Raw genomic sequence first — 264,371 nt, forward strand, 5'->3', positions numbered from 1 at the left:
AAGATAATCGGTGAAAATTTTCCCCACCTCAAAAAAGAACATCTTACCTACATAACAGAAGCATATAGAACACCCAACAAGCAAGATCCCAGGAGAAACACTTCTAGACACATTATAGTAAAAATGATAGATCTGAATAATAAGGAAACAATCTTGCATGCAGCAAAAATGAAGAAGGAGCTATACTACAATGGGAAAAAAATTAGAATCACTGCAGATCTCTCCACACAAACAATGAATGCAAGAAAGGCCTGGGAAAGCACCATATGAGCCCTGAGAGCCAATAACTGCCAACCCAGACCGATATACCCAGCAAAGCTAGCATTCACATTCGATGGAGAACTGAAAATTTTTAATAACAAAGAAAAACTAAATGAATATATAAACATTAAGCCAGTATTACAAAGAATTCTAAGAGGGGGGACACAACCTGAAGAAAGCAACCAGGAACTGGGACCTGCGCCAGACAGGCATTACTCAAAGTCTAACTGAGCAAGCACATGAGGAAAGGAAAGAAGAAAAACTTAGGAAAACAGAATGACAGGGACAACAATGCATCTCTTTATACTTTCTCTTAATATTAATGGGCTTAATTCGCCAATTAAAAGAAAACGAACTGAGGACTGGATCAGAAAACAAGACCCATCCATCTGTTGCCTTCAGGAGACCCACCTCTCAGCCAAACATACAAACAAACTCAGAGTGAAGGGGTGGAAAAGGATCTACCAATCAAATGCCCCCAGTAAGAAAGCAGATGTAGCTATCCTGATATCTGACAAAATAAACTTTTCATTAAAATCAGTACAGAAAGACAAGGATGGACACTGCATATTAATACAGGGAACAATCCAAAAGAAGGATATTACCGTCATCAACTTATATGCCCCAAATATTGGTGCACCCAGATATGTTAAACAAATATTCTCAAACTTACAGAATAAAATAGATCCCAATATGATAATACTAGGAGACTTTAACACGCCACTCTCACCAAAGGACAGGTCTACCAACCAGAGGATTGGCAAAGAAGCTACTGAATTAAGTGAGGCCATACTTCAAGCGGAATTAATTGACATCTACCGAGTATTTCACCCTAAAACAATACAGTACACATTCTTCTCAGCAGCTCATGGAACTTTCTCCAAAATAGACCATATCATAGTTCATGCAAGGAACTTAAGCAAATACAAAGGGATCGACATAATCCCCTGTATCCTATCTGACCACAGTGGAATCAAGCTAGTTCTCAATAACAAAGCATATGGCAGAAATTTCTCTAATACATGGAAATTGAACAGCACACTCCTTAGCAATGCCTGGGTAATGGAAGAGATCAGAGAAGAAATAAAACATTTCCTACAACTCAATGAAAATGAAAACACTTCACAAAGAAACTTGTTGGACACAGCAAAAGCAGTCCTGAGGGGCAAATTTATTGCCCTCAGTGCCCACATCAAGAGAATGGAGATAGACCAAGTAAATAATCTCATGTTGCAATTAAAACAGCTAGAAAAACAAGAAAAAATGGAACCTAAAGTTACTAGACGAAGCCAGATAACCAAATGAAGAGCAGAGATTAACCAATTAGAAAATCAGAAAATTTTAACCAAAATAAACCAAACAAAAAGATGGTTCTTTGAAAAAATAAACAAAATTGATGGCCCGTTGGCAAGATTAATTAAAAAAAGAAGAGAGGAAACCCATATTAACAGGATTAGGGATGCCACCGGAAAAATCACAACACGTACCCAAGATATCCAAACAATTCTAAAGGACTACTTTCAAAAGTTATACTCTCTAAAGGAAGAAAACCTGGCAGAAATGGATGCATTGTTAGAGAAGTACAAGTTGCCCAAACTGAGCAAAGAAGAAGTAAACCAATTAAATAAGCCAATATCCTACAATGAGATACAGGAAGCTATCAAAAGTCTTCCAACAAAAAAAAAGCCCAGGACCAGATGGATTCACAGCAGAATTCTATAAGACTTTTAAAGAAGAACTGATACCCATACTCCTCAAGCTCTTCAGAGAAACAGAGAAGGAGGGACCTATCCCAAACTCATTCTACGAAGCCAATATCACACTCATCCCCAAACCAAGCAAAGACCCAACCAAAAAGGAGAATTACAGGCCAATTTCCTTGATGAACACAGATGCAAAGATCCTTAACAAGATTCTAGCTAACAGAATCCAGAAACACATAAAAAAAATTATACACTGTGACCAGGTAGGCTTCATCCCCGAGACGCAGGGATGGTTTAATATACGTAAGTCAATAAATGTAATCCAACAGATCAACAGATCCAAGGTCAAAAATCACATGATTATCGCCACAGATGCAGAAAAGGCCTGTGATAAAATTCAACATTCATTCATGCTAAAAACTCTGGAGAAAATAGGAATAGAAGTAACATTTCTTAAAACAGTAAAAGCCATTCATGACAGACCAATAGCCAATATTATACTTAATGGGGAAAAGCTACAACCAATTCTCCTAAAATCAGGAACAAGGCAAGGGTGCCCACTGTCTCCACTCCTCTTCAATATAGTCCTGGAACCCTTAGCCAGGGCAATAAGGCAAGAAAAAGACATTAAAGGGATCCACATAGGGAAAGAAGAAGTTAAACTATCCCTTTTTGCAGAGGAGATGATACTATACCTTCACGATCCCAAAAACTCCATCCTCAAACTCTTAGAAATCATAAATCACTTAGGCAAAATAGCAGGACACAAAATAAACCCACAAAAATCAGTTGCCTTCCTGTACACTGACAATGTACAAGAAGAGAGGGAAATAAAAGGAGCAACCCCATTCACAATAACCTCCCAAAAAATAAAATATTTAGGAATTAACCTAACCAAAGATGTGAAAGAACTATTTAATGAAAACTATAAAAAGTTAAAGAAAGAAATTGCAGAAGACCCTAGGAAATGGAAAGACCTCCCATGCTCTTGGATAGGCCGACTTAATATAGTAAAGATGGTAATACTTCCAAAACTAATATACAAATTCAATGCAATTCCTATTAAAATCCCAATGATGCACATCACTGAAATACAGAAAACAGTCCCAAAAATTCATATGGAACAACAAAGGACCTAGAATAGCCAAAACAATTCTAGGGGATAAAGACAATATGGGAGGACTATCCATGCCTAGCTTCAAACTCTACTACATAGCTATGATAACAAAGACTGCATGGCAGTGGTACAAAAACAGACCCGAAGACCAATGGAACAGAATAGAAGATCCAGAAATAAATCCACAGGCCTACAGCCAGCTGATATTTGACAAAGGAGCCACAGACATACAATGGAAGAAACACAGCCTCTTCAACCGCTGGTGCTGGGAAAACTGGGCGGCCACATGCAGAAAACTAAAAGTGGACCCCAGCCTATCACCATGCACCAACATCAACTCAAAATGGATTAAAGACCTTAACGTTAAACCTGAATCTCTGAAACTACTGCAGGACAGAGTAGGAGAGATACTTGAACTAATAGGCACAGGAAGGAACTTCCTGAACAGAGTCCTAGGGTCACAACAAATTGGAGAGAGACTCGACAAATGGGACTACCTTAAAATAAAAAGCTTCTGCACAGCTAAATCTATCACAACCAAGCTAGAAAGACAACCAACTAATTGGGAAAAAATATTTACCAGCAATGTATCAGACAAGGGGTTAACATCTTGTATATACAGGGAACTCAAGAAACTAATCCCTCCCAAACCTAACAAACAAATTACTAAATGGGCAAGGGAACTAAAGAGGGACTTCTCAATGAAGAAATAAAAATGGCAAAGAAACACATGAGGAAATGTTCATCATCCCTGGTGGTGAAGGAAATGCAAATAAAGACAACCCTGAGATACCACCTTACCCCAGTCAGAATGTCCCACATCCACAAATGCTGAAGGGGATGTGGAGAAAGAGGAACCCTATTACACTGCTGGTGGGAATGTACAATACAACCACTTTGGAAAGCAGTCTGGAGGGTCCTTAGAAAGCTAAAGATTGACCTCCCTTATGACCCAGTCATACCACTTCTAGGCATCTACCCTGAACAACAGGAACCAATATACAAGGACACGTGCACCTCCATGTTTATTGCAGCACTGTTCAAAATAGCTAGGATATGGAAACAACCCAGATGCCCCACCACAGATGAATGGATCCAAAAATTGTGGTATCTATACACAATGGAATATTATGCAGCCATTAGAAATGACAAAATAATGGCATTTGCAGGGAAATGGATGGAGCTAGAAGGAATTATGTTGAGCGAGGTAAGCCAAGAGCAAAGAGACAAACGGTACATGGTCTCCCTGATAAGTGGATGCTAAATCCAAAATGTTAGGTGATACGACAAAACTAACAGGACTTAAGAAACAAAGAACTCCCACGCATCTGGTCGAACCACTATTAAATATCCCCATGCTGCTGATCACATGTATGGTGTATATGTGTACACCGTTATATGTTATAGACTGTGATAGACAATTTGCTCCAGGAAAGTTAGAATGAACTTGTGACTTTAAATGAGCATCATTATTCCACAATACTGTGAAATTCGGGAAATTATGTAATCACTTAATCACAATCAAAAAAAAAAAAAAAGAACCTCGGGGAAGGTAGGAAGGGAAAAGATGGTAGGGGGAAAACAATGGAGGGGGTAACAATGCTCAATAGGAAGTGTACTCATTACCTTACTCATGTAACTGTAACCCTCTGTATAATATCTTTACAATAAAAAATTTAAAAAAATCACATAGTACATAAAAAAAAAGAAGCGTATTTAAAGAATCCCATAGACTCAACTCCCAAATTACTCAAGCTGATTCAAAACTTTGGCAAAGTAGCAGGTTATAAAATTAACCCCCAAAAATCAATGGCTTTTCTGTATGCCAACAATGAGAAAAGTGTGGCTGAAATTAGGAAAGCAACTCCATTTGTAATAGCCCCACAAAAAATAAAATACCTAGGAATTAACTTAACTAAAGAAGTGAAGGACCTCTATGATGAAAACTTTAAAATCTTGAAAAAGGAAATCAACACAGAACTTAAAAAATGGCAAAACCTCCCATGCTCCTGGATTGGAAAGATTAACATTGTGAAAATGGCAATACTTCCCAAGGCTATCTACAAATTCAACGCAATACCTATCAAAATTCCACCCTCATTCTTCAAGGAAATAGAAGAGGCAATCCAAAAATTCATATGGAACAATAAAAGACCCCAAATAGCAAAAACGCTCCTCAACGGAAAGAACACTGCTGGAGGAATATCAATACCAAATTTCAAACTCTACTATAAAGCCATAGTAATCAAAACAGCTTGGTATTGGCATAAGAACAGACCTCAGGACCAATGGAATAGAATTGAAAACCCAGAAATGAACCCACAGACCTATAGCCATCTAATCTTCGATAAGGGAGCTAAAACAATAGAATGGAAGACAGACAGCCTCTTCAGTAAATGGTGCTGGCAAAACTGGTTAACTACATGTAGAAAACTAAACCTAGATCCTTATATATCACCCTGCACCAGAATCAACTCCAAATGGATCAAAGACCTTGAACTCACAGCAGACACTCTGAAAACATTACAGGATGGAATAGGAGAAACCCTGGGTCTCCTTGGCTCAGGCCGAAATTTTCTGAATAGAGACCCGGAAACACAACAAATCAAAGAAACGTTGGACAAATGGGATTGCCTAAGGTTGCAGAGCTTCTGCAGGGCAAATGACATAGCTAGCAAGATCAATAGAAAGCCCACGGCTTGGGAGAAGATCTTTACTAGCCATACAACGGACAAGGGTCTCATATCTAAAATATACTTGGAACTCAAAAAATTAAACCACCCAACAACAAATGCTCAAAGAAACAACTGCCCAATAAGTAAGTGGGTGAAAGACTTAAAGAGAAACTTCTCTGAAGAAGAAAGAAGGATGGCCAATAGACACATGAAGAAATGTTCAACATCCTTAGCCATAAAAGAAATGCAAATCAAAACAACATTGAGATATCACCTCACTCCAGTTAAAACAGCAAAAATCAAGAACTCTAACAACAGATGCTGGAGGGGATGTGGACAGAAAGGAACCTTACTTCATTGTTGGTGGGAATGTAAACTTGTTCAACCACTTTGGAAAGCAGTATGGTGGTTCCCCAAAAGACTTCACATAGAACTCCCCTATGACCCAGCAATCCCACTTTTGGGCATTTACCCTAATGTTTACAAACAAGACCACACTAAAGCTACCAGCACAACTATGTTTATTGCAGCATTATTTACCATAGCTAAGATATGGAACCAACCCAGATGCCCCTCAGTAGATGAATGGATCAAGAAAATGTGGTATATATACACAATGGAATTCTATGCCTCCATCAGAAAGAATGACATTTCCCCATTTGTTAGGAAATGGAAAAGCTTGGAAAAAATTATATTAAGTGAAGTAAGCCGGGCCCAAAGAAACATAGGTCCCATGGTTTCCCTTATTTGCAATATCTAGTATAGGTATGAGTCAAGCGGAAAAAGTCAGATAATGTGATGTTAGGAAAACGAACCCTCAAATATGTATTTTAAGGTTTTTGTTTCTTTCATGCACGTGTTTCTAATGCATTTATAAGATTATTTCTTTGTTGCATTGTATGTCTCTCCCCCACAGTGTAACCCCCGCTTTCACTATATTTGATGTCAGTATAACATGTGGAGGGGACGGGGACAAACAAGTCATTTAAGGATTCAGGTGGACCTGTTGCAACAATGAGAAGTACAAAATGTCATGTCAAAACCAGCTTTACAATGTCGGTGTGTGGGGGGGAGGGGGGGTATGATTGGGTGGGGGGGGAGGGGGGAGGCTGGGAAGGGAGGTGAAGGGTAAACAAAGGAGGAGGCTGCAATGCTTGGTAAGAAATGTATGCATTATCCTGCCCATGTAATTGTAACCCCTCTGTACAGTATGTTCTCAAATAAAATAAAATAAAATTTAAAAAAAAATAAAAGATAATGTAGTAGATTGAAAAAAAAAGAAAAAGAAGCAATGTCTTAGGGGCTGGGCAGGTGGCTCAGTGGAAGAGCGCTTGCCTTGTATGCATAAGGCCCTGGGTTTGATTCCTCAGCACCACATAAGCAAAAAAAGCCAGAAGTGGTGCTGTGACTCAAGTGATAGAGCACTAGCCTTGAGCTGTAGAGCTGAGGGACAGTGCCCAGACCCAGAGTTCAGGCCCCATGACTGGACCCAAAAAGAAACAAACAAAAAATACCTTAAAAAGGAAAGAAAATGAAGTATGCAGAAGAAGAAAGGGAGGAAGGGAGGGAGGAAGGAAGCAAGGAAGGAAGGAAGGAAGGAAGGAAGGAAGGAAGGAAGGAAGGAAGGAAGGAAGGAAGGAAGGAAGGAAGGAAGGAAGGAAGGAAGGAAGGAAGAAAGGAAGGAAGGAAGGAAAGAAGGAAGGAAAGAAGGAAGGAAAGTAGGAAAGAAAGTAGGAAGGAAGGAAGGAAGGAAGGAAGGAAGGAAGGAAGGAAGAGGCAGTGGGGAGGGAGAAAGGAAGGAAGGAAAGAGCAAAGAATTTGAAAGGTATTTTTCCACAAATTCTATGCAAATCGTCCAACAAGCACATAAAAGATGTGTGACATCATTAATCATTAGAAAAACATACAAATCAATCCTACGAGATACCACCTTATATCTGTTACAATAGTTACTACTGGATCGCTAGCTTCTGATCCAAAAAGCAGAAAGTGAAATAAAACAGTGATTAAAACAATTATTACATGAGTCCACTAAACTAGATATTTATAAAATGTTGTTGCCTAAAGTTGGAGGGAGTAAACAACAGAGATATTCAATGAGCAGTTCCTTTTGCAAGATAAAAATGTCCTAGAATTTTGTTGCACAAAAACATGTGAAAATAATAAAATCTTCTAAATTGTATTGAAATGGTTAAGATGGTCTACTTTACATTGTGTGTGTGTGTGTGTGTGTGTGTGTGTGTGTGTGTGTGTGTGTGTGTGTGTGTGCGTTTAGCAAAATTAGAATTCTAAAAAATACAAGGGGTGGCTTGAAAAGCACTTGAACAAAGGGGCTCACCAGTTTGCCAGGCCATGATATGAATGGGCCCAGGGTCTCTCTGCTGAAGGATACCAACACCTAACCAGCCACCAAATAGCTACCCAGTCACAAAACAACTCAGCCAATTACAGGCACATATAAGAGCAACAAAGCTCAAATTATTTATCTATCTATCTATCTACATATATATTACCTAAATATTTGAGAAAGAAAAAAAAAACAAAAATTGCTCATCACTGAAAATCCTCCAATTTAGAAAAAATTAAGGGGAAATTTATGTAAGTATATATAATTATATAAGTATAAATATGTTAAAAAAACACCTATTTGTATGCTTATTCATATCATCCAATATTGTGATATTGAGCATTTTGTGGATATATATTATATATATCCATACATTTTAAGAGGAATTCTTGGATGTGGGATCTCTGGAGAAAAGCTACATAAAATAAATTACTCAAATGTCTTAAAAGCATCAACTGAGTCCTCTCTAAAATAGAGAATAAAGAGTAGGTTTTCCTTCACATCCACTTACCACATTACACTTTTTTGAATCTATCCTTGTTCAATGAAAAAGTCATTTGATCAATTCACTTAATATGCGAAGAAAACATATGTAAAGCACATATTAGTGAGTAGATCCTTATTATAGATGAATGTTGCACAAATAAAAAGTATTTATTGCAGTTTCAATATCTTCCATCTCTATGAATTGCAGTGGTTTTCATTGCCTGTGGTATAATGCAATATGTATTTCAGAGACAGAAACTGACCCTAAAACATTGTATGTTAATAATACTATGAGCATCAATAAATTGCATGTTCATAAATCCCTTCACAATATTTAATTTTATCCACCCCCTGGAAGAAAAAAATGTTAAAGTCTGTTTATGTTTCATCTTAGTCTATTTTAAATACCAGCTAGTTTAAAAGTGGTATGTAGGAGAAGGTTATTCAGCCAAGACTATCATTAAAATGTTATCAATTGACACTTTTTTTATTAAGCTTCATCCTAACTAAATATTTTGGCTTTCCAGAAAAGAAATTCCTGTTCTTTTGAAACAAGGATGTAATTAATTTTTGTTTTCTCTTATTATCTGCAATGCAAGTATGACCTAGATCTTACATGTGCCCATGAATGGGGAAAAAGAAATATTTCCTTAATAGACTAGAGTACTTAGCTTATACCCACCATGATGAGTACAAACTAAGGCATTTGGCTAATGTTCAAGAATCAGTGACTTAAGTGACTAATATCTTTGATCATCTCCCAAAAGCATTGAGTTACCATCAATAATGCAGTAATGGAGTTTTGACATTTCTTGGCAATTCTCTGTAAATATTCCTCTGAGAATTAGCAGAACTTTGACCCAGTGTACAAGGAACCAATAACTAGCCCTCTAGGTCAATCTCTGGGCCTTAAATCATGCAAAGTTCTGTAGGAAGTAATTGTTTCAGTAAAGTTAGTGATGCTTGGAAGGGTTCTATATGATCCTTAAGCACAAATTTCCTTTTTAACTCTGGAGTGTGTAGGTATTTTTGAGAGATTGGTGTACGCAACTACTATAGCATCTCCACTAATATCAGAGCTAGAAGAAAGAAGTCCCAGCGAGTCCCCAAGAAAACAGTTTCTACTGCTCCTTGAACATCACACACAAAGCAAATGGTGGGAAACCATTTTACAAAATTTCAACAATGGAACTAAGTCACTGTGAAGAGCCAAAGTAACTCCATTTTGAGATTAACCCCACCATCTTGTGCTAGGTTGCCCTCAGAGTAACCCCAACAGAGAGAAAACAACAATTCTCAGAAAAAACTGCAGGTTGCTGCCGACCCTGCACACCCTTAAGAAACAGAACAATTGCCCAAGTGTTCCAGTAACAGAACATAATGGTTTTGCAACCATCAAACTGTCAAACATGGACCAATAGTTCAGAAAAAGGGCAGTGCAGTTAGGGTGGACTCAAACCTTGATACATGAGCCAATAAAAAATTGACTATGCAATCTTTATAAATGTTAACCAATCATGTAACTGCTTGTGTGGAAATTCCCTAAAGTTGTTTGTTTAATACTACAAAAGCTGTGCTGATTTTGTGCTCTGGGCCTCTTAGCATCACTAGTTACCGAGTGCATGGAGGACCAAGCTCGAGCTTGCAAATAAACGACTCTTTTGCTGTTTGCATTGGTCGTGGTCCCTGGTGGTCTTTCGGGGGTCCCGAGTCTGTGTACAACAGTGCAAAATTCAGCACTAAAAACAAATTTTGAAAGTGCTACCAGAGGATGATGGCAGAGGAGAAGCTGGGGGGCTAAACAAACTCTCATGTAGAAACCAGTTTTAGTGTTCCAATGAAAAGTCCAAGGTTAGAGAGTCACACCCAGTGTGATATCATAGTATAGAGAGTTTGGTTAGAGAGGAAAAATTTCAGGCAGCTTTGTTAAGGAGATAGAGTCAAGCACTCACTGGTGGCCATGGCAATGGCAGCAGCGGATGCTGCTAAAAGCAGCATATCAACAGAGAAAGCCCAGAACAAAGGCACCAGAGGTGGTGTGCAAGCAGATTCTGCTCACCACCAGCAAGAACTGACAAGGAGAAGAAATCTTCATAATGCTAACCACAGACAGTTGCAGACCTTGAACAGCCCGGAAACAAAAGGAAAGGTGTTATTACCACACAAGACATCCTGACTCCTTTTCATGGAGCAGTAATGGGAAGGTAGCTCCTCCCCCACCACCTGAGAGGAACTCTAATCTTTGATATTTACAACGATTTGGGCAGAGCAGCTACCACAAAACTCAGGCCTTGAAAGAAGACAATAAGAGCCATTCAACACGTGGGTCTAAGCTCTACCCCAGTCCAAAGTTGCCCTTCTCAGGCAGAGAAAGCTCTGCCTATGGAGAAGTGACTTCCTTCACTGGGTAAACAGAGCTAGAGGCTGCCCCACCCCACTGTAGCACAAGAAGCAGACCCAGATGCTGAAGGGAAGGGTAAAAGAGAAACAATTGGAAACTCAGTAAACATAAATCCTGAGAATGACTACAGGCTGGGTTGTTTGAGTGTCTCAGGAGCTAGCCCGTGAGGGAAAAGCTACTGATTGCTGACAGGCTTCAAGCCTACTCACAACCTAGTCCCATCACAGCAATTCCCAGCTAGAGAAATCAGCCATCTCCCTCTTTTGTGATACTCAAAGCAGATCACCCTCCCACTAAACTAGCCTGGGACCAAGGTCATAAAGTCCCTGGTAAGGCAGAGCTTCATTCTGCCTCCTCAAACAAGCTGATTTAAGAAACCAATCCAGTCACAGGCAAACCAAACACCATAAGCAAACCAGAGACTCCACCAAGAGACAGATTATAGACACAGGGGAGACACAAGATTTCCCCTCCCAAAAAAATTTAAAGATCTCTTTTTTCCACCTAATTTTAAAAAATTAAATGCTTTTAGATTTTTCATTTTTCTTTTAATTTTTAATTCTATTTTCTCTTTTCTCTTTTGATCCTTTTTGGGGTTTTTTGCTTTACTTAATTGCTGTTCTGTTCATCCCCAGTTATGCACCTGACTTCAGTTATTAGACCTCATCCTTCATTGTGCATACTTAATTCAGATATAATGGTGCAGAGGAGAGTCTAGAGACAGAAGTTAAAGATCTAGAACATTTATTTAACAGGATCCTAGCAGAGAACTTCCCAAACATGGAAAAACATAGACTTATTCAGATTCAAGAAGCCTTTAGAATGCCGAATAGACCAGACCCGATCAAGACATCTACCTGTCACATTGTAATCCACACAGGATCAATTGAGACCAAGGAACAGAACCTTAAAGCTGTCAGGGAGAAAAGATCAATCATCTATAAAGGAAAAGCAATCAGAATAACTTCATGTTTCTCAGCAGAGACAACTAAAGCAAGAAGAGCCTGGAATGATGTATGCCACACCATAAAGACAACTATACTATCAACCAAGAATACTGTACCCAGCTAAATTCTCCTTCAAAATGGGAGGTCAAATGAAAACCTTCCAAAGAAAAATTGAAACAGTATATCTCCACCAAACCAGCCCTACAAAAGATACTTAAAGACATCCTACACATAAAACACCAACAAGAGCATGATAAAGGCCAAGATACAACCTCCAAAGAGTGAATCCAAAAATCATAAGAAGAACCCAGTTGCACAGCCCCCAAGAAGGTGGATAACATGGCAGTAACTACCAAACACCTTAACTCTTAATGTTAGTGAACTTAACCCTCCAACTAAGAGACACATATTGTCTAATTGGATCAAAAAGTAAAATCCTTCTATCTTCTGCCTTCAAATGACATACCTTACCTACAAAAACAAATATATTCTGAAAGTGAAAGGCTGGAATAAAATCTACAAAGTTTGAGAATCTGGATGAAAGGGACGAATTTCCAGCAAATATTGACATGCACAAACTAAAGCAAGGTGATTTAACCAACTTAACAGACTCATATCAAGCATCAAAATAGAAACAGCAATAAAATATCTCTCACCCAAGAAAAGCCCAGGACCAGATGGATTTACAGCTGAATTCTACGAGGCCTTCAAAGCAGAACTCACACCAATACTCCTCCAATTCGTTAATGAAACTGAAAGTGAAGGTTTACTACCAAACTCTTTCTATGAAGCCATCATAACCCTCATCCCAAAACCAGGTAAGGACTCATCAAAGAAAGAGTACTGTAGACCCATTTGTTTGATGAACATCTATGCAAAACTTCTCAAAAAATTTGGCCAATCCATTTCAACCACTCATTAAAAAATCATAATCCATAATCAAACAGGATTCATTTCAGTGATGCAAAGCTGGTTCAATATATGTAAATCAATTAATATAATTCATCACATCAAGCAAGGATAAGAACCACATGATTATCTGAATAAAGGCTGTGTATGACAAACCTACAGCCAGCATATACTCAATGGCAAAAAGCTAAAGCCATTTTCTATAAATTCAGAAATAAGTCAAGGATGTCCACTCCCTCCACTTCTCTTCGATTTAATATTAGAATGCCTAGCTAGATTAATGAAACAAGATGCAAGCATAAAGTGTTAAAATGGGGAAAGATGAAATATAATTGTCACTCTTTGTGGATGACATGTTCTTGTATTTAAAGCACCCCATGGACTCCACTCAAGTTACTTGAGTTGATCCCAAACTTTTGCAAAGTATTAGGGTATAAAATAAACCCTCAAAAATCAATTCTTTCACCCATGAGGAGCAGCTTCAGCACGTGGCTCCATGTGCTGCACCTGGCTCCATGTGAAGCACCCAAAAACTGAAGAAAGCACTCAACACCAGACCCGTGGAAAGTTAGGAAGGAATGGCGAAGATCTCTGAGTCACAGGATGGCCCAGTCCAACCTGACCCTAGGCGGCTAAGGACAAGGAGCAAATCCAGCAATCACCACCATTACAACTGCCAGAAATCGCAGAAATAGTCTACCACCAGCTACTGACCTTCTGAGTAACTCAATGGGGCCTACTACCTTGGGGTTTCAACTCTCGGTGGGATCCTGAAGCCCCCTTTCAAAAGGAAGGGATCACATCAGAGGTGAATACAGACCTAAGGTCTGTTACTTAAGCTACTGTGGCTACCTGGGAAAGCCTGGGAACACAGCTCTAGGTCTGTGATAACAATTTACAAATTCGAATCCCCTAAACTTCCCTCCATCAGGCTTGAGAGAGGGATTCAAGGTAGCAACCACCCTCTCATGTCAAAAGGTCATCTGGACACTATCAAACCACGGGGAAAGTGGACTACTATAAGGCATACAAGGTTTTATCAAGAGTTTACTTAGAGGACTACATGGGGACTCTAGCTATCCAAATAACCTGAAAAACCCACTCTTTAGATGTTTTTAGTTTGTTATGTCTGATCATTTCTTGTTTGTTTTTGTTTCTATGTTTTCTTTTATGTATTGTTTTTTAGGATTTGTTATTTCACTTAAATCTTCTATTTTTCACTATTATTTAGTATTTTTTTCCACTTTTCAATTTCCTAATTTTGCTTTTTTCCTCTCACTCTTCCCTTTTCATTTCTCTCTACATGATACTACTACTTTGTCAGAGCTACCCGTCTAGTTATATACACAAAGTAAGGCCTCCTTCTATGTATGTAAACAATAATTACAAGAATTATCTTAGCTTAAGCAACTTTTCAATACTCTTTGAATAAAACTTTTTCTAATCTCAGCGATTCTCCCAAATATACTTATATATAATTTCTTTTCTCATCTTCATCTAGATATCTAAGTTATTCCTTACATAACCTTTTTTAAAATTCTTTTCTACCTTTTACAATCTGAAAAAATTCTCTATTCTCTTCCTACTACATGTACCTCTCCTCTAAGATGTTCTTACCCCTCTACTATCATTATACCCAATTTGTCTTCTGAACTTAAATTTATATCTCTCCAATCCTAAACCTTCGCTTTTCCATCTTCTCCAGTCCATTGATCCCTAACCGTTTATATCTGACCCAACTTACAGTTGGTTCCATTTTAACTGAGTACAAGAATCCAATCTTATTAACTTTAAGGTGAAGACCACTTATCAGCCAAACACAGATTGTCTCAAAATTTACAACTATATGTAATCTCTACCCCAGAACCACAACATCTCTCTCAAAGCAAAGAAAAAGAGAGCTAAATAGGTAAACACCTACCCATAATTCTGAAACCCTAAGATCTAAGCAGCTATACAACACCAGGTTGGCTCTGGCCTTGAAAGACAGTATGACTATTGTCGTACTGGTGTGGTTTTTGTCTCCAAGTGGGTAGAACTAACTACAGAAATACAAGAAAGAACAACTAACAAACAACTAACTAACAACTAACATCAACTAACTCCAACACCATCTCCACATAAACAAGCTAGAAAACAGTCCCAGAATGACCTAGAGGATAATGCTCAAGATATTTTAAAAGCCGGGTTGGTAAATCTGCTGAATGAAAAATTGTACAGCCTGAATAGAGGTATAAAAGAATGTGATGAGCTAACCATAATGTGATAGCCAACCATAAGCTAATAGACAAATTCATGGCCTCCACAAATAAGAGGATAAAGGAATTCCAACAGAAGGAGAAAGAGTCCAATGAAAATATAGAAACCCAGTAAAGCAGTGGAACGATAAGTCCAAAACCAAACTCCAGGAGGTTAGGCAATCTATTCAAGACTTAAAAGAAAACCTCAATAAAGAGATATCCACCATTGAGAAAGACCAGCAAGAAGGAAGGGAGATAAACAGCAAAGTAAAAAAAACTTGAAAGAAAAATGGAGGAGGCAGAAGAATCTCTGAAGCAGAAGATAGTTTAGACTCCATAGAGAAAAAGAGTGCACAGATATTCATAACAAAACCAAGAAACATGACAGATCACTGCAGCAAATATAGGATACATTCAGAAAGCCTAATTTGAGACTCATAGGTATACAGAAGGGCCTGGAGAGGGAAGCCAATGGATTAGGAAATATATTCAGCAGAATCCTAACAGAGAACTTTCCACATATACAAAAAGACAGACCCATCCAGATACAACAAGCTTTTAGAACCCCAAATAGACTAGACCAGAACAGGCCATCTCATTGCCACATTATATTCCGTAAGGATCAATAGGCACTAAGGAAAGAATTCTTAAAGCTTTCAGGGATAAGAGAATAATTGCCTATAAAAGTAAGCCAATCAGAATTACCACAGGCTTATCAGCAGAGACCATAAAAGCAAGGATGGCCTGGACAGAGGTATGCCATACCCTAAAGTCAAGAATAATCTACCCAGCTAAGCTCTGATTCATAGCAGAAAGACAAAATAAAAACCTTCATCAGCAAGGAAAATCTGAAACAATATATCAATACCAAACCAGCTCTACCAAAAAATCCTCAGAGATATTCTTGACATAGGAAAACAACAAGAACAGAATATTGGCAATGAAATGGTCCACAAACAGAGAACTAGATACTCACAGCAAGAACAGCCAAGGAAGAGCTCCTTCCCTCAAAAAATTGATAAAATGGTGGGGACAGACAAACACCTCTCGGTGGTAACTCTCAATATTAATATATTTACCTCTCCAATTAAGCTACATATATTGTGTTGCTGGATCAAAGCAAGATCCTTCTATCTTCTGCCTTCAAGAGACACACCTTGCCCACAAAAACTAAACATTCTGGAAGTGAAAGGCTAGAATAAAATCTACCAAGCAAATGGACCCTATAAACAGGCGGGAGTTGCAATCTTAATAGCAGATAAGAGACTGCAAATTAAAATTAGTGAGAAGACATAAAAAAAAGTCACTATATACAAATTAAGGGATCCCTAATTCAGGAGGATATTACAATTCTCAATATCTATTCAGCAAATAACAGAGTGCCCAAATTTATCCAAGACACATTACTTTCACTAAAATCTCACATAGATCTAAAGATATTAATTATTGGGGACTTTAACACACCACTATCCCAGCTGGATAGATCAACCTGGCAAAAACTCAACAGAGAAACCTCAGATTTAAGCAACTGCATAGACCGACAGGCCTTAACAGACATCTACTGAATATTTCACCCAGAAGCACAAGATTACACATTCTTCTCAACAGCACACAGAATATTCTCCAAAATACACCACATTTCAGGTCACAAACCAAATTTGTCCAAATTCAGAAACATTCAAATTATGCCCTGCATTTGCTCAGACCACAAGGGAATAAAATTAGAATTTAACACCGAAAGTCACCAAAGAAAATCCTGTAACACATGGAGGCAGAACAACACACTGTTGAACTACCAGTGGGTCATTGAAGAGATTGGAAACAAAATTCAAATGTTCATGTTATTTAACAAAAATGAACACACAAACTATCAGTTCCTCTGGGACACAGCAAAGGCAGTACTCAGAGGTAAGTTTATAGCTCTGAGTTCCTACATTTACAAATTGAAGAGATTTGAAACCAACAATTTAATAAGGAACCTGAAGTTGAAAAAGAGCAGCAAGCTAAACACCAATCCAGTAGATGGAAACAAATAATTAAAATTAAAGCAGAATTAAATTAATTAGAGTCCAAAAAAGTATAGAAAGAATCAACAAAACAAAGATTTGGTTCTTCGAAAAAATGAACAAAATGACCGACCCTTAGCAGATCTTATCAGATAAAAAAGAGAACACACCCAAATAAACAAACTCAGAGATGAGAATGGAAACATCACCACTGAAACAACCAAGAGCATTATAAGGAAATACTTCCCAAACCTTTATGCTAATAAGTTTGAGAATCTGAAAGATCAGCATGAATTTCTAGTAAATATTGACATGGCCAAACTAAACCAAGATGATTTAAACCAACTTAATAGACCCTTATCAAGCATTGAAATAGAAACACCAATGAGAGACCTCCCACCAAACAAAAGCCCAGGGCCAGATGGATTTACTGCAGATTTCTACAAGGCCTTCAAAGCAGAACTCACACCAATACTCCTTCAACTCTTCAATGAAATTGGAAGTGAAAGTTCACTATAAAACTCTTACTATGAAGCCATCATAACCCTCATCCCAAAACCAGGCAGGGATTCATCAAAGAAAGAGAACTGTAGAACCATTTCTTTGATGAACATCTATGCAAAACTTCTCAAAAAAAAATTTTGGCCAATCTATTTCAACCACTTATCAAAAAAATCATACTTCATAATCGAACAGGGTTCATTTCAGTGATGCAAAGCTGGTTCAATATATGCAAATCAATTAATATAATTCATCACATCAACAAGAGCAAGGATAAGAACCAAATGATTATCTAAATAGATGCAAAAAACCCCATTTGACAATATCCAAACCCCTTTATGATGAAAGCTCTGGAAAAACTAGGAATTCATGAAACATTCCTCAATATAATAAAGGTTGTGTATGACAAACCTACAGCCAGCATTATGGTTAATTGCAAAAAGTTAAAGTCATTTCCTCCAAAGTCAGGAATGAGACAAGGATGTCCGCTCTCTCCGCTCCTCTTCTGCTTAGTATTGGAATGCCTAGCTAGATCAATAAGACAAGATGCAAACATAAAGGGGATCCAAATAGGGAAACATGAAGTAAAAATCTCCCTCTTTGCAGATGACACGATCTTGTATAAAGAGCCCCATGGACTCCACTCCCAAGTTACTTGAGCTGGGCTGTGAAGGTGGCTCAGTGGTAGAGCACTTGCCTTGCATGCTCGAGGCCCTAGGTTCGATTCCTCAGCACCACATAAGCAAAAAGAAAAAAGCCGGAAGTGGCGCTGTGGCTCAGGTGGTAGAGCACTAGTCTTCAGCTGAAGAGCTGAGGGACAGTGCCCAAGCCCAGAGTTCAGGCCCCATGACCGGACACTCCCCCCCCCCCGAAAAAAAAGAAAAATTCAAAGCCAAGTTACTTGAGCTGATAAGACTCTTTGGCAAAGCAGTAGGGTATAAAATTAATCTTCAGAAATCCATGGCTTTCCTATATGCCAATAATGAGAAGAGCATAGCTGAAATTAGTAAAGCAACAAATTTTGTATTAGCCCCTCAAAAAACAAAATATCTAGGGATTAACTAAAGAGGTGAAGGACCTCTATGATAAAAACTTTAAAAACCTGAAAAAGGAAATTAAAGCAGAACCAAGCAAGTGGAAAAACCTCCCATGCTCCTGGATTGGGAGGATTAACATTGTGAAGATGGCAATACTGCCAAAGGCTATATACAAATTCAATGTGATACCTATCAATATTCCCCCCTCCTTCTTCAATGAAATAGAAGAAGCAATCCATCAAATGGAACAATAAAAGACCCTGAATAGCAAAAATAATCCTTAGCAGAAAGAACAGTGCTAGAGACTATCAATACCAAATTCCAAACTCTACTACAAAACCATAGTAGTCAGAACAGGTTGGTACTGGCACAAGAACAGACCTGAGGACCAATGAAATAGGACTGAAGACCCAGAAATTAACCTACAGACCTATAGTCACCTAATCTTCAATAAGGGAGCTTAAAAATAGAATGGAAGAAAGATAGCCTTTTCAGTACATGGGGCTGGCAAAACTGGTTAAACACCTGCAGAAAACTAAAGCTAGATCCATATATATCACCCTGCACCAGAATCAAGTCCTAATAGATCAAAGACCTCGAAGTCAAAGAAGACTCCATAACATTACAGGAAGGAACAGGAGAAACCCTAGGTCTCCTTGTCACAGGCAGAAATTTTCTTAATAAAGATCCAGAAACACAATAAATCAAAGAAAGGTTGGACAAATGGGATTGCATGAAGCTTCGGAGCTTCTGTATGGCAAAGAATACAGATCAATAGATCAGTAGACCAATAGAAAGCCCACAGATTGGGAGAAGATCTTCACTAGCCATATAATGGACAAGGGCCTCATATCTAAAATATACTTAGGACTCAAAAAATTAAATACCCCAACAACAAATCCTCAAAGAAACATCCACCCAAATAATAAGTGAGCGAAAGACTTAAAGAGAGACTTCTCTGAAGATGAAATAAGAATGGCCAATAGACACATGAAGAAATGCTCAACCTCCCTAGCCATAAAAGAAATACAAATCGGAACAACATTGAGATTCTGCCTCACTCCAGTTTGAATGGCTATAATCAAGAAACCTAATAACAACAGATGCTGGAGATGATGTGGCCAAAAGGGAACCCTACTGCATTGTTGGTGGGAGTGTAAACTTGTTCAATCACTTTGGAAAGCAGTATGGAAGTTCCTCAGAAGACTCCTCATAGAGCTCCCCTATGACCCAGTAATCCCACTTTGGGCATTTACCCAAATGATCACAAACAAAGGTATACTAAAGCTACCAGCACAACTATGTTCATTGCAGCATTATTTACCATAGCTAAGATATGGAATCAACCCAGATGCCCCTCAGTAGATGAATGGATCAAGAAAATGTTATATATATATATATGATGGAATTTTATGCCTCCATCAGAAAGAATGACACTGCCCCATTTGTTAAGAAACAGAAATATTTGGGAAAAAATAATATTCAATGAAGTAAGCCAGGCCAAAAGAAACATAGGTCCCATTGTTTCCCTTATTTGTAATAACTAGCATATATCTAGGACAAGCAGCAAAGGTCAAAAGCTATTTCATATGACCATATAAGATGATGATAAGCAAAATGAACCCTAAGATAGGGACACAAGAGATTTTATCTTCATTGCTGTTGTTTTTAATGTATTTATAATGTACTGTGTTTTTTTGTTTCTTTTCTTTGTTCTCCCATGGTATAACCCTGTTTTCACTGTATTTGATTCCAATTTGGAGAGGGGAAGGGACATTCCCAAATGCTTAAATAAGGATACAGCTTGACCCATTGTAACAGTGAAATGTACATGACACTATGTTGAAAATGAACTTTACAGCTTCCGGGTTGGAGGGAGGGGGAGGGAGAATTTGGAGAGATGGGGAGGGAAGGGATAGTAGGGGAAAAACAAAGGAGGAGGTAACAGTGTTCGATGGTAAATATATTCATTATCTTACTCATGTTACTGTAACCCCTTTGTGCAGTATCTTTACAATAAAAATATATATTAAAAAAGCAAAAACAAAATTACAATTGCTATCACTTTATCACTTTTTGCAGTTTTTGTGACAACCTATGCACAATTTGTAAACTTGCAGTTTTTTCAAATATCAAATGCTTTATTTTTGAATTACTTAAATCTTTAAATTGGAGAAGAGCCCTTAATAAATTTTATATATGAACACTTTATATAAATCTGTTAAAATACATAATTTCAGGGTTGAAGGAATGGTTCAATTGGCAGAATACAAAACATCAGGTTCTGAATTCAAATCCTGGTCTTAAACCTAAACAAAAATACTTAACTTCAGTGTGAAAAAATGTTTTATTTTTATTGGTAGTAGTCACTGGGATTAAGAAGTGCTTTTCCCCATTACCCCTCTCACCCTTTGAAATGCAAACAAATGCTTGTTAATATAAACTAGGAAGAGTGGTTTGACTCTGAAAATAGGAACATTATTTTTTTCCTCATTTGGAGAATTCTTTGTGATTTCTCTAGACAGCACTAATGAACAATGCCCTGACATATTCCTCTTGTTTGTCTGTCTTTGTTTGTGTCTGTGTCTGTGTGTCTGTCTCTCTCTCTCTCTGGTGGTAGGTTCAAGAAATATTATTCCCCCCTACATTTTATTTTAGAACAATTATTTTCAAAGACATTATTTCAACATTATATATCACAAATATAATATTTACCAAGACACAAAATTTCCCTTGCTCTTGGCCTCTGTCTCTTTCTCTGTGTAGAATGAAAAGAAGTAAGAAATTTAAAATTTTTCTTTAGTTTATTACCTAGAGAAGATAACTTATAGTCTAAATTTAAGAACTATAATTCTATTTTTACCTACCTCCAAAATATATATTTGGTTTGCTTTAACTAAAGTTTCTATCTTATTCTAAATTTAAGAACTATGATTGGATTTGTTTTACCTACACCCAAAATATATATTAGATATTTCATTTTAACTAAAGTTTCTATCTTATCTGTGAAGTTCTTACCTGAGGAATGTAGGGCCTGCCCATCCTTGAGATATATTATTAATAGTACAGAAAATAGAATGAGATATTGGTAAGCAAATCTTTTAAATGCATAAAGATAAATGAAAGATTAGGTCGCACAGTAATTAACACATATGAAAATTGTATGTATTGGTCCCTAGAATTCTCTTGTGTGATAAAAACTATGTTTTCAAGTTGTAAATCTTTAAATGATTAATGACTTCCTTATATGTTGGAATAAAATTAGAGAATAAATATTAACATATAGTCTTTACTTTTCTGTAAAATTATAATACCAAAACAACAGCATGAACCTGCACATGCAATTAGGGTCACGAGCTTTTAGTACATGGCCATCTTTCTATTAATAAATAAGGAAAACAGTTGGTATTTAGAAATTTAGGAGAAATATCATTGGTAATTCATATCTTATCAAGCTGTTAAGATTTCTACTGAAGAGACCAGTTTTTTCTGGCTATATTATTTGAGGTTGATTCTTTTTAAATGTAGTAAAAAATTCATTTGAATGCTAATAAAAATAAGAGCCATCATAAAACATCTTTGGAAAGTACATTTGTTACACCTCAGTGAGTATGTTTGCTGTAGAATGCTTTCCTAAGTGGATATCTCTAGTTCTCACATGTCACAACTACTCCAGCCCACTGTCAAACTGCAGAACAGTAAATAAAAAAAAAAAAAGAGTGAGTCTGTTACCTGCGCTTAGTAGCCACTTCATACTTCCATACTCCAATGATGACCTTGGTGGGATTTATCTCACAACTGAGAGCAGCATTAAACATTGACATGAATTCCTGTGCATCATTTTCATGTGTGTTCATACAATTTTTTTCAAGACACTGACCTCTAGTTTGAATATCATGGGGTTTACAGAACAATTTTTAAGCAGATTTTTTTGCAGGTCCAGGGCCTTGAACTCAGGGCCTAGGCATCGACCCTGAGCCTCTACGTGCTCAAGGCTAGCATTCTACCATATGAACCACAGCACCACTTTCAGCTTTTTCTGAGTAGTTTATTGGTGATAAGAGTCTCACAGACTTTCCTGCCTGGGCTGGCTTTGAACCACAATCCTCAGATCTCAGCTAAGTAGATATTTGAGCTCTCATCTATGGCCCTCTCATTTCCAGAATTTCATCCCTTAAATTTCTGTCTGTTCTCTGATACAAGAGATGACAAAGTTTTGTGTAAAAGGTTAGATGGTAAATATTTCAAATTTTGAAAGCCACATTAAAATCTGTTATGTATTCTTCCCTCTTTTCCTTTTTGTTTTTGTTTTATAACACTCTTTTAAAAATGTAGAAACAGCCAGTTGCTGATGGCTCACACCTATAATTGTTATTCAGGAGGCTGAGATCTATCTGTGCATTTTGGTTCAGAGCCAGCCTCTGACAAAAACGGCCATGAGATGCTTACCTCTAGTTAAGCACCAAAAAAGCTGAAAGTGGAAGTATGGCACAAAAATGTTGAACTCATGGAGACAGATGTGTGCTAAATTACAAAGGGTTCCTGTTTTCTTGGAAGTGTTGCTACTTGGGAGACAGTTTCTCCTAAGGTAGAAACACCAGCCAGTATACTTCTGTTTTAGTAGATGCTATGGATTCATTTTAAAAGACTCTTGCATTGTTGAATTCTATCCAAGAGACCAGAGACAAGTTTCTGCTGATGGGTTTGGATCCTAGTCTCTGATTTGTTTCCATGGTAAGCATTCAATTTGCTGAGAAGGTAACATCATTTTGCTTTCTCCAGGCAAGTCTTCATTATATGATCTAAAGGGAGTGAATGCATATTTTGACAGTATTTTTCATAAAATCTTTGCACATTTTTTTCAATCCAGGTGCTTCCAAAAGGGTCAAATATTGTCAAACACTTTTTTGGTCAAATTTCACTCACATATATCTCTTTAATTGGAAGATCTTATTTTGCTATGAGAAATCTCTAGATATAGACATCATTCATCCTATAAATATTCACTGAAGATCAACAGGGCCTGAAGTAGAGAGAAGAGCCATGCTTGTTCTCAGAAGCTAATACTCTCAGTTATGATATGTTTTTTTACTCATCAGTATTAAGTTGAGGCATATGATATTGCAATTTTGGTAGGTTAAAAATACTAGATTAATGGTAAATTCATGTGAAATAATATAAGTTGAATTGAAGGGGAAAAATGAAAAGTCCAGTGCAGTTCAGCTGAAAGGAGACTTCATTTTCACATGGGATTGCAGAGTGATTAGGAAGAGAAAAGAGAAGCTGTTGCTTTTTTCTGACTTGTTTATTTCCTGTGTTACTTTTTCATCACTATGCAATAAACACCTGGGAAAATCAACTAAAAAAGGAGAAAGATTTACTTTGGCTCATGGTTTCCAAGGTTTTTCTCATGGACATACACTCCCATTATTTCTCTCTGGTGGCAAGGCAGAAGATCATGGCATTAGGGGAGAGGAAAAGAAAGCTACTCACCTCATAGAAACTGGGAAGTAGAAAGTGAAAAAGGATACAAGTACAAGATATATCCTTAAAAGGCACATTTCTAGTGACTTACTTCCTCAACTAGGCCCACCTTCTAATAGTGCACTCAACTATGATCTCACCAATGGTTTAATCTGATGATGAGGTGAGTACCCTCATGATTTATTTACTTCTCGATAGTGACCCCAGCTGAGTCCAAGCATTCAATACAGAGATCTTGGGGAACATCTTATATCTAAATGACATTTCTTATTCTCATCATCATGAAAATTCCTTACCTGCCAATTCACATTGGATTAATAGTTCTTTCAAACTTCAAGAAGCAGAAATGTGCATAGAGGAAGATTGCTTTTCAAAGAGGATATTGAATTAAAACCATCCAGGATATGCCAATGAATAGGGAGGTATGTGGTGCTGAAATGAATCTAGTTAGAGCATTGATGACGCAATACATAAGATGAGATGCTCTGTTCTCTAAAAACTGGGGAACTATGGTCTGGAGGAATGCGCAAAGCCCCAAAATTGTAAATGAAAGTACTTGTGTTTTTGGATAGTGCTAAGGCTTGGTTATGCTTCCTCCAAAACTCAGATGAAATAGAGCGATGGCTGAAAGTTGCAGAACCCTAGCCTTGAGCAAAAGAGTGCAGGGATAGAGAGCAGGTCCTGAGTTCAAGCCCCATGACCAACAAAACTCTGATGAAACTTAATCCTCATAGTTGTGGTGTTAAGTAGTGAGGCCTTTAGAGTTGAATAAGCCCCCAAGTTTCTATCTTCATGAATAGATTCATGCTTAAGATAAATTTGCCCTTTTTGTCCTTTGTGTCATGTGAGAATATAGCATTTCTTTCTCCTAGAGAGTTCAATAAAGACATGTCCACTTAGAGGCAGAGATCACCCCGTCATCAGATATGCTGGTGCCTGATTGACCTCCAAGCCTCCAAAACTGTGAGAAATAACTGTTATTTTCTTTCTTCATATAGAAATTAATTTTTATTGTCTTTAAGTAGTTACACAAAGAAGTTTCAATTTAACATGTCACAAACTTCTGTTCTCTTTAAATTACCCAGTTGCAGGTATTTTCTTATAGCAGTACAAATATGCTAAGAGATATTAGATGTTGAGCTTATTTTTCTGAGGGTGAAGAGACCTAGAAAATTAATCTATAAGAATCTCAGATATATTTAAGTCCGTGACAAAATCCATGACATGCTGAAAAGGTATGTGCACACACACTTTTTTATGTGAATGTGTGTACTTGAAGAGAGGTTATGATCAGTACTATGGAGTAAATAGAAGCAGAAGGGTCACTGCCAATGGGAGACATTAATGAACAATTTGGGAAGTGTTTGGTATACATGGTTAGAAAATTTTTATGCAGTGGATTTGATCAGAAATAATGAATTCTAGTACAATGGAAGTGTTGAGAGGGGCAAAAAGACAGAGAAAGCAGTATAGGAACTAGACAGGACAGAAGATTGGCAAGATTTAATGATTAACTGATGGGACAAGAAAGGTGAAGGGTATGTAGCTAATGCTAAACTTTTAAATGAAGGTAAATGGAAAGGAGGATCAATTTCCCACTTAATGAAATTTTATATATTTCTATTTTTTAATGTTCTCTTTTTTAAAAATAAGTTTTTTTTAATTGTAAAAACACTGTACAGAGAGGTTACAGTTACATGAGCAAGGTAATAAGTACATTGCTTGCCAAGCATTGTTGCCTCCTCCGTAAACATTTCCTTATAAAAACCACACTGTACCCCATGTTTGTACCTTAGTATATATATACATGTACACACACACACACAAACACACACACACACACACACACACACACACACACACACACACACACACACACACACACACACCTCTGTTTTCTTCTCCTTAAAAAAGACAATGTACTTTTTAATTCTTTGTGATAGAAGATTTAAAACATATTCAATAATAGAAGGAATAATATATGGAACCCCTTGGTATAATATCAATGTAATAATTATCATAATTGTTTATATAAAACAGGTTTCTGGTTTAGCAACAATATAATTTATACTGAAATTCTCCAGATAGCCCAAATCTCTATGGCTAGGTTTTTCTCAATAAACCTCCTAAGAATGTACATAAAATTGTTTATGTGGGCTAGAGATGTTGTCAGTTGTAGGGCACTTGCCTAGCACACACAAGACACTAGATTGAATAACTGGCACTTTCAAAGAAAAACCAAACACTGTAAGTTTCTGTGTATTTGTAGAGGCACAGAGATTTACAACTTTTTACAAGTTCTGGCATACAACAATGTCTCATGAATGACCTGCTTCCCTCCCAAAATAATCTCTGGTCTTACCAAAGAGAATTATTTCAGAGTTGATTTCTGGAACCATGCGCACAAGTCAAGCATGACTCTTAATGAGTCACAATGCTTCTGGCTAGAATTTGGTTGCTTCAAGATTAAGCACTAAAAATACAGGATTCTGAGTAGATATATTCTTATTTGGATCATGGAGATCTGGAACATGGAATGATGCTCATAGTGGATATGGATGTAAATTGACATGCCTAAGATGACACCATGCTTAGCTACTAACTGCAAGTTCAGGAAGCTGTAAGAGAAAGCCTAATAAGAAAAGGGATGCTGATTGTATTCAGTCTGTATTATTTTCATTCTGCACATTTTGGGGATTGTCTATTATATATCAGGCACTATAGTAGGAAATATAAAAGCAGTCTCTATTTTTGTGAAACACTCCAATCAAAAGCATAGATGTCACCCAAGTTACCCAATAACTGTGTATCCACAAACTAGGGTACCTACTAAAATGAAAGACATTCCAAATAGCATGTTTAAATGCTTGTCCTGGAAACAAGTATGAAATTGGATCTGTACCCTAAATCATGGTCACTATTCACAAACTAAAATTTGATTGTGGCTGATGCCCAGTACATGATGAAAACCACAGTGCATGCACAGTAGTATTTGAGATACAAGTAAGGAGAAGATACACCTTGCTGGACAATGAAAGCCTTATTAATGAGTGTTGTCTCTTCCTGCAGAACCTGTACTCTGAAGTTTATAGTACAGGTCCTGCAAGGAAGGTGAGTAAGCTGACAGGATCATACCTGAATTTAGGGAAAAAATAAATTTGGAATGTAAATAAAAGTTGTATATCCCTTATCCAACATTCTTGCCATGAGAAATACTTTGAATTTTGGAATATTAGCATATACCTAATGAGATATTTTGGACATGAGACTCAAGTCTAAACATGTTCCATATACATCAGCTACATATAGTCTAAAAAGAATTTTATAAAAATACTTTAAATGAAGAAGTATTTTGAAGGTAGCTCATAACATACATGAAGTCAGGAAAAATTTTCACTTAGAGTATTATAATAATGCTCAAAAAGGTTTTGATTTTAGAGAACTTTCCATTTTGAATTTTAGATCAGAGTTGTTCAACTTTTATCAAATTTGGGCAAGTACATGTGAAGGAACTAGTTTGTAGTTCAGGTAAATTGATGGCTTTTGTAGTTCAGATAAATTGAAGGCTTATATTAGAATGGTGATGAAGAAGATGGAGATAATTGGATTCTATGGGAACTCTGTGCTTCAATATGGAAGCAATGCATTGCAATGGAAAGTTTGAGCCTCGCTGCACATGTGCTTTCAAACATTGCCATTTATATGCTAAATAAACTAGTTTCCTGGTCATTTAAGCTGTTTAAGCTCTGGGACATGCTGAAAGTCACATAGTAAATGGCCAAATCAACCTCTGAGCACAGACCTATATTCAGGCTGTGTATACAGGATAATAGCCACTGATTAATTCTACAAAAAACAATTGATGGGATAACATATAGTCTTAGCTTCAGTCAATCAGCACAAGTTATTGACTGTGCACAGTGCAGAAAACACAAGTATCCCACAAAATAGCCTCTCATGTACAAAGAAACAGGCACTATCTCAATCTGCATTGAATGAATAAATTCTAAATATTGAATAGATCCTATTGAATCTAGCACTTGGCTCTGCAAAATTGCTAAGGACAACTCACAGCATAAGTATGCGGAGGAGTCTGAGTTTGATAGGGCAATTTCTAGCTATTGGAATGGGAATGTGGGGAAAGTCAATCCTCTTAGGTGTAAATAAGGAAAGTTTAATGATTATTTCTCCTAAATAAAAAAAGTAGCAGGTCGGTTGCTTTCTCTTTTGATTCATCTTTTGCCAATGGTGTCTTTGTTTCTCTTTTTAAAGTACCTATATAAACACAACCACTATTAATGATGAAACAACAACCCTCTAAGGCTAGGCTGAATTTTTTAAAAAAATTCTAAAATCTCCACCTGTTATGGCTTTGTTTTCTGAAGAGTTATGTGTACAATTCATTTCACAAGCCTGAATGAACTGGCTGATATTGCTCTGCCAGCTTTTCAGAATCTCTGGCACTTGAATCATCTAAGCTGATGATGTTCATAATAATCCTAAAGTTCACCACTTCACTATCTACCATCTCCATTCTTGCCTGAATCTTGCCAGCATCCTGTTCATTGTTCATCATCTTTACCACTGCCCATTTCTGGGTTTCAATCAAGTTTTTCACCATGGCACATTGTGTGACACATCACTGGAATCCTGGGAAGAACATTCTCAACCTGTGGTTCTCACTCCTAAAGTGTGTGTCAGAATCACTTAGTGGAATTGCTTACAAATGGAGACTCCTTGGTTTGATTTTGTTTTAGATTTTCTGAAGGTGAGTCATAGGAACATAAATCTTTGGAAGGGGAAAATTTCCAAGGTGTTTTGAAAAGAATGAAGTGTGTTAAATTCCTGAAAACTATTTGACTTTTTCCCTTTAAAGGTTTCAGATTCTCAACAAATAAAAGACAAGTTGGTATGTTACCCTTTATGTTCCTTTCAAGAAAAAATTGACTGTTTCCTAGAGCATGGCATTGAATTAGAGCAATAATACTAGCGCCACTTGTCACTGGGGCACAAGATGTTCTACTCATGACAACTACCATTTGTCTAACACTTAGTGTGTGTTATTCCCCATGAAAAGTGAATTTAGCAATTCATTTTTTGATATTGACATTTTATTAGACTCTTAACTAATTGAGTTCTTATTCTCAATTAGAAAAAAATTGTATCATTCTCTCAATAATTTTAAATGGTTACTTTAAAACGTAGATGGACCAGGCACAGGTGGCTCATGCCTGTAGTCCTAGCTACACAGGAGGCTGAGATCTGAGGATCATGGTTCAAAGCTAGCCCAGGGGCTGGGAAGGTGGCTTAGTGGTATGAGACACTGGGTTAGATTCCACAGCACCACATAAGCAGAAAAAGCCAGAAGTGGCACTGTGGCTCAAGTGGTAGAGTGCTAGCCTCGAGCTGAGGGACAGCGCATAAGCCCAGAGTGCAGGCCCCATGACAGACAAAAAAACACAAACCAAAACAAACAAACAAAAGCCACCCCAGGCAGGAAAGTCCATGAAACTCTTTTTTTTAATTGTGAAAATACCATACAGAGGGGGTTAAAATTACATGGGCAAGATAATGAGTACATTTCTTATGAAGCATTGTTGCCTCCTCCTTTGCTTCCCCTTCCCATCCCTTCCCATCACCCTCCCTCGCCACCCCCTCCAAAGTTGTAAAGTTTGTTTTTCGACATAACGACTCATTGTGGCAATGGGTCCGCCTGTATCCCTATTTAAACAATTTGTATTTTCCCTACTCCTCCCCAAATTATACCAACATCAAATACAGTGAAAACAGGGGTTATACCATGGGGGAGGGACATACAAAGTAACAAAGAAATCATCTTATAAATGTGTTAGAAACAATAGCAAGAAAGAGAAACTATTTGAGTCCTTATCTTGGGGTTCTTTTCACCTAACATCAACTTATCTGACCTTTTCTGCTTGTCTCAGACATATACTAGTTATTGCAAATAATGGAAACCATGGGACCTATGCTTCTTTGGGCCTGGCTTACTTCACTTAATATATTTTTTTCCAAGTCTTTTCATTTCCTAACAAATGGGGCAATGTCATTCTTTCTGATGGAAGCATGGAATTCCATTGTGTATATATACCACATTTTCTTGATCCATTCATCTACTGAGGGGTGTCTGGATTGGTTCCATATCTTAGCTATGGTAGATAATGCTGCAATAAACATAGTTGTGCTGGTAACTTTAGTATGGTCTTGTTTGTGATCCTTTGGGTAAAAGCCCCAAAGTGGGATTGCTGGGTCATAGGGGAGCTCTATGTGGACTTTTTTGAGGAACATCCATACTACTTTCCAAAGTGGTTGAACAAGTTTACAGTCCCACCAACAATGCAGTAAGGTTCCCTTTTGTCCACATCTCCTCCAGCATCTGTTATTATGAGAGTTCTTGATTATAGCCATGCTAACTGGGGTGAGGTGAAATCTCAATGTTGTTTTGATTTTCATTTCTTTTTTTTTTTTTTTTTTTTTTTTTTAATTTATTTTATTTTATTTGAGAACATACTGTACAGAGGGGTTACAATTACATGGGCAGGATAATGCATACATTTCTTACCAAGCATTGCAGCCTCCTCCTTTGTTTACCCTTCACCTCCCTTCCCAGCCTCCCCCCTCCCTCCCACCCATTCATACCCCCCCTCGCCCCCCCCCCACCGACATTGTAAAGCTGGTTTTGACATGACATTTTGTACTTTTCATTGTTGCAACAGGTCCACCTGAATCCTTAAATGACTTGTTTGTCCAAATCTCCTCCACATGTTATACTGACATCAAATATAGTGAAAGCGGGGGTTACACTGTGGGGGAGGGACATACAAAGCAACAAAGAAATAATCTTATAAATGCGTTAGAAACACATGCATGAAAGAAACAAAAACATTAAAATACATATTTGAGGTTTCGTTTTCCTAACATCACATTCTCTGACTTTTTCCGCTTGACTCATACCTATACTAGATATTGCAAATGAGGGAAACCATGGGACCTATGTTTCTTTGGGCCTGGCTTACTTCACTTAATATAATTTTTTCCAAGCCTTTCCATTTCCTAACAAATGGGGAAATGTCATTCTTTCTGATGGAGGCATAGAATTCCATTGTGTATATATACCACATCTTCTTGATCCATTCATCTACTGAGGGGCATCTGGGTTGGTTCCATGTCTTAGCTATGGTAAATAATGCTGCAATAAACATAGTTGTGCTGGTAGCTTTAGTGTGGCCTTGTTTGTGATCATTTGGGTAAATGCCCAAAAGTGGGATTGCTGGGTCATTGGGGAGCTCTATGTGGAGTCTTTTGAGGAACCTCCATACTGCTTTCCAAAGTGGTTGAACAAGTTTACATTCCCACCAACAATGAAGTAAGGTTCCTTTCTGTCCACATCCCCTCCAGCATCTGTTGTTGTTAGAGTTCTTGATTTTTGCTGTTCTAACTGGAGTGAGGTGATATCTCAATGTTGTTTTGATTTGCATTTCTTTTATGGCTAGGGATGTTGAACATTTCTTCATGTGTCTATTGGCCATCCTTCTTTCTTCTTCAGAGAAGCTTCTCTTTAAGTCTTTCGCCCACTTACTTATTGGGCAGTTGTTTCTTTGAGCATTTGTTGTTGGGTGGTTTAATTTTTTGAGTTCCAAGTATATTTTAGATATGAGACCCTTGTCCGTTGTATGGCTAGTAAAGATCTTCTCCCAGTCCGTGGGCTTTCTATTGATCTTGCTAGCTATGTCATTTGCCCTGCAGAAGCTCTGCAACCTTATACAATCCCATTTGTCCAGCCTTTCTTTGATTTGTTGTGTTTCCGGGTCTCTATTCAGAAAATTTCGGCCTGAGCCAAGGAGACCCAGGGTTTCTCCTATTCCATCCTGTAATGTTTTCAGAGTGTCTGCTTTGAGTTCAAGGTCTTTGATCCATTTGGAGTTGATTCTGGTGCAGGGTGATATATAAGGATCTAGGTTTAGTTTTCTACATGTAGTTAACCAGTTTTGCCAGCACCATTTACTGAAGAGGCTGTCTGTCTTCCATTCTATTGTTTTAGCTCCCTTATCGAAGATTAGATGGCTATAGGTCTGTAGGTTCATTTCTGGGTTTTCAATTCTATTCCATTGGTCCTGAGGTCTGTTCTTATGCCAATACCAAGCTGTTTTGATTACTATGGCTTTATAGTAGAGTTTGAAATTTGGTATTGATGTTCCTCCAGCAGTGTTCTTTCCATTGAGGAGCGTTTTTGCTATTCGGGGCCTTTTATTGTTCCATATGAATTTTTGGATTGCCTCTTCTATTTCCTTGAAGAATGAGGGTGGAATTTTGATAGGTATTGCGTTGAATTTGTAGATAGCCTTGGGAAGTATTGCCATTTTCACGATGTTAATCTTTCCAATCCAGGAGCATGGGAGGTTTTGCCATTTTATAAGTTCTGTGTTGATTTCCTTTTTCAAGATTTTAAAGTTTTCATCATACAGGTCCTTCACTTCCTTAGTTAAGTTAATTCCTAGGTATTTTATTTTTTGTGGGGCTATTACAAATGGAGTTGCTTTCCTAATTTCAGCCACACTTTTCTCATTGTTGGCATACAGAAAAGCCATTGATTTTTGGGGGTTAATTTTATAACCTGCTACTTTGCCAAAGTTTTGAATCAGCTTGAGTAATTTGGGAGTGGAGTCTATGGGATTCTTTAAATACAAGATCATGTCATCTGCAAAGAGGGAGAGTTTTATTTCTTCTTTCCCAATTTGGATCCCCTTTATGTCTGCATCTTGTCTTATTGCTGTAGCTAGGCATTCTAATACTAGATTGAAGAGAAGTGGAGAGAGTGGGCATCCTTGTCTTGTTCCTGAGTTAAGAGGAAATGGCTTTAGTTTTTCACCATTGAGTATAATGCTGGCTGTAGGTTTGTCATATACAGCCTTTATTGTATTGAGGAATGTTCCATGGATTCCTAATTTTTCCAAAACCTTCATCATAAAGGGGTGTTGGATCTTGTCGAATGCTTTTTCTGCGTCTATTGAGATAACCATGTGGTTCTTATTCTTGCTCCTGTTGATGTGATGAATAATATTAATTGATTTGCGTATATTGAACCAGCTTTGCATCCCTGAAATGAATCCTGTTTGATCGTGGTGTATGATTTTTTGGATGAATTGTTGAAGTCGGTTGGCCAAAATTTTGTTGAGAAGTTTTGCATCAATGTTCATCAAAGAAATGGGTCTATAGTTTTCTTTCTTTGATGAGTCCCTGCCTGGTTTTGGGATGAGGGTTATGATGGCTTCATAGAATGTGTTCGGTAGTGAGCTTTCTCTTTCAATTTCATTGAAGAGTTGGAGGAGAATTGGTGTGAGCTCTGCTTTGAAGGCCTTGTAAAATTCCGCTGTAAAACCATCTGGTCCTGGACTTTTCTTAGCTGGGAGGTCTCTTATTGCTGTTTCTATTTCAATGCTTGATATGGGCCTGTTAAGATAGTTTACCTCATCTTGGTTTAGTTTTGGCATGTCAATATTTGCTAGGAAGAGGTCCATTTCTGTCAAGTTCTCAAACTTATTAGCATAAAGTTTTGAGAAGTATTCCCTTATAATGTTCTGAATCTTGCTTGTTTCCGTGGTGATGTTTCCATTCTCATCTCTGAGTTTATTAATTTGGGTGTGTTCTCTTCTTTTTCTGATAAGATTTGCTAAGGGTCTGTCAATTTTGTTAAGTTTTTCGAAGAACCAACTCTTTGTTTTGTTGATTCTTTCTATAGTTTTTTTGGATTCTAATTCATTTAATTCTGATTTAATTTTGATTATTTCTTTCCGTCTACTGGATTGGGGTTTATCTTGCTGCTCTTTTTCAAGGAGGTTTAGATGTGTCATTAAATTGTTGGTTTCAGATCTCTCCAATTTGTTGATGTAGGAGCTCAGAGCTATAAACTTGCCTCTGAGTACTGCCTTTGCTGTGTCCCAGAGGAGCTGGTATTTTGTGTGTTCATTTTTGTTGAATAGCATGAACATTTGAATTTCTTTTCTAATCTCTTCCATGACCCACTCATGATTCAGCAGTGTGTTGTTCAGCCTCCATGTGATACCGGACTTTCTTTGGTGGCTTTTGGTGTTGAGTTCTAATTTTATTCCCTTGTGGTCAGAGAGAATGCAAGGTATAACTTCAATGTTTCTGAATTTAGACAAGTTTGCTTTGTGGCCTAAAATGTGGTCTATTTTAGAAAACGTTCCATGTGCTGCTGAGAAAAACGTGTATTCTGATGCTGCTGGGTGAAATGTTCGGTAAATGTCTGTTAAGTCTAGTTGATCTATGCAGCTGTTTAGATCTGCGGTTTCTCTGTTGAGTTTTTGCCGAGTTGATCTATCTAGTGGGGAGAGTGGTGTGTTAAAATCCCCAACAATTAATGTCTTTGGATCTATATGGGATTTGAGGGAAAGTAGTGTTTCTTTGATAAATTTGGGTGCTCCATTGTTTGGCGAATAGATATTTAGAATTGTAATATCCTCCTGAAGGAGAGATCCTTTAATTAGTATGTAGCGACCTTCTTTATCTCTTTTCACGAATTTTAATTTGAAGTCTATTTTATCTGATATTAGGATTGCAACTCCCGCCTGTTTATGCGGTCCGTTTGCTTGGTAGATTTTGTTCCAGCCTTTAACATTGAAAATGTGTTTGTTTTTACGGGCAAGATGTGACTCCTGCAGGCAGCAGATAGAAGGGTCTTGTTTTTTAATCCAACTAGACAGTCTATGTCGCTTAATTGGAGAGTTCAGTCCGTTAACATTAAGAGATAGGACTGAGAGGTATTTGGGAGTTCCTGCCATGTTATCTACCTTCTTGGGGGCTGCGAAAACTGGGTTCTTCCTATGGTTCTTGGATTCTCAGTTTGGGTGCAGTTTCTTGGCCTTTATTGCGGTCTTGTTGCTTTTCTATGTGTAGGACATCTTTAAGAATCTTTTGTAGGGCTGGTTTGGTGGAGATGTATTGTTTCAATTTTTCTTTGCTATGGAAGGTTTTTATTTGGCCTTCAGTTATGAAGGAGAGTTTAGCTGGGTACAGTATTCTTGGTTGATAGTTGTTTGTTTTTAGGGCATGGCATACATCATTCCAGGCTCTTCTTGCTTTGATTGTCTCTGCTGAGAAATCTGAGGTGATTCTAATTGGTTTCCCTTTATAAGTGATTACCCTTTTCTCTCTGACAGCTTTAAGGATCTTTTCCTTGTTCTGAGTTGATCCTGTGTGGATTATAATGTGACGGTGGGATGTCCTATTCTGGTCTGGTCTATTTGGGGTTCTAAAGGCTTCTTGTATCTGGACAGGCCTATCTTTTTGCATGTTTGGGAAGTTCTCTGCTAGGATCCTGTTAAATAGATTTCCTAGACCATTAACTTCTGTTTCTAGGTGCTCCTCTACACCCATTATCCTTAGATTAGGCCTTCTGATGGTGTCTTCCAGGTGTTGGATAGATCTATCATACTTCTTCGACTTGTCTTGGATGGTTGTATGTTCTTTCTCTATAATATCTAGGCTGTCTTCAATCCCTGAGATTCGATCTTCTGCATGGTCTAACCTGCTGTCAAGACTCTCTACTTTGTTTTTTATCTCTTTTCCTTCTAGTTGGTCAGCTTTGATGCCTTCAAGTTCTTTGTTGAAGCTCTGTTTTAGGTCTTGTATGAATTTCTTTACTTCCTTAATTTGGTGTTCAGTGTTTGTCCTCAAATCACTTAGTTGATTGGATATGGTTTCTTTGGGCTCCCATTCCTTCTGTTGGGTTCCATTCAGCATTCCCTTTGTGGTCTCCCTGACTTCCTTCAGCTCTTTGTTAATGGATTCCATGAATGCCTTTAGTGATCTTTGTGTGTTCTCTACCTGGTCTCTCAATTCCTGTATTACTCTTTGATTAGCTTCCTCCCGTTCGTGGGATTCCTGCAGATCTCTTTGAGTGTTCTCAGCCTGCTCACGCCATTCCTCCCTTTCTCTTTGAGTATTCTCAAGTTGTTCAGTTTTTGAGTAGCTTCCTCACGCTTATGATATTCCTGTATAAACTTCTGGGATGCCTCCTCTCTCTCCCTATCACGCTCATACAGAGTCCTTTGTACGTTGTCAAACTTCTCATTTATCATGTTTGCCAGCAGTGTTTGTAGAGCTGTTTGGGAACTCTCCTCTGGATTATTCATTATCTGTTCTAACCCCTGATTATCAGGATTGGGAATTGAGATACCCGAATTTGCCATTTTTCTTGTGTTTTTCCGGCTTACTCTGCCCATTTGAGATGAAGATAGCACCAGTTTTGTGCTAGAACACTATCTTAAGGCAACCGTCAACCAAAGTTTGCATTTGTACAGTCAATAGTCTACAGATACAATCTAGTTCAACAGATACATCTATTTGACATCAAACAACTATATGTTAAAGGACTTCGAACCGCAGAGAAGAATTTGGAAAACCAGAAATTATTAGGGTTAGGGAGAGATGTGGGTAAAAAATAGGAATAGATTGGTGTGGGGAGGCACAGGGAGAGTTAACTATGTCCTAATCACAATGCAGGAAATAGGTTGGGTAGGATGCAAGTAGAGAGAGAGAGAAAAAGAAGAAAGGGAAAGGGGAATGAAAAGAGACCAGAAAAAAAAATAGAAACATAAAAATTAATGTTATTTTAGAGATTAAAAGACCATCTATTTATAGAGGAATATGAATATGTTGAGAGAAAGGGAGGGACATAGAGGAGATGAGAAAAACTTTAAAAAAATGCTTAAAATATTATATAGGTATAAAGAGGTAGTACTGCTATTAATGAATTTAAGTCTCAGAGGTTTTGAATTGAGTAATAAGTTTGTGGATTAAGTGTGTACACAATGGGGGATAGGGTCTACTGGTTAACTACGGGTTTATCTGAGGATGCGCAGGACAAGAGTTAAGTCACATAAAGATGAACAAAGAGGAAAAGATGGAAAGGATAGGAAAGTGAGAAGAAAAGATCAGAAGTTCAGTAGAGCTAGAAAAAAAAACAAAAAGATAATTAAGAATGAAAGAAAAAGAGAAAGAAGACAAGAAAAGAAAAGAAAACACACATTCACGTATTCCTAAAATAAAAATTATAAGAGGAGAAAAAAAAAAAAGTTAATGGAAAACAATTATTTTTTCAGAAGAGGCAAAAATTAAAGATTAATAAAAGTTTTAGAAAAGCAAAAAAAAATTTTATATATATATATGGTAACAAAAAACGAAAAAAAACAAAACAAAAAAAAAGAAAAAAAGAAAAGAAGAAGAAAAAAAAAAGTTCTTTGATTTTTTTTTTTTTTTTTTTGGGAGGGGTGGGAAGAGTCCTGTATCTCCCTTTTGTCTGTAACCAGAGTCTGGTTGGAGTCTCTGGTCAGCTTGAGGTCCTGTGGCTTGATTGGTTTCTTAAGTCAGTTTGTTGGAACAGGCAGAAAAATGCTCTGCTTTACCCAAGATTTTGAGATCCCCCTCCCAGGTTAGTTTACTGGGAGGGTGATCTGCTTTGAGAATCACAAAAGAGGGGGATGCAGTGATGAGGCTAGGCTGGGTAGAGTTGAGGCCTTTCAACGAACAGTAGCTTTTCCCTGGGGCTATTTTGTGAAAAAAACCTCACAGCACCCAGCCTGGAGCCATTCTCAGGGTTTCTGTTTTTCAATTGATTGTGGAGGCTTCTAGAGGGCGGGGCAGCCTCTGGCTCTGGTTACCCAGTGAGGAAAGCCACTCCAATGGCTGGCGCCTGAGCTGGGTGACTTTTCCCTGGATGGAACTGAGTCTGTGAGGTCACTTCGCCGTTAAGTTCTTGTGACCTGCTAAATGACTCGTTTTATTCCAAGGCCTGAGCTGGAGCTAGCCGCTCCTCCGAGCTTTGTCGGTATCCAAGATGGAGATCACCAGTGCTGGGGGGGGAGGGGTGGCCTTCCCTCCTCTGCTCCCAGAGGAGTGAGGAAGTGGGGCTTCTACTCACGTCGAGTCTTGGATCCTGGGTCGTCTCTGGTCTGCAAAGTGCAGGATGAAGTTGTCCGCTCCTTGTCAGTTCTTGCTGGTGTTGAGTAGAATCCGCTCATCCGCTGCGTCTGGCTCCTTCGTCCCGGACTGCGTCTCAGGTATGCCTCCGCGGCGGTGGTCGCCGCTGCGACCCTGCCGCCGCAGCGGCAGCTGCTCAGATGTGTCTGCTTGGCTTCCCCTCTCTTGACTAACTCTCTGTCCTGTGATGGCACACTTGGTGTGATTCTCTGGCTTGGGACTGTTCACTGGAACTCTGAAACTGTTTTCTATGCAAGAGCTTGTTCAGATTCCAGCTTCTCCTCCGCCATCTTCCCGGAACTCCTATTTTCATTTCTTTTATGGCTAGGAAGGTTGAGCATTTCTGCATGTGTCTATTGGCCATCCTTCTTTCCTCTCCAGAGAAGTTTCTCCTTAAATCTTTATCCCATTTATTTATTGGCAGTTGTTTCTTTGAAGATTTGTTGGGGGATTTAATTTTTTGAGTTCCAGGTATATTTTAGATATGAGACCCTTGTCTGTTGTATGGCTAGTGAAGATCTTCTCCCAATCCGTGGGCTTTCTATTGATCTTGCTAGCTATGTCCTTTGCCATGCAGAAGCTCTGCAATTTCATGCAATCTCATTTGTCCAACCTTTCTTTGATTTGTTGTGTTTCTGGGTCTCTATTAAAAAAATTTCAGCCTGTGCCAAGGAGACCTAGGGTTTCTCCTATTCCATTCTGTAATGTTTTCAAAGTGTCTGCTTGACTCTGTGGTCTTTGATCCATTTGGAGTTGATTCTGGTGCAGGGTGATCACATCAACAAGAGCAAGGATAAAAACCACATGGTTATCTCAATAGATGCAGAAAAAGCATTTGACAAGATCCAACACCCCTTTATGATGAAAGTTCTGGAAAAATTAGGAATCCTCAATACATTAAAGGCTGTATATTCAAAGCTGTATATTAAAGGGTGTATATTAAAGCCAGCATTTTACTTAATGGTGAAAAACTAAAGCCATTTCCTCTTAACTCAGGAATGAGACAAGGATGTCCACTCTCTCCACTTCTCTTCAATCTAGTATTAGAATGCCTAGCTACATCAATAAGACAAGATGCAAGCACAAAGGGGATCCAAATAGGGAAAGATGAAGTAAAACTCTCCCTCTTTGTAGATGACATGGTCTTGTATTTAAAGAATCCCACGGACTCCACTCCCAAATTACTCAAGCTGATTCAAAACGTTGGCAAAGTAGCAGGGTATAAAATTAACCCTCAAAAATCAATGGCTTTTCTGTATGGTAACAATGAGAAAAGTGTGGCTGAAATTAGGAAACAACTCCATTCGTAATAGCTCCGTGAAACTCTTATCTCCAATTAATCACCAGATAACCGAAAGTGGCACTATGGCTCAAATGGTAGAGCTCTTGCCTTGAGATGAAGAGCTCAGGGACAATGCCCAGGCTCATAGTTCAAGCCCCACAAATGACACACACGAAAAAGAAAAACTTCCATAAAACATAGATGACACTTTCCATAAAAATGGGGAAATGAGAATATCTCTACAATTTTAAAACCAAAATATTCAGAAATATAGGCATGGGTTAATAAAATATTACTTTCCTAATTCTAGAATATTTGTTCTAAGCATACAGTAATTTTATATTTTAATGTAGACTTAACAATCTCATAATGATTTACATTTGTTTACATTATTTAGAAAAGAAAATTAGCACAGAGGCTAAACAGTTTTTCCAAAAGGAAGTGGCCAAGTTAGCATTTGAACCCTGTTCTGGTTGGTGACAAAATTCATGATCTTAATAAAAAAACAATCTGCTCTTAGACACATGGCCAGAATCTGATTTTAAACAAGGAACACAGACAAGAACCATGTACAGGTCTCCATTTTCTGCTAGCTTCTTAAGACCTTAATATTATGAGCCCAGAGATATAATAAAAGATTCATCCTAGAATTAGTGATTAGGGCTGGTAACACCTATTCACTCACAAAGAAAGATTTCTTCTCACAGGTGAGTCTCAGGAGAAAAAAAAAAAAACAGCTGGGATAACAAACCTCAGGCAAAATTGACAATGTTTTATATACCATGGCTGTTTTTAGGTTATTTCAGCATTACAATTCTAACAAAAGTCTCAGCTATTCCCTCTATTTTGCTGAGATGCCATTACTTACTGTGCAAACCCCACAGCAGATGTGAGACTGCCAATACTGCAGGTGAATGTGCTGGCAGCAGCAGAAGTCCCTTGATGCCATTGTCTTCCTGACCACTGAAACTCTTCCAATCTCCTGCCCCTCTGCAAGCAGCATTTCTCTGTTCACTGACATAGCCAGATGCTTTTGTTCAGGCCCACAAGTAGTGAAATAAACACAAAAAGGTATCCTCTACTTCATCGCTATTAAGCTACTGTAATTGTGGCAAAGTGCTGTGCTAAATTTGATGGGTCTGTGGCAGAGTTCTAAGAACTGGATAAGAAACAAATGGATTTTATAACAGATGGTATTCTCTTTGTGTTATTAGCATTTGCTTCATAGGTTTTATCTCTACTACATTTACCAGGAATAAGTAAACACACTAATCCTGAGGCTTCCCATTGTAAAACTCCTTTTGAAATATAGTACATTGTTTATTTATATTAAGATTCACAGCATTAAGGCAAAATGCCTGCAAATGCTCTTAATTTTACATGCAGAAGTACATTTTAGAAATAACCTCTATATGATGTTTAAAGTAACATTCTTTTGGGGGATTTCCTTTCTCATGTTGCATATATTACATTTCATCTCAAACTGCATAACTTTGATGAAGCACCAGTCAATAAAAAGGATCTACTCATTTATGATTATTTATAAAAATAAGATTAAGGCTCACTGCTTCCTGAACAATCACATTTTCATGTAAGGGGTAAAACCACAACATAAGATGTAGGTTGCTCATTCAGCCACAGAATGGCTGCATGTGCATATTAGAGAGCCCTCTTTGCCACCCTCTGAAAAGCCTTCTTTATCTTGTTTGCACTAATAAAGAGATACTGAAATAATTTGATATTGGCAGACTGTCTGTCAACTGAAAGGACAAATAAGGCATAAGTGAGTTTTCTTTGTTACATCAAGAGACACAAAAATCAGAACGACAATTTCATCATTAATCTTTGATGCAGAGGATGATATATTCAGCCTTGCCTCTATTCACAGCAAGACAGCAAGGAAAGATGTGGTTTCATATGTACTTGCCCTTCTCAAGAGACACAGGCCTCTGATTGCCCTCTTTCTGCCATCTCAGTGTACTGATTAACATTATTTTACAAAGCAAGTCAAGCTTTAAATAAATGACAAGTCTTATAAACACCATGACACCTTGTTTTGTGTTTTGTCCAAAATTTGAGAAAAGAAAACAATTGACACAAATAAAAGTTTTCTCATCTATAAAGTTAACTAAGATTATTCTATGATGGGATCATGGAAGTTTGTGAAAAATCCTACCAGCAGTTTTTGTTGATATTGTTGTTTTGGTGGTGGTGATGGTCATGTTTTTTCCCCCTAAGCTCATTTATATATCCACAAGAAAACAGGTGCTTTAAAGGACTCAAACCATTAAACATATCTTCAGGCTAAATCCAAAATTTTGACAAGTCTGTTAGGAAAGACAGTTGCTCTCAGTACATTATTTCACTTGAAATATTCCTATTTTGATACTTTGTGCTATTTTCTTCACACCATCATTCTAGGAATTTACAGATAAAAATGGCCACAGAATACCTCTTTAGACCATTTTTACTTTAAACCAATCTTGTCAGCAGTCATATCAGCCTCTAGGTAGAGGGTGGATCATCTTTACCTGCATTGAATTATATTTATAGTAGTGTCCTCCTCAGGTGAGTCAGTATTTCTCATAAGCCTTCTTTGTAATTAGCAATTTAAGCTAATTCTTCGTAAAAACAATATACCAGATACTAGTACCAAGTATCTTAGGTTTCGTCAGTTAATATTAATAAAGATAGGTACCATTTAGTGGAATTCTATAACAATTAGTTGATAATGATTGCCCAAGTGTTTTGATGAATGACCAATTCCTTCACCATCTGCCTGGAAAATTTGCACAGGATCAAATGAATCCTCCAAGACAGACATTTCCAGCATATCTTCGGATACAGTGAACCTCTTTGCAGTGGTTTTCTCCTTCTTTACTTCTCACATTTGTATTCAATACAATGGTTGTTTTGAAGACAAAAATCTCCCCAACTGGGGCAGTGGGGGGCAGGGAGGAAATCAGCAACTGGACAAACAAAAAAAAAACAACTGTTAGAACCTTACAATTCAACAAGATGGAACGTTAATCAAAGCAAAATATTACATTATCAGTGGCAATGAAATTTACTAACAAAGCTCTGCTCATCAATGTTTCCACTCACAACTCTTTTTCCTCCCACCTCTCCTATTTTTTCCCTTCTGCTGGTTCCTTAAAGCTGCAGTAAATCATGTTGTGAAATAAGATGAGTCTGCATAGCAAAAGCATTAAGTGTTCACATTCTGCAGCATACCAATGAACTGCCTTATGTTAGAACTCAAGGTTGTTAGTAAGGCTCACAAATATTATCATCTCCTGTGGTGGAAATTTACTACCCATCCAAGAGAGTGGCTTTTACTAGCATAGCCAACATCAACAAGGCCTCACAAATGGCAGATGGGGTCTCTTCACCATAGTTCAGCATTCTTCACTGCACGACGCCCAATTCATACTTGGAAGTGAAAGTGTCAGCATCTGTGATAGATCATATGCAAGCATCATGTTAATCACATGAGGAGAAATGTGGCTGAAATGGGGATTTCTTGTGGAGAGGTCAAGGTAGTTCCAAGAGAAAGGGCCAAAACTCAGGCCTAAGCCTACATGGCCAGTCAAGTGTGTTTGAGAGCAGCAATGCAATGTTAGAATTACCTCATATTGCATCAGTGAGGGAGGCAGGCAGGCAGCATTTCTAGCTAATCATAACTCTACTCAAAACTTACTTATTGAGTAGCTTCAGTAGGCTTTTCTCTGTCTTCTTCTCTAATCCAGCCAAGAGTGTTTGGAGTGATGTTGGAGGAGCAGGGTGCATGTAAAATTGGTGGATAGGAAACACTGAGAAGATAATGGGAAATTTGGTTTTTAAGGGTCATCAAAAAAAAGTCATCAATGTCTCCATCCCTCTTCTCTCTTCTTCTCTCTACCATAAGGGGTCCAGAGTTTTTGAAAAAGCTAGAGAAGTGACATATTATACCACTTCCTAATGGAAGAGAGAAATCCAGTGAGTAATTATTTTAGAGGGAAAATCCATGCTTAGAGTGAAATAGGAAACAGTCTCTGTCTCTCTGTCTCTGTCTCTGTCTCTGTCTCTCTCTCTGTCTGTCTCTCTCTCTGTCATAGTAAAGTTTCTAAGACAATTTGAATATACAGAAAAGGTGATAGCACTAGGAAGGCAAGTTTTTTTCCTACATTTGATTATGAGAATTAAGCCCTAAAAGCTTTGAAACCTGAAATTTAGCACATTTCAAATCCATATTGGGGGCTAATTGCTCTGGCTAGTTAGGCGATAGATGAAGAAAAAAATGTCTCAAAATTGACAGAGATCAGAGAAGAGATAATATGCTGATGAGAAACATTTTCCTAACTAAAAAATAGTTTTATAATTGGGGTTTTGACAGAGAAATTTAACCTCTGCAGGTCTCTAGTATAGAAATAGATCTTTTTGATTTCTAATCTTAGCTTATGACCTGTAATCTATGTTGACTATAAATTCTTTCTCTTGAAGGCATGAAACCTATGTTCACAAAGGAATAAAAGCAAAGATTTTTTTTTTCATCTTGGTGGAAAACTTGAACGACCAGCAAATAGGAACAGTATGCTTTTTAAATGGTTTATCCTTCCAAAAGGACAAAGAAGATTACTAGGAAGAAAATCTCTAAAGGAAGTAGGCAGCAAGAGTCCTGCTGAGACAGAGGAGTGGGAAGTCTTATAGTCACTCATCACAGGACTCTGAGGTCAAAAGTGCTGTGGTCCCATAGGAGAAATGAAGAATATTTTTTAGGATTGACTTGCTTCCAGGAAATAAGAAACAAAGACTTGTGTTTCCATGCATACTCAAGTCTCCTTTCTTCCTGTATGTTCCTTAGATTCATTTCCTCAACAGGAAAAAAAACTGTGGTTAATAAATGTCATGTCATATATTACGAAGCAAAGCCAAAATTTTTTCCTGTAGTCTGTTTGCCACCCTTCTCATCATTTGAGTTTTCTCCAAACTTCCAAATTACTCTGAGAATTCTCTTGTACTGATTTATACTTTTGTTTGTCTGTCTCCTAATCACTCCACTTCTCTATTGTATTATCTTTTTCCCTTGGAATCTCTTGGAACTGCCCCCCACATTCCCATTTTACCACAATTCCTTTGAAGGTGTCTTAAACATTAGACCCAGAGACCTGCATATGATAAAATATAAAGCATTCTTTTATCTTGTTCTCTCTTATTTGAGTTGCGCATCCACCCTAGACATTTGGCTTTCTTTTATTTAATTTCCTGCTTTTTGTCATATTGACAATCATCAACTAGTTTTACTTCTGCTTATGAGTTATGGTCCCTCCTTCTTAGACTTGTTGCTAGGTTTTGTCTGAACTCTGAGCCTGGGCCCTATCTCTCAGCTCTTCAGCTCAAGGCTAGTGCTCTACACTTGAGCACAGCACCCACTTCCAGCTTTTTCTGTTTATGTGGTGCTGAGGAATCGAACCCAGGGCCTCATACATGCAAGGCAAGCATTCTACCACTGAGCCACCTTCCCAGCTCCCAGGTAAATGTTCTTAACAGGCAGATCCTAGGCTTTTGCTGTTCAGCATGTTCCTCTTACACCAGCTCCTATATACCCATGCCTATGAAAACATAGCTTCATCTCTGACCTTTTTTGTACCTCAGTCTTTTTTTTTTTTTTTAAATTTTATTTTATTTTATTTGAGAACATACTGTACAGAGGGGTTACAATTACATGGTCAGGACAATGCATACATTTCTTACCAAGCATTGCAGCCTCCTCCTTTGTTTACCCTTCACCTCCCTTCCCAGCCTCCCCCCTCCCCCCCACCCAATCATACCCCCCCTCCCCCCCCCCTCCGACATTGTAAAGCTGGTTTTGACATGACATTTTTGTACCTCAGTCTTATATCTAACTTCCTAATTGGCATCTCCACTTAGAGATCTTAATGATATTTCAAACTCTAAACTAATACACAAACGTTCTTTCTCCCCAAACTTGCAGCATTTTTCATTTCCTACAAGGTAATCACTACTGCCCCCTTACTACTTTATCCAAACCACTAACAGGGCACTATTCACAACACTTTCTAGCCCCTTTCCTCCTGAATTTAATTTGAAAAATTTCTACCTCTCTTCTCTGCCAAGCTTTTTTCTATACTGGTACCACTACCCTATCTCAGGATACTATTACTGGTAACCTAGTCTACTACTACAATAACTTCTTCACTGTCCTCTCATTACTCTTTGTCCTTGCTCAAATGATTCAGCTACACTACTGTCACTGACATTCCACTTTGATCAATTCAGACTGTTTTTTTAGCTTGCATATGACCATGCTTTTTTGTGATAAAGTCTCAAATTTTTAGATTGGATTACAGTTCTCCATCATTTCAACTTCCCTTTCCTATTCAAATTCTATGTCACTACACTTTCCTTATTCTAGCTCTGCTTAAGTTTTTCTTTTAAATTCTGCCACAATTTCCAGGTTATCTCTTTTCCCTAGACTCATTTAAGTTTAGGTTTTGTTTTGTTTTACAATGTTGGAGGTGAAACCCAGGGCCTTGAGTAGGTTAGGCAGGCACTTTACCACTGAGTTACATTCCCAGGCCCTTCCTTAGACTTCTGTACCTGTCATCTTCAGGGAACAATCTTTACTTCTGAACTGTCTTTTTACCTCTTTGCAAATGTCTTTACATGTCATCCTAAGAGTCACTTTCTCAGAGAGGATGTTGGGTTCAACTGTATATCTGCTTTTCCTCACATAGTACTCATTATACTTATGTGTCATTATTTGATTTTTTTTCTTTTTGCTAAATTCTAACCTCTCTGAGGGCAAGATCCTTGTATGTCTCACTCCTCAATTTCTCCCCAGTACTTAGCACAAGTACTCAATATACAGCTTAGCTAGTGAATGATTGATTTACTGATGAGGGAAATTTTATGGAAAAAAAAGTAGCATGGAAATACTTATGCTCTCTTTTTCCTGGAAGAATGATTAGTAGTCTATGCAAATACCAACTCTTACTCAGGTATTTCATAGTCATCTCTAGAAGAAATTTTTATAATACTTAAAGAGTTATCAACCAGAAGGACAATGTCTATATAGAATGAGAAACAAAAAATAAATGTAATTATTGATGATTTGGACTACTGCAGAGCCTTTTTAAATGCTCTGACCATGTGGTCGAAAGGCTCTTCTACAGAATCAATAGAAGCAGGATAAAAAGTTGAGTGGGAGAAAAAGAGGATGACTAAGGGAATTGGATCCTCAAGGAGTGGTCCTGTGTCACAGTGAAGCCAACTGCAATTCTGAGCTTGTTCATAGTTGAGAACAAGCATTACAGATGCTAAAGTCATTGAAATACAGTCAGTGTTTGGAAAAGAGCAGCTACAGTCTTCTAGAATAAAAAAAGTGGAAAATAAACAGTAGGTGATTCTCTGAAGTTAGAGGTTTTAGTTCCATCCCATCTCCTATGTACAATGGCAGTGCCCTCTTGTCCTGAGTCGAGGGAAGCTGGGCAAGTCTTCCCTGCATGACTATTTTCTTTTGTCCATTCAGCTATTATGTATATGTCAGCTGTCAGATGTGTCTTTCCCATTCTAGGTTTATATCTCTAGTGTAATACAAGCTTTTCAAAGAGAAATCACCAAGTACCCTTCCCCAGATATAACGATTCCTCTCCTGCTGCTTTCTTTCTAAACTACAAATGGAAAAGAAAAGAGAGGAGGGGAAAAAACACTTTCAGGTTGCAAAATAAATGTGGGAAATGGTAAAGATACAGAAGAGAAATCAAACTTGGCACCTATGTGCTTCTGACTGAGCAACATACTTTCCCTTTATCTGAAGATATTTGATTTTGTAGCAACAAAATTCTAGAGAATTCAAAATAGCATATTGAGCATGTGTAATGCCATATTGTCTTCTGTACCTATACAAAGACATGCTGAGCTATGTTCCTTTGAATGTTCATGCATGTGGTTATTTGAATGTATGATTCAAAAGGAAGAGGAAAAAGAAACAGAAGGGAAGAGACCTTGAGGTAATATTAAGGACCATGAAACAAAATTGATCTTTTTCCATAGAAAGTTTCTTCCAGGAACCTGGTGTACTCTACAACATTGCCCAGAGCAGAAACCAAATCACCCACACTTAACAGCTGGGTTCACCAGTTGCAAAGGGCTTTTCAGAATTTTCATAACAACAAGAAAATGAATTCATACAATAACAAAACAAGAGATATGGGGACACATTAGAGTCCTGGAGATTTGCAATAACAGCTATTTGAGATTCACTTTAAGATCAAGTTCAAAAAAAATGCTATCTTACTTCCCAAGACTGAATTATGATACTTCCCTTAATTATTAAATGCATTAATGATGTATCTGCCTACTTTTAGAATTATAATCAATATTTCCCTCAAAAACAGCAATTTGTAAGTAGCAAATGTCATCAGGAATGAGCAAATGCAGTGTTTATTTCCTACCTCATTTCAGATTCTTCACAGCTAAGAGTTTTCTAAAAGAAAATACATGGATATCTAGTGTTTTGTTTCACCATGATTCAATGTTTAAACAGTGAATTCCTTATAGTAAGTGTGATTGCAACTATTTTTTAACCTGGATTTGCCTTCCCATCTCTCTCCCTTGTCTGCTTTATCTGTCTTCCCAGGATCTCTGTCGCTGTAACTGTGTGTGTCTGTGTATGTGTATGTGTATGTCTCCCCTTTTTTCTATCATTTCCTCCATCATTCTATTTCTGTTGTCTTCTGATGCTCTTAGTTTTAGAATCTATAACAGTATCAAGTCTTTGGTTCTAGTAGTCTCTTGTCTGCTAATGTCTATATATACATTTACTTATTTCCTGACTTCCCCCTTGGTAAATTTCTATTCACCATGCAAGGACTAATATATATATATATATATATATATATATATATATATATATATATATAGAGAGAGAGAGAGAGAGAGAGAGAGAGAGAGAGAGAGTAACATTTTTCTTGACCTTCCTCCCTACTCAGTCTTCTACTCCCTTAACTTGCCTTTCTTATAACCTTTCACATAGCATTTAATATGCAATGAGAAAAGACAGCATGAGTGACTATGTCTGCTACCAGCCACACATAATATCTAATGCAGTACTGAAAAGAACCCTTGATTAAAGTAAATAACCTCTATTTGAGTAATTCAATATTCATAATCTTGCTTTGAGATCTTAAGCCTATTGCTGCTAAGATTAGAAGGAAGGCATGTTTCTCTCTGTCTATGGTCTTAACAGTGGATCTAAACCAATAGCCCATGAACTAGTATAATAATTTCTAAGTTAACTTGGACAGAGTAATATCTTTTCCTAGATGCACCAATTCCTGCTCCCTGACACTGCATTTATAGGTTAGAATAACGAACCTTAAACTTTGTTATGCATCAGAATCCCCGGGGAAGCTTGTTAAAAACACAAATGCTTAGATCCTACCTAAGAATCAAATTTGGGGAAGGGATACTAGGTATTTGTATTTCTAACAAGGTCCCCAGGGCATTAATGATATTCAAAGATGAAAATCTATCTTTAGGGAAGGATTTTTGTTGGTTAAGCATTGATTTCCTAGTTGGCCTCATTTAAAGTGAAAATCCTCTAAGAACAGCCTCATAGTAAGGAACTAATGTCTTAGTATAAATGAGTTTACTATGAGGGTTCTTAAAGGCATGAAGGAAAACAATAAAAGAATTTAGCCTGCACTCTGCTAGGCACCGTACTCCCATATTTGTGCAGCTGTTAGGCAAACTCTCCATTTCTGTGGTATTATTCACTATAACAACACTCTATGATTCTCTTCTCACACTCACTTTCCTATGAATAGTCTTGCTATATAAAATACTGAAATCTTCATTTAACTTATATTTCAGATAACTAATGAACAAGATTGATAATATATCCTTAAAATGAACTGGAATATCTTTACACTAAAAATCATTAACTGGTTATCTGAAAATCCAATTTAATTGAATTCTGTATTTGTATGTCTTAAATTTGGCAATTTTACCCATGGAAGGAGGTCTGAATTATCTTAATATATTTATTGTTTCATGTCTTATAATTGTAGAACTAAAGGCAATTTTGAGTAATTTGTCTAGTCTGTAGCCCCAAACTCCATTAGGTGAGATACCCCAAAGACTTCAAATAAAAAAGAAAAAAACTATAAAACTCTTTTGACTGCATTTTCAGTTACAATCTTGAGTTCAGTACTATTTGTGATAAAGCTCAGATATTTTCCTTACTTGCCTTTATATCTGTAGCCTATTTCTGACCTGTATTTTCAGTCAGAAGTTAATAATTTTCTCTCCTCAACACCCACAATGATTATGCTACTTTAATCTTCATAGTGTCTCCGTGAGGTAGGTATTGTGATTCCATTTCACAATTGAAAAAAAATGATAGGCACTGGAATAGGGAATGGACAATGAAAAGTTTTATTCACAGCACGTGATTTATCCTTGGGTATTTGTTTAGGGACATTTTTTCACCTCATTAAAATGAAACTGACATCAGAATCTGTATTTGACTTAACTACTAAACTATACTAGTCCTAGTTAGGCCTGGTGGCTCACACATATGTCTACTCAGGAGGCAGAGATCAGATGAACAGAGTTTGAAGCCAACCTGGGCAAAAAGTTCATAAGATCTCATTTCAATCCTGAAGAAGCTGGATATGATAGTATATGCTTGTTTTCCCACCTATTTCAGAAGTGTATGTAAATAGGTTGGTCATCATTCAGGCCATCCTAGACCCAAAAATGTGCCTCTATTTGACAAATAGTGAGCATTAAAACCACTCATTTCATGTCTCAAGTGGTAGTGCACTTGTCTAGAAAGCACAAGCTCCCAAGTTTAACCTTCGCACCACAAAAAAAAAAAAAAAAAAAAAAATGTACTGTCCTTAAATCATGAGAAAAGAAACCCTTTCACTACTAATGATGTCTTTATCTAGTTTGACAAAAGAGAAAGTGAAGTATTGTCCGTTAACTCTCTTCCTATGCTTTATGAATGCACAAATACTGTTTTCTATAAACATCAAGGCCACTGACCAAGATAAAAGGCAGCATGCCTAAGGGAAAAAATTCCCTCTTCTCAAACATCAATTAGAAATGTTTATTACTGGTATTGGATTTAAAGGTTCACATTTATTTCCAAGAAAATAGAATGAATCCTCTTTAGGCTAAAATGTATTAAAGGCTGCAGGTAGGATGTAGTGCTACAGAATAATTGCTAAAGACAAATGATCTTCGGAATCTAGCATTAATCAGTTGCAGGTAAGAAAAGAGAATATAGAAAATAGGTCTGTTCAATAATCATCTCTAGATTTATTCAATGGTTCTTTATTTTAAGCTGTGAAAATATACCATGCACAAGTATTAGCTTTCTAAATGAATTAAGGGAAGGTAAAAATAATCACTGAAAATGATCCAAGAATGACTCCAGTAGGAGTATTTTTTTTAGCTTACCTTAGTTACATGGAGGGGGGCATTTCATTGTTCTTTTACTCAATGATTACAATATATTCCTATCAATCTCATCCCCTCTATTATTTTCCCTGACCTGCACCTTCCCCAAATATTTCCAGCTGTTTTCATTGTTCTGTTTTCATAGTAGCAAATATCTATTTTTATCATATTCAACTTTGTTGTTAGACTAGCACAATCCTGCTGATCTGCTTCCTAAGTGGATGGGAATCTATTTCTCTTTCCTTACCTTTGAATATGGACATTAATATGAATCTGAATATCTGTGTCTGGACATTTGATTGAGAATTCCGTTGTGCGTGTTGAGATGTTCCTATACATACCATTTAAACATGACCTTGTAGCACATGAGCTATAGCTCTTCTCATCTATCATGCTACAAATGAAATACAGACATTTGATGTCAGGCTTGCCCAGCAAGAGTCACTAATGTAAGGTGTCTGCAGACTCAGCCCTGCCAAGTTATTATGCTAGTACTGTCCAGCGCAGAAAATTCATTAGAAGCTTCAACCACACTACTAGGTGGAGACTAAAGTCATTGTTGTCTTTAGACCTATTTTCTCACATGCTGGGTATAATCCATTGATATCTGGGTGCTGCTTCCCTGCTCCACTTACTATATTGGATCTCTCTGGTATCAATTTTTACCTGAATCAAACCCAAGAACAGCACACCTCTTGGGATATTTTTACAGTTGATTTTTAAGTATTGTTGTTAGAAGTAAACCCTGTACCCTCCTCTTCCATGATCATTTATATCTTCATCTTGTAGCTAGTTTGTTTTCTGCATATTTAGTTACACAATCATTCTCAGTGGTGACCATTTCCCATGTCATTCAGAGACTCCTCACTCTTTCTTCTTGAGATTGTGTATAATTCAGTCTTTATTGTACATGGACTGTGTATCTCAACTACATAAAGGTCACTCACCAAATAACTATATGGAAGCATCCAGATACTTAAGGTCTTTATCAGACCCTAACATGGCATTTGCTGCATGCTATACTTTTGGTGGAAATAATATTTTCTTGGCTAAGGTAGATTTTTCTCCACTCCTCAAATGTCCTTTCATAGGCCATTTCTAAACTTCTAAGAAGCTTGAGGAATCCAGGTTACCATTTTTCTTTACCTTTACATATAAGGCATGAATCATGAACAAATTGTGAAATATCTTTCTGGAATGCCATCCAACTTTTTTTCCAGGGTCATAATAGCCAAAAAGATAAATATTTTTTGTAATGTTTGAGAGATTGAGTGACCATAATAGGTTCTTCATGCACATTTTTCGTTTGAACCTCAGTGCCATATTAAAATATAAAATAGTATATTAAAATAAAAAATAATATAGATTCTTTTTCTGGTTTCTTATCTGTTATTGTGTCTAGTTCCCAACACACAGGAGGCTCTCCAATTTTTTTGGTGAATACACTAAGTTCTAGTGTTATAATATTAACCCTCTGGTTTACAGATGAGACTTATAAATCTCAGATACGTGTCCAATAATATACAATCAACAAATGGAAGAGTCAGGGCTGAAATGTCAATCACTACCAAAAAGAATTTTTAGCTATTCAGTTATGCGATGCAATAAGGACATTCTTACACATTCGGTTACTCAATAGCCTCTGACATTCACTAAAGAATCCTAATTGGACTCTCCACCTAAAGCAGTGCCTATGGTACCTTATGACATTAAAGGGACCTGCATCATGAAGATAATCAGCCTTGTCAGACAATTTATTCTAAAGAGTTTTACGATTAACTTTCCCCTATCCAGGAAAATACATGATGAGGAATGGCAATCCCAAGCAATATAGCAAACCACTGAAAAAATATTAGTGTAGGACTTTTCAATGGGACCTTTCAAATCACAACACATGGGTGTTCTTATGTTTAAGGATATAAGCACACTTATTTTTCTCTCTCCATTTACATTTAGCACATTAGTAAATACATATACCACATGTAATATCTAATATATTGACTATAATATAGATATTAGATACAGTGAATGGTATGAATGGGGCTGATGGAAGGAGTGACATTGATCAAGATGTATTTTGCTTATAAAATTATTTGTTAAATTGAAACTTTTTTGTACAATTAGTTAAAGATAAAAAAATTAAGAAAAAATATACTGAATGAATTCCTTAGTGGTATAACGTATAAATTATTGCAATGTACTGAAATATGAGATGTGACAGGAAACCATACTGACTTCTGTCATAGAGCAGGGTAGAGAGTAGAACAAAAAAAAAAATCAGGCAAAGTCCCTATTTTTTGTGACCTTAACTTTCAGTTGAAGAGTTAAAGCAATTTAACTCAGGAACCGTCAGAAGATTGTCTGTGATTAACTTCCAAATAAATGGTCCAGTTAATGCAGGCTGAGCTTAAAGGCACAAGACTTCAGTATGGACTAGGAAGGACTCATTTCTTAGCTGACACCTCAGAAAGTTGTTCCTTTGTTTCCTGGTAGCTGGCCTATTATTTTCAAAGCTTACCATTTTATTTTCTAAATGGGCTTCAGAATATTTCTTTACTCAAAAGAATAGCCTAGGCCTGGGCATATGGCTCAAGCGTTACAGTGCTTAGATAGAAAGATAAGACTCAAGAGTTTAAACACCAGTATCACAAAAAAAATCCAAATGGTGTAATCTGACTGTGTAGCTAAGCAATGAGGTATCTTTCACCTGTGAATTGCTCCATCTACCTTCTATTGCTCTATACTACTGCATATGAAAGGAGAATCAGATGCAGCTGTTATGCTGGAAATGAAATTGACAACTGGGGGGGATTGAAGGGAAAAGTAGGAGAAAAATGAGGGAGAAAAAAATGAGGGAGAGGGTAGCAATGCTCAACAAAAAAGGTACTCATTACCTTTCATATGTAATTGTAATCCCTCTGTACATCACCTTGACAATGAAATTAAATTTAAAAAAGAAAAAAATGCTCATTTACTTCAAATTATATTTGTTGTACTGTTATGACCTGGGGGCAAGACAATCCATGGAGACCCAGTTAAAGATGACAAAAAATTTTATTTACACTAGAAAGGAGCCTGCGAGTACATCTTCCTGGGCTAGCTACCCAGAACGAAGAGCAGATTCGACCTCCAAACCTCCAAAGATCCAAAGGGCATCCTTAACCTTTATTAGTCAGTTTGTAAACCTCCAAACTTCCAAAGGAGCAGGCCTCCAGACCTCTTGACTTCCCCCAGGCCTCTTCACAGGCCTCAGGCCTCTAGCCTTTCTGCAGACCTCTCCAGAGGCCTCAGGCCTCTCCAATTGCATCTCCGATCTCCGCAGGATTTTTTTCCATCTCTCCCCGGACCTCTCACAGGCGTGGCTGAAGGCTCCTTGCCTTCCTGTAGGCCTCTTGCTAGCTTCTCTCCCTTCTCTCTTCCCCTGGATCCTTCTCCTCTGTCTTCTCTTCGGAGCATGCAGCCTATTTATAGGCTGTGCCCCTGCCCCCACTCCAACGCTAAGTGCCCATTGGCTCCGCTCATTGGACCCAGCCCAAGCCACCTACTGTCCAAGTGCTCCTCCCATTGGCCCATTGCCCAACCACTCCCAGACAGGGAATGGGGGCGCAGGCAGTGGTGGCCTGGCCTGTGGAGCAATAACATTAGGCCCCACTGGTTATTACTGTGCCATCTTTAAAAAATTCAGCTGTTCCTACATTTACTTATGAAGTTAACCTATCAAAAATTCCAATTATTGCACCTTTTTACAAATCCACTGAATCACAGTTGCAGAAATTTTTATTTAAAATAATAAAATTTATGTTTTATGCATTGGCACATACTTATGAATAAAATTTGCTTCAAAATAATAGAAGAGTATTTTGTGATCCTTCTCCCAAGAAGGATAGCTAATAGACACATGAAGAAATGCTCAACCTCCCAAGCTATAAAAGAAATGCAAATCAAAACAACATTGAGATACCACCTCACACCAGTTAGAATGGCTATAATCAAGAACTCTAATAACAACAGATGCTGGAGGGGATGTGGACAGAAGGGAACCTTACTGCATTGTTGGTGGGACTGTAAACTTGTTCAACCACTTTGGAAAATAGGATGGAGTTTCCTCAAAAGACTCCACAGAGTTCCCCTATGACTCAGCAATCCCACTTTTGGGCATTTACCCAAAGGATCACAAACAAGACTATACTAAAACTACCAGCACAACTATGTTTATTGCAGCCTTATTTACCATAGCTAAGATATGGAACCAACCCAGATGCCCCTCAGTAGATGAATGGAGCAAGAAAATGTGGTATATATACACAATGGAATTCTATGCCTCCGTCAGAAAGAATGACATTGTCCCATTTGTTAGGAACTGGAAAGACTTGGAAAAATTTATATTAAGTGAAGTAAGCCAGGCCCAAAGAAACTTAGGTCCCATGGTTTCCCTTATTTGCAATAACTAGTATATGTCTGAGTCAAGCAGAAAAGGTCAGATAAGTTGATGCTAGGGAAATGAACCCTAAGATATGTATTCAAATGGTTTTTTTTTCTTTCATGTGATTGTTTCTAACACATTTATAAGATGATTTCTTTGTTGCTTTGTATGTTCCTCCCCCACAGTATAACCCCTGCTTTCACTGTATTTGATGTCAGTATAATTTGTGGAGGGGAAGGGAAAAAACAAATCATTTAAATAAGGATACAGGTGGACCTATTGCAACAATGAGATGTACAAGTAGTTATGTAGAAAAACGAACTTTACAACTTTGGGGGGAGGGGGTGGTGGAGAGGATAGGAAGGGATGGGAAGGGGAAAAAAAGGAGGAGGCAACAATGGTAGATAAGAAATGTACTCATTATCTTGCCCATGTAATTGTAACCCCTCTTTACAGTATTTCACAATAAAAAAAAGAAATACATAGCTTCTTTTAAGTTTCTTTGATTCTGTAGACTAGCTAACCTACTAGTATTTGAAAAGTTTTACAACGGGTTTCACTAGTCCAAATAATTCATAGTATATAAAAAGTTTTGCAAAAATAGAGGCCTTATAATTTGAAAAATCAGCAGCATTAGATTATGTTAGTGAATTTAGCGCAAGTTTCCTTGTCTCAGAATAATAAATGTGAGAAATTGGACTCTGTTATTCTGTAAAGTAAGGGCAATGATGACAAATTCTCAGAAGTTTGGACAGATGTGGAGTTGAAGTAGATTCATCCAGAAGGAGTACATTAATAAAATCTGAACATACAAAGCATTTTAAAAGTCTTTTCTGAAAGACTTTTTCCCAATTGAAATGTTAAGTATGGTCTTGGGAGTAAGCTTTACTTACTAAAGCTTTGCGTGACCACGTGAAGATTTTCTTCAACTCATTTCCAGGAGTGTTATTTTTCATTCAAATATATTATACATATCACTGACAAATTTACCTGTCATCTCACAGAATTATTACCAGCATTTCCTGTTCATGTCAGCTTCATCATGTTGATGTAGTCAATAGCAGCAAGTCTAAAGAAATAACAACATCTCAACTATGAATTAACTTTTCAATCAATTGAGAGCTAAAGCTCTTCTGACAGAAAGTAAAGTTGCTCTAACAGTAAACCTAATTAGACTTTGAAATGAGGGGACTGAGTTTCTTAGTTCAGTCTATATTTGATCTACATTGAAGACTAGACCCGAAAAAAAATTTTTAAAGCTGATCCATATAATAGGTATAGTCAAGTTACAAAGAATGGCATGGCATGTTCATCATGTGTAAGTTAAACAAACAAACAAACAAAACAAAAACTATAAAATATTGAAAATTATTCTTCATGCAATTTTAAGCTCTCTCAACAGGAAATTCTTACTTCTCTATCCTTTGCTAATCTACTATTTGGTTAGCTCAGCTTTTCTGTCTGTGCTTCTCTGCTTCTTCCACTACTGACCAATTGGACAATTTTTTAGTCTAAAATAAAACTTCTTGTGAGTGAGGATTTAATTGGTTAGAATTCTTATGCCATTTGATCTCATCGATTACTTCTTTTTACAAAGTCCTCTTTATGCCTATTTCCAATGGAATTTAGAGAAAAAGAGTAGGCATCAAAAAAGTGGACATGTTCCAAATGTTTTCCAAATAATTTTTTAGCAATCAGAGAGATTATTTTACATAACAGATGGTTTTATTGAGAAACTTATATATAGAACAAAACTTGTCAACAAAGAAAGTATTTTCCCAATAGGTTTTCTAATTATACAGACCAATGGTTATATGTACAAGTTTGAGAGGCTAGAAGTAACATTATGTGAAAAATATAGCACCTTGATAGATTATTTCATTATTTTTATATTTTAAGATTAACCCTATTTTGGTTAAATTTTATTCCATTTTCCAGTTATACTACAGCACACTCATTTGAAGAATCATTATATTACAAAAGTTTTGCCAGCCCTGTGGATAGCTACCCAAGTTAGTCAGATCCAATGGTCCTGCCAACAGCATCTCAGATGTTGAAGAATATCACTAATTGTATCATTTGAAAGGACAGTTAACACAGTCCAAATGGAGAAGAAAATGCAAATAGCAGGATATTTGAACAAATAAAGTGGTTGTGAGGCCAATCACTTTTGTAGTCTTCCTATAACATGTCTTTTCTCAGATGAACTGCAGGGACAGGATGTGATATAGGACGTTTAGAGAATTATGACCAATTACAATCTCATTTGGATTATCCAGTAGCTCAGTAGTTATGTTTCTCACTGTTAGAGTTTTCCTGGAACAAATGTCTTAAATCTTTTTTTTGTTTATATCCATAATTTTACTGGGAGATTCTTGTTTGTTAATGTGCTCCTCTGTTTTATCAATGCTTTCTCAACACTTAACGTGAAATTCAGAATGATATGTCACAGCAAAAAGTGACATGACACTATATTAGTCAGCATTTCCTATCCTCATCCCCAGCCATTTCTTGTAATTGCTCCTCTTTAATCTCACTTCAACTACTATAGTTATATGTATGTAAGAGTGAGATGGATAACTTCATCAAAGTACAATTGTTATGGGTTTAACATAGAGACATTTCATAGTGATAGTTAACAAGATTTGATGATGTTCAATTGCAACTTAATGACTTGAACCAGGTACCTTCATTATTATTTGATGCCTGGTTGGCTTCTAGTGAAGATCCCAATGGGCTGGAGTTATCAGGGCTATGCTTAGTTCCTCTGGATATAGTGTTTGTGTGAAGTTTAAATATTGTGTGAGTATAATTTGAATGACTGTTCCTTTACTTGAGAATTTGAACATGTTGCACAAATATACTTGCACACAGAATCAGGATAGTGTCATTGGGGAAAAAGAGAAAAAGTTGGGTCATTGTGGTCTGCTTTGGGAAAGAACAGAAAGAATTAATCCTGTTCATTTACTTAAAAAGTATTTAAGTGCTTCCTTAACTAGGCATGGTGAACATTGCCTATAACCTTAGCACTCAGGAGGTTGAGGCAGGGGCTCAAGGCCAGCCTGCATTACATAATAAGACTGTCTCAAAAAAAATGCAAATTAAAGCATTAGCTTCATATCACTAGAGGATGAGGATAGAGTGTGACAATTAAACTTCATTATGATGTAGGTTCCTGGAAGATTTGCATGTAGAAGAAGAAATGGGCTTTAATCAAGTAATTCCACTAATACAACTGATTTATAAACACAAACAGGCACAGTATTTGAAGGGAAAAACATGATCATCTGAAAACATATAGTTTAGGAAGCTGAATGAAAGTAGGAAGCCAGAGAGGGATATCTGCAGAAGAGATATTTGAGTCAAGATCCCCAAAATGAGTACAGATTAACTTAGTGTATATTTGGGTGTGTGTCTGTGAAAGAATACAGAAAAGCATTCAAAATTGACAAGACTATATGTATGGATTCTTCAGCAAGGGAATTGTGTCTTGTCATTGAACTGAAAGAAACAGGAAACAGTGAAAACTGGGACTGGAAGGTTAGGCAAGACCACATTTATAGAGCTTTTTTGACCCAGATTTGATTGTGATCCTAATATCAATAGAAAACCAGCAGTAGATTTCATTCATGCAAGTGATACATGGGATTTTTGTATTTTAAAGACTACCCTGGTATCTATGTTGAGAATGAGCAATTAGCAAGAGTGGAAATGGACATAATAGGGAAGAGGCTAGAGCAGTCATCCAAGTGAAAGAACATGGTAGATGAGGTCTTGAATGAAGAAGTTTCTGTGGATGAATAAATCAAGGAGAATTACTTGACACCTATCTGAATATCCATGGACAGATCTACTCATCATCTTGAAGGGAGATTCATCTTCAATCTCCCACCTCTCTTTTTGTCAGCCTAGCTTCTGTCTAATTATCAAGAATCCCAATTTAATGAAGCTGAGTTAAGGTTTTACTTTATTAAAAGCATTCACATTTAAGGAAATTAGGAGAAACAATTGATTCAAGAGATGAAGATGAGTGTTTCTTGGAGTTCCAGGAAGATGGCGGAGGAGAAGCTGAAGGCTAAACAACCTCTTGCATAGAAAGCAGTTTTAGTGTTCCAGTGAACAGCCCTAAGCCAGAGAATCACACCAAGTGTGCCATCACAGTAGAGAGAGTAGGCCAGAGAGGGAAAATCCAGGCAAGGAGACAGATCTGAGCACTTGTCAGCAGCTGCGGCTGCAGCAGAGGCAGCCATAGCCGCCATACCTGCAACACAGAGAGTCCGGGACAAAGGAGCCAGAAGCAGCAGGCAAGCGGATTCTACTCAACACCAGCAAGAACCGACAAGAAGCAGACATCTTCATCCTGCAGTTCACAGACCAGAGATGACCCAGGAACCAAGACTCGGCATGAGTAGAAGCCTGACATTCTGTCCTCACTCCTTCTCAGGGAGCAGAGGAGGGAAGGTCACCCTCCCCCACCCCCCACTACCAGAGATCTCCATCTTTGATACTGACAAAGGCCTGGCTGAGCATCTAGCTCCAACTTAGGCCTTGGAAGAAAACTAGAGTCATTTAGCAGATCACAAGAACCTAAACTGACCTACCAGACTCAGCTCCACCCAGGGAAAAGTCACCCAGCTCAGGCCACCAGCCCCAGGAGTGGCTTTCTTCACTGGGTAAACAGAGCCAGAGGTTGCCCCTCTCTTTAGTAGCCTGGACAATCAATTGAAATTCAGTAAACATAAACCCTGAGAATGGCTCCAGGCTGGGCGCTGTGAGTTTCTCACAAGCTAGCCCCTCAGGGAAAAGCTACTGTTTGCTGAAAGGCCTCAACTCTACCCAGAACCTAGCCTCATCACAGCATCTCCAAACTGGAGGAAACAGCCATCTCCCCCTTTTGTGATACTCAAAGCAGATCTCCCTCCTATTGAACTAGCCTGGGAGGAGGATCACAAAATCCTGGGTAAAGTAGAGGATTTTTCTGCCTGCTCAAACAAACTGACTTAAGAAACCAACCAAGGCACAGGAAAATCAAACACCACAAGCAGACCAGATACTCCAAGAAGAGGACACAAGGGAGATACAGGATCTTCCCACCCCTCCCAAAAAAATCAAAGTACATTTTTTTTTGTACCTTTTATAAAAAAAATTTTTTCTAAAACTTTTTAATTTTTAATGTTTACCTTTTTTTAAAAATTGTTTTCTAGTAACTATTTTTTCTTCCTCATAATTTTTATTTTAGAGGTATATGTGTGTGTGCGTTTTTCTTTCTTTTTTTTCTTTTTGAAAAAATTTTATTTTTTTTTGTTTTTGTTTAGCTCTACAGAACTTTTGATCTTTTTTTCTTTCTTTCTCATTTTTTTCACCTTTTCTTCTCTTTCGTTCTTCTTTGTGTGACTTAATTGCTGTTCTGCACATCCTCAGAAAATTAGTGTTTTTTTTTTAATTTAAATTTTTATTTTTTTTGTGAACATACTGTACAGAGGGGTTACAATTACATGGGCAAGATAATGAGTACATTTCTTATCAAGCATTGCAGCCTCCTCCTTTGTTTACCCTTCACATCCCTTCCCAGCCTCTCCCGGCCCCCCACCCAGTCCCGCCCCCCCCCCCACACCAAAGTTGTAAAGTTCGTTTTTGACATAACGACTTGTATTTCTCATAGTTGCATCGGGTCCATCTGTATCCTTAAGCGACTTGTTTTTCCCCATCTCCTCCACAAATTATACCGACATCAAATACAGTGAAAGCAGGGGTTGTACTGTGGGGGAGGGACATACAAAGCTACAAAGAAATAATCTTATAAATGAGTTAGAAACAAATGCATGAAAGAAAAAAACATTTAAATACTTATCTAAGGGTTCATTTTCCTAACATCACATTATCTGATCTTTCCGGCTTGACTCATACACATACTAGTTATTGCAAATAAGGGAAACCATGGGACCTTTGTTTCTTTGGGCTTGGCTTACTTCACTTAATATAAGTTTTTTCCAAGTTTTTCCATTTCCTAACAAATGGGGAAATGTCATTCTTTCTGATGGAGGCATAGAATTCCATTGTGTATATATACCACATTTTCTTGCTCCATTCATCTACTGAGGGGCATCTGGGTTGGTTCCATATCTTAGCTATGGTAAATAATGCTGCAATAAACATAGTTGTCCTAGTAGCTTTAGTGTGGTCTTGTTTGTAAACATTTTGGTAAATGCCCAAAAGTGGGATTGCTGGGTCATAGGGGAGCTCTATGTGAAGTCTTTTGAGGAACCTCCATACTGCTTTCCAAAGTGGTTGAACAAGTTTACATGCCCTCCAGCATGTGTTGTTAGAGTTCTTGATTATAGCCATTCTAGCTGGGGTGAGGTGGTATCTCAATGTTGTTTTGATTTGCATTTCTTTTATGGCTAGGGAGGTTGAGCATTTCTTCATGTGTCTATTGGCCATCCTTCTTTCTTCTTCAGAGAAGTTTCTCTTTAAGTCTTTCACCCACTTACTTATTGGGCAGTTGTTTCTTTGAGGATTTGTTGTTGGGGGATTTAATTTTTTGAGCTCCAAGTATATTTTAGATATGAGACCCTTGTCCATTGTATGGCTAGTGAAGATCTTTTCCCAATCTGTGGGCTTTCTATTGATTTTGCTAGCTATGTCCTTTGCCATGCAGAAGCTCTGAAACTTCATGCAATCCCATTTGTCCAACCTTTTTTTGATTTGTTGTGTTTCTGGGTCTCTATTAAGAAAATTTCAGCCGGAGCCAAAGAGGCCTAGGGTTTCTCCTATTCCATCCTGTAATGTTTTCAGAGTGTCTGCTTTGACTCCAAGGTCTTTGATCCATTTGGAGTTGATTCTGGTGCAGGGTGATATATAAGGATCTAGTTTTAGTTTTCTGGAAGTAGTTAACCAATTTTGCCAGCAACATTTACTAAGAGGCTGTCTTTCTTCCATTCTATTATTTTAGCTCCCTTATCCAAGATTAGTTGGCTATAGGTCTGTAGGTTTCAATTCTATTCCATTGGTCCTGAGGTCTGTTCTTATGCCAGTACCAAGCTGTTTTGATTACTATGGCTTTATAGTAGAGTTTGAAATTTGGTATTGATATTGCACCAGCAGTGTTCTTTCCATTGAGGAGCGTTTTTGCTATTCTGGGTCTTTTATTGTTCCATATGAATTTTTGGATTGCCTCTTCTATTTCCTTGAAGAATGAGGTTGGAATTTTGATAGGTATCGCATTGAATTTGCAGATAGCCTTGGGAAGTATTGCCATTTTCACAATGTTAATCTTTCCAATCCAGGAGCATGGGAGGTTTTGCCATTTTCTAAGTTCTGTTTGGATTTCCTTTTTCAAGATTTTAAAATTTTCATCATAGAGGTCCTTCACTTCTTTAGTTAAGTTAATTCCTACGTATTTTATTTTTTGAGGGGCTATTACAAATGGAGTTACTTTCCTAATTTCAGCCACACTTTTCTCATTGTTGGCATACAGAAAAGCCATTCATTTTTGAGGGTTAATTTTATACCCTGCTACTTTGCCAAAGTTTTGAATCAGCTTGAGTAATTTGGGAGTGGAGTCCATGGGATTCTTTAAATACAAGATCATGTCATCTGCAAAGAAGGAGAGTTTCATTTCTTCTTTCCCTATTTGGATCCGCTTTATGTTTGCATCTTGTCTTATTGCTGTAGCTAAGCATTCTAATACTAGATTGAAGAGAAGTGGAGAGAGTGGACATCCTTGTCTTGTTCCTGAGTTAAGAGGAAATGGCTTTATTTTTTCACCATTAAATATAATGCTGGCTATAGGTTTGTCATATACAGCCTTTATTGTATTGAGGAATGTTCCATAGATTCCTAATTTTTCCAAACCCTTTATCATAAAGGAGTGTTGCATCTTGTCGAATGCTTTTTCTGCATCTATTGAGATAACCATGTGGTTCTTATCCTTGCTCCTGTTGATGTGATGAATAATATTAATTGATTTGCGTATATTGAACCAGCTTTGCATCCCTGAAATGAATCCTGTTTGATCGTGGTGTATGATTTTTTGGATGAATTGTTGAAGTCGATTGGCCAAAATTTTGTTGAGAAGTTTTGCATCAATGTTCATCAAAGAGATGGGTCTATAGTTCTCTTTCTTTGATGAGTCCCTGCCTGGTTTTGGGATGAGGGTTATGATGGCTTCACAGAATGTGTTCCGTAGTGAACTTTCTCTTTGGATTTCATTGAAGAGTTGGAGGAGTATTGGTGTGAGCTCTGCTTTGAAGGCCTTGTAGAATTCCGCTGTAAAACCATCTGGTCCTGGATTTTTCTTAGCTGGAAGTTCTCTTATTGCTGTTTCTATTTCAATGCTTGATATGGGCCTGTTAAGATAGTTTAACTCATCTTGGTTTAGTTTTGGCATGTCAATATTTGCTAGGAAAAGGTTCATTTCTGTCAAGGTCTTAAACTTATTAGCATAAAGTTTTGAGAAGTATTTCCTTATAATGTTCTGAATCTTGGTTGTTTCTGTGGTGATGTTTCCATTCTCATCTCTGAGTTTATTAATTTAGGTGTGTTCTCTTCTTTTTCTGATAAGATTTGCTAAGGGTCTGTCAATTTTGTTAATTTTTTCGAAGAACCAACTCTTTGTTTTGTTGACTCATTCTATAGTTTTCATTTAATTCTGATTTAATTTTAATTATTTCTTTCGGTCTATTGCATTGCGCTGATTGCGGTTTATCTTGCTGCTCTTTTTCAAGGAGGTTCAGACGTCTCATTAAATTGTTGGTTTCAGATCTCTCCAATTTGTTGATGTAAGAGCTCAGAGCTATAAACTTGCCTCTGAATTTGCCTTTGCTGTGTCCCAGAGGAGCTGGTAATTTGTGTGTTCATTTTTGTTGAATAGCATGGACATTTGAATTTCCTTTCTAATCTCTTCCATGACCCACTTGTGATTCAGCAGTGTGTTGTTCAGCCTCCATGTGTTACCATACTTTCTTTGGTGGCTTTTGGTGTTGAGTTCTAATTTTATTCCCTTGTGGTCAGAGAGAATGCAAGGTATAACTTCAATGTTTCTGAATTTGGACAAGTTTGCTTTGTGGCCTAAAATGTGGTCTATTTTAGAAAATGTTCCATGTGCTGCTGAGAAAAACGTGTATTCTGATGCTGCTGGGTGAAATGTTCGGTAGATGTTTGTTAAATCTAGTTGATCTATGTAGCTGTTTAGATCTGCAGTTTCTCTGTTGAGTTTTTGCCAAGTTGATCTATCTAGTGGGGAGAGTGGTGTGTTAAAATCACCAACAATTAATGTCTTTGGATCTATGTGGGATTTGAGGGAAAGTAGTGTTTCTTGGATAAATTTGGGTGCTCCATTGTTTGGCGAATAGATATTTAGAATTGTAATATCCTCCTGAAGGAGAGATCCCTTAATTAGTATGTAGCGACTTTCTTTATCTCTTCTCACGAATTTTAGTTTGAAGTTTATTTTATCTGATATTAGGATTGCAACTCCCGCCTGTTTATGGGGGCCGTCTGCGTAGTAGATTTTGCTCCAGCCTTTAACATTGAAAATGTGTTTGTTTTTAAGGGCAAGATGTGACTCCTGAAGTCAGTAGATAGAAGGATCTTGTTTTTTAATCCAACTAGACAGTCTATGTCGCTGAATTGGAGAGTTAAGACTGTTTATGTTAAGAGATAGGACTGAGAGGTATTTGGGACTTCCTGCCATGTTATCCACTTTCTTGGGGGTTATGAACAGTGGGTTCTTCCTATGGTTCTTGGATTCTCAGTTTGGGTGCAGTTTCTTGGCCTTTATTGTGGTCTTGTTGGTTTTCTATGTATAGGACATCTTTAAGAATCTTTTGTAGGGCTGATTTGGTGGAGATGTATTGTTTCAATTTTTCTTTGCTATGGAAGGTTTTTATTTGGTCTTCAGTTATGAAGGAGAGTTTAGCTAAGTACAGTATTCTTGATTGATAGTTGTTTGTTTTTAGGGCATGGCATACATCATTCCAGGCTCTTCTTGCTTTGATTGTCTCTGCTGAGAAATCTGAGGTGATTCTAATTCATTTCCCTTCATAGGTGATTGATCTTTTCTCCTGGACAGCTTTAAGGATCTTTTCCTTGGTCTGAGTTGATCCTGTGTGGATTATAATGTGACAGTAGGAAGTCCTGTTCTGGTCTGGTCTATTTGGAATTCTGAAAGCTTCTTGTATCTGAATAGGCCTATCTTTTTGCATGTTTGGGAAGTTCTCTGCTAGGATCCTGTTAAACAAATTTCCTAGACCGTTAACTTCTGTTTCTAGGTGCTCCTCTACACCCATTATCCTTAGATTAGGCCTTCTGATGGTGTCTTCCAAGTGTTGGATAGATCTATCATATTTCTTGGACTTGTCTTGGATGGTTGTATGTTCTTTCTCTGTAATATCTAGGCTGTCTTCAGTCCCCGACATTTGATCTTCTGCATGGTCTAACCTGTTGTCAAGACTTTCTACTTTGTTTTTTATTTCTTTTCCTTCTAATTGGTCAGCCTTGATGGCTTCAAATTCTTTGTTGAAGCTTTGTTTTAGATCTTGTATGGACTTCTTTACTTCCCTAATTTGGTGTTCAGTGTTTATTCTCAGATCACTTAGTTGATTGGTTATGGTTTCCTTGGACTCCCATTCCTTCTGTTGGGTTCCATTCAGGATTCCCTTTGTGGTTTCCCTGACTTCCTTCAGCTCTTTGTTAATGGATCCCATGAATGCCTTTAGTGATCTTTGTATATTCTCATCCTGCTCTCTCAATTCCTGTATTACTCTTTGTTTAGCTTCCTCCTGTTCATGCAATTCTTGTAGCTCTCTTTGAGTGTTCTCAGCCTGTTCACACCATTCCTGCCTTTCTCTTTGAGTATTCTCAAGCTGCTCACACAAATCCTGCATCAGTTTTTGAGTAGCTTCCTCACGCTATCTCCCTATCATGCTCATACAGAGTTCTTTGTATATTTTCAATCTTTTCATTTATCATGTTTGCCAGCAGTGTTTGTAGAGCTATTTGGGAACTCTCCTCTGGATTATTCATTATCTCTTCTGTCCCCTGATAATCATGAGTGGGAGTGGAGTTACCCTGACTTGCCATTTCTCTTGTGGTTTTCCGGCTTACTCTGCCTATTTGGGATGAAAGTAACACCAGTTTTGTGCTAGAACACTAACTTAGGCAAGTATCAACCAAAGTCTGAATTTGCACAGTCAATAGTCTGCAGATACAATCCAGTTCAACAGATACCTCTATTCAACATCAAACAACTATATATTAATGGGCTATGAACCACAAAGGAGAATTTGGTAAACCAGAAATTATTAGAGTTAGGGGGAAATGTGGGTAAAAAATAGGAATAGAGTGATGTAGGAAGGTACAGGGAGAGTTAACTTAACTAAGTCCTAGTCTCAAAGCAGGAAATAGGTTAGATAGGATGAAAGTAGAGAGAGAGAAATCAAGAAGAAAGTGAAAGGGAAAAAAAGACACCAGAAAAAATAGAAAAATAAAAGTTAATAATATGCAGATTAAAGAACAATCTATTCAAAGAATGTGAATATATTGAGAGAAGGGGAGGGATATAAAGGAGATGTGAAAAACTTAAAAATAAAAATACTTAAAATATGATATAGGTATAAAGAGGTAGTACTGCTATTAAGGAATTTAAGTCTCAGAAGTTTTGAATTGAGTAATAAATTTGTGAATTAAGTGTGTACACAATGGGGGATAGGGTCTAATAGTAAACTAGGGGTTTATCTGAGGATGTGCAGAACAACAATTATGTCCCATAAAGAAGAACAAAAGAGAGGAAAAGGTGAGAAGGCTAAGGAAGAAAGAAAAAAAAAGATCAGAAGTTCAGTCGAGCTAAGCAAAAAACAAAAAGAATTTTTTTTTAAAAGAGGAAAAAAAACAAAGAAAAATGCACACACACATGTATCCCTAAAATAAAGATTATAAGGGGGAAAAAAAGTTACTTGAAAACAATTTTTTTCAAAAAAGGTAAAAATTAAAAATTAAAAAAAGTTTTAGAAAAGAAAAAAAATTTTTTTTTGTAAAAGGTATAAAAAAAAGAGGAAAAAAAAAAGTTCTTTGATTTTTTTTTGGGAGGTTTGGGAAAAATCCTGTATCTCCCTTGTGTCTGTAATCAGCCTCTGGTTGGAGTCTCCGGTCTGCTTGTGGTCCTGTGGCTTGGTTAGTTTCTTAAGTCAGTTTGTTTGGACAGTCAGAAAAATGCTCTGCTTTACCCAGGATTTTTCAATCCTCCTCCCAAGTTAATTCAATGGGAGGGGGGTGTGCTTTGAGTATCACAAAAGAGGGAGATGGCTTTTTCCTCAAGTTTGGAGATGCTGTGATGAAGCTAGGTTCTGGGTAGAGTTGAGACCTTTCAGCAAACAGTAGCTTTTCCTGGGGGCTAGTTTGTGAGAACCTCACAGAGCCCATCCTGGAGCCACTCTCAGGGTTTCTGTTTACTGAATTTCAATTGATTGTCCAGGCTGCTAAAGGGAGGGGCAGCCTCTGGCTCTGATTACCCAGTGAAGAAAGCCACTCCTAGGGCTGATGCCCGAGCTGGGTGACTTTTCCCTGGGTAGAGCTGAGTCTGGCAGGTCACGCCGCCGTTAAGTTCTTGTGACCTGTTAAATGACCCTAGTTTTATTCCAAGGCCTGAGTTGGAGCTAGCAGCTCCGCAGAGCTTTGTCGGTATCCAAGATGGAGCTCTCCGGTACTGGGGGGGGGAGGGGTGGCCTTCCCTCCTCTGCTCCCTGAGAAGGTGTGAGGACGTCAGGCTTCTACTCACGCTGAGTCTTGGTTCCTGGGTCATCTCTTGTCTGCGAACTGCAGGATGAAGATGTCTGCTCCTTGTCGGTTCTTGCTGGTGTTGAGTAGAATCCGCTTGCCCACCGCGTCTGGCTCTTTCATCCTGGACTCTCTCTGTTTCAGGTCTGGTAGTACAGCTGCTGCCGCCGCCACTGCCACCACAGCGGCAGCTGCTGGCAAGATCTCAGATGTGTCTCCTTGCCTGGATTTTCCCTCTCTGGCCTAACTCTGTCCTGTGATGGCACACTTGGTGTGATTCTCTGGCTTAGGACTGTTCACCGGAACTCTAAAACTGCTTTCTATGGGAGAGCTTGTTATGCGTCCAGCTTCTCTTCCTCCATCTTCCCCCAAAAAGCCTGAGTGTTTCTTATAGAATAGTATTTTTCAAACTATTATCCAAAAATGTTAAAGTTGGAACTGTGGGGAGGGGAAGGCTTTATTTTTTTTTTTAAATCAAATTTTGTTAGGCATGATGGTGAACACATTTAATTCCAGGAGCACCTGTGAAGCTGAGGAATGAGGTTCTGTGAATTTCTGGCCCCATTGGTACATAGTGAGACCTTCATTCAAAAAATTATATTAAGTGAAGTAAGCCAGGCCCAAAGAAACATAGGTCCTATGGTTTCCCTTATTTACAATAACTTGTATATGTCTGGGTCAAGCAGAAAAGGTCAAAAGCTATGTACACACAACTTGATAAGATGATGTTAAGTGAAATGAACCCCAAGATAGGGACACAGTGTTTTTTTTCTTTTTTGGAGGGGAGTCTGGTTGTGGGGCCTGAACTCTGGGTTTGGGCGCTGTTCCTCAGCTCTCAGCTCAAGGCTTGCGCTCTACCACTTGAGCCACAGCACCACTTCCAGCTTTTTTTTCTGCTTATGTGGTGTGGAGGAATCGAACCCAGGGCCTCATGCATGCAAGGCAAATGCTCTACCACTGAGCCACCTTACAAGCCCTGGTTTTTTCGTTCTTGCTATTGTTCCTAACGTATTTATAATGCATCATGTGATTTTTTGTGTTGCTTTGTATGTTCCTCCCCCACGGTATAATCCCTGTTTTCACTGCATTTGATGTCAGTGCCTTGCATCTTGTATATATAATTCTGTAGCTTGGGGAGGGGAAGGGAAAAAACAAAATGCTTAAATAGGGATATAGGTTGACCCATTATAACAATGAGATGTACAAGAAACTATTTTGAAAAATAAACTTTACAATTTAGACAGGCAGGGGGGATGGGAGGGAGTGTAATTGTGGAGGTTGGAGGGAAGGGAGGATAGGGGAAAAACAAAGAAGGAGGTAACAATGCTTGATAGGAAATGTACTCATTACCTTGCTCATGTAACAGGAAACCCTCTGTACAGTATTTTTACAATAAAAAATGTATTTAAAAATAAAAAAAGAGAACTGGGAAGATGGCTCAATGGTAGAGTGCTTGCCTTGCATGCCTGAAGCCCTGGGTTCGATTCCTCAGCACCACATAAGCAAAATGAAAAAAAAAGCCGGAAGTGGTGCTTTGGCTCAAGTGGTAGAGTGCTAGCCTTGAGCTGAAGAGCTGAGGGACAGCGCCCAGGCCCAGAGTTCAGGCCCCACAACTGGACCCAAAAAAAGAAAAAAGAAAAACATCAAACACCTGGGACTACTGTACACCTTAATAGTTAGAATTTGTGGTAATGCATGGGAAAAGGCCTGTTCAAACCTATTACCTAGCTTCCCTAGGTAATTGTAATGAATATTCCAGTTTGAGAACTGCTGATTATGGTGGCTAATTTGGAGGTTGATTTTGAATAAGGAAAACCATTGTGACATAGAAGAATGGAGAAGGCCTTGCTAGTAGCAAGTGGTCTTCAAAAAGTGTCAGGAGCAACAAGCCAGTTCGATATAAGGAAACAGTAAAAAGCAACGTGGAGGTTCCTCAAGATTTAAACATAGAATTACCCTATGGTCCAGCAATTCCACTCATAGGCATCTATCCAGTAGAACACAAACAAGGCTACAGTAAAACCACCAGCACTACCTTGCTCGTTGTAGCACTAGTCACCATCACTGAGGTTATGGAATTAGCCCAGATACCTCTCAATGGACTAATGGATCAAGAAAATGTGATATATATGTTGTATGTCCCTCCCCCACAGTATAACCCCTGCTTTCACTATATTTGATGTCTGTATAACTTGTGGAGGAGATGGGGAAAAAGAAGTCATTTAAGGATACAGGTGGACCTGTTGCAACAATGAGAAGTACAAGTTGTCATGTCGAAAACGAGCTTTACAACGTTGGTGCGGTGTGGGGGGGGGGAGGATTGGGTAGGGGGGTGGGGGGGAAGCTGGGAAGGGATGTGAAGGGTAAACAAAGGAGGAGGCTGCAATGCTTGATACGCATTATCCTGCCCATGTAATTGTAACCCCTCTGTACATCACAAAAAAATTAAATTAAATTAAAAAAAAAGAAAATGTGATATATATGTATATATATATATGATTTTTTATCTGTTAGAACGATATTGTATAATTCAAAAAGAAATGGAAAGACAGAATTATATTAAGTGAAGTAATCCAGACCCAGAGAAACAAAGTTTTCATGGTTTCTTTCATTAGTGGTAGTTAGGATGTGCCTAAAAATGTACAAATAAACATGTTGGGTGGCATGCAAGCAATTCCAAATGAATTAACTAAATTAAAATAGATGCTATGAGATCTCTAATAGTACAGTTTCTTTGAAAGACTAAAACCCAACAAAATATGCATCAAGAAATGGGTATTTGCAAGGAGAGGAAAGGCCAAGGGGAGAGGGGTAGGCAAGGAAGGAAGGAGAGAAGTAGAATACAGTCAAGAATTTATTGTATATACCAAAAAGTGAAAAATGTAAGGGAAGGGGAAGGTCATACAGGGATAAGTATTTGAAGGGGTGACACAGATAATAATGCATTCTGTTCACATACTTCTTTGTTAAATGACACCTCTCTTGTTTAACTACTTAAAAAAGAGTAAGCTATAGGATCCTTTTGTTGGAAGGAGTGAGAAATTACTTTGAGTAGGAGAAAAGAAAGGAGAGAAGACAACATGCCTTAAATGACACAAGTACCAAAGATACATTGAGTAAAGCAATTTCTGCAATCTCACAATCATGGGATGAGGTACCTGTGGGCCACAAATGTGCAATTTTCTTCTCTCATAAAATGAAGTGAACAGAAAACACAATCTCTAGTCACTGGTCTGGTCTGAATGTTCTGATCTGAATATTTGTGCCTCTACCTCAAAGTTCATATGTTGAAATGGTAATCTCTGATATGATGGCATGAGGAGACAGAATTTCGGTGTTAACTAAGTCCTGAAAGTAGAGACACCAACTTTGTGGATTAGCTCTTATAAAAGGGATCCTTAGAAAACTAGCTCCTTACTTCACCATGTGAGGAAGTCTTACCATGTGAGGAAAGTTCATCGATGAACCAGAAGGTAGGTCTTCACCAGGCACCAATCTGTCAGCATCTTGATCTTGGATTTTCTAACCTCTAGAACTATGTGGAATAAATTCTCATTGTTTATATGCTACCTTAATTATGTTGTTTGGGGTAGTTATAAGAACCTTAATGTACTAAGATAGTCATATAGCAATAATGGCCAATCTTGACTATTTTGAATTTATGTATTAAGTAGTTGGCAAAGTATTTTTAAAGAATCACATTGTTTAATCCTCACAACTTCATTGTGCAGTATCTACTGTGATTATCCCTGTTTCATAGATGGAGAAATTGAGGCACAAAGAGCGTAAGTAACTTGCTTATGGTCACATAACTGGTAAGTGGCTAAACCAGATTTTTTGCTTGTCTTTAGGAATTCCAACTTTAGTTACAATGCTAGGCCACTCACATGAATTCTGACTCATGCCCATCATGGTTGGCTGTCCTTTAAAGAAGGGCACATGAATTCACTTGGACATTACAGTCATTAAGTAAAATGAATACTAAAAGCCTTGGAGATCCACAGGGAATTCAAGTTTTAGTAAGGTTTCAAGATAAGCACACAACCACTTGCAGAACTTCTATCGTATTGCTTTCTAGACTGGTGATGACTACTTGAGGAGGTCAGAGTACTTGTGGAGGGTAGGCAAAGAAGGAACTTTAAAGCAATTTGAAAGAGTACTTATCTATCTGTTGATGTTAATAAAAATGGCAACCTTGGCCAGATGTCGTGGTTCATGCCTGTGATCCTAGCTAATCTAGAGGCTGAGATCTGTGGATGGAGCTCAGGCAGGAGACTCCATGAGACTATTATCTCCAATTAACCACTAGAAAGTTGGAACCGGAGCTGTGGCTCAAGTGGTAGAGCTCTAGCCTTGGGCAAAAAAGCTCAGTGACAGTTCCCAGGCCCTAAGTTCAAAACTTAAGACTAGCACAAAAAATAAAATAGGGGCCTTCATTTTATATGGCTTTTTACATTACATTTGTCTATTATTTTTGCAGTACTGAGGCACCAACATTATCCTTGTGCATGCTAGGAAAACCAAGCACTCCATTACTGAGCCATAAGCCCAGCTACAGTCATTTATTTTTAGGATATTTTACAGGGGTTTTTATAAACTGAACATTGAAAAGGCAAAACAGCACAAAGCACCTGGTTCTTTATTCCAGACAGCTTATAATGCATGGGCCTAATGAGAAGAATAGAAATGTAAACAACTAACCATCGGAAGATAATTTCAGATTTAAGTATAAATGGTAGTCTGACCAGTAGAACTGATCCAAACTTTTGTTTTGACATGGAGCTTCTTCTAAGTTACTGAATCAACTTCTTGAGAGTTATTATGACAGCAGGTTAGCATGTGAAAAAGACCTTTATAAATAGTCTTAGACTCTTAGAGGTCATGCATTCAATTCTAGGCAATTACTGTCAGTTTAAACATTCAAGATAAAAGAGAGTGTATAATTAATGAAGCAGAGGCATATAGACCTGAGTAGTCAATTCAGTGGGATAATAGCATGAGGGGTGGACAGAAAAAAAGAAATTATTTTTTGTCTAATTCCAATGCTTTAATCATGAACTCAGAAAATTTCTATTGATGAAGCCTCTGCATCTCTGGTATTTTGGTATAGCAGACTAAGCAGATGAATTCTAAGACCCCAGACACATCCATGACTGAGCCAGACTTGTAGCATGGGAACCAGAGCACATAGGTTACATGGTTGAATCTCCACATTCAGCACCTTGTTCAATGCTCAGAAAGAAATTCACTATCGAATAGAAAGTACCATATAGTAAATATCCTATTTACTCCTCTTGTTTAATTAAGAAAAAGAAATTCTTTCTATGTTCATTGACACTATTCACAATCAGTTGTTAAAGAATTCAGACACTTTTTTGGCGGGGGAGGGGGGAGGTGTTCCGGTCGTGGGGCCTGAACTCTGGGCCTGGGCACTGTCCCTCAGCTCTTCAGCTCAAGGCTAGCACTCTACCACTTGTGCCACAGTGCCACTTCCGGCTTTTTTCTTTTTGCTTATGTGGTGCTGAGGAATCGAACCCAGGGCCTCATGCATGCAAGGCAAGCGCTCTATCACTGAGCCACCTTCCCAGCCCGAATTCAGACACTTTTAATTTGTATGTTTGCTATAAGTAGAGCAAAACACAAGGAGAAAGATTCAGTAGCATTAAAGATGTCCTCTTCTGCCACTATTTATTCATTTATTTTCTTCAACACATGACATGCCAGACCTTCTGCTTGACACTCATGAATATAAAGATTAAGCAAGTTTTATCTTTTATCCTCAAGGTGGTCATAGTATAATGGGCAGACGTGGAAAAAGTTATAAAGATAATAAAACTTCCTAAGTAATAATGGAACAGTGTTTCTGAAAGGAGTTGATGTTTCCAAATGTGAGAAATAGTTTGAAAGAGCCTCTCAATATTATGTTACCTCACACAACAGAGTAAAACAATAAGCACATTGGTTTCCTTCCTTCCTTCCTCTCTCTTATTCTTTCTTATTCTCTTTATTTCATCTTTCCTTCTCCTCTTTCTTTCTCTTTTTCTTTCTTTCTCCTTTCTTTCATTCTTATTCTTTCCTTCTTTCCTTTTTCTCTTTCTTTCATTCTGCTGCACTGACGAATGAACTTGAGATCTTGTATTCAATACCATATAGATTTCTTAATACAGAAAAAGGGTTGCTGGTGGGGACAGCCTGCTTTCGCTGTCCAAGCCATGAGTGTGGGGAAATTCACCTGGGTATGTAAATGCACACCAGTATCTTTGCAAGAGGTACAGAGGGCAGAAAAATGGCAGAACATCTGACATGCTTATCCTAACATGGTACAAAAAAGGGTTAATATCATGATTTGTTGTAACTAGAATGTGCCTATAAATTTATGAATAAATTCACTGGGTGATAAAAGACACAAAATTACACTTGGATATAATAAATTTTACAGGACTCTAAATATTCACACAGTGAGACCAAAGGAAGATGTTCTTAGGAGTGGATCACAAAAGCTCAATAATAATGTACATATGATCATACAAAATGATGTTGAATGAAATGAACTATAAGAAATGAAAACAAAAGGACTTATGTTATTTTTTTTTTGTTTTTTCTCTTTTGTTGCTGCTTTTTATTTCTGTACCATTTGTCTTGTATGTAAGTTGATCTGATTTGGGGAAGGAAATGGGAGACAGAAATGATGGGACAAAGGGTGAATTAATTCAACAATGATACTCATTATGTTGGAAATGAACTTATACAATTTACGGGTAGGTGGTCAGGAGGGAAAAACAGAAAATGAAAGAAGAGGTGACACTGTTCAAAAGGGAATGTACTCCTTACCTGACTTCTATAATTATAACTCTTCTGTACATAACCTTTACAATAACAAAAATATTTTTAAAAAGACCTATGAGAACTATAGAGGCTAATATAAAACAAAGCATTGGAAGGAAGGAGACAAACTGCATTTTGGACTATAAACCTACAACAAGGAACCAGTGTTTAAAGAGCAATGGAGGCAGGGGAAGAAGACCTTTGCATTTCCTGCTCCTTTCCTCCTCTAAAGTACCTGTTACCTCTACACACTTAGAAGCTAAGGTCATCCATAGCTAGAGCATAACTCAAAGTGGTTGCCCTTGAGGCATTTAGGACATTGTACAAAGCAGCCAGTTCTTGGAACCAGAAGCCCTGACTCTCAAATCCCGCACTTCACAAACAGGCCATGTTCAATAACCCCTATAAACCTTGCAGACTGTTGGGAGGCTCAAACAGGATCTAGATGTAAAAGCATGTTGTGAACTTTTAAAGGGTATGTGCTAATGTATGGACTCCCTCTGTCCCTTAAACACCCTGTGGTAATCAAAAGCCCTTGAGGATAAGAGAGATAATCAATGTAGAGCTTGCTAAGCCCCTTAGAAGGAAGCTAGTGTGTAGAAATAGTAATAATAATGACCCACATCTGTTTCTTGCTGATAATGTGTCTCTTTAAAGTCTTGACACCAAAAGAGCTCAACACATAATGCCCTCTACTGTTGAAAGTGGGCTACATTGCTATGTTTTACTGCCAAGATTTTGTTTGTAATTCAAAAACAAGTGGCTTTTTAAACATTTATTGTGCTTAAGCTTTCATATTTACATAAATGTCACATGCATTCAATGATCATCTCCTTATTGTTTGAGACCATATACCCAATCATAATGAGGTATTGGCCACATCTGGTTAGACAGAACATCTTCAGGAAACTTTGAGATTGACATCACAGAAGAGGCAGAGCTCACAGAAGATCAAGGATGAAGAGTATAGCTTTTCTAAAAATAAAATAATGGGATGATGGCAGTCCAGCAAATGTCTTAGAGAGCTCTTGGTCCCTTTAAATGCATTCCATGCTTCTGATTTAGAAGGGCTTCACCAGTTACTAGGGCTCCCTCTCGGTGATCAGTGGCTCAGATCACCCAGAAAAAACGAAACAGGCTTGCTAGAAGTCCCATTATGAAGAGAAGTGAGCAACTAAAAGGCAGGCAGGAGTTGGCAGGGAGGCCAGAAGTAAGAAGAAATATTTCATGCACCTTAACTACCATAGGTCATCCCAGTCCAGGTGCTTCCCAGTGAAATCTAGGGTCAAAATTATAAGAATCACTGGGATCCTGAAAAGGATCAGGAAGTAAGCAAAGTTGACCTCTGTAATTGACAACTACCCTTCCCCCATCCTGGGCCCTCCCTGGCCTTCCTAGGTTGCAACTCCTTTCCGCCTTTCCTTCATACTCATATTCCTAAGCACCTTCTCCAATTAAGCTCTGGCCTGGACAATTTATTAGCAATAAGGAATTAATAGCTGTTAATGGCTTTGCTTCTGAAATGGGCTTTCTCTCTTGAAATGGCAATTAGATGGTGAGGATGGAGTGAGGAACCACTTCCAGATATTCTCCCTTCCCTCGCCCCTATCACATGATTAATGTGGTGACAGGCTGGCCTTCTAGGCCAGAATTTGCACTATAATGTAGAGATACAATTTAAAACATGGTAATATATTTTTTCTTTACCTCAGACAGAGAAAACTCAGTGGGCTAGACACTACATACAGTTCAATATATCAGGATTAAAGCAATTATTGCAAATTAACTTAATCATTCCTGAATATGCCTTCTGAGGCAGAGGGTTTTTTTTTTATCATACTATCACCACCAAATAAATAGAGGTTTGTAAACAAAAATTTAATTTTTAAAGGATTATCTATCCTCAAAGGTTCCAGTGCTTTGAATTAGAGAAGTCCCTATTACACACAATAGAGTGTCTGTTATGGCAGTATGAGACGCTAAAAAACATGAATGAAGTACAGGAAAGGCATCACAGCTAATATGTGGCTGTTTTCACTTCCACTGCTTATTTTTGTTCAAAAGGCAACTTGAGTCTAATACTAAGGAAATCTTAACATTATCTCTGAGTGCATCTACTCAAGGCCAAAGACCAGGAGTAATTTCAATGATTTCCTCCTTTTTTAGCCATGGATTTTAGATTTCTGTGTCCAAAATACTTCAACATAGAGTCACTACAGGAACATTCCAGAAGATGAAGAGCAGTGCTTCCCAGGCTTTAATGTGCACACAAATAATCTGAGCATCTTTTAAAATAAAGATTCTGATGCATTGGTCTGGAGTAACACCCCAGATGCTTCAATTCAAACATGTTCCCTGGTGATGCTGATGCTTCTGATTCATAGAACATCTCTTGAGTATCAAGTAATGCTCTAGATACAGTATAGATAGAGAGTATCATTGACTTGTAGTAGTATAAGAAGAAGCCCAGTGGAAAACTAGCACAGTTTTCTTTTCTAGATCAAATGATAGGCAACAGAAACAAAAAGGATGTGCAAGTTTGATTGCTCCAGAAAGACTCAAATGTGAATATGATAGATTTCAAGTGACTCACACCAGAAAGGTAGAAGCTTTCTCAAGATAAAGAACACATGCCTAGTAGTTAGCATATGTGTTATGGGCTCATACTCCCTTTGTTCAAGTTCTACTCTAGCACTTACTAATAAGCACTTTGATCACACTATCTTACCCCCTGAGCCTCAGTTGGTTCATTTGTAACTTACGAATAATAGAGGCCATCTAAGAATGGTTGTGAGAATGAAATGAAAGAGTATACAGCTTTCAAATTATACCTTCCACATAGTATGCACTAACTGGTAGCCATTGTAACACTTCCTGTCTTTGAGCTGTATGATACTGTTAAGTACTACTAGGCTTCATTGAAGTGTTAGCCAGCTTGGTAAGTGCCATTCTGGCTTTTGATGTGAATCTCAAAGCAGCTTCTACTGTTTGAGACATAGGAAAAGTCAGTGACTTTGGATTTAGATGAATGGAATTCTGGAAATAGTATTACAAAAAGAAGGAAAACTCCATTTTGGGAGCCCTGCTTATTTTGTGCTTTGACTCTTGTCATTTCCTGTGCTTATGACTTCTCTGGCTTGAGAATAACTTGAAGAAAGAGGTATTTCAAAATGAAAGAGCATTAGAGAGACAGATTCTGCCAAGAGACAATGTTAAATCTGGGTTATTTTCCAGTCTGTGGCAGCCCAGCCCAAGAGAGGAAAAGAAGGACAAAGGCTTGGAGAAAGCTATTCACAGGCCATCAACAAAGCACCAAGCATTGTCAAATTATAGGTACAGTGGTTGGATAAATAAAGGCAGTAGACATTACCTCACTTTCTGGGACTTAGGGTTTAGATGGGAAGACATTACAGTGACAATTCACACATGCATGCACACATAGAGAGATAATTACACACATACACACACACACACATATACATGTAGCAAACTTCTGATGAGGAAACCTGGTAGTTCAAGCAGAAGGCATATTTACACACAAAATAGATTAGTCTGAAAGGGAAACTTGGGTTGGATTGAAGGTGTTTAAATGTGAAATGCGTGGCCCAGACAATTAGAGGTTAATGGAGGTATCATGTAGATAGGGGTGCTATAAGCAAAATAAAACTTCAGGAAGATTAATCTGGTAGTAGTTTGAGCAATTTAGCAATTATTTTACTGAGTTACTCAAATGGTAGAACATGGGCCTAATAAGAGGAAAGGCCCTGAGAGCAACTACAGCAACACCAAAAAGTGGGGCAGAAGAGAAGAAATATTTGCTTACATCTTCCTTCCTTCCTTCCTTCCCTCCTTCCTTCCTCCCTCCCTCTCTCCCTCCCTCTCTTCCTTCCTACTTTCTTTCCTTCTTCTGTTTTCTCTTTCTTTCCCTCTCTTTCTTTTTCTTCCTTCCTTCCTTCTTTCCTTTCTTTCTTCCTTTCTTTCTTCTTTCCTTCCTTCCTTCCTTCCTTCCTTTCTTTCTCTTTCTTTCAGCTTTCTGTCTTTCTTTTTTATTCTCTTTCCTTTTTATTTTTTTGTCAGTACTGGAGCTTGAACTCAGGGTCTGGGCACTGTCTGAGCTTGTTTTGTTATTCAAGGCTAGCTCTCTACCACTACAGCTCCACTTCCAGCTTTTTGTGGGGAGCAAGCTGAAAATGAAGATTCTCATTCCTGCCCAAGATAGTTTCAAATCACAATCCTCAAGTCTCATCATCTTCATGAGCCATTAGTGTATGGCTATATAGGTATGTAATATTTATCACCAAAGAAATATTCTCCACACCAATATTTTAATAACATTGCTATTGAATGGCTTGGGTAGATGGAGTGGTAATGTGTACATAGCCTTTGCTAACTTCTCTTAGTTGGAAATGCATGTGTTATCTACTCAAAGCATTTTAAATATAAATAGTAAAAATAACAATATACTATGAATAGTATTTTTACTATGGGAAGATGGAAGAGAAGAAAGTTGAATTTTCATTTAAACAACTTGGAAAGACTTTTTTGAGTATGTAGGTCATAGTGCTGAATCTTTGACGACATTTCCATGAGTAGTGGTTTCACTGAGTCATGTCAAGCAGAGGTCAGAGCTCTACTATCCAGTGCTGTAGCTTCTACCTGTAATATCTGAGTTGCTATTCTCTGGCAGAAAGTTCCTCCAATTGTCTGGCCTCAGTCCCTCCTGCTGTTGGAAATTTACTCTCTCCCCTGAATCCCCTTTTCTTTGGAAAAGAAGGATATCCATGGGAACAAAAATGTGAAATCAGAAAACAGAATAAAATTATTGATAAAGGGGAAATGCTCTTGGTAAAGAAAAAAACCCAGGTCTGGGAAGGTGGCTCAGTGGTAGAGTGCTTGCCTTGCATGCCTGAAACCCTGGGTTCTATTCCTCAGCACCACATAAGCAAAAAGGAAAAAAATCTGGAAGTGGCACTGTGGCTCAAGTGGTAGAGTGCTAGCCTTGAGCTGAAGAGCTGAGGGACAGCATACAGGCCCAGAGTTCAGGCCCCACGACTGGACTCCCCCCCAAAAAGAAAAGAAACAAAAAAAAGAAAGAAAAAAAAACCAGACAAAGGCTGATTAATAGTCAGCCTTTGCCCCTTCTCCATCTTTGCTAAAAAGTAAAAGAGCGTCTCTCCCTCACTCAAGTTTACCAAGCTGGCAGCTTTGCAGAAGACTACTGACAACCTTGAGGCTTATCACCAGCTGCACTGAGTTGCTGTATTAGTGAGAAGCTTATAATAAAACAATTTCTTTAATAGTGTCAATAGCATTGATAGTATTGGTTATGCTGACCAAGCCAAAATTATGTTTTACCTATGCTCCTGTGACTCAAGGCTATGATTTTGCCATGGTTTGCTTCTGTAACCTTGATTGCTTGCCTCAGTAACAGGGCCTTAAGCCCATCAATTAAAGACCACCACTGACTGGTCCCACTATGAGTGGCCTATTGCAGATTATTACATATGATGTTTACCATAAAGAACAAATGAATTTAAAGGTCATATAACTATAACTAATGAAAATGTACCAAACCTGCCTTGCATGGTTTGTCTATGTAACTATATGTGACCTACCCCTATAAAAACCCATCTTACCCTTAGCTCAGGGCCATTATCCTTCTTTCCTGGTGGTAGGAAGTAGTCCTCGTGCAGTGGCAATAAAGTTCCTAGCTCCTTTAACTGGGTGTCCTGGAGTCTTTTTTAGATCTAGGACATTATACTACCCACATGTGGCTATTGAACATTAGAAATGTGACCAATATGTACAAATTAGGAATTGTCAGAAGTTTAAAATGCTTATGGACTCTTGAAGACATTGTATAAAAAAAGAACAAAAATTTGCTGGGCACCAGTGACTCAATTCATTAATCCTAGCTACTCAGGAGGCTGAGGTCTAAGCATTAAAGTTTGAAGCCTGCCTGGGCAGAATAGTCCACAAGACCCTTATTTCCAATTAGCCTGCAAAACATGGAGTTATGGTTCAAATGGTAGAGTACCAGCCTTGAGAAAAAAGCCAACTGAGAAAATGAGGCTCTGAATTCAAGCCCCAGTACTGGTACAAGTACAAAACTTTACAACAACAAAATTTACAAAATTTGTAATAAGTAATTTTTTTATTTTGACTATATGTTAACAGATAATATTTTGGATATATTGGGTCAAATAAAATACATTAAAATAAATTTTCTTTGTTTTTCTTTGCCCGTTTGTTTCATATGGACAACATATAATTGAAAATCACATTTATATCTTTCATTAGATTTCTCATGATGTACAATGTGGAAATTTTCAGAGATTATTTGTTTAGGTCACTATGGCTGCAACAGAAAATGTACACTGAGAGTAGGAGGAAAGGTGGGTAGAGTAGGCCAGGACAAATTGTGAAGGATGTTGGTCACTCAGCTGGAGATTGAACTTAAGTTGAGTTTGGACTCATTGTAGATTTTGAGTGTGGGAATCGTGGTCAGAAGGCGGCTCTGGAAAAGAATACAATTGTAGACAGCAAGAGCTGTTATGCTGGTAATCAAAGATGCACACAAAGATAAATGTAAACTGTACTCTGAAAAGGACATTGATAAAATTGAGTGGGGGATGGGATAAACCTCAGAGGACTTAAAGTTTTCAGTCCTAGAATCAGTACTAGTGAAAAACATAATGAAATTTTGAGAGAGAACTGGATGAGGATCACCTGGGAGAGATGATTTTGATTATTGAAATGGTGAGCTTGAGGTGGATAACTAAAACCTAGGTCAGAGGGAAGAAGAGATGGGTTTTGGGATCACAATAGAGGTGATCCATCCAGTCTGATAATTATACCAATTAGTATTTGTGTGGCATTATAGCACATGGAATGTGCTCATTCTGTAGACTACGTTACATAATCATTATAGTAATCCAAGGCTCAAAATGTTTAAGTTTCTGGCCAATGGTCAGACAGCTATCACTGTAATGAACTAAATAATGCCTACTGGGTAAATGTACAGTAATCTTAGACTGCAGATTCTGCATTTTCAGTGCCTTCACATTGCATCTTAAGTTTAGGGCCAGAATCAACTCTGGACAACCCACCTTAGGGTTCTCTTTTGTCATCAATCTCTGTCAATGATATTACAAATGTCAGTTTTAGGGATGAGGAAACAGAATCTGGAATGTTCAGTAAAAGATGAAAATGTCTACTAGTTTACAGTATGAACTCAGGTAAGTGTTTTAGAAGATTGTGTTTTGTTCCTGGGTGATCATTTTTACTTTTCTTCAAAGAGTACATCACTACATCCTGCTCCTTTGCAACTGACGTGACCTTTGCAAATTGATGTGGCCTTTGTCATAGAACTTGCTTTGAACAATGGAATGTGAGCCAAAGTAACTTCCACCACATACAACTTGAAACTTTAAAGTTCTTCATGGTTCAGCATCTTCTGGTGTTTTCCCTTTGAAACATGTGCTTTTGCCACATCCAAAACAAGGGCTTCTTTCAGTCAAAATCCTATACTGCAGCAAAACCAGAGATTACTTGTAGCTACTTCAACTAGACTTTGTTATGATAACTGAGGTTTGAGAGTTGTTTGCAACTATAACAAACCCAAAGTTGATAAATACATTGCTCCTACATATGAACTATTTTTTACAATGATTGTACACAATTACTTGCTTATCTGGTTAACTTCTACTCATCCTTTATATCTTTCATAAAGTATTACTTCATTGGTCAGATATTTTTGTTGAAGAGGGTAACAGTGGTAGAGCAGTTGTATAGTGTGCACAAAGTCCGAGGTATAATTTCAAGTGCCACAAAAAGAGTTCTTTCATGAACTTCAAATATAATTTAGATACTAATGTTCCCTACTGTATACAAGCACACACACACACACACACACACACACACACACACACACACACAAGCCATTACTTTCTCCTATAGAATTTATATTCTCTGCACTTACACATTTATAATCATATATTGATTTAACTGTCAACATGTTCCACTTGACTGCAAGCACATGAAGTTCTGCAAAACATATTCTCATCACTATTATATAGTGTCTATCAGAATGCTTGTCATCTAGTAGGTGTTAAGTGTATATTTGTGGAATGTATAATAAAGAAATGCATAGTATTGTTAACATAGTAATTGACTCATAAACCAAAAGGGAATAAGGACACTACAATTAGAGAAATAAGATTCTTAAATAAACTCCGGGTGAAAAGACGAACATGTAAAGTTTCTTTTCAAATATTCTCTTTCAAGGAACCTGAAAGCAGTGGCATTTCTCAAAATGCTTCAAAAGAAATCTACTTTCCAGCTGACTTCTGTGGCCTGGCAGGTTTCCTGTCTGATACTAGAGATGGCTGCTGAAGCCTGCAACTGTACTAGAAGTACTCCTCTGAAAGAACAGACAGCTATTGCCACAGTGCTTACCCACATGGAATAGGACATTTTCCCACTATTCTCCTTTTGAGTGATTGATGAAGTTTAGCAAGAAATAGGGGAAAGAAAGAGGTTCTGGGGTGCAGAATGAGTACAGTAGATGTCTTTTTGGTCAAAATCAGAAAAACCAGGCAATTTCTTCTAATTCTGGTCTTCCTATTAGACAACTTAAGAAGTGACTCTGGACTGTACAATACCAAGCTACCCATGAAGAAAGACTATGAAGGCTTTGTGGACAATGGGCAGCTTCTCCATGACAGTGTCATATACACCATACAGGCTCAAGTTGTAGGAAGGAGGAAAATGGGACAATTCTGTGCTTCGGATTCTGACATCTCTTATATGGAGAAAAACCACAAGGTCTCACAACTTAAATACACACACACACACACACACACACACACACACACACACACAGAGAGAGAGAGAGAGAGAGAGAGAGAGAGAGAGAGAGAGAGAAGCTAATGTATACTTCCAATGGATAGTCAAGAACTCATAGAATCCCTTTCTTACCAGAGGTGTCCATTAATTCTGAACCCTGAAGCTCCTGTTTTCTGTGACTCCAGCAAACATAGCCAGGCTGGGTTCCTCAGTTAGGACAGAATAGGGGACTCTTATGGGGATATAGTGCTCTTTGAAGAAGTAAAATAAATGTAATAAAACCAGGCAGCATAATTGCCATGACTTATAACCCATGGCATTTGATAATAACAAGGTTGGTACATTACAAATAAGTTCCACATTTACAACTATGCCTTGATATTTACATTTATTAAATTGTTTAGGGAGGTGATTCCTGGATGCTAGAGGCCCATATATAAAACGTTAGCATAATTGGAGTACAGCCAAATCCCTCAGTGTTCATTGCAGACACTTGTTAAAAGCTTGACCTTGGAGGCAAAAGCTTTCCACTTGTCTTCAACCAGTCATCAGGTGCTGAATGTATTCCTCTAAAATAAACCTGCTGTCATCACAGTTTGGAGAGTTTGTCCTCACCACTGACCTTAGGCAGGTCCTAAGTTCCCAGGATGGTCATGAAAGCTACGTTCTCACCTAGATGAGAAAATTACCTCTGATTTTTCTCCATTACCTGTACCCAGGTGTTCCTTTCCATTTGTTTAATTCCCTGAGAGGTGACACCATACATTAATTCATTGAGCAATTGCTTTGTGTAAAGTCCCAGAGATGAATGAGAGAGTTATTGCCATCAAGGAACTTACACTTTAGTCAAGGATACAGAAAACCAACTTTAGTATAAGGCACAGTGAGATACAGACCATAAGAGAAGTATGAATAAATTGCTATAGTAGCACACATTACACTACTTTAGTGGGATGAAGATAATTAAGAAAAGCTCAAAGAGTGGCCTTGATCCTTAAAAGAGAAAAAGGATCAGGTTGGGCTCTGTAGCCATACCAGTGTAACTGCAGGTTTGTAGCATGGCACAAAGGAGTGTGCTCTTCGGAGGATGCCATCAAAAGTTTTCTTATCTTATCATGGCTGCTGCCATGATAATTCAAGTACAAGATGACTGCAGAAATATAGTTGAACCAATTTTGCCAGCACCATATACTGAAGAGGCTGTCTTTCTTCCATTCTATTTTTTTAGCTCCCTTATAGAAGATTAGATGGCTATAGGTCTGTAGGTTCATTTCTGGGATTTCAATTCTATTCCATTGGTCCTGAGATATAGAACCAACCCAGATGCCCCTCAGTAGATGAATGGATCAAGAAAATGTGGTATATATACACAATGGAATTCTTTGCCTCCATCAGAAAGAATGACATTGTCCCATTTGTTAGGAAATGGAAAGGCTTGGAAAAAATTATATTAAGTGAAGTAAGCCAGGCCCAAAGAAACATAGGTCCCATGGTTTCCCTTATTTGCAATATCTAGTATATGTACGAGTCAAGCAGAAAAGGTCAGATAATGTGATGTTAGGAAAATGAACCCTTAGATATGTATTTAAATGTTTTTTTTTCTTGCATGCATTTGTTTCTAACGCATTTATAAGATTATCTCTTTGTTGCTTTGTATGTCCCTCCCCCACAGTATAACCCCTGCTTTCACTATATTTGATGTCGGTATAATTTGTGGAGGAGAAGGGGAAAAACAAGTCATTTAAGGATACTGGTGGACCCCTTGCAACAATGAGAAGTACAAGATGTCATGTCGAAAACGAACTTTACAACTTTGGTGGGGGGGGCGGGGGAGGATTGGGTGGGGGGCGAGGGGAGGCTGGGAAGGGATGTGAAGGTAAACAAAGGAGGAGGCTGCAATGCTTGATAAGAAATGTACTCATTATCTTGCCCATGTAATTGTAACCCCTCTGTACAGTATGTTCACAATAAAAAAAATTAAAATTAAAATTAAAAAACAGAAATATAGTTGAAGAGGTCTGTCAGTTACAGGTTACTCTGAATCTGAGACCTTTGAAGTCTAAGGTAGTTTTATTAATTAAGAAAAATGAAAAATTTTGAAGAGGGCCAAGAAAAGTAATTTAGGAGCTATTTCTAATAGTGTGAAGGATGAACTGAGATAAAGAGAGAGAGAAACAACCATCTGGTTGGATATCAAGGGCTGGATATCAGAAGAAAGAAAATACAAAAAGATGCTTCAGTAGTTTCTAGCCTTAGAAATTAGAGAAACAATAGTGCCAATGGTGAAACTGACAAATGGATGGAAAAAAAGTTTGATGGAGAATATGTCTGACTAGGCATAGAGGGAATTCAGTGTGAGCTCCTATGTGAGTGGGAAGGTGGTTCTGGAGTGCAGGAGAGAGATCATAGAGCGAGCCATCTGCTTGAAATTGTCAAAGCCAAGCATGTGACTAAGATCACCCTGGGTGTGGGGATAACACAAGTGAAAACTATAGAATTAATGACTACTTATTGTTTCTATGAAGACCATCACAGATAAAGGGGAATAAGTTTTCTCAGAGGCAAGGGAAGGCAGGGCTAGGTATACATGGTGAAAGACATGAGAGAGAATAAGCTGGATGAGGAGTCAGAGGCATTCCAAAGAATTGGAAGTTAAGGAGTTATAGACTTGAAGGACAAAGATTCACAGGAAGGTTGTAATAGAATAGTGGCATTTTGAGGATGATGTAGACTGAGAAGTAATGAGATGATGGAATAATGGATGCAAAAAGTGAGTCTTTTCAAAAGTACAAAGCACTACACAATATAAGGTCACCGAAAGTCAGCTTTCTATCACAGATGCTCTGGAGTCAAAAAGCCATTAACATGTGTAAGATATCTATTTTCTCATTATTCTGAATTCAGCTAGGGGCACATAGTATATGACCCTTTCATTTATTACCCCCTCCCTTCCTCCTTTAAGCACCACTGTAAGTGTTACCAGTTGTTCAAGTAATGTTCTTCGTTTCTTTTGAGTTTTGGTAAGAAACCTAGGCCATTGTGATATCATATGCCACAGGGTTCCTAAAGACTATTGAAAGAAAAATTCATAGTGTTTGAATATTTTCAACTTAATCCTCATTGTGATATCTGGGTTTATGTAGGAAAATAATGATACAAAATGATACATAAGATACTTGGGTTAGGAATAGAACAAGTCAAAAAAAAGATTTGCATTCAGAATTGAATAATAGCAGCTAATAAAGCTCTTTAGTGTTACATGATCCAGTAGTTAACTGTAGAAGCAACTTTATATTATCCTTTGACTACAAATGTATTTAGCCTAGAGGACACAGTTTGAAAATCTGAGATTCTCAGAAAAACACTGTAATAGGACACTTTTCTGTTCCTTTAGAGTAGTAATTGTTCAAGAACCACTTAAATGTACAGCTTAAAATATTAACCAGACACTTAGGATGCCCTATGAACTAATTGAAGTTCTTCTCATAAATTACACTTCATGTAAATGTCTTTCTGTCCTGTCAGTATAAGACTAAACTAAGACTGAACATTTTATGTCCACTCAGTTTGTCAGTTTCTTCTTTGAAGTCACCTCATTTTCTCTCTCTGTATTATTGAAAAAAATGAAAAGAGGGTAAGTATAGTGATTTGTGCAGCTACTTTGTAAGCCCATATGGTGAAATAAACGAAAGCCCACTGAGACCTTATCTCAAAAACAAGTGGAATGTAGTGGAACTTTCCTAGGTTCCTGTTTACTCAAGAGGCAGAAATTCATAGATCAAAGTTCAAGGCCAGCCCAAGCAAAGTAATTATGTAACAAACTAAAGTAAAAAGAGCTATGGGTATGACTTAAGTGGTTGTTTCCCTAGCAAGTGCAGAGTCCTGAGTTTAATACCCAGTACTAGAAGAAATAAAAGGAAAACAAAAAGCAAGGGAAGAAAATGGGAAAAGAAAAACGAAAAGTAAGCAAAAACCTAGAGAACTTACCCTTGTTCTTATTGTTATAATCACTATCATATTACTGAATGAGTTATCTTGTCTGTTCTATGTCTCTATGATTTGATGCTACTTGTATGTAAGACTTATATGAACCATTCAACCATACATTCAAACACACACCACCACCACCACCACCACCACACCATACAGTAAGATCCTACTAAGTATCCAAACTGAGGCTGTACATATCCAATGTACCACTGAAAAGATAAATTCTTCTTTGTTCAAGTTTTCTCTTGAAGATAGCTAATCAGGTCTGAAACCTCAGTGTCATATTTGACTCCATTTCCTCATGCCCTCAACAACCAATTAGTTCTTAGTTCTTTAAATATCACCTGGATCTGACTCACCACTGCCACCCCAGCATGGGCTTTTATTTGCCAGAAGTATTACTGAAATAGCTTCTAACAAAGGTGGCCTTCTAAGATCTCTTATTTCTTTATCTGTCCTACACAGAACACTAAGGACTTGTATCTGAAATATTTCAGGTTTGTATTTGTAGAAAACTTTTCAGCGTTTCCCTATCATGCTAAATTTTAATGGAGCCTACACTCTAGTTAAATTGTTCAAGTGTTATATTTTTGGAGTTTAGGACTGTATATAGCATACAATAGGTGTGAAGTAAATATTGACCATATGAATAAAATCATCACACATCCAAATGTACTTACATTTTAAACTTCAAGTGCCATCCTCTTCAAAGTATCTACATTGATACCTTCTTTCTACCTCATCTAAGATGAAAAGTAACATGTTTCTATGTAACTTCTGTGGTTATTATCCATACCATATTTTTAAAAAAAGAAACAGCTTCTTTGAGTGGGTACGCAGTAACTTGAACAGCCACATTGATAGTAAGGCTGAGAAAGCTTTAGCAAAGTAGAGAAGCTGTGGTTTTATGATATTTAGGATATTTTTTATTTTATTTATTTATTTTTGTCAGTCGTGGGGCTTGAACTCTGGGCCTGGGGGCTGTCCCTCAGCTCTTCAGCTCAAGGTGAGCGCTCTACCACTTGAGCCACAGCACCACTTCCAGTTTTCTGGTGATTTATTGGGGATAGGAGTCTCATGGTCTTTCCTGCCAGGGCAGGCTTTGAACCGTGATCCTCAGATCTCAGCCTCCTGAGTAGCTAGGATTACAGGTGTGAGCCACCAGCGCTCAGCTTTTAGGATTTTTTTTGTCTAATAAATCTTATACTTTGCTCATAAGCATCTAGAGGTAGAAATGTTGGCTGAACTTCAATTTGACAAGATATAGCTGAAAATATTATCTCAGCTAATTTCCAATAATTAGGGACAAAGTTTTGATTTGCATAATCTATGTATTTACAAGTTATATCCCCCTTTCAATGTAATAATATTTCATTTTTGGCTATTGTGACTATAGACATATAAATAAATTTTCTGTAAATAGCACTTTTGTATATAGCTTTCTTTTGATTATAAATCAAATATATAGCATGCTACATACATTGCATATATATCAATTTCCAGAAATTCAGCCTTTGGACTCTTGCAATTAAGCTTAAATTCCCCAAGTTGTAGATACTGTTTCTACACTTTCTACTGAGGATTTCACATATTTAGGTCTCAGAGGGAAGAAGGGGTAGAAAAAAAGAATGTATTTGATTGCTGGCACAAACTATTCCAAAGGAAACAATGAATTTGGCAGATTTGGGATCATATCAGTTATAGACACAGTTATTACACTGTCAAAGTGCTGATCATCAAGTCAGTCCACTGATGATGAAAGCTCTCCAGAGAATAGTAAACCTACAACTTTCCATTACTTATTCCAGATATTTACTCCTCTGAACATTTGAGGCCTGTTTGTTTTAGCGCTATACTCAAATAAATTTTTTCCATACAAACAGTTTCTCTGAGGCAGATAAATCACCCTTCTGACGTTTCTATATTTTTTAGCTATACATACAGCTCTCTACTCCTCTGGCAAGCAATGGGAAAGAATACTAAAGGAAGACCACACGATTCATACAATATGAATCTTTGAGTATGTCCTATTCAAAGACCAAATTCTAATGAAAACAATCTTAAACTTCTTTTAAATCAAAGCTCCTTGTAGAAAGTTTGCACATCTTGTCAACATTTCCTAGTTCATGGCATTTCATTAATCCTGAATAATTATCACAGGAAGCACAACACTTAATGCATATCTAAATTTTATTGAATTAGTAGGCATGACATAAAGATTACAAGTGATTCTTGGTTCCACTTAGAGGCAAGTGTTTATTCCAAGGCAAAATGAGAGCACAAATCTATAGTTTCACTGCTACTGAAATGCTTTGTGAAGGTTGTTTGATATGGTCACAATCTCCCTCACTACCTATTCAATGCTGTTTTTTTTTCACCTCGGTCTTCAGCTGAGGAATTCACAATGTCTAAGCTTGTAAAGAATCTTCTGTGTTGGAGGTAGTTATGTACCTACAATATGAATCATAGAAGATATTTGGTAAAAGACTCTATAAAAGGGGTAGAAGAGATACACAGTATAAAGACTGATTTTTTTCAATCTAATTGACCATAGTGGCAAAAATACCAAGCAAAATTTCAAACACACTTTTTATTTGGTCTATTAAACAACAAAGCATACAGTAGTGTGTGCAGATAACAGCTTTTAGAGACAATCTTAGATTTTGCATGAGCACCAAGGGCATATTTTCAAACATATATATTTATGTGCAATGACTAGTGTAGTGATTCAATGGTAATCCCTAAAAAATCTTTACACCGAATCTGTAAAATTACCTATATGGACAAAAAAGTCTTTGAAAATATAAAATGAGGAGATTAGCATAGGTAATCTGGGTGAGTCCTAAATGCCCTCATACTTGTCCTAAGCAAGAAGTAGAGGTAGATTAAATATACACAGGGGTGAATTATGTGAAGACAAAGAAGCAAGAGAATTCACAAGCCAAAGGAAATGATTTGGGAATTTTAGACCTTCTTACTAAAATTAGGAGATTCATTGTTAGGAAAGTATGTTGTGGAGATAAGGCCAAGAAAGTAGGTGGACCATCTTTGGTTAGTGCTGAAGAGATAAGGCAGAGAGAGATTCATGGATTCTCTCAGTGATCTCAACAGAAACCAAGGACAGAGATGAGATTATCCAGAAAAGGTCTGTGAGGCTCCTCTTTTCTAAAGATGTGAATTACATGGTGAATCAAAACATGTGACTCAAAACCCACTAGTTTTTTGAGACTGTTTTATCAGCAGAAATATTCCTAACTTGGCTTAAAAAAGAGATTGGACAAGAAGATCAAACTAGTGGCACTATGGCTCAAGTGGTAGAGCACTAGCCTTGCGCACAAAGAGGCTCAGGGTCAGTGCCTGGGCCCTGAGTTCAAGCCCCAGGACCAGAAAAAATAAAATAGAAAGACCAAGCTATCAGTTTACCAAAATTCTGCAAGCTGAAAATAGACTTCATCTAATGCGAGGCAACCATAAGTTACTCTCCAAGTTAAACAATCATCAAAAGGGCAGTGGTGAGGGTGCAAAGCAGAGGCCCAGGCATCTGAACAGAGATGCAGGTGTGAGTCAGGAGTACAGAGACTAAGGCCCAGTCCACTGTCTAAGAGGAAAGATCTGGAGATCCAAATGTTAAGAGTCAAGAGATGCAGAACTCTGGCCTGGCCTTGAAGCCCATGAAGAATTTGTTTGACTACTTTTTTTTAAGTGATTATGTCAGCTGACTCCTTTCTTTTTTTCATTATCTCCTTTATGAAATATGGATGTCTCATCATTATCCCATGCTGAGCCCACTCTTGCTATTTTGGAAGAAAAATTTCCTTTTCCTTGTTTTAATGGTTAGTTTGTAAGTGGAGATGTATATTGTCCCAAGAATACTGATACACAGTTTTACTTATACTTGATTTAGATAATCTAGATGATGAAATTTGGAACTTTGGAACTAATGATACTTAGATGAGATTTAAGACATAAAGTTGGAGTTATAATGGGTTGAGATGAGAATATTGGAATAGGATGAATGTATCTTACACATGGGTCAGACCAAGATTTGGGGAGGCCAGAGGGCAGATTATAGTGAGCTGAATGTGGCTTCCAAAAACAGCATTTGTATGTTACTGTATTTGGAAAAAATGTCTTACAGAAAATTATATTAGAGATCTTGAGATGGCAACATTATTCTAAAATAATCTAGCTGGTGTTATGTATAACTATATATCACCATAAACATATTTAGAGAAAGGCAGAAGATCAGGAATAAGGAGTAGAAAGTAACATACAAACAGAGGGAGGGGCTGGGAAGATGGCTCAGTGGTAGAGCGCTTGCCTTGTATGCAATAGGTCCTGGGTTTGATTCCCCAGCACCACATAAGCAAAAAGAAAGAAAAGCCAGAAGTGGCGTTGTTGCTCAAGTGGTAGAGTGCTAGCCTTGAGCTGAAGAGTTGAGGGACAGTGCCCAGGCCCAGAGTTCAGGCCCCACAACTGGACTACCACACCCCCCCCAAAAAAAAACAACAGTGAGAAATGTGTCTATAAGCCAAGAAATGCTCATAGCCACCTGAAGCTAGACCAGACAAAAAGTCATCTGTCGTACCTCTGGAGGGAGTAAAACAATTTGCATAAATGGTACTGTCATGTGTGGCAGTAATAAAATATTTTAGTAAGACTTAGTCCTATGCTAAATATGGGTGATGATTTTCAATGTAAAACAAAACTGCAAGTGATTAGAGATCTATGCCAAATGAGCAAACATTTTAATTAGGCTCTGAAAGGCTTTTGATGTTTGTGAAAAGCATGTGGAATTGCTTGAAATACAAATACATAATTTATCAATAATAGTGCTCCATTCTTACTTCTTCACAAGCTAGAAAATAAGGCAAGTTCACATCCAGAAAAGGTGATATAAACATCAGTATTTCTACCTTGACCAGCTTGATAATATGGCATGGCAAATACCCCCAATTTGAGGTGTTTTTCTATAACATGAAAAGTTATTAAGAGCCTCAAATATGAAATACCACAAAGACCTCATAAAAGACTTTGTGAATTCAAAATGCAATAGATATTTACATAAATTAATAGAACCTAACCTTTGTGGTAGTTGTTAATAAAAAGGGTGCACAAAATTGATATGTCCTTAAATATGTTTGTGTGTCTATGTGCATGTGTTCATGCAAGTATGTGCATGTATACTTTTAGATAAGAAAAATGGAAAATTTCAGATATTGGTACTACTTGATTTCTCTAATGTAACAACTCCAGAGTTAAGAATCAGAACTAGTGGTCACTTGTTTATATTATCTCAGATGGTGACTTTTTAAACTAGCCATTGTTCTTGGGTGCAAAAGTCTATAATGCTCTTTAGAGAAGTAAAAATAGGATTTTCTATATAAGAAATATAGATACAAAAATCTTTTACAGTAATCACAATATTCTGCATGAATTAGTCTTAAAATTATACTCTAGAGAACATATAGCAATTATTTCAACATGTATTTTCAACTTACAGACATGTTAAGTAAAACTTTCACTCTCTCAACTACTTAAAAAATGTTGAGCTTGTTTTCCTTCTGAGAGTTATTCTAGCAACATTGTTAAATTTGTTAATAGAAAGTAAGTAAATATAATGATGACTGAGAAATTCACTTGTTACTGAGATATGGAATCACTGCAAAGATATATAGAGAGATATAAATATATGCAAACATATATACATACATACATAGAATTTCTTCTTCAGATCACTCAAGTAGGCAAGGGGAGTTAAAAGGGAGAAAAACAATTCACCTTTTATTGCCTCCTTGATAAGAAATCTGTTTCCTCTCAAGTCTTTTAGAACTCTCTCCACTCCCTTCAAGGGGGTCAAGGGAGAAAGAATAGGGAGAAAAAAACCACCACAAAATATGAATCAGTGTTTTACTTTAAAATCTAAATAAAGGTATTAGAATTTTCAGGTTCATCTCTAGCATAAACATTAAAATGTAGGTTTTTCCTCTTAAAATAGCAATAGAAAGTATTAGTATAAACTAGATATCTATGCATAATTAGAAAATACTTCTTTAAGGTTTAAATCATTTTCCCTAACTAATTCTTTAAACTTTGGTTTATTTTTAGCAATGATAAGTGCCTGCAATATCATGCTGGAAAACTAGACTAATGATAAGTTTACTTTCAGCCAAAGTAATTGAATCCATCAGTTTTCACTTGTGACAAGATTCTAAATAACTTGGCTGGGGTAGAACAGTATGTTTGTTGAAATCCCCAAATGGTGGGCAATATGAGCCCCTTTTCAAAACACTAGCATGAATATCTTTCTAGATCTTTTCCTTTTAGATACATAATAAATGGTAGAAGCAGATGCTAAATAATTCTATTTCTTTTGTTCTCTTGCTTCTTACTCTTCTTGTTTTGGGGAGTAGAGCCGGCGTGACCCAGCCATATCAGATTTAAATTTTTTGACAGATTGAATGTTTTTGAAAGCCTTAGAACTCTTCAATTTCTAATACTTTCCTCTTCAGAGCCAGGTTACACAATGACAACTAATATATAGCATTACCCTTAAGTGTAAATGTAATATTATAACCATGACAGTTGTGCTCAAATTAGTATAATTGTGGGAGGAGTACTGTTTACAAACACACACTACTTTATCCAGGTTGGCTGAACTTTACAGAAATGCATTTAGTTGACTCCAACCCTTGAGTGAATGTTTTGTTCTTCTCAAATTATCTGATTTTGTTTACTTAAATATTTTCATATTCTTTGGTATCAGCAATCACTTAGATGACAAGGTTCCTCCATTGTGGCGAGAGCGTGACCTTTCCAAAGGTACTCGTCTGTTATCTGTAAGACAAAAAGGAAAAGAACCAAAAAACGTGGTGAGCTTCAGATCTTGGCTATTTCAGGATGTCAAGTGAAAGGAGGTTTTCAAACATTCCTGAAAAATCACTTAAATGAATATGTAAATAAGCAACAAGGAGCCCAGATCTGAGGAGTTCACACTGCAGCTGCCTGGCTGAGTTCAAGAGTTCTGCAATCAGCAATAAATGACTTTTCTTGGTAAGCAAAGTCAGAGTGATAAAAGAAATAGAAGAATTCTCTCAAGTACAGTCCCCTTGGAAATAGCAGGAAACAACAAAATTCCTTGGTAAAGATGTAAATTGAAAGGATCTATGTTCATTGCCTTTTGTTAGAAAGCACTTCAATTCCCTGTGAGTATTCAGTTTTATGTTGGTTACCTTTAGAGGACACCAGTTTGGGCAGATCAGAAAAGAGTTGTTTGTTTGTTTGTTTTACAATGATTGTATAATATGGCAATCAAAGCAGCTACTGAATTTGCCTGATTTTATGATTTAAACAAATTCAATACATCATATAGTCATTATGGGAATGAATAATAAATGGAACCTAGAATAGGCCCCACCGGTCACAGGAAGAATAATCACTGCAGAGATAACTGTTGGCACAAAGCTTGGAAAGCAAAGTTTAAAAGCATTGTAAGTTGCTGAAAATAGTTTTTGCTTTAATAGGAAAAAGGTTTACAGCTCTGCATTGTGATGATAACTACTATATTATTATCACCTCTGTTTTATGCTCAGCTTAAATGCAGTTGATGTGGGTGAAAAATCCCTTTCTGACAAAACCATTATATACTTAGATTCTCTATCTCAAATGAGAGAAGGTCCCTAGAAATAATAACCACCAGCAGCATTTACATAAATGCTAATACTTTACACTTGTTAATTTGTTAATTCACACAACATCCCCGGGAGGTAAGCCCATTTCATTCCATCCTATTATCTCTTATAGGGGATCATACTGCAAAGTTAATGCCTGTCAGGCCTGCTTTGTGCAGTGGCTATGTTTGGACCTTTTTAATCTTTTTTCTAAGGTGATGATGCCCAAGAAATACATCTTGCCTGTCACAGGGGGAAGATGGCTTGAGAAGTTCTGAGGTGCCTTTCTCATCTCTTTTTAGCATCTCTTGACTGATTCTGGTTAGCCTGTGGTCAATACACAGTACAAACAAACTGCTTCCCCTGACCTTGGCCTCATTAAGGAGGGGATAACACTGTTCAAAAAGAAATGTACTCATGACCTTACCTATGTATCTGTAACCCCTCTGCACATCATCTTTACAATAAAAATTTTTAAAGTCTACCGAGAGCTTTGAAATGCAATAAATATCACAGGAGGTAAGAAAGCAAGAAGGTATTTTCTGTACTTGAAGATATATCAGAGTGATGGATTATTTGGGTATCCTTTTGAAGATATCATTAAGAAGTCTATTATTCAGTCTGTGATATGGATCACAATTCAGCTAAAAATGTGGAGATAGCGTTCTTGGATAAAAGGATTATTACTAGATGTTCCTAGTTTGCATACAGATTGATTTGGGACTTCTTAGAAAACATTTACAAATGACTTATAGTAAAATGGCTCCTGTTACATTGCTAGCATTTAAGCATGCAACTTTTAAAAGTGACCTGTCATGGGAAGGATCTCCAAAGTCCCACAGGATTCTCCTAGGTTTGTGTTTTGGCCACAATGTGTCCTACATGCTAAGTCAACCGTCATTCATGCCTTCTCTCCAAGAATGCTTCTGCCTTCCTATATAACATTTAGATGACCATTGACACCATCTTGCAACTTATCTCCCTTTTATGTGCCTAATAGGTCTCTGAGATAATAATTATGTGAAGAAGAATTTCTGTAAAGGTCACCACTTACATTTTCAAAATGTCAACCCACAACCTTGTTTATGAAAATAAATACTTTTAGAAACAATGGCAACAATTACTTATCTCAGTCTTTTGACTTATTTTCAATTCTCTGTACATATGTTAAAGCAAATTTATTTATAAAATGCATATATTTATATTCTAGACATGTATGGATCAAGCTACAAGTGGAATTCAGAGGTTATCATGAGGCATATATATCTATATGTACACATATAAATCTATATATACATATATACTTATATATATGTATGTGTGTATATGTATATATATATATACAACATTTTCCATCTGTCTTTATATGTTAATGGCTAGCAATCAAGTGATAACATTTTTTCTTTTTTTAATTTTTATTTTTTATTGTTAAATTACTGTACAGAGGGGTTACAACTACATGGGCAAGATAATGAGTACATTTCTTATCAAGCATTGTAGCCTCCTCCTTTGTTTCCCCTTCCCATCTCTTCCCATCCTCCCCCCTGCCCCTCTACCCAATCCTCCTACCCCCCCACCAAAGTTGTAAAGTTCGTTTTTCCACATAACAACTTGTACATCTCATTGTTGCAATGGATTCACCTGTATCCCTATTTAAACAATTTGTTTTTTCCCTTCCCCTCCACAAATTATACCAACATCAAATACAGTGAAAGCAGGGGTTATACCATGGGGGAGGGACATACAAAGCAACAAAGAAATAATCTTATAAATGTGTTAGAAACAATCACCTGAAAGAAAAAAAAACATTTGAATACATATCTTAGGGTTCATTTCCATAACATCAACTTATTTGACCTTTTCTGCTTGACTCAGACATATACTAGTTATTGCAAATAAGGGAAACCATGGGACCTAAGTTTCTTTGGGCCTGGCTTACTTCACTTAATATAATTTTTTCCATGTCTTTCAATTTCCTAACAAATGGGGCAATGTCATCCTTTCTGATGGAGGCATAGAATTCCATTGGGTATACATACCACATTTTCTTAATCCATTCATCTACTGAGGGGCATCTGGGTTGGTTCCATATCTTAGCTATGGTGAATAATGCTGCAATAAACATAGTCGTGCTGGTAGCTTTAGTGTGGCCTTGTTTGTGATCATTTCGGTAAGTGCCCAAAAGTAGGATTGCTACGTCATAGGGGAGCTCTATATGATAACATTTTTTCATGCTGAGAATTATATCTTCTTTGAATTACAAATTGAAAAATCACCTAATGAGTATTTTGAAATACAACATTCTCTGTTTGTGGTATTAAAGACTAATATTCCTTATAAGTTGGCATTCAGTTATGTGAAAAGAACAAGTAATAGATATTATTGCCATTAGTGGTAACAGAGTAATTCAAGTGATTGTGAGAATGTTTCCTTTCTTTAATTGTATATAGGTAGAGGTGTTAGGCACTTATGTGATATGATTTGATAGTTGAGATTCTAGAGATTCTACAAGATCAACTCTCAGCCAAATTCACTTTTATTAGTCTCCCAACACTACTGATACTGCTGTGACTTAGCGGGCAAAACACTAAAGGTTTTATCCCAAGCCATCACTAATTTAAAATTCATGTATTTGCTGGGTATGGTGGTTAATGCCTGTAATACTAGTTACTTAAGAGGTGGCGATTGGTAAGATTATATTTCAAAATCAGCCAGGGAATACAAGACCTCATCTCAACCAATAAAAACTAGGCATATTGGCCTGTGCATGTCACCCTAGCTATGTAGAAAGTAATTAGAAAAATCATGGTCTAGGCCTGACTGGGGTGAACATGGGGTAAGGAGAGAAGAGACTCTATTTGAAAAACAGTGAAAGCAAAAAGGTCCATGGGTATAGTTCAAGTGGTACAGGGAATGCTCAGCAATTGCAAGATCCTGGGTTCAAACCCTAGTATAGCCAAGACTTCCTACAAAAATTAACAGCAGAAATAACAGTTGAACGTCTCATATACCTATGATATGTAGGGCTTTGTTAATAAGTACTGGCATCCCTTTCTAATTTTCCTGTTGGGATTTTGGAAATGAAAATGAGAAAAATGTGTACTGGTGGGGAGAGGAGTTTTCTATGTGTGTAGATTTATTTATGACATTATGAAAGGAGCTATATAGGAAACTTTCTCTACAAGAAGGAAAAATGACATTATTTTCTTTCTCTGTTTCCTTTCTCCCAATTAATGAACTAGCACATCATAGTAAATAAGAAATTCCAGGTCTAATACATCCTCATGGACTAAGAATTCATAAGACCAATCAATATATCTATATGGTTCAGAAACATGAAGATTCATGCAGTAATATGTTTGGGATGCCAATTCCAAAACGTAGCATTCAAATCTATCATAGCTCATTGTAAACAAAAGTGAATATATAGACTTTGGTCATCAGTGGCTTGTTTTTGAAATATACCCAACATGAAGGCAAACAAATTCTGATATTATGAATGGACTTGGTCAATGAATGAAGTTAAAGTGAAAGATATAGTTACATCAAAATGTGTATGCTATGGAGTAAAGGTGGTCAAAATGAAATTGACATTCAATTTTTCACCCAAAGGGAATAAAAGTACATGACTCAGCTTTAACATGATTTTTCAAGGTAACCAGTAAAATCAAGCCTCATCCTACTGTCATAAGAGTTATAAACTTTGTGCCCTTCATTTATTTCCTTTCTTTTTCTTCCTTCCTTCTTTTTCTTTCTTTCTTCCTTCCTTCCTTCCTTCCTTCCTTCCTTCCTTCCTTCCTTTCTTCCTTTCTTCCTTCCTTCCTTCCTGTCTGCTTTCCTGCCTTCCTGCCTGCCTGCCTGCCTTCCTGCATTCCTTTCTCTCTCCCTCCCCCGCTCCCTCCCTCCCTCTCCCTCCCCTCACACTCCAAATCTCTCTCTCTCTCCCTCTCCCTTTTTTTCATTTGCTTCTTCTGTGGCTTGAACTCAGGGCCGGGCACTCATGACACTTTAGCTCTAGGCTAACGGATTACCACTTAAGCCACAACTCCATTTCCAAGGTCTTTTTTTGTAGTGAATTGAAGACAAGAGTGTCATGAACTTCCCTGCCCAGGCTGGCTTAGAGCCACAATCCTCAGATCTCAACCTCCTGAGTAGCTAGGATTACAGACAGGACCTTTTGCTTTTTAAGCAAAATTTCATTTGGCATTCATCTCAAAACCTTTCTGAGCTTTGCAGTGAATGGATTAAAATCATTACTATATTGCTCTAGAATTCATGTGTGTAATCATTTATTTAGCAACTATGTACAGAATATATGTGCCATGAAATACTTGAATATCAGTAAGTTTTAGATCCATACCCAGTCTATATCTTAATTTCCCCTCCTTACTGAAAATATTCTCAAATAACAGGAGAACAAGCACAGCCCTGTTATTGCCTAACCACAACATATCATGAGGCAGATTTAAAACTTAAGTATGCAATCTGGCAGTGTGCTATTAATCTCTTAATAACAAAGTATACACAAAAGTCTCTATTTTGCATATTTGCTAAGGAAGGTTCCATCCCAGCAGCAAATACAAATACTTTTAGGGCACATTTAGGCACTATTATAATTACAAAACAACTTAAGATACAGCTTGGAAAACAAACTCAGTGAATCCCAGGCTTGTCCTGTTTTTTTTTTTTTTAAAAGATGGAGTTCTATGTGTTGAGTTACAATGAGCTAAGAGATACTAAGTTTTCTGGTAAGTTGGGGTTTTGTTTTATTTCATTTTGTTTTGCTATTTTAATTCGGTGGTGGAGAAGGTATTCAAATCTTCACATGTTTTAGTCAAGTTTTTTAACACTAAGATGCACCCCAGCCATGCCAGTGATGTTTTTAGAATTCTCAGCATCCTCATTTTCTTGGTAACCTAACAAGGCCTCTTCCCTTGTCTTCTCACTTGTTTTGGTGATAGCAGGCTACTTTTCTTGTTGCAATACAACAGAGTCCAACACCAACCAAAAAAAAATTACTGATTTTATCTACTTTATAATACATTTATTCTCATTGTTTTTTGCCTTGTCTAAACTAAATAACTAGAAATAAGTATATAATTTTCTGGGCAGGTGATAGAATCTGTTGGTTTGTAAACCCTTATTTTTTCATGATTTAGAATAAGCTACCTTGTAGGAACCATAGGTATTAACTAGATTGAACTGTTTTATTCCAGTGGAATTGTATACACAGGGTGCTGTGGATAAGAGCTAATCAATTACTTCCATATAACAATTAAATAGTCCAAGCCCTATTCTGATCTCAATGTCATTGTAATGTTTTTAAGTCTAGGTACTATATCCTTCATTACGTGCAAATAAGTCCATGCAAAAACAAAACAAAAACAGAAACCGAGATTACTGTGGTAGTTCAGGTTGGCAGAAGAGAGGAAAGTTATTTTAATGATGATGGTAATGGAAAGCAATAATGTTAAAATAGTTCAGAGGCTACTGTGACTATAGATACACAACTTCCATTAACTGTAATTGGAGTTAAGCACATATAATGACAACAAAATAGACTCCTAAATGACTTTCCAATTGGAAAATAAGCAAATGTATTCCAGGAAACAGCATGCTTTTGTGTATTCTAATTGAGGTGCACAAATTATTTTCACACTGATATTGCTGAAGGTATGATGTTGATATTTTTCCTCTGCTTAGGGACATAGATCTGCTGGAGGTAGCATCTGTACAAGAATGCCTTTCCTTTTCTTAATGCTCAGCATTCGTTATGTTATTAAAGGAAAAGTCTCAATAGTTGCAATGGATTTATTAATTCAGTAGCTTGTTATCAGCATGAAACTCTGCTGTGCTAGGGGAAAAACAAATTATATTTTACAAAACTGCAGTAGTGCGATTAAATCACTTTTCTATATTTCACTTTCTTCTTATCCTCCCTTCCAGGTAGTAACTCTGCTCTCTATCTCTATTATGAACCTCATATTTTGCAAACTATCAAGTCTCGTACTAATATAAAGGTACATTATCAAATAAACTCAATTATAGTAACTTAGGAAGATTGAAATACGCGATAAAAGTAAAATCACATAGTATAATAATATTATTTCAAGGCATTAAAAACTTAATCCATATTAAGCTACCAACGCAGAAACTGTACAATGCTTAATTTTATCTATCAACTAACTTTTTGGGATTTTAAATGACTAATATTTACATAATTGATAACTTGAACATTTCAAATTATTTAGAAAATATGGTGCAGAAAAAAATAAAATCACTATATTGTTTAGTATTGCAACTGACATGGACCTTATTCTTGATTGGATTCAAATGTCAAATCTAGTGGATAGTTTTTTTTAAATGTCCTTGGTTTTGTCTGTTAGTCACACATTCTGTTTGCTTCTTTACTGGACAAATTGTCTATGAAGTTGAAAGTCCAATGACGATGCCTGCAGATATGGAAAATATGGCAAATGTTGACACCATAAATATATGAAGAATGTTAGACAACAGTAGAAAAGGCTCTCATGGAAATTATACAAATGAAATTTACATTGAAAAGCAAGTCAGCAGAAACTACATAAAGTATAAGGAACTTCACAAGATATTTATTATAGTGACTTATAGGTAACAGTTTCTTACATGATACTATCTGATGATAAAGTAATCATCTAATCATTAGCAATGCCTCAGGAACTGATCTTTGAATTCACCTTCTGTTATGCTACTTATGGAGGGAATATATTTTGGCATTAGTATAAAGCAATACTTCCTTTTGTCCATCCATCTACCTACAAATTGTTACTCCAGCATCTATCTGCAAGGTACCAGAACAGGCACCTTATACATTATTAGGTTGAGAAGGTGAATGTACCAAAAACTATAGCAAAGAAATCTGTAGCATCTACCACATTTTAAGCACAATGGAGTTTCAGAGTAAAGAACAATCTATGCTTCCATCAGAAAGAATGACACTTCTCCTTTTGTAAGGAATGGAAGAACTTGGAAAAATTCATATTAAGTGAAGTAAGCCAGACTCAAAGAAACATAGGTCCATTGTTTCCCTTATTTGTAATAATTAGTATACATCTAGGACAATCTTAGTAGATGAGCAGAATAGCTCAATAGGTGCATATAGGATGATGCTAAGCAAAATGAACTCCAAGACATGGAAACAAGAGGCTTTTCTTTGTTGTTGTTTTTAATGTACTATGTGATTTATTTTTTCTTTTGTGTTTCCTCCCTGCTGTCACTTTATTTGATTTTGGTACCCTGGGTATTGTATATTTGTTTATCTGAATTAGGGAAGAGAAGGGAAACAAAAAAATGGTGAGACAAAGGACAAAGGGGGAACCAACGAAGCAGGATATTCACAAGACACTATGTTGGAAATGATCTGTACAACTTGCGGGGGAGGGAGAAGGAAAGAGAGAGAAAACGAGGGAGGAGGTAACAAGTTTGACAAGAAATGTACTCACTACTTTATGTAACTTTAAAAAAAATTCATTGTCAAGGTGATGTACAATCATATCCATTGAGTGCTGGAGTTGGGTGTCAGCCTTAAATGATCAGTAGAAGCCAGGTGTTGGTGGCTCATGCTAGTAATCTACCTACTCAGGAGGCCAAGATCCAAGAATGGTAGTCTGAAGTGAGCCCAGGCAGGGAAATTTTTGAGACTCCTATCTCCAATTAATCATCTACAAAGGTGGAAGTGGAGATTTGGCTCAAAGAGTGAAGCACTAGCCTTGAGCAAAAAAGCTCAGGGACAGCGCCCAGGCCCTGAGTTCAAAACCAACCCAAGACCAAAACCAAAAAAAAAAAAACAAAAAAGGTTGGTGGATTTCAACAGGAACAAACCGGAGAATGACTGCTAATTTTTGATTAGTAGCAAAAGAGAGTTTAGTTTCTGTGTTACTAACTGTTCATTGATTAGTCTTGCTATTGGGAGTAGCCATCATTGAAAGCAATGAATATATAAATGGAGGATCAGAAAGCCTATACATTTAAAACCATTTTCCCTAAGAAAAAGAACTATTTAATATAATGAAAGGGAATGTGCTGTCAAAATCATAGTTATAAGGACAAAGATAAAGTAGTAGTTACTTCTATAAACAGCTAGTTTTCTTTCTAATTGTATTTCAAAAAGATGTTTTGTGTGTAGAATATAGCAGTTCTTCTTTTGAAAGTCAGCAGAAAAAAAAGGCATTTTGAAGTCATCTGGTAAGGCTCTCTTGTTGAAGCCTAGACAGGACTATGCAGAAGAGACAGTAGAAAAGCTGACCAAGGCAGATTACAATGACCTGCGCCAAGACTGCTTGGCAGTGTGAGAGCTAGAACAACCAGTTGGGTAGGTGCAGAATAAACTAGTTGTTAAATGGCTCTGGGGCTACATTGTTAATTCATTACTACCTCTAGTCATTTCTGTGTCTTTCTACTCCATGTGTGGCACAAATCACTGTGACTAAAAATCCTCAGCATCAGTGATTTCTTTATCTTTGATCATATGATGGACAATTCTCTGTCATTTTCTGTGACAGTTTTTTTTTGTGATCTGCATGAGCTTTGTGGCTGATATGCTGACCTAGAATATATTTATTTGTCATCTACTTTTGTATGAGAATCACTCACAGGCCATATATCTATTCTTTTTGTTTTTAACATTTGTGACTGTCTCGGGTTTTGGTTGCCTGTTTTTTTGCTGATGATGAAAGTTTTAGAGTAGTCAAAGTCAGTAGCTTAAGTAGCTGCAAGTACTCTGTGCTAGGGGATGGTGAGGGGGCAGTAAGCTAACTGTCTACAGCATTAAGGTTGAAATGAGAGTCGTTCCTATTGCATGTTGTCTCTTGCTCCTGAAGGCCCAAATCATACAAATACAACATCGACTACAATTTTGAGGAGAGGACTCTTAATCTACAGCTTACAATGCAAGAGCTTAGAAACAGGTGCTTCCCCTTAGTAGTGGTCCCCATGGTAACCTTATTTTAATTGTTTAACCAGTCGCATGGACAATCTGTATAGTTAATATTATAGACACTTCAGCAGCTGCCAGTGTCATTGTTTTAAAACATAAACTGTCCCTTAAGGTAGAAGCCAGTCAACAGTTGTTTTAAACATGAGCAATTAGGACAGAGTTTAAACACAATTTTCAATTTCAAATTCATAACTGACAGAAGTACCTTTATAATTTTATTGTCTAATATAATCCATTTATACCATAATTGCCAGTCTCAGATTAGAGGTGAGTAAAAATGGCTAGTAATTACCAACTCCTGATATTAAATATATTACAATAAAGTCAGTCCTCAAATGATCAGGAAAAGGTATAAATATGAATGGTTGTTTTTCTATAGTTCTTGTAGCAGTGTTAATATTTGGTGAAATCATAAATACCTTGTATGTTATCTGGGACTAAATACAGGATGTAAACTATATGCAGTGCAGTATAATAATAATTAGTAGAAAAAATACAAAAAAAATCTGTGATAGTAAATATTTTTTAGCAAGACATGTATTATGAGTTATTTTCTCTACATCGTGCAGGTGATGGTATGTAAGGGTAGTGTGGAGTAACTTGATGCTAAATATTACTTTATGTTTTAATCACCATTCACACTGGTAATGTGATAGTAGATTAGAGCAAAGCTAACTGATAAATGTACCAGTCTTTGAACTTACAAATGTAGGCTACTAGACATTCATATTCTAATTAGCTGCCCCAAATTACTTATTTGTAAAATGGCATTCTAAATATCAATTTCCTCATCTGAAAATCAGAGATAATAGTAATGCTTACGCTATAGGGTGAAAAGGAGGATAAATGAGATAACTTAACAATTGGTCCATATTGACTTTTTTTTTTGGTGATGGGATTTGAGCACTGTCCCTGAAATTTTTTTTTTTTTTGGTGAAAATTCCCTGAGATTTGTTGCTCAAGGTTAGATCTCTACCACTTTGAACCATGGTGCCACATCTGGTTTTCTGGTGATTAATTGTAGATAAGGGTCTCACAAATTTTTCTGCCTGAGCTGTCTTTGAACCACTATCCTAAGATCTCAGCCTTCTGAGTAGCTAGGATTACAGGCATAAGCTATTGACACCTAACTCCATACTGATTTTTTAAAGGTGTGACTACTTTCATCATGTTCACATGAATGCCCATTTGCAGCCACACAAACACATCAATAATTCTCAAGCAAAAACTTGTTACTTATGATGGCTATGCACAATTTAGTATTATAAATAGTTTAAAGTTCTTGTTGTATGGCCATATGAGTTTATATCTTTGTTCTACCACTTAATAGCTGTTCTCGTAAGTTTAAATTCTCCTTTGTAAACATGAAAATAATACTAAAGTCCCTTCAACAGTGTAGTTATATGAACTAAATAATGTAAATGGACCAGCATGGTATCTGTTATAGGAAAAAAATGTACATTTTTTTTAAGAAAAAATGCACATTTCTTATTACAAATCAAAATCCAAAATTTTAGCGGCAAAATCTTATACTTTTTAACATCAAGAGAACCTCATTTTGACACTATGGCATTTTTAGCCACTTTTGGGACAAGCTAAAATACAAACAGATGTTTATAAAAGCCTTCATTTCAGATTAGCCTATATAAACAAAGACTTAAAAAAGACCACCCAGGAAGTCAGAACTAGATTATTTCTGGAGATTCCAGTGGCTTGAATGATGTATCTAGTAAAACAGGTCTCTCATTTTCTCCCCACCCTAGGATAGCAGAATTGCAAGGCAACCTGTGGACCTTTAATTTGGTTTCCTGAGTGGCCTATTCAGTAGAAAGAGGGGTGCGGATAGCATGGGAAAAACAAAGAGGGAGTAACAATGCTCAATAGGAGATGCACTCCTTACCTTACTTATGTAACAGTCATCCCTCTGTACAGTGTCTTTACAATAAAAAAAAAAATAAAAAAGAGGGGCAAGAGATTTGCCTTCATAAGCAGAATTTATTCTCATGTTGGGTATAGTACTATCTGTCCAAAAACAGGCCTGCAATTTGTCTGAACTCTTTGATGTACCTGGCATAATGTGAGAGGGACACAGAGATAAAAGAGTAGGTCTCTTTCTTCAAGGAAGGCATTATTTAATTGCAGTCTTTTGGCTAAAAATTAGTCAGATGGAGATGTTAGGGTTTCCTCTGTACTGATTCTCAGCGAGTCAGCTTAATAACCTAGATTATTTTGTATCCTGATACTTCAATATGAAAAAATTCAGCTCTTTGCTGCATGATATTCTCACTTAAATGTGGGTATCATACAAAGATAATAAGAATATAGGGCCAAGATGTGGTAAGAGTAGAAGTGTATTAGGACTTTTAGGAGCACAGAAAAGGAACATTCAGCTAAGCCTTGGGGAGACAAAGAGAAGGCAAAGCTGTGACTGACTGTTTAAGGCTAAGAATGACTATGGTCAGACTATATATTGGTCTTGTGTGCCATTTTATGGCTCTTGTATTTTATATGTGCAATAGAGAGGAAAATTGTAGAATAGTGTGATTTGGTGTTCATTTAGTAGATGAATTTATGAGGACATGATCTGAGTTAGGGATTGGGTTGAAGATGGCTTGCCAAGCTTCTATAAGGCCCTGGATTCAATCCCTAACCACACACACACACACACACACACACACACACACACACACACACACACACACACACACACACACACCACTTGGGGACTAATTGGATGTAGTGGCTAGAGGAAAAAACTCAAGACAAATCAAAAGTTTCTAGTATATACGTTTGGGAGAATGGTGGTTCCATCAACTAGATAGGATATGGAGGAGGAAGAATTGCATTCAAACATAAGATAATAAATCCAGTTTAGAAAGTTGGGCATGTCTGTTAAGCATTCCAGTGGAGGTGGCCAGTAAGCCATTAAATATTGTACAACTAAAGTTCAGGGGAGAGGGTTGGCCAATGATTTGGAAGATTCACTGCATAAATGGTCACAGTGAAGAATGTAGAGTAAATGCTAATATTTAAAAGATGAGCTTAGGAAGAGAAATTGACAAAGAATGTACACAGCAGATATTCAGAGAGAGATACAAAAACAAAACCCATGTGAGTGCACATTATGGAGCAGATATTTTGAAAAATGGATTAAGCAAAAATATCATATATTATAGAAAATGCAGTAAAATAAAGACAGAAAACGATCTGATTTAGAAATATGGAGGTCATTAGAGACCTTAATGAGAGCAATTTCAGTGAAATAAGGGGAGCAGAAGCCAGACTGCAGAAGTTTGAGGAACAAGTAGAGGCAATGAATATAACTTACATTTGAATTTCCCATGACCCTGTAAGAGGTGGTATTTTCTTAGAGCAAGAATGTTTACCTCAGGTCTCTGTGCATGATATACCCAGCATCATTTCTTGCTGAATCTGTCCTGCTCATAACATTTTTTTAACTTAGGGAAGCAGCATCAAATATCCTTTCCCTTGATCCCAACAGTGTCTACTGCTTAGACAACAATGAACATCTGGCCCCCTATTCATAAGTTAGCTAGTACTTAACACAAGACAGGATTTGTGATTTTTTTTAAAAAAAAATGGACATTGCACAAAAGAATACTAAGCAAGTTGATGTGAGGCAGAAAGGAATGAACAGTCTCACAGGGAAAAAAATGAAAGCTCATTATGCTTCTTAAGGTTTCCAGAATAAGATTCTAGTCTAAAAGAGCCCAATATAATATGACAAAGACATTAATTATATTATAATGATTCTCAAGGTCATAGTCAATTGCATTAAAACTAGTCAACAGAGCTATTATGCCATTATTTTTTAGAGTAGGGTATATTTTAAGTTTGGTTTTCATTAATATGTTATGGTAAACACTGTTGACAAAGGCCTATCCTATATTATCACTTTATAGGAAATGAAATGTCTTATTCAGTGATATATCATGGCCTATGTGTACATTTCTTTGTTACATAAAGCCAGGTCCCATCATAGTATAGTGCACTAATGAAGGTGTCACAAGAATTTGAATACCAAAAAGTTTTCACAGTTGAGATATCAGAGTATGGCACTACTGCATGTAACACTGTAGGTAAGCTGCATCATATGAAAACCTACAACAGAGCAGTCAGAACCATCATTTGGATGTGAACCAATATATTATGAGAACATAATCTTTGTGGATCAACTTATGTTCATTCATTGTAAAGTGAATAGTAAATATTCTGTTACTGATCTATGCAATAAATGTACTACATGCTTCTGTATATACATGCTTCTGAATCCCAGCCTTATCCTCATGTGAGCAAGACAAATTTGCCAAGTCATTGAGTTAAAACTAGAACTGGAAAGTTGCTCATCCACATAGAGAAACTTCTGTCAGAAAGCCCAGAAATTACTAACACCATTTTGTCCAGCCTGGTTATACAACAGGGGTTCTTTGAATTAATATCAATAAATACAAAATATATAAATTGATCATAAACTACATATTTCTATCATTATTAAGTGTATTGGACACATAAGTGGATGCTAATATTATTTTATGCATTTTATACTTTTAGTAACTATAACATACAGGATTTGTGCCTATTTTTACATTTCTTGGTATTGAAGTAATCATATATTTGAAATAATTTAAGCTAATTACTAGGGACCACATTGAGTTATGCTGCACTTAAAGAGATCCATAGTGACCTTTTATTACTCTTAAAATTTGAGAAAGAGTGCATTGGCAAGACAACTCACTATACTCAGGATTCAATGGATTTAAAATAAGACTAACCTGACTCAACCCTAATTTCAAGCAGTGAAAAAAGACAAAACTGCAATGAAAATGGGAACAAGTTAACTTTCAAAATGACTTCAGAGGGCTCATTGATTAAACTTCCCCACAAGATAAAACACATGAAGATAAAAGTGAACAGATTTCTGCTAAAGGGAGTAGCTCAGGGAGGTTAGAATATATGTGTGTTAAATTTTGCTTTAAATTTTGTGGCATGGTGCACATGTGAGTTTTATAGTGTTTGCTTGTCTAAAAGTCCCATTCTACACAGTGAGATTTCTCTTCTTTTTCTTTTTTTTTTTTTTTACTACTCCCTTTGAACCCAGTTAGGTTGGTTTTATTTGTTCTATGTTCCTGCATATCATCCTACATATTTATATGCCTGCTTTGCTGTTTACCCCCTTTTACTAAAACCTATTCTTCAAAGCCCAACAAAATTCTCATTTTTCTGATGCTTTTAACCTTCATTGAGTATTGTCTTCTTGGGAACTCCAGAAGCACATACTTAATTTGAATCATACAATTTAACTTTTAATTTTAGCCAGCTTCACACTCTTCAATATTATTTCATGTATTGCCTTTCCAGGAGGACAGTACTGGGATGGCAGATAATTCATCTCCACTGCCTTTTTATGATCTTTCTCAAAACAAAACAGTTGAGATATGCGCATGTTGATTTATTTTTAGAAGTCTGGAATTTTTTCAATTATATTTGTATTATCTTTAAGTGATTGTACAAAGGAGTTCCCATTCAACAAATCAGTTTATAAATACAACACATATTGATCAATGTAACCCCTTTCATCATTCTCCCCCATTACTCCTGAGTCTTTTTCTGAATAAAACTTTTATGAAGATTTACAGATAAATATGTCATTTGTTCCCACATATGCATGTAAGTATGGGACAATAGTTTATCAACTATCTTTTTACTATAGTCTTTCATGATGAGTCTAATTGTGGGCTAGTTCTAGAGATAGCTTTGTATTTTTAGGAGGATGAAGAGAAAGATAAGTTTTGTGAAGTATAACAGTTGGCAGCCCTGATAGCTCCAGTGTTAACAACATAAAAACAGTGACATGAAGTGAAAGATACTTCCTTAGAAGACTTTCTTTTGACTAAGTATATTACAATCTCAATTTTATATGCTCTATTTTATCCTATTTAGAACACTTGTCACCAAATGCAATGACCATAATTTTAAGGCCCAGGCAAAATTTGTACACACTGCTTCTGAAAGAGTCCCTGTCAGAATTATTTAACTACCTTTCATACAACACTTCAATAGCAAATGCTTTCTACCAGATTAATGTTCCAAGATATAATTTCCATAAGCAAAAAATGTTGTACTATATGAATAAATTTTATAAATACAGATTCCACTGCATTGGAGGGTATGTTCCATGATGACTATTTATGGAAAAGATTATCTTGAATCAATAACATTCCCATCTTAACTACTAATTTTTTCTTTAATTCTTCATTTTCCTTGACCTGTCCGTAGTATATAGTACTGTTGACAGCTATTCCTTCCCTAAAACTTGTTCTTCATTTGCCTTGTAGAATACTCTTGTTTTCAAACTATTTTGTCTAATCATTCTTTACTCTCAACCTAACTGTTCTTTTCCTATTCATTATGTGAAAGTCATTTCAGAATTTTTTTTTTTTTTGGTCGGTCACGGGGCTTGAACTCTGGGCTAGGACACTGCCCCTATGCTCTTCAGCTCAAGCCGAGTGCTCTACCACTTGAGCCACAGCACCACTTCCGGTTTTCTTGTGGTTTATTAGAGATAAGAGTCTCACAGATGTTCCTGCCCAGGCTGGCTTTGAACCGCAATTCTCAGATCTCAGCCTCCTGAATAGCTAGGATTACAGGCATGAACCACCAGCATCCAGCTAATTCGGTTAATTTTTTTTTTTTTTTTTTGTCGGTCGTGGGGTTTGAACTCTGGGCTTGGGTGCTGTCCCTCATCTCTTCAGCTCAAGGCAAGCGCTCTACCACTTGAGCTACAGCGCCACTTCCGGTTTTCTGGTGGTTTATTGAAGATAGGAGTCTCACAGTCTCTCCTGCCCGGGCTGGCTTTGAACTGCGATCCTCAGATCTCAGCCTCCTGAGTAGCTAGGATTACAGGCGTGAGCCACCAGCGCCCGGCCCAGGACTTTTTTTATGCCCTTTCCTCATGCTATGCTATATACCTTCCTTAAGTATATTCATCTGCTTGTAAAACTTCAACCACTCTATCTCCCATATGCTAATGGATCTCAATTCTGTATTTCCTAGGCTTCAGGATACAGCTTCAGTCACCTTCAACCTCACACTCAATATTCAAACTAAAATGATTTCTTTTTACTTCTTCATGTTTCCTTGTTTTAATGTCTGGGTTTAGCCTATTTCATGAGTGGAATTGTGTCCCTATGAAATTCTTATAGTGAAGTTTTTAACTATATCTAAGAAGAAAGTGAGTTTATTTGTAGTTAGTATTTTCTACAGTACTCCATTTAAAATCAAGGTATTAAAGTAGGTGGTAATTGCTTATGATAGAGTCATTATATCAAGGAAAAATATGGAGGCACACATTAAGAGAGAATGTATTGTGGGAATGACATTAGGGATAATGTGAGAATGAACACAGGGATCAGGAAATGGTTTGCGTTAGCCAAAGAATACCAAGTATTAACAAACAACCACTAGGAGCGAAGAGAGCTATCATGGACCCAATCTTTTCATAGTACCTTCAGAGAGAGCATGTCAAGGCAAATACCTTGATGGTAAACCTCCAGCCTCCAAAACCGTGAAACAATAAATTTGTATTGTTTAAGCCCTTAATTTGTGACACTTTGTCGCAGAAGCCTAGTGCTTTATTATAGCAGCCCTAGAAAACTAATGCAGCTACCATACATTGGTCATAAAATAGATAGGTAAATGAATAAATCATCCTGGATGTCGTTCCACACATAACACCCCTTTCAAACTCTCATATGAACTTCCTCAACAAGTAAATCTAACTTATTCATCGTTCTTGGCTCTAGTTCTTTACTACCCTCTTGATAAGCACTCTAATACAACAGATATTCTTTTATTACTTTTGTTGCTATAATAAGAGAATCCTATTAACTGTAATCCCAATCATGTAGGAGGTAAAGATAGAATTGTGGTTTGAGGCCAGCCTGGGCAACACATCCTGAATCTGCCTCAGAACAAACATAAAAAAAACAACAACAATGATCTGGGCATTACTTTTATCAGAGGCTGGTAGGAAGATCACAATGGCCCCAGAAAAGAAGTGGAAAATAAACTAAAATATAAAGGGCTGCAGCTGTGGCTCAAGTTGTAGAACATTTGCCTAGTAAGCACTGATAAATGATATATAAATAGTCCCTCCACCACAGTATAACCCCCGCTTTCAATATATTTGATGTCACTGTAACTTGTGGAGGAGATGGGAAAAACAAGTCGTTTAAGGATTCAGGTGGACCTGTCGCAACAATGAGAAGTACAAACTGTCCTGTCAAAAATGAGCTTTACAATGTCGGTGGAGGGGGGGTGGGGGGGGAAGAATTGGGTGAGGGGGGAGGGGGGAGGCTGGGAAGGGAGGTGAAGGGTAAACAAAGGAGGAGGCTGCAATGCTTGGTAAGAAATGTATGCATTATCCTGCCCATGTAATTGTAACCCCTCTGTACAGTATGTTCACAAATAAAAAAAAAGATATATAAATAAATGTACAAAGAATCATAGTTTTAAGTTCAAAAAATCCCAAAATCCCATTGCAACAACGAGATGTACAAGTCGTAATGTTGAAAAACGAACTTTACAACTTTGGCCATGAGGGGTGAGGTGGGGGGAGGGGCAGATGGGAAGGGATGGGAAGGGGATACAAAGGAGGAGGCAACAATGCTTGATAAGAAATGTACTCATACCTTGCCCATGTAATTGTAACCCCTCTGTATGGTATTTTCACAACAAAAATTTAAAAAAATTCACCTGAATAAATGTGTGCATGTGCATATGTGTGCATGTTGAAAACTATTCTTTTTATATATTTTTATTGTAAAAATACTGTGCAGAGGGTTTACAGTTACATGAGTAGGGTAAAGAGTACACTTCCTATGGAGCACTGTTTTTCCCCTACCATCCCTTCCCTCCACACCTCTCCAAATCCTCCCTCCCTTCCCCCCCACCCCTGACATTGTAAAGTTCATTTTCAACATAGTGCTCAGTACATCTCATCATCACAATGGGTCAACCTGCATCCCCATTTAAGCATTCCACAATATCCCTTCCTCTCCCCAAATTACAAAAATGTATATACAAGATGCAGAACACCAGAATCAAACACAGTGAAAACAGGGTTATACCATGGGGGAATAACATACAAAAGAAACAAGAGAATCACATGGTGCATTATAAGTACATTAAAAACAATAGCAAGGAAGAAAAAAAAACACTTGTGTCTCTGTCATGGGGTACATTTCACTTAACATAATTATATATAGTCAAATGTAAATAGCCTTTGAACTCTGCTTGTCCTAGGCATGTACTAGTCATTGCAAACAAGGGAAACCATGGGACCTATGTTTTTGGGTTACTTTACTTAATATAATTTTTCCAAATCTTTCCATTTCCTAACAAATGTCATTTTTTCTGATTGAGGAATAGAATTCCATTGTATATGTATAACACATTTTCTTGATCCACTCATCTACTGAGGGGCATCTGGGTTGGTTCCATATCTTAGCTATGGTGAATAATGCTGTGATAAACATGGCTGTGCTGGTAGCACTGGTATAACCTTGTTTGTGATCATTTGGGTAAATGACCAAAAGTGGGATTGCTGGGTCATAGGGAAGCTCTATGTGGAGTCTTTTGAGGAACCTCCATGCTGCTTTCCAGAGTGGTTGAAAAAGTTTATACTCCTACCAACAAAGCAGTAGGGTTCCCTTTTGGCCACATCCCCTCCAGCAAATTAGATTTCTTGATTCTAACTGGGGTGAGGTGAAATCTCAATGTTGTTTTGATTTTCATTTCTTTTGTGGCTACAGAAGTTGAGCATTTCTTCATGTATCTATTGGCCCTTCTTATTTCCTCTTCAGAGAAGTTTCTCTTTAAGTCTTTAGCCCACTTATTTATCGGGCAGTTGTTTCTTTGAGGATTTGTTGTTGGAAGATTTAATTATATGAGACCCTTGTCCATTGTATAGCTAGTGAAGATCTTCTCCCATTCCATGGGCTTTCTATTGATCTTGCTAACTATGTCCTTTGCCGTGCAGAAGCTCTACAACTTCATGCAATCCCATTTGTCCAACCTTTCTTTGATTTGTTGTGTTTCTGGGTCTCTATTAAGAAAATTTCAGCCTGTGCCAAGGAGACCTAGAGTTTCTTCGTTTCCTTCCTGTAATGTTTTCAAGGTGTCTCCTTTGACTCCGAGGTCTTTGATCCATTTGGAGTTGATTCTGGGGCAGTGTGATATATACTGATCTAGCTTTAGTTTTCTACAGGTGTTTAGCTAATTTTCCAGCACTATTTACTGAAGAGGCTGTCTTTCTTCCATTCTGGTTTTTTAGCTCTCTTGTCAAAGGTTAGGTGGCTGTATGTTTGTGGGTTCATTTCTGGGTCTTCAGTTCTGGGTCTTCAGGCTGTTCTTGTGCCAGTACCAAGTTGTAATGGCTTTGTAGTAGAGTTTGAAATTTGGAATTGATATTCTTCCAGTGCTGTTCTTTCAGATAAGGATTGTTTTTGCTATTCAAGGTCTTTTATTATTCCATATGGATTTTTGGGTTGCTTCTTCTATTTCATTGAAGAATGAGGTTGGGATTTTGATAGGTATCACACTGAATTTGTATACAGCCTTTGGCAGTATTGCCATTTTCAAGATGTTAGTCCTCTGAATCCAGGAGCATGGGAGGTTTGAGTGAATTCAGCTTAGATTCCTTTTCCTCGTGAAGAGTTAGGCATATCTGTCTTTCATAGTTGTTCAAGATATATTGCAAGTCTTTCAATTTTCCTGTATGCTTTGAAGCCTTCAACAAGAGAATTCTACTGGAGATCGGTAAGTTCAGCAGTTATTATAGGGCAGAATCAATATATCTTTCCACTCTTTAGATCTTTACATTTTTTTACATCGGTGAAGTCTCATTAAATAAGTTGTAGAAGAATCAAAGACAGTCAATTTGCTCTTAAAACCTTATTGTGACATGGTAAAAATGAAACATTAAATTACTACAGAATGCCTAATGCTACTTTCTTCTTCAATAACCAAAATTATATTTGATGTCATTTTATTTTAGGGAGAAAAAGGGTTGTGACCTCCATTGTTAGTAAGTTGGATGGGATAACAGATACTATCTTCTCTCCCTCCAGTCATTAAATCATCTTACTTACTTTGCTTCCAGTTGGCAAATGCTTGGGAGCACTTTTATTATCTTTAATTCTTAAGAAAATCATTCCTAAAAATAGTCATCTCCTTTTCTTCCTCCCTGCATTAGGCTATGACACCAGAGGTCTATACACACAGAGCCTAGTTAACGCATCACACAGGAAAATCATATTGCCAAAAAATACTGTGATTTCTTGTGAATATTGTAGCATGTCCCTTTGGACCACAGCAGTGAAACTGTTCCACTAAACCTTTAACGTAAATTTGCTCAAGGGGACTGTGCATACAATTATTAGATCTGATATCTGAATGAGCTCAGGTTCCCATTAGAGCTTGACTGCTTGAATGACCCCATTATTTTCTTTCCACTGCTCCCCAAACTGATCAACTTAATTATTTTGACTATCGAAACATTTAGGACATGAATTTCTGATTTGTTTTAAACCATGAGGGACATCTCAAAGTGCTTCACTTAAAAAAATCACAATGCAGAAGAAATGACTCTGAAGATATGTTAGAAGCTTGGAAGTAGGGCAGGGCCATGATCTGTGCTGGGCACACAGAAATCATACTTTCTTGGAATGGCTCTTCCATTTAGATTTCTCCCTGGTACCAGTTTTACCTTAGTGATATCACTCTCCTTTGGAATATTCAATGCAGAAAGCATTACTTTGGCTCTAGCGGGAGCAAGGCAGGGTAGAAGTTAAATCTGTGTTCCCTGTCATGATACATTCAGATTCTTTAAAGAACTACTATTCAAAAGAGCAAATAAGATGCTTTTCAGAGAGAGCCAAATATAGACACTCTTTGGCAAGAGGAATAAAGAAAGAACTCCGAGAATGGGACCAATTTTCAAGTTGATGCATAAGGAACACAATCTTTTACCAGAAAGTTAAGGTCAAACTGTATTCTTTAATTTTGTCTCTCTCAAATAAGGTAGCAGATTCACTTTAAACAATAAATAAAGTTGTTTAATGAATAAACACACGAGTGGTAAAATGGGAGAAAGGATACAAGCTAGAGCAAGAGCAGCTAGGATTGAGGTCACACTTCCACCCTGATTAGCAATCTCACTTTGGCCCAAGTCCCTTCCCCCTGCTGAGACTTCATTTTCCCACCATTAGGGAAGGAATGATAAGGGGAAAACAAAGGAGGAGGTAACAATGCTCCATAGGAAATGTACTCATTACCTTACTCATGTAACTGTTTTTATAATAAAAAAAAATGTACAAAAAAGCATATTGCCTTTGAAATACTTACTCATGTAACTGTTTTTATAATAAAAAAAAATGTACAAAAAAGCATATTGCCTTTGAAATACTATATTTGAGCATTACCTATAGACAAAGTAGTATATTAGCCATTGTATGTACCAAAGTAAAAAGAGGACTATTTTGAGACAGAAATATATAGATTCTGATAAATCACAGTTGCTTCATAATTGGTGTCTTCAAAAGCAACTCCAATATCACTCATTATTTCAGTTTACATTAATGACTATTAAGAACGTGTATGTTTACCTAGAGAAAAGAAGAAGGCATTAAAGTTTAAAAGGTGCCAGTTTAACTCTCATCAATGAAGGCATTTGTCTTTTAAAAGAGTGAAACTGACATCAAAATGGTCCCCCTTGCACCCTGACTCATTTTACTAATGATATATAACCTCTGCTGAGCCTGCAATAAACGTGTTTGTGTCCAGTCAAATTCCCATCAGCTTACAGCCCAATCTGACTCCTTAAAATAAAAAATAAGTAAATGAGGAAGGGAGACACAGGAGACTAGCACAAGTTTCTGCTGCCAGGCATTCCCTGACATGGGCCTTCACTTCACACTTCTGCTCAAAGTACCTGATTTGACAAAGTGGACAGAAAATCAGGAGACAAGTCTCTTCACCTCCTCTCCCAACTGTTTGACAGGAGTCAATAATGATTTGTTCACACAGCTACAATCTAACAATTTGAGGTGAAAGTGTGAGGAGAAACTTTCTGGCTATTCCTTACAAGATTTTATTAAAGAAGGGTGCAAAATGCATTTGCCTCAGTGGGGCTATTCTCCTCCTCTGGTTCAACACAATCCATTTTAACTGTTGGCAGTTTAAATAACAGAAGTTACAGGCAGCCATGCACAGACTCTGCATGCCACATGAAAGTGATTGATTCAGATATGGAAACAAAAATGGAAAGAATTAAATACAAAAAAAGCGCTTACCTTCTATAAAGAAAATTCTTTAATAACTGCAGCTAGGAAAAATTTATCTGAGCTTGTGTCCTTCTCCTATTTTATATAAAGTAACTACCTTACTTTTCTTTCCAGCTACATCTACTGACAAGACTGTCAAAAACAACTCACCCCCTTATATTGCAATAATCATTTACTGTATTTTTAATATTCAAAACAAGATTTCTTAATATATAATAATACTGACAAACCTCTCTATAGTTCCAATGTAAAATGATCTATTTTAAATTAATATGATAATCATCAAAAAACTTATCCATAATTACTACTTTTAGGTTAAATAAAATATCAGCATTTTTATTCATGTTTAGGTTAACATTTACAATTCAGCTGCTTGCAATATTTAAATGGAATTGAATATGCTACAAGAAAACTTAAAAAAAAAGAGTAGGACTTTAAGACTGTTTTTTTTTCCTTGAGTGCCTTGTCATCCTTCATCCTCACCACTACTTTATAGAAAGCCCAAAGAAAACCTTAAAGGAAAAATAGCCTTGACATTAGCCAAATGATCTCATTGTTACCTATGAGCTATTTCTCTATGCTCAATACCTGTGATTAAATTTCAAAATGGTAATGAATATTTATAATCGAAGCATGTCTATTTTTATAAACTGTTATGGATACAAGATTAAGTGATGATTTAATTCACAAGACTCAGAAATTCACATTTAAATTGGTTAGTGCACAGGAACAAAAAGGATTGGGTCTGTCTTGGCATCATATAAACTTTTTATATGAACTAACTCGGGCAGCACTGATATCTGTACCCATCTAGGTCTCAGGATTTTCTCATAGAAGAAACAGCTCAGAAAAATAAATAAACAAATAAGTAGTAAATATATTACTTCATTAATTTTGGCAGTACTGAGTTTCAACTCAGGGTCATATGCTTTCTAGGAAAGCACTCTATCACTTGTACTTCACACCCCCCCCCCCCAAGGCTATAATTAGCAAATATGTAAGTTAATGGATAGATTCTTTCCTATTGCATTGTGAGAAATGACTTTGGTCTTATTTAGTGCCCCATGTTTAGACTGTCTGACTTTAAAACACATGACAGAGGAGATTCATTGACATTTTGCATGAATTGATTACCTTCCCTAATCATCTCCAGCTTCTCTAGCATTTTTTTGCATGCAACATTATGCTAAACCCTCTGGGATTTGGTAACATTTGTTCCCTCTTTAGGAAGATAGAGCTCTTAACTATTTCATAATAAATCTGAAGACTGATTAGCCCCATAGCTTCGCTTTTGTTGGGTTTCCAAATGCATTCATGTTTCCACATTAAGTCAAGCAGAAAGTAGGTTTTTTTGTTTCTGTTTTTTGTTTTGTTTTTTTTTGGGGTCCGGTCATGGGGCCTGAACTCTGGGCCTGTGCGCTGTCCCTCAGCTCTTCAGCTCAAGGCTAGCGCTCTACAACTTGAGCCACAGCGCCACTTCCGGCTTTTTTCTTTTTGCTTATGTGGTGCTGCGGAATCGAACCCAGGGCCTCAGGCATGCAAGGCAAGCACTCTACCACTGAGCCACCTTCCCAGCCCCCAGAAAGTAGTTTTGATAGCACATTAGTTCTCAACTCATGCATATCAATAAAGTAAAATGTTTTGAAAATACACATATATTTTTAAAAACAGTCTCGTGGACTTTTGTTTGGAATTTTTCAATGGAACATATTTTTTTAGAGCTGGGGTGAATTTATGGATTATTTAATTCAAGTCTAACCCTTTATTTGAGAATCAACTTTCTTTCCATACAATAAAGAGATGAAACTGAGAAGCTTAAAACAAGGAATAGGAAGTAAGGTAATGAAGCTTATAATGATAATTATTCTATCATTCACTTATTAGAGAATTATATGACTAAACTTCTATAAAGTATTTGTGAAGAAAAACAGCAATAACATGACAGATCACAATCATCTGATGAGCATAATAATCACTCTAGAGCAGTGATTAGGGAGTAAGAGGGAATCTGAAATTGCTAAATATTTTGTTATTCTAAAATAGCAGGAGTTGATTATAAGGAAAAGTTTCCTGGATCCTGTAATGTGCATTTTGATGGGACTAAAATATACTTCTAACAGGTACTGTTCATTAAGTTCCCATATGTACATTTTTGTAAAGACCTGAGAAGAACTCAGCAGCAGTATATGGGCTTGAAAAAAGTACATCCTGGTGATGTACTTGCATGTGCATTTAGGTACACATATTTAGTGTTTGGCACAACATTTTATTAAAATGTATTAGATGTAGTTCAGATTCAAAAGTTAAAGCACTTCTAATGAAAGTTAACAAGGCCAACTGTACTGCTCTCTTGTGATTTCACCATGGTCCATATTACAGATAGAGTTCAAACCTGCTGTTATCCATTAATGCTCACAGTCACTACTTTTGTCAATATTTGTCTTTAATACTATTAATAATATATGTCTTGATATGTAAGGCACTGTAAAGTTTTGCTGTAAGGTGGATATATTTTTACATTTGATTGCTTGTTAATAAAATATAATTCAAAGCCACCTGTCAGGTGAAGAAATTAAATAAGAGTTCTGTTTTACAAAGTCTCCATTTCTAATTATTTTCTGGAATTTGTACAAGCTGTATGACATCAACAAGTATTTAAAACTTAAGCAAAATTCAGTACCTTTTTGCATGCATTTTGTGCCACTTACTATTGGATATATCTTTTTTAAGTTTTTTTTTTTTTACTGTTTTATAAAAATGATGTACAAAAGAGTTACACTTACATATGTCAGGTAATGAGTATATTTCTTTTGGGACAGTGTCATCGCTTCCCTCACTCTCTCCTAGTTTTCCTCTCCAACTCACCTATCCCACAAGTTGTATAGTTCATTTTCAACATAGTGTCTAGTGAGTGCCACAGTTGCAGTTGTTTACCCTTTGTCCCTCCATTTCTATGCTCCCCTTTGCTTCCTCTATCTGTTTTAAAATGCTATAAAGAGTTATCTTTTACTTATTTCAACTCTGTAATGCTTTTTTCTGATCACTGACCTCTTATCCAGCTTTCATATTCCTGCAAGCCATAGTGTAACTAGAACAAAAGGAGATGGATGTTTACGTATACATAAATTTATATCCATGACTTACATAAATGAGTTCCATTACATTATAGCCACAATTCCTATTTCTAAAATATTTCTCTTTCCTTCTGTTAAATAAGGGTTTTGTAATTAATTTTTCTCCATGATTCAGACCCACAATTTCTTCTGCCTTCACCTAGAACACATTTCCAATCTTAGTAACATTCTAGTAGTCTCAGGCCATAGCAATGTTATCATCTCAATGGTCTTCTTGATAATTTGTGATTCATGATTTTTTCCTTACTTGTATGATTCATCATTAATTTCCTGGGGTCATTAGTCAGTCTACCAATAACATGATCCTCTCTAAATAAAACTTCAAAAAGTTTGATCAGCTCATAAGTTTATTTAACTGAAATAATTAAATCATTAAATCACCAAAGTAGGAGAGAGTCTTACTTCATATTTGGATTTCACTTAAATTGCTTATATAATTTTAAATTGCTGTATATCAAAATATCTGAGTGCCCCTATAAAATTTTATAGCAAAAATATACATTTTAATAAGGAAAAGCAGCACATTCATTTTTAAGATCTTTCTTAAAAATACACTAATTTCTAAATTTTTACTGTATATGTTATAAACTATTCCATAATCTCAAACACAGAGAGAAGCTTCTTTTCACTGGACTGGGCACTTGAAAAGAGCTATGGTAAAAGGAAAAGACCACACTGTCCTCATCTCTGCAGACAATTGCTTACTCTACTTTCATTGGGTTTTTTATTTTTTTTATTTTATTTTACTGTAAAGATGTTGAACAGAAGGGTTACAGTTACATGAGTAAGGTAATTAATACATTTCTTGTTGAATATTGTTACATGCAACAGAAATAGGCAGACAATTTTAGACTTTTGATGGTTACTATTGAATGAGGCCCCTTTTGTAGAGTGCCAATGATGTAGATATTTAGTTTCACAGGCACAGAGTAGGTCTTCAGTTCATTCAGTGTTAGTGAGTCTTGGTTTCCTGTACTCGACAAATACAACGCAGACTAGGAAAGTTCCCTCTTGCCATTTCTCTTGCTATGTGAACTGCCTGCTGAAACACCTGCAGGTCTTCCAGACAAAAGTGACAGGTAACTGGCAAGAAAGACCTACTGAGAATTGAGAACAAATGGGAGCATGAGGCAATAGCAAGTTTATACTTTCTGCATGCATTCTGGGGGTGAAGCATACATATTGTAAAAAGATTCAAAATGCAGATTGTCAGGATTTATGAGGAAAAGATTCCATCTTTTCTCATTATATAATAAGCAATGATCAAAAAGTGCCTCATCAGACTTACGGGAGATAAAGAAGGGAGCTATAATTCAATTAAATCATGATTTATAGACAATGTTGCAACATCAAAATGAATATTGTATTCTGCCACAATCTATTTGCAAAGATATGTGCATATGTATTTTAAGAATATGAAAGGTAGTCATTTTTCATTCCATTCACTTCTAATTAGCATGCACATAAATACCTTCCAGAAAGAAGATGCAAATAAACAATAAACTACTTGTATGTCTTCAAATTTTCTTCAATATACATGCATTGTTATAGATATAATCAGTGTTTATATACTATCTAATTTATTTAAGAATGTTTCCTTTATACATTACTATAGTTTGTCAAATAATGGTACCACCAACACACTTAACCTGCTCCCATCCATCCTGTCTAGCACCTCACATTATGCTGGACATTATGAAAGATATATCTTGCTACCTTAGTGTTATTTTACTTTGCCTTTCTATATTTGCTGATGAAGTCTCTTTCCATACGATTTCTGGAAGATTATCTTTTTCTCTGCTAAAGTATTCTAAATAGCAAGTATTCAATGTGTTTTTATTTTCTTTGAGGTATTTGCTTACTAAGCAAATACTCTTCTACTTTAGCCATACCTTCAACTTAATTTTGCTTTCACTATTTTTCAAATAAGGTCTCACTTTTTACTCAGGCTGGCCTGGGTTACAATCTCATTTACACTTCCCATGTTTCTGGGATAGGACATGCACACTGCCATGCACAACTTTTTATTTAGTTGAGAAAGGGTCTCATGAACTTTTATTTGTGTGTATTGGCCTCAAATTCTGATTCTCCCAGTCTGAGGCTCCTAAATAGCTAGGATTATAGGCATGAACAACTGTACTCTTTTCAGTGGAACATTCTCCAATTGCTAAAAATTTCTATCGGGCTTAAGTTTAGTTTCCTGCATGTTTAGCTCATCCCAGCATTTAATACATATATACAATGAATGTTAATAAGACACTTGAATGATTTAAAAGTAAGTATTCCCTATCTTCCCAAATAAAAAACATACGTCATCCTAACTCTCTAAGCAGTTATCTCTTGGAAGAAAGGAAGTTGTCTTATATACAAGTCTTTACAAGGTCTGTGATTAGAAAGAACATTTTCTAAATTATTTTAAAATTAAAGTATTCTTTTGAGAAAATAAATTGGCCTTGAATGACTCCAATTAATAGGGGTTTTAGTTGCTTGTGGAAGTAAATTTATCAAATTAGGAGGGTGGGTAGAGATTACCAGTTGCTAGTTCATTACAAATGGCCTTTGATAGCCTGATATAGCAAGCCCATTGCTTCTCTAAGAGTGCAGTAACCAGTTACTTACAGTATTTCCTCCAACCTCCAGCATATTAACTTGTACTAAGGAAGTAAAAAACCTTACTTTTGGATGTCTGATGCTGACCAACACAATGATCACCATTGTGTCTCAACAACTTCATGAACTAGGTTTTCATTAGCTGGAGTGACTGGAGGCACTCCTATACTGCTTCTAAGATTGAAAGACGATATCAAAGCCTCCCAGCCTAGGAATACATGCTAGCTTCTGATATTTTCATTTTTCCCTAAGTGTATTAAGGCATCCACACTAAAGCTATTCTACCACTTGTCGGCTCACTCAGGAGCCTCATGAGAGTTTCCTGTGGTGGATCCCTGGTAGCTTGGCATTTCACTTTCAGTGAACTCAGTACAGCTTAGTTCAGTTTAATAAGTTTTTGATAGCAAAAACTACTTCCTCAAAGTAATGAAAGTGATAATGTCTGACATTGAAGGAAAAATATTAAGTGCAAAACTATTCTCCAATTAAAGAAAAGGAGCATCCTTCATGCAGTGATAGATGATTCTTTCCTTTTTTTTTTAAAGAAAAAAATCTGTCCTTCCTTGCAGTGATAATGGAAAGTGGTTTGCACTATAAGCGTAGAATTAGACATGCTACTGTCCTCTCCTAGCTCTGAATGCATAAAACTGAAGAATTAATCTGTCAAATATCCTAAAATGTGCCTACTTTCATTGTCATCAATCCTTCCAATTGGTCACCCCCCAGGTTGCTTTGTAATTCTATATACCTGTTACATATTTAAAGAGTTTAATGTTTATCATTACTTCATTTAAAAAAATTTTATTTCCTATGCAGGCAAGCTTTATTAATTTCTATAATAGTCCTTTTTCAGATTGTAAGATAAAATAGACATCTAGCCTTCTCAGATATGCATCAATTTTATGAGAGCTAATTATGAATTATGAAATCAATTAGAATTATAATTTTTCCTATGGACATTTCAACAGAAAATAATGAAAAAAACATTGTTAAGTTTTGTTACTATTTTTCTGGGTTGGGGGGGAGGGGGGAGGATGGGAAGGGATGGGAAGGGGAAACAAAGGAGGAGGCTACAATGCTTGATAAGAAATGTACTCATTATCTTTCCCATGTAATTGTAACTCCTCTGTACAGTATTTTCACAATAAAAAAAGAAAGAAATACAATTCTAATTGGGCTTTTCATTTTTCTAAATAAAAAAATTATTTCACCATTCAACTATACTAACTTTAAGAAATATATAAGAAATGTTTAAGAAATGGACTATGTATATTGGAATAAGTAATAATAACTTTTCTGTTCTCAACTTTAGTCCAAACAAACAGATATTTCACAATTATAGTTATCTTAGGATCTACCTTTTTAGAGAAGTTCTGTATCATGAATGATAGGATTAACCTCCATATGTATAAGCCTCATGATGTATAAGAAAGAACATTAAATTTAGACTCAGATGCCTCAGGCTCAAATTCTGGTTTGGCCTCATTCAATTAGAGGATTAGGAATGAAAATCTACTTTTCCAATCCCAAGTCTTCTCATCTGTAAAAGGAAAAGAAAAATACTCATCTACCTCTTAAGATGATTAAACAATGTTTTAAAGTAAGTGTTGGTAAACTTAGCTTACTAGGAATTATTAAGTTTTCTTATAGCTGGCTGTATTGAGTACAAGGCCTACTTAAAAGACAGGCTCTTTTTCAAATTGGCTAAAATGCCCATTTCTGTTGTTAGGTTTCTACTTAATACTATGATGCTTTGAAAAGTAATCATGGTTTTAACATAAATATTCTATTCATAGAAGAATATTAGAAGAATATTTTCATTCCATCTCAACATATTCCTTGTTGTTTTTATTTAGCCATTTTCTTTTTAGTTCAGGTTCTGCACAAGCAGCTCTGAGGAAGTTTGCAACCAAGGTATCAATTGACACAGTAATGATCTGGAATGTCTGCAAGGTCCAATGGGAAGTTTTAGCAAATGCCAGAGGTTCTCTAAGGGAAGGCAGATCCTCAAGATGGAAAATGATTTGGGAGTTTAGTACGAAAGATATAGCAGTGTATTGAGGAACAGCTTACTTCATGCTCAAAGGTCAAGCAGCACAAGTTTAACACCCAGGAAAGTGAAAATTCACTAACATTGTGATTAGGGATGCTGGAGGGTACAGGATAATTTAAGAACGATAAAGCCAACTCAAGATCACATTTCAAGAGGTGTCAAAATAAATATTTTCAACTCTCTTCCTTCCATTCTGACAATTACTTAGAAAAATCAACAACTGAAAATACATCCTAGGAAATCATCTGTCCAGTAGTCAGCAGAATATTATTGTTAAGCTGAATTTAAATGTGAAGAATAATTCACAGATTTTTCAGGGAAGAAAAACTATCTTTACACATCTCTAAGTATAGTACTATTGGTATGTCTATCAGTGGCCACCCAGAAACACAACAAATCAAAAACAGGTTGGACAAATGGGATTGCATGAAGTCGCAGAGTGTCTGCATGGCAAAGGACATAGCTAGCAAGATCAATAGAAAGCCCACAGATTGGGAGAAGATCTTCACTAGCCATACAACAGACAAGGGTCTCATATCTAAAATATACATGGAACTGAAAAAGTTAATCCCTCAACAATAAATCCTCAAAGAAACAACTGCCCAATAAATAAGTGGGCTAAAGACTTAAAGAGAAACGTCTCTGAAGAGGAAATAAGAAAGACCAATAGACACATGAAGAAATGTTCAACTTCTCTAGCCACAAAAGAAATGCAAATCAAAATAACATTGAGATTTCACCTCACCCCAGTTAGAATGGCTATAATCAAGAACTCTAACAACAGATGCTGGAGGGGATGTGGCCAAAAGAGAAACCTACTGCATTGTTGGTGGGAATGTAAACTTGTTCAACCACTTTGGAAAGCAGTATGGAGGTTCCTCAAAAGACTCCACATAGAGCTCCCTTATGACCCAGCAATCCCACTTTTGGGCATTTACCCAAATGATCACAAACAAGGTTATACCAACACTACCAGCACAACCATGTTTATCACAGCATTATTCACCATAACTAAGATATGGTACCAACCCAGATGCCCCTCAGTAGATGAATGGATCAAGAAAATATGGTATATATACACAATGGAATTCTATGCCTCCATCAGAAAGAATGACATTGCCCCATTTGTTAGGAAATGGAAAGACTTGGAAAAAAATCATATTAAATGAAGTAAGCCTGGTCCAAAGAAACATAGGTCCCATGGTTTCCCTTATTTGCAATAACTAGTATATATTTGAGACAAGCAGAAAAGGTCAGATAAGATGATGTTAAGCAAAATGTACCCCAAGACAAAGACATAAGTGTTTTTTTTTCTTGCTTGCTACTGTTTTTAATGTACTTATAATGCACTATGTGATTCTCTTGTTTCTTTTGTATGTCCTTCCCCCATGGTATAACCCGTTTTCACTGTATTTGATGTTGGTATAAATTGGGGAGCAGAAGGGAAAAAACAAAATGTTTAAATAGGGATACAGATTGACCCACTGCAACAATGAGATGTACAAGATGCTAGGCTGAAAAATGAACTTTACAATTTAGGCTGGGTGGTGGGGCGGGGGGAATGTAGTTGTGGAGATGGGAGGGAAGGGATGGTAGGGGAAAATCAAAGGAGGAGGCAACAATGCTTGATAAGGAATGTACTCATTATCTTGCTCGTATGATTGTAACCCCTCTGTACAGTATTTTCACAAAAAAAAACTTATAAAAAATGAAAAAAGAAATGAGAAGCGAGTATGCAAAATAGGAATAACTCTAGGATATGAAGTCTTTTAGCCTCTAAATTGTTTCAATATACATGGTAAATATTATAGATATAATTCTGAGTCTAGTTTAACACTTTTGAGTTGGAAACGTTCTACACCTAAAGTGCTTGAAAACCACTTCTTTACTCTCTTGATTCAAATTGTTCCCAGACATCTCTTTCCAAAACCTAAGTTTGATTTTTGCACTCTTGTGCTTAACATTTTCCAAGGGATTCCATCTCATGGAAAAGTTCTACCTCATGTTGGCTGCTGTCAAGCACCCAGCCTCATCTCCTACTTTTTTATTCTAATTTTAAGCCTCACATTTTCATGTCTTACATTTCTGAGACTAGCAGTGTTTCTTATTTGTCCCAGTTTTGGGGGCACTGTCTGTCAAAAAAAGGTGATGTTGACTACATAGTGAAGTTTCTTTTTCTTGCTCAAGGTAGTTTTTAACTCTTCAACGTTCACCTTAAATATAAAGCCTTCTCTGGCAGCCTTCATCTCTTTCCCACTGAAGAGTAGGGTTTTCCTTGTATGGTGCTTACCCTGCACTCTGTATCCACTGCCATTATCTAACACAACAAACATTAGTGACTTTTTTTTTCTGCTGGTCCTGGGGCTTGAACTCTGGCCTGGGTGCTGTCCCAGAGCTCCTTTTTTCTCAATGGTAGTGCTCTACTACTTGAGCTTGAGCCATAGTGCCACTGCTGGTTTGTTTTTGCTGTTGTTGTTGCTTGAGTAGTTTATTGGAGGTAAGAGGCTCACAGACTTTCTTCCCAGGCTGCCTTCCAAATGCAATCCTCAAATCTCAGCTTCCTGAGTATCTAGGATTATAGGCAGGAGCCACTGGCACCCAGCTTTTTGTTTGTTTTAACCTTGGTTCCTCAACTAGACTTGGGGACATTTTGAATTATTATTAGACAACAGGAATATGCTCTAAATCCCTAATACTTAGAATAGGGTCTGCATCATTGATGTCTACTAATACATACTTGTTGACTAAAAAAAAGTGATTAATTCAGAATTCATCCTCATTGCTTAGGGACTAGTGCTGATGCTTATCTTGGTTTGGCAATCCCCCTCCCTGAAGATAATCTAAAAATAATAGTGTAAATAAGATTCAGAGAGTATTTAAAATGCTTAAGAGAATAAACTTTTCAAATCCCTTCAAGTACTTCATAAGCATCAATTTACATACAAACGGTGATATGTTAATTACAATTTAGTCATATTTGCTCATTAACATCAGGTCCTTGAGGATTGTACTAAGCAGTAATTTTTTTTAATTTACTCCTTCTATGGGTTTCCATATTCTATTTTCATACATGTATATGAAGTGCTTTGACCAAATTTAACCACCCACTTTTATCTACTCCCAACAACACATTTTACATTCCTGTCATTTTTTCTTTAGTGTATATTAACTAGGAAAAAGGGTTTCACTATGGCTCTGCACACATTCATATACTATACTTTAATTAGATGAATCCTCTCTATGTAGGCAATGGTTTGAAATAATTGCATCTGGTTAACATAGCTTGTGCTCCTATGCATTCTACATAAACAAAATGGCACTTGCTTAAAATATTCTTTAATTTAAATAATATTCTAAAAATCACATGGCCCTTCCAAATTTTCAAGATGTTACTTTATTTTAGAAGTTAAGGATATTGTTACTTAATGGATCAAAAATATTCACAAGTGTATGGGAAGAAATACTCTATTATTTAATGTAAAACCCTATAAACACAAAATAAAGATCCCTCCAGCAGGTAAGGTCTGGCATTTAGTATCATCAGTGCATGCCAGTGCAGATTCCATACAACTGACCCTAGTGCCTACTTACAGAAACTCCTTGCATTCCTTGAGACAAGGTCTTTTCATAACCCCGTCTTCTTTTACCTTTTTATTTTTTTTGCTTCCCCCTGGAACAGCCTTTATATATTCACAACCACTAATTTCATCCATGAATTCCAATATTTTTCACACCTTAACTCAAAAGCAGCAATGCTATAAAGCTTTTGTAGCTATCTTCAACAGTGTTAGTAACCTTTTCTCATGGTCCCATAGTATTTTGTTGAGATATATATTACAATACGGATGCTACATACTATAATTATGTGACTATGTATACCCTAATTTGAATGCTATCTCTTAATGTGAGCATTAAATGTTATTTATTTATTTTATATCCCTGGGACAAAGAAGGCACAATTTGGGGGTTGAATTGTTGGTATAGATGAGTACTACCTTACTGGAAATGAACTTTTTGGGATTCAAATTGTTGGAATCAATTTGAAACATTATATTGGGTTATAGGGATCCCTAAATCTAAATGATGCTATAAGGGGAGAGATAGTTGGATTCCCAGAAGACACACAGAATGGAAAGGATGCCATATTATGATAGAGACAGAAACATGGGTAATGCAGTGGCGAACCAAGGAAATGCTAGCAGAATCAATGGGAACAATTTTGGAAATTGCTGAAAAGAAATAGAAGAAAAGAGAGATATAGAACTCATGCTATCTCAGGGCTTCCATATGCAAACAACCTTGCTGATATGCTGATTTCAAACCACTAGTTCACAGTTCCAAAACCGTGAAAGTGTGTTTGTTTTTAGAAATGGAGTTCCCACTTAGTTGGTGGGAATATATTTCAGTAGTCATAGGCAACCCACTATATTTTTAGTGAATGCATAAATAAATGGATGAGGAAAATCCTAATAGAGAAGATCTGTTAGTAGAGAATCTATGTCCAGTGATCTTTCTTAAATGTTTACCCATGTCCACTAAGTTTCTGAGTCAGAACAATAATGAGTCCATTTATAACTTCCACCTATGATTTTTTCCAGGATAATTCTAGAGGCAAGATTCTGTCACAAAACCCATGGGTGGCTGCTTACATCCAACATAGTTCCCCACTGGGAACAGAGCAAAGAGCTCAAATCCACAAGACCATAGGGGAGGGATAGTGTGAGAAAAACAAGGGAGAGAGTAACAATGTTTGACAAGAAATGTACTCATTACCTTACTTATGTAATTGTAACCTACTCAGTACATCACCTTTAAAACAAAATAAAATTCAAATAAAAAGATTAAGGATCATGAATGATCAACTAAAATAGGTTCTGGTTTGTTGGAAATTAATTGCCTCTGAAATTTTCCTTAGTCAATGGTAGAATGGCAAAGCAACTGGAGGGTTGCTATTACTGCAATTGTTTAAATAACTATTTTAGTCTAACTTTACAACACAAATCACAGTAAAGGATACTTAAAACTGGGTAAGATATTGCATCTAGTTATTTCAATAACATGGCCTCTGCTAAACAAACATAACCATCCCCCTTTTGTAAACAACAACTTTGTTGTTTACAAAAGACTTTGACACACTGTCTTATTTAAAATCAATATAAAACATCTTTTATTCATTTTTTTCATTAAAAATTCCTTTTCTACCTTACTCTTTTTTTTTTAACCATGCTGACATTGATTTCCTGGTTTTTTATTTGAAGTTCTTCTCTTCATCTCTGCTTCTAATTTTCTTTTGCTTTTCTCCCATTTACAACTATCATCCATCATATTCAGTATAATGATGTTGCTGTAAAAAATATTTCAGTTTTCACCTTTCCAGCTAGCTCTTTCTTATTTCTCTCACTTAAAAACCATAGAGTGAAATAAAATACAAAACTGAAGGTAAGGAAGACTGAATTTCTTAAAGGTTGCCATATAGCTCTTTTTTCTAAAGAATGCAGCTCTGGTTTGTAGAGAATGGGCATGCAACTATTTGTGGGCACTAAAGTTAGCACCACAAAGAAGTAATATAACTCAATGAGACCCATATTCTTCCTCTCTTTCAGTGACAGGTTTAAGTGAAAACAGACACAGTTGAGTAATGGCAGAGTTTAAACCCAGAAAGAGATATACATTAATGATACAGACACTTGAAACACAGATTGTAAAGCTCTGAAGAAACACATACCAAATGTCCCACCAGTCAGTTTTCTTAAACAACTTCTGGAAAGGCTTGGCTGAAAGTAATTTATAATACTATGTCTGCTGACAAACTCCAACACTAACACTGATAGACCTACAGCTGTCTTATTGGGAGATTTCAATTAGGTTTATAGTGGCTCTAGTCTGAAAGACTTGTTTAAAATAGTCTAGTTTTGGGGCCATTGTTGAGACACCAGATATTATTTACTCTTATTTATGTAGTAAGTACAGTAACTTACTTTGTACCAGGAACTAATCTACCTGTGATATAAATCTGCTTACTCTTCATAACCCTGTGAAATAGACAATCTGATTATCTCCATTTCTACAGAAGGAGGAGGGGGGGGGGGGGAGGGGGAACAAAGAGATCAGATAACTTGTCCAGATAATATCTATACTAATTCTTAGAGGTCAGTTTCAAATCCAAGCAGTTCCTCCCTTTCCTGTAGTCCATGTACAAATCAGCATTCTATCTCATTAAGTGCTGTCTTGAAGTTTCCAGATTAGTGTAGGACATCTTCAGCCTTTCTCAGTTTCTTGGATTATGGGTTAGTTTCAAGATTCTGTCAGTCTTTATGATTTATTCAGTGACTGAGGTGAGAAAGCATAAAACAGATATTGCTTAAATTGTAGGTAGAATGTATGTACTCTTTCTCCTCTGAGAACTTAAAAATGAGTCAATAAAAAGGCCTTATGTAGACAAAAGAAAATTTACAAATATTTACAAAGCTTTATATGTATCAAGAGGTTGCTGAAGTATTGAGAAGAGAGGAAAGAAAGATTTGAGGTTTGTGTGCAACAATTACCTGTAGATTCAAAACAGTATGTGTAAGTAATCACTAGATAAGCTGCTATAGATCCTACATATCTGCTTACACAAAGATGTACAATTTGAGACTGATTTCTAGAGCTGAGTATGTCTCTGCTATGTTATCTATCATAAGGTTAAGACTAGCTAGTACTTGAACTCCACACACTGTAATAGTGTAGCAGTGGGTAGCTACAGAATATAAACATAATATGTATGCATATTATATATCTGAAAATATACATTCATGTACACAGGCACATATACATACATACACTCATATATAACTTGAAATGATTGAGAGTTTATTGTACATCACTTTTCTGAGTTCTTTACATGAAGCATTTAATAATCATCACACCAAGCCAACAATATAGGTACAACTATTAAGCTCATTTTATGAGGGACAAAACTGAAAATCATAGTGAGTTAGTTAACAGAAGAGTAAAGATGCAAACATAGACTTTCTGACACCATAGACATATAACCTATTGTGTATCATTTTAGTTAGGCTCTACTTTGGTACATGTAAGTGTCATCAAAGGTACTATACCTTAAAGTCTTAAACCTCAGTGTGGTGATACTAGAAAGTAGTGGATTTTTAATGTCATGGAGTCATGCCCTTCAAGGGGATTGTAAGATTCAGACTCATTTTTTCTCTCTGATTGTACATTCAATATTTGATCACTTGGTCCAATATATGTTCCCCTCACTGGGTGCCAATCTAAGGTGGCTGACTGATCTAGGATTTGAACTTCCAAATTATGAGTTAAATTTTACCTTATAATTATTCAGGTATTTTTTTTATTATGATGTGAAGCTGACTGAAATAAGCTCCATGTTTTCCTACACTTTTTTTTTTTGTCAGTCATGAACTCTGGGCCTGGGCACTGTCCCTCAGCACTTCAGCTCAAGGCTACTGCCATAGCACTTGAGCCACAGTGCCACTTCCAGTTTTTTCTGCTTATGTGGTGCTGAGGAATCAAACCCAGGGCCTCATGCATGTGAGGCAAGCACTCCACCACTGAGCCAACTTCCCAGCCCTCCTACACTTTCTTACAGCCCTTTTGCTTTCATAGTTCCCCAAATATTTTTATAATCCATGTACTACATAAAGCCTTCTAAAGTCACTAAGAGATCAGGATCAAGAATTCGTTTAAATGTCAAAAGCTACAATTTCTTATTTCAACACGGAAGTGGCCATATTAGATTTTTATAGTTTTCTTCCTAGGATTTCTCTTTCTGGATTAAATAATTGCTGCATATACATGATCCATCTCTAAAAGCTCATTTTTATTTGTAATGAAGGAAGATTTGGAAATTAAAGGCAATGTAAAAGAAATTCAAATCAAAACAACATTGATATTCCACCTTACCTTAGAATGGCCATTAGCAAAAAATCTAATAATAACAGACTCTTGCAAGGATGTGGCCAAAATGGAACACTACTACACTTGGTGGGAATGTAAACTTATTCAGACACTCTAGAAAGCAGTATGGAAGTTTCTCAAAAGATTAAACATAGAGCTCCCCTATGACCCAGCAGTCCTACTCCTGGGCACTTACCCAAATGACCACAAACAAGGCTATACTAAAGCTACCAGTACAACCATGTTCACTGCAGCATTATTTACCATAGCTAAGATATGGAACCAACCCAGATGCCCTTCAGTAGATGAATGGATCAAGATGGTGTGATATATATATATATATATATATATATATATATATATATATATATATATGTATATAGGAGTTTTATGCTTCCATCACAAAGAATGACACTGCCACATTTTTAAAGAAATGGAAAGACCTAGAAGAAAATTATATTAAGCAAAGTAAGTCAGGCCCAAACAAGAGTAGGTTGCATTTGTTTCCATCATTTGTAATAACTACAATATGACTTTGATATTCTTTTTTTTATAGTGAAAGCAGGGGTTATTTTGTGGGGGAGGGACATATAAAGCAACAAAGAAATAATCTTATAAATGGATTAGAAACAAATGCATGAAAGAAAAAAACATTAAAATACATATCTAAGGGTTCATTTTCCTAACATCACCTTATCTGACCTTTTCTGCTTGACTCATACATATACTAGATATTGCAAATAAGGGAAACCATGGGACCTATGTTTCTTTGGGCTTGGCTTACTTCACTTAATATAATTTTTTCAAAGTCTTTCCATTTCCTAACAAATGGGGCAATGCCATTCTTTCTGATGGAGGCATAGAATTCCATTGTGTATATATACCACATTTCTTTATCCATTCATCTACTGAGGGGCATCTGGGTTGGTTCTATATCTTAGCTATGGTAAATAATGCTGCAATAAACATAGTTGTGCTGGTAGCTTTAGTGTGGTCTTGTTTGTAAACATTTGGGTAAATGCCTCAAAGTGGGATTGCTGGGTCATAGGGGAGCTCTATGTGAAGTCTTTTGAGGAATCTCCATACTGCTTTCCAAAGTGGTTGAACAAGTTTACATTCCCACCAACAATGAAGTAAGGTTCCCTTCTGTCCACATCTCCTCCAGCATCTGTTGTTGTTACAGTTCTTGATTTGGGATTACAATAGCACAATTGATAAATGCATAGGACCATATATAATGAAGCATAATAACATGAACTCAAGAATTGTAAACAGTATGCAGTTATTTCTACTTTTTTTCTATTTTGGTTTTCTGTACCCTTTGTCTTGTGTATAAGTTTATCCTATCCATGGAAGGAAAAGGGAATCACAGAAACAGTAATGTGGTTTCAGTAGTAGAATAGCGAGAATAGACACTAGTGTGGGGAGGCAGGGTGACTATTAATTGGGGTGGGGAGGCTGTACAGCAAGAATGAAAGAGGGTGAATACGGTCAAAATACTTTATATTCATGTGTGGTAATGGAACAATGAAGGTTCTTGAGGGTTTGAGAAGGTTGTAGGAGAAATAAGAAGGAATGATGGAGAAGGAGAATCCGATCAAGGTATATGGGGTACATATACGGACATGTCAAAATAAACTCCTCTTTATGTATCCAATTAATGCTAATATCAATGTAGAAAAAGGTCATTTACAATAAATGAACCCCATAATACACTTTGCTATAAAGGCAACATGAACTGTGGATGAAAGTGGGGTTGAATGTAATCCCCAATGCCCACATCATCCTGTGCTCAATTAAATTAGATTAGAAAACTGGGCCATGTCACTAAGTGCTGGTGCCCAAATGTACTCACTATCTTGCCCATGTAATTGTAACCCCTCTGTACAGTATTTTCACAATAAAAAATTAAAAATTAAAAAAAAGAAAAACAAAGGAACATAGCTTACAAAACTCTCCTGACATGTCATTCTTTCTAGATAAAGGCCATCCTACTCTTGCAGCATATTTAAAAAATAGACACAAAATTAGAACTCACAACAAAAGGGCTCAGGAATGTCACAGCAAATGAATTATACTTTTAAAGAGTGGGCTATGTGGTGTATACTTGGGAATAAAATCAAACTAATTATCTAGATTAAAATGCTGTTAAACTAGAAGTGTGCCTCAGTTGTAGACCTGCCAATCAAGCTCAAGCCCTGAGTTCAAAATCCCAATACTGATAAAAAGCAGATCTTAAAGTTATGAAATCACCAAAAAAAGTGTGATTGTGATGGATACAGAGAGTAAGGGAGGAGGAGGAGAGAAAAGGGAAGAAAGGGGAAGGGGAAGAACAAAAACAGTGGGACAAAGGGTGAAGCAATTCAGTAGTGAAATCTACTAGAGACTAAGTTGGAAATGAACTATACAACTTGGGGAGGGGGAGACAGGAGGGGAACAACTAGGAGAGTATGAGGGAGTAGGTGACACTCATTTCAAATGGATATGTATTCATTACCTGACTTATGTAACAGTGATCCCTTTGTATATCACCTTATAATAAAATGTTAGAATACTAAAGTCAACATAGTTTAACAAAAATAAAAGGGAAGGGGGGAGTGATGAAAAGAGAAAGACATACATGCACATACACATAAAATAAAAATGATACTGTATTTGATTTTGGTTCCCTGTGTCTTGTATATAGGTTTATATGATTTAGGGAAGGGAAGGGGAACAACAAAATGGTGAGACATAGGACAAAAGGTGAACCAATGCAACAGCAATACTCATAAGACAATATGTTTGAAATGAACTTTACAACTTGTGGGAGGAGGAGGTTGGGGGAAGGGAAAGTGGGAGAAAAATGAGGGAGGGAAGTTCGGTAAGAAATGTACTTGTTACCTTTTGTATGTAACTGTAACCCTTCAGTAGATCACCTTGACAATAAAATTAAATTTAAAAAATAAAAAATGAATGACAAGGAAGTTTGGCTTTGGATTGCACAAAGCATTCTGGCATCCTCATGTCTCCTCTTTTTTAAGAAGGTACTGATTTCCATTGTCAGGAATGAGAAGGTGGGTTTGAATTTATGTCTTCCCCAGTGACTACTGGATCATTTACATCAGTATTGTTTATTAAAGACCATTTCACAAGAATTGATGTCAAGCTTACTCTATATTGTTTGTAGAGGACAAATGTAAATAAAATACTTAGAGAAATGACATAGAACAACACAAAGACCAAAGAATTCAGAATTAGATGGAGCTGCAGTCAACTGTTAACACTATAATTTGCCAGCTGTATGATATTAAGCAACAAATTTAACTTCTCTGGCTCTTGACAACAAAATGGAGATAATGATACTTATCCTATGAAAATACTTTCAGCATTTGATAACTGACATCATTTGCCCTACATTGCTGCTGGAAAAACAAAAAGTTAGGTTGTAGGGGCAAAGATTAGAATGCTGTAAACTGAAATAAGGCAAGGAAAATATGAAACACTTTCAAAAGAGATATGGGAGCTACAGTTAGTTCTGAAGAAAAGATTATCAGCAGCCAATTAAAACACTGATTTTATCCAAACAACATGTGTGTAAACTAAGAAGCATGCTGTTCATGCTTATACATTAACAGATTAGGGATTAGCTCCTAACTCTCAATTATCCACAAGCAACTCTTAATTTTTGTCCTTTTCCCCTGACTTCTTTCTACCTATTATGCTTATTTTACTCTACTTCTTCACATTTACACTTCCTCTCACTTTAGGACAGCAAAATCTAGAAGAGACGATCCATTTAACTTACCCATATAAAATTCTCTATTTGTGGTGTGGAGTTTGAACTAGAGATGCAGTGTGTGTGAGCTAGGCAGAAGACAATTTCTTCACTTTTACTCTCAGTCTGAATGAAGAAACTATTGACAAGACTTGGGGAAGCGGGCATTCATCACCGCTGCATTTGGGTCCTCATTGAATATTCCTACCTTCCTCCCTCCCTCCCTTTCTCCCTCTCTCCTTTCCTTCCTTCTTTCCTTCCTTTTCAGTACTGGAGTTTGAACTCAGTGCCTTCTGCTTAGCTTTCTACTTTTGGCTGACATTCTATCACTTGAGCATGCATCTAGTATTGCTTTTTGTTAGTTACTTTGCTGATGGAATCTCATAGAGCTTTCTATCCAGGCAAAAATAATCCTCTGGAACTCAACTTCCTGAATAGCTTGAATTACCAGCCTGGGCCACCTACACATAAAATGGATCTCATGATTAGTATAAAATCAAGTTCCAAATAGAAATAATTTGGAGATAAATGTGCAAACTTTTTCTTCTTAACGTGCATGAAAAAAAGTTAACAAAATGCTGCTTGGTATTTGAGAGAAAAACAGTGAAAGTGATTGACACATAAGAGGTCATACAGTCATGCTGCACAGAGACAAATACACTCTCTAACTTCCTCTCTGGGAACATGATTGTAATTCTGCATTGCCTAGTGGAAGGACATCTATTATCAGCAGCCATATGACAGCTACATGTACTGAGAGATGGTTCATGATGTAACTTGACAAAGGTCAAAAAAAAAGTGAAGGGGAAAACTCCATAAGGTTTTTTGCTTGCTGATATAAATGTACCTCAACTTCTTATACCTTTATTGAGCTTTGAATGTAAGGTTATGGTGCTAATACATGTAGCTACAAGTAAAAATTAAGAGCCACATTTTATTAGTTAATATCTAGGTAATAATGGAACAAACAGTACAAAATTCATTAGAGGAGGGAGATTTTTTTGCTTTTAGAAAAATAAAACCCAATGTTTTAATATCATACAAATCAATTCATTTTATTGCACTGGTTTTTCTTTGATTTCCAGAGGATCACCTTAAAGACAGCCATATGGATTGTTCATATATTAAGTCTTATTTGAATTTGAGAATCTTCTCAAAGTGAATGATATAGATTTCCTCAATCACTGAGAAGGAACTATACTCTTCCATTTTAACTCAGTTAAAAATGTGAGGAAATATTAAAAAGTAAAGACCGCTTTTGAATTCAATTTGTTCTTTTTTTCTCATTAAGACTAAGTTGAAAATTGGATATCCAATTTACCACCGAGAGGGTATTCAAATATTTCTGCTCAATCCCTAATTGCTTCTAAATTCACTCAAAGGAAGATTATTAATTCCTCCTGACAGAAAATCAAGATTTAATGAGCAGCTGACAGCCCTTAGGAATTACTGGGGAAATTTAATATAATAGTTTTGACTAAATAATGTACTTTTTACATATATGAAAAACACATCATGCAGAGTAAGGAGCATAAAGTAAATGTTAGTTTTGTTGTTAAAGTTTGGACAAGTGATTAATTTAATAGTAACATATATATATACATATGACTTTAAGGGAGAAAAAGCCATCTCTTTGCCGACATTGTGACCTATATTATACATTTTGGTAGATGGCTGTAATATTTTCTAGCACTTTTAATTCAACTTTTAAACTTTTAACTTTTAACAGTTGTTGTCCCTTTCGCATGTACTTAGTTGTTGCTAAGAAAGTGACAGAGGTTTCTATTTTCATGATTTAAAATAAGGTGATAAAGGAGAACAGAGGGAGTAATATCATTGGGATACATTGTATGTGTATACAGAAATGTTAAAATGAAATTCAACTTTGTCCAATTATTATACAGTAATTTTTTGAAAATGTAAAATAATCTAGTGAATCATGGAGATAATACACAAAGGTAAGTCATACCCAAAGACCAATTGCATATGATGAAAGAAGATAAGGGAGAAAGAATATTGGATTTGAAGGTAAGGTGAAGCCATGATATGTGTATACTGAGATGACTTTATGAAAGAATCTGTGTTTGCAATTGGACTTGAACATAAGATTGGATGAACATGATGAACACTCAGGGAAGTGGGAAAGGTAAGGAATAGGCAGAGAAAGGAGCATTATTCATGTGAGTTGGACTATACTTTAGAGCTAGAAAACATCTATTGAAGGCCAAACTCTGGAAGTTCTTGTACACCAAGCTACTGAGTGTCTGATAGTAAAATATCACATGCTTACTTCATCAGTCCAATTCTAACAGCCTTACGTATAGAGACTGCTTTTCCTATGACAGCCAAATACATCATGAGTGGGGCACACAGTAAGTCATCAACTAAATCTCAGGGAATTATGGCAGCCAAATACACCATGGACAGGGCACAAAGTAGGTCATCAACTAAATCTCAGGGAATTATGGCAGCCAAATACACCATGGATGGGGCACAAAATAGGTCTTCAACTAAATCTTAGAGAATTGGAACAAATTAAAAACTACATTTTCCAATGGTGTTTTTTACGCAATTTTTCTACTTTTCCTTAAGGCTTCTTCATAAATTTCCTTTAAAACTAGACTTGAAATGGCCTTTCTAAGATCAAAACATGAAGAGAATGTTAAGTCAGTGATTCTGACAGCCTGAAGAGTCCTGACCTAGAAGAATGCCACTGTTGCAGCTCAGGGAGTCTGTGGAGCCTGGTGCTCCTTGAACCCAAACTGTTAAAGTAATATCTTTTGGTACATTTTACAGGAAAACTGACTTTTTGGTCAGTAAAAATGACATGGCGTAAGTGAATTTTATATGGGTTTTTAGCTTCCAGATAGTCTCCATAGGGAAATAACATCAAAACTAAAGTTGTGTGGAAAAATGGAGAGACGGCAACATTGGTTTTGTGTATTTGGTTTCTGGTGTCCCTCTTAAGAGGAACACTTTACAACAAACTAGAAAAAGAACTAGCAGGTAACAATCATTGACAAATCTCATTTAGTTGCTAAAATGACAATTGGATTACTTTGGTTTCAGGTATTCTATAGAATGATTAATAATATTTTAACATAAAATAATATGCATTTAACCGTGCATAATATTGACTTAATATTCTACTAATTTTGATTACTTGGGAAGAAAGTATGTTTTATGTACTTGGAATCAAATTTAAATACATCTTACCAGTTTTCCCCTTCCCTTCCAGCTACAATTGCATGAGACATAATTCTCATCTTTGGGGTTGTAGAGAGATGACAATTATAGGAGTTTGATAGAGAAGGGCATTTCTTGTGGGTTTTATGAATTAAATATAATGTGAAGTAATCCTTTTTTTCTACCAAAGTTCAGTAATTCACTTACAAAGGAAGCTCAACAGTTATTACAGTAAAGCAGCAATCAATTTACCTTGAGGAATAGTGATAGATAAATCATAGTACCTGACACCAACAAGCACTCAATGTTTACTGAATGAATAAAATATAAATATTTCTCAATACTATTAGATTTTAAGGGGTTCAACAATACCATAATCAGAGACATTTGAAAACATTTTAAACAACACTATGAAAGGATACTACAAAACAGTGTATATAAATATGGTTCTACCTAACAATATGCTAGATTTGCCATAATATGGTTTTGTATATTTTCAGTTCTGTGATACACTACAGATCAACATATATTATGTGCAGGTTCTATAATCTAGAGGTAGAATCTATCCTTGTAGTCTGCTTTGACCAGAAGAATACAGTACAAGTGACATTTGTGACTTTTGACCTAGGTCTTGAGGCTGTAATTTCCATTCTGAATTTCTTGGAACACAGCATGTGCCATGCAAGAAGAAACCTGAATGAACATCCCTTGGCAGATGTTATAAGGTTTGAAGCACTTGGCTAACAGGCCCAACTAACCATCAGACAGGTGAGTAAACCTACCTGGATCCTGGGGCTCCTATAGACACTCAAGATAACTGCAGTTACATAAGTGACCTGAGGTGAGACTAGTAATCTGTGTGCTGTACACGTATTGCAGAATAATGAACAATCCCTTTAAGCCATTAAATATTGTGAATTTTATACAGCAACAGATAGTGAACATATCTTCCCATAATTATTCCATTTCTTCTGCCCCTCATTCTTCCTATTCTTTGTAATTCTGTATACTTCCCATCTCAGTCTCAGTTTATTTATCCAGCATTTTTGAGAAAACTTGCTGTTTTCTCAAACACATACTGGGTATGTTTTTGCTACTGAGTTTAGCATATATGTTTAAGAGCAATACACGCTGTCTTATGTTCCAGGATCTAAAACCATATAACCATCACCTAACACTCTGTCAGGGAAGTAGATTATGCCTTCCTTGGCCATGTGTTACATATGTAAAAAATGTGTAAAAATGCAACAGGTCAAACTATCAACTTTGAATTTAAAATACCATCAAGAAAGACATACTGAGAAGTCTTGTTTCTTCACACTTACTGGGTAATTATAAGTCACTTTTTCTAAGCTGCCACCCATTAAAAATTACACTAGTTTCAAGCAAGATCAGTAAAGCATCAAACATGTCTATATTTATTTATATATAATGCAAATAACAGATGTATAATTTATTGGTGTTCTCTATGAAACACTTGGTCCTGAAATTTTGGGCTTCTAGAACCTATTATTAATTACATTCTAATATAGGCCTCAGGTAGGGTTTTGTCCTCTTATCTATACCTCTGGAACCTGAAAAACTTACTGAGGGTCTTCTGACTGGGAGATTGGCATAAGTGGTTATTCTACTGTGAATATGCTACAAATTAATTGTGGCATGGCTGCCACTTCAGGATACCTACTCTCTGCTCAGTCCCATACCTATCAGATAAAAGAACACATTTCCATCTAGGAACAAGACTCAGAACTTAAAATCAGGACATAAACTGAAAAAAGAAGATAAGGTCCTATCCTTTGTAAAGTTAAGTTACAAGATTAGAAAATATGGGAGGGGCTAATTAAATCTGTTTTATTCTTTGAAATGGTAAAAACCTGGGAACTATTCCGTAATGGCTAAAGACACAGTGAAATATATCGTAAAGTCCTAAAGATCACTAGGGTTTTTCGTAGGCCTCACTCATTTTACCCAAACCAACATGTTGTCTAAGGAGTAGATGTTGGTAGACGGTCTTGATTATCTCCCAAATATAGAAACTACTGATAGAAGCTGCCTGAATAAGGAGCAGGACATGTTTTTCTCTTTCTCTTTCTCCCTATTTTAACTCTGTTTTACAAATAAATCCTTGTTAAAATATAAAAATAAGATAACATAACACATTTCCTACCAGCTCTATACTGATTCAATGAAGTCACTTAGTTCTAAACCATATTTCCAAGTACATCTATGCACAAAACATACCAAAAAATTCATCGTCAACCATCATTTCAATGTGTACTGAGAGATTTCACTGTCTCTTTTTGCAGTGCCTTTTCAAAACACTTACAGGGTTAAAAAAAAGTGAAATGTTATAAAGTCCACCTAATTCGTAGTTTCCTCATGAGAGGAAATAGAAAATATAGGTTAAATATCCCTAATTGCTATTTTGAAAACCCAAAATCCATATTTCCAAATTCTTAAATTTTTTAAGAGCTGACTTGGCTCCATAAATAGAAAATTGCACCCTGAACCTCATGTGATTAGTCACAGCTAAAACATGAGCACACTAAAATCACATTATCTTCAAGCTATGTGTATATTGAAAGATATAAGACATAAGGACATAATAAATTTTATATTTAGATTTGTGTTCCATCTCTCTATATAAGAATCTTCAAATCAAAAAAAAAAAGAAAAAAAGAAACACTTCTGGTACCAAGTACTTTGTGTAATGGACACTCAATCTGTGCCTCCTCTTTGATTGTAGGACCATATTTATCCTGATTTTTTTGTCAGTTGTGGGGCTTGAACTCAGGGCCTAGGTGCTGTCCCTGAGCTCTTTTGCAAGGCTAGTGCTCTACCACTTTGAGCCACAGTTCCACTTCCAGTTTCCTGGTGGTTAATTGGAAATAAGAGTTTCACAGGGACTTCTTTTCTGCTGGGGCTGGCTTCACACCTTGATCCTCAGATCTCAGCCTCCAGAGTAACTAGGTTTATGGACATGAACCACTAGCATCTGACTGACTTTTGTTATTATGTTCCCTGTCCACCGTTTTGTTTATGGCATACTAAGAAAGAAAATTCTAGAAAGCAATTACACTAGATGATCTTGGAGACATATATATGTGAGTACATATGCTTAAGCATATCACAACATAACAATGTAGAAATATTTGAATTCTTTTGGGGCATGACAGAAATGGACAAAATAAGGAAGTATTTGAGATCCATTATGTCTTCCTGATGAGTATGTGAAATTATGAATTTGCCTTGTTTTCAGATGGCAGGCAATGCTGACAGGAAAAAAATTACTTCCTTTGGACATCATGTGATTTTGCTTTCCTATCTCTTAACTACAGTTATGAAATTATAGTACTTCTTTGTGACATAATAATGATTACTCCAATATCTTTAAAATGAGTTTCATCTCATTTTTAAAAGTGTTAAAAGCAAATATTAGAGTGGAAAAGTGCTAGTCACCCTGGTAAGGATCTAAGTGAATTGGGATGCTTAATAAATGTAAATAATTTTTTACTCCTTATCTCCTTGACTTTAGTTTTCTGTACTTTTCTTGATTAATAAATAGAATTTGAGTTTGGAAGTTAATATTTGGGGAAAAAATGTCATGGTCAATAGAGTTAGGTTGCTTATGAAGAATAGGCCATTTTGACTCCAGGTAGAAGATAGTTTCTCTCTCTTATCTCCAAGTTCACCTCAACATTTCTTGTTCTCATTCACGTGTGATCTCTCACTCTCTTTGTCACACTGTCTGTGTAACCCCCTCAGTACAGTATCTGTACAAAAACATATTTTAAAAAAAGTTACTGAAACATTATTTTTAAAACCCTAACTTTAATGATGTATAAGTAATGATTACTGAAGATACTCAATGTGATGCACCTTTATTTCTACTGGAAGTTTTCAACAAGGCTCCTAACCACTGTTTTACTCTTAGACTATCTTTATAGCTAATTGAGACACATTTTTGCACATGTTTTTGTTTCCTTTTTTTGTCGGTGGTGGGATTGGAACTCTGGGCCTGGGCACTCTCCCTCAGCTCTTCAGCTCAAGGCAACCACTCTACCACTTGAGCCACAGCCCTACTTCCAGTTTTCTGGTGATAAGAGTTTCATGGACTTTCCTGCCTGGGTTGGCTTTGAACCATGATCCTCAAATCTCAACCTCCTGAGTAGCTAGGATTTCAGGCATGAGCTACCAATGCCCCGCCTTGTGCACAGTTTTAACATCTTGCAGTATTGCCTATTTTACACATGATTGATTTTTATATTTATATCTTCTAGTTGACTGCATAATGATGATCACTTCTCTACTAATAATATTTTCTTAGGATTTTAATTTATAAACTGAGTTTTAAAAGCATTCCATATGGGCTGGGTAGGTGGCTCAGTGGTAGAGTGCTTGCCTTGCATGCTTGAGACCCTGGGCTCGCTTCCTCAGCACCACATAAGCAGAAAAAAAAAAAGCCGGAAGTGGCGCTGTGGCTCAAGTGGTAGAGTGCCAGCCTTGAATTGAAGAGCTGAGGGACAGCGCCCAGGCCCAGAGTTCAGGCCCCATAACCGGACCCTCCCCCAAAAAAAGCATTCCATAAAATTAAAATAATTTAAAAATAAATCTGATAAACCATTTTGAATTTAACTATTGCTTTAGAAATATGACAATTACTAGAATATTCTACCAGAACTTTTGCAGTATCATTTAAAAACTATCCAAAAAAGAATTGCATCTTATTACAACTCTGGTAAAGGTGTCCATTTATAACTGACATTTCCAATTTCCTAGAACTTTCTTGTTTAATTAAATACCACACACACACACACACACACACACACACACACAAACACACACAATGGAAGGTAGGATTGGGAACCAGGATAAAAAAAAATAAAGAAAATAATAAGAAATTGTATCCATTCTCATAATCCTTAAAATATTAAAAAAATTCTCAGATCTATCAGTAATTTGCTGCAGTATTTATATATTATTTGTCTATTCCTTAAATTGAGCATTTGCTTGGTGCAATTATTTGCTGATTCAGAGTATACTGAGTACGGTAAGGATAAAGGACAAGCATTGTCTTTAGGGATCTTTTGCTGTTAAAGGAGATAGATAATCATAAGGATTTTTAAAATTTTTATTTATTTTAATTGTGAGAATACTGTACAGAGGGGTTACAATTACATGGGCAAGATAATGAGTTCATTTCTTATCAAGCATTGTAGCTTCCTCCTTTGTTTCCCCTTCCCATCCCTTCCCATCCTTCCCCCCCACTCAATCCTCCCCGCCCCCCCCCACCAAAGTTGTAAAGTTCATTTTCGACATAACTTGTACTTCTCACTGTTGCAACAGGTCCACCTGTATTCTTATTTAAACGACTTGTTTTTCCCCTTCCCCTCCACAAATTATACCGACATCAAATACAGTGAAAGCAGGGGTTATACGGTGGGGGAGGGACAAACAAAGCAACAAAGAAATAATCTTATAAATGTGTTAGAAACAGTCACATGAAAGAAAAAAAACATTTGAATACATATCTCAGGGTTCATTTCCCTAACATCACCTTATCTGACCTTTTCTGCTTGACTCAGAGATAATCATAAGGTTTTAACTTAATATTTTTGATGACAAAATAATTTTTATCCTACCTCATTGTCTTATTTTATAAATTGAGTATAATCATAACTGCTCTCCAATGGGGTAAACATGAAATATACATTTTAATGATTGGGTAAAATATGCTTAGAATGTGGGAGAGATAGTATATAAAGTGTAAATTTATTTATTTATTTAGGATTTTTTTGTACCTGGGCACTGTCCCTGAGCTATTTTGCTCTAGATTAATACTCTACCACTTGAGCCACAGCTCCATTTCTGTCTTTTTGGTATTTAATTGAGGATAAAAGTCTCACAACTTTCTTACCCAGACTGGCTTTGAACCATGATCTACAGATCTCAGCCTCCTAAGTAGCTGGGATTACAGGCATGAGACACTGGTGCTGTGCATAAAGTGTACATTTTTACATCATTTCTATAAGGCCACACAGTAGAAAAAGGTCTCAATAGATTTAAGTTCCACTAAGAAAATTAAGGATGATTACATTGATTGTATACAGAATCTTAGTGTATATATCTATATATATATATAATATATTTCCGATACTTCTTAATTGTTTTTAAAGTGTAAAAATCAAATGAATACATAAAATAACCCATGAAAAGACCATACACACAGACACACACACATATATGTATATAAGTATATCTGTCTGCATTATGGGAATATTAATATATTTACCAAGTCACCTATTTGCTCATTGTACTATTACTTAAGTATAAATATTCTGCTTTCAGAAAATGACATGAGATCTGGATGCCTGTAATCCTAGCTACTGAGGAGGCTGAGATCTGAGGATCGTGGTTCAAAGCCAGCCTGGACATGAAAGTCTGTGAGACTCTTATCTCCAATAAACCACTAAAAAACCAAAAGTGGCGCTGTGGCTCAAGCAGTAGAGTGCTCGCCTTGAGTTCAAGAGCACAGGGACAGCACCCAAGCCCAGAGTTCAAGCCCCACGACTAACCAAAAAGAAAAGAAAAGAAAGACATGAGTTGGTATTTGGCATAGACAATATAACTCAAAATAAATTCAACTTAGTACCTGCAAATTTTTGTAGGTTTTGGCTTTCAAACCGTCATACATTTAAAGGTCAGCATGAAAAAAAAAAAAAAAGATGGGCTATATTGTTTTACATCCAGATAGTGACTTGTTTTACCCTTTGGAGAACCTTCTGCAAAGACCTTTTTGGGAGATTGAAAATCTGAGTACTTTTATTTTTTCAACTACAATGTCCCACTACAACTATTAATATCTTAAACACCAAAGACTTGGAAGCACTGAGGTCATTTTAACTACTTCCAAGTATTCTTGTCATTAAAAGATTACACAGCTATATAACTTAAAAAATTTTTAAATATATACTGTTGACTGGGTTATAAAGTCAGCTATTAATGTAATGAGCAAAGTGTTATTTGGTTTCCTCTATTCTTTTTAAGCATATTTGACATTTACAAAGTAAAAATTGCCTGTGGGTTATAAATGAAAACTAAAATTAAAGACAAGTTTATTCAATATGGTTGAAATTAATCTCAGTCTCAGTAAGGTGCAGAATCTATTCGTAGAGCAAGTTTCTTTATTCAGGATTTTACAGATAGATCTACTTAGATAGAAATCAACCACAAAGGAAAAGTCACTTTTGTTTATCTTCACGTTTGACTTTATTTTAGAGGGGGGTTTCTGGCTAGTAGAGCATCCTTTTCAATTTGTATCAGTATAATGTGCAGTAGATACACTTGATTAATGAACTGATTAGAAACTTCTTTAATTATTTTTATGGTAGTTTTTTTCTTCATTATCAAAGCTGCTTTTGTAATGTTTTAAGTTAGAGTTCTTTAACTGTGGCATTCCAAAACTTTAAAGACAAGTGTGTTGTCCTAAATAGGATGAACCAAAGATATGAAAAATATGTACTTTCAAAATAGATTCCTAAGACGTTTCTTATATATGAATCCTATATCGTTCACTTCTCTAAGCTTTTGAAACAGACTACAATTGTTAAGATTATACCAGGCATTATGGAAAAAATTATGAATTTATTAATAATTCATTCACCTTTAAACTATATTATATTATATATAGAAATAATGGAAATAAAATATTTGATAATTTGCCACAAAGATAAACCAGGCTAAATATTTGACACCTAACAAATTACAAAACTTAGTGGCTTATGATACGATGCTAAACATCTACTCTGTTGATTTTTACATGTTAAAAATCTGGGTTTAGCTCAAGTGGTGCCTCTGGACTCAAGATGTATTACAAAGCTGCATTGAATACAGTGGCCATAGCGTGTGTTTCACTCTGAATGTTCCAGCAGGCCAGGACCTACTTCCCTGCTCATTCCCATGGTTACTGGAAGACATGTATTCCTAAACATATGGGTCTCGCAATGAACTGTGTAAATGTCCTACTAACAAGGCAACTGGTGGAACATGGAGGACACAAAATACTTAATCTCAGATGTGACATCTCATCCATTTTCCTCTATTCTACTGTTAGAAATCAGTGGTTAAACCAAGTCACACACACTATAAATACTAAGAGGCAATAGTCATGAGGACCATCTTAGAGGCTGTTTACCATACCTACCTGTTAAAATTAAGCAAACATATCTGCTTAAATAAACTTGAACTCTATGAACATCACCTTAGTGATCTCTGTCACTTCCAATCTACCATTCAAATGATTTGGCCAGTAGGCATTCAAATATCTAGTATGATTTTGAAATTTGATTTATAAACAAGCAGAATATTGTTCAAACTACCATTCATATATTGGAAGAGTCATATAACTATTCCAGGATCTGAATTGTCATTCCAATTACAAGTAGTCTTCTATTTTTCAACATTATGTACTTTTCCACCTTCATAGTCTGTCTGAAATATCTTCTTTACTGAACTTACATTCCTGTCCTCCTGTTGAAGTTCCCAATTGATGGTTAACCTAATCCTTTAGGATGGAATTCAAATCTGCCATGATTCTTCTGAGACACACTTAGTAAAATTCAGTTCTGAGTGAGACAGTGGTGGCTCATGCCTGTAATCCTATCTACTTAGTATGCTAAGATTTGGAAGACTATATAGTTCAAGGGTAGCCTGGGCATATACACAAGACCCCGTTCTCAATCACTAGCTGGGCATGGTGGCATGTGTCTGTCATCTGACCTACAGGGGAGGCTGAGACTAGGAGAATCATGGTTCAAGGACAGACCCAGCAAAAAATTTTCAAGACTCAATCTCAATGAAAGAAACTGGGTATGGCAGCATGCACTTGTCATTGCCACACTATTCACAATAGTCAAGATATGGAAACAACCCAGATGCCCCATAATAGATGAGTGGATCCAAAATAAGTGCTGCCTATATACAATGGATTGTACACAGCCATTAGGGAGAATAAAATAATGTTACTTGCAGAGAAATTGATGCAACTAGAACAAATCATGTTAAGTGAGTCAAGCCAAGATCAGAGAGAGAAATGCTGCATGTTTTCCCTGATATGTGGAAATTAGATCTAAAAGGCACTGGGATATGAAAAATACAGATTTCTAGATACTCACATACAGTGTGACCAAAGGAAGATAGTATTACGAGAGAATCAAAATATGCAATACCCAAGCACATACTCATATGAATACAAAATAATATACATACTGAAACAACTCCAAAGATATGGAAACAAATGACTTTTTTCTTAATTTGTTTTTTCTTTTTTTGATGACTGTATATTCTTTACCTGATATACAGTGTAGTCACATGCACATTTGTGGGAGGGTGAGGGAGGGGACAGAATCAGAGGAAAAGGTGTGAAAAAGTGCAGCAGTGGAGCACATTAGCTACATCAGACAGACATTGATGAAAGTGAACTAGGCAACTCATGGGTGGAGATGGGAGAGAATAAGGGAACAGATGACACTATGCCAAAGGAAATGTACTTATTTCCTGATGCATGTAAAGCACAATAAATTGAAAAAAAAGTAAAATTCAGGTTGGAAAATGTAAGTAATCCTAGGCACAAAGGATTAAAGCAAGATGGAAGGGGAGAGAAAAGGAAAAGTAGAAATATACAAATGAGATGAAACATGACTAAATGGATAAGATGAAATATAACCAGAAGTAATGGAGTTTTTAACTGTCATTTCCTCCATGGGAGTAAGAAATGCTTCTTTCTTTTTCCATTTCTCCCTTCTCTGTTATACTCAAATAAATCCTTGCTAAATCTTTCATTTTATTAGACTTTCATTTTTTTGAGACAGTGAAAAATGCTTTTCATGAGTGTGCAAATCTCAAGAACCTGTGATTTTATGTGGAAAACAAGAAACTTGAGGGAACTCCTCTTCCATTCTCCAATGATAGAAAGATAAAGTTGAAACACTGGAGTCAGAATGTATATTCAAACCTTTCCTTTGGGAGAATTACTAAATATCTCTGAGTCACTACTTCTTTTTTTATACAACAAAAATAACAAAAGTACTTATGTCAAGGATTATTACATAAATATTTTTATGTAAAGCACTTAATACAGTTGCTTTCACTGTTGGTACTCAGTGTAAGCTAAACTGCATGTTAACTATCAATATGATAGGAACACTGTAAAGTGAGGACAAAGTTCCTTTGGAGATAAGATTAAGTTTTAGTGCTTTGTGTACAGTGCTTTGCTTTATAAGTTTTATCTTTTATTATAATAAATTGTAAACCACATGATTTATTATTTATTATGAATTATTATTATTACTTGAGAAATGAATGTTGAGCAACCTCAAAAAAAGTAAGTTCCAGGAAAAGATAAGATAGTTGGAAACTACAGATTTCGGCTACTAACTCAGTTAAAATAACTTCCTTTTTTTTCCAGAATCACTGAAATTATGTACACACACACACACACACACACACACACACACTCACACACAATACAACTTGTTGGGAAGAGGGCATATATAGGTACTTGAGTATATGCGCTGCTTATAGAGCAGAAATTCTTTGCTTTTATTTTCTGCTCATTATGATTGTGTTTCAGTGAGTGCCCTACTGTGTGGTTGCAGATAACTGTGAATCCACCGAGAACATTTTCCTTTATTACAGCATTGTCAAAGGAAATCAACTAGATTCTCCAGAAAATTACCAGACTAAATTATTGTGTTTTCTCCCATTTGAGAAGAAATTAACACAAGATGACTTGTAACTATTGTAGTAAAAATTGGTTTAAAAAAGATTCATCAATAGTTGTTAAATTTAGAGGAGAAGTTGATGTACAGCATTATATTTACAGGGTCTTAAAATCTCTCTCCACAGATTGCTTATTAGTTGAAACAGGGAAAATAATACCTATAAAGTGGAGATACCAGGCAATACATGGATGAGATGATTGAAATTGACATCACCAATGAGGGACAAAGATATTATGTGCCTACAGAAGTGAAATCTTAAGAAGGACAAACTTAGGTTATGTAGTTATCTGGACAAGAGTGCATAACTTGAACTAATCATAAGAAAAAGAAGGTAATACAAAATAACAGCAGTATTTTTCATATTTAACCATGTGATACAATATCATGAAGATCTGTTGAACATTAAAGGAGATGAAAAAGACACAACACCTAAATGTAATATGAGATCCTGGATATTGGAGGGGAAAATTCCACAAAAGACATCATTTAAACAACAGACACAATCGGAATATGGAGTGGTAAGTAAAAGTATTATATTAATAAAATATTTCCTCAGCTTGTTTTACTGTTACTACTCAAGTGAACAACTCTGTGCTTTAATAAACAGTCCCAGAAATATTGACAATAAAGGCATATAAGAACACAAATGTAAAATGGTAATGTTTGTTTATTTTCAGTTACTAATAATACAATACCATAGATTAGCGAAGTTATGAAGAGATATATTTATTATTCATTTATTTATCTGCACTAGGGTTTGAAATGAAGGCTTCATGTTTTCAAGGCTGGTGCTCTACGGCTGAGCCCTGTCCCTATCCCTTCTTTGGCACTGGTTATTTTTAAGATAGTGTCTCACATCTTGCTTAAGCACATTCCTGGATCATGTTCAACTTAGTTGGGCTTCTTGTCCTAGGTGGGATGACAGACACACCTGACTGTGCCCAGCTTCTTCTGTTGAGATTCAAACTGTTTTGCCTGGTCTGGCTTGGTTTTATTCCCAATCTTAGCCTCCCACATAGTTTCAGATGACAGGCATATGACATTGCAAAAAGCAGTGAGTTGAGAAAGGGGTCTCATGCACTTTTCTGTCCAGGTTGGCCTTGAATCATGATCCCCCAATTCGAATCTTCCCAACTAGCTAGTGTTACAAGAAGGCGATACAGCACTTAGCTAAAAAAATTATTTTGTTTATAGCTCTTGAGTACAAAATGTAATCTGGTGGATTACTAGCAGAGTCCTAATGAAGTTCAAGGCATCATGTGGAAGATACAGGGAACATCAAGACAACTTGTCCCTTCTAGCCCCTCTTCTTACCCTCTTCTTATTAAGACCCCAAGATTCAGTCATGGGGATATAATTTTAACAATTGCATCCCAGTACAAGAAGCATTGGTGACACTGAAGCCATATTCCCTCCATGGCCACAATGATTCAGAGAAAAGGATCTATAGTCAATTTTCTTATATGTAACTTTCTGATGAAATTCAATTATTGGAATGGGAGGAGTAGGGGAGGTAGGGGAAGGAAGAGATTATAGGAAAAAAAGGAGGAGGTAACAATGTTCGGCAAGAAATGTACGCATTACCTTACTCATGTAACTATAACTTCTCTGTACAGCATCTTTTCAATAAAATAAAATTAAAAATAAAAATAAAAATTATTAAAATTTTAAAAGTTAGGAATAAAGATGAATTTGGGGAATCTAATCCAGGAAATTGATCTACCATGATAAAAATTGACTATATATGAACTACAGCAAGCAAAATCAAATTTTCAACTACAACCTTAGGTCTCTTGGACAGCTTATTGTGGTATAAGTCAGGTAAATGTATGTCCTCAGGACATTGAGGTGTGGAAAGGCCTTTCCTAATAAGGAAAAAATTATTTGCAGTTGTGTCATCCATTTCTTCAAACAGGATCAGGAGAGGAAAAAATCAGTGCAGAGATCAAGGCACTTGTACTTTGGGATTTAGAATTTAGCTTTTTTTAAATTTTGTTAAGCTACTTTCAACTCTTTCCCACTCTTATTAGCTGTTTTCTGGCAGAGCCACTTCCTTTGTTTCAGATATGCTGTCTGCCAAGTGTGGCAGAGAAACCTCTTTCTAGAGGGAATGACAGTGGGCCACAATCAAGATGGAATTAAATTTAGTGACACTTAAAATTTGGCCTGGACTAGAATGCAAAATGAAATGTTGAAGTTTTATAGCACACCAAACTCCCTCTGCATTCACTCAGAAAAAAAAGTGTCCCACAGCATTCAAACTAGCTTCTCAGAAATATTATAGTTGTAAAATCTGTGACACCAGTAATAGTTGTGCCAAACATGGGTTTTATTTTAGCAAGTTGTTTACCTATGCCAATATTTAAGAGTACTTCTGTGCAAAGAGATGTGGATAATAGTTCTCTTTATAGAAAAATCAATGTACCCAGATAGTTATAAAATATAACAGTGTGTACATGTGCATGCATTATGCAAGTACAAATAGATCTATGTTGGGCCAGATATGATCTAATCATACTGGAAGTTTGGTTTAGGTATAAGGTGTTAAAAAGTGCTGAACAGGCTTTTCTCCTTAGAGTGAAGCCATATATTTCATATTATTACTAGCAAATTATATTTGACATGTAATTTGAAAATGAAGTTACTGTAATCTACAGTAATTGTTCAACAACAGGGCTAAGCAATGAAGCCTTTCATAAGAAAAAATGGATTTTAGAATTCTAGAGACTTTCAGTTACAAGTAATTAGAAATGCAATTTAGAACACTTACAATGTATTTCTTTCAATGGTTAATTACATTAGAATAGCTATAGTTCCAAATGGTGATGGACTAATAAATTGTAATAATCACCTTATTAAAAATTGGATTGTAATATTTTAATAAGCAGCATATAAGACTTTACAACCTCTTCTTTCCAATCCTGAAGTTACTTCAATAACCACTGTGTTGATATACATAGATGTACATAACAGGCTACAATCTCCTTGGGGGAAGAAAATCTTTCTCAGAGAAAACTATACATTCCTGCTTGAGGTAATTTTTGTTAGGAAAAAGGTCTGACAAGGCTCCACTGATATCAACTTGACCTGCCATTCCAGGGTAGAGTCATCTAAAGATGACGATGAAGTTACTGCGACATTCAAATTTGTGAAGTGATTGCCAGAGGCCTGGTTTGCTGACATTGAACAAGGTCAGATTTAGGGATGTGAAGTAAGAACTTCATTTCAGAAACATCTTTCACTTACTGCAGCCATACAAATTAGGTCTAGAAATCATGGTATGTATAGTAAACCAGGTAAACAGTCAGAAGAGTTTCTTATCAAAAGATTCAAAATATAATTCAGAGGATTATTAATTGTCTATTCAGAGATAGTTTCAATATCGTCACTATGAAAAAGGCAAAGTCACCCTGCACCAGAATCAACTCCAAATGGATCAAAGACCTCGGAGTCAAAGCAGACACTCTGAAAACATTACAGGATGGAATAGGAAAAACCCTAGGTCTCCTTGGCTCAGGCCGAAATTTTCTGAATAGAGACCCGGAAACACAACAAATCAAAGAAAGGTTGGACAAATGGGATTGCATGAAGTTGCAGAGCTTATGCATGGCAAAGGACATAGCTAGCAAGATCAATAGAAAGCCCACAGATTGGGAGAAGATCTTCAGTAGCCATACAATAGACAAGGGTCTCATATCTAAAATATACTTGGAACTCAAAAAATTAAATCCCCCAACAACAAACCCTCAAAGAAACAACTGCCCAATAAATAAGTGGGCTAAAGACTTAAAGAGAAACTTCTCTGAAGAAGAAAGAAGGATGGCCAATAGACACATGAAGAAATGCTAAACCTCCCTAGCCATAAAAGAAATGCAAATCAAAACAACATTGAGATACCACCTCACTCAAGTTAGAATGGCAAAAATCAATAACTCTAACAACAGATGCTGGAGGGGATGTGGACAGAAGGGAATCTTACCTCATTGTTGGTGGGAGTGTAAACTTGTTCAACCACTTTGGAAAGCAGTATGGAGGTTCCTCAAAAGACTCCACATAGAGCTCCCCTATGACCCAGCAATCCCACTTTTGGGCATTTACCCAAACGTTTACAAACAAGACCACACTAAAGCTACCAGCACAACTATTTTGCAGCATTATTTACCATAGCTAAGATATGGAACCAACCCAGATGCCCCTCAGTAGATGAATGGATCAAGAAAATGTGGTATATATACACAATGGAATTCTATGCCTCCATCAGAAAGAATGATATTTCCCCATTTGTTAGGAAATGGAAAGGCTTGGAAAAAATTATACTAAGTGAAGTAAGCCAGGCCCAAAGAAACATAGGTCCCATGGTTTCCCTTATTTGCAATATCTAGTATATGTATGAGTCAAGCGGAAAAGGTCAGATAATGTGATGTTAGGAAAATGAACCCTTAGATATGTATTTTAATGTCTTTTTCTTTCATGCATTTGTTTCTAATGCATTTATAAGATTATCTCTTTGTTGCTTTGTATGTCCCTCCCCCACAGTATAACCCCTGCTTTCACTATATTTGATGTCAGTATAACTTGTGGAGGAGATGGGGAAAAACAAGTCGTTTAATGATACAGGTGGACCTGTTGCAACAATGAGAAGTACAAGCTGTGATGTCGAAAACGAGCTTTACAACGTTGGTGTGTGTGTGTGGGGAGGATTGGGGGGGGGGGGGGCGGCTGGGAAGGGATGTGAAGGGTAAACAAAGGAGGAGGCTGCAATGCTTGATAAGAAATGTTCGCATTATCCTGCCCATGTAATTGTAACCCCTCTGTACAGTATGTTCACAAAAAATAAAATTAAATTAAAAAAAAAAAAAGAAAAAGGCAAAGTCACATAAAACAAACTTGTAGTACACAACTATATGTGGGCTAGAACACTACAGCCTTTTCATGTACTTATTTTTCCTAATTAATTTATAAGACTGATAACTGAAGTAGAAAAAATATAATCTCTGATATCATAATATTACAAACCTTCTCTGCTGCTTGTTCATTTACTCATTCAGCTATTCATGTATTCAGACATGCCTAAAGTGCCTATTAAGTTCGAAGTGACAAGCTTAATGCTAGATCTACAAAGATAAACAAGACATAGAGCCCCCAATGAACTTATAGCCTAACAGGAGAGACAGGAAGGCAAATAAACTAAACATGAGGCAGTGTTTCAGTTCAGCAGGAATATCATGCTGGAAGTATCATGGGAGAACTGAGGCCCTCTAGGTGATGGGGCCAAACTGTTTGAAAGGTTAAGCATGAGTTTGTTGAGTGAAGAGAATTAAGGGAGGGAAGGCCCAGCAAAGGAGCATAATGAATAAAGTTCTAAAAGAATGATGGATTGGAAAAGACAACACTGGAGTCTGGAATGCCATTTAAAATATAACTGCAGTAGTTTTGGCAAAGGACGATGAGAGAATTAGAATACTGGCAGTTAGAACAGTATTATGGTTACACAGTCAAGAAACAAATAATTAACAGTCAGAATTCAAAGACTGTAAGTGGTGATGGAGTCTATGGGAAAGAAGAAGCTATCTAGGTGTACTCACTAGATGGTGGGGCCATATACACATAGTCAAACAGGAAGTGATTGTAGATGAAAATGTAGAGTTATGATTTTGACATGCTGACTTAAAAAAGCCTTTGAGACATCTAGGTAGAAGTGTTTAGCCGATGTTTGGTTATGCAAGTCTGAAGTTCAAGAAAGAAATGTCATTTGCAACTACAGACTTGGGAAATATTTACCTATAAAAATATGAGTGTGCTAGGTGTTAGTGGTTCACACCTATAATCCTAGCCATTCAGGAGGCTGAGATCTGAGGCTTACGGTTCAAAAGTCAGCTCAGGCAGGAAGTCTATGAGACTCTTATTTCCAATTAACCACCAGAAAACTGAAGTGAAGCTATGGCTCAAGTGGTGAAGCACTAGTTCAAACCCCAGGATTGGTACACATATAAAAAGTATGATTGGGTAAGATCATAGAGAGATTCTTACATGGAGTGAGAAGAGCAGGGGCTGAGGATAGAACCTAGGTGACAAAGGAAATTATTGTTAGAAAAATCAGGTTAAGTGTGATTTCACAGAAACAACAACGACATTTGACTTTGTGGAGAAATACATAAACAACTATGGAGATGACAGCAAAGGTACAATATCTTAATTATCTCTGTGTTTCTCTCTGAAAAGTATCTAACTCATTGTAAGTTCCCAATGAATATTTCTTGAATGAATGAATGGATGTTAATGTGAAGAATGTATATTGTTAAGTAAAATTTAAAGGCACATGCATATTGAGAGCACTTAAGTCATTTTCATTATGGTACCTCGGGTACTATCTTGTTTGTAATAAAATGGCAAATGAACATAATGATAACTATCCATTGTGGGAGAAGATTGTTCCTATATAAAAAAATATTTATCACAGCAGTGGAAACAAGTAAGCTGTATAACGTATACAAACTAATCAAAGTATAATAAATATTACACAACTATTATAATTATTTTCCAACACTATTCTAGGTATTGTGGAGTTTTTGGATAACTAGAAGGATTAGAGTCTTTCTATCATAGGATTTACATTCTAGTAGAAGAGTAAGGAATAGTCAATGATGTAAAAATAACTACATGATTAATAGATCCCAAGCAGAGCCATTGAGCAATAAAACAAAGGAACAAGAAGACATATTTATTCTACATTTTTACACTAGAAGGTAAATGATTCTTTTTCCAATCTTAAACATGGTTTGAAATTTTAGAAAACAAAAAATGCAAGATGAATTATAGAGTCAGATAACTAACTAATCTGGGATGAACTGACATAGTATCAATAGGTTAAATATTGTTAAATATCTTGCAAAGCCGAAAAGAGTTGTAGTAAAAAGTTATAAAATGAATGTGACAACTACCATTGGAAGCACAATTTATAGTGAGAAAATCTGTCTCTGAAACTGTCCAGACTATTTACATGGATTCTCCTCCCAGCTTGTTTTCCCATCCTGCCCAAATACCTGCCCAAAGTAGGATAGGGTTGATAAGAAAAATTATGTCATGACACACTTTTGGTACAGTGAACCTTGGTAGTTGTAGAAAGAGGAAGTAATTTCCCTTGGCAGGCAGTATTATGATCAGTACTAGCAACGTTTGGCTAATTGGAATTCCAAAGGACAAAGATAACCACTTAAGTAAAATAGGATTATGAATTTGAATTGATATGAATGAGATGTACAGCCCATCTAATCTTGGTCATTATCTCAGGCTTGTATCTGAGGTTAGTTAGAATTCTTTCAAATCATTTCTATACATATTAGAAAGGGCCAGTATTGTAAATAGGAATCAGGGACAAAGGAATCGCCTATGAATCCATTTATTTTTCTATCTGGTCTCAAAAAATACTGGGTAAGGGGAAGTATGGAAGTGCAAATGGACAGAAGAAAAAAAACATTCCTGTTTTCCACTTTTCATTTCAAAGTTCACTAAGCAATAAGAATAAAAGTCATAAGAAAAAGCAGCCTCTTTGCCTTAAGGCTGAAATGAATTGCCACTGTTCACAGAAGCCTTGTGAGACAGAAGTTTAAATTAGTCTGTTCCTCCTTTTCTCTGGGATTTCCAAAGGCATGAAAGGAAACAGCACCACTTTAGATAATAAAGTCAGCCTAGCCCTCTTGAATCTGCTATGTAAAGTGTTAAAAACAAACAAACAAAAATACCTCTATTCTTTGCTTGTGATCACCAGTTTCATTTTCTTGTACCCTTTAATTCAAGACTGCTGCTGGGAGGAAACACACCACTAGGGAGGCTGTTAACTTGTGAACAAACAAAATACATATTATTCCAAATAGGGAAAAGATTGTTCATGGGCAGGAGGTAAATATATTTACTATTTGCAATAATACACTTGTAGTTCCCCTTCTACCAGCAAAAGCAAAAGCATATAAAATATTAAGAATGACTAAGGCCCAAAAGAATGAATTCCATTAGCAACTCAATTATCACTAGAACCTAGGTCCTGATTTTTGTTTTGTTAACTGAGTGCTAAACTTGAATCTCACAAGCACCATATGAATGATTAAACACTCCTGTAATCTGTTACGGTAAAGTAGGAAAAATTCTATAGTCACAACAGGACATGAGTTCTAGTGTTAATTTTTCTACTAACTACATATGGAAACTTGAATAAATTTTTCACCTTTATATGAAACAGGAGTTAGTTAATGTATCGAAATTCATTTTCACCAATTTCTATGATTCTAGGACTTATATAGTAAATGCTGTAGACAGACACCATTATTAATCTAAATCGAATAACAAAGGTTGTTTGGCAAAGTGGTTTTATGGTTCACATTTCCTAAACATTTCAAATAATTTATCATTTGAAAGACAGAGATGAACATAGTTGGTACTTAATAATTGCAACTAGAATTAAGCTGCTGATGTTACAGGCATGTATTACAATGCCCAGCCTTATATTGTATAAGTTCTCAAAAATACATAAAAATTTCACTTGGTTTTGGGGGTGCATAGAGATAAGGAATATGTAAATAGGGAAAAGTAAGTGAGGAGTATATATCTGATGGGGATCTGCTGCTGTCTTACACATGGGCCCTGTCACTGCATCTTCGCGTAGCAGAAAAGGCAAACAAGGTCCCTCAGGCCTCCTTTTACAAAGGCATTGACTTCATTCATGAGGGGACACAAATACTCAAGAATGTAACAGGAATGATAGTTAATTGTACTTCATAAATAAACATATCAAGGCAAGATTAAATAATTTGTTGATGAAACAGTTAACCATGAACTTTTTATCATCATTTTTTAAACCACTATTAAAAAAATAATCTTAGGTTTTGTTTTTTATTTTAATATCTCTTTATTTTGTTAATAAAGATTGTAGAACACAGTTTCCCTTTCTGTTCTGGCTTCCAGGAAGCTCAGAGTTGAATTTAATGCTCAACAATTGCAACAACCCTTAATTTGATAATCTGGAATGATTGTCTAAAAGTTTTTCTCTAACTTTTAATGTTGCTTTATTGACCTTTTATTGCAAAGTATCTGAAATTTTTCTGGGAAGTAGATGGGGGAATGATAGCTTTAAGGCATTTCAGACAGGAAGCGAAAGAAAACAAGAGGGAGGGAGGAAAGCAGGGAGGGAGGGAAGGAAGTAGAGATGAAGGGAGGGAGAAAAGAAGACAGACAGCTGGAATGCAAACAAGCAGGCCCATAAGCTGCTACCTATCTGTAAAATTTAGATGATAGGAAGAAATATGAGTGACTGGAATTTCCTGATATTAAATCAGAGATAATAACAGGATGACAAAGGAGACCAAGTTATCTATTGAGCTAGGTTGTAGTCAACATATATCAACATTCTATCTAAACAGAGCAAGATGTGTGTGTGTGTGTGTGTGTGTGTGTGTGTGTGTGTAAAATTTAAAGACACAATAAAATTATAATCTGAAGAAAATCATTAGAAATAAATCAGCATTGAGTAATTATTTCCATAAAACCATTGTTATTGTGTGAGAAGTTTCTAAATGCTAAATAGATGTGGAACACAGAGCAATAGAGAAGTTAAAATTCAGTGCCTTTGGCCAATCATTGGCACTATACAGAGCTACAGAAAATTGTTTTTTTAATGTGATAAAGCATTTTTGGAAATGCAACACTGAAAACTCTTTGAAGTTACACTATTTTAACAACTTCCTTGAAAAGCAGTCTCTACATACATCAAAAATATTTTTTATTTCAACTGAAAAAGATGAAGAGGAAAAGAAGGTCTAAGGAAGCTAAGATTAAAGTAAAATGAAATAACATTCTTGTTATCCAGATTTGGTAGGTGAATTTTTTGATACACTTTTAGAATGGAACATTGAAGGAAGAAGGGAGGATCAATGTATCAAAAGAACAAAAAACAGTATATGGGCTGCAGAAAAATAAACAGCAAATAATTTATCTGACAATAATTGATGCCAGAAGCCTGGGCCATTGATCAAATATAACTCCTGCTGAAAATTATAAACAACTTTTTAAATGATAGTGTCAAGTATATTTCTTTTTGTTAGTTATATTGAGGGCTGTGCATGGATTACTATTCCTTTAAACATTTAAAAACCACTTTAAAGGCATCTAACCAGTTTTAAAGGAGAAAAATAAAACATTTAGCTGGTAAACATGGTATGTGAAATGTTATCTTCTAACCTGTTCTTGTAGACCTAGGCAATGGCAATTTATTGCATTTATTATTTGTTCCAGGAAAATTACCCATGAATTTGATTTTTTTTGTAGTACTAAGGTTTTGAATTCAGGGCTTAATATGTGATACTTGAGTTGTTCTTCACTGGCTTTTTGAAAAGCTCATACTGAGGTTCTAAGGTTTGAACTCAGGGCCTTTGGCTTTCTTGGCTGGCACTATACTACTTGAGTCATGCTTTCATCCTGGCCTTTTGCTAGTTATTTTGGAGATAGAGTCTCATGGAATATTTGCCTTGGCTCGTTTTGAAACATAATACTCTGGATCTCAGCTTGCAGAGTAGAGTAGCCAGGATCACAGGTGTGAGCCAACTGTAATTGGATACTTTGTTTATCGGGATTTTTTTTGTGGGATTTTTGAGGATAGGGTCTCACTTCCCCCCAGGGTAATGCCTGAGCTACAGTGAAACTATTTTAGGCCTTTTATTTGTTGCTGGGATGACAGGTGGGTGGTACCTCATCTTCCTTCTATGGAGACAGAGTAGCTCAGACTTTTCTGCCCAGGTTGGCCTGGCACCATGAGCCTCCAAATCACACCTTTCCATGTAGTTTGAAGTGACAGGGATATGCCACTATGCCCAGCTATGGGTTGAGAAGGAGTGTCTTGAACTTTTCTGCCTGATCTGGGCTTGAATGATGATCCTCCCATTCTCAGTTTTCCAAATAGCTAGGACTACATACATAAGCCACAAGTACCCAGCTTGAATTTGTGTGTGTGTGTGTGTGTGTGTGTGTGTGTGTGTGTGTGTGTGTGTGTGTGTGTGTGTGTGTGGTGTGTATAAGATATTTTCATTATAACCATGAAAATAAGTAACTAAAATAATACTACAATGTATCTCCTTTAAAAACTAGGAGATCCCAAGGGGGGATGACTTTCTTGGTTTATCAAGTTTGCAAAATAATATCTACCATATAATTATTTGTTTAAATAAGCATTTGCCCATATCCCACTGTGAGCAAAACTGAAGTAGCCTACCTAGCCTGGTTGTAGCGCCTGAAATTGAATCCATCAAAATGGACCGTTGAGAATGTTCAATTCTTTTTTTTATAGGTATCAGGTATTAATTATATATCCAACTCTCAATTATCTAGGCTAATGGAGAGGAACAGTAGCATGGCTAATTTAAAACAGCAAATAATCCAGAAATTACTTATGTGGACCTGAAAAGACATTCTAAATCCAAAATTACCTTGGAGGGATGAGTCACTATCCAAGAATATTTGAAACAGAACTGGCATTAGGAATCCTGAGGGCTGAACAAACTTTTACAGATCTCAAAGCATTATTATTCCCGCTTCTAGAACTGGAGGAGCAGCTATTATCCTCAGCTAGAGTGGAAAGCATAAGAATGGCAGCAAAAGCCCTGGAGGACAACAGCAAAACAAGCTTCTTGTACAATCTCATATTTTCTCATTGGGGAATTTCCCAGCTCATTTAAAGACTCAAGCTGCATTCACTTGTGTTCTAACATACAGACTCTAGTCTGCAGAGAAGTCCATAGTTTGCAAAACGACCCAGATTAAATGAACATTTCTGAGAGGAAAACAGAAAAAAAATATATGGACCTGAAAACAATTAGAAGAACTTTCGAAAGAATATCTATTCCAGTAGGGACTAATAAAAGGTCAAACTCTTCTAGGGATTCTCCCTATCTTGATTTTTTTCAATCATTCCTATGCTATTCTCACATCCATTCCAGCTTCATAGTTAAATGTAAATGAATTCACTGACTTTAGATATCCAGTACATGAAAAATAAACATTAAAAAAAAAAAAGAATTTGTGCTGGGAAGATGGCTCAGTGGTAGTGTGCTTGCCTCACATGCATGGGGCCCTGGGTTTGATTCCTCAGCATCACATAAACAGAAAAAGCCAGAAGTAGTGCTGTGGCTCAAATGGTAGAGCACTAGCCTTGAGCTGAAGAGTTGAGGGACAGTCCCTAGACCAACAAAGAAAAGAACAAAGAATAAAGAATTCAGTGTTGAGCTAGGAAGGTGATGCACACCTGGAATCCTAGCACTTGAGAAAATAGATAGCAAGTTTAAGGCTACCCTGAGCCACATTAGTAAAATTTCTGTAAAAAAATGACTAAAAGGTTTTGTTGAAGTGTACCTCACAAATTCAGCTCTTACTAAAATTGAGAAAAGCATAGAATGAAACAAAATGGCCTACCTAGCCCATGCCAGTTTCCATGGCAGTGAGACTTTTCACCCATTTAAAATTTGCAGAGAGCTTAATAGAACTCTGGCCCCAGCACTCTTGCCCATTTGATTTACTGTAAAACTTTGCATTTGCAGTGCCAGGGGCAGCAGGAATCGGTCCAATGCTAAAGTGCCATTCATTTTCAGACCCACCTGACTTCCCAGGTGAGTAGCTATATTTCCACAGAGTTCTACTTCTATGGCTAACATCTTGCTTGCCCTGTAAGAGACACCTATTCTGGGGTCTGATGAGCACCAGCCTCGGGAGGTTTAACTCAGCATTTGGCTCTGTATAGGGAGGTTTAACTCAGGATTTGGCTCTGTATAATGTGATTTTGAACTTCTGACAACAGCCATGTGTCCAATGTTGGAAAAATTGCATTTTTGTCTGTAGGGTTTCTTTTAATAAAAACAAGGCTAGAGGAATGTGGAGATGATGTTTGTAAATAGATTTTTTAAATCATAAAGTGTATTGGTTTCTGAGAGGCTCCAAGAGCATGTCTGACCAACTGACCACTTAGCTACTCAATGCTTTAAGATTTACTAATGAAATCAATAGGTTTAATTTTTATTAGTAATACCTTTTAATAGCAATTTGTTTTTCTCCTAATTTTTCCTTAAATAAAGATATTATTGTATCTAAAAAATGATTCCCTCTAGACCCTGCTTTCATCCTGTCAATAATTGTGAGCGTGATAAGTGAAAGGTTCACAATTTCTGTACAACTGCCAGATTTTGACAAAGTTGCAAGAGACATGGTTTAAATTGCTCATCCTTATCAACTCATTGATCAAGGATGTAAGGGTGATCTGGCTATGACATCTGTCACCCCATTGATCCTTAGGGTTAATTTGGCTGATCGAGCTGGGTAGGCGAGTGTTCCCTTCCTCCCTCACTGCTCATGTGCGTTCCTCCCAAAGCTGCATGCTGGGTTGAAAAGGATGAGCATCTCCCATAGAGGAGTAGCAGCACTTCCCTGCTAGAACCTCCAAACAAACTCTCAAGAATCAAGATAAGCTGTTGAATTTATTATGTAATTTGTTTCTTCAAACTATGGAACATGTTTATAAATTTAAAAAATACACTCAGAAAATAAAATTACCGAATTAAATTTGCTATTTGACCACAGTAAACGGGTAAACTTAATAGCAATTTATTTTTTCCTCCTAATTTTTCCTTAAAATAAAGATATTATTGTATCTAAAAACTCTAAAATAAGTTTCAAATGCTCTATAATAATTTATTCTATGTTACTGTAAAGTGTCATGATGAAAAGAATTGGAATGAGGATTTGGAGCAATTCAAAAGTTAATTCAAAAAGAAAGATAACGCGAGGTGATTGATAATTAGGCTGATCATTCAAATCATTTCAAAATGTTCATATGTATCAAAACATCATGTGATAGACGAATACATTCAGTTTTGATCATTTATACTTCAGTAAACCTAGAAAAATGAGATGTAGAATTTTTTTAATCTTGCATTATTACAAGTGAGAAAAAGGAAGATAGAATGAAAAACAAGTGGTCAAGTCAGGGAAATGGCTAAAAGTTTACTAGACAATTAGCTAAAAGCGATGATACAGTATTTGTAGGATAAACAAATGTCCTGGCCTCCTTTGTGAAGATGTCAAACTGCAGTGATCTTGTTGAAACAAAGGTTATTTACACATTTACTTTTATGTGTATGTTTTATTTTTCTAAGACTTAATTATCCAAGGAAAGAGAGCAGTTTTTATTTCTCTTTTTCTGCTTCCCACAATAGTAAGCTCATAATATTTCTCAAGAAAAGACTGTTCACTCAGCACATTTGTTACCTCCTGAGTTATTCTATGTGTATGAATGTAGTTCTTCAGAAGGTAGAGTTCACTAATCAAGAAACTTTCCTAAATGAGAAATATCTTCTTGGTTTAATTACAAATGAATTTTGGGACATACTACTCCACAGTTTGTCACCTTTGTATTTAAGAAAACATCAGAAACAGAAAAGTAACTCTTGACATCCCCTTGCTCTCTCCTGTGAAAGAGATCATAAAACTCTCACTCCAGATCTTATTTCCTTATATCAGAGGAAAAGAAAACCATGTCTATGAGAATATAAAGACATCAAATATCAATAACCAGGCCTTACTAAGTACTCGCAGTTTATTACCATTACATTAACACCTTTGTCCTAGCATACTTCTCCATCTACCCTCAGACTTACCAAATCTAAGCATAAAACACACAAGTTTCTGATTCTTCAGGTTTTCATTCCCTGATGAAGCCTCCTATATCATGTAAAACATACACATATTGAATAAATCTGTAGTCTTTCTCTTATCTGTCTTTTGTTAAGTAAGGGGACTTAGCTATGAACCTAAAATGAGGAAAATGGTATTACTTTCTCATTAAACTACATAAGAGTAATAGATTCTACATAGCATGATGAAAGACCTCTGTACAATACATACCCTGTGCCAAAAGCAAATGGAACAAATGTTGCTTTTTCTTTATTACTCAGCAATATACCATTTTCCAAAGGAAAGGTCTATAAATAATACTTTGATGGGTATAAGCTATCTATGTGCACTCAAACAACAACAACAACAACCGGTTTGTTTTACCGCTTGTTATCTCATGTCACAGGCATGAGAAGGTGGCAGAAGGCTTGTGGTGAGAAGCAGTTAGTATAATTCAAGAGACAGCACATGTGAGTTTGCTGTTCTCAGTTTTATAAAATTCTTAAGTTCTCAGTTTTATAAAATTCTTAACAGTGTGAATTAGACACTTCTATTAATTTCCTTTCCATTCTCTATACTAGATAAGTAACGTCATTAGTCCTGACAAAGATCATGAAACTGAAAGGAAATCAGTATATACAGTAGTATGCTTCAATTTCTTTCATTTATAATTAAGAATCTCCATTACTGCATTTTTCAGCCTCATTTTGTCAACCCTAAATCTATGCACAGAATGAGAAATGAGTAGTTCCTTAATAAAGCAAAGTATTTAGATTAATAGCGGTATGGTAGCTAAGAGAAAATGCCTAAGAGAATACTAGGAGTGAGAATAGTTCAGATTCAAAGACTAATAGAAACAAAGACTTAAATGAAAGGTCATGCAATTATTCTTAAATCTCATACAGAATGTAATTCTAATTTTTAGTGTTGAAAAGATAGACTTGAGTGGTGGAAGTTATTTGGTGATAAGGAGGGCACTAAGATGGATAAATGACACTGAGTGGAGAACTTTGCCACTTGTGGGATGGAAAAGAGAAATGCAGAATCTTCTGATCCCCATCTTGTATAACTAAGAATCCCACTTTTTCTACTTCTGGGTTCCTCCTATCTTCTCCCTTCTTTCTTTCCACTCTCTGAACTGTTCCATGTATCCTCAGCATTCTACCATCAGTTTTTTTTTCATTTGTATGACTTACGCTCTTTTTTTTATTGTCAAGGTGATGTACAGAGGGGTTACAGTTACATAAGGTAATATGTACATTTTTTTGTCCAACTTGTTAGCCCTTCTCTCATTTTTGTCCTACTTTCCTTCACTCCCCAACCCCCCCACAAATTGTACAGATCATTTCCAACATATTGTCTTGTAAATTTCACTGTTGCATTAGTTCCCCCCTTGTCCTTTGTTTCTCCATTCTGTTGTTCCCCTTCCCTTCCCTAACTCAGATAAACATATTTACAATACTGTAAGTTTTAAAGAGTTGTAGGCATTATTATACTTTATGAAAAGTATTTTTGAATTTCAAGTAAAATGATTTCATACAAATTAAAGCCTTCCAAATGCCACAAACTTGGAGAGCTTGAGAGTGGAAGCTTCATTTAAGAATAACTTTTTACCTGTCAAGAATATAAAGTGATCTCTTAGGAGCAAGCCACAATTTTAGAAAGTTTTCAGATTCAAATATGATTACTTCTAATAAAGAACCTAGATAATTAAGACTTCATCAAGAATAAAAGGTGCATTAAGATGGTAAGCCATTAGTAAGTACCAGAATAAGACATCTTGACAAGTAAGATCTGTTTTGAGTTCTTTTCCCTACATAGCTATTTAGGTCAGAAGTTTTAATGTAAAGATTCTTTAAAAGACATTACATAGCAGGGTGCTGGTGGCTCACACCTGTAATCGTAGCTACTCAGAGGGCTGAGATCTGAGGATCTCGGTTCAAAGCCAGCCCAGCAGGAAAGTCCATGAGACTTTTATCCCTAACTACCAGAAAACTGGAAGTAGTGCTATGGCTCACGTATGTGGTAGAGGAGTAGCTTTGAGCTGAAGAGCTCAGGGTCAGTGCCTCAACCCAGAGTTCAAGCCCCATGGACAAAAAAAAAAGAAAAAAGAAAAAAGACATTATATAGAAATGTTTATAAATATCTTCTGATGTTGAAGGGTAGATTCCATTAATGCCTCAATCTTTAATTTAAAAATAACAATTGACTAGACTTAAAAACATATATTTGTGGATTTGCATATACTTATATCTATACATATAAATATATGTATATCTATCTTTCTACAAATACTTAGCACATGATTCTAACTTTGGGACTATTTAGGATGATAAGAGGAACAGGAGAAGGAGAAATAAAGATGGAGGGGAGTAAATAATATTGAAATACAGTGCAACTATGCATGAAGTTTGTACTAGTAATTTTAATGAACACTTTTGATCAGATGGTGGGGGAGGAGGGAAGAAAAAGCAACTGACAGGGCTATTATGAGAAAAATATAATATAGGCACATTTGAAATGCCACAGTAAAATTCTTTAATGCAATTAATACACATTCAATTTTGCAAAAAAGAATACCAGCGAAGCAAATGAGCCTCTGATGGGGGACACCAAATACCAGTGGGAAGGGCACTAATGACGAGAGTAAATGAGGATGAATAAGGTTGATGTAATGTATTTGTAGGTATAAAAATAGAAAAATGAAAGGAGTATTTTTAAAAAAGGGAATACTCTGCAACTTCAGGTGGGGGGAATGGAGAGTTGGGAGGAGTGTGGGAGGTGGGGGAGGGAAGGGATAGTGGGACAACAACAAGGAAGGGAAAGAACGGAAGGGGTAACAATGATCTACAAGTAATGGACACATTGCCTTACTCATGTAACCGTAACCCTTCTGTACAGCATCTTTACAATAAAAAAGAATAGGTTAAGAGATAGAGAGAGTGAGGTTGATCAGAATATATTATAAAAATGTGTGGCAATTTCACAATGATGTCCCCTTTGCACAATTAATGCAAACTAATAAAAAAAACTGATTGTGCATGCATTATATGCAAGTATTGTGGAAATAATAAAGATGGCTATCTACTCCATATAAAATAGCTATGCAAACAGAATTTAGCCTCCAATAGTTAATGACATTTTGGTGGGTTTTTTGGGTTGTTGTTGGATTTTGGGCGGCGGGGGGGGGGGGGTGTTTCCTTTTGTTTTGGTGGGTGTTACTACCTTGGTAATATTCCTGACATGTAGACTAAGAGACAGCAACCTTTTCCTTGTAAAGTGCCAGATAGCAAATATTTCACACTTTGGGAGCCACATATGGTCTCTCTTGCATAATCTTCCTGGTGTATTTCTTTTGCAATCACTGGAAATTAAAAACTTTATTCTTACCTGTAGTCTGCAAGTTTGATATGTCCCACTGACATAGTTTGCCAACTCCTGATCTTGATCATTGTACAGCACTAATACAAGCATATTGAATATGTGTTATAATGAATAATGTACTCAATCTCTATAATGTATAAGAAAAGTAACGAAGATAGTATGGTCAATACCTTCAAAGAACTGATGGATAAGAAAATGAGAAAAATGGACAGAATATATAGAACTAATGGCAGTCAGTGTTCTGAGGCAAGCTGGAAATGTAAATAACTTTTGAGCTGACTCTTGGACAGGTCATTTAATGAAAAGGAGGTCAAATTAGTTCTAGGTGGAAATCAGTTCTAATAGCTTAAAGAGGCAATTTTGGAACTCATGGAAAAAATATATAGTCATTTCTATACCTCTGAGAAACTATAAACCAAGAGTTACAACACTTGCTGAGGTTACAATTAAAATTCCTTTAACTTGACATTTAGGCAAAAAATGCCACTGGAATGTTAGAAATATTACATGAGAATTAAGGAAGCTACTTTCATTTGGAAAATGATTGATTTATTGGTCTTGTTTTGGTAATATGCAAAGGCCACTATTAATGTTATGAGGCAAACAAAGTATTAACTATAAACCAAGTACTGAAATCCAAAAAAAAAAGACTTAGCAGATATACAGAGACATACTGACTTAACAATTCATTTAATGACTGATAAATAGGACAACAGAGACCTTCCTAATGAAATTTTGCATAAGCATTTTTGCACAAATTATTTGACATTTTTAATACGTCAAGACAGGTGTGGAGTTGGCTTTAAACTGCTGTTCATTTAGATGAAAACAGGTGCAGGAAATTTTGAAAAAAAAATCCCACAACATACTAAAAGGCTAAATTTGAATGTTCTAGGATTGATGAGTTAAAAAAAAGAACCTTATCTCATTTGCTGCATTATGCTTCAGTGATCACTATGGCAGAATTGACCTTTCTTTACTAAGTACTACATACGTTCATTCTTTACATGACATCCAAATGGATTCAAAATGTGATAAGGCGATTGGCTATTACTGCAAACTTCAGGATGCTCATTTGCACAAAAGAAGTTGTTCCATTCTATTTTCCCTACATCCTAGGATAATATGCACAACCTAGGGCATCTTGAATCCTACTCAAAACATTCCTAGCTTTCGTCTGTCTTTGCTAATGTGGCTTCTGAGTATAGGATTGCTCCCCTCACCTCTTGTCTTATATGATGCCTTTTACTTGCTTACCTCTCTCTGTTGAAAGGCACTGTTGTCAGCAGTATAGTTTAACATGACTGGTGTCACACCCCATAATGATCATGCTTTCATAGCAGACAAGACACAGAAAAGAAAGGGCATCATCAATCCCAGAAGAGGCCATGGAGAAATTATGAACCGTTTACCTGCATAATATGATGGTAAGACATCATAGACATAATAACTCACTGAGTTTTGAACTGACAAGGATGACCATTTCATACCCCATCTTCCACCTGTCCAATTAGGAAAGACAATATATGAAAAGTGTTTTCTGATATTTGAATCACTGAAAACATAGTTCTGACCTGTGTTTCTTACAGCCATGTAGCCTTTACTGGCCTATGTTTACTAGGTTGTGTGACACATTGTTTTCTTTGTCAACATGTCTATTAGTGATTCACTCCTAGAGACCCATTTAAAAATCAAGTTTAGATTATGAGAAAGAATGTAGTGGCATTAAACACGTCCTCTGGGAACACTATCCCCTAAAAAACTTCATATTAGTGTTTTGTTTTTTCTATTACTATATCAGACAGGGATTAAACAGAAGTGCATTGAATTTGGTTTTCTTTTTCATTTTACCTGGCATCTCTTCCAACATAAAAACTGACCAAGTAAAATCAATTAGGTTGACTGCTATCATTGTGCACTGGAAAGAAACTGTAAGCACAAGATCAGTACACAAAGGCTGCTCTAGTGAGCAATGACTTATTTATCACAGACATTTATGTGGGAGTTAGAAAACAGATCTAGGATGCTTGCCTGGCAGCTGACTTACAAGAAAAGAACATTTGAGAACCAGTGACAAACATTATAATCTTCTTTTGCTACAACACAAAAAAGACTTGTAAAGGAGTAGAAGATAAACTAATCTATGTACCTGACATATTTTTAAGAGCATCATTGGCTCAAGATGGTAAAAAAATAGGATAGGTCAGCCTAGAATTAGGGCAGATTATCCATTACATATTTATTAGCAAAGGAGCTAAAAAACATAGAAATTCCCAACTCATTAAACTACAAGGAAACACTTGGGAAAACAACAATGCAGAATCTTTCTCATTACAGTAAGATCTCTACTAGAAAATACTATGATGAACTTGGACATATTTTTTTTTTTGGGGGGGGGGGGGGTCCGGTTGTGGGGCCTGAACTCTGGTCCTGGGTGCTGTCCCTCAGCTCTTCAGCTCAAGGCTAGCACTCTACTACTTGAGCCACAGCGCCACTTCCAGCGTTTTTTCTTTTTGCTTATGTGGTGCTGAGGAATCGAACCCAGGGCCTCATGCATGCAAGGCAAGCGCTCTACCACTAAGCCACCTTTGCAGCCCGGAACTTGGACATATTCAAAGATAATTACCGGAAATTTTTTCTCATAACCAGATTTCTTGTTTTCCAAATATTAGAATATAAAACATATGTAACTCTGAAACTAGCCTGAGCATATTAGAAGAACTTTTGTTGTCTGAAAAGGAACTTTGAGGTATTAAATTCATCATTACATTCTGGATAACAGAGTTTTTCCATTGAATTTGATGCTATCTAATAACTACTTATTTTAAATAAGAAATATTCTGATACTTTTGAATGCATAAAATTACAACCAAAGCACTGTAGCCTATTTTCCAGAAACAAATAATTGCTTTTTATTTATTTTTATCTCCATTTCCTTTTGTGTGTGTGCTCTTTCTATTATGTTTCTCTTAACTTTCTTTCTTTTGTGTATTTACCTCACTTTTTCAACTTGTGCTTCAGTTTCTTTATTGATCACAGGACCATTTGGTCTGAAGCTACTTTTCCTCATTTAGGGGATCTAATTTTTCCATGAAATTCTGATGTTTTGCTTTCATCATTAAAGAAAAGGAGAGAATGAAAGAATTTAAAGAAGAGATTTGTTTGGTTTATCCCAAAGTAAAGAATAGAATATGATGAAGTGGATTGAGTTCTAGTCCCCACCACACTTGGTTTGCTTTGTGCTCTGGAGGAAATCATATGATGCTCTCTTGGCCTGGTGTTCTTCTTGTGGAAGAACATGATTTGTACAGGATTTGTAAGTGTTCTTCTGACTCTATTATTCTCAATTCTAATGTCAACAATAACACAGGACACCAATCCACCAAGGCAATTTAAATACACAGAATTTGCCTGCAGAATGTATTTCTAACGCATTTATAAGATTATTTCTTTGTTGCTTTGTATGTCCCTCCCCCACAGTATAACCCCGGCTTTCAATATATTTGATGTCAGTATAACTTGTGGAGGAGATGGGGAAAAACAAGTCGTTTAAGGATTCAGGTGGACCTGTTGCAACAATGAGAAGTACAAATTGTCATGTCAAAAACTAGCTTTACAATGTGGGGGGGGGGGGGGGGAAGGCAGGGAAGGACTGGGTGGGGGGGGGAGGGGGGAAGCTGGGAAGGGAGGTGAAGGGTAAACAAAGGAGGAGGCTGCAATGCTTGGTAAGAAATGTAAGCATTATCCTGCCCATGTAATTGTAACCCCTCTGTACAGTATGTTCACAAATAAAATAAAATAAAAAGAAATGTAAAAAAAAAAAAAAAAGAATTTGCCTGCAGATCTCACTCTGGAAGTAGATCTAGGTAGTCTATAATGTGTAAAGGTGGTGTTATTTCTTTACTTTTGTCCATTTGAAGTGTTTCCATTAATGGTATGTTTTCTTGAGGAACAGTTCCATTTCTTATTCTTATCATTATCTCCAAATAGTGCCTGGAACGTAGCAACAATGTATCAATTAAATTCAGGTCTTTGGAATTATTTTTTTTTTCTGTAAAATGGCATGGCTAATGAAAGCAACAGTATTTCAAGAAGAAAGATTCCTACTTCATAAGGGAATCAGTGTTTACTTCTTAAATAATTCACTGCAACTCACTGTTAGAACTCTATGTACCAGTGGATGCCTCGTGTTACTTGAATTTCAATTCTTACTTAAAATTGTGATATTTGGAGTCAAAGGCCTCAGAAAAAAACTGACTTTGGGAAGTATAAAACTACAGCTACTGAAATAATTTTTAAAGAGTTCTAGTAAGACATTTTTGTTGCTTAAATTCCAGAAGTGAGTCTAAGCTAGTCTAATGAAAATTATAGTCATGATTCGTATTTCCCATGAATATTAGGATTTTAGTGAGAGCTGTAGTACAATTTCTCAGATTCATACACTGATCTTTAAAAAAGTTAGACAAAAATTTCTATACAAGATGCAGGGCATTGACATCAAATACAATGAAAACAGGGGATATACCTTGGGGGAGGAACATACAAAGAAACAAAAAAATTACATGGTACATTATAAATACGTTAGAAACAATAACAAGAAATAAAAAACCACTTATGTCCCTATATTGGGGTTCATTTCTCTTAACATCATCTTATCTGGTCATATGTACATTTCTTTTGACCTACACTTCTCTAATTTGGGAAGGGAAGGGAAAAAACAAAATGCTTAAATAGGGATATAGTTTGACCCATGGTAACAATGGTACACGACACTATGTTGAAATACGAACTTTACAATTTAGGCAGGGGAGGTGGGAGGGAAGGGATGGTAGGGGAAAAACAAAGGAGGAGGTAACAATGCTTGATAGGAAATATACTCATTATCTTGCTCATGTAACTGTAACCCCTCTATACAGTATTTTTACAATAAAAAACTTATTTAAAAATAATAAAAAGTTGTAGACATATTATCTTCCTCAAAGGAAAATGCTGGCATTTGTCTGGACCATTTTATTTTAAAAGTATGCTTTTTCTGCATCTTGAATTTTACATTTCTAACAGTTAATGATGATTAATGGTAACGGACACATGTAAGACTATAATGCACCTAAATGATACATTTGTAATTCATGTGAAACAACATAATTAGTTCTCTGAGGGTTCATCAATATATTATTCTACTAAACAGGATACTTGAATGTCCCACTTGAGTTTTAAATGCGATATGAAGCCTTTATTTTAAGCATGGCTTCCTCTGTGTAATATTCTCATAATTATTTTTCAGCAACAAGATATATTAGGTTGTTTTTTTCTAGCTGTTATCCCCTCATGCTGTGAAGAAAGCAGCTCCAAGAATTCATTCATTTTAATGCAAAACTGATGCATTTGAGAAGCTATATTTAAAATGAGAAAAGGAAGAAAATATCTAATTTCAAAAATTTTTATGAAGTGACAAGTGGAACCTAAATAACTATATTTTAAAAGCTCAAAATTTATTAAAGTGTAGGAGATATTCTTACTCTCCTTTCTATCCCATCCCCTTGAAATATTAATATATTAGTGAATGAGTGAAAGTTTTAAATTTAGATTTGATTCATGTAATAATAACTTGTGATCTTTCGATCTACAACATTTTACTATATATTTTGAAGAACAACAAATTGCCCCAAATATAGGAGACAAATTACTGTTTAACACATGTAGCCTTTGAAAATAACATTACTATATTTTTTGCTCAAGTTTTAGGTCAGAATTAACAAAAATCATATAGCTGATAAATCCCATAACAGTTCCACCACTTCTTGCAACATCTACACGCCCATTAAATTAAAACTCAGAAACTCCATGATGCTTTACTCATGAGGTCTCATGAGGTGATTTAATGGCTATTCCTTCCACACTTTCAGTAATCTGATTTGCAGCCACTGTTATCAGTTCATTTCTTTAGAAAATCCATGACATCAAAAAATAGTATACATCTCTGTTCTGTAGCCTATTGATGCCACTAGCTCTATGAAAGGAATCTAAATTGGCAAGCATAAACCCATTAAAGGCTTCCAAAAGGACTGATGAGATTTTTAATTCCAATGCTGGACATGGGGAGGGCACTTGGTGGGAAATGTGTTCTAAATTACTTTGAGGTAACAAACTACAGCATTTCCTTGAATTTCTTCCCCTTGAATATACTGAGTCTTGTTTAGTTTAAGAAATTTATTAAATTCTCCCTACAAAGTATCTAATGTAATAACACATTTAACTAGGGACTTTGCTAATCTCCTGGGCCAAGTTTTTTCTTGTTCAGTTTCAAATGAGTCCATTTCAACCTGAGCAGAAACCACAGTAATTTTGAAGGATATGGGGAAATATTAGATATTATGGATGCTTTAGGGAAGAGGGTCTCAAAAGGAATAAAAGGTCTTAAGAAACCCACCTGAAAATCATATCTGCTATGTTCTGCTATAATTGCCAATGAAATATGAGTTGTAAATACTAAAAGATTACTTAGCAAGAAATCGACATACAATTTGTAGAGAGCTTGCAGAATTCTATATTTTACTTTCCAATTTTACACAACAACATTTTATGCAGGGTGTAGCAACAATATAACGTAGCAACACATTAAATTGTGGCCTTAACAAATAAGTACCTCACATTTCATATCTATAATCTAGAGTACAGTGACAATTCCTAAGTGCTGTGCAGATCGTCAATATGATTAATGTGGGACTTTGCTCTATCAACGTAGAAGCAAAAAGAAAAAAACATTGATTCATGCTTATTATTAAGATGTACTATCTTTCCAGTGACAAAAAGCAAGTCAACATCTAGAGATTGTTCATTAATGTATCACAATTGCAACCTTTCTGATCCTTGGTCATGCTATTTTAGGTACCTCATTGACAAAACAAAGCATTTAGTTTATAAAATGATGGCTCATAGCCAGAGATATAATCTCCAAGTTAATAAAAAGGAAGTATTGTAGAAGACAAAAGATAAGGCTAAACCTATCACAGAATAACAAAGGGGACATTATTCTGTTGTGCTGAGTGAGGCTCTGTAGAATTAAGAAAAGGCAAATAACTGGAGGATTACGTGTGAGAGAGAGAGAGAGAGAGAGAGAGAAGAGAGAGAGAAAGAGAGAATCACTTTTAAAAAAGAACTCTAAATATGAGAAGTATAAAGTAGTCTATAATGAAACACTTTTTAATCATATTGTCCAAAGCCAGGCAAGTTTTAAAGCAGTAAACAAAAGCTGGCTTATAATGTATCAAAGACCCCTCACAGAGATCATCACTATATTTCTTATTAAACATCTTGCAGGCCAGAAAGAAATGGTACAAAAGTGCTGAAATAAAAAAGTCTGCCATTTATGAATATTTTACTTGAGAAATCTGTCTTTCCAAGGCAGAGATAGACTTTCCCAGACATATAATTGGGGGGAACTCATTATCACAAGATGTGAAGGGAATTTTTCAAGTTTAAGTGAAGGACTGCCAAACAGCAACTAAAAAATATGTAAGAATTTAAATCACTGATAAAAAGCTCATAATTCAATGACAGAAAATTTGCCCCTGAAAGGTATGTGCAGGGAGGTTTAAAGGAAGGGGAGTAGATTAGTGAAGAAAGAAGGAGGAACAATATAGTTAAAAATATTCATGCATAGCTTATGAAACTAAGAAAACAGATTGAGGAAAAGGGTGGCATTAATCAAGATGCATTGTACTTATGAACTCATTTGTTGATTGGTAACTCCTTGGTACAAGTACTTAAAGATAATAAAAATACAATTAATTCATTAAAAAATAAAAGATATGGATGCTACATATAGATAAACAAATATAGAATACAGCATTATTAAAATGCTTATTTATAAATCAATTAATTCTACCACAAAATTTGATTATTGAAAATAATCAGCACTATATAAATTTGTTAATAAATATACACTATCAAATGTTGGAAATCAGAACAGCAATAACGAAGTGTATTTGATGTCGGTATAATTTGTGGATGGGAAGGGGAAAAACAAGTCGTTTAAATAAGGAAACAGGTGGACCCATTGCAACAATGAGAAGTACAAGTTGTCATGTCGAAAAAGAACTTTACAACTTTGGTGTGGTGGGGGGGGAGGGGAGAATTGGTGGAGGGGGCGGGGAGAGGCTAGGAAGGGATGGGAAGGAGAAACAAAGGAGGAGGCTACAATGCTTGATAAGAAATGTACTCATTATTTTGCCCATGTAATTGTAACCCCTCCCCTCTGTACAGTATTTTCACAATAAAAAAAGAACATGCCAAAGTATAATTTTGCATGTGATTAAAGACTAAAAGTTTTCTACCATTAAGCTACATCCTCTACCCTAGAATATTACATACCATGATGAAGTAAAATATTTTTGTATGAAGTAAAATGGTTCAACATACATGAATCAACTAATGTGGCAAACTACATTAATAGAATGAAGGATAAAAATAACGTGAAATATCAATAAATGTAGAAAAATGTAGAGAAAATTCAGTATTACTTTCTGTCAAAAACTAAGTCTATAACAATTTACACAATAAAGATGGCATATAAAGAGCTCACAGCTTATTTATTCAATGGTGAAAACTGAAATCAATTCATGGCCAACCTAGACTACTTAGGAAAGCATGGTCTCAAAAAGAATTAAATAAATAAATAGTTAATTAAATAAATAATAAATAGAATTTCCAAGAGGAAACATAGTAAGAGTTCATTTTTCCTGTAACAGAACATGCATCCTTTATCTCTCTGAGTCTAACTTACTTCATTTAATGTAATTTTTTCCAGGTCTATCCATTTCCTACAAATGACATAATATCATAATATCATTCTTCCTAAAGGATGAGGAAAATGTTATTAGATATATATGAGATATCTTGATATACATCTTATTTTCTTGATCTATGGAAGGGAATGACAGATTAAAAAGTGACTGCCTGTTTGTACTTGTCTATTAGTCATATATGTAGTATATATATTATATATAGATATATATATGTAGGGTAGAATAAATTCTATTTATATATGCCATATATATATATATATATATATATATGAATGGTTATAGGTTAGATAACAAAATGGGTAGAATTTGCTCCCATTCTGAATAATTCTATAAGCTGGTTACCACATAAATACTGAATTATATTTTTTACTATGGTCTGGATCTTAACTGCCCCCCAAGACTCAAGTGTTGAAGGCTTGGAGCCTCTAGTGACACCACCGACAAGCAGTGGCCTAGTCGGAGGAAGAAGTATTTGAAGTATGAGGCCTTGAATGTTATACTAGGACCTAGCTCCTCCTTTTGTTTATCAGGGATATTTTGTCAGAATGGAAAGCAGGACAACCATTAATGTTAGATAAACTCTATGTTGGATTTGCCTTTCATTTCTTATGCTCTAGAATCCCAAAAGACCCAAAGAACCCTAGGGTAAATAAAGGTATATTAAAACCAAATGTTATTTTCATGGTCTAAATAATCTCAGAGAAAAAATGTAGGCAACTTAACCATAGCTGTGCTGTGAGTTCCATAAATGGCTCTCAAAAGCTATTTTTCCACTAATCCAAATTATTCATTAGTTTAAGGTAAGAAGTATATAACATTGCAGATAAATAGAAATTGTGAAAAACATTGCCATTCTACCACCATTTTGTCTTAAATTACTGAAGGTAACTTGTGTATTTCTCTTTTTTCTTTTCTTTGCAAAAAGAAGTACAAATTAGATGCAGTTTATTTTACTTGAAAAGAAATGCTGATCTTCATTCAGAGCTACTAATACCAGTCTTTCTTTTTTTCTTTTGTACACACAGAGGAAGGGAAAGCAGGATGTGGGGGAAGGGAGTATTACAAAGACCTTTTTGTAAAAGTGGGGATTTTTTTGCACCTTCAATTACCTCATGGCAGGTGCAATGACCACTTTGTGTTCTCTTGAGGACAAAAGTGGCAATTTGTACTTACAAATATAACATATCAGTAAAAATGAGGCCATGCTGAAAATTTGCCCCCAGATGTTTAAAGGACATTGAGTTTTGCCGCAAATTTACACATACGTCAATGCCAAATGACAAATTTCAAGTGTCACAAATTCAGACATTGATCAGGGAATTGGAGCTTCAAAACCACAAAGCTGAAACTTTTGGACCAAGAAATATTCAACAAAAGCAATGCAATTTTTTCATCTGAAGTTAAAAAAAATTAGCAAACTACAATGAAGACTTATTTTTCATATATTTTGTTCTGGAATCTTTGGGGAAGGGAGAATGTAATTCCAGTCAAAACCTGATGATAACTGTATTTTCTAAATGAGCTTTTCTAAATGGACCTTTGTGAACAGGTGTGGAAATATCATTTATTTGCATAACACTTCATTTACAACAGGTTTCATATATGTGTGTGTGTGTGTGTGTGTGTGTGTGTGTGTGTCTATATCACCACATTTCTTTGCACTTCAAGGCTATGAAGATAAGAGTAAGATTTATTCTAATTTTATAGAAGAAAGCATTGAGTATAAGATGTTTGAGATAAAAGAGCTAGAAAAATTGGAATTAGAAGTTAAGAAATTTAAAAAAAAACTAGTGATCTTTCATTTATGCCAAGCTAAGACAAATTATCTCCTGTTTAGACATGATAATAGTTGATGAATCACCTTTGGGTGTGAGACAGGTGCTGCTGCTAGTCACACTTGTCTTTGGTATTTACAGTATCACATTAACATCTTAAGCATCTTCTGCATGCTCATCAACTTTAGTAACTTCACACTCCTTAATTACATATTCACTTGAGAATAACCTACATATCTTATTGTATTACATACAGTTGATGATAATAAGCATTGTACTGAATGCCAGTAAGCATTTGCTATTACTTTAAGGCAATTTTTGTTATCACACTGGTTAAGGTAATATGATGGACACGATGTAGTGTGTGTATGTGCATATGCACATAACAGTTTGGGGGCTTGAATTTAGGGCCTATGCACTGACTGTTAGCTTTTTTTGCACAATGCTGGCACTCCACCACTTGAGCCACAGCTCCATTTTTGGCTTTTGGTGATTAACTGGAGGAAGAAATTCAGCACCATAAGTTAGGAAAATGGAGGAGAAGAGAAAAAGAATAGTTTGGACTGGATCACCAACAGGCTAGGACTGTTCATTGCGAGTGAGGTGCACAGACCTTCCCACAAGTTTGGAGGTTCTGTGAGGGACTGGATTTTTGGGTGGGCTTAATGGGTCTTAACAAGGAGCAGAGGATTAAAAAAATAGGCCATTGCAACAATGAGATGTACAAGTCGTCATGTCGAAAAATGAACTTTGCAACTTTGGGGGGGGGTTGGATTGGGGGAGTGGGTAGGGGGTGCGGGGGGGGGGGGTGTGGATGGGAAAAGATGGGAAGGAGAAACAAAGGAGGAGGCAAAAATGCTTGATAACAAATGTACTCATTATCTTGTCCATGTAACTGTAACCCCTCTGTACGGTATTTTCACAATTGAAAAAAAAAAATAGTCTATGGTCTTTTCCAGGCTAAGGGCCATGTCTTTGGTCAGGCCCAGCATGGAATGCTCTGCCTGGGAAGAGGGGCCTTTCAGCTAAGCCAAGGTCAGAATGACCTTCGTGCAGACAAGCAGGTGAGTGAATACCTGGTGTTGTGTTTGACCTGGGAGAATAAGGTGGGCGTCAATCTTTCATATTCCATCTTTAAATTCATAAAAAGATCAGGCCAAGAGGGGAGAGGCAAGTCCTTCATAAACGGTCTTTGGATACATGAAAAGGATTGTATTGAGAGGGGACCAACATTGAATTATGAGAACAAAGCAGATTTCCATCAAAGAGTCTCATGGACATTTCTGCTCTGGCTGGTTTCAAACCTCAGTCCTCAGGTTTCCACCTCCTGAGTAGCTAGATTACAGATGTGAGCCACTTGCATCCTGATGGGTCTGATTTTAGTCTTACATATTTGTGAGCCATGAGAAAGCATTGCCAAGGTTAATATAGTATTGATTAGAATACAATATATTCCTTCCATGGATGGCAGTATGAACACATAGAAAAGAACCTATTTCTAAATCATAAAAGAAAAATATTATCAATAATACCAGCTCTGTATTGATATTGTAATCACCAGCTACTGCTAAGAGTTTATCTTCATTATGTTAGTTAATCCTTAGAACAACTCTATTAGGCAAGTATTGTTATACATTTTATGGGTAAGGAAAGTTTGTGAATGTTGGTAAATTGCCTACATTCACACAATTCATAGCGGCAATAAATGGATCAGAAACCAGTTTATCAGTTTAAATATTGCTCTTTAGCCATTCTGTCTTGGTACTCAAACTTCAGTCCTGTATAGAAGAATAAACCAAGGCACTTGTTAAAATGTAGCCTCAAAAAATGTAGCCTCCTTGGTGCTATACAATACAACTTAGTAGTTCTGGGGTAGAGTCTGAAAATTGAATTTGAATAAGGTTCCCATGTGTGAAGTCTGAACAAAATATACAAATTTTAGGTTTGGATTCCATTTTGTCCAGGAATTGTGTCAGCAACCCCCTTGATCCCCAAATTCCAGGAACAACCCTCTTTACAGTAAATTCCACTAACTACATCTAATCAGCTGATAACAGGAAAAACCCAAAGTTCCAGATATTCCTGCAAGTTAAAGACCACTCAGTTGCAGCTCAGACCATCTGCTTTAGCCAATCATTTTGAAGAGCATCAATCCCATGAACCAGCTAATCCCCAGTACCTGGTAGGTTCCCACCACTGGTTATGCTAATCATCTTTTAAAATTATTCTATGATTTTCCTGCGGTGTGATATGATTTGTTAAGTGTTGCAATGATGCGTAAAAGTCCCTAAAAACCTTATAAAAACCCTGCTAGAGGAAGGGTTGGGGCTCTCAACTCTGACTTGCTGTGTTGGTGATAGTTGTGAGTCCAGGCTTGAGGTTGTAATAAACGACTCTCTTGTGCTTACATAGGAATCAGCTCCTTGGGTGGTCTTTGGGGATCCTTATCTGTCCATAAGACATATAATTCTTATGCTGATTTTTTTGGGGGAAGGTTTTTTCAAATTATTATTAATTTTTTATTGCGAAAATACTGTACAGAGGGGTTACAATTACATAAGCAAGGTAATGAGTACATTTCTTATCAAACATTGTTGCCTCCTCCTTTGTTTCCCTTTTCCATCCCTGACCTCCCATCACCTCCCCACCTGCCCTCGGGTCCCGTCACCGCCCCCCCCCAAAGTTGTGAAGTTTGTTTTTCGACGTAGCATCTTGTACATTTCATTGTTGCAATGGGTTCACCTGTATCCCTATTTAAACAATTTGTTTTTTCCCTTCCCCTCCCCAAATTGTACCAACATCAAATACAGTGAAAACAGGGGTTATACTGTGGGGGAGGGACATACAAAGCAACAAAAAAATCTGGGAGAAGGTTTTTAACCATACATTATACTGACAGTAGCTAACATTGTTTTGTCCTTACTAATTTCACAGTAGTCTTTTTCAAAGAAATTTATATATATATGAGGTAGTTTTTCTTTCCTTTATTTTTTTAAAGACTCATGGCTTACTGTCTCACTATAGTCAAGAATCTCACCAAGAAAACAGAGTTTGTAATATAAGATGTGATCTGAGTGTACTGATATTTGCATAATGGTTGAAAAAGTATAAAACAGGTTTAGTCTGATTCAATTTACAGACATTCTCTGTAGATATAAGTAGAGGCAGCTACATAGGTAAGAGAAAAGAAGACAGAATGGAGAGGGTAAGAATGAGAGAAAGGAAGCCAAACTAAAAGACTGAGCTACTTTTGGACATAAATAAGCACATTTCTCTCAAAAGACAAACAGGTTCTGATTAAAATTTGTATTTTGACAGCCCTGTCTTTTATATGGTTTTTTTAGGTCCTTAAATGGAATGACAGGGCACACAATCCAATTGGCAGTTGTTATTAAGAGGTCAGTCAATGAATTGTATTTTTTTAAATCTCTCTCATTCCCTTTCAACTGGCACATTAGACTTCTAAGTTATTCATATCAGCAGGAAGCAATAGCTGAACACCACCCTCCACTCACAACTCTAAGGCCAAGCTTCATTATTACCTATCGCTTCAAGGAAACAAATTCAAGGACTTTTAGATAATCCAGGCACATATATAGCTTTTCAGTCTCAATTATTGTTTTCTTTTTTCTTCCTTCTGAACTATTAATCTAGTATGAAAAGCTTAAAAAATTTAAAGGCTTTTTAGAAAAAGAATCACTTTTGTACTTATACAAAAGATTAGCAAAAAAGGTACTCCCAAGGACAGAATCCGTTAAAAATCAGATTATTTCTACCATGCTTCTCTATTATTCACCTGTCAGTAAAGTATGTTCTCTTATTGTTTTGCTTTGAATGCCTATTTTTATTTGACTGGAGCTATATGGTCATTTTTGTATTTATTACCAAGCTCTTTAGGTTTCTTCCACATTCTGCTACCCCCCACTCCACTGCATGTTTTTCTGTTCTTAAAAACTGGGCCACATGTCTCTGAGGAGAAAGTAGAGCATTATTTCATTCCCACCTTTTCTTCTTTTTTGGCATCTCTGAGGCCTGCTATGCCCAGAAGTGCTTCCACTCAAGCTGGACCATCAAATCAATTATCACAGCAGTCTGCTTTCCAAATATGAATGGCAATGAATGACAACACACAAGGCAAACTTTCAGCTTTCATTTGTCATTGGTAATGTAAATCTTGTTTTTTTCTTTTTTATCACCTCCCCTTTTCCTTTTCTCCTTTTGATCCTTGCTACCCCCTCAATCCCTTCCTCCCTCATAGACATTCCAGTGGGCCAGAAGGAGGGTCCAGTCATTTGGCCAAATTCTTCCCCCTGTTGCCTGTGGCTGCATTGTATCAAACCTTCAAATAAAAGCTTCACCTTTATGAATCAAAGTCACAAGAGAAAAATGGTCTGGGAGACATTATTGTTATAAAATCTCTTCCTGCTAACCTCTAAGCCTGATGATTATTGCATCTGAAGAAGACAACAGTATTGAATCCTTATTCATTTGGGCTGCTTAAAATTCTTGCCTGCTTCAGTATTTGAAGCTTCAATTGTTTTGTGCTTAATGTTGTTCATTTCATATCTAGTTCTTGGTTATAGGAAATACTTTAATTTTTGAAATGTTATTATATTCTAGCTGTTAAAAATGATTGAGAATGCTATAAAGGGTGAGACTGGTTTAAGCAAACTATAACTAGCTTTCATAATGCTGTATGTGGTCATTAATCCATCACTTTTGTAAAGATGTCTGCACTTTCTAGTGCATTCTTTTCTCAAGCTGGCAACAATTCTTTTCATTGGACAATGATGCTATACTTTTACCAATTATATTTATAAACATTGCTTTAAAAATGAGTTCAAGGCAGTAATACTATTTGAAAATAGCAAGCAACAGAGTAAATTATGCCAACCACTGTTAACTAGAAATTCTGTGCCAGAATCTTAGAATATAGATTGTCTTGGTTTAGTCAAATAATGATGAGCTGGGTAAATCTGCACTTATGAACCAGTTTCAAAGATGAATTAAATTGTTGATTGTTCTAATTAGTCTACTATCTTTGAAAATACTACATCCTACTTTATGACATAATAAAGAATAGAATACAGAATATGAATTGAGAAACCTAAGCAACTCCATTTTATTTAAGACCCCATCTCAGTTCTGTGACTTAACTCATGACCCACTTTAGCCCCAATGCCAGGAATTTATGACAGAAAGCCAGGCACAAACAATTCTTGGAGCCATAGATGGCATTTGCTTAAGGCAGGTGTTTGCCCCAGAGTGACTTTGCCCCTGAGTGACCTAGGGCTAAGAGTTTCAGTTAAAACCATATAATGTTCCAACCATATAATGTTCCGACCATATAATGTTCTGACCAACCGGTTCTTCAGAGCCCAGGGCGAAACGTGCCAGGCATATTGTTGGTCCAGATGTGACTCATAACCATTTGTGGTCAAGCTATGGACCACGGATATTTTTTTGTAAAGGTCAACCAATCATATTTGCCTAGCTTAGCTTGCTTTAAATGTTAACCAATCATGTAATTTCTTACGTAAAAGTTCCTTAAAGTTGTTTGTTCAATACTATAAAAACTGTGCTAATTCTATGTTCGGGGCCTTTTAGCATCAACGGTTACCGAGTGAATGGAGGACCAAGCTCGAGCTTGCAATAAACAACTCTTTGCTGTTTGCATTTATCATGGTCTCTGGTGGTCTGTGAGGGGGCATCAAAAATGGGTTAGTTCAGAATTATAAATTTAATCCTTTAGAAACAATACAGTTCAAGAGATAATGACAGAGACTTTGCCTTGACTACACCAGTCAGGATTCTCTGAAATCTTTTTTTGACTAAATCTAACCTTGGGCTGTCCTTAGGCAAACTGATTTACATTTTTTACAAGAATACTTGTGGATTCATTTTTAGTGAAAATCATATATCCTCAATATATGATTAGAGACTTTATTCCCAACCCTTACTATCCTAGCATCCTGGCTTGTCTTCAGGACAAGTTCTGCCAAGTCAATTTTGAGAATCAACCTTTATACCCATGCATCCTCTTAGTAATTTTCCATGTACTATGTTATAAGTACTTAGTACCTGTTGGATTTGGAGCTATCATTCTTGATCTGCTACTACAAAACTCCATTGTGGTAATACCCCTGCATAAAGTCTACCTTACCACCTTTAACAAGTAATTCAATATATTTTTCTTTTGGGTCCGGTCGTGGGGCCTGAACTCTGGGCCTGGGCGCTGTCCCTCAGCTCTTCAGCTCAAGGCTAGTGCTCTAGCACTTGAGCCAGAGCGCCACTTTTGGCTTTTTTCTTTTTTTGCTTATGTGGTGCTGAGGAATCGAACCCAGGGCCTCGAGCATGCAAGGCAGGCGCTCTACCACTGAGCCACCTTCCCAGCCCTAATTCAATATTTTTATAACAAGCCATACAGAGAAAAGAAAAGTGTTATGTGCTAAATGTCAACTAGACAGTACACATCATGGAATTTCAGCACGGAGTGGTCAATGATGCTTTCATGAGGTAGATAAGATATGATCTATGCATGGTAGAAATACCTATTAGGTTTTCCATAGGATGAAGAGTGGTTATTGCCAATGGGCTAGTGGGCAGCATAAGTTGATTTACTCATGGGTTATTCTTTGCAATAAATATTTTTGAGCTCTAAAGTCTTTGACAATTTTTAAAAATAAATGTCAACTAAAACAGAATAAAAAGAAAAAAGAAAAAGAAAACTTGTGCAAGGTAGAAAAATACAATAAAACAGATAAAACCAATAAATAGCTTCCTTGTGGCTTATTCTTAGGCTAGTGGGTATGATATGCTGAGTCAAAATGATTCTCAAGGGATCAATAATAGCTATAATTCTAGTTCAAGCTGATTAGTGTTCTTATAAAATCATCCTAATCTCTTAAGGAATTGAGAGTTGCTCCAAAGGAGCAAAGGCTCTTAATGGTCTATTTATATCCAGATCTATAAAGACATTCTGGGCAGAGAGAGTAGAAATCCTATAGTAGTTGCAATCTATGGCCCTTGGAATCCCAGCATATATCCCTTGGAGGGATACTGGACAGTGTCTATGTTTACTGTACTATTTTCCTTGGTCTGCTGAAACAATATACTACAAACTGGGTGAGTTACAGCAGAAAGAGATTCTCTCAAAGCTCTATAGGCAGGAGCCCTAAAACAATGTGCTGGTAAGATTGGTTCTTTCTAGAGCCTCTGGGGGAAAATTAATTTCATTCTTAGATCTGTTTGTTGTGGTCATCAGTCCTTGGGATTCTCTACCATGTGGCTGTATCACTCCATTGTCTGCTTCTACAGTCTCAAGGAATTTTTTGTGTATCCTTGTGCCCCAGTTTCTTCCCATGGCCTTCTTATAAGACCTCTAGTGTTTGGATTTAAGTTCACCCTAACTGAGTATGACCACAATTAATTTGATTACATTTGCAAAGACTCTGTTTTATGTGTTCTTATTTTATATGGTCCTATTTCCAGATATATGTAGTTAGGACTTCAGCACATTTTTAGTAACACAATTTAAACCTCAATCTTTTCATAATGAATTATTACAGTATTATTTTCTACACAGGATTACATTATCCTATCCCAGTGATTCGTTTCCCAGCATTTTTACTTTTGTAGAACATATCTACCTAATAAAAATCTGACTTTCAACTAAAATGGAACTTCTAATTTCCAATCAAGTTTAGTGCACATTAGAGTTGTTTTTAAAATCTATTCTCTATTTGATGTAAAAGGAGCAAGGTAGTCCACTCAGAGTTACATTAGGCCCTGTTGGGAGATAAAAAATTGATTAAAAAATTCACTTCTACTCTTATATAGTTTACAGCCTTGAGGTTTCACAGCATAGAATGTTCAGAGTGGAAGGGATCATAATCATCTCTTCTACTCATTTTATAAATGAGGATTTTGAGGCCAAGAGAGGTTAACTAACTTGCCCAGAGCTCACAAAGTTAATTGGAAGGAACATGCAAAGGAAACAAAAAGGGGCACAATTTTAAAGAATTTCAGCTAGCATTTGGCTTTCATATATGAAGTACACAGTATATGTTGATGATGTGCTATAAAGATATTAAATCAAAGCCATGAACAATTTTGTAGTAGAAGAAAATGCTCTTCATCTCTTTTACTCTGATCTCATAAGCTTCTCAGGAAGCAAAATAACTCCCTAATACTTTTTCCCCATGGGAGCAAGTCCAAGTCTCTTTGTCTGGGGAAGCAACACTTTTACCGTGGAAAGGTAAGACATGGCTTCATGGCTCAACTGTTCTGCTTGCTATAATTATCTGATGCCCACAAACTGATGGTGGAGTTAGTTGTCGCTCAAGTAGGATGTGGATAAAGAGGAAAGACTCCAGCCTTACGTATTTGCTAAAAAGAGTTTTGATATTCAGTTGACTCTTGTTTCAAAAACAGACCACATAGTTACTGATTGAAGACAAAAATGGTATATTACCTACCTGAAGTAGAACCAATTCTTAGAATAGCTTAAAGGTCAGTTTGCAAGTCAAAGTTTTTCTTTCTTCTTTGATTTGCTTTGTTTTTTGTTTTGTTTTGTTTTATTGGTCGTGGGGCTTGAACTCTGGGCTTGGGCACTATCCCTCAGCTCTTCAGCTCAAGGCGAGAACTCTACAGTTTGAGCCACAGCGCCACTTCCAGTTTTCTAGTAGTTTATTGGAGATAAAGAGTCTCACGAACTTTCTTGCCGGGCTGGCTTTGAACAATGATCCTCAGATTGCAGCCTCCTGAGTAGCTAGGATTACAGGTGTGAGCCACCAGCGCCCGGCTTTTCTTTCTTCTCATAGAAAATATTTGATATATTAAAAAGGGCTACCAGTAAAGGCATTAAGGACCATTGCTAAAAAAAACAAAGTATTATGGCATTCTAACCTAATTAAAGACACAATAAAACAACAAAAATACTGGGAAAAAAAGATAAATCACATTAAGAAATCTGAAATTTACTTATTTCATTATTTCAATTAGCATTCAATTGATTCAGTCTAAATTAGAGGAACTAAAATTTATTCTGATTTGTTTAATATAAGGATAAGTTTATTTTTGCTCATAAAAAGGAGAAGATTTTAAATTAAGGAAGAAAGGTATTACTATCCAAGTGTGCTATTTTGAGGTGCATTGAAAAATTAACTATGTTTCTCTTAATTTATTCAGTATTTCTTGCAAAATATTCTTTACATAATTATATCTCTTAGAGCTAACTCTAAGAACTGCAATTTCAAATTAGGTGATTTCAAGTACACCTATATGCCTAGATGTGAATTATACCAATTTCAGCATCATCAGCTTGAAAATAAAGTTGTAGAGCAACCAAGTAATATTTTATAGATTAACATAAACAAATTTACCTCATCAGAGACTCTAAGATAAAGCAGAGTGCCACATCCTCTTTGAAATAAAAATTTGAAAAATATGCATTATAATTATCACCTCTATGAGTAATAGCTGTGGAATCAAATATTTGGCTTTACCAGTAGTAAAAATGGAATGTATTAATGCACATCAGCCTTCTTGAGGGATTTTCATACACTTGTGATACTATGGAAAAATTAGATTGCGACAAGATCAGCTTTACAAGAAAGTTATAATGCAAGCTACCTTGAAAATAAAAACCAACTTCCTAATTGAGTAACTAACTAAAGGAGTTGTTCTTACACCATCAGTTGGCTTCTGCCTAGAGAACTGAGTTGTGTCATTTATAACGTATTAGAAAAGGGAATCTCTTTATTTTTCATTACAAAATTCATGAAGATCTGTAATCGGAAAAATGCCCATTACCTCATCATTAAATCTAAATTCTGTAATAGTCTCCACATTTTACTTTGATGGTCAAACACACACACACACACACACACACACACACACACACACACAGAGAGAGAGAAAGAGAGAGAGAGAGGAGGGGGGAGGGAGAGAGCTCAATGTAGGGTTACAATAAGAAAGTTATAGCAAAATATAATTTTACATACTAATTCAAGTTTAAATATGCTTCAGTAATTAATTCACCTCATGAAATCTGTAGAGCTGATTCACTTGCATAACTTTTTCTTTCTAACAATATTTGAAAAGGATATTTTCAAATATCCTTTTTAAATAGTAGTATTACTCATTCAATTGAAAAATTAATTCAACAGCTCGGGTTGTTTTGAAGTCATACCTTATAGTATAAGTTATGAAATAAAAGCACTTTAAGTCCTTAAATAGTGTTTGGATTCTACCATTTCATTCCTCAGACCCAGGAGACATACAATTTAATTAACATTAGGCAAAAGGCAGGCATGGGAATGGTGGCAAAAAGGTTTGTTTTTTAATGTATATAACTTTGCTTTTTTACTGAATTTTGCTGGTTTAATTTGCAAATCCTCAGCTACAGAAGTAGCTTAAGTATAAATTTATATTTTCTACCACTAACATGTCAAAATACTCCTCCTCTTGACTAAAAGTGAAAGTATAACTATAGCAAGGGACAGTGGTACACACATAGAATCCTAGAACTTGAGAGGCTAAGGCAGGAGGTTCATAGGTTGGAGGCAACTCTGGGCTAAATATTGAGAGCTTGTTTCAAAAGACTAAGATGGATGGATTATATAATTAAAAATATATACATATATTAAAATGTATACATATATACATATACTTACACACACATATGCTGGTTGCCAGTGTCTCACACCTGCAATCCTAGCTTTCAGGAGGCTAAAATCTGAGGATTGCAGTTCAAAGCCAGCTCAGGCAGGAAACTTTCCAGACTATTATAGACAATCAGCCACCAGAAAACCAAATGTGGCACTGTGGCTTAAAATGGTAGAACACTAATCTTGAAGGAAAAAGTTCAGCAACAGCACCTAAGCCCTGAGTTCAAGCCCACAAAAAAGGAAAAATGTGTGTGTGTGTGTGTGTGTGTGTGTGTGTGTGTGTGTGTGTGTGTGTGTGTGTAGGAAAAATTGATCACTAAATCACAATGCATTGTCAAATATGAGTATGTGAGTTGAACCAAAATGTGAACATGACTTTCATATGTTAATATGATGTGATTCATCTCTAAATAGACTCAAACTGATGATAAATTACAGGTATTTCTCTTGAAATGGAAAATATTTATTTTAAATATTAGTATTAACATGCTGGTTTCTAATAATACAAAGTAAAGCTGTAATGGAGCTACATTTTACATGTAATATGATATAGATAGATAGATAGATAGATAGATAGATAGATAGATAGATAGATAGATAGATAGATAGATAGATAGCAGGATTTCTAACATTTTCCTGATGACTTATTTAGGGTGTTGTGTTGTTTTTATTTAAATAGGTCATTTTATCTTTAGATTTACAATAGCAATATCATTTTTCAGTCAGTTTGCATAGCCCTACAATATTTCTCCAAATGTCCTACAGGTGCAACTTAACAACTACATTTACTTAGCTTGCATGGTAATTAAAATCTGAAGTTACATTTCAAGATGGTACTTATACAGCACTGACAACAAGCCATTTTCTTGACAAATAACCAATTCATTGTTAGTCTGCTTAGAGAAAGACATTCATAAAATAGCCTGTGCCTTTTCCCCTCTAATTCTAATTTCTACAGATGATCGTTATTTTCGGATGACTCTAAGTAGCTAAACACGAATAAAAAAAGAATACCTTTCTGGCTCATTAAGGCAATTGCTCAAGCTGTCATTAGCATTACCTCTCTGAAAATGCAGTACAGGGTGCAGCAGTCCTTGTCTGTGGCAGAAACTAATAATTCAGAGCTACCTTTTTGACAGCAAGAGGAAATTTACATATTTTACATATTCAATGAGTAAAAGAATAATTTACATTAATCAAATAAACTATGTTTGGGGGGATGTTTTCCCCATTTGAAATATACCTGTGTACCTTGTGGACTTAGCTATGACAATCACACACTGCATGAATTAATTGGGCCAAAACAAAAAAGATTCTTTACCTTTTATTTAACCATATTCATTTTCTATAGGGAAATTGTAAATTATATCTCAGAAGGTAAATAGTAATGCCTGAAAAGATGAGATGTACTGGTTTTCATCTTCAGACCTGCTAGGTTCACTACTGGTCAGATAAGGTAGAGGCTAGGATTAAGCCTTGAAAAGCTGAGAAACGAGATTTTTATCATTAAATCAAACCTGCTGGGTTTAAACTCTGTGAACTTTAATTATCTCACATTTAATTAAAGGACTAGATTAAACCAAAAGTGGAAGGTAAGGGAAAGTCCAGGCAAAGGAGGATCTGAGAGTTGTTGGTGATGAGGTTACTTCATTTCCACAAATCTGATTTCTCATTTCTAATAAAGCCAGCTTGCTTATAGAGTAGATTCAAAGAAATCACTTAGCTGCACAATACTGGAGGTTATCTAGTCCATCAGTGAATGATAATTTCTCATGTTTTTTAATTCTTGACAGTAAGAGGTTCTGCATAAACTGAAGAGGCTTCCAACTGTTAAAGGCAACATGAGTGAGTTTACCAGAGAATGAGCCAATGAAAATTTTTATACTTCACCAACTAAACAACAATAATGTGTTCCAAATGTTCCATTTAATATTAATATTACTTATCTCTCTGTAGGTAAGACAAAGCAACTATTTTCAGAATGCTTTGTTTCATAATAGAATAGTTATAAGATGAATTATTTAACTAATAAGTATCCAATAGTAGTTTATTCTAATGGTCAGCAAATTTTCTCTATAAAGTATCTGGCACAAAATATTTTGGGCCACAGAGTCACATAATTGCTTGACTCTGCTGCAGGTAATACATAAGTGAATGAACATGTTTGTGTTACTCCCAAATTTTCTTTATAGAAAGTTGAATAGCATACATAATTTTCATGTCAGAAAATACTTTTCTTTTTGTGACTACTTTCCAATCATTAAAAGAAATCTTAGATTTTACTAACCCCTGTATGTCAGCTACCATTCTCCTTTGTACTTAAGTCATTATGAAGGAGAGAGAGAATGTTATAAAGTGTAGCCACTTTGAATAATGATTGAGAAAGGATGAAATTATTTAAGGATTGAAAAATGATATAAAACCATATGTAGCAAAGAGTACAAGTGTGTGAGACATCTCATAGGGGTTAAAAGTATACATGGGAAGACCATGACTCAGGATAGCTAGAACTGACACAATACAACTCACATACCAAGAGGAAGTAACTGGATTTATTTAAGTGTTGGAAGAAAAAGAAAGAGCATTACAGGTGAAAGAAATAATAAGAACAAAGATGGAGCAATGTGAATTAGCAAGTTGTATCTTTGGCAAATTTGGAGAAAACCATGTCTATATAAGTATAATCTGTAAGGTCTGCTCCTGGTGGTGAGCAGACTCCACCCTCCCCACAAAATCTCCGCCCAATACCTGCGTTACCTAGGCAACTGGCACACCTGGAAGAGGTCACATCTGCATTGCTGAGGTCACATCTGGATTCGATGTGGCCATACCCTTCCCCGCCCCTACCCTAGATAAGGCCTAGTCCAGGGCCAGATGCCCTCTTTCCCAGGTCTCTTTCCCAGCAATGTGAAGTGCCAACATGACCTGGTGCCAGCCGGAAAGATGAATAAACCTACCCCTTACCTGAATACCACGTGCGTGCTGTGGTTCTTACTCGGCTACCTCTTTTTAAAAACCTAACATAATCAATTGGAGAAATTCATTCACTCATTCAACACACAATTGAATGACTTGACACACAATATTTGACACACTATTTTTCTGTGTGTCAAACAGTATGCTAAACACTATAGAGCCTGTGATGAGTCTTACTCAGCATTGCTTAGTCTGGGTAGAAGGACAAATAAGCTAACAATTGCAATTGGAAATAAAATTTAGCATATGATACACTAAAGGCTAAAGCTGTCTGATAACATCTGCAATAACTTTTAAGAATTACAATTCTGAGCATTCTACTCATTACCATGGAACACAGAGATCTCTGATTTAACCTTTAAAGGAATACATGCAAAATAAAGTCTCCTGTGTTGTCTCCTTGGCTTGATTATTTTAATATTTGAACAAAAATAACTGCTTTTCCTAGAGAAGTGGTAAAATCACATCAACTTCCTATAAGAAATTTCAAGACATCCTCTAAAGATTACAGTTTTAGGAGGAATTATTTTTTATTGGCTTGATTCACTAGAACAGGGCATTACATCACTTGTCCTAGAAATGTGCACATACCGGTCTGTAACCCTTTTCAGCAATGAGGCAAATTACTGTGGAAAAACCTGAAGTATTTTTTCACTAGAGATCTTTAAAAAAAAGATTTATATCTACCTGCATGAGATAGCTCAGAATCAATAATGCCTAGAGCACAGCATGAATTTTCAACTCTGAAAACTCTTTAAAAAGTATTCCAATGAATATTTTCACCAATTAATCACTCATTCCTGAAAAATATTGTGATACTACAAGTCTTATGAGGCCTAAAAGTTGAACTATAAGTGCACCTGGAACTATGTCCAAAGAAATTGTGAGCAATTTCATGAACCTTTTGCATGAGTTATTAAATGAAATGTAGCATTGGAAAGCTTGTGGTTTGGAATTAGATAAACTGCTGTTCAGAATCTGATTCAACTATTCACTAGCTGTGACCTTGAGAAAGCTACTTAATTTCTCTAATCCTCCATTCATTCACATGTAAACCTGAAAAAATAAAACCTAATGCCCAGAAATGTTGTGAAACAACAATGAGATGATTTATCTATGACACAACACAGTGACTAGCAAACAGGAGACAATGGGTAAATGTTAAATTATCCCATTCTTTCTTCAATGTAAGCTTCAACTAAACCATTTTAGGTCAATGGCCCTGAATAGCAGAAACAAAGATATAATTTCTGGGTTGATTAGAGACCTAGGCAATGTTAGTGAACATGGAAGAGTGAACAGCATTCTGTATGTGTCACCTTTCTCCTGTGATGATTATTGGTAGCACATCAGTAGTGCTAGCTAAAAACCAAGTCTACTATTGAACCTATCTTCCTGAATCCTAACATGCACCTGCATTCCTCACTTCTTTTAAAATTATCTCAGCATGGACCCCTACTTAGAAGGGAAGGTTTGGGTGAAGGGCAAATAAGTGATGAAAACCAACCAATCAACCAACCAAGGAGAGCGTAATTTTCCTATCAATGCCTCTTTTGTTGTTGGTGGTGGTGGTTGTGGGGGTTGAACTCTGGGCCATGATGCTGTCCTTGAGCTCTACAGCTCGTCTAGTGCTCTACAATTTCGAGCCACAGTGCCACTTTTGGTTTTCTGGTGGTTAATTGGAGATAAGAGTCTCATGGACCTTCCTGCCCAGGCTGGTTTTCAACAGGCAATCTTCAAATCTCAGTTTCATGAGTAGCTAGGATTACAGGCGTGAGCTACCAGGGCCCGACAATGCCTCTTCTAAAACAAAACAAAACAAAACAAAAACTATAGTTTAGAAATATTCTTTCCATCTTCTCTATTATTTCAAAACTCATTCCCATACCCTTGGGATGCTGGAAAACCAATGCTGCCAGTTGTTAAGAATATATCATTCTTTTTTGACATAACGACTTGTACATCTCATTGTTGCAATGGGTCCACCTGTATCCCTATTTAAATGATGTTTTTTTCCCTTCTCCTCCACAAATTATAACAACATCAAACTTTGGTCGGGGGGGGGAGGAGGATGGGGGGGGAGGATAGGATGGGAAGGGGAAACAAAGGAGGAGGCTACAATGCTTGATAAGAAATGTACTCGTTATCTTGCCCATGTAATTGTAACCCCTCTGTACAGTATTTTCACAATAAAAAATAAAAATAAATTAAAAAATAAAAAAAGAATATGTCATTCTTGAGTCTCTGTTAAGCATTACAATATTTCCTTAGTAAATAATATATTGGAAAGGCTCTCTGAACTAACAAGCATACTCCTTTTGTGAAAACTAGCTCTCATGATATAGGAATATTTCCCATTTTTCTTTTTTAACCTGAATATTTCATATGCTTTGGGACTGAGTCAGTTGCATGATTTTTTTGACTTTTATTAATTAATTTATTTTTCTGCCAGTCCTCTCCTGGGGCTTGAAGCTGTCCCTAGACTTCTTTTGTTCAAGGCTAGCACTACCACTTGAGCCACAGTGCCACTTCTGAATAATATATGTGGCAAAATATAGCTATCTTCTTGGTTTTTGTCTTCAGTTTACATAATCGTCACTTCAATATTAAACAGTATACATTTTTAAAAAATGCTTTCAGGGCTAGGGATCATGTCTAAGACATCATTTATATTGTGCTTAACACCTACCAGAATATTCTGAACCCTACAGTAGGCATATAGTGTCATATCAATGGAAGTTGGAAATATGCATTATAGACAAAAACTTCTTTTCTTCCTTAGTCTATATTTTCTTCCCAAGCATATATTTGGTTACCTGCCATGAAGTCAGCAATAAGAGGCACATAGTATATACTATGGCAGAAAGCCTTAGCAGAAAGAAAGAGGACTTAGTATCATATTTCTTTTAAAAACTCTTACCATTTGATTTCATAAAAAGTTATGTTGTACCACCAATCTAGTTTAAAACAGCACTAAGGTCAATTACGTAGCTAATCTTAGATTTGTCCTTATTGCTTAGGGATGATTAATGATTGCAGGAAAAAAAGAAAACTTCTTTGAAGTGTGTAAATGTATGAATAAATATGATAATACTGAAGTAAGGTGGTCAGTTCTAGGGTCTGGCATCTTATCTTCATGCTGGGGGAAAGGAAACTCCCAGCCTGCCTCCCAGGTAATGGGTGTGCTTGGATCCCTGGAGGCAGGGGTGGGTACTTGACCGATGGGTTGCTGAATCTGTCAGTCCAGTGCCTGGGACTGGGAAATTTCCTGTGGATCTGCCTCTGCTCCAACCTATTTAGCTTAGTGGCCATTATGCCATGTCACGTGTGTCCCTGTGATCGTGTCCTGTCTCCTGGCTCATCTCTGGTCATCACAGTATCCCAATTCAGCTCTCTATTGAAGCTGAATTGGCTTCTTGGTATTGTTTTTGTTATGTCTTTCCTCTTTAGCATGTTTGCTAGCTGTGTTATATGTATTTGGGGGCTGCAGACTTTTGTAATAACGGGTGGCCTATAGCCTGTTAACTGTACAATAAAGACTCCAATATTTCAAATGTCAAAATGTGGCTTCTGGGATGATTCATCTTACAACAATACAACCTAGGACACTGAGTAAGACCAAGCCATGGCCAGGTTCAGCAAAGATCATGAGCTCAAGCCTAGTATGAGCCACACAGATAATTCAAATCCTGTCTGGGCTACATAGTGAGAGTCTGCCTCAAAAAACAAAACAAAAAAAACACCACACTACCAAACCAACCAATTTGTTTACAATATTGTTTCAAATCTGTGCTACTGTAAATTAAAATGGAAATTTCAACAAATTAGACTGCAGATATTCATTTTTACTTCATCATAACATGGAGGTCATGATGAATATGTCACATAATAAAAGGATAAACTAGTTATTGCCAATGTTCCAATTCCAGCTGCATTCTTGCTTATTTCTTTGGAAAGTAACAAGTTAATGAGTAGATGCTACTCTCTATAATACAAATGTCCTTCACTATTAGAATCTGTTGAATTCAGCAATGAATACATATTCATGAATGTACGTTACTCTCAAAATAGGGATTTAGACAGTGTAGTCCATTAAACTTAAGTGTATTTTTCTCCCAGGTGTTAGCCATGGAATCAACATTTTGGTCAGTGACCTTTTCATGTTGTTTGCCCTAATGGATGTCACCTGGAAATAAAATCAACTGATGTTTAACGGAATAGGTTTTTTAAAAATCTCCACTCTGGGAAGGGTATTGTTTCACAAAGAAGTAATTAATTCATAATATCACTGATGAATATAGATGTATAAATACAACTGTAATTTAACCTGGTAGTAATTGAGTTAAAATTCTACAATGTGCTTTTTATTATATATTCAAATTATATCATGAGAATAATAATTAGAGCCTATCTACCACAACTAATTTGATACTCTCATAGATGAATTGTTCATTTTGGTCATTCTCCAAGGGTTTCTTGCATATTTGTTGAGTTCAACTGTGTTGTCAGTTTGCTCTAGTTGGAGCATGTTTGAAAAACAGACTTACTCTGTTTCTTAGTGTTTTATAACCATAATTATTTAAGTAGTTAATGAGAATGTGAATATCTAATAATAGATATAATATATTAATAAGATATTAAGCAAAAGGTTCACATGAAACCTAATAAATCTTGTACCTCCATATTTGCTTGATTTCCTTTATAATTAATAATCCTTATTAAAAAAAGAATTCTTCAGCCGAGTGCCAGTGGCTGACGCCTATAATCCTAGCTACTCAGGAGGCTAAGATTTGAGAACTGTGGTTCATAGCCAACCTGGGCAAGAAAGTTCTCAGGACTCTTATCTCCAATAAAGTACTCAGAAAAAGCCAGAAGTGGCACTATGGCTCAAGTGGTAGAGCACTATCATTGAGCACAAAGATGTTCTGGGATAGATCCTAGACCCCAAGGTTCAAGCCCCAGAACTGGCAAAAAAACAAACAAAACAAAAAACAACAAAAAAACTTCAATGTGCTCTTTAGGCTTAGCTAACAGACATACTAAGATCAAACTTATATAATATGCTTGTCAAATATAGAAGACACACTTTACACTATGAAAAAATAAATAATTTTCTAAAAAATTGTTAAGGTAAGATGGATGGAGAAGAGAGTCATAAAGTTCATACATATTATATATAATGTGATACATAACATATATGTATATATATGTATATACATAACATACATGTATATATGTATCACATTATATATCATATAATGTGTGTATATATATATATATATATATATATATATATATATATATACATGAGTTGTACAGTGGTTTGTTTTTGTGTTCAGCTAAGACCAACTACCATCTGAGAACCTTCTATGTGATTCTAGGGACTACTCAACATAGCATTTTTGTCCTTACAAACTTGTGTTACAATCATTCTATTCTAATTAACCTAAGGAACTAGAGAGGTTACTATGGGCACTGGCCATGCTCATAAGTAACTTTGGCAAAGTCTAATATGAAGAGTATTATAATGACCTGCTCTCTGGAAAAAACTGTCTGTTGTGTGGACAGTGTGATGGAAGTAGGGATGCAACGTGGAGGAACCTTAAGAGGGAAATTTCTGCTTCTATTTTTTTAAGTATATATTTTTATTGTAAAGATAGTGTACAGACAGGTTACAGTTCCATGAATAAGCTAATGAGTACATTTCCTATCGAGCATTGTTAGCTCCTCCTTTGTTTTCCCCTACCATCCCTTCCCTCCTCACCTTCCCAACTCCTCCCTTCCTCCTCCCTCCCCTACCTGAAGTTGTAAAGTTCATTTTCAACATAGTGTCTTGTACATCTCATTGTTACAATGGGTCAACCTGTATCCTTATTTCAGCATTTTGTTATTTCCCTTCCCCTCACCAAATTAGAAAAATGTATACACAAGATGCAGGGCACTGGAATCAAATACAGGGGTTATACCATGGGGGAAGAACATACAAAAGAAACAAAAAAAAAAATCACACAGTATATTATAAATACATTAAAGACAATGACAAGAAAGTCTGCTTCTATTTTTTAAAGAAGTATTCTCCTGACAGCTTGGTTTGATTGACAGCTATTACAGGCTGACCTAATGAACCTTCAGCCTGGATAAGCAGTGAACTAAGTTTTACCATAGGCATCATCTCTAAGACCTGGTGATCTGACTGAAGTGGCACGGCCTCCAAATACCACTGCAAATATTTATTGCAACCCAAATTCGATGTTCTCAAAGTGATTCTTCAGCTTTTATAGTCCCTTTGCAAATCAGATCATTCCAGATTTAGATTAAGCATCTAATTGTGTATCCCCATGGAAAATGCTTGCTCTCTGCTAGGTCTTTCTACAGGGTTAGTAAGTTACAGTATACGATAATACCACACTGACACAAAGGTACACATGAAATGATCTGTTTATTCCTCTGTAGATAGTGAAATGTACTTTCAAGCTATGCTAAATACTATTGTCTATCTTATTTACTTCTTTCATTTTTTTGTTCTTCCTTGTCATTGGAGCCAGCTTATCAATGGGCAACACAAATAAGATCTAAAGTCAGGATAGGAAGGATTCAGGACTGTGATTAATTCCAAGGAATACAGTACAAAAGCAGATCCTTGAGTCACATTTACAGTATGCTTCCACACTGCAGACTTAAAAAATAATTTCACAGTAATTGTGAGGAAACCAGCTATTAGAAACTGCTGGGAAGGTGGCTCAGTGGTAGAGTGCTTGCCTTGCATGCATGAGGCCCTGGGTTCGATTCCTCAGCACCACATAAGCAGAAAAAGCTGGAAGTGGCATTGTGGCTCAAGTGGTAGAGCGCTAGCCTTGAGCTGAAAAACTGAGGAACAACACCCATGGCCAGAGTTCAGGCCCCATGACTGGCAAAAGAAAAAAATTTTAAAAAAGAAACTGGGAAGACTGTATTTATTAAAAATATTTGTGCAACACCAACAGAACCTGGATTGGTATACAATTACTTCTCTAGAAATAACAAGATATTTATTTTGGGCTGCTTAAAGGAAGACCACAGTTAGAACATGGAAAGCACTATTAACATTTCAAACTTCTCAAACAACTTTTGTGATGGAGTTTTCATCTCTCTCTCTCTCTCTCTCTCTCTCTCTGAAACAGACACAATTCTAGAGTGAAACAGGATTCTTCATTTCATGGAGTCAAATCACCTTATACAGTTCTAACAGTTCTAGTAAAGTACTTGGCATAGTAATGAGCTCAAAATATGATCTATGTAGACAAAATTATGATCCATGTAGAACTACACGGTATGTTTTAAAACACAAAATTAGAATTATTAGAATTATGTCTACTCATAACACCTCTATTCAAAGAATCTCTTTTATATGGTCCCAGAAAGAAATAACACTCTCCGCCCCATGTGACCTTGTCCCTGCCTGGGCTCAGTGGACACAAGTTGGACAGATGAGTTAAAGGGAAAAATAACCTATATGCTAGACTATGCCAGACTATGCCAGGCAGATTCCATCACAACAAGTTGAACTCAGAGAAACTAACATCCCATAATGATAATTACTTGAAGAAAGGGTCATACTACATAATAGCTGTAGCAGTCACATTCAAGCATGAAAATCTATGGAGAAAAAGAAGAGACAAGAATGAATAAAGCCACAGAAGAACAAAGAAAGCAATTTATATTTATAAAATCTTTTAATTTTGGTTCTATTTCAAGGCATTGGATATCCAGAAAGGAATAAATATTCGTTTAGTTTACTTGAGTTGAATCTCCCAAACTACATGTAAGCATGCAAATACTATGACATGGTGTTATCGGGCTTTAATTTAGCTTTAGTTTGTCAATAAAAAATTTACACAAATATTTTAAAACTTTTCATGATTTTCCTAAGGTTGGAATCAGGGCCTCATACTTGCTAAGTGAGTCTTCAACCACTAGAAATAAGCCTCCAGCAGTTTTTTTGTGTTGGTTATTTTTGAGATAGGGTCTTACTTCTTGTCTGAATATGTGCCTGCTATATGATTCACTGTAGCTTACGCTTCTTGTCATAGCTAGAATGAAAGGTATGCACCACCTTGCCCAACTATGGGTTGAGAAGGGGACCCACAAACTTTCCTGTCTCAAACTGTGATCCTCCTGATTTCATCCTCCCAAGTACTTACGGAATGGCTAAATGCACAGAAAGTTTACAATGTTTTTGTAAAAATCAGATATTCAAATTCAACATATCACACCTGCTAGGATGATGTGTTGGTTCAGTCCACAGACCCTAGAATTATATGATGACCTTGGACATGTTACTTTTCATTTCTTTTCCTCAATTTCCCTCTTTATTAATTGGTATAGAGACATGGGGTTTAGTGCAAAAAAAAAAAAGAAAAGGGACAAATTGAATTTTTCTCTCTGAAGTAGAACCCAAGTGTTTCTGTAAGAAGTCAGAAAGAGGAGATTGACCAGGGTAAGTAAAGCTTGCCCCTAAAAACTAGCTTAAAAGCACATGAACTCATGCTGGAAAAGATATCAAAACCATCATGAACGAACACATCTCGAGGAATATTGGGCTAGATGTATGCTATTTCCTGCCCTGAATTCCCTTATGACTCTCTGTATAAACACTTGGTTTAAATAACTTTTTGTCCTTTACAAACAGAAGAGGCCTAATTAAGGAAAAAGTTTATTAATATTACATTAATTTTAGTCTGAAAATTAAAAACTAATTATGTATGCACAACACAGAAGTTAAGGGATATCTCAGTTGCTTCCCATTTCAAAGATAATTTTTCTAGTGATCTCCAGCATTATTAACACAATACTCTCCTTTCTATCTTTCTGGGTAAAAGTTTTTTAACACCATCTCATCACCAGGAACTAAATGGCACATGTCTCAAGAATAAGTAATTAATCATTCTATATCCATTTAGAATCATTACATTCATTTTGCTTAACATGATAGATAATAGTTGGAGCCTACATTCTTCCGATTAAAATGTGAAAATAATTTTTACTGATGTCCTTTACCCCTTACAAGGCTAACCAAACTCTAGAGTATACTCTCTAATTAGCACCCGAAAATATTTTTTAATATTGAAAAAAAAAACAGCAACCTAAGCACAAACCAGAAGAAAAATAAGACTACTGCAAATTGCTACCAACTTTGGATGATTTATAGGAAACAAATTCTACAAAGCTTCTTTAATGGTAGGATATAAACAGTTTTTAATGCTATTTAGTTAAATGATAATTATAAAACTCATTGAACTGAATGAGAATTAGGATTGTCAGACAAATGCTTGTAAGGGGTTAATTAATTCATGTGAACCACACAACTTAGCTGAAAATGGGCTCATTATTCTAAGCTACCAACTTTGTCTTTTTCTCAGCATTGTCTCCTTTTCTCCATCCCATTCACCCTGTTACACCCCCACCTCCAGTAGCACATGTCAGGAGAGAGAATGTTTAAAAGGAAACACAAGCTAAAAGCATTTTGCAAGGGTACATCATGGGTACAAAGATGTCTACTGGAACACTGAAATGGAAAGATTATTCATTAGTACACCATGGTTCATAACATCTCAAAGGGTTCAATATTTTCATTACTCACACAAACATCCCCCCTCCTCCTTTTCAAATGCCTCATTACAGCTAAGCCTGGAGCTTTTCCCTTAAAAACCTTTCCTCTGAAATAATTAATAATATGGAGCTCCCTACAGGCCAAGAGTATTATTACAGTCAAAATGCATCTATCTATCTCTCTCTCTCTCTCTCTCTCTCTCTCTCTCTCTCTCTCTCTCTCTCTATCTACTTAGATACTCTCTTTTATGCTATTTTAAATAACAAAGTATTTAGTGGGAAGAGTAAAGAATCTGTAATCTATATATGGAAAAGCCTAGAGGAAGATGGCAATATCCCCGACTTGAAGGAAACGGCTCTTGAAGCTTATTAGGTGGGTATAGGAGACCGTAATAGGATTATGAGTTTTGGTTTAGCCTGTCCATCATTTCAAAATCCCCATCACTAAAGGGAATATCTTCATAGGGGTCTGAGTTTAATATTGAAGCTGCTTTATTTAATTCTTCCTACTTTATAATGCCGAGGGCTAATTAGTTCCATCTACTTTCTTCAGGCTTGTCAATAAGGCAAGTTGGAAGCCAAGAACCTGCTGAATTATGGATTAACCAGTTCTGTAACAGCATATTCAAGAACTTAGTTAGCTACTCCAAAGTGTAACCCCATTACAGGCACTGTAAAGCAGAAAATACTGTTTTGTAACCTTCTGCTTAGAAGAAGACAAACTATATCCTGCAAATAAACTGTTTATATTTTGATGTGTTAATCAACATCTTAGACAGGTCAAACTAAAAGAAATATCATTTAACAATTTGTCTGAATGTCCAAAATAGCCTACTAAAATAATAGGATTCTTAATATCTGCTCTAACAAATAATCTTTTGTTTTCTTTTTTGTTGTGGGGGGGAAGTGCAGAATAAAAAAATGTTAAAAGAAGGAAAATCAAAATATTGACACTAAAAGATATTACTTTTTTAAATTTCATATTAACTGAATCTGTATCCCTAATTCCTTGGGCTTTCTCATCACATTCCAACCCTGATATTTCCATAGGCTCCTTTCTTGTTCAGCTAGAACCTTTTAGTGCCATAAATCCTGAAGTTAGAAGAAGGCATGTTAGAGCTAAACTGATATAGCTCTTTCATTTCAGACTTGAATTACCTGAGATCCAGAGGTTAAGTGACCTATGTGAGGTCCTATAAACTAGATGACTATAGTGCTGGAAGATGAAACTAAGATTCCCAATTCTCTTTTCAGTACTTGTTTTACTTCTCTTTTGCCACGCCGACCCCAGTAGAGTCTGCTTAGCATGGGAGACCATCTATCAGACCATGATAGGGGCTTCGAGACCTATCTCTGAGTCTTGGGACTTCACCGAAGTCTACCTCAGAGAATGGGGCTTTACAGAAACCTATCTCCAAGTTTTGGGACTTCACCGAAGTCTACCTCGGAGAATAGGGCTTCTAAGAGGCCTACTCCTGGGAAAAGGCTGGAAAAAACCCTGGGAAAAGATGTGTTTCTGCCTTTCTTCACTGCATAAGAGTGCCTATTAATCTTTTACTGCTTCTACTGCTCTTTGTACTTGCTCATTTTCAACGTTCCCTTATTCAAAGCTCTTTCTTAAGAGTGTTGGCGACTCCAATATCTGATGAGTGTCTTAAAAATATGACTAACTCACCAGAGTTAAGTGCTAACCTAAAACCCCTCTTATGGAGGCTAGTAGACAAGTCATAAGTAAATATTGGGGGTTTCATGATGTCATTTCAGCAGAAGGAATTGTTTGTAAGAGATTTACAAGAAGCTGTAGGCGCGGCTAGAATAGAAGGAATGTATGGCAATTGCTGAGATAACTACTTAGGAGAAAGAACTTCTTGTTACTCTCTTTCATTTACTAAAAGACTTGCTAGATGTAGGCCTCGGTGACCTTGCTATGGAGGAAAGAACAGGAAAGATCTTATGGGACAGTTAAGGCTTCTATAGAAATAAGGTAATGGTTAGTTGATGACAAAACATCGAAACCCATTATATTTCTTAGAGATAAGCCGGAAACAAGTGCCTATCAGGTGACCAGGTGGTGACCACCCAAGAATGAAGCCCTGCAGCAAGGTTGTGTAACCTTTTGCCCTTTCAGGCGACCAGCTGGTGACCACCCAAGAAAGAAGCCCTGCAGCAAGATTGTGTAACCTTTTGCCCTTTCTCATGGAGACTTTTGCTATAAAAGTTTGTTATCCTCTGCATTAAATCGCACTCAGCATCCACTCCTAATGTGTGTGAGTTGTCTGTTTGCCATCTCCCCACCTATTCCAGGTTCCTCCCTTAGGTGTCCTCTGTCGTCCGGACAGAACCCGGTCTGCGGCACTCTTTCATGCTAAGCAGCCTGTGAAACTGTCGAGATTTGCTACCTTCACTAGGCTGGTGAGTTAACCTCAAAAAACCAGTGATCCCCTTTCTAAATATGTTTCTTTTCTTAACCAGGAGGCATTGAGCTGTAAGAATTTTAAAAAAATCCCAATGTAAGTTTTGAGACACAAGCAAGCATGTGCATCACATCTTCAACAACATAGTCCAAACTCTTCAGTCTCCACAGGTATCTCCTTTCCTTAAAGGGCTCTGTCTGTCTGTCTGTCTGTCTGTCTGTCTGTCTTGTCTCTCTCTCTCTCTTTCCTCTTGGACAGTACTGGGGCTTGTTCTAAGGGTCTTGTGCTTGCTAAGCAGGTGCTCTACCACTTGAGCCATACCTCGCTCCCCTTCTTGCATTGGCTTATTTTCAAAGGAGAGTCTTTTTGCCTGAGATGCCTAGGTTCCAGCAATATTCCTATTTGTTCATACTACTTCCTTAGTCATTAGTTTAGATGGAATGTCATATTGTTATGCTTGGGCTGGCCTTGAATCCCAATGCTCCCAATCTCAGCCTTTCAAATACGTATGGTAACAGGCATGATTCACTGATAACCAGCTATAAATGCTAAACTTAGTTTATTTGCTATGATGCCCTTACCTAACTCTGCAATTACCTTTTTCTGGAAGAGGAGCTCTACCTAGTCAGTACCATTTTGTGTGGTTCAATCACCACACACAGCTTTAAAGAATCATTTTGACTTCTATTATGTCATCAGAATGAGTATGTCCCCCACATTCCATCATCTTCTTTCTCCTACATACCAATTATATTCTATCTTCGTTATCATTGGGGTAGAGATGGCTCTTTACTCCTCTCATAAGACTTAATGTTCTCTACAAATATTCTATAAACACCTTCAATTTCTCCCTCTTTAAAACAGCCTTAAAAATAAATAAAAATAATTACCACTAGTAGTAATAAAAATGCTATTGTGTGCTATATAACATTTTAAGTGATTTGCAGGTATTTATTCATTTACTTCTTGTAGTAACCTATGTGATAATTCTTGGCTTGTATAAACGTCCATCAAAGGTATATATGTTACAAATTGGTTCCTAAGGTCATGGTATGGAAGATAGTGGGGCATTTAGAATTAGGGGACTTGTGGGAGGTCCTTAAGTCACCGAAAACCTGCCCCGTAATAGGACTATGTAAATCTAGCCTATCCTCTCTTCTGCTTTCTGGCTGATGAGGTTAAGTAGTTTGCTCTGTCACATGTTCCTATCATGATGTAATGCTCTAACAAGAACTGAAATATTAGAATTGTGAGGCCAAATAAACTTTTTCCTTTTACAAGTATCCTCATGTACTTCATTATATTACTATAATAACCAGGGAGACCCAATAATCAGCCAGGCCCAATAATCAGCATGTCCCCATGGCCGGGCTCCCTGGAAGGGGCAGAGAGGGCATCAAGAAGCGAGACTCACCAGACCCAGCCACTGGAGGGAGTGGGGTGTGGAAAGGCTGATGTCACCACCCCATGGGGCATATCCCCAAAAGGAGGCAGGGCATGCTGCTGGAGGGGGTGGGGCCTCAAGCCCTACATGGCAAGATGTCAAGAAGTGATTGGACAGTGAGCAGCTTGGGGGAGAAGCATGAATGACGTTTTGAAACCATTAGACATATGAAACCCTGCTAGAGTGGGGGAAGCCTATATATAGGCTGCATGTTCCTAGCCCTGGGGGAATGGAGAGACAGCAGGATAGGAAAGCAGGCAAGAGGCGTCTACAAGAGCAGAGCAGGGCAGGCCTATGGAGGGCAGGGCAAACCTCTTCCAGAGGTCATTTGGGCCTCCTTGAGGGGGTGATTTGGGGCATTCCTCCAGAGAGGCCTGTTGAGAGGCACCTATGAGAACAGGGCAGGGCAGGCCTGAGGAGAGTGGAGAAGCCTGCAGAGGAGGAGGAAGGAAAGAAAAGGAGAAGCCTGCCCCTTTGGAGACCAACTAATTGGTGGTTTGTAGTCCTACTAATATAAGAAAGGTCGGGGCTGCCCATTGGAGGCTTGGAGGTTTAGTGTTTGAGACTATTCTTGGTTCTGGTTATCTGGAGTAAACGGTGTAAATAAAAAAAATTGTCACCTTTAACTGTGCCTTGATGGATTGACTCGTTCTTTAGCGGTCATTGTAACTGAAAGCTGATGGATATAGGTAGGTATTACTTGAAACAATTGAAATCTAGATTAGTGAACATGCCCAAGATAACCAAACTTTGAAAGCAGAGAACTCAGGAAGTCCAAGTATTATGCTCTTAAGATGCATATAGCTATAGTAACCATGAAGAGATATACTCTAATGTGGTGTCCTCCAAACTTGTCAGCCCAAAGAATTATTTAGAAATTAAAACAAAAAGCTAGTATGCTACTTCTCCCTTCATATGCACTAAGTCACACTGTAGGAGTGTAGATGGGTACAAGTCAGGAGAGCAGCAAATCAGAATTATTTAGAAAGCATTTTTAAAATTCTTATGCCTATGCCAATCCTGGGAAACCCTGGTTCACATAAACATGGTAATTCCCAGGCCTCACCAGATACTAGGAAAAGATTCTAGGGAAACAACAGCTTATTGAAAACTGGCAAAAAAAAAGGGGGGGAGGGGAATGAAGAATTTATGAATATTTGTTTTATAGAAGCAATTAACTATTAAAGAAGGAACGATAGAATATTGCTCTTTAAAAATGAGATCTAAGTATATAAAAAAATTTAAAAATAGCCTGGCACTGGTGGCTGACGCTTGTAATCCTACTTACTCAGGAGGCTGTGATCTGAGGATCATGGTTCAAAGCTAGCCCAGGCAAGAAAAGTCTGTGAGACTCTTCTCTCCAATAAAGCACCACAAAACCCGAAGTGGCACTGTGGCTCAAGTGGTAGAGCGCTTGCCTTGAGCTGAAGAGCTGAGGGACAGCACCCAGACCCAGAGTTCAAGCCCCATGACTGACTGACTAAATAAATAAATAAACAAAATGAAAAGAGATCTATGCAATGACTATCAATGTCTGCTAATATACCAAGGAGAATCAGCTAGCTACTATGTACTCCACTGTAAAACCACATGAAACCAAGAATTATAAGGACATTTTTCCAAAAAGACAGAGCCTAAATTTTTCAATAAGCTTATAGAAAATATATAGAAGGAACAATAATCACAAAAGTTACATCAGTGAAATGCAATAAATGAAATATAAATCCTGTCAGACAAAAGAAATATGTATGGCTAAGATTTGCTTCCAAATAGTCAAGGGTAGAGGTATAGATTAAACAAGATTATCCATGAATTAATTTATGTTGAAGATGGGCACTGGGTTTACGAGGTTTCTGTACATTATTCTATTTGAAAATTTCCAAGAATAGGTGTAAAAAAGCACTGACTATTGGAGGCCAAATATAACATGGAGCAATTGCAACCAAGCCATTCATTTAAGAGAGCTGGGGCTGGTTGCTTACCACCTGTAATCCTAGGTAGTTAGGAGGCTGAGATTTGAGGATCACAGTTCAAAAGCAGTCTGGACATACAAATTAGATACTCTTATCTCCAATTAATGAGCTAAAAGCTAAAAGTAGTATGGTTCAAGTGACAGAAAGCCAGCCCCACTACTTGGACTAGGGAGAGAGAAGGTAGAAGGGAATGAGTAGAGAGGGGGAGGAAGAGAAATCTCTTTCTGAGCCTTCTGAAGTTCATTTATAGGCATTAGAGCACATGCAAATTAATATCCTGTACATACAAATAGATCTCTTATTTTTTTGCTTCTTTGATGTGTCCATGACTTCTCAGCTAGATAAAGGATAGTGGCGTACAAGATAGTGCATTTTTCATTTATTGTTTAGTTGACTTATTGATATTTGTTTATTAGTTAAAAAAGAGATTAGATCATTTCTTTAGAAAGAAGAAATCAATTTACAGTAAGACAATAAGTATGATTCTGAAGGAGGTAGGACAAGTGAGATCCAGGAGCAGAAAAGAACTGACATTGAGGGAAACCAAGGGAACCTGGATAATACTGTTACTTACTGAAAATGAGTATTGAAGAGAGTAAAGAAAATCTGTTCCAAGTACCAAGGCATGTGATTCAGTGAACAATGAAAAAGATTAAGGAGATTGCTAAGCAGTGATGTGATGTAACTAATTCTATAAATACATCATATGAAAAATAAGGGCAACATTTGAGATTAATTTTTTATATTTATTCAGTTTTATGGTTGCTCTAGTTTTTTATATTTTAAGAGTAGGAAACTGAGGAGCAACTGTGCTTCAACTGCAACACTACTAATGGGGATCTGTGATAATAAATATATATTCTTTATGTTGTATACATTTTCTTAGGAAACTTGCCAAATAGCTTGAATAATTTATGACATTATTTTTGCACTTTACAATAGTTAGGAAACGTGAATATTTCTTTCCTTACAGTGTGAAAACCTAGAAAAGGCAAGGGCCCACCAATGAAGGACACATCACACAAGGAAAACCTCACATTTGAGCAGATATATTTTGACAGATATCTGAGTTATTTACAAAAGAATAAGTATAATCAGATAAATATGTGTTTCCATTGACATCTGAGGCTAATCATTCAATGAAGAAAAAGAGAGAGAGAGGGAGGGAGTAATGCTTCAAGAAATAGCTATGGACACTTAAGAGAGGAAGCTTAGATATAATAATATTGCATAATTTAATAGAACAAATAGCAGCAGGGCAATTTCATTTTAAAATAGAAAAACCTAAAGATCTCTGCAAGCCAGAAACCTCAGACAATAAGTTAATCTGGACAATTGAGTGCTTGTCCATCTCAAATAGCAACATATTTTATTTACCATTTTGCACAAAAATGTTTCAAAAAGCTATTGTATACTTTGCTGCCTTCATAAAGACAATCCGTTGAAAATACTTTTTTGAGGATTCATATAATTACCATGAATATCAGATGTGCTCTCAGTACAAAATCCAGAGGGTACATACTGGGATGAGTCCTTGCTTAAATAGTTCCAAACTGCTCTATTTTTGAAGTTTTCATTAAAAAAAAAAATGTTGTAATGGGTCAACCTGTATCCCTATTTAAACAATTTGATTTTTCCCTTCTGATTCTCAAATTATACCAACATCAAATACAGTGAAAACTGGTTATACCATGGGGTAGGGACATACAAAGCAACAAAAAAATCATGTGGTACATTATAAATACATTAGAAACAATAGCAAGAAAGAAAAACCTTATCATGGGGTTCATTTCACTTAACATCTTTTCTGCTACTCTCAGATATATACTAGTTATTGCAAATAAGGGAAACCATGGGACCTATGTGATACAGGTTGACCCATTGCAACAATGAGATGTACAAGATGCTATGTCGAACAAAGAACTTTACAATTTAGGCCGGGCGAGGGGGGAGGAGAGGGGGGGAATTGTAGTTGTGGAGACGGGAGGGAAGCCATGGTAGGCAAAAAACAAAGGAGGATGCAACAATGCTTGATAGGAAATGTACTCATTACCTTGCTCATGTGATTGTAATCCCTCTGTACAGTATTTTCACAATAAAAACATCTAAAAATTTGTGGGTGTGTCATTCCTAAGCACTGTCCCCTGTGCTTTTTGCTCAAGGCTACTGGATCTATCACTTTAGCTACACCTCCATTTCGTTTTGTTGGGAGTGTGATTAATTGGAGAGAAGAATCTCATGAACTTTCCTGCCCAGGCTGGCTTAGGATTACAGGCATGAGCCACCAGTGCTCAGTGAAAATTTATTTTTAATTATTATTTCATCATTAGCACATGGTCACTAAAGGATATTATACTATGTTTAAAGGAGTTTAAATCACCCATAATATCACAGCATAGCCACAGAGAATATTAATATTGCATGAGATTTCTGTTATTGTGACAAAGTATTTGAAATAATTTATTATTTATTATCTGAAAAAGGGGTTTCAATTCAACATATCAATATGTCACATCTTACTTGTCAGTCCTGGGGCTTGAATTCAAGACTAGGCTCTGTTCCTTAGTTCTTTTGTTCAAGTCTAGCACTCTCCCACTACAGCTATATCTCCACTTCTGGCTTCTTGATGATTAATTGGAGATAACAGTCTAATGGAGTTTCCTTCCCAAGCTGACTGTGAACTGCAACCCTCAGATCCCAGCACCTTGATAGATGTCACCACTTTCATCACTCTTCCCCATCTAGAGAAATTTCATTCTGGGGCTACCTGGCTCCATTTCTGAGTACTGAGGTGAGGCTGATACATGATGGTGGAAGGGATAGTAAGGATGTGGTTCACACCTCATGGTAGCGAAGAGAAGGCAAGGAAGGAGACAGGGAACAAGATACACATTTCAAAGGTATGCCCTTAGTGACTTCCTCCATATAGAGCCTATCCCTAACACCACACCACTTACAAACGCATCATGGAGTAGTCCATTGACATTAAAGCCCTGTTGATCCAATCATCTCTCAATAGTGCCAATCACTGACATTCAAGTAACACATGACCTTTGGGGGACATTTTATATTCAAACCATAGCAAATATTTTCATGTATTTCAATCCAACATTTATTTTTATTTTTTATTGTAAAAATAGTGTACAGAGGGGTTACAGTAACATGAGTAAGGTAATGAGTACATTTCTTATGGAGCGTTGTTACCTCCTCCTTTGTTTTTCCCCTACCATACCTTCCTTCCCAACCTCCCAAACTCCTCCCTCCACCCCCCCCCCCCCACAAGTTGTAAAGTTTGTTTTTAACATAGTGTCTTGTACATCTCATTGTCACAATGGATCAACCTGAGAATTTTGTTATTTCCCTTCCCCTCCCCAAATTAGAAAACTGTATATACAAGATGCAGGGCACCAACATCAAGTGCAGTGAAAACAGGGATTATACCATGGGGGAATAACATACTAAAGAAACAAAACAAAACAAAATCACATAGTACATTTTAAATAAGTTAAAAACAATAGCAAGCAAGAAAAAAAAACAGTTGTGTTCCTATCATGGGGTTCATTTCACTTATCATCATCTTATATGGTCATATGTAGCTTGTGACCTTTTCTGCTTGTCCTAGACTTATAGTAGTCAATCTCACTTTGGGGCATTTACCCAAGGCTATACTGAAGCTACCAGCACAACTATGTTTATCACAGCATTATTTACCATACCTAAGATATGGAAACAATCCAGATGCCCCTCAAAAGATGAATAGATAAAGAATATGTGATATATACATATATATATATATATATATATATATATATACACACACATGCATACATACAATGGAATTCTACGCCTCTAAGAGAAAGAATAACATCGTTCCATTTGTTAGGAAATGGAAAGACTTGGAAAAAAATATATTAAGTGAAGTAAGCCAGGCCCAAAGAAACATAGGTCCCATGGTTTCCCTATCATTCCAACATTTTAAAACAACTATAAATAGTCATATAGTAGTGAAAAAATCATTAGCAGTTTTGTAGTTTGCTTGTCTGTATTCATGGGTGTGCACGGGGCCTTTTGCATGCTAAGCCAAGAGCTACACCATGGAGCTGCATCTCCAGACCTTTGTTCATTTGTTTGTAAGATAGAGCATGTAGATCAGGCTAGCCTTGATCTCATTAGGTAGCCTTCCTTGATCTCCAACTGAGATCCTCCTGACTCAGCCTTTCCTACAGTTTTGAGATTACAAGTATAAGGCTGGCTAGAGATGACCCAAAAACACTTATGTTTTTAATTGTACTACCTGTTTTTGATGATTAGCTCATTCTCTTCAATTTAGTCAAGATAATAGCTATCACTTTTCAGTACTGCCTGTAAGCCTACAAATATCAGCCTTCTAATGCTGATATGCCATTTCCCATTTGCAAGGGAATGAAAACAACCAGAAACTCATGTTTGATAGAACAATGTCTAAAATAAGAATAAAGAGAATTTTAATGAGAGACTTAGAAGGCTCTCCAACAATGTGTGGATAAGACAACTTGGTCACATTCCTTTTGCCTGTTAAGGGATTTTTTTTCCATTTTTCAAAGAGATAGATGGCATTTCCAGGTAGGTATGCTTGCTGAAACTGCTGAATTAGGAGAGGCAAAGTGGTATTGTGCTGCAATGCAGCAAATGACTGTGTTCGTCCTTCAATAATAGCCCTATTGTATAACTCATATGAAATATATAAATCTTGTAGTTAAAAAAATAAACTTATTGTGGCTGAAACTAATAGTTTATTGTGGCTCTCTCTTCCACAGTAAACAATACATTCATTTGAATTAACATTTATCTTTATTGTTAGAGTTTGGCTATAATAAATCTTTGTTTAAAGACTATGTATATACATTTGTAAAGAAATGTAAGGACTTAGAAGAAATTATGTTAAGTGAATACAGAAGCTAGACTAAGCTTACAAACTCATAAGTAAATACATTGTGTGGTATGCAAATGTATATAAATGTATTAACTGAAATGTGGGAGATTAAAGAGAGATCTCAAGTAATTCCTTAGAAAGCCAAAATCAAATTTCAGCAAAATAAGACACCAAGAAGCCAGTACTCAAAAAGAGTAGTATGCAGTCAAGGGGAAAGGAAGTAGTCAAATAGAGAAAAAAAGAGGGGGAAAATGCAGACAAGAATACAATGTATATCCTACAAAAGCAAGAAGAGTGAGTGAAAGGGAGGGATGGGTGAAAAATGTTAAAAGGATCACATTCGTTAAAATATATTGTATTCATAAACTACTTTGTTAAATGGCAACTCCTTTGTACAACAACTTAAAGATAAAAATGATTTTACAAAAGAATACATGCATATGGATATACATATATAGCTATATATAGTTATATATGTATATACCGTTACGTATATAACTAGCTATAAAAGATTCTATGATCTGACTTGGCCCAGGTAAATATTGCTGTGTATCTGCTAAGTGATAAAGAATTCGTATTTCACTTCATATGTGCTGATTTATAAATGTATTATATATAGAAAAATGTTTACTATAGCAGTATTTATGTTAGCAAAGCTGGGCACAGTAGCTCACATAAACAATACTAGTTATACAGGAAGTTGACATAAGATTATTGAAATATGAAGCCAGCCCAGGCAGAAGTGTCTGCAAAACTCTGTCTCAAAAATAAGCAAAGAGCAAGGCTGGAGGTATGGCTCAAGTTATCAAGCATCAGTTGTAAGCCAGAAAGCCAATTGAGAGAATGAGGCTCTGAGTTCAAGTTCCAGTATCATACCAAAAAAAAACCCTAAATTCAATGATAAATTGTAGGCATTAATAGTGAATTATCATATATTTATACATTGTGACGGTATGCAAACATTAAAAATGAGATGTATAAAAGGAGATTCATTAACATGTGAATACAAAGTTAGGGGAAAAAGTACGATATACAATGGTGTACATAGTATAGTTTAAGTGGTGTAAAATAGGCATAGAAATAGAAGTAAAAGAAAATAAAACCAATGTTACTAACAGTTGTTTCTGAATATTGACACTAGATGTATTTGTCTTCATAGTTCATATATATCTAAATTTACTACAATGAGAATGAATTGTCTTTTTTTTTTTTTTTTTTGTCGGTCGTGGGGCTTGAACTCTGGGCCTGGGCGCTGTCCCTCAGCTCTTCAGCTCAAGGCGAGCGCTCTACCAGTTGAGCTACAGCACCACTTCCAGTTTTCTGGTGGTTTATTGGAGATAGTAGTCTCACGGTCTCTCCTGCCCGGGCTGGCTTTGAACCGCGATCCTCAGATCTCAGCCTCCTGAGTAGCTAGGATTACAGCCATGAGCCACCAGCGGCCGGCTGGACTATCTTTTATGATGAGAAATATCATAGAAGAGAAAAATGATAATGACATTCACATTTCCTTGTCAAGCAAAGAACAAATACAAGGAGTATATAAATGATAAGACAGAGTATGTATGTATTTAAATTATTCATTCACTCATTTACTGAGATACCCTATCTGCCAGGTTCACAATCACATGGGTGACTCAAAAAACTTTCAAATTTCCTTGCTATAGTGTTTATATCTTGGAAAATGAAACTAAACTGTATTGTTTTAGTCAGACTATCCTGGAATACTCACAGAGGGGTAATGCCCAACATGTGATTTTTTTAAGCATCTCTTCTCATGTGCTATAATTATTTTCACATTCATATTCATCACCATCAAAATCAAATATAAAAAAATACCAGAACGTTGTAGCACTTGAGAGTAAGAATCCAATCAGAGCTGTTTGTCAGGATGGTCTAACTGAATAACCTCAGCAGGAATTCCTAGTAATTTTTTTAACGTGCTGAATTTATCATTTGAAGACAACCCCTAGACACTGATAGCTTCTGCTTATGTTTCATGAAAGCAAATGGAAAGTTACCATATTCATATTATCTTTATACTTCCAACAGTGCTGTGATGGCTATGGCTGTTCTAATCATGAAACTTAAAAAAATGCATTTGTCTCTAATAACAGACACTTAAATCAGAACAACATGAAGATCTTTATAGGGATACTATTAGAAGTATGAAGAAGTTGTGCTTCTTTGTTGCATATTTAATTTTGTTTGGTTTTTTTTTTTTAAGAAAGAGATATTACTTTAGCAATCTAGTATAACTAAAATATTTGATGTTTCAATCTATCAAAGCAAAATATTGGTGCTATGCTTTAAAAATCTTTTCCTAGATTGAAAAATAATGAGAAGAAAAAAGAATGACTAAACCCCTGAAATTGCTTGTACTTCATTCAGAATAATTTTTCTTTCAAAACATTTTACTGCGAAATATAGCTGAGGTAGGAAAATAAAACATTCTCCATATTAAAGATATAGCTAAAGCAAGAAAAAAAGATTTCGTGATTGAATACAAACATTAGGTACAAGCACTATTTCCATTTCTTTGTAGGGTTAACACAGCAGCAGCAGATGAGTTTATGATAATTATTTAAAACCTGGAAGTGTGTGAGGGGCTATTTAAATTAAGGCTTGTTCTAATTGTCTCCTGTAGAAAATAATCATATTTATTATACATTGAAAGTGATAGGGAATACAACTGGGAACTCAATATACTGCATTTACTACTGTTAATTAAATACCCTATAAATTCTGGCTTACGTTTTAGTTGTTCATATCCTAAATCAATTATAGATATCAATGAAACCAATAATATTTTCTCCATATTTAAAATAATGGCAAAAAAGCACTGCAAAATTTATATGGCCTCATATCCTTTCAACCACGAAAATCGTACTTGTGTACTGTATGATCTCTCTACCCTAACTTATGTTTCCCTTTCTAGCATAATGATAGTCTAAGGCCATCTTTCCTCATGACTTTAAGGCAGTGTGAGATGAGGCAGGTGACATAAATACATAGTCACACAAAGCCTTTTGAGCTACTGTAAAAAATATTTAGATTTTCACCTAGAGGCATTGATTTAATGTAGAGATAATAATCTTTAAATACTTTAAAGTTCTCTTCAACTTTTAAATAAAAATTTTTAAATAAAAATTTTGAAGACATTCACATCCACATCTCACTTTATATTTACAATCACTGGATAAGGCAGTGTGTCTTTATTTGTGATTAACTTATGAATAATTTTATTGATATATGGGCAATGTTCTAGCAGTATGAAGATTTCCCAAAGTTTTTTTTTTGTTACTAATTTTCTCTTAAAAATGTGTAGGGCAGTGTATAGGAGGTTCATCCTGTGACTTAAAGCTGTCACTCAAAAATTGGCAATACACTTAAATGAAGGGTGCTAATCCTATTACTATTCTGTTCCACCATAGAAAACCAAAACATGTAGGTATGTTAAGAAAAGATACAGGCTATAATTACAGCACTTCAGTAAGTTGTGGGACATGAGAGTTCCCAGATTCTTCTGAAAATAGAGAAAGAAGTTGAAAGGTAGCAGAACCACCATTGTGGAGACTCAGAGACTGTAATAAGAAAGTCTCTCACCTAAGGGAGCATAGGGAACTGGACAAATCCTAGAATGGCACATAGCACTTCCACCACATCCCCAAAAGCTACACAGGTGTTCACAGAATATAGTTCCTTTCACCAAGTCAGATAGGCAAACAGGCTTTTATAATTAAAATAGGTTAAAGAATGTATATCTACTAATTTAAGATATCCACAGGTGGCCCTTAGATCTGAACCACTGTAAAAATAGTTACATGACATGATTTTATATTGTCTTTAAAAATTTTTACCTCTGATTATCCATTTGTCATTTACATTACCATTAAAGTGTAGCCTTAGTATCCTAACCAGCAGGTATGCATACGTAAGTTTTATTTATTAAAAAGGTCCACCAGGCACTATTCATTTCCAGACAATGTAAAATTTGTAAAATAACATAAAAGTCTTCATGTAAATGCCACAGCACTCCAAAAACTTGAGTTGATATTCACACAATACACAATAATTGCTTCATGTGCTTAAGTAAAAGGCAGCTGCTGTTTAGACTTACAGATGCTACTCAATGCAGAGGACAGTACATGCTAAATACCATAGGCATTTGTCACTGCATAAGCAATTTTACTAAGTACAATGTTAGACACACAGCAAGCTTTCAGTGCTGAGTATTTTCCAAATTGATGGTGAAAGGTACTAACCATGAGTACAAAGGGACCCTCATTCATATACAAGTCCCCTCTTCCACTCTTTGTTCCTATGGTTACAGCTTTTATTTTAGTTTGTTGCTTGTCATTTGACTGGGGATTTAGTCAGATAAAATTCCATAGGATGATAATACGAATTATTTTGTTTAAAGCCCAGCAACCAATTGAAAATACTTATGACTATATGTTGTTTCACAAAAGAAAATATAACTACATTGTATAAAGCTGTTTATCTGTTAATTAAGTTAGTGAATGTTAGTTTTATTTAATTACAAAATTCATAAAATAAAATGCATATGCTGTAAATACAGTTTATATGACAAATACTTTATTTTTTAGTTGCCTTAGGATTATATGAAGTGGTTTGGGTTTAGCCCTTCTAAAAATCAGATTTAGTAGGTATGGGCTTTCCTTACATAACCGATATATATATATATATATATATATATATACACCAATATATATCAATAAAAGCTGAGACTTAAGGCTTGCAGTAATAACTGTGTGGAAAGCAGGACAAATTTATTAGCTGTGATCCCTCCTTTATCTCTGACTACTACATCTGGGACAACTCTATTACTTAGGTGATATGATTAAATCTTATTAGTGAGGGCTTTTCTGTCTTAATCACAAATCTAGCATTATAAAATCCCAAAGTAACAAAAAAATTAGCATAGCAAATGTCAGGAAACTAAACAAATTAAAAGATACTGTCAATAGCATGCGACTCTGTGAAAAGGACTAACAGCCTCAGTTAAAAAGTATCAGGAATAGGGAATGGAGATTTGAAAGGAGGCAACAAGGCAAGAAAGACAGTAAATGTCAAAGCACAAAAGCTATTTCAAGCACAATAGCTATTACATGAAGCCACCAGTCCTTTGATTAGTATTTTAGTATTTGCATCACTGACATACATGGGTTAAAATAACATAAATCTGTAGGATTCTCAAATTATCAGCTTACACAAGTGCTAAACAGGAGTTGTAACAGAAGATTCACTTGATGGCATTTATAAAATTGCAAAACTGGCTTATCTCAGAAAATAGAAACTCCAAAGATTATCAGTGATATATAGTGGTTTCCAAAGAAGCTTACTTCTTGTTTTCAATTTTCTATTGCAATTTCCATAACGGTTCACATAGCAAATAATGAATAGTATAAATTACTCATGAATTCTGCTACAATTAGCTTATAAAGCATTCTAAGTATAACAAGAAAATAAGTTTTTGTGTTGTTACTTTAGAAAGCAAAACATTTGTGTGATAAAAATATTAATTTTCTATTCTTCTGATGTGGAATTTTGACATTATCAAAGGAGTTGGAAGAAAATACTTTGGTGTGCATATTGAATTTCTCAGTTTAATAATGAAGATGTGGTTATGTGTAATCTGAAGATAATTCAAAGCTACTGAATAAGAAGTAGTATTCTACTATCCCTGTTTTGTTCTCTCTTCTTCAAATTTAACAAGTGCTAGTAGCATTCAGAACACTATTCACAAAAAGTTGAAATTAGATGTCAAATTTGAGTAAGTCAAACTTGCTTTCTATTATTTGAATGGGGGTTAATCAATTTTTTATATTAACTACTTAGAGAAAATTATTTCCCTCACAATAAGACTTGTAGCTTTATGAAATTAACTTCAGAATCAGTGAGCATTTCATAAATAGTGTGATCTGCAAGCCAAACCAAAGAAAATGACATGTGGGATGAGAAAAGAGGAAGAATCGGAGAAAAAAAAAAAACAAAAAACATGCTTTGGAGATGGAAGTTGAGCCTCAGCTAAGTCCTGTCATTTGCTGTCCCAAATGAAAGTCACCAGAATATCAGCAACACTCTGAATTAAAATAGTGACTTCTTTCATTTCTGATGTGTTTGTGGCCTATGAAGGATTTTCTTCCTAATGCATATATAGCAAGCAAACTCCAGGTCATCTCTAAAGGTGACACTACTATGACAATAATCACAAAGCTCCTGATTGGAATTGTTTTTCTATTAGGAGTGATTGATTGGCAATTATTCCTTCATATTCTCTTGGATACTTTCATTATTACAATGAGATGCATAGTCAAATGACCTGAATGAAATTGACAAAGAAGTAGTAGAGGGGCTGGGCACCATGGCTCAAGCATTTAATCTCAGCTACTCAGGAGGTGAAGATCAGGAAGATCATGATTTGAGACAAGCCAGGGCAAAAAAATATCAAGACATTATCTCTACAAAGAAGTTGTGTGAGGTGTTACATGCTTCTAACCTCAATTATGTGGGAGCTCTAGATAGGAAGATCAAAATTGGAGACCAGCCTGAGTAATAAGCAAAAGACCCTAACTGAAACAAATAACCTAAGGCAAAAAGGGCTAGTGTGTATGGGGGCTGTACCTCAGGAGATAAAAGCCCCCTTGCCTAGCAAGACAAGGCCTTGAGTTCAAACCCTAGTACTGACATCAAAAGAGAAAAAATAGTGTTTTAACAAAAAACCTCAATGAGGCAATCACATCATTTACAAAGGGAAAACCTGAGACCTAGTCAAAGAATTTGTATCTACCTCAAAGCCTTGCCTGCTAAGAAACAGAAAGAAATAATGACATGCAAGACCATAGCAATAGCAATATTTCTGAAGTAGGACACTTAGAAAAGGGCACAAACTAGTATTAATGTTTCTAGAGACATCACATTATTTCCTCTGCAGTTGGCATCTTAGTGGAAAGAAGTAACAGAAGAGGGGAAAACATGAAAGAATAGTTAGCTCTGCAAGGAAATTTGCTTAAACTAATATTAGAAGGAAAGGAATTCAGAAACTGTTTCCTCTAATAATCTCATACCCCAAGGCTAGAAGAAAAGGTCATTGCTAATTGATACAAAAATAGCTTTGGATACACAGGTAGGAAGTGATGTTCTGTGATGAACTTCCCTCAACCTCCAATAATAGCAGGGCATGAGCCACATTCTTTAGAAACAAAAAAAAGAAGCAAAAAAAAGGACCTCATACTTCAAAATTCATAATATTTTCAAGGGAGTTTTCCTTTTCTGTTTTTTTAGGGGGGGTTACATTTAACTTTTATAACCCCATCAAATATGAAAACAAAATTTAATTGATGGTCAACAAGGGAAGTACTAATTTGCATTTTATATAATAAAAATATTCTTGCATAATTAGTATTTTTAAAAGAAAATCACAATGATGCTACTTCCCAAGTGCCATACTTTGATTTAGGTAAACAGATAAATGCACATAAAGGAGAGTCTCATTTTTTACTGGAATTAGCCTTCAAGTTAAAAGAAATGTAAATGAATAAGGCTGTATATTTTTAAAATATCAGTGAAAAAGCATTACATATCAATTACTGATTACATTTTCATTTCCTTAGGAATAACTATTTTATTTGAATACATTTAGAATGACAAAAAAACAAAATCTACTAATGTACACATATGTGATTGTTATTTGATAAGCTTGCATGAAAATATACTCCCTATATTTTTGTTTTAAACTTATTTTTTTATATATGTCTGTGTGTATACCTCCCATATTGGGTATTGAACTCAGGGCCCTGTGCTCTTATTTGGCTTTTTTGTTCAAGACTGGCATTCTACAACTTGAGCCATACCTTCATTTCTAGCTTTTTTGCTGGCTAATTGGAGATAAGAATCTCACTGATTTTCCTGCCTGGGCTGGCTTTGAACCTGGATACTCATATCTTAGCCTCCTGAGTAACTAGGATTATAGGCATGAGATACCAGTACCCAGCCAGAATGTCTTTTGATGAACAAAATTTCTCAATTATGTAGCCCAAATTATCTTTCTTTTGTAGTATTTTGTCTTGAGTAGCTAGGATTACAGGAATGAGCATGTGATGTCTAGCTATGTATACAATGTTATAGAGTAAAATAATACTGTAGTTATTTTGCTGATGCTTTACTATCTCACACACATAAATCTCATTAATTTCAGTGTTGATAAAGCCTGAGGCAGGCACCAGTAGCTCACACCTATAATCTCAGCTACTCAGGAGACTGATTTCTGAGGATCATAATTCAAAGCCAGCCTAGAGAGAACAGTCTATGTGAGACTCTTATCTCCAAATTTGTAAGTGATGCTGTGGCTTTAAAGTGATAGAACACTAGTCTTGAGTAAAAGAGCTCAGGGACATTGTCTAGGCCCTGAGTCCAAACCCCACAATGACAAAAAAAAAAGAGAGAGAGAAAATATTGGGCACCAAGAGTTTTTCATCCAGTAAGTTTTCTCTATCCCTTTCAAATATCCTTCATTACCTTCACTCTGCTACAAAGATCATGATAATTAAGCATAAAGAAAGAAAGGAGCAGTTGGAACAGTGTAAAGAACCAGCTTTACAAGCAGAAAAGGTCAGATAAGTTGATGTTAGGTGAAATGAACCCGAAGATAAGGACTCAAATGGTTTTTCTTTCTTGCTATTGTTTCTAACATATATATAAGATGATTTCTTTGTTGCTTTGTATGTCCCTCCCCCACGGTATAACTCCTGTTTTCACTGTATTTGATGTTGATATAATTTGGGGAGGGGAAGGGAAAAAACAAATTGTTTAAATAGGGATACAGGTGGACCCAATGCAACAATGAGATGTACAAGACGTTATGTTGAACTTTACAGCTTTGGTGCAGGGAGTGGTGGCAGGGGAGGCAGTGGGAGAAGGTGGGGGGGAGGTGCAAAGGGATGGGAAGGGGAAACAAAGAAGGAAGCAACAATGCTTGATAAGAAATGTATTCATTACCTTGGCTCATGTAATTGTAACCCCTCTGTACAGTATTTTCACAACAAAATTTTTTTTAAAATTAAAAGAAAAAAAGAAGCAGCTAGTCATGAGTGATGGAAAATTACAAAGGAAACTGAAAATGGAAGGACTGGTGAAATGATACCACCACGTGGTTCAGGCAGAAAAGATTCTACTTGGGGAGCTATAGTGCCAGGCTTCTCTAGAGAAGGGTGTCATGTGCCAGCTTGACTAAGGTAGAGAGAGATTATATAGTGAAGGGGGAGCATGACTAGAGTGGATGAGAAATGACCTGAGTGATCTCAGAGTCTGGAGGACCTCCTCCTGCCCCCAGGTGCAACAGTTACCTGGGTTACAGGTGCTGGGTAGGGACTTCTAGGGAAGGCTACCTGCAGTCTTGAACAGAGAGAGAACAAATGGGGAGGGATCCAAGTGAGGTTTGGAATGGAGAGAAAACAAAGAGAAGGGGACATCCTTCCATGTGGTGGATGATAGGGTATTGGGTTTAACTGGCACCATCTTGTCTTCACGGTGGAGGCAGAGAAATCCCACCTCCCAGGTAATAGGAGGGCCTGAATTCCTAGGGACAGGGGCAGGACTTGGACAATAAGTTACTGGACCCTTCAGTCCTGTTCCTTGAATTTGGGAAACTTTTGAGTTTGCTGGGACCCTGCATCCTGAACCAGACACTATTTAGGCCTGGACCAGCTCAGGCATGGGTATGCCATGCTACCGTGTTTCCTATATGTTCCTGTCCTGTCTCCTTGCTCTCCTCGGTTCAACATGGAATCCCACTTCAGCTCCCCATTGGAGCTCATCTGGTTTATTGGAGTTTTTCTGCTTTTTCCTCTCTTGCTCTCATGGCTCAGTTTCCTGACACTGTTAACTGTGTAGTAGAAAGACCCCTACTCAGGCAGGCATGCCCACCTAGTCATTGGAAGTGACACAGCCAACTGCAACAAAGTTGTTAACAAAGAAGCAACTTTACTGAAAAGGTTTCTACACTGACCTGTCAGAGCTGCAGCACAGGCTCAGGAGCTGATACTGTGACCCTTAGCAGCCCACATATTTTGCCTTTTTTTTTTTTCTGTCCAAACAGGCAGGAAGAGTTCTCTTGCCTTGTCTCTGAGAGGAAGCTTATTGTCCTGTTACCCATATATTATTTTTTTTTGGGGTCCTGTCATGGGGTCTGAACTCTGGGCCTGGGCACTGTGCCTCTGCTCTTCAGCTCAAGGGTAGTGCTCTACCACTTGAGCCACAGCGCCACTTCCGGCTTTTTTTCGTTTTTGCTTATGTGGTGCTGAGGAATTGAACCCAGGGCCTCATGCATGCAAGGCAGCACTCTACCACTGAGCCACCTTCCCAGCCCGGCCTATATATTTTTTAATAAGTTTTTTATTGTGAAAATACTGTATAGAGGGGTTACAGTTACATGAGCAAGGTAATGAGTACATTTCTTATTGAGTATTGTTGCCTCCTCCTTTGTTTTCCCCTACCATCCCGTCCTTTCCACCTCCCATGAGGTCAAGCCTGTCACTGTGCAGGTGACCAGTGGGGTTGTAACAACCACAAAGGATTGTACAGCCATACCAGAGCACACACAGGTCGCCAAGGAGGTTACAGTTTGTCTGTAATGGCTGTTTAAACCACCTACCACCTTGGTTTAAAATGGCATGCAAATTTAGCAGGTAAGGCCAGGTCTACCTTTCGGCAAAAGGCAGAGTTTACTGTAAGCACGTGCAAAAGGCAGGGTTTACCATAAGAACATGGTGTCACCAGTTTGAGCCAGATTACAACCTATATGTTTTTATGGGTCAGTCTTAACTGAATAATCAAGGGTGGGTTAGGTTAAGGGGGAGGGGAACCAGATGCATTTTTTTTTCATTCTGGGAACTAGGCCCATTGAGTCTAAAATCCCTAAAACAAAGGCAAAGCTCAAAATGGAATCATTCCAGCTTAGGACCCATCTCAGGGTCCACTTCAAGTGTATTCGTGGGTCTGCAGATCTTTGGACCTGCAGGAGTCCACTTGCAGATGCCAGCTTACCAATAAAAACCCCCAATTCAACCTCTTAAATTGTGGCATCTTCCTATCTCATCGCTGGAATTCCCGTATAACAATACTACACCTAAAGACAGCAGAGCTTTGTAGTACAGATCATCCCAAATTGAATATTAATTACCTACGATGATAAAGCCGTACCCTAGAGTAGAAAAAGTCATCTTATAGGAACCACATTGCTCCCCTCAAGTGATAACAGCTATAACAACTTCCTTGGAACCAAAAAACCCAGAACTGAGAGAATGATCAGACAGGTCACATCTGTAACTGTGACTGGTAAATTACACATACTTTTGTCATCTGTCCTTAATTCTTTTACTTAAAAATCCAATGCTCATGTCTCCAATCATAAGATCGCTGAACAAAATCTTTGTCTTTCTATGGCATGCCTAAGCCACATAATCTCTTTCTCTATCTTATTTCTTCCTACTAAACATCCCTATAAGTTTCACTATGTTCTTATCTTGCCTGAATTATTCTTATGGCGGACCCAGGAAATGAGGGTGATTATCCATGCTGAATCTCCAGCAACAGTGGTAAATATTGTCAGTCTTGTCCAAGTTTTTCCCTAAGGGTTAAAAGGCTGGGACATGAGAAAAATCAAATAAGACTTCAAAGGACACTGAAACTGTGTTTCCCTCATCATTCCCAGTTTTTCTACCATCCATAGCCACAGTATGAAATACCAGCCTGGGGTGAGAAAGTAAGGAACAGTTTAAAAGACAGGATTGAACAGGATTGTTCTGACATAGGAAAAAGGAAATTTGAAAGGGATTGCAAAGGGCCTCAGGAGCACAGATTATGGGAAGTGAAAATAAAGTGACTAGGGAGTCTAAGGATAGTCTATAATATACAAAATCTGTATGGACAGCATTTAATATGATCATAACACTTTCTCTGCGTTTTGCATCTTCCTCTGCCAGGAAGTTTCAGTTTGAACTATGAAAACTGATGGGTACTATTTTTATTCCCATTTGTCCTTCTTGACTCTGTTCCATCTGAATTCAACATTATTATCATCTCTGATAGCTTTCTGAAAACTCATTATTATGGTGGAACTTTATTTTGAAATTTACTTTCTGTTGTGGCCCATTACTTGCTGATCCATAATGGCCAATCACAAGGAGGGGCATCTTGGTGTCTCCAGGTTGAGAAGTTTTTAGGGCCATTACCTGAAATTATTTTAATGTTTTCTAGAGGTTGTTAAGAGTTCATTTAAATTTGCATGGAAAAATAAAACATATATTAGGAAAGGCTTTTGTTTTAACTTGGTAAGTCCCTTTTCAATGCAATGATGTTTATGTTTGAGTCAAATCTACTGATATAACAAAAGTTTAATATGCAGATATAAGGTAAAAAGCACCATCATTTTTCATTATCTCTGTCAGGTATCACTGATATGCACAACTGCGCATATGTCATATGTCACATTGGATTGTCCACACACAATCACACACCATCATTACAGAATAGCTGCACGTATTTGAAGATAATCTATCAGTTTATGAAGGAAGAAGATAAACATGTGCACTTTACTAGTTATCAAGCTGCAAAAGCTCTAATAGGTATTACAACTGTGCAATAAAGAAGAAATCTATGCCTGGTAGTGTTAACTTTTCAAACAACCATATAAAAATCTTATCTTTCTTTTTGTGATTTTCATTTTTTTCTAAGATATACATTGACTTTCTGAAACCAATGCAGAGTTGTAAATAATGTATGGAATGAAAAAAATCCTTGTTCATTGCCTACAGAGTACTACTGCTTGCAGTATACTACATCTATGCTAGACAAACAATAGAACAGACAAGTAAACTTAAAAATCTCACCTTAAAACCATCCCAAGTGGAAAGGGAAAATACCATCCTAGATTCCAGTAGTTCCTCAAACAAACAGTTTAAATCCTTAGAATGTCCCTACATACTATATTAAAATCCCTTGAACTTCAAAAAATCTCATCTCCTGAGAAATTCAGTGAGAAAGTTGGAAAAGGAATTATTTGTTATTCTAGAAAGATTCACTTTCTCCTGTCTATTTTCTCTTTTACAGAGCATATTTGCAAAGATCAGACTACCTCAAACTGAAACAAAAGGCTACATTGTGGTTATTTTTTTCTTTAGTTTTTGCCAGTAGTAGTTGTGAATTTTGCATTCTTTATCGTAGGTAAAAGTGAAACTAACTGTGATTTTTAAGAGTTTTAAGCCCCAGGTCCAAGCTCCATTGTTTAATATGTCAAGTCCACTCAACCCCAATATAGAAGATAAAACAGATGCATAATGGTGGAGGTCAGAGAAAAGAGATTTAATTAATGTGGCCCAGAGCACAGTGCATTTCAGATCATCTTCTTTGTACAGAAATTTGTGTTACGTTTAAATAGAGAAAGAATAATTGGAGACAAGTGGAAAAAAGTATGGATAATTATTCAACAGTCCCAGTCACAGGGGTGATCTTGTAGGTCATAGGTAGTGGTTACTAGCTCACTGTCTCAATATTGGTCAGGTGGAGCGTTCATACAATGAGCCATTGTTACCTGGTATTGTGTGATGAGGATGGCGGTGTCTTTTCTCCTATTACAAGATGTTTATCCTTCAGTCCTGTCCTTGGATTCCAAAGTGACTGCAAAGTGACTTCAGGAAGGCAAGGTTTAGCCCAAAGAACACAGATACAAAATGATCACAGGGTTGTAAAGTTTTGTTTTTAGTTAATTCATGGGTTTAAATAAGGAATCAGTGCTTGAGAAAAATCTATTTATAAGCACCTGTTATAATTTGAGAATGTCAAACAGGTGTCAGTCAAATGCAAGCATGATGGGCAGGAGAATTAGAGTAACACCTTATATTTATATTTATATTTATATAATATATGAATACATATGTTGCCATTTTTCTCCACCTCTTAAGCTAACTATAAATGTCATGAGCAGATAATATACACAGGGAAGTCAAGTCTGCCCATAATATGAGCTAAGATTTAATGGAATTCCACTTATAATGATGTAGAACGAAATTTCTATTTCCTTCATTCTTCAAATTTGAAACTTCAGAGATAGCATTTATATTAAAAACGTTTCCTGAGAGATCCAGCATTTTTCTGATAATTGTGAAATATTCACCTAGCAGTTGCCAAGTTTTACACTGTACTGAGTTATATACTAAATGCTAACAGTAAATCACAATCTTTTAATAAGAAAATAGAGTTATAATCCTTATAGGACTTTTAGTATTTTATATCATCTACATTTGTAAAAGAGTTGGCATTGACCATAACCATAAAGCTTTCCCAGAAGAGGTGAGACACTTTCTTCAATTCAAAGTAGGTATGCTCACATGTTTTGCAAACACAAAGGATGCAATGAATAATCCACATACCTACTGATCTCTGTTTTTCCTCCCTTTACTTTTCATGCCTCTTGTTTTAAAAGGAAAGGTTCCCCAGGGTTGAAGTTTAAATTTCATTTCTCAGAAGAGGTATGTATAAAGGTATAGCAAAAGTTATAGAGAGGTGAATCTGTCTATCTTTAGCCAGTGGGGCAGCAGATGGAAGGCAGGAAAGCAGGAAGACAGGAAGGAAGGAAAGAAGGAAAAAAGAAAGGAAAGAAAAAGAAGAAAGGAGAGCCCTGTGGGTTGGACAGGTAACAGAACCTTTTCCCAAGCAGTTTCAGCAGATCTATGAGGGCCAAGAACAAAGTACTGAATGCCAATATTTGAAGAAAGGAAGTTGGAAGACAGTTAAAGAATCATTTGTGTCCTTTAGAGACTCTGATGTGAAACTTTAATCACTTTCAAGATTCTTGTATAGTATCAACAAATGATTAGTATATCTAATTTTTCTTTCAACTATGTGACAGCCCTACACTTAATTTAGTCCAATTTTTTATGTCAGTACAAGGGATTGAATTCAAGGCCTCTCACTCTTGCTGGTGCTGTGCAACTTGAGCCATTGTTCCAGTTCAATTCAGTCATATTTATTAAGTACTAGTTAGTAATGTGTGCCTAGTACTTTCCAGAGAACACCATTACAAACAGCAGAATTTTACTCTCCTAAGTTAAAAATGACCATCTTGGGCAGGGTGGGGGGAGGGAAACTGACAGAAAGGGAGAGACAGAGAGACAAAGAGACAGACACAGAATGGTTGGGAGGTAGAAGAGAGATATCCCTGAGTTAATTAGGTGGATCAGGGAGAAGAGTGCAAAGTGGGAAAGGCAGAAAAAAAGAGATCATCGTCACAGAATTTTGTCACCCCAAGGATTAACTGCTTTACAAATAGTGAAAGGGTTATAGTTGGGGGATTATAATTCACATGTGATCCTGTTGAGAAGAAGAAAGGAGGTGGTAAGAGGCAAATCAGATCATTCTTACACAGTGCTCTCAGCCAGGTGAGTTAATTTGGTTGGTTTTTTTTTTTTTTTTTTTTTTGGTTTGGTTTTGTTTGTTTGTTTTTTGGTCGGTGGTGGGGCTTGAACTCTGGGCTTGGTACAGTCCCTGCACTCTTCAGCTCAAGGCAAGCTTTCTATCGCTTGAGCCATAGCACCACTTCCGGTTTTCTAGTGTTTTTTATTGGAGATAAGAGTCTCATGGACTTTCCTGGTTGGGCTGGCTTTGAACCTCCCTCCATCCTCAGATCTCAACCTCCAGAGTAGCTAGGATTACAGGCGTGAGCCACGCCCCCTACCACACCCCCAGCTGTTATCTTGGTTTTATCTTGACTATAAGCAGAGAGAGTGGATATCAAGAGTCTTAGAGAAGTGATAGATTCGAGTGAAGGTTGAAAGTATAAGAGTGGATAAGATAATCTGGAGAGAATGTACAAAGTAGTGGACCAAAAACAGAACTCTGTAGAAAATATTTAGCTCTGGTTTTCAGTGCTGGCCACTTAATCACTTTCACATAGTTCTTAAAAAATCACGAACATTCAGTTTCATACTGAACCAATTAAATCAGAATCTGTGGATTTAGAACCTAGGCAACAGTATATATTAAAGCTACTCAATAGCTACCTGTGGTTGGGTACAACTCTAATCCCAACATGCAGGAAGCCAAATCTCAAAAAAAATTACGTGGATGGTTTTGCTGTGTTGCAAATGCTGAAATGTACCAATTTATGAGACTATCTTGGAACCTGGAACCCATGAGAGAACATGAAGTAATTGGTTTTGGTAGGGAGAAAAGAAAGTGTGCGATCACAGAGGTGAATCTGTGTCTTTAGCCAGTGGGGCAGCAGATGGAAAATAGGAAAGCAGGAAGGCAGGAAGGAAGGAAAGAAGGAAAGAAGAAAGGAAAGAAAAAGAAGAAAGGAGAGACCTGTGGATTGGACAGGTAACAGAACCTTTTCCTAAGCAGTTTCAGAAGATCTATGTAGAAAGCTTTTCAAAGAGAAACGTTTAATAGCAACAAATACAACTGAGAGACCCTGGTGGCACATATCTGTAGTATTTGCACACAGAAGGTCCAACAGGAGGACTGTAATCTCAAGGCCAGTCTAGGCTACATAGCAAGACCTTGTTTAAAAAATAAATAAATAAAACCCAGAATTAAAGCATGAACAAATGAAGGAGTGAATGTAAATGAGAGTATCAAGAAAACAAGGCTTGAAAAGGACCTATTGGATTTAACTTTCAGAAATTCATTGGTGACCTTAGCATAAACAGTTTTAGAGAGCATGTTCCTGGGTGGAGGGTGGAAAATGGGGATATATTAATTGATTTAATTAAATTCTTTTTTAAAAATTTTTAGTTATTTTTTATTGTGAAAATACTGTACAGAGGGGTTACAATTACATGGACATTGATTAAATTCTTAAATGCCATTGCTTTGGAATACTACTTCAGCCATTTTCATCACTTCATCTGATGTTACTTTGAAGTGTGTACTAGTATCAGTTATATAATTTGGGTTTTTGTTTTATTTCTTAATGAAAATTAAATGTTTCTTTTGGAAGAGACAAGCACACATGTTGATTGATAAAATTTAGTTTTGCATTAAGGACATCAGAAGCAGAAGATGGTAGTCTATCTTTGATCATTCTTTGACAACTAGTGAACAAATTGAACAAGGACTATTTATGCCCTATTTATATGCAAAAATGTTCTAAGCAAGCACTGATGATGTTCTCTATAGAAATTTCAATCATTTCTGCTTGTCTATTCTGCTAACACAATATAATCAGCTCTGCTTCACATTTCCTCATTTGTGATCACTGCAGGACAGTAGGAGATAAGGTCAATTCCAGATGATTTTTATGAGAATATGAATATAGCAGGCTTCCTTTAGATATTGGATATAGGACAAGTAAGGATATGCAATTACTTTGCAGCAGTAAATTTCTCTTGGTAGTTTTAAATCCATGTCAACAATTCACAGACATGCTAACATTGGAAGCTAAACTCACACCTGCTTATTTACAAACCTCCAATTCAGAAACAACTGGTTGGAATAATATATATTAAATGAGTAATGCTAGACTAGTGTAAGTAGGTATTCTGAATTCACAACTACAAAAACCTACAAAGCCTTTATCAAGATTGTCATCAGTACCTAAAATTTCCTAGAAAATTCAATACTTTCACAACTAAAGGTAAACAATTATTCTGCCTTCCTTCCTTCCTTCCTTCCTTCCTTCCTTCCTTCCTTCCTTCCTTCCTTCCTTCCTTCCTTCCTTCCTTCCTTCCTTCCTTCCTCCCTCCCTCCTTCCCTCCCTCCCTCCCTCCCTCCCTTCCTCCCTCCCTTCCTTCTTTCCTTCCTTCCTTCCTTCCTTCCTTCCTTCCTTCCTTCCTCACTTCCTCCCTTACTTCCTTCCTCCTTTCTGTACTGGGGTCTGAAGTGGAATGCCTCACTCTTGGTAGCCAGGTGTTCTGACATTTGAGCCAATCTGCCAGTTCTTTATGTGCTGGTTATTTTCAGAAAAAGGGTCTTCCTCTGTGTCTAGACTAGTTTAGCCCGTAATCCTCCTATTTGTGCTTCCCTACATCACTAAGATCATAAGTCCCCAGTCTTAGGTCCAGATGATAGTCTCATGAACTTTTTTGCCTAGGTAAGCTATGAACCATGATCCCTTGATTTTCACCTCACAAGTAATGACGGTTATAGGCTTGAGTTGCCCTTCCTATTGCCTAAGACTATTTTCACACATTAGTCTAACTTTCTACAGGATTTGATTGTGTTCACTAGTTCTCTATTCTGAAATTCTCTTCTTTTTTCTTCTTTCTCATCTCTTCCTTTCTGTCCAATTTATTCCCTAGTGATTTGCTAGTTTCTCTATTTGTGTTTTAGTTACTATAATTCCTGCATGTGCCTTTTTTTACTTCTCATTTGACATGTTTTCCCTGGGTGATTCTAAAGTTTCAATAACTACATCTGTGCACATGTTCCCCAAATCTTTATCTTGACCTTCCATGCTTCTGCTTGATTAGCTATGTTGACACAACTAGGAGTGTTGACACACATGTGTAATCCCAGCTACTTGGAAGGTGGAGGTAAGAAGATAATGCTTGTAGACCACATAATTTCAAAGGTGGGAGTATAGCTCACTTGGTAGAGCATCTGCCTAGCAAACATGATGCACTGAATTCATTCCATAGTACTTGCTCTTTAATTAATTGATTACTTAGATGATTAATTAAACTCCTGGCTGGATCTTTTTGTAAAAATGTTTTCATCATTGTCACCACATCCTTTTACATCTGTATCTGATGTCCTTGCTATTTCTTTGTTGTTCCTTCATCCTTGTTCTTCCTCAAAACATAGCTCATATGCGACTTCCATCATGAAAATTTTTATGAATCTTCTAGGTAGTTTGTGGCTCCTTTAGCATTTTCTGTACTCACATACCCTCACATTTGTATTGTGCACAATTGGCATAACACATTTGTGGGCTCTTCTCTATGAATGTGACCAAACATGGGTTAAAATTTTAAAAAGAAACAGGAGGCATACTAGATATATACAGACTATATTCTTTTTTTAAAAAAATTTATTTTTGGTCGGTCATGGGGCTTGAACACTGGGCCTGGGCACTGTCCCTCAGCTCTTCAGCTCAAGGTGAGCAGTCTACCGCTTGAGCTACAGTGTCACTTTTGGTTTTCTGGTGGTTAATTGGAGATAAGGGTCTCATGGACTTTACTTGCTCAGGTTGGCTTTGAACTGTGATCTTCAGATCTCAGCCTCCTGAGTAGCTAGGATTACAGGTGTGAGCCAATGGAGCCCGGGCAGACTATATTCTTATCATTACCCCTTAAATAATACAATTGTATAACATTTACACTATATTAGATATAAGTAATCTAGGGTTAATTTAAGGTTCCAGGTTGATGTGCATCAGTTATAGACAAATACTTCACCATTTCATGGAATTGCTTAAAGTTTCACATATTTTGATGGATTCTGTGTATCTTTGGTCCAATCTCCCATGGATACCAAGAGCTCTGGAGGTCCAGCCCCATGCTTAATCCATCTTTTCACTCCAGGATTATCACACTGTTACCTGCCACGCTCAATAAATATTATTTGGATGCATGTCATACTTTGATTATTTGCTTGCATTATTTTTTGTAACTAGATTTACATTGTATAGTGCAACATATTGAATTTACTATATACCAAATGAGGTTTAACGATCTAGCAGAAGGTCACTTTAGGTTCAAATGGCCAGATGTCCTTATCTAGAGGCCCCAGAACAGTTGCTTGATTCACTAACGCTCCTGACTTACCCTCTCTCCCAAACCAGATAAACAAACATGCCAGGCACCAGACAAATTTACTTTCAGCTTGGACTTTGAACAGATATCCTGAGTTGTCTCCCCACTTCCTCCAGTTGTGAACTTATTTACCACCAACTGTCCCACTGTTAGTTACTTTCAAACCATGCCGACTAGACAACTAACATTCCTTCATACGTGCCATAAATACTTCAGGTTATAAGCAATAGGATCTTTTTTCCTAATAAACCTGTGCTGCTGTTGATCATCTCTTTGTTTTCTTTTGCCTTTCCCACACCTCTTCTTGAATCTAATAATCACTACATTTACAAAATAAGAGATTGTGGCACATCATTGGAAAGGACTCATGGAAGTAAACATTTCTGAATGACCAGTTGCACCTTGTAATAATAAAACAACTAACACAACATGCCAGCAGCCCTTGGACATCAAGGAATGAGGATAATACTGGGTGCTCACACAATCTATCATGGACTTATCTTGTAGCTTACCCCATTATCCACATCCTAGATCTGGGGGCTGTGATTTAGAAGAGAAAGCTGTTTCTCTAAAAACTGTTGATAAGATGTTAAGGCCAAAGCAATACTAGTTGCTACCTCAGTAGAGTAACAACTTAAAAGGAGAGAAAATTCCTGCTCTTCCATACACTTTACAAGCAACCACTGTGAAGTTCTAGTATTATGCAGTCATGAATGTCTCACCAATTATAGAAAACAGCACATATGGAAATACATGGAGTTAAAGGCTGAAATGGAGGAACAGTATTGTGTACTCATTTCTGTCTATGAAAGTTGCCCTAAAAACTTCTAGGAATGCTTCACAGATCTCTTATAACAGATGTGGATCTGAGGTGTATGCAGAAACAACAGACAACAAACTTTGGGTTTTGTTATTTATGTGAGGCACAGGCTTGAGGTAATGTGTTTGGGTTCTCTGTGAAGTTGTTTTTCCTACAATACCTAGAGTTTGTTTCCCCCCCCCCCCTCTGTTGTATAATATTATTTTCTTGTCCCCTATCTGTTCTCAAATGGTAAATTATATCTTCTTATTTGTACTGCTATCTTGATACATAAAACTAGGATCATGTGTCTCCTGAGTTTTTCTTTCTTTCAAATTTAGTTTTCTTGGTTGCCCTGTGTGGTTCTAAAACCAAAATATATTTATTCTGTTTCCTGGTTTCATTTCTTTGTAATGCTTCTCTTGTGAGTTTTGTTAATGTCTAAAACTATATATCAAAATCTAGTCATAGGCACAATAGCCCAGTTACATATCCACCTATTGTAGGAAAGTCTGTTTATATTTACTTACAGTAGGCAAGGAAAGAAGTCATCTGGTTGGTTGGGGATAGAGTAGCGAGGTCTAAGTATTTCTAGCAACTTTATTAATGAAACAGATTTGGAATTGTGCATTTGTGTTTTAAGGGTGGTTTTCATTCCTGTACTATCTTTATATGCTTCTTTCTTCTCCAAAGCATACTTTTGACCTTGTAACAACAAAGTCAAGAATACTGATAGATGAGTAATTTGTCACAAAGTGGATTGTGAATGCATGGAACTTGAAACCCTAAGTGATAACAACAACAAAAGACTGTAATAAAGGGGTCAATCTAGTTCTGGCAAAATGCATAGATTATAAATCCTGACTAGGTTATGATGTAACAAGAAGATTCTCCTTTCACATAGTAAACTTCTAGGGACATGAAGAAAGAAGGGTTAAGGAAAGTTCCTCCAACTCCTGTACTACATAAAGATATCTTTATCTCCATAATTCAATCATAATATTTTCTTTCCAAAATATGAGCAACTAGTGTCATATGATATTGTGCAGCCTTGGTTCCTAAACTATGAAAGAGCCTTCTCTAACCCAGAAATGAACCTACAGACCTATAGCCATCTAATCTTCGATAAGGGAGCTAAAACAATAGAATGGAAGAACGACAACCTCTTCAGTAAATGGTGCTGGCAAAATTGGTTAACTACATGTAGAAAACTTAAGCTAGATCCTTATATATCTCCCTGCACCAGAATCAACTCCAAATGGATCAAAGACCTTGAACTCAAAGCAGACACTCTGAAAACATTACAGGATGGAATAGGAGAAACCCTAGGTCTCCTTGGCTCAGGCCGAAATTTTCTGAATAGAGACCCGGAAACACAACAAATCAAAGAAACGTTGGACAAATGGGATTGCATAAAGTTGCAGAGCTTCTGCAGGGCAAATGACATAGCTAGCAAGATCAATAGAAAGCCCACGGATTGGGAGAAGATCTTTACTAGCCATACAACGGACAAGGGTCTCATATCTAAAATATACTTGGAACTCAAAAAATTAAACACCCCAACAACGAATCCTCAAAGAAACAACTGCCCAATAAATAAGTGGGCTAAAGACTTAAAGAGAAACTTCTCTGAAGAAGAAAGAAGGATGGCCAATAGACACATGAAGAAATGTTCAACATCCCTAGCCATAAAAGAAATGCAAATCAAAACAACATTGAGATATCACCTCACTCCAGTTAGAACGGCAAAAATCAAGAACTCTAACAACAACAGATGCTGGAGGGGATGTGGACAGAAAGGAACCTTACTTCATTGTTGGTGGGAATGTAAACTTGTTCAACCACTTTGGAAAGCAATATGGAGGTTCCTCAAAAGACTTCACATAGAGCTCCCCTATGACCCAGCAATCCCACTTTTGGGCATTTACCCTAATGTTTACAAACAAGACCACACTAAAGCTACCAGCACAACTATGTTTATTGCAGCATTATTTACCATAGCTAAGATATGGAACCAACCCAGATGCCCCTCAGTAGATGAATGGATCAAGAAAATGTGGTATATATACACAATGGAATTCTATGCCTCCATCAGAAAGAATGACATTGCCCCATTTGTTAGGAAATGGAAAAACTTGGAAAAAATTATATTAAGTGAAGTAAGCCAGGCCCAAAGAAACGTAGGTCCCATGGTTTCCCTTATTTGTAATATCTAGTATATGTATGAGTCAAGCGGAAAAGGTCAGATAATGTGATGTCAGGAAAATGAACCCTTAGATGTGTATTTTAATGTTTTTTTCTTTCATGCATGTGTTTCTAACACATTTATAAGATTATCTCTTTGTTGCTTTGTATGTCCCTCCCCCACAGTATAACCCCTGCTTTCACTATATTTGATGTCAGTATAACTTGTGGAGGAGATGGGGAAAAACCAGTTGTTTAAGGATACAGGTGGACCTGTTGCAACAATGAGAAGTACAAGTTGTCATGTCCAAAACGAGCTTTACAACGTTGGCGCCGAGGGGGGGGGGGGGAAGGGGGGAAGGGGGGGAAGGAGAAGGATTGGGATTAGGGGGGGAGGGGGAGGCTGGGAAGGGATGTGAAGGGTAAACAAAGGAGGAGGCTGCAATGCTTGGTAAGAAATGTATGCATTATCCTGCCCATGTAACTGTAACTCCTCTGTACAGTATGTTCACAAATAAAATTAAATTAAATTTAAAAAAAAAAAGAGCCTTCTCTTAGCATCATCATCTATTCACTGCATAGTGCCTGCATTCTGATTTGCAGCTTTATTACAATATTGAAAGGATATTCTTTTAAAGTCATGAGAAAGCTCCAAAATGATAATTCAATTAGTCTTTATCGTTTGGATTCTACTACAAAATATGAATTGTCTCCTTAAAACTTCATTCTTCTTCTGGGCACTGGTGGCTAATGCTTGTAACCCTAACTATTCAGGAGGCTGAGATGTGAGGATTGTGGTTGGAAGCCAGAATGGGCAAGTAAGTCCATGTGACTCTATTCTCCAATTAACCACCAAAAAGCCAGAAGTGAAGCTATGGCTCAAGTGACAGAGTGCTAGCTTTGAGAAAAAAGCTTAGGGATAGCATCCAGGCCCCAAATTCAAGCCCCAGGATGGGCACAACAAAAAACAAACACTTCCCACTTTCTTTCCTTTTAGAACAAAGTCTGGATTTTCCTCCTACCTGTCCTTCTGCTTTTAAGGCCTGAGTGGAAGCATCTTCAAAACTCTTATGTCTCTCAACTAACAAGCTCAAGAATGCAAACATTTTGTCATGAAATCTGTACTCATATTTCTCAAGAAGCTTAAGAACATCTTAATTTCATTGCTCTGCTACCAATTTTAGCTTATCTTTTTCTATAATCACCACTCCTTTCCCTGTTCTTAATAGTACCACAATTTGTCCTTCTGGCCAATCAAACTAAAAACCCTAGGATTATCTTTGACACCTAGCTACTCTGACAGTAGACATGTAATTTATCATTTACTCCCTGTAGCTTAAAGGTCCTAATGCTTATCTTTGATCATGTTCCTATTGCTTAAAAACTTTCATTAGATCTCTATTTCCTAAGGAATTATATGCTAGGAACTTAGTCTCTTACTTCAAGATGTGGCTCTAAGTCAATTTTTTCAGAATTATTTCCCTAATGTTCATTTTACTTTATATATCCTATTAATCATTGGCTAAAATTATGCTTTGTGCTTGTTTACTTCTATGTTTTTATGACATTTCATTTGACTGGAATGCTACTGTCCCCACCCTCCAGCTAACACTGCTGAAATCCCTACTTAGTCTCCAAAGCCTTTTCCTTCAGGAGTATTTTTCTGCTATATCCAATAAGGCATGCTATCGTCTTCCTCTGAACTCACATATGATGTTATTAACACCTTTTCTCTGATACCTCTTATCTTGTGTCTTACTCTGTATTCTTCCTGCACATTTTATCTTTCTTACAAGACACAAAGGGTTTATAACCTTATCTAAATTATTTCTGCATCTTCTATAATGTCTAGCACAGTACATTTCACAAAACAGATGTACAATAAATTTATCAATATTTAAGGGCTCAATTCCTAATCTAAGCTTGACATCAGCAAAGCTTGTGCTCTGGGTTACTAATCAGCTACTATGCACCAGTTTAACCACAGAGGCGGTTTATTGCTGTTGTACATTCTGAGTGGTGGGAGCTTACACTGTGTCATTTAGTAATATTTTTAGTATCATATCTGTTGATATGAGAGTCTTCTTTGAAAATATCTTTTTTCCTTTTTATTTGTTGGTGGTATTTGGATTTGAACTCAGGGCTTCATACTGTTTAGGCTGTTGCTCTACCACTTTACCACTTCTCCCATCATTTTGGCTTTAGTTTTTTTTTTTTTTCAGAGTCACTTGTTTATATGCCAAGTTGGCTTCAGACCATCATCTTGATACCTAAGTCTCCTATCTAACTGGCAAGCACTGTCTTATATAGTTTATTTGTTGAGATGAGGGTATCACTAATTTTTTGCTTGGGCTGGTGTTAAATTGAAAGTAGCCTGATTCTGGAATTTATGCCTCCAAAGTACCTGGGATTACAGGTAGGTACCACTGTGCCTAGCCTCCATTTTATGGGCCAAGGACAATATTTGGGAGTTTGTTCTGAGAAGCATTTCATTACTTAATATAATGTCTTTTGGGAAGGATCTATGATTTAGGCAATTATGTAATTCATTAATTTTTTATTTTCCACTGAAAAGTATTGGCTATCATTTCATATTGATTAAATATAGAACTGAAAACACTGCATACAAAAAACACAAAAGTAGAGTTCTGTATTTTTCATACAGTGATTTCTATCTATAAGTGATGCTAATGAAGATGGCCAATACAATAGGACAATTTGCTGTGTGGTGTTGGTTGACTGATTTTATTTGAGGGGAGGGGATGGATTGCCTCTTATTTTTCTTTCTCTCAACATATCCAAGTGGAACTTACTTTAAAAGAGCATGGATTCCAGTCAATGAAGAAAATCTAACCAAATCAATGGATCTTGGAAAGAGAAAACAACTCAGGACCAGTAAGAAAAGATCATCTAGGTAGAAAGGCATGACAAGAAAGAAACCTATAAAAGTTCCTGGTGCCAGGCACTGGTGGTTCACACCTTTAACCCTAGCTACTTTGGAGACTGAGATCTGAGGATCATGGTTGGAAGCCAGTTCAGATATGAAAGTGCAGGAGACTCATCTCCAAATAACAATGTGAAAATCAGAAGTAGAGCTGTGTCTGAAAGTGGTAGAGCAGTAGCCTTAAGCAAAAAAAAAAATCTCAGGGGCAGTGCCCAGGCCCTGAGTTCAAGACCCATGACAAACTAAAGAAAAAAAAGTTCCTGGCTCTGCTGCTTCTAGAAAGAGGCAAGCACACATTTTTTTTCTGGGGGGGGGGGGGCTTCCAGCTCTTCTAGTATTCCAGATATTTAACCTACCTTTAGCACTGTGTGTTGCTAGATTGTCTTCACTTCTGGCTATCCAAATACTTTTGCAATTTGGCCAGACAACCACAGCTATATGGTTTTTTTTTATCTTGTTTACAAGTACATTCTAGCTATGAACCAAGGGTGCTCTCAACTTAGATTATTCAGAATTAGTATTTTATACAGTTTGTGAATATAAGCTTGGTATTTCACTGTTGACAACACTATATTCCCTTCAGTATCAAACACACAGAAAGAACATGGAAAAATCTCTCTTCTGGTACTGTCTTTCTAGAATTGGAATGAAGTGAACGACTTTTCAGGCAGGGTCCTTTGCAAATGTGCATTTTTAAAATAAGCAGACTAGGAAGCTTATATAAAGTTTTTTTTAATGGCCCAGAATGACATGTTTTTAATTAACAGCTTCTTAACGGAGAACTAAAATGATACAAAAAACTAGTTCAGTTCACTTTTAACTATTATTGCTCTGATCCTTCAAGAAAGAACAGTGACAGCTTTTGTTTTCCTTTAGCATCAGAAGGAGCCTCTGACAGCATGGTAGAAAATTCTCATTTTACAGATAAAGACCAAAGAGAGGTGCAATGGCTGCCTCATAAGTGCATATTAGCAAAGCTCCTAGCTTTCTGCCACGCAACATTGCCTTACAAAATGTATAACCACCATATAAATACATATTTTCATATCGTTTTCTCATGCCTTCTAGTCTTTTTGTAGACAATCTTCAATATCTCCATAGACACAAAACTGTCTTATTGTCCAACCAAAAGCCTTCTCTACTCACAACCAAATCAGCTTTAGGCTATTCTCCAGAGGCTAGCCCTAAAGGGAAGTAGTAGAATTTTACCTACAACCTATCAACATTCAAATAGGAAAAAAAAGATGATTATCATTTATATTAGCTTTGGTCACTAATATCACCATCACCCAAGGTTTTGTGGACTACTTTGCACTGGCTCCCTGTTCATTTATTGCTTTACTAAATTACATTGCTTTTCAGGCTACCAATTTCCATTCTAGAAACATAATCAACTTTCAGCCCACATACAGCACATGCTATTGAAGTGAAATCCTCCTTATTTAAATTAAGTAGAGTTTACATATTTGCTATTCATTTTCTTCTTACATTTACTTATCTAGATAGCTTTATAGCCTGGGAAGGGGAAACTGAAAGTCAGCATATCTACTTTCTTCCTCTATTTCTAGAAATAGGACCATTGCAAATATAAAACCTTACCTGGAGGTGGTAGACAGGTAAACTCAGCTGGATTATCCTGAGATGAGCTACTATTTATCTCTGCAATTGAGTATGAATAAATAAGGACAACGTTCTAGTTCCACTTAAGAAGGGGTGGCCTGCTTCTTTTATATTTTCCTTCATTATCAATGTTCATAGTGTAGCTTTATCAAATATACAGAGACAAATGTTGCAATGCTTTTTGATTTTTGATTATGGATTAGTTTTGTCTGTTTTCCTATTATTAACAAATAGATCATAATAAAAACCAAAATGGCCTATACTAATAGGCATTGTCTCAGTTTCCTTATCCAAAAATAGCTAATGGTTGCTGTGACATCCGTGGTCCAATTATTTTTAATAATTTAATTTTATTTATGGTTTTAAATCACTTTCCACCCAAACCACATGTCCATAAAATAACAAGATATTTAATATTAACCACTGTAGGAGTTCTTATTTCAATAGTTATTTTTTTGCATATCATACCATTACTTCAAGCTAACATTTGCCAACTTCAAAGTTTCAATCATGTAGATGTAGAAGCCTGCTGAGATTTCATATATGAACTGAGATCAACAGTTAGGAAAGAGTCTTCATGAAAAAGTCCACATCCTTTTTTATGTTTTGTTTTGTTTTTGCAAAGAAGTGGTTGACACCTAACAGTCACCATTTCATGCCTATGTTACTTGGAGTGGGGTATTACCTGAGTTCCTCGGAATCCGCTTTCTACGGTCTCTGAATGCTGCACCTGATTGCAGGGCTTCTAGAAGATTATCCATCACACCAGTCTCATCACCCTCTGGAGGAAAGGAGAAATTGGAATTAATCTTGGAGCAATTAAAGTTAAACTACAGGAAAATAAAGGGGAAAAACTCCTGTCAGATTTACATAATACCCCTAAATTAAAGACATATATCTGTTTTAACATAATGGATCCTGTCAGTTTCTGGCACCACAGACTACTTTGCTTATTATGCACCATTAAGCAAAATTCATGCCAATCCCACTGTTCTTTCAACTTAAAGACCTTGTCTTTTGTATTATTGATGACACGCTCAGTATGCAAATAAACAGTAGCTGATCTGTTACTTCTGCCTTCTTGTTAAGATTCTTAAAGGATATTTCTGAGCAAGAAACCACTGACCCAGCTTAATGCAATCAATGTGCAGGGTGCAATTTTATGAAGCTGAGTTATACAAGGTTAAATACTGATTGTATTAATACTTCAGCATTCAACCATCATCTGTGATTATCTCAAAAGACACTATTTGCAAAACACATTTGCATTCAGTTCTAATCTAATCCATATCTTTTACTCATTTTGAAATGATGACTTTGTATAAAGCCAAGGTGAGTATGTCTTGTGAAAGGCCATATTTTATAATGGAGAGAATTCTTTTGTGTACCGAAGCTTCCTGTGGAAAAACTGTGTTGAGAAGCCATGAGTGAAACATCTAAAAAATGTTCATGGAAATGCCTGACAGCGACAGAATTTGAAATATTTCACCTTACCCGTATCATTGACAGCTCTAGCCATCAAACACACTCTGAGGATTTATTCCTATATTTTTCTGAAGGTGTCAAATGTCAGAAATACTAAGAGGCAGTGGATAATTAAAAATCTGAATCTTTCTCATCCTAATGAACTAATTGATGGGTTAGTTAAATGTTTAGTTCCTACACAGGCAGAAGGGTTAAGAAAAGGATGGTGATGGAGAAGACATTGTTTCTGATGTTAGTCCAAGGTTAAACTTAAATCCTACTTTGCTTAAAGAATTAACTGTGAGGTACCAGATCACAGAGAAAAAAATTCTCTTGTGGGACAAAGACAAGCTAAAATTTTTTTATGTGCTTCATTTGACTTGAGACTTCCTCAATATTAGTTACAGTAATTTATCCCGTTTTTTAATTTTTTGGTCGGTTGTGGGGCCTGAACTCTGGGCCTGGGAACTTTCCCTCAGCTTTTTAGCTCAAGGCTAGCACTCTACCACTTGAGCCACAGTGCCACCTCCAGCTTTTTCTGCTTACATGGTGCTGAGGAATAGAACCCAGGGCCTTATGCATGCAAGGCAAGCATTCCACCACTGAACCACCTTCCCAGCCCAATAATTTATCCTTTTAAAGAAGTCTTTCTAGGACAGGATATTGAATACAAATGAAGGGAACCAGGCACTAATGACTCATGTCTGCAATTCTAGCTATTCAGGAGACTGAGATCTGAGGAATGTACTTCTAAGCCAGTCTGAGCAGGAAGTTTGTGAGACTCAATAACTCCAGTTGGCAAATCAAGAGAAGTTGGAAATACAGCTATGACTCAAGTAGTAGTGAAAGCCTTGACCAGAAAATTCTAATGGACAGAGCCCAAGAACATTAATAACCAGAACAAAAAAAGAAAAGGAAAAAAAAGATAAGGGAAACACAAGTTCACAGCTACAACATTTGGTGGAAAGAGGAAGAATGAAAAGAAAAACCTCACTGACTAAACAGAGAAAGAGGATTGTATCCTTTTAACACGCAGGAAGTTCACTGAAATCCCATATATAGAAAAGAGGAAGAAATAGTAGGTGGGCAGTAAGGAGCATGGTGGGTGGAAATATATATATGAAAGAACTAAATTTTATACAGTGGATGATTTATGTTTATTTTATGTTTTCATTTGGAGATATGACCTGAGATCAGGCAGACAGTAAAGCTACCATCACATTGCTAACTTGCCCCAGAGCCTCATGCAGGTTAGTCAAGTGCTCTAGCACTGTGGCTCAGACTAGCCCTCTTTGCATGGCAGCTAGGAGAAGGTAAAATGTATAAGGTACATATTAGCCAATTCACAGTTCTATGTAGGACATGGAATTTGTCCAGCACTGTTTGATAATAAGCATGTAATACAGACCACAACTACAAGTGACATCTTAAATATTCTAAAAGTCATACTAAAACAGGAAATGTGCAAAATTAATTTAATAGGTTAGGTAAATATTTAGCTAACCATATATAGAAATTAACAATATATGTTGCATTATTTCAATGAGACAGACTCAGAAATTTAATGAGTATTTCCTTTGGCATATGTTAATTCAGATTAACTGTAATTGAGCCACATATTGCTGCACTGAGCACCACAACTATCAGCTAGGAAGATACCCAATCAACTTTAGAAAGACTTTCTACATCACATTTAAAAGATGGCAAGGAAGAAAGGTAGGGTTATTTCTAAATGCATAGGATAATTAGGCAACAAATAAAGGCCTGAACTGACAGGAAAGCAGAATGGACAGGATGGATATTACAAAGATCTTAACATAGCGTAATAAGACTTAATTAGGGATGGGGAAGTTGAAGGAAAGAGTTAAGGTTTAAGGAAATGTAATAACCTCTTTGAAATGACAGGAATATATTCTTGGAGGTATCATATAAGAAGCTAGAAATATGGGTCTAGAAGTGATGAGTAAAGTGGGGCAGAACTAAAGATTTGAGTGTAATTGGAAGATGGATGAGATAGTATATCCAAAGGAAGAGCGTAGAGAAGATATCCAATTCCCGAAGTCCTCAACTTCTTTTTTTTTTTTTTTTGGTCGGTCTTGGGGCTTGAACTCCCGGCCTGGGCGCTGTCCCTCAGCTCTTCAGCTCAAGGCGAGCGCTCTACCATTTGAGCTACAGCGCCACTTCCGGTTTTCTGGTGGTTTATTGGAGATAGGAGTCTCACGGTCTTTCCTGCCCGGGCTGGCTTTGAACCGCAATACTCAGATCTCAGCCTCCTGCATAGCTAGGATTACAGGCGTGAGCCACCAGCGCCCGGCTCCTCAACTTCTTTTAAGAAACTAAAAATTATTTAATAGACAAGTAAAAATTGTGTATGCTTACCGTGTTCCAATATGATGTTTTGATATATGTGTACCTTGTGGAATGACTAAATCAAACTATGTAACATAGGTATTAGCTCACGTATTTGTAATTTTTGTGTGAGAGAGAACACTTAAAATGTACTTCTCACAACAAGTGGCAAGTAGACAATATGCCGTTATTGACTGTAGTCATTATGATGTAAAATGGATCTTTTGTACTTACCCTCCCTGTAGAAAAGAACTGTATTCTTTAACCTAATATCCTTTTACCATCAATTTTTCCATCCCCTAGCTTATTCCAATGTTTAATGGACAGTTGAGAAAGACAGAACTGAGACAGCAAAGAGGGAATTTTTCAGAGTAGAAATCCAAACAAAAGGAAAAGAACAAGGGTGCAAGTGATTTTTATATAGACTTCTAAAAATGGTAGTTATAAAGACTGTAGAAAAATGAATATATTTAAACAAGTGAACAGAACAGAATACAAAGCAGGATAGATGTTACTTAAAATTCTTTAATGGTATTATTTTGTGATTAGAATAAAAGAAGGAAAAAGCAAATATGACATAATGTCGAGAAAAATTAAAAAATAAATCCCTGCTTCATTTAGTGGGTGCCACCTGAAAACATTTACTGAAATATTTTGCAAGATCAATGTTTTTCATTGTTTTTTTTTTGCCATCCCTGGGTCTTTTTAGGCATCTTTCCTTGCAATGTTCCTCACTGTTAGAACTAAACACCATAGATATGTCTCTGTTGGTTTACCATGGTTCTTTGAAGGATTTCAAAATGACTATACTATTTAAAATCTTTTTCTACCCACATTCCCAAGGCCCAATAGCCTCCCCCATGTGGGTAGTTGTGGGGTGCATGAAAGTGTTCTATGGTTCTGCTAAGAACAAACACAGCAACAAAATTTGGTTTTGTACATACTACATATAAACAAAGGAAAAGTGGATTTCATTCTATTATCTTTAAAGGAATGAAGTGATTTTCATACTGAAAATATCTAATGTCTAACTGGACTGAATCAAAGATCTATGAATATACTCATAAAACCAATTTATATTTCAGAAAATCTTCTTAAAACAAAAATGGAAACCAACATGCTAATTTGAAACCCATTATCTTCATTCTGAATTCATGTCACTGAAATTTGGTTTGTGGTTGAATAGTATAAGGTTGATAGTGTACTTAGGAAGGTCCGAGTTGAAGTTCCCACTTTTAGTTTAACATGCAGCCACCTGAATGAAAATCTGCATACATCTGCCTCATTATACCTTAGTACTACTGTTACCAAACAGTCAAAAAAAAAAAAAAAAAAAAAAAAAGAATGCAATCCAAAGGATTATGTGCTGTGTTTGAAGTGCTCCTATCCTTCGTGATTGCTGGAATGCAGAGTTAATGGTCAGAACTCAAACAACTTCCTTGGATTTTGAGGTAAAGCCACATGCTAAGGATAAGAGAGTAACAAGATTTTGACAGGAAGATGCCCTGTTAATCCTAACTATACTACTGGATGTTTTATGCAAGAAAGAAAAACATTAACTGGGCACTAGATAGTTGGTCATGCCTTTAATTCTAATTAAGCAGGCTGAGATTTGTGCATCATGGTTCAAAGATACCATTGTCAGGAAAGTCAGAGAATTTATTACCAGTTAAGCAGCAAAATGCAGGATCAGAAGTATGGCTCAAGTGGTAGGGCTCAGCAAAGGGCAGAAAAGCTGAGGGAAAAACTTAAAAAAATTATTTCTAGGGCTGGGAAGGTGGTGGCTCAGTGGTAGAGTGCTTGCTTTGCATGCATGAGGCCCTGGGTTCGATTCCTCAGCACCACAAAAACAAAAAAAGCTGGAAGTGGTGCTGTGGCTCAAGTGGTAGAGTGCTAGCCTTGAGCTGAATAGCTGAGGGACAGTGCCCAGATCCAGTGTTCAGGTCCCACGACCAACAATTTAAAAAAAAAAAAATTTCTAAATTGATAGAACATTAGAATATTTTATTCAGTTGTGATTAGTTGTAAATAGGTTTTCTGATTTAAGACTGTATTTAAAATAAAAAATATTTTCAATGGAAAAATCTGAATGAGTACATATAGAAAAAATGTTTTCTTACATCTTATAATACCTAGGTTACAGAGTGAAAGCATAAGAAGGGGAAATTTGGTAATGCTTTTTAGTCACTAAAATGATAGTGTATGGATATAGCTGAGACGTAGCATTCAGAGGCCAGTTCATAACTTTTCATAGTGAAATCAGTCACAGATATTGAAGTAAGGAGGCCAGGTCTGGCCACCCCCCTCTTTCCCCCATCACCTGCCTCCCAGGTAATGGGAGTGCTGGGACCCCTGGAGGCAGGGGTGGGCACTCGGCTGATAGGTTACTGAATCTGTCAGTCTAGTGCCTGGGACTGGGAATTTCCTGAGGATCTGCCCCCTGTGCCAACCTATTGAGGCCCGGACCAGCCTAGCTGCCAGGACTCCATGTAACAAGTGTCTCTGTGATCGTGTCCTGTCTCTTGGCTTATCTCCAGTCATCATGGAGTCTCAATTCAGCTCTCCAGTGGGGCTGAATTGGCTGGTTGGTATTGCTTTTATTATTTCTTTCCTCTTTAGCATGTTTCCTAGCTGTGTTATGTGTATTTGCATGCTACAGGCCTTTGTAACAACTGGTGGCCTGCAGCCTGTTAACTCCAATATTCTATATTTTAAAATGTGGCTTCTGGGATGATTTACCTTACAACAATATTACTAAGGAGCTAGGTGTACTGCTCAGAGACCAAGAACTCTGTGTAAGGTGCTTATTGTCACAAAAAAAATGTGAGTCATATTATCTTCTTGCTTCAACATAGTATTTGTCATTTAGAAGTTGAATGTCTTGATGATCTTAACTTTCAATGTCTTGCTGATCTTAACTTTCACCTGTGTTATGTTGACTTAATTTCCCTTCCAAAATGTTTGAAGATATTATAGATTAAACCAAGTAAAACATTTTTCTGCTATACTTTTATGCAAGACTATCTTCTGATGGTTGGCATCCCTTTATTTTGATGCAGTTTTCTATGGCTTTCTCATTTTTGTGTGTATTTTCAAGGATTTTTAAAATAGCAACAATGTTGAATGACACAGTGCCTCTAATGCAGGGTAAAAGGTAGGCCTGTCTGTTTTAAAGACAGATCATATGCTCCTTCAGGGCAAATAGTATTCCGGTTTCTTTCTGCCTATTGTAACAGATTAGGGTTTCTTAAGCTTTAAGGCACATCCGCAGTGATGCAAATTCACTGTTTGTGTACCATCCATCTGGGCTCACCTTTGTGTCACCCTACAGGAGCTGGAGGGCAAGCAAAAGCAATATAAACCTGAGAACATAAAGCTTACAACTGCCAGCTGTACTGTGAGTAATAGAGTTCACATCTCTGATTCAGAAGTCTTGTGTTTCCTGCTATCTGCATGATACTGAGGCAGGCTAACTTGGTTAGCATGAACATAAGGTACAATTCCTGACCTTTCATAGTTTTTGAAACTATTTTGTTCTCTCTTTTCTTTACTACATGTTCATTACAATCATCCTTACTCATCTAGTAACTTAAGTGCCTAGTGTCTTTGATCTTTCTTTTACAACGACTGCTCTCTAATTCACTAGGCCTTAGAATAACCAAAGACAATGTAAGGTCAGTATCCCTTATCTGAAAAACTGGAACTAGAATGTTTCAGTTTTCAGAGTCTATTGAATTTTACAATATTTTCATAAAGTTTACCAATTGAGCATCCTTAATCAATCACCCAAGGGTTTTAAATTTTTGTTTGTTTTTTTTTTTAACTTTTTTTGTCTTTCCTTTTTTGGTACTGGGGATCGAACCCAGGACGTTGCACTTGCTAGGCAAGTGCTTTGCCACTGAGCTACATCGCAGCCTGGGTTTTAAATTTTTTTCTGATTTTGAAGCATTTCTAATTACTGTTTTTCAGATTAGTGATATTCAATCTATACTATAAAAGACATTTTCTAAACCTGAACACTGGTAGCTCATGCCTACAATTCTAGCTATTCAATGGGCATAGTATCAGAGTTCAAAGCCAGCCCAGGCAAGAAAGCCCATGAGATTCTTATCTCCAATTAACCAGAAGAAAGCTGGAAGTGGAGGTATGCCTCAAATGTTAGTGATTTTCATTTGAGCAAAAAAAGCTAAAGTTTAGTATCCCATGTCCTAAGTTCAAGCCCCAGTACTGGTATTAAAAAAAGGCTTTAGATCAAGTGGCTTCTTGAATTCCCAAATGTATAATTAAAGATTTCTGCAAAACTGTTTAGACCTGAAGAAAGTTGCTATCAATAAGTCACTGTTAATTGACTGAAAATAAATGGCTTCTGGAAGTGGCATTATGGCTCAAGTGGTAGAGCACTTGCCTTGAGCTGAAGAGCTCAGGGACAGCTCCTAGTCCCAGAGTTCAAGCCCCGTGACTGACCAAAAACAAAATAAAACAAAACAAAAAACCAAATGGCTTCTTCCTGAGGTTAGGGGGACCACCTTTCTACATGAGGCAATACTCATACAGATAAGTTATGTACTCTCAACTGAGAAGCTGAAAAATACTTCATGCAGTGAATAGGGCTTAAGTCTCAGAAAATATTGAATTTCTATAGTACTTTACTTATTTTAAGTCTACTTAAATGACTAAGAAATGCAATAAAAAAATCAAATCCTAATGAATGATTCAAATGTGTAAAAATTTACATATATAGAAATTTACACATTTTAAGTGTTCTGTTGAGGAATTTTAACAATGCTTATACCCACATAACTGATTGGTAGCCATGAATGATAAGGAAATGTCAAGGAACTTTATTTTAAAATAGAGGGCAGGATCACAAGGTCTCTGAGGAAAACATTGTACTTAAACATTCTCAGCTTTTGCAACCTACCCAAGTCTTTCCATAAGATGAGATTTTTTTTTTAGTATCCCATCCACCTAAATATTAATGAAGGCTCTCTTCTAGCCTAAAGTGGATCAAGAAACATTTCCTAGAACAATACACCTTTAACTTACCCACTCAAGCCAGTAAACCATGCCCTAGAAGGCAAATGTAATTTAAGAAACTCCCCTCCACTCTGTCCCACAGGCTAGACTTAGAGAGAGAGTTTGTACTCCAAGTCATCTACTTTAATAAAAACTTGTGCTGAAAAGTTATTGTCATTTTCACACTAGAGATGACCTGACTTTTACTATATGGAAAGATTAATCTATTCCTAATAAAATTTCCTGTTTAGCCAGAACTTTCTCATCACCTGTCCTGACTCTCCACTAACCTAACTTCTACCACAATCAAGATATTGAACATTTTATCACTGTGTCTATTTTGTCCCCTCCACTCAGGCAATTTTATCTGATTTCTATCATCTTATATTTGTTTTACCTATTCATACCATGTATTTTAAGAGAGGAGAATCAATGTGATTTTGAAATAAAGCTCACATGGCCTGCCTCATGAACTATGAGGAGAGAAACAGACTTGAAAGATGTAGGTAACGGTTTTTTACTATAGCCAAGATATGGAATCAGCCCAGATACCCCTCAATAGAAAAGTGGATCATAAAATTGTGGACTATATATACAATGGAATTTTATCCATTCATCAGAAAGAATGATATGGTACCATTAGAAAGGAATCGGAAAGTCTTGGAAAAAATAATATAAAGCCAGACCTAGACTGTATGGTTTCCCTCATTTGTGGTAGCTTAAAAGTGCCTATAATTCTACAAGTAAACATACTAGGTGGTAAGCAAGGGGTACAAATAAATTAACCAAAGTGTAACAGATTCTATGGAGAGTGAAAATAGTATAATTATCTTAAAAGATTAAATCAAAGCCCAACAAGTATCAGAAAATGGGTACTTGAAAGAGGGTAAGGTGAGGACAAAGCAAGGTGGGTAGAAGGGGAAATGGATGAGAATGCAGGCAAGAATTGATTGCAAATACTACAGAATTGAGAAATATAAAGGAAAAGGTGGGTTGAAGGGAGAAGATGTTGAAGTTGATGACACAGATCAAGATGCATTGTACATGTAAACTTCTTTGTTAAATGGCAAAAATTCAATACAAAAATTTAGATAGATAAGGGAAGGGCTGGGCTGGGTGGGGTGAGTGAGGATGTTGAAAGGGGTGACAGTGATCAAGATGCACTGTATTCATCAACTGCTTTGGTGACTGGCAACACCTTTGTACAACTATGTAAAGATAATACAAATATTCAAAGAAATAAAATATAGAGGTTACAGTGATAAGATCAGCACAAAGAGACTTGTATTATCAAAGTAAGAAGTTTGAATGTGCTTCAAGATATAACGCTCGACAAGAAATGTTTTCACTATCTTACTCATGTAACTGTAACCCCTTTGGACAGCATCTTCACAATAAAATAGAAAAAAAGAGCAAAAAAAGAGGAAAGAAATAAAAGATACTTTAAAAGCCACAGTTAAATATAACATGATGAAAGTGGCATTTATGATCAGCTTTATAGCAGTATGCAAAATGGACTAGAGGAGGTCAAGAAAACAACTGCACAAGAATAGAGTTTAATTCATAGTGACAAATATTATCCTGCATATAATATTGGTTAAAAAAAGACTAAGAAGAAAGTAAAATTGTCTTTGTGAGCAAGGTCATTGCCAGTAGTAATGGAGGTTGACAGGATAAGAAGGCAGTGACAAGTGGAATGCAAGAAAAATCAGCGTTAAGTTCAATCTTTGTTGCAGTATCTATCATAGTCCAGATTAATAACATGGTGTAAGACGTATGGAATGGTTCATGACACAGAATTAGAAGACCATTCACTCATCAAAGGAAGGAAACAAAAAATTCCTTCTCTGGGAATCTACAAAAAAAGGGACGCCTGGGGCTGACAAATAGCTGTTATAATTTAACATAGACCAACAGTCGATAATAAGTAAAAGGCTACCTCAATATGGGGAAAATAAAATAGTGTGCTATAAGACATTAATATCTGCAGGATAAGAAGAATCATATTACCACAAATGAGTCAGAAGTAAGAGAAACCAAACATTGGTTATATAAACAGACATATATCTGTACAACTTGTACTGGTCCATAAGTATCCCTAGAAAGTGTATATCTGATAGGAGGGTATTGGGGGGTTGGTTTTGTGCTTTAATTGGAATTGAGCTTATAGTCACTTGGAAAACCAGCAGATGACAACTAAGCTAATAGTTTATGAAGTTATTTATGGCCAGAAAATGTTGAAGAAAATCAAGGTATTGTCCCAAAGAGATTAAAGAGGGCATAAGTAGAAACCATAGTGTTCTAAGGGAAATAATAATGGAGGTAGATATTCCTGCCTAAAACAAGAGGAAAGAGGATATAGAAGCTCAGAGAAAATGACTAGAAACTATGTGTTGTGTTACAAGCCAAGTAGTAATTACATTATTCAGTAGCTAAAAATTGCAATCAATAAAGAAAAATATAACATTTCTAAGCTGAGGCCTTACCCAGTGAGATGTGTCATAAAATTAAATTCACAACAATTAAAGTTAAAACTATAGGAGAAAATGTTCCTTAGATAGTTCACTCATTCTGTTACCTCATCTCCTTAGCAGAACAGGTAACTAAAGAGATTCATATAGTGAAATAAATCATCAGATTCTAGATGAACCTCTGAGCAAATATTATACTTTCTGAACTATTGTAACTTCAGGTTAAGGTTTTAAGTACACCTTATCATGAAATAAATATTATATGCTGGGGTAACAAAATAAATAGTTATTACATCCACCCCAAAATGATGAAAGATGAATTGATTTTGCTCCAAATATCTACCTGAGAGGTGTCACCTAAAGTTTCTTAGGGAAAAGAAGTTATTGAATTAACTTTCTCTGATTATTTGCAACTGAAAGAGAAGCTTGTTAATATACATGAATGAATTTCTAATGGTGAAGTTTCATTGCTGGATCATTTTGGACAGAGGCACATCTTTGGCAGTTTACCTAAGGCAACAGAGCTTAATAGTAAATGGTAGTTAAAAATTATTGTTCATGCTTACTCATTTTTCCTGGGTTACTTATTTGCTAAACGATTGGGAAAAGTAAATTATATCTGCAAATAAACAGCCAATGAGCCTGAATGTTTATGCTTACCAGAAAAACACTTGTTGATGCCCCTGGTAAAATATCTCACATTCAATATTTTAAATAATTAATATTTGAAAGAAACCTTTGAAATACTTCTTGTGTCTTATCAGAATCAATCATTTACTAAGGGCATAAAACACTTGTAAAAGGAAAGGCAAACAGGAACAAACAAAAAAGGAACAAATTTAACTCGGTTCCAAACCATCTACCAAACTGAATCCAACTTTGCTTTCAGAAAAGAAAAGGTGAATATATTTTGGGAGATAGGAATACTAATAGCAGCAAGTATTTATTGAGAGCTAATAATATGCCAGGCATGGTTCTAAGGGATTTATATTGAATCCTATTTCATTTTTCTGGTAAAGAAACATACAAACTGAGGTAAATTAACGTTTCAAGTCACTTAGCTGGGAAGTGACAGAAATAACATTAGAATTCAGGAAAGTCTTGACTGTGGTTAAGTCCATCTGCTACACAGCTCACATGCTAAGGATAGATTTTGCATTTAAAATGTTTTTTTAAATCTTGAACTAAAAGAGAATATTTTATGTTTCATAAGAATTTTATAAAATTCCATTTTCAGTTCCCAAGTTTTACAAAAGCACATTGTTCATTATGGATTTTTTTTTTTGCAGTGTTTGGGTGAAAAGGGCAGAGTTTAGTTGCAATAGAGACTTTATGGTCTGCAAAGCTTTAGATACTAATAGTGGACCTTCTAAAGAAAAGGTTTCCTGCTCCTGTTGTAGAGTACACAACAACAATATGAAAATCATGCTAGTCCAGCCATTGCTGCATCTCATATGGTGCCTCTTATACTGAAGACTCTTGGCAAGAGCTAAAAGCTATATCATAAAACAGGGCCTTACTGCAGATGGAAAATGAGAAAGAGTTATATTTAATATATGGCTACTTGTATTTGATATGCTTCCATTTTTGAAGGCCAAAGCCACAAAAAGATAGGATTATGATTCTGCTAATATATTTTAAGGATCAAAGTATTTCAAGTAGAGATTTTTATATTCAACTTTTTCAAGACAACTTTCTTGGCTAATGTGATCAAGGTTACTTTTTTGCATGTGTTTCCTTTATTTACTTATGTAATTTCACATAATCACTCACATATAGTTTCAATATCCCTTTTTCCCATCCCCCACTACGTACTGAATTCTTTTTTTTTTTTATTGTGAAAATACTGTACAGAGGGGTTAAAATTACATGGGCAAGATAATGAGTACATTTCTTATCAAGCATTGTAGCCTCCTCCTTTGTTTCCCCGTCCCATCCCTTCTCATCCTCCCCGTCCCCCCACCTAATCCTCCTCCCCCACCACCAAAGTTGTAAAGTTCGTTTTTCCACATAAAGACTTGTACATCTCATTGTTGCAATGGATCCACCTGTATTCCTATTTAAAAGATTTGTTTTTTTCCCTTCCCCTCCACAAATTATACCAACATCAAATACAGTGAAAGCAGGGGTTATACCATGGAGGAGGGACATACAAAGCAACAAAGAAATAATCTTATAAACATGTTAGAAACAATCACCTGAAAGAAAAAAAAAACATTTGAATACATATCTTAGGTTCATTTCCCTAACATCAACTTATCTGACCTTTTCTGCTTGACTCAGACATATACTGGTTATTGCAAATAAGGGAAACCATGGGACCTAAATTTCTTTGGGCCTGGCTTACTTCACTTAATATAATTGAATTTCTCATCTCATTAGACAACACAAGCAGTGCTGGGAAATGTAAGGATTTATGTGGCTGACTTTGAGTTTTCATTATCCTAGATCATAGATCTGCCCACCACCTCCCCTTTAGGATTCATGTCCATCAGTTGAAGTAGAAGACTTGTTGATTTATTCTCACACCTCTCCCTAGCCTGCATTTCAATCAGAATTAGCCATTTTTTCACCCTTCAAGTTGTAATAATAAAATGACTAACTTGAAATTACTTTAATTTTATTAAAGTAATGATCAACATGACAGTCCTCCAAGGTTTTTGAAGTTGTTCAGATTATATCTTTTCTATACAGATGTTTAGCTAATTTCTAATATGCATGCCTTAATACAGATGGCTAGCTCACACCATATTTACAGCAGAATCTAAAAAGTACATATTGTTTCCAGGTTCTGAAGGCTCACGTTGGTTGTAATAATAGCTACTTGGGAAGCTGAAATACAGAGGATCACAGTGTGATTCTCGTTTTTTAGAATAAAATTTCAGGATATTCTATCCTAAAACAATGAGCAAAAAGACAGGACTAGTGGTATAGCTCAAGTGGTAGAACATTAGCTGAGCAAGCAAGCTAACAAAGCACAAGGCGCTGACTATAGGACAAAGGGGGAACCAATGCAACAGTTATACTCACACTATGTTGGAAATGAACTTTACAACTTGGGGGGAAGGGTGTGGGGGAGAAGGGAAAGTGGGAGCAAACAAGAGAGGGGGTAACACTGTTTGACCAGAAATGTACTCATTACTTTACTTATGTAACTGTAACCCCTCTGTATATCACCTTTACAATAAAATTAATTTTAAAAAAAGGATTATGAAGCAGGAGTTACACATTCATTTTTTTTGTGGGTGTGGTACTTGAGATGAAATTTAGGGCCTCACTGGAACTATACTTCGTTTCAGAAAAGGTCTTGCATTAACTTTGTCTGAGCCAGCTCCAACCTACAATTGCTCTATCTATATAACATCAAAAAAGCTGGAAATACTCCGGCCACATCTAGCTTTCTTTTATGGGGCTTGAACTCAGGGACTGAGTACTTCTTTTGCTTAAGGCTAGCGATTTACTACCTGAGCCATAGCTCCACTTCTGGCTCTTTTTTTGGAGTATTTTATTGGAGTAAGAGTCTCATGGACTTTCCTGCCTAGGCTGGTTTTGAACCATGATCCTCAAATCTCAGTCTCCTACGTAGGCAGGATTATAAGTGTGAGCAACCAGCCCACCAATGCATGGTTTAAATTTTGTTTTGTTTTCTTTTTTCTTTTAGATAAGACTTCAGTAAGTTTTGCTTGGGCCTGCCTCCTATTGCATTTCTCTTAACTTTGTCTCCCAAGTATCTGGATATTGAGGATAACATGTAACATGAAGGATTATATATTCACTTATTTCCAGAATTATATTTAAATGGCCTTGAAGTCCAGTTCCAAAAGAAAGGCCACATGTCTTGAGATTCTTCCTCTAACACTGCATACATTTAAATTTACAAAATTATCTAGCTCCTTTCTTACTGTCTATCAAATGGATAGACTTATTACGATATTGAACAAAAAGCCTAATAATCTTTTTTGCCAGTCTTGGTGCTTGAACTCAGGGCCTGGACGATGTCTCTGAGTGTCTATATTTTTGCTCAAGGCAAGCACTCTACCACTAAGCCACATTCTCAGTCGCAGCCTAATAATCTCATAAGAAATACAAACATAAGTCTAATGGGTCATTAGAGAGGGACAGAAATAACTTGGACTTCCAGAACAAAATCCTTTGTAAAATGTATAGTGATAAAGGCATAGGCAAGTGTACATGGAAGTGATTTTGAAATCTATCCTTATAAGTAAGCAGTTAGGCAGTCATGATAAAAATCACATACAGAATAGCAATGGTCATCTACCATGAAGTATAAAAAGGCTGCAAATGAGAGAATTGGTACACTTCATTGCTGCTGATGCTTGGCCTGTAGGAAACAAGTAGACAATTCATCAACTGCCAATCCAGATTTCTTCCTTTGTTTCTATACTGAATCAACTCTCCTGCCAACTTCCTGTACAACTGCAGAAAGGCAATAACAACTTCCCTCTACTTACATATAAATGGAACTACTGTTTATCTTTTAAGTGCCAGAATATGTGTGTGTATTTATGTGTGTGTGTATTTCTCTGAACACCTTAATTTTGAATGCCCAGATAGGGTACACTGATAAAATGTATGTATCCTTATTTTAATTGCATTGTAGCAAACAGGAACATGTCAGAATTTTTATATAATAATATTACATACTATTGCTGTTAAAAAAGCAGTTTGAAAAGAAAACCATGCATAGCTTAAGAAGTGAGGGTATAAACATAAAATTATTGCTTTGGTTTTCATCATTGCTCTCAGACATGGAATTTCTGGGACGATTCCAGAATGTTCTGCTTCTACTTTCAATATTAATCTTATTTGTGTTTCCAGGCATTTCTCTGCTGCACTACTTTTGGACCTGGGTACCTGAAGGAGCAAATGGGTAGTATAATCCAGACTACTATTCCTTCCTTCTCCTTCATGAAGAAGAATGAAATTTGTCAGTGAACTGGGAAGAGAAGAAGGAAAAAGTTACAAAGGGAATGTATATTGTTTTAACCATCTTGATACATGCTAGATGGTTTTCAAAGAAACACACACACACACATACACACATATTGTGGTTTAATGTAAGAGCACACCAGAAGCAGAAGTAATAGGAAATAGTTGCATGTCAGACCCCTCCTGAAGAAATGAAACACCATTCAACATACAACTCTCCAATCAAAAACCATATTCCCAGTTACCAATTAATGTTAGTATTTTAATATTTTTGTGTGTGACTGTATGTTAAAGGGGTTTGAACCCATGACTTCATTCTTGGTTCAATTACTTAGCTAACTGGCACCTAAGCCAGGCCTCCATCCATCATTTTGCTTTTTAAAAAAATAGTCTCAAGGACTTTTCTGCCTGGGTTGGCTTCAAACCATGATCCTCCAGATCACAGCCCTCTGAGTAGCTAGTGTTACAGGCATGCCAGCATGTGACACTCTTTTAGTATTTTTGATGTGCATTTTTCATCTACACTTGTACCCTATCCATGTATAACAGTATTTGTTTAATATCATTATCTTCTGACATTTGCCAACTGTCTCTCTGTGTCAGTTCCAAAGCATTCCCTTCCCCTAAAAAGAAGAAATTCATCAACAGCCTTTAGGAGAAATGATCATTCCAGGATATCGCTTTCAAAATACATTAGCTTATGGATGGCTCGCTTTGGGCTAAGAATGAGTACCTTGGCTAATTTGAAAGTAGTGAAGGATCATGTGGTGCAAAGCATAGGCAGTAATGTGTAAATAGTTTCCTATTGCAACTTGCCTTAAAAAAGAGCTAAAGGGAATGTTCTTATATATATTATCAAGGCAATATTGACTATATCAAGATGGGAAAAGAAATCATTTACCTGTAAGTCTTAATCTAAATCTCTCAATAATTTCTTAACAACAGTTCAAAACTCTTTTTCAGTAGAGAGGTTGACTCCAAGCATGGCTAGATATTTTTCTCAATCAACATGTATGTATTGGTCCTCCTTGAAAACTCACTGCTATCTCCTGATGGAAATTAAAGCAATCTATTGAGAAATAATTACTCAGAAAGAAGACTGGATTATCACTGGACACTGTTTGGTCTTTGATTTCTTAAGACTCTGGGAAGTTAGCTTAGTTTCAAGGCTTCTAGTTCCTTTCTCTGGTAGGGGTACTGTAATTCACATCCCCACCATTAACTTTGGTTCATTTTTTTAGGTCCAACTACCCAGTGATTCTCAAATAATGGTATTTACAACATTTTCCATCATCTTCCTCATCCTCATCCTCATCCTCCTCTCAGACTTGTACAATCATCTGAACACCTCCTACACTGTGCCCCTATTGACATTTATCACAATTACTTCATTTTCAATTATTCCGCAGACCTGGAATCTTTAGATATTCTTTGATATATTTTCTTCATCTGCAAACAAAGTGACTAAGCTGTACCACTCCATGAAAAAAATACCAAAACACCTTATTGAATTCCCAGTTTTTACTCTCTCTCATGACTGAAGTATAACTGCAATCATATTATCCCCCTTTCTAAGATGCAGTGTTCATCAGATATAATCCAAAGTGCAATAGTCTCATCAAATGCCTCCAAATTTTTCTTTAGCCTCTGCTAGGTTTTTTATTTTTTATAATTTGGCGCATACTTGAATGTTCACACCTATACATCTTTTCTTATGTCCTTAATTTGTTAATTAAAAAATTAATGTGAATTCTGAAGAGGTACTTAAAACTCCATAACTTTATACTTACATGTTTAAATGTTGCTTTTAGAAAGATTACTTATCTCCTAGAGGGTATGCTTTAGCATTATTTATTCAGGCAATTCAGACAATTTATACAAATACATACTAAGACTATTCTGCTTTATTAAATAATTGAAATTCAGGTAGGCCTTAATTATAGACTTTATAAAATAAAAAACGTCGGTCTCTAATAGAAAAAAATAATTTCAAAATAAATAACTCCTCCCTAAGGCAGATATTCATAGTAAATTTAAAACACTGCAGCTTGCATTTAATTGTATCTAACCCTTAAATTAAAAAAGAAGATATATTAAAAGTACTATAATAATTGTATATTAGGTAGTATTGCCTTTCAGTGTTTTAAATAATCAAAGCAACACTGATTAACCTCTTCATTACTATAAAATGCTCACCTGGGATAAAAAAGTAGCTTTTCCACTTTATCTTTCTAAAATTTAGTCATGGAGGTCCTGAAAATGCAGAGCAATGAAGTATGGAGGTGGTTCATTAGAAGTCCTTAATTACAGATTGCTACACAAATCATGTGGATGCCATTGAACTAAACGAGAGTTGATCAGTTAGAAGAAAATGGTATAGAATTATAAAATTAGGCCCCAATACCTCAGAGATATAATTATGTCAATTTCTGAACCTTATGGGGTTCTTTTAAAATAAAGTCATAGATGATAATTATGCTTCAATAATCAGCTAAAAGCTGGTGAAACCAGAGAAAATACTGGTATTGAAAGATTGTTATTCCTTCACAAATACTTTCAATTGCTGTGTTTTCTTAACTGTTGGTTGATTGAGCTTTTCTAATTCATCATATATTTGTCTATGAAATAACTGAGATGCTACCTAGTTATTGTTGGGACATTATTGTTTATAAATATTGTTATAATTTATTAAAATTTATAGACTTGTGGTCAAAGACAGATTTACAAATAGGAACTTAATGTCTTCATTGGGATTAACTAGAGAAGATTAACAATTTCAAATTTATTTCAATTATGTTTCTTCTTAGAACAGTAGGCTCCAAAAGGAGAATAGAAAGGAACTTAGATTTACTTAATTAGCATTGCTTCAATCTTTCCCTCAATACATTTGTATATAGTTTTTAATGGACTCTCTCAAGCTATCAAACATAACCATTGTGCCCTTATTCTAGGTAAAGTAGGCATTGTTGAGCCAATTTAGAATGAAAGGGAATTGTTGACAACTTAAGAATTCTTTCCAAGTCTTTCCATTTCCTTATAAATGGCTTGGAAAAAAAATATATTAAGTGAATTAAGCCTGACCCAGAAAAATAAAGGTTGCATGGTTTCCTTCATTTGTGGAAGATATAATGCACCTATAAATCTATACGTAAAAGGGTTGGGGGGCATGCAAGTGGTTACAAATGAATTAACTAAGGTAAAATAGACTCTATGGAGAGCTCAAAATGTTAAATCTTTTACAAAGACTAGGCCAAAGATCAACAAAATCAACATGAGGAAATAAGTACATCCAGGAAGGGAAGTGAGAGCAAGGAAAGAAGGGTAGATGAAGGAAGGAGGGAAGAGGGAGAGAATGCAGTCAAAACCCAGCAATCCCACTTTTGGGCATTTACCCTAATGTTTACAAAAAAGACAACACTAAAGCTACCAGCACAACTATGTTTATTGCAGCATTATTTACCATAGCTAAGATATGAAACCAACCCAGATGCCCCTCAGTAGATGAATGGATCAAGAAAATGTGGTATATATACACAATGGAATTCTATGCCTCCATCAGAAAGAATGACATTTCCCCATTTGTTAGGAAATGGAAAGGCTTGGAAAAAATTATATTAAGTGAAGTAAGCCAGGCCCAAAGAAACATAGGTCCCATGGTTTCCCTTATTTACAATATCTAGTATAGGTATGAGTCAAGCGGAAAAAGTCAGAGAATGTGATGTTAGGAAAACGAACCCTCAAATATGTATTTTAATGTTTTTGTTTCTTTCATGCATGTGTTTCTAACGTATTTATAAGATTATTTCTTTGTTGCTTTGTATGTCCCTCCCCCACAGTGTAACCCCCGCTTTCACTATATTTGATGTCAGTATAACATGTGGAGGAGACGGGGACAAACAAGTCGTTTAAGGATTCAGGTGGACCTGTTGCAACAATGAGAAGTACAAAATGTCATGTCAAAACCAGCTTTACAATGTCGGTGTGGGGGGGGGGTATAATTGGGTGGGGGGGAGGGGGGAGGCTGGGAAGGGAGGTGAAGGGTAAACAAAGGAGGAGGCTGCAATGCTTGGTAAAAAATTCATCTATTTGGGACATGGATCCAGTATTTGTAGGAGTTATGGTACTACTGTTAACAAAAGCAATTTATTTTAGTATGGTCCCATGGGCTGACAAATTACCTCAGATAAATATATCCTATAGGAAATAACTACTGATTTCATTAGGTAAAAGTATTAAACACTTCATTTGATCTCTCCAGTGTATAGTAAAAATTTTTAATATTTATTATTTTTCTCTTTTAGGGAAATAAATAAAAATTTAAAAATACTGGAAATGGTGCTGTGGCTCAATTGGTAGAATGCTAGTCTTGAGCTGCAGAGCTGAGGGATAGCACCCAGGCCCAGAGTTCAAGCCAAATGACTGACAAAAATAAGTAAATAAATAAAATACTAATTTTCTTGAAATATTGAAGTTAAAACATGGCATTTGTCAAAAGGGTAGAAACAGGAAATCACTAAAGGCTTTTAGTATAGATTTAGATCAGGAAATGTTTCCTTTCTTTCTTGATTTGTTCATCTAAACTCATCAATGAAATATTTGCATACTATCTGATTTCCTTCAAGATTGTTTTCTTCCTATTTATAGCCTATATCAACGGGGGAAATTGCAGTCCACTAAAACATGATAAGGACCATTTTTCACTCTGCACTTCTATGGCAGCAAGTGATTTTTAGTATGGGAAAATTTATTCCTATCCTTTAAAAGGAATATATTTCTTATATTCCTCATGTTTCTTCAACAGGACTATGGTTTTCTATTTTGGGAAAAGGAAGAACACAATGTATGATGATTCATTTAAAGCAATTATATAACCAGTGAAGCTTTAAAAATGCCATTTTATTTGTTTTAGTAACTTGGAATTCCTAGAAGTAATGTGTTCAGCAAAGAAGGAAAGGCCTATTTAGTGAATCTTTCCATTGCTGAAACCTTTCATATCTATTCAGTCTAGAAGACATTTTAGGGTATACTCTAAATTTGGAGAGGAAAGAAAAAAGACAACTTTCATCTCAGAGTCAAATCATGAGAAACCATCACATTTTGAGTGGATTAATGATATTTGACTCTTACAAGACATTTAGGAAATGTAAACTGAGGAAAGCTTGTCTACATCTACCTTTATCCAAGATATTCCAATAGTTCTTGATATAATTTAAATGACCAGGCTTATTTGTAGCAAAAATAGAGACAATAATGAATTAATAATCCAGATTATGTTTCCTCTGAAAAAATTCTAGACAAATCTAATAAATAAATGTCTCTATAAGAGATGGGAATACTGTCCAAAAAACTTTGTAAAAGACTATTTCTTAAGGTGGATCTGCATAAGCAAAAAAGTTTTCTTACTTAAAAAGTTCTTTTGGAATACTCAAAATCTGTGAAAAACAAATAAAATTTAAGCAAAGGGAGAGGGCCAAAAGAAAGTCATTCTGCCAGAGAAGCAGGAAAGAAGGCTGAGAGGTTCCTAACCATAGGCATGTAGTATGGCCAAACCCTTTAATATGCAAAATAAATGGAATACTCTAAAGTGATGAACTAAGGCAGATTTTTCACTTTTTTCCATAACAAAATCTGATAATAACAAGATATGACTTTTGTGCTTAGATATTTTATTTTTTAACAAAAGATTAGATTGAACCATATGAGATAGTCACTTTTATAGTTCATAGATTGTCAAATACTAATAATTTCATATGGTTAATTGAGCTAATTAACCTATTCAGTCTCCTACCAGCCTCCAAGAAAATATTTCCAAATAGAAGGGTACACAAAGAAAAGTAGAAGATTATACAATGAAGAAGAAAATAATATAGTTTTTAAAGTAGTTTCTAAAATGCTTTACTTAGATCCTACAATTCCAATCTCCATCTTCTAACTTCATGAATCACTAATACAATCATGAGGCAAAGTTCCAAATGAGGCAAAACTTTCAACACAGCCAGCATGCCCTTTTGGTTATTATTTCCAAGATGGAGATGCTGTAAAACTTCTACTCAGGTCAATAATTTGTGATTCTTTCCCTAAAACTTCGAAATGATTTTGTAAGATCTCCCAGGATTCTGTCCCTTTCCCTCACTTCAGCAAAGGGATGCAAGGCAGCTTATCTTGTCATTTTAATGAAACAACTTTGAGGTATGAGTTCACTGGGGAGAGATTTAGGAATCAAAGCTTAAGTAGGGCTTGTGAAAGTAAGTTATGCAGTACTGAGCAAAACACAATCTCTAGAACTCATTTTTTTCCCTCAGCAAGCATTAATGAATGTCAAACCTTTATAGATTACTTAATGTACTTAGAGAAAGAGAATACTTGCTTATTTTTCTAAAACCTTGATTCAGACAGTATTTCACTGAGAATTAAATAATACACATAGTGCTTTTCAGAGGGAAATTCAGCAATATTTACAAAAAAGTCAAATTGACTTTTTCTATTGTAAGCAAATAAAGTAATGAAAATTGTGTTAATATTACCTAGCATATCAATATATCTGCCCTGTCTGCACTTTCTTCTTAATTGTAATTTTATTTTGTGTATTATAATTTATAAGATAGGAGAACAAAATAACCAACTCTGCTCACCCAAACACCTAATTACATTTTCCATGCTCCTTGTCATTTACTGAGTTTCTTGAAAGAGAACGACAGCATAACTTTTATTAATGCCAGGAAATGCATTTTTCTTTTTTGATAAAAGAAGAAAGGACCTTTCACATTTAAAATTCATTTTTTTCTTGTAACATTTCCAATATGACACAAACATAGGGCAAATAAAATTATTCTAATAAATATTAGAGCCAGTGAGAGAAACTCAGAGCATGTTGTGATAGATCAGATACAAAAGAACATCTGAAATATAAAAATCATTGAACTTGTAGGAAAACTGACTAATTCAATAGTTTTTCATTAAAGAA

At 36.4% G+C, this 264,371-nt stretch overlaps 1 long non-coding RNA gene across 1 annotated transcript; it reads right to left on the reverse strand.

Annotated features, from left to right (window-relative positions):
• Positions 1 to 84,848: 84,848 nt before the first annotated feature.
• Positions 84,849 to 241,934, reverse strand: LOC122101086. The gene is made up of 3 exons (XR_006146307.1): positions 241,843 to 241,934; positions 92,492 to 94,583; positions 84,849 to 84,860 (listed from the first exon to the last, which is right to left on the reverse strand). It is a non-coding gene; the product is annotated as an uncharacterized LOC122101086 (long non-coding RNA).
• Between the last annotated feature and the right edge of the window lie 22,437 nt (positions 241,935 to 264,371).

The sequence above is a fragment of the Dipodomys spectabilis genome, unplaced genomic scaffold, assembly GCF_019054845.1.
Source record: "Dipodomys spectabilis isolate Male_0828 unplaced genomic scaffold, ASM1905484v1 ptg000625l, whole genome shotgun sequence".
NCBI lineage: Eukaryota > Metazoa > Chordata > Mammalia > Rodentia > Heteromyidae > Dipodomys > Dipodomys spectabilis.